This window comes from Bos javanicus, chromosome X, assembly GCF_032452875.1.
Source record: "Bos javanicus breed banteng chromosome X, ARS-OSU_banteng_1.0, whole genome shotgun sequence".
NCBI lineage: Eukaryota > Metazoa > Chordata > Mammalia > Artiodactyla > Bovidae > Bos > Bos javanicus.
Window position 1 is genome coordinate 60480285 of NC_083897.1, and position 288358 is coordinate 60768642.

General features: G+C 41.0%; 2 protein-coding genes and 2 long non-coding RNA genes across 7 annotated transcripts; 2 read left to right on the plus strand and 2 right to left on the minus strand.

The window, feature by feature from the left end:
- Positions 1-6062: 6062 nt before the first annotated feature.
- Positions 6063-122112, minus strand: AMMECR1 (AMMECR nuclear protein 1). 4 transcript variants are annotated; one of them, XR_009734947.1, is made up of 7 exons: positions 121574-122111; positions 62938-63048; positions 28130-28244; positions 14596-14686; positions 13102-13198; positions 10177-10456; positions 6063-8824 (listed from the first exon to the last, which is right to left on the minus strand). XR_009734947.1 is itself a non-coding variant. In XM_061409428.1 (6 exons), exons 1-6 carry the CDS (start codon positions 122044-122046, stop codon positions 10342-10344), a joined length of 1002 nt encoding a protein of 333 aa, XP_061265412.1. In that variant the 5' UTR covers positions 122047-122111; the 3' UTR covers positions 6063-10341. The 4 variants fall into 4 exon arrangements, 2 of the variants coding, with proteins under 2 accessions (XP_061265412.1, XP_061265413.1); XR_009734948.1 differs by having other exon boundaries at positions 6063-8312; positions 8710-10456; XM_061409428.1 differs by having other exon boundaries at positions 6063-10456.
- A 36-nt stretch (positions 122113-122148) lies between these two features.
- On the plus strand, positions 122149-175804 carry LOC133243041 (uncharacterized). The gene is made up of 2 exons (XR_009734950.1): positions 122149-122480; positions 175609-175804. It is a non-coding gene; the product is annotated as an uncharacterized LOC133243041 (long non-coding RNA).
- A 34046-nt stretch (positions 175805-209850) lies between these two features.
- Positions 209851-213564, minus strand: LOC133243042 (uncharacterized). The gene is made up of 3 exons (XR_009734951.1): positions 212651-213564; positions 212174-212323; positions 209851-210215 (listed from the first exon to the last, which is right to left on the minus strand). It is a non-coding gene; the product is annotated as an uncharacterized LOC133243042 (long non-coding RNA).
- Positions 213565-251991: 38427 nt separating this feature from the next.
- RTL9 (retrotransposon Gag like 9) lies at positions 251992-272271 on the plus strand. The gene is made up of 3 exons (XM_061409449.1): positions 251992-261272; positions 266513-270606; positions 271151-272271. Exons 2-3 carry the CDS (start codon positions 266590-266592, stop codon positions 271265-271267), a joined length of 4134 nt encoding a protein of 1377 aa, XP_061265433.1. The 5' UTR covers positions 251992-261272; positions 266513-266589; the 3' UTR covers positions 271268-272271.
- Positions 272272-288358: the final 16087 nt, after the last annotated feature.

The following is a 288358-nucleotide window of genomic DNA, read 5'->3' on the forward strand; positions in this document are numbered from 1 at the left end:
CTACAAGTAAAGAGATTGAATCAGTAATCCAAAACCTCCCCACCAAAACCCAAACTTCATTGGTGAATTCTACCAAACATTTAAAATTTAAACATTAATCCTATTCAAACTCTTTAAAAAAACATAGAAGAGGAAGGAATACTTCCTTACACATTCTATAAGGCCAGCATTACCCTAATACCAAAGCAAGACAAAGAGATCACAAGAAAATCACACACCAGTATCCTTATAATACAGATACAAAAAATCCTCCACAAAATACCAGCAAACCAAATCCAATAACTCTCTGAGAGGATCATACACCATGACAAAGTGGAATTTACCCCAGGAATGTGAGAGTGGTTCAACATAAGAAAATCAACCATGGCAGTACACTATGTAGGAAAAGTAACTCAACATAGACCAACAACCTAAATATAAGAGCTAAAACTAATAGAAGAAAACAGGGCTAAATTTTTATGACCTAGGATTTGGCAATGGATTCTTAGATTTCTCACCAAAAACAAGAGCAACAGATAATTAGATAAATTAGACTTAATAAGAATTTAAAAATTTTGTCCATCAAAGGGCATTATTAAGAATGTGAAAAAAACCTACAGAATGGGAGAAAATATTTTCAAATCATATATCTGTAAGGGTTTAATATCCTGGATATATAACGAACTCTCAAAACTTACCAGAAAGACAACACAACTAAAAATTGGGCAAAGGACTCAAATAGACATTTCTCCAGTGAAGATTACAAATGACCAATAAGCACCTGAAGAGGTGTTCAACATCACTGGTCATTAAGGAAATGCAGGTCAAAACCACAAATGAGATACTCCTTCATACACACTAGAATGGCTATCATAAAGATAATAACAGGTATTGGTGAGGATGTGGAGAAACTGGAACCTTCATACTGGTGGGAATGTAAAATGCTACAGTCACTATGGAAGATAGTTTGTTTCTCAAAAAGTTAAACATAGAATTTACCACATGATCCGGCAATTCTATCCTTAAGTATCTACCCTAGAGAAATGAAAACCTGCGTCCACACAGAAAACTTAAGACACACATTTGTAGCAGCATTATTTGTAAATGCCAAATGATTCAAACAGCCCAAATGTCCATTGGTGGACACTGGATAAACAAACTGTGGTCTATACATACAATGAAATAGTATTCAGCCATCGAAAGGAATGAAGTACTGAAACATGCAGCAACTTGAATGAACTTTGAAAATATGCTAAGTAAAAGAAGTCAGTGACAAAAGGTCATGTGTTGAATGACTCCACTTATATGATATGTCCAGAATAAGCAAATTCAGAGAGACAGAACATTAGTGGTTACTTAGGTGATGGCCAAGGGAAAAAGGGGAATGACTTCTTAATAGAGATGGAGTGTTTTATGGAGTGATGAAAAAATTGTAAAACCAGAGAGAGCTGGTGGTTGTACAACATTGCAAAGACACTAAAACCACTGAACTGTACACATTCAAGTGGCTCATTGTGTTTTGTGGATTTTACTTTAATTAAAAAAAGTCAACAAAAGGATGTGAAAAGAACGAAATTTCTTTTAAACTCTCAAGTGCCCTGTGCACCCTGCTCGCGGGCTCACTGGATAACCTTCCCAAGAGCAAATGTGTTGCCTGCACTTTACCAGCCCAGGGCTGACCATTATCAATTTCTATTTGACCTTCTTCAAGGCCACAGATTCTACTGGAGTGGTACAAACCAAAATGGGGACAGAGGGGCCCAATGAGGACCATGTACCCTGCAGGAGCAATCCCAGCCTTTCTGAATGACTGGATTAACCCAGGGTTCCTCTTTTCAACCCCATCATTCATGAGTGCCATGGACCACATAGGCTGGGCAAGGTAAACAGCCATGTCACTGACCACAATTCTGGGAAAGGGGCCATTGCTGACACCTATGCCAGCAGGGTGGCAGTGTCTCCATGCAGAGTTCCTGGAATTCATTTGACTGTTTGAAGTAGAGAAAGTTTAGGGAAATGTTTGTGTTACACTAGTACTGTCCTTTCAACAAGATGGGGATTTCCTACTCTTTCCAATCCAAGACCCCCTTTCTGGCTCTGCCAGGCTATGTGGGAGTGGGGATCCCGATTGGCCCAGCCAGCTGTCTGGCCCACCCCTGTCTCCTATGCTGAGACACACAAATCCATTTACACATATTAACACATATGCTAACCTTGGATTGTTCCAGAATATTGAGATGAAAATGCTAGTTGGATGTAAACTGAGAAGAGCAACTCCTAGTTTCAAATCTGCCTGGTGTTCAGGCAATGGCTGTGACTCTCCGCAGCTTCCTGTCAGTTAAGATGTGATTTAAACATTCTATTGTGTACCAGTTGTGTTTCCTGTTTTACAATATCCAAATTTAATACTGCCTTCCTGCCCTTTCTGTGTAGCGGGTGATTCAGAAAGTGACTCTGATTTCCCTCTCTGGGTGGGTTTCCCTCACTATCTTATCTCTCCTCCTGCCCCATGAATGGATTTTTCCATTAGTTGACATGCTGGGAACTTTCTTCTGGCTGCAAGGCAGCCTCAGAGCAAACAGCCTAGTTCTCTCTCTCCTGGTCATGGGAAGGTTCTGATGCCTTCCAGAGAACAGCTTTGCAGTAAAACAAACTAACAAACAAACTTTGAGACACCAAATGCCATTCTGCATGTACACAGATCTGTTTCTTATTTCTCGCCCAGCCACCTTGGCACTCCTGCTAGGGAGCAAGACCGCCTCACTGTAAGAGCAAAGCATGTCCTCCACTCAAGGAACCTTGACAGTGCCTGGGCTCTGGGTGGTCTCTACTGCTGATACATTGGAGGGCCAAAGAAATGCCATTTCCCCAACAAGGCTGCCACAACTCTCCTCTAATGCCACGGTGAGGTGGGAGCCATTTAGAGAAACCCTATAAAGCCAGCCCAGTATCACCTGGGCCCCAGTCAATGACTTTTGCCAGCTGGAACACACTTATATTCTGCTCACAACTCTTAGCTCAGAGTGGACAGTTAATTTGTCTTACAAAATGATACTATCTTTATTCTGTAACCAAGCACAGTGCCCTGCCTCTGGGGGGACAGGCACTCAGTAAATATTGATGGATCACGTTGAGCCTGACATTTGGGAGGAAAAGGCCAAAATGGAAAAGGAGATGAAATGATGCTTTGCCAAAGGCTCTCAACTGGGCATGTTGGGATGGCAGCAGTGGGTTTCAGATTGTCCCACGGGACCTGGCATTCTGTTGGAACTGATTGAAGTTTCCATAAACATTTGATTCAAAAAAAGTGTCTTTAAATGTATAATATTGAAACACTAATACAAACTGAAAAAAAACCCACCTAACTAAAACATCTATAATGTGTTGCATTCAGAATGGCAATTGAAGACCACCAGTGGGTCAGCAGGAACCATCAAGTTGACATATTATGTTCAAACCTCTGGCAAGATGCCAAACTTCTTGCAGGCCTTCCTTGTCAGGCCTGGTTCAGAAGGCTGTGACTACCCCAGGGTTTTAGAATTTAGGCCAATGTGTACTCACTTTCATAAAACTATACACGATACTACCTCTTCTGTTTGCAAATCAAGACCTTGTTGCTGCTGTACAGCCAAAGCAATACAGAAATCAATGGAGCGCTGAGACTCTGTCATCTGTCACCCCAATTACAAATTTTTATAGTCACCCAAACAGCCTCGTCATTCTCATTAACTTTCTGAGTAACTGGTATACATTTGTACTTTAAAACAATGAAATACTGTTTTTAATCTCATACTTGTAACTTAATGAGGTGCCAGCTAAGATTCTGATTAAAAAGCAAAGAGGTTCTTCCAGCAAGGAGGGAGACTAAAGGCTGAACAAATTACCAGCCCCTTGTGACTTGGCTGTGTCCTTTTAGAGAGAGAGTAGGTGCTCAAGGACACCAGGGCACTTGTGAGCACAGAGGCCCGTAATGCAGACACCGCCCAGTGCTCCTGTCTTAGCGCATCTTACAGCTAACCTCTGTTGCTAACCTCTGTCGAGCTAATGTGATCATCTGTCAGGATGGAAATCTGCAAGTGTAGGTCAGTGTTCATTTATGTAAAGCACGTGCCCTCTACCAGCCCTCTGGGTGGGTCCGTTGAAACTATTTGAGAGGCATAGTCCATCTATTCGGAACATAGTAAGGGTCATTTTAAATCATAGTGATAACTAAGTTATTGGGATGAAGAGGTAGACTGGTTTGGGTCCTAAGGCAGTTTTTTCTGATTCTTGAAAAGATTTCTTCCAACAGGCTTGAGGTTTGGAACAGGGGGATTGTGTCATGGGTTAAAGGGATCAAGGAAGTCCTCTGAATGTAGTAGCCAAAGCAGTGTATCCAGGGCGTGACTCAGTTGCATCCTTCCATTCAGCTCTTCCTCCAGCAGGGGAAAAGCCTGGACAGACAGATGGGAAGGCATCAGAGCTTCGCCAAAACCCACACTTGTCTTGCTCATGTGGTTAAGAGCTGCAGAAAGTGGGAGAAGCCATACTCTGAAAACGGTTGTCATTCACTGGGCTCTCCTGAGTAGCAGCTCTGAATCCAGGTGTGATTTTTTCCCACAGCAGACTTCTTCCCAGCTCACAGTGATGGGACTTCCTGAATATGATAGTATTTTCCATCAACAGAGAGGAATTGCCGCATTCCACACACTCACACTTGCCCTCTGAAGCAGTGGAGCAATTTAAAAGGTGCCCAGTGGGGCATGAAGTCTAAAGAGGGGAAGTGCTGAAACTCTGGGAAGAATTTAGGTAGGTGGAGTGTGATTACTGAAGTTGAAATCTGTCCAGACCACTGAGTTAACCACTAATGCTATTAAAAAAGAATGCTGTGGGCTCATTAAATTACTTCATTCTACCTGAACCTATTAATATCATCTAAATCATTAAAAAATCCTGTGTACCATTAAACATGAATGATGAAACTGGCTCTGAGCAGATGGCTGCCTTAATGGAGCACTATTCCAAACCACAATAGTCCTCTAGAGCCAAGATGGCTGTTTTTAGCCACTGTGATTGACATGAGCACATGTCATCAAATTCACACAGGGAGTGGGGCTTTGGGGCAATGAAACAGAAAATTGTCCTGCATATATTCATTAGCAATTAATCCTGAAATATGCATTATGAAACTGAGACAGCAAATGATTTAGAAAGAGCCAGAGGTATTTCAGCAATGTCCTTGATGGCCTTTCTGCAGAGAAAGAGATAAGGCAACAGCTGATAGAGATAGGACACCGAAAGATCCCTTGCTTGATGTGGGCTCCTATCTGGCCCTTGGATGGCAGTAGCACTAGTTACCTTGCCTGATATGCAGATGTTTTCCCCAGGCTCAAGTGGCAAATAGGGTTCATCTCTTATCACTTTGGAACTGGAAAATTGGTAATAAGTTTACATATGTGATGTACTCTGAGGATTGTGCTGGATGGCACTGCTACTACCCCCTACCAGCTCCGAAAGGGGAAGACCCAGTAATACACTGATCTGGAAGAAATTGGGAACAGGCTTAAGTACAGCCATGTTGCCACTGGAATTCAAGTCTGATGCTTGCCTCAGATCCGTGGCCAGGGTAGACTGCCCAATAAAGGGTAGACTGTATCAGTAGGCCAGGATTTAGAGCTGGGCACAAGAATGACATAGGTAACTCATATCGTAGGGAACAGCTGTAAGCAGATGAGGTTTCCCAAGTGCCAGTTTGGAAAGAAATCTGTATCAGTTCCTAAGTATATTATTTCCCGGGTGGAGCAGTGGTAAAGAATCTGCCTGCCAATGCAGGAGACGCAAGAGACACAGATTCAATCCCTGAGTTGGGCAGATCCCCTGGAGGAGGAAATGGCAACCCACTCCAGTATTCTTGCCTGGAAAACTCTATGGACAGAGGAGCCTGGTGGTTACAGTCCATGGGGTCACAAAGAGTTGGATATGACTGAGCAAGCAACTGAGCCTGCACACACATTATTTCAGTGGCTTCAACTGTTAGCTTTTAGTTAAGGAGTACCCACGAGGCCCTGGTGAGACAGGTTAAAGAAAGAAACCACAAATGGTAATTCAGTTTTAACATTTTATTGGGTAAATGATTTTAAAGGTAATAACAATAGTGTCAAAACTACTACAATATCTTTCCACAGCCATACCTTACAGACCCACATAAACCTTCTCATTTTTCTTTTTCTTCATTTATAATATTTTAAAGCCATACATGTCATATAAAATGCCCATTTCCAATAGTTTCTTCAAACTATTAAGCAATTAAATGTGGAAGGAAGGAGGATCTAGTTATACTTGAAGGGGTTACAGATAATTGGTGATGTCTTACTGTAATCAAAAAACAGGGTACTAAGAAAGGGAGGACGAGAGAGCTACTCCAGGTAGCTTTGCTCATTACAAGTCTCACCACTGCATCACCAAGAACTCATTATGCTGGTGACTGATTCAAAGTAATTTTGGGGAACATATAAAACACTAAAATAACTTAGAAACTAGATCCAAATATTTCAAAAGTAATCAACTTTCATATACAAAAACAGTCAGAGGTGGTTACAAAAGTTTGTTTTCTCAGTGCGTCTATGTACCAGCGCAGTTACTGGGTCCAGAGCAAAATAAAAGGTTTATTTTCTTCTGAAACAGTAATAAAAAACAAGGAAAACATATCTTTGTATATAAAGGATCAATGCTGGTCTTAAGAATAATGTAATCAGAAACCCTTAAATCGAGAGGCACACAATGGGTTTCCGCTCTTAAAAAATAAAAGGAAAGTCACCAGTTTATTTCAATGGAGGAGGTGCTCACACCCCTCAAATAAACTTAATTCAATTTAACATCACTAGCAAAAATCACTTAGAAACTGTACAAAAATAAAAAAGTTAACACATTTAATCCTGCAAGGTTTTTGTAAGGACTGGAAGGCAGGCTTTTGGAGCAGCATTTGGGCATGGCTGGGGGCTTCTTTGGTTTGATCTAACACACAGAAGAGATGGGACCTATTCCAGGTGACAGTTTTCGAATTTCCTGCACATTTGAAGACATGAAAAGAGGCCAGTATACAAACTTCCGGTGTGCTGGGCATTGGGGTTGTATGCAGTGGACTGAAAATCTTGTAACTGCTTTAAGAGCGCCTGGGGGGTGGGGTGGGTAAAGAGCAAGCCTTGCACTTCCTCCATCAATCACACCGGCCTCTCAGGACAGGGGAAACGGGCAGGGCAGTAGCACATTCTCCTACGTCAGAAGGCCACTTAAGGGAAGAAGGGGGGAGGGGCAATTGTTCTTTTAGAATCTGGTACCTGGCTGACCTTGTTGAACAACAAGAGAACCCTTCCAGAAATGGAAGCCTTTTGCTACATACCAAAGTAAAATGTGTACTATTTTCCAAGAGGAAAAAAAATACCCAGTTGCATTTGAAAAACAGAAAACATAAATGGAACTAATTAACATTTAAAAGGGGGGCTATGTAAACTTTGTGCTACTCAAATGAAGTTCAAGTATTACTTCTGAGCTGTTTAGAGATCGCTGAACTTATACAATATTCTGGTGATAAGAGTGCAATTCACATTTGTGTTTCTGAACAAATAAACCACAACTGGCTAGAACACAACCTGTGCAATTAGAATCTTCGTCTGAGTTAAAAACACATGCTACATATTTCAACATGTTCAAAGTTAATTCAAACCACATATTTAACAGCTTTGTAATATACAACAAAGGTGAAAGGGTCTAGCATTTGTTTGAAGCACACCATTACAAGTTTGTATAACACCTTTTACACTACAAAATCTTTTAGTCAACAGCTACTTAGACACAAAAAATGCACTGTGCATTAATTTGAATACAAAAGGAGACAAAACTATCCTTTTCCCCCAAGCCACGGTGGGAAATATTGCTGACCTCGTCCTCTGAAGCCTGCAGGATGGTTATTTCTTCAGTATAACATTATTACACTGGTAAGAAAATCTGTATAACATCTGCATATATCAAGAATTTTAAAAAATCTGATATGATTTTAGAGTCCGCATGACCAGTCACGTGACCTGCTCAAGATTGATTAGCACCGTTAAATACATTAATACACACATATGTATATATTGTATACACACTCACATATGCATGTAATAGATCTTTTCTCTAAAAAAAAAAAAAAAACTAACCATGAGCTCACCCAGGATGAGGAGCCTGTTGAACTGATGAGATGATGGATAAGATGGATCAATATTGGTCTATTCTGTCTCTCTTCAGTTTGCTTGTTTTATTTACTTTTTTTTTTTTTGCAGCAGACAATATCATTCAGCTTGTGCTCAGTTTCCCTATAAGGGCAAGAAAAAATTTCCATCAGGTAGCCACTTGTTTTTATACTGAAAGACTAATCTGCTCCAAAATGCTCCCAAGTAGAAATGAAAGGACTCAAAATCCCTTTCTAAAGGCCAACAGCTAGCTTTCTCTAACTAATCTCTAGGTTCAATGGAACTGGCTACCGAGGTTCCATTTCAGGCTAACAACTGGCTTCTTAGTTAAGGCATCACAACTGAAAATGGTTATTTCAACAATGGATGCTGTGGATGAAGGAATACCAAAAAACTTCTGAGAACTCTCATCAAAAACAAAAGCAGTTTGCTTTGCTGCAAGGGCCAGCAGAAGAAATTCAGCCAATTCACCTCACAAACTAGAAAAGGGTTTTCAAATTCTGAACTAGCAGTCTGTTACCTGTCACAGCAACTACATGTATAAGTTATGCCATCTTGATATTCAGTGACATCGCGTGGTTTTAGACTATATGTTCTGCACCGTACTTATGTTCATCACTTGAAATCTTTGTTTCCTGTTTGAAAAAAAATGTTTACACACACATATATATTTATATATACTTACTACCAAAATATGAAGATAATCTTTCTCTAGAGTCATCTGTCATTTTTCCTGGGGGTATACATAGAGACCTCCCATTGACACGAGGAAGTTCTCTGTGTATACATCACGGGAAAACTAGCGTGCAAATGCGCTGGGCTCTAGCAACTATATCATACCTAAATGCCAACTCCATTTATGCAGGGGTAACATAACATCTTCTCAATATAGTAAATGTGTTTCTATCAAAAGTATGTAGTGCAGAAAGAGATTTAAGCGATTTTATAGTATTTCTAAAACTCCAGTATTGTCCCCATGATAAACATGTCTGAAATCACGACATGTATGAACTTTTGTTTCATTAGATTATCATTACCATTTCCTTAAATGGTAGCTAAAATTGTCTCTGGCCAATCATGACTTATTGAAACCTAAAGCTAACAAATTTAAATTAATATATAATAGAAATGTGTCTCTTTTTGGTTATTTGCTCAAAATAAATTTTTTCAGCTTAAAAAAATACTCAAGAGTAAGCAATTTGTCTAATCTGTTGTTTCACATATATAAACAATAAAATTTTATAAGAATATTTCTCTAAATTGCCTTTTTTCTAACCCCTCTTAATTCCACTTCATTATATTCTTCTCAAAGGCACTAAATTCTGTATCTGCTCTCTTCCTGATATATGCTGCTTTTCAAAATGATTTCTGTAGCATATTTCAAAGGTAGCTTGCACTTTCTTAAAACAGTGTTTCAATTTGTAAGTTGGTTCTATAAAGTGATGAGGCAGTTTTTCCTATGATAACTAGCACAATAGGCATAAATGATTTCTCACTCTGTGTGACAAGTCCTATCACGGACCTTCAAATATTCTACACTAGAATGAAAGCTCATATATTTTTACCATGGGAAAAACATATACTTAAGCAGTAAAGACCCATATACTAAGCTCTTATAGCAAAATGAATTTTAGACAAATTCAAAAGTATACAAATACCTGAATCTGATATGAATTACTCCCAAACATGGCTATCAAAAGTTATCTATCTTACTAAGGAAAATGGAGGAAAAACCTAAATGAAATCCTTAAAAACTGCACAATTTCTTCCATCCACAGTCAAAAGAAGGAAGGAAGAGAAGAAAGAAAGAAGAAGACAGGAAGGAGGGCAAGAAGGACAGAAAGACAAACCTGACTGAAATAGCAAAGCAAAATTCTATGTAATATTGTAAGGAAAGAAAACTCCAAAATTCATATATGCTGCAAAAAAAAAAATGATCTAAAATAATAAAACAGGAGGATCTTCTTAATAAATGCCACTTTCCTACCCGTTACCATGATGATCTTAGTTGACGATGTCGAAGCTTCACCATGGCAACGGAAACTATCATCATAAAATGGTACAGTAAAACAGATAGCTAGACCAAGAAGGGGTAGGGTCTCCTGGGAAGAGGTCTGCAGAGAGGCCCAGTGACTGGTTGTGCGGCTCAGTGTCAGGAATAATGGTTGTATGGTGGAAGGGGATGCCCAATGCCATTTTGGAAATGATGATGCTGGCGATGAGCAAGGTATTCAGCATAGCTCAAGGTCATCTTTTCACTACGGTACCTGAAAGAAAGTCAGGGAAGAGACAAAGTTAACATCATGAAATAGGTGATATGTGAATGTCAGAGCCAGAAGGGATCCTTAGAGATAATTCTTCTATATCAGGAAACAGAGACCTAGAGAGAAGAAGTGACTTGCCCACTTTCACACAGCTAATACATAGCAAAGGTGAGAACAACCCAGGAATCCAGAATCTGAGTCTAGGACTCTGCATTTTACTACTCCTTGTTTAGGGCTTTCTTGGAGGCTCAGATGGTAAAGAATCTGCTTGCAACGCAGGAGACCTGGATTCAATCCCTGGGTTGAGAAGATCCCCTGGAGAAGGAAATGGCAACCCACTCTAGTATTCTTGCCTGGGAAATCCCATGGAAAGAGGAGCCTGGTATGCTATAGGCCATGGGGTCGCAAAGAGTCAGACACAACTGAGTGATGAACACTTTCACTCCTTGTTTAAATTGTTCTAGAAATTGTATTGCCCTCTCAGCTCTGGTTTGCTAACAGGAAAGAACAGAGGAAAGCCAGTCTATTACTGTCATGTATATGTTTCATTCACTTGACTACTTTTTCTTCTGGGATTCTCCATTGGTTTTCTTTTACCATTTCTTTCCTTCTGTCCACAGGTCTCAGGTCTTGCCATTAAGGGAAAACAGCAGCAACACAAAACGTGTCTTGATTGTGGTATCGCAATCCTCCTTCCCCCATCTTTTTTTTCCTTCTTCTTTTCATTGCCACACTTCTCAGAAGAGTCATGTGTTTTCTACCTCTCCATTAGGATACTTCTCACTACTCCCTTTTGGAAGCTCTCTGTGCCTTGCGTTCTATAATTTCATACTCCCCTGGTGCTCCACTTACCTCTTGGACTGCTCCTTATCTCTCTGATCACTCATCCTACCCTTGTGCCTTGTAAGAGTTTCCTATATTTCTCCCTTCAGTTCCTTTGTCCCTATGCTCTGTCCCAGCTCAGTGAACCTTTGCCTCACAGCTTCAGGTATGTCATCTTTACAGATGATCCCAAATCACTACCTCTAGCCATGAGCTCTACACATGTAAATATCCAGTGACCTATTGGACATTTCTTTCTTTTTTTTTTTTTTAGCTTTCTTTAATCTTTTTTTTTAAAATTTTTATTTATTTATTTAAATATAAATTTCTATACAGATATCCCAGGAAGCACTTAAAATCCAGAATCAGTGCATAAATGGAACTCTCCTCAATGTGGTCCATGTCTTGGTCAAAGGGACTGCCTTGGTCCCTTTTATTTAGATAAAAGCCTTGACTTGCTCTTCTTCCCTACTCCTGAATGATGACTAAGTCCTTTTATTTTTTTCCACAATATTTTCTTTTCCTTCCTTTCATGCCATCGCATGGCCACAGCTCTTAAGGCTCCCATTTCACCTTCTTTAGATTGCTGCCACATATTCTTAGATAATAGAAATGTCTCCTAATTTTCCTGTTTCCAATTCTAATTTTATATTTCAAATCCATCTGTTCAAAACCTGTCAGTGGCTACTATTGCCTACAGAGTTGAGTTTAAACTTCTTACTCTCTGCCTTCTTGGCCTTATTCTCCCTGGTGACCTCCTTCTCTATGTACACTGATGCTCAACTCCTTCAGTTGTGTCTTGACTCTGCAACCCCATGGACTGTACCCTGCCAGGCTCCTCTGTCCAGGGGACTATCCCAGCAAGAATACTAGAGTAGGTTGCCATTTCCTCCTCCAGGGGATCTTCCCAACCCAGGGATCGAACTGCATATAATACGTCTCCTGCATTGGCAGATGGATTCTTTACCACTGCACCACTTGGGAAGCCCCTCAGAAAGTTCTCTTTAAGTTAACTCCTTTCCTCCCCCACTCTCCCCACCTGTCAAATATTCTATTCATTCTTCAATGAGTAGAATTCTTATACTCAGCCTCCAATCTACTTCCTCTTTGAAATTTTCTGTTATCCACAACCCCCTCTTGGAATTCCTCTTTCCCTACTCTATGATCTCATACCATCCATCATATTTTGCCTTCTATTAATAATTATTTTTGCACATGCCCTTCTATTCTCCTAGACTGTAACTCCTCAGAGTTGAGAATAGTTCATTTTTAGACTACAGGCATTCAGTGTGGTTTTGCAGAATTAAAAAAAATGGAAACAGCAAGCCATTTTCCTAAAATGTTTGATACTTTCCTTTTTTAAGTCAGTACCCCTATGAGCCCTTGCAGAAATTCATTCAGCATCTGTGAGTCTAGCTCAATTGTGTTTTTTTCAGCAACCTTTCTGTCACTGCCAAGATTCTAAAGTGAAATTCAAATTTGAGGGCTGCTTATCAGGATCCTGGGGTCCTGCTAAGGCATGTCAAAAGCTGACCAATAAACTCCGGTAACTTTCTTCAGTAACGTAGTCTAAAGGCTCAAAAGGCTTGCTTTAACAAAGCCAGACTAATCACACAGAGCTAAGATGGGAAGGATGGGCTCATACATCATACAGGCTTTACTGTCGAGCAGAGTTCCATTGTATTCACCCTCAGAATGGCCCTGCCATTCATTTCACTGTTTCAGAAAAAAGAAGCAAGTATAGTTAGAGAAAAGATTACACAAGGTTACAGGTATGCACATCAAAATACATTGGTCAGCCCTGCACTAGGCAGTGCTTTCTGTACCTGGTCAGTTTTATGGTTTTCCTGAATTCATTAGTAATCGGAGCTTTGTATCCTCCTTTTCTCAGTAAGGAGTCTATGGTCTGAATGTGGTCCCATCCTGTGGAGAGTAGACCAGATAAAATACCAGTCAAGCACATGTAATAAGCACCTTTGGTTAAATACACAATGACTTTGTAGAGGTCAGCTATCACTGTCACCAACCGCTATCAAACCCTTTGGTCCTAAAAACAGGCACACAGAGGGGCCAAGATTTCACCCTGTACAGGAGCAGGTATACCATGGCACACCTTCAATTTTAGCTATCCCTGCTGGCTCGCAATACCAGCTTCTTTATCTCAACCACATTCCAAGACACAGAGCCTAAGAGGCCAGCAGTAACTTCTCAGGGGTGTCTCAGCAACAAACCATAAACACTGTACTCTCCTCTAACGGTGACATCTTTAAAAGGGAGGGAAAAGACTCATTGAGCCAACTCAGTAGGACATAGGATTCCCACACTAACTCATGGTAATCGCCATGTCTAATGGTATCTTCTGGAGTCAATCATTTGTATCTGTGTGCAGCATTCAAAGGCATTTTTATGGGTTCTGACACAGGATGTACAGTCATACCCCAGGGCCTCAAGCTCATGTATGCTCTGCAGAGTCAACAGAACTACAGAATTATGAAAATTTCAAAAGTAACCCCAATAAATCTTCAGAGAGCTGCTTTAAAGACTAATAACTCATTTGGGGGTTTACTATTAAATTTTTCAGTTCTATATCACATTTATATTAAACAGATATGGTGAAACCAAATTACCCGTGCTTTCTGATGGGAAGAAAAGCTCCATGAGATAAAGAAGAGATATTCATTTCAACTAACATGAAATTATAATTTAGTAGCGGCTAGAAAGGACAAGATACTACAGAGTGAAATGTATTTTGTGTTACACTGGTAGTTCCTAAACTTTGTGCTATGTATGTAAAGTCAAAAAACATTTGTTGATGAGGAACAAATAAAACACTATAATAGTTCCTTTATTCTCAGTGCTCCTAATCTTCACGGGAAACTTAACAGTCTTAATAGTAGCAGAATGAGTAATGGCAACCACCTAAGAAGGAAACATTTGATAAAGACAATGAAGTGTGTGGCTGCCCATCAAACAAAAGCTTGTTTATTATGCCACAAGGCTATAGCACAGTGGAATATGGGAAAGTGGCACATCAAATTTTCAGCAAACCATTGCCTAAAAGCCCAACTTTTACAAATCTTTCCTTTTTTGAAAGTTTATTTTTTTATGTTTTTGCTGTCAAACTTTAGTACAGAGATTCAACTTCTGTGTAATTCACCAATTTCAGACAGACATTGCAGTGGCAGTGATAGACGAATCATTTCTTATAATCTGACAGTGATCAATTATCAGATATAACTGCAAGGTCAGATGGCACATTTTAATTTGTATAATTGTTTAAATTCTTCACCAGATGGTATAAAATAAAGTACAACAATGACCTTGCTCCTTTGCAACCTCCGGTAGATAGGTGGCGGTGCGTTTTGATCCTTTTTCATTGATGAATTCTATTCTAATGCCATGTACACCCACCTGAAAGAAATTGGCAGTTTTATTAGTACAGTCTTCTTCATAGAAAAAAAAAGAAAAAGTTATAATTTAACTTTCAGAGAATGCAGGTTTTTTTTTCCTTTCCCCTTGCTTTTTGGAAGGGCATATCTCTTCTCTTTCCAAAACACTGACTTTGGAGATTGAAGGCCAGTATCATGGCCATGGAGACTGAAAATGTTGATTTACATGTGCCCAACATGCACCAGGTTATGTATGCCATGCTCTTTGGAACTGGGACCACCACTCTGGGGCTGTGTGTAGAATCAGACAATCAATGGCAAGCGTCCTGCCCCCACCCCCAAATTGTAGCCCATGCCAATAAGGAACTAGACCAAGGGAACCGACTTCAGAGAGACAGCAAACAACCATCCTGCTTTCAGGGGCAAACACCATTTCAGACTGAGTTCCAGAACTTGTGGGGTAGCTGACTCCCTTCCCAAACTGTCTAGTCTCTTTGAAACCAGATAAACAAACACAGATAAGACAAAAAAAATCTAACAACCAGATCCTGCATCGTCACCCATTATGTCTAAAAAAATGTATTTTGGCTTGAAGTGTGCCTGTGGCAAACCCTGTTTATCTACAACACTGCTGCCAAATCTAAGAGCAGTAAAATTTCAAATTACCTTGAGGCAGGGTATTTTTACATAGTTTCTTATATACTAACCCAGAGACCACTATAACTTTATTATGTGAAACAGACAAACTTTTGATGATGCCCTAAAAGAGATAGTCTCTTAAGCAAAGGGCAATTTCTTGCTACTGTTTTAAGAACATTATGTACTTTTTGTTTGATTAGCATTCAGTCAAAAGGAATCCGTCCTTTCTGGTCATATGTCACATAGAATAGTATATACAGCTAAATTGATAATGACATTTCAAAGTATAACAAACTCCATTCTGCTCTCCCAAAATGTATGGCTGCTATAGATCAAGGCTTCCCAGGTGGAGTTTAAGGTTGTCGAGGAGGAAAGATGTTAAGACCAGTAAACATTTTTACCAGAGAAAGAGGCTTCTTTGCAGAGCAGCTGGTTACATCCATTCATCTGTATGGATGTAAAGGCCTTTTGCTTCTTCTGCACTTAGCCTGAAATTTCTTAGTTTTTCAGGAATAAGAAGTCCTCTGGAAAAGCCATTTTATTTTTCCCCCAGGTCTTCACACATCCATCCATTAGAGCCAGTCAGATCTGAGAAGTTTATGTTTTTTATTAAAGCCTATCTCTGTGGATATCTTTTCTATCTAATATCAGTATTCTTATGAATATCCTTCTGCTGAAAATGCAATCAAGGCAGCTGTTTAAAAACTAACACAATAAGGCCTCCCATCCCCTGTGGGAAATGACCATGGACAGCTGAGAAGACATATGAGTGCTTAGCTATCAGGCATTTCCAGGATAAAGGACATCTACTAATCTCCCAAGGGCCTGACAAAATATTGAGACAATGACAAATTTGCAACAGTTTCTGTATACTGACTTTCTGATCAGTGACTTTGAAATTTTTTCCTTCAACAATATCAGATCCTTCATAATTTGTTTTTAAAAACATACTGTATAAATAATTTATGCTGCTATCATTCACTGAGGTGAATTCTGCATCTTCAACTCAATTTATCAAAAACCTGTCATGTTAAAATTGAAAAGAATTTTGGTGTTTATTAAGGTGTCTCATCAAAACTGTGAGAGGAAGAATGTTTCCCTGTCTGTTAGATGAGAATGTTAGATTCAATCAGTACTGTTTAATTGGTCTGGGGTGGGGCTGGGGGCTGCAAAGTTTATCAGAATTTCAAGCAGGTTCGTAGGTACAGTTTGTAAAAAGAATAACTGCCCAGGTGATTTTTATTCTGGGTTAACTAGATAACCTCTAATAATCAGTCTAGTGCCGACAAACTGTGGCTAAGTATTGAAAAACAAAAACAATTCAGGCAAATTGGAGGTGATTTACACATAAATCTTTTCTTCATAGAGTACATTCTGTGCTTTTCAAAAAAAATTACAGAGATTTTAAAACCTAGTAATTTAAAAATGAAAAGAGGTAAGACCAATTGTATGGTACATGAATAATATCTTAATAAAGATATATATATAGATAGATAGATATATAGATATGAAGACGCTAAGACCAAACTGGAAGGGCATGTTGACCAAAATAAAAATTATTCATGAATAAAACTGATTTACTTTTGTATTTCGAGGAGGCCCCACCATCAAATTAGATATAAAAAATTATCAAAATTCTCCCATTTTGAATCAGTACCACATTTACAATTTTTAACTCTTTTTTGTGTTCCTATGATTCTGAACAATCGAAAGCCCCTGTAAATTGAACTGTAGGTATGGTGATTTTCAAGTGATTCCTTTGTGAGAAATAACTTATTTCATATGTCAAAAATATTATACTCCACAGAGATATAAAGCCAAAGCCAGAGTGACTCATTTTTTTTTCTGACTAGTAGAATCAGGAGAATGCTAATAATGTTCTGAACAGAATCAAAGTATAATAGCCTTTTTTCACCTGTTGAGCAACAGCATTTTCCTTGCTCCCAGAACCACAGACACCACCAAATAGTCACACTGCACAATCAAAACAGGAGAGTGGAAAATGGCCTGCTGTGGAGAATGACCAAATCTGGCTAACCTGGGAAAATCACTGGCCTTGCAAATTAAGTCATCTCCACTGAAATGAGCACCAAAACTAATTCTGCATTGTTGGAGGGAGGCATCTGTCACAGCTTTAACTCCAAAATGTAACCGTCATGTACAACAATTGAATTCTTCCTCCCTTCGACAGACTGGAGAATCCTTTAGACCAGCAGCATCCCAGGAGACAAAGGCTCTAGCTGCAGTGATCAGCTAGATAAGAGGGCAACTGACTTAGGGGTCTTGGAGTCCTTGAAGCAAACTTGCTTGAAAACACTATCGCAGTAACTTTCCATTTCTTAGGATGTATAGGGAGTCAGCATATGGGAAAACTATGTCACTCAACACCCTTTATCACCACCGCCCAAAAGTACAGCCAGGTGAGCAAAAACTGGAGACATGCAAAATCTAGCCTTATTGGAGTCTTCAGGTCATTTTCAAAACTATTAGAAGGTCTGGGGAGAAAAATGCTTTCAAGGTCCATCAGCTGTGATAATATCCTTTTAATCAAGGCTGTACTTTTACTAAGCAAAGCTATAAATCAACTGGAATGGTAGTAAATTAAATGTAGGACTTATAGATAAGAGGATATGGAATTAAACAGAGCTGTATCTGTGTGTGCTGTGACAGAACATGAAGAGCAGTTCAACAGATTCCTATTTCATGTTAAAAAGAAAGCCATATTTATTCTGAACCTTTCCACAGCAAGTGATTTTTATTAATGCTATTATACAATCTTTTGTTTTCAATATGGCCCAGAATGATTAAATATCAAGATGAGTGTTAGGACCCTAAAATATATCTTGATTATTCTGGAGTTGATTATTCAGTGTGGGGATTATGCATCCCCAACTCCCCCTGGCCTCAGCCTCATCCTCTTTCCTCTCTTGTATATTTCTCTTATTTGTTCATTCCTCTATCAGAGAGCATGTGGGCACAGGGAAAAGAGATACATGCAAATTAATCAATTTTGCTACATAGTAAAATGGTTTGGTAGGAGAAGAGATTATAAATAATGGCTAAAGTGAACCTTCTAGACTGCAGACTTCATTTATCCTTGTTATCTCACCCCTTGTTAGAAATGTGGCTTCATTTAAAACTATTACGCCCTAATGCAGTGACTCTCAACACAGGAGCATTAAAAAAAAAAAGTGCCCTCTCCCCTCCTCATTATAATACATGGTCCATATTATGCCCTGTACAATTGCATAGTCAAAGTCTAAAATATCCTATAATCCACTAGCAGCACTACAAAAGGGTCTCGCTTTTACTTGTGAGCCTAATCAGCGAGCCAACAATCCAGATATGCTGAAACACAACAAAGAGTTATCTGGCTAAAAGCATCAGTGAGTATAAAATGTGATCTGGCTAAGTGGTGTAGGCTCCATGCAAGCCTTGGACCATTTGGGTCCACAATTACCTACGCATCCTGACCCTCAAAGCTAAATCTGCCCCTGATCACATCCTGGCCAACAAAACCAATTTACTTCCTCAGGTTCATCCTGTCTTAGCAAATGTCCCTGTTAGTCCCACTCTTCCCCATTTTCAGAACCAAATGTTGGGTTCTCCCTGTATGGCCATAGCTTCACTCCACTGATTTTCAGTAGGTTCACCTTGAATAAAATAAAAAATGTCAGGAGGTCAAAGAATCAGAGGTTGTCTGACACAGCTTCATTGCCAATATCATTTGGCAAAATAGGCTGTGCAATTAACAAAGCAGCCAGTCGCTGGTCATTCACATAAGACTGACCTGCCAGGCTCAGTGTGCCAGTTCCATTAAACTGAATGAAAGGACTATGTTCTAAAGAGAGGAGCTCAGGATGTTTGGCATACCCCCTAAGCTTTAGAGGCTGGCATCATAGGAGACATACATGAGGCTCTCTCACAAAACAACCCATGGCACCACGGACAGAAACAAACAGTGCACTGGACAAACTACGGGTCTGACCCAGAGTCTGGTGTTTCTGCTATTTTTAGGATAAAGCCACAAGTGATACTTTGCCTGAAAGCACAAAATCCACAACGCAGCACCTTCAACTCATTCAACTCATAGCCTGACAGTACCTTTTACCCCATCCCCAGCTCAGCCCTTCTTCACACTGACTCTTACTCTCCCCAATGAAAGCAAATTCCACATAAAAGAGGCAAATTCACCAAACTTGGTTGTCCACCAAGAATAATTCTTATTTGGGCAAGAAAAATCAGCATTTTCATCATAAGGGCTGATGACAATTTGTACTGATCCTAATGAATCATTTCCCCCAACCCTGATAATGTTGACTACAAAAAAAAAGTCAACTACATATTGTCCAAACCTGCCCGTCAAATTCCCAAAGCTGTGATTCCACATCACTTTACTCTACCCATCAACTTCAGAAGTTAAGTCTGAAGCTTTGAAGATGCCCATCTGATTGATAGTTAACACTTAACAATGGTTAACAATGAACACTTCAGAATCTGGCCAAATAATAAATTTTAAAAACAGTGTTGCTGCAATTCAGGGTTTTTCTTCTCAGTAGTTTTTACTTCTGTGAACTTTAAAAATTATAAATATGGATTTTTAAAAATTTATAAGAATAGTACATGCGTATTACAAAAATCATCGCTTTTGAAAATTATACAGGAGAAACTAAAGATGATGTGTACTCCTCGTACTATCTAGGGACAGCTCTTGCCTTCATGAGACTTAAAAAATAACCTTCTCTTGAACCAACTGAGATGTCACCAAGGACTGTTATCAGGCTCTTTTTATCCATTATCTGACCAGTTCCCTTAGTTGTCTTTGTAAAAAATATTACAAAAATAAACAAAAAGGGTAATTGATTGCAAAGCCTTCACTTAGGCACAGGTAACCTTTTAGTATATTCTACCTTAAAAACTCTACTGCACCCTCCACCTCAGCTGAGATGTTCTTTTTTCCCCTGTTGTTATTTTGTGAAAACACCTGCAAAGGTCTCCTTGATCAAAATACGTATGTATTGTTCTTTTCTAAAATCCCTGCAAATTAGAAATCTTTAGCTTAAAAATGTTCAGTCTCCATGGACCAATTCTTGGCTTTTGCAGAGCTTACCAAAAGACCAATTACTGCCAATTTTGATTCATGTAGGAGACTTAGACATCTTGTCTATCAGGAACACAAAGCTGCCAATTTATTTCACAAAGGCCACTGAACAACAATCTGATAACATTTATTTTAACTAATGGCAAACACACAGCAAATGCATAGCTCTACAATACCTGGGGCTTCCCTGGTGGCTCAGAGGGTAAAGCGTCTGCCTGCAATACAGGAGACCTGGGTTTGATCCCTGGGTGGGGAAGATCCCCTGGAGAAGGAAATGGCAACCCACTCCAGTACTCTTGCCTGGAAAATACCTGGACTAGCTAATAATCATCTCCATGAACTTTTAAATAATTAGCTAAAATTTTAAAATAAAGCATAGTTAATGAAGAGGTGCTTTGAAAAGCTATAAAGCCTAACATGTTTATACATCATTTGCAATGAAAGAAACTGTTCTTACTCTAAGGTTTTGCAGGGAACAAGTGACAGCTCAGAGTGCAATTAAGGGGGGAAAAGCCCATTCTCTGTAATGATTAATTATAATGAGCATTCCTTAAAAATTGAACATCCTGAAGCTTTCCAAGGAAAGCTCAGGCAACACAGGTGACCTTTAAATAAAAAGCCTGCTTTTCGTCAAAAGTTGGAAAAATGCATTCCTACCATTTTTTAAAAGGGGATGAGGAAGGGAGTGAATTTACAGACAAGGAAACTAAAGTTATACATTTTTTAAAAAATCTAGAGATCTGCTTTAGTTTGCTTTTCAAAGGCTGAGGGGAAAAACACCTCTTGAAAATGTACCCAATATAAAAATGTTGTTTGCCTGGTAAGAAACTGAGAAAAATCTTATACACATTAGAAATGTACACTGAGTACCTGACTCAGTATGGTTTTACTCAGTTTCTACAAAAGAGATTTGTTCCTAAAAAGTTACATATGGCTTGAACTTATGTAAATAAATTAATCTTAAAGTCATGAGGAAGACAGTAAAGAAACCCTATAGGGTGTTCTTCTGCAAATGAAATTATCTATTTGTAAAGTGAATAATCAGTCCCTAATATATTTGCTTAATTTAGATTTACACCTATAATGCTGACTTAGAGTATGATGCAATAATAAAGTAGAAGCATTTATGGTTTAGAATTGAGTATTCTTCTTCCTAAAGAGAATTCTTTTGTGAAAAATAAATTTAGAATGCAAAATTTTAGAAAATGGACATCCTTTCACTTTCTTGCCTACTTTAAGTTGGCAATGGCCATTTTAAAAGTTAGGGACCTTTTATGACTTCTAAATGGCTAGCATTCATTCATTCCCTGGATGTAAAACAAAACAGCCATTTTTAAAACTGGTGTCACAGCGTCACACTCTGTCAGCATCCACAGAGACCTTAGGAATTATCTAGTCCAACTCTTCCAACTTCCTGGTGAGAAAACAGAGGTCCAGAAAGGGCAGCAACCTGGGCAGTGGCAGTTAAGAAGAGAACCCAAGTCCCCTCATTTCCACAATTCAGCACTCTCTTTTTATCAAATGCTAGGGATACACACACAGAGGCAACCTGTACAGGAAAGAGTAGTTGAATGGAACTACTACAAGAAAAGGGCTGGAAGAGTTTATGGATTTAAGGGAGGAAGAAGGAAAAAATTCCCCCACCAAACAACGCCCTGGGAGAGAAGCTGGAAGTGAATGGAGGAGGCCTGACAATAGACTACGGCAGCCCATCTCACTAACAGCATCAATAGCTAATAGAAAATTTTATGCATTAAATCACCTTCTAGAGGTTACTTTACTTTGTTCGGCTTGCTTCCTCACTAGGCTTCTGATACGTTGAATTGTTGACTCACAGCAAATTCTTTCTAGGTGGCCAGAAGTGTGAAGCATTCCTTTCCCAATGTTCTACAGCACTTGAAAAAACATTCAAAGCAGAGCATCAGGATGGAGACTAAATCATCCTAACGACAGTGACATCTTACACAACCACATCAAGGTCCCTGAGAAAATACAGTGAAAAACATTTTCTTAGATAGATGAAGCCTATGTATTTTTTTAAAAGGCAGAAATCTTAGGTTAGAAGAGAAGCAAAACACAGTGTCTATCAGAGTTGGGAAAAATAAGGGTCTGGGGTTGACAGAACATGTACCACTAGAAGTCATTCCACTTGGTGACTTCGTGAGTCAGGCCAATCATCTGTATATGAATGGAAACACTGTTTTCAGTGGAACATTAATAGGAGCCAGAAAAATGTAAAACCTTTAAGTGGGGAGACAGGGTGAAAAGAAGAACATGAACTTCTAAAAAATATATATGCGAGATAATGACGGTAGCTGATTTATTCATCTCATCTGTTTACTCTCATGAAGGCTGCTACAAAAGTTCCCCATTATTAACTGTAACTGAACACGTCAGAAATGGAGTTGTGATCATTTAAGAGGTGTGCTTTGGAGCTTGCTTTTTAAAGTGAAGTACTGTTCTCTGGGTACTAAGAGTTCAACAAGCTTGGGTGCTTTGGGGACAGAGTAAGACTAGGAGGGACTTGAGGTCTACCTTTATAGTCTGGGGACAGATTTTTGGCACCACGTAAGAATCATGCTGGCCAGCCCCACCCAAGCCTAGTTGATTCCATGTAAGCAGTCTGCCTTAGGGCCACAAGTGACAACTGTATACACCCGTGAGATGTCAGTGATTCAGGAAGCTGCATATAGCAAAAAGTGCCTTATGGTTTGTGACAGTATCAGTAATCTATTGAAATATGATATACGGGTCTACTTTAGAATACAGAAAACATGTCTTCCTCATGCCTTCAAAATGATCTTGTCTCTAAAGCAGAGATAAAAGATGGCTGACTACAATTTATAAAATATTTTGACATCTGTCAGCAAATTGCTGCATCAGTTCCCCACAGGATCACTGGTAACATACTTGCTATACAAGTTCTTCTACAAACAAAAGGCTTATTCATTTATATAGTCCTGAAAATGGGCAGCTAGTAGATGACACACCTAAAATCACCCCTTGAGTCAAACTCCAGGGAGTATGATGTCACTAGTTTTATCTTCTTCCAGATCTTTAAAAGGAAACATGGCTCCCAAACAGTGTAACTACACAAGTTCTAGGCTCCCTATCATTTCAGAGGACTCCAACATGCTGCATGAGCTCTTTTTTTTCCCCTTTCTAAAGCGCCATGTCTGTCAGCCATCCTGCCACTCAGAATTCTAAGAGTGTTGTCAATTGAAGAATATAGAACAATGACGGTAAGTTTTTGTGTTCAAACACAAGGCAGATCACTTCAGATATCTCCCTAGAGATATAATTTTCCTCATTTAACAACCATGTTACCCTTGCAGGTAGGTATTTCAACTTACCAGTTAATTATTACCCACCCAGCCACCCCCACCCCCGCCCAGATCAATCACTCCTCACTCTTCTCATACCTATCAGGGTAGTAAGTAGATCATGATGTGGGCAGTGATCAGCAATTCTCAGAAGGGAGGGAACACTATTCCAATTTGTCTTTCAAGCCTTTGGTGGCTGGTTTTGTTGTTTTTAATGACTATACAGATTCCTTGAGAGGCTACCTGTAGACACTTTCATTTTAAGTGTATAATAACTATTTTGAGGAAATATAACAGATGGAAGCATTACTGATCATTTTGTCAATTCAACAGTGACTTGAAAATTAGTTACATCCACTTGTGAAACCACTTATCATGCATTCTTCACATTATCAGATAGAAGCATTCTAGCCTCTAAAAGTCTGATGTAAGTCCTATTTTCCTACTAAATGTCTCATAAAATTAGAGACATGTTACCAAAAGAGAGATCCCAAATAGGCTGAGTTGAAAACCTTGGCTAAAGAAGAGAGTAACTGCCAGCTCTGTGGCAGTTTACTTGTTCCTGATCCTTTGAAAATTAGGTGTCTATTACCGCGGGTCACGTCCCTCATCCTCACGATCACAGGGATGTCTTTCTTGTTGTTGAAGTTACCTAACTCTATCCCTGGGGACTTCCAGACTTTGCCCTCTTCCTGCTTTGATCTGGGCATTTTCGTCCTTTTAATTAGGAATTCTACTGCAGTAACACGCTTCACCAGCGGGGGTCAACTCTCAAACTGTACTTTCACCAGAAAAGCCCTATGTTCGAGGCTTCTGCTTATATAAAACATACTCATTACCGATCGATCCCTGACTTAAAAAATTTCCATTGAAATTCCGTAATCAACTCCTGTCTCCCCCTCTGGTATAGACATACACAGTACTTTGTATTATATGTTAAAATTAGATACTTATGGTGAATAGGATATTTCATTCCTAGAAGAAAAGTTAATACTTATTTGACAGTGTGAAATTTCTCAAAGTGAAATGTATACCTTCCTAATATAGACTGACTCCTCATAAAGGAACTCCACAAACAATAATTAACATATATACAAAGATAAACCATAACAGACTTCCCTATAATCTTTTTAATAGTGACTGTAAATTTAATATAATCTCAGTTACATAAACAAATATGTAGATTTATTGATACAAAGACACAAAAAGAATTAAGAGAAAGAATTCCAAAATATTAACAGTTATCTCAGAATGGTGTAATTCCAAAGGGCTTGCAGCTCTTTCTTTATATTTTTTGAATTTTAAAAGTTTTATTCTTTTTAGAATTACTATATTATTATGGACAGTAGTTTAAAATATATACATATATATGCATATGCACATGTACCTTTTTATTTGATAAAATCACATAAAATTTACCATTTTATCCACTTGAAAGTGTACAAAATAGGTGGCATTAAGTACATTTACAATGTTATACAACAATCACTACTATCCAGTTTCAGAAGCTTTTCATCACCTCCAATGGAAACCTTGTACCCATTAGGTAGTCACTTCCCATTCATACCCTCCCCCCAAACCCCTGGCAACCACTAATATGCTGTCTATGGATTTGCCCATTCTGGATATTTCTTATAAACAGAATCATACAGGATGTGGCCTTTGTGCCTGGCTCTTTTCACTTAGCATTATGTTTCCAAGGCTCATTCCTGTTGGAGCATGTATCAGTCCTTCATTTGCTTTATGGCTGAATAATATTCAATTCTATGGCTATATTGCATTTTATCCAGTCATCTGTTGAGAGATGTTTGAGTTGTTTTCCACCTTTTGGCTATTGTGAATAGTGCTGCTATGAACATTCATGTACAAGTTTTTGTTTCAACATCTGTTTTCATTTCTTTGGAGTATATACTTAGCAGAGGAAGGTTACTGACATATGCTTTTTAAAAATTTTCTTTAATTCTACTTTGGCATTCTGCGTTTAAAGTAGCAATGCTTTTTTAAGAATTGTTAAGGATAATCTTTATAATACTGATTATGGTACATTTTTTTAAAGGCCAAATCACATTCTTTTTAAAAATGTAATTTTCATCCTTATTCTTTGGGAACAAATTTCTCTTATGCTAAATACTTTAAACTATGATGAAGTAACTGAAAAATGACAGTCTTCCTCTTAGCATAGCTATTCTAACAGTACTTAAGTCACTTTCAAATGCTTATATATTAAAAGTACAAAAATATATGTATATTTTTTGTTGCTTCTTTAACAGAAAAGCATCACCAAATAGACATCAATATTTAAACTTTAAGGGCTGTATTAAATATATAATGCCAAGTAGAAGCATATAGAATCTTCTAGAAATTCAAACTGGCAGATGGTGATCAGAGAGGATGAATACACTCTAAGAGAGTACACAGTACCAATTCTTAAGTGCTTTACCTCTCACCCTCCCAACAGAAAGATAATACATCTTATGAACATACAAGCCCAATAATATCTAGGTTCATTTTAGCTGTAGACACTACTCGATGTGGACTAAAGAAGATGATGGTGTGCTTACCCATACGTATTTAGCAACTGTTGGCTTTTCCCATTTTTCCTTCCCCGAGAACATATGCACACACATTTATGCAATAAACATTCATGTACATATCACACGTGCACACTTCTGCATATACAAATGCACCCTTTCTGAACTGTACTTCCAACTCAGTGGCTGTGAGTAAAGGTAGGAATGTTTTTGTAGCCCGGTCACCCCCTAGATCTCAGGTTCTTTCTGCTATTATCACTCCCATCCCTACCAATACACACATAGCGCCCTGTGATTCAGAAAGCAGAAATATAAGTCTAGCTAGAGAAGAGGAAGCAGTACTCCTAAAACAATAAGAATGACCCAAATTGTAATATTTGTTAATAAGTAAGGAATATGATTTGGGATCACTTAAAAATAAAGTACTGAGATATTTCTGTAATACCAGTAGATATCTCTTTAAGAAAAATTCAAATAGGAACAATAAAACTTAGAGAAAAGGATCAACTGGAATATTTTAATTCTATAAAAGGTTTTTCACATTCCAACTTTGCCAGGATCAACACTATCAACAAATTTTACTTTTTCCTTTACAAAAAAATCTTAAGATGCTTTCATATTCTAATAATCCTCAAAGAAAACCCTACCACAAACCCCAGAAAGGAACTGTTTCATGCTACTCTCTGAAGAATTTTTAAAATAGCTCTCACATAACAACAATATTTATATCACGGAGATTTTTTTCAATGAAGATTAAGAACTTTCTAAATGTCTTTTTTTCTGTATGTGGACAACTGAAACACAGTGGAGTAAATTGTCCAGGGTATCACAAGAAGTGAGGGGGGGACAAAAATAAAATTAACTGTCAAGAAAGTGGCCTGTCCACAGAGAAAAATATCTCAGTTACCATGGGGGATAGTCATTCTAACAAGGCAGTAGAATTAAACATATCATGATGATACAGTCAAGTCATTTATGAGTATCTGTATGCACATGAATGCTCTGTGTATCACTGAATTCCCATTGCTTCATTCTTATACCACTTAATTTCTTTGTGCTTGTATATAATTCTTTTCTCTGCTATTAGACTATAAGATGTTTATGGCAGGGACCAAATCTCAGGACTTGCATGCATGAGGCACATGGCTGGAATACAGTAAGCAGTCAGGTAACATGGGTATGTTCACGTATAAAATTTCATAGATATACACTCAACTAACACCACCCAACCACCAAAACAAATCATGGTGAGAATCTGAAGTTTCTTAACAACTCAACCCCACATACTAAAGAAGAACAAAAAGATGATCAATATAGGCTACTATGATAATTGTAATGCACAGAGATACCCTAGATATACTCTTACTTGTTAGTGTGTGCAAGTACATAGATTAAGGTAGCCAAGAATGAATTAGCATGATTTACCTGTAGTTAACCAATACCCCACTGTTACCATGAGCTGATTTCCCCACTGGTGTATTATCCTAACCCTTTTGCTGCTTGTTACTGTGGTATATCCTCTGACTACCTAACTGTTTGGTGGCAGTCATACCAGAGAGGAGAAATAAATTCTAATCAATCCTGCTTACTACTTGTTAACAGCTTTTATGAGGTGCTGTAGTGAAGTTAATAGGATAAAAATGAAGAGCAAATTTAGTTTGGGGTATTTAAACAACATAAGGTACTTTGCCTTCAAAAAAAAAAAAAAAGAAAAGAAAAACTCCTTCACTCACATTTCATTGATCAGCTGTGAGGTTTATTTATCCATGTTATCTCCATCTCCATTACAAAAGAGTTATCTTGGGCCTAATTTTTAAACAATTACTCAGAAGTTACCTTCCTTTTTCTTTAAAAATTCTCTATTGTCTTACCTCCCAGTCCAAATAATCACAGACGTCTTCGAAGTTAGTGAGCAGAGACACTGAGCAGAACAGCCGTGGCAGCTCATCCCTTGTCATTGGGGGAAAACGGCTATCTTTAAGGGCACTGTTGAAAACAAAGCAAATATTAAAACAGTCACTAGATACGAGTTCCTAGTTTCAAATGCAATCATTTGAAAAAGGTAAGAATTTCTTAAAAAATCAGTAAGGTGAGAAAGGTGCCAAAATCTCCAAATGCATTCAAGCACTCCAAAGATTTTAGAAGTTATTTTTGTTCATTCAGCAGATATGTTTACTAGCCAATCCTGTAACCGATTCAATTGTAAAGAGTGAATGATCAATTACATTTCCTGTATAGTCATTTCCTTGTATACTTCCCTGTTACTTGTAGAATTTGACAATGTTTTATTTGATTTTTCAGGAGAATAAAAACCAGAGCAGTGGAAACTTAGGGGAAGAATTCTGTATCTAGCACTGGTAGGAAAAAATATATATATATATATTTCATGTTAAAAAAAAAAAAAAGGTTCACACTAGGTTGGACAGTTACCATAGAACAACGTATAAAAAGTTGAAAAAAAGGTAAAAATGTTATTTTCTTCAAGCAAAAGAAATCAAAGAAAATGAAAATTATCATGCAAATTATGGACTAGAAGTACAAAGATTTCAGGCCCCCTCTAAAGGAGAATTCAAGATTCTACTCAAAAATTGTGAAACTTCAGAAAATAGGGCCAATCTTCGGAAATAAAATTATGATTAGGAGACCATTAATCACATCAATGGATTTCTGAGTACATCAACTCTGATTGAATCCTGTAATCAAGGATAGTATACCACAGTGCCAAATTCTAGAAAAACCTCACTGTAAAGGACAAAAATGTTGGAAGATCATAATTCTTCCTGCAACAGTAGAATAGACAGAAAAGACAAAGACACACACACAGAGGCACTGTGTGTTCCTGTACTTTTAAAAGAAACCACTTCCTGGTCAAGAAAACAAACACACCTCTGATTACCCACTGTATTAATGGCATTTGTGCTGTCGATTTTCAAATGTCCTGTATAGCACAGCCAGGCTTAGAAAATGTTTTCACAGATTAATCCTTAGAGGTTACAAACTTAGAGCCTACAAACTGCTTGGGTCATAACAAAGTTCCATGACCTTTGGAAATAATTTAATTCCTTTTTCAGTGACTTCCTCATTGCTGGATTTTCTTTTTTTCCATTCCTTCCTTTGCATTCAGAAACTCACTCACTGTACTGTACAAATATACCCTATGTTTGTTAAGTATTTTCGATACATTGTGGTGCTCGTTCTGTCCTGCCATACAGAGGAAAATGCTTACAGAAAGACAGAGATGTTATACAGAGAGCATACATGTTTTCCCCATTCAAGGAGCCAAGATTAACCAAGAAAATCAGGAAATCTGTGATAATTCATACTCTAAGAATAGCATTTCACTATTTCATAATTTAACAACATAAATTTCCTATGGTTGGCTTCTTTTATTTTCCAACTGGCAAATAAAGTTTTAAGAAATATTTTCAAGTTCTTATTCAAAGCCAACATAAAGACATATATGATATGTGTATAACACCCCCCCCAACCCCACCCAGGAGAGGAGTTGTAAAAAACAGAAGAATCCCATGCATAAAAATCCAAACTTACACACTTTCAGTTTTCCTTTTGAAAAGAAAAAGAAAAAGAGAGGGTAAAAAGCCTCATACATTAGAATAACATAAAATATTATATTTAGGGTTATAGATTTTATTGTGGTGAAATATACAAAACATAAAAATTACCATTTTAACCACTTTTAGGTGTATATTTCTCTGGGCTTAAATACATTCACTTATTGTACAACCACCACCACCATCCATCTATCCATATCCAGAACTTTTTTCATTTTGCCCAGTTGAAACAAGGTACCCAATAAACACTAACTCCCCATTCCTCCCTCCTCCCAGCCCCGGGAGAAATGTAATTTTAATACACTTTTATAATTTCAAATAATTATAGTAATATAGTTGCTAATGTTTTTCCTATAAAACAGCTTTATTGACATACAATTCACATACCATAAAATTCACCCTTTCAATGTACACAATTCAATGATTTTTAGTATATTCAGAATTGTACAATCATTACCCCATCCAATTTTAAAATATTTCATCACACCACAAAGAAACCCTATACCCATTAGGAGTCAGTCCATATTCTTCCCTCCCCCCAGCTCTTGGCAAGCACTAATCTACTTTCTGCCTCTATGGATTTGCCTGTTCTGGACATTTTATATAAGTGGAATCATACACTATGTGACCATTTGTGTCTGGCTTCTTTCACTTGGGATAATGTTTTTGAGGTTTTATCCATGTTGCAGCATGTATCGGTATGTGCTAGTTGCTCAGTCCTGTCTTATTCTTTGCAACCCCATTGACTGTAGCCCGCCAGGCTCCTCTGTCCATGGGATTCTCCAGGCAAGAATACTAGAGTGGATTGCCATGCCCTCCTCCAGAGGATCTTCGCAACCCAGGGATCAAACCCTGGTCTCATGTCTCCTGAATTGGCAGGCGGGTTCTTTACCACTAGTGCCAGCTTAATACCTTTTGTAAAAGCACATCATCCTTTTAACTGAACAATAATATTCAATCCTATAGATATATCACATTTTTGTTTTCCACTGATCTGTTGAAGGACATTTGGGTTATTTCTGCTTTTGGGCTACTGTGAATAATGCTGCTATGAATATTCATGTATGAGTTTTTGTGGAAAGTAATGCTTTCATTTCTCTTGGGTAGATACTTAGGAGTCGAATTGCTGGGTCACGTGGTAATTCTGTGTAACTTTTTGAGGAACCAACAAATAGTTTCCCATAGTGGCTGTACCATCCTACATTCCCACCAGCAATGTACAAGGGTTCCAATATCCCTACATTCTCGCCAACACTTCTACTGTCTGCCTTTTTCATTATAGTACTAGGTCTCCTTTAATGAAGAGATTTTTGTATCTAGCTCTAGCTTTCATATATATTTAAAAAATACACATGTTGAAGTTGCCATACAGTTAATTTCTCAACACTCTGAGGCAGGTTATTATTTTATTTCCTAGCAAACCAGTGAAAGGTATATTTTAGCTCAGTACAATTCAAACTATTTCAAATCAACAAAATTTTCAAGTGCAACTGAGGACCAGGCTAGGAAGCTTTCCTTGTGATATGGAGTCTATTGCTTACTCACCAGGGACTTAAAAAAAAATGTTTAGATCAAAGAGTGAGTGGGAGAATGCTGTTCTGTTCTGTGAAGTCGCTCAGTCGTGTCCGACTCTTTGTGACCCCATGGACTGTAGCCTACCAGGCTCCTCCATCCATGGGATTCTCCAGGCAAGAGTACTGGAGTGGTTTATCATTTCCTTCTCCAGGGAGAATGCCAGCATGGCTAATAAGATAAAATAACAATCATGCCTTGCTATACGACACTCAAATGTATTAATTTCAAAACACTGAACTAATAAAGGTATGTTAATCATGATGTAAACAGTCTGATTTTACAAAAACACTCATTCAAACAAGACTTTTAATTCTTGCATTTTTCATTGGTAACTTTTCATTAAATTCATGCGCATAGACAAATTCCAAACGACAGGAAGCCCTCAGTATCTCTAAATGCAAATTCCTAGGGAAAAGAATAAGCGATGAAAGCCTAGCGAGGATTTAAGGGATTATTAAAAAGATGAAAAAATGTGGCTGGAGACTACCTCAAAGCTGCTAGACTGGGGTAGATGGCTGATAAACAAGAGGTTCAGCTTCTCTTGGCCCTGCTCCCTTTTGTATATAGAATATGCGATGCGGAAGCTGAGCCTTTAGAGACAGTATGCTATGGGGAGTCAGGCAGTGACTTACTCGAGGTTGACCCAGCTGGTTAGTGACACAAGTAGGTGGACAACCCAGATTCTCTTATGCAAGTTCACAATTCTTTCTAGGATCCACTCCTTAGTTGCTACTTTTGACAGGATTATGAGGTTTTTTTTTATTTTAAAACAAAATGCTTGCCTTACTAGGCAATTCTGATCTCATACCTGCAGTGCCTCTGCCTAAAAAAGATAAATAATAATTTAACAGCATTCACTAGTAGCCAAAGGGTAAATAGAGCTAGATGTCCTGTCTACTGGAAATCTGCAGGAACAAAAAAGATTTTTAAATATTAATACTGTCCATGGAAAGCATTTTATACGAAAGTAGTATGTGCCAATTTAAAGAACTGACAAAGAAAGAGATCTTATAGTAAATTTGTATGAAGTTCTCTTTGTTACAATAGGAAGCCATTTTCTAATGTTTAAATATTGCTAGGGAAAAAAAAAAACAACACTTATGTACAAAAATCTGTTGGCTGCTCCATCACCCATATGATGGATGGCTAAGGTTTAAACAACAGTTTGATTCAATACCAAATTCAAATATATTCAATTCAAATTGGCATCTTCCCAAGAATATATTCCACCTAATTGAGAAGCAGCAATAACATCTGTCAAAGTTAATATCTAATGTTAAATAGCACTTTAATGAAAATGAACATTAAAAAAAAAAGTATTAGGAGCTTAGCTATCAAAGAATCACATGGTTTGTGACAGTACCTGGAAACTATGAGGGGGAAAAAAAAGAGACAAAGCCTTAGATATGGCAAGGCTCATCACAAACAACAGAGCATGCAACAGAAATTATTTGTGAGTCTAGATAGCTAGCCATTCACTCATTCATTCATTCTTTTGCTTTCTAAAACACTGATGACCATAATCAGTTAACCAGTGGAAAGATACCAAACTGAGAAAGGCTTCATATTACAAGCAATCATTTTCCAAGACAAGGAAGTAATAACCAAAATTTAAAATCCTTGTTTGGACAGGTGAAGAAAAGCAAATCAAGTATACATTAATTTAAAAAAAATTTTTAAAAAACAGCTTTTTACACAAGGGGTTTCAATTATCTGGAAATTCTGCCATTCCTCATCAGAGCTTCTAGAACAGAATGGACATGTGACGTGTCTAAACTCCAGGAGCTGAGAATATTAGAATCCTAAGCCCAAATCTGAAAAGTTATCTATATCCTCTCTTCCACATTAAGTATCAATTTTAGCTTCCCGTGGTCCAAAAATAAATAAATAGGCACAAAGCAGAATGCAAAAAAGTAAATGATTATTCATCAAACCTAAATGTAGAGAGGAACAACAAAGGACATGGTCATGCTTAAGGAGTGAGGAAGGGAACCTCATTTTGGTGCGACTTGAGACCCATAAGAAAGGAAAATTTTAATTGTAAGCCACATGTAAATGCTTACTTAATTGGGACATGTTTTTCCCTTTTAGAGTAATGAGTACAATCTACTTGCTGCTTAATGAGCATTAACACTATAATTTATTAATTGTAATATGTATTTCTAAGCATGATAGGATGGGTACTTAGCAGGGAGTGGAGGAAAGAACTAGGGCATGGAACAAAAGAAAGAGAAAATATGAAGGAGGAAAAGAAAATTAAAATATATAGAAAGAAATAAAAATGGAGAGGAAGAGAAAACTAGAAGCAGAAAAAGGAAGTGGGCAGCAAAGAAAGTTAAAAAAACACACACAGAGGGGCAGAGAGAGAACGCAAGGATGGAAGAATGGAAGGGTAGGAGGGAGAGGGAGATCTAGAGTGGTGGGTGCTCAAGGTTTTCATGTAAGTTATTTGGCTCCTATCCTATAGGATTCAGAGGCTTTAGTCTGTTATCACCTACTGTCCTCTGAATGGCTTAAAGCCCTTGAATTGCTCTATGCTCTAATCTGGAATTCTTAAAAGGCTCTACTTTCTGAGATGGCCACAGCTGCCCACCAGGAAGGAAAAATACTCTCTGGGCTACATGCTGTGATGATCAGAGCAATATTGTCAAGAATCTGCCTCCTAGCACAAGTTCCTCACCTGTAAATTATGAGACAAGGTTGTGAATTTGATTTAGTGGAGCAGAACTACAACTGGAAAATATCAATAAAAGATATTTCTTCATGTGAAGAAACAGATGGCTAAATGTTTGGTGTATGTGGCAGGTATTCCTCCTCTCTCTCCATGTAGCGTCCACATGATGCTTTCCCTGCAGAGTTTCTGGGTTTACTTGATCCTGTTTTTAGAAATGAAGGGCTAGAAACTGGTTTTTAATTATTTTTCTGATGGAAATCTTCTAAAATATATTCTACCAGAGTATAACGGACATAATTTTCTCTGCATGACTCAGGTTCATCGTTAAGACTCAATATGACTTAGGCCATTCATTACTATACAGTATTGGAACAGTACTCTCAATATAGTCTTGGCAATTAAAAAAAAAAATCTGTAGGTATGGAAAACAGATTACACTATGACCACCAACAGATTCCATCTTGGGAAATTTGAAAACATGAGATTATCTCTACTTTGAAGAGAATGTAACACAAAAATAACCTGACATAGACTTTCAAAGTTTCAGGGGATCTGACCCCTGTGTTCTCTAAGTTTGTATACTATAAAACTGAACTACCTCTCAGTTTTCAATTCAACTACCTAAATTGAATCAAATGTCAATTTTATTGCCTTTCTTGGAGAATCTAGAAAAACCTCTACAACCCTGAACAAGCATCATTTTCCCAAGGTCATCAGAAGCATTTCTCCAAGGTGTAACAACAGTTCCCTGTGACTTACCACTGATAAAAATAGCTCTGAAAAATGCAAAATTGAAGTCATCGTTAACATATGAGCCCTATTTCACAGTCCTATAGAACACAGCACAGGAGAATCATCAAAAGCTTGGATTCTGGAATCAGAAACGACTACATGTGGATTGTGGCTCCACTGCATGCTAGTTGTGACATTTGGTTAAGTCTCTTAACTTGTGCCAGCCTCCATTTCCTCTTCTATAAAATGTGGATACTAATAGTACCTACCTCACAGAGCTACTGTGACAAGTGAACAAAATAATAATACCCGCACAAGTGCCTTACATACACCAGGGGCTCAGTAAGTAGTGCCCCTCCCCCGCCATCATCAAGGTTTTATTTGTTAAGTTTATACCCACAGGGCTGCCTCCATGTCATGTTTCTGGTGACAGGAATGGAGCCTCAGGACTAAGATTGACCCTTCAAACTTATGAGAAGATCAAAGCAAATTATCTGCTCTAGGAACTGCTGTGACCATTGAAAGAGAATAATGGCTATGCTTTCAGGTTCTGGTGTTTTTGAGAACCCTTCATTTTCTTTCACTTTCAAAATATTTATTAAGCATCTGCGGTATGCCTTTTATTATGTGAAGAGCCACAGAGGATTTAAGAATAGTAGATTACAAAATAATACATGAACACATGTAAAAGAGTTTGATAGGAAGGCTGAGAGGCAAGGTTAGGCAAGGTTAATGTCTTTTCTGGAAGGATCTGTTTACACTCTCTGCTACTGGTTTACTGGTTACCAAATGACCCAGAATTGCAGGTAAATTCACAGAAATTAAATGTATACACATTTTTGTTTTCTAGTAAGACGTCTATTACATCGAGCAACATACTTCTTTATCAAGAATTTCCATTATCCTGCAGCCATGCATTCATATGTTGCTTTGTAATGTAACTCTTAGTTTTCCTGAGCTAGGTTTTAAAAAATCTCCAGGGCAGGGATTGGCTTTTTACTTCCATATAAAAAAAATGTTTACCAAGAGATGCAATTCCCTGAACTGTGCTCAATTTATCTTCAATGGATTTAGATATGCTATTCTCTATCTTACTGGTTATGCTCCAGCAAAATCCTTAGGAAAAAAATGTAAACACTCTCTAAGCAGCAGACACAGGATGAGAGATGAGAAGCTCCATGCTTTCCTCATCTCACCCAGTGGTCTCCAAACTGTTTTGATTGAGCATTCTTATCAGTAAAAGAAGTCTGAGCATACATCCTCAATATGTATATTTATTTACAAAGTATGTATCACAGTCACGTACAGTGAATATATCCAAAGCACAGTACAGACTTAGAATAAGTTTGCTGTTGAACATAGTGGGTATAAATACATATTTCAAATAATGTTCTTGATAATTTCCTTCTTTGGGGGGCTGACATCTTGTCAGGTCCAATTAGATTATATTCATTTTCACTTGATGACTTGGCCAACCAATTTACAAGGTGACTTGCAGAAGTGGCAGCTAGCTCCACCTTTTTCTTGTCCTTGCTTTGTGCTTATATTATGACTATTATCATCACTCCACTGTTCCTTTGCAGGAATGTTCTTAAGCCATTTGTCTACCCTGAGTGGCTTTAACTAGCTATAGCCAACCTATGCATAATAGTCAAATGGCTTAAGAAGGTTCCTGCAAAGAAACCACAAATTGAAGATAATACTAAGAACCACGCATCTACTTAACCAGGCTCGTAAACTGAAATACGCTGCAACATACTGCAAAAGTGACTGAAATAAGTAGTGTGCCACCATCAACTCCCAGCAAATCGTGGTTCTCAGACTTTCCTCAAGATCCCTCAATTTAGAGTATGCGACAATGACCCACTGACATAGACCAAATGGGAGCACCAGGGTCAATGCATACATTAAATATGAATGGAGTGTCAGTACTTTCTTATATTTTATGTAAAAGATCATAAATAGAATTTCTAATCTTTTCGTCCCACTCCACAATGGATGGTCTGGATGTACTGCTCTTAGGAGACTGCTAATCTAAAGCTCTTAATCAAATTCTAAGAAATTGGTTCTGATATACTTAGACACTATGAGCAAAAAGAGCTTTCAATACAAAAGAGCTAATACCTACAGAGTGCCTGCTGTGTGCTAAGTGCTAGACATGTGTTATCTTGTTGAGTCCTCAAAACAACTCCATTTTGTAGATGAGGAAACTGAGGTTCACTGAGTTCAGTGAGATGAAGCAACTTGCCCAAGGTCATTAAAGCAGGTAAGAATTGAATTCTGGACAGCCTGCCTCTACAGCTCCATTCTGTTTTCACAGCACCGCCTCTAGAATGTTAGTGAATCAACTTCGGTATATGCACATTCAATCAGTTCTAAGGAATTTTCCCCCAATTAATGAGGCTTCTCTTGGGGTTTAACTGGATGTTGTAGGTTATAAGTGTGGGCAGGTTCTGCAACGAAGACAAATAGTACTTTTTTAGTGAAAGTTTTGGCTTGTTTTTGCTCTTTCTTAATTTTGATCTTGGTGATTCAGAGCTGCTGTCACTGAAAAACATCTGTTTTATCTAAATTTAATAAGGCCTATTAGTGGGACACTAAGCCTTCCCTTATTCTGAAGCCTTTCCACAATTTGAAATTTAATCTACTGAAAGTCATAATAGCGTTACCAAAGTACTAGTCTTGGACATATCTAGACTGGCAGGCCTGTTTCTGATTTTTTAACTTTGCTTTTCCAACATGAATGAATAAGCTCCCTCATACTCACCACAAGAGTCATGCAATTTTTTTCCCTTCCTTCTCTCCATGGTAATCAAATCTATAAGTTGAACTCTGTAAACTGAGAAACATATGGTGTCACTCTCACTGATGTGCTGTGTGAGGTGGTTCAGTCTTACCTATGGTAAGAGATTACTGTCCTTTCTTAAACTCTTGTCAGTGCTAGCTGGTGCAGGTCTGCTGAGAGCTAACATGCTGGTTCTTATTGGATGGCCTGTCTATGATTTTTTCAGATGTCACTGACAGGCAACGAAGGGTAACAAAGGATAAAAGAATTAAGTCAGTCTTGAAGATGAGGTACAAAATCAACTGATCAACTTAACTCAGTCCTGCTGAGGAAGAGGGAGTGAAAGACTCCAGCCCTCTCCACTGACTCAAGCGATATGTTTTTCATCTTTCTTTTCCTTCTCTTCTCACCCTCTCCCAGCTTCTGGATGTTTTCCTCTTTTTCTTTCTCTTCTTCCTCTACTATGGTAAGGAAGGAAAAACTGTAAAATGTTGCAAGGAGATGAAAGAGAAGAATGGGGGTGGGGGGAGAGAGGAGAACATTAAGACAAACACATATAGCTGCTGCTTCTACTGGACAAGTGTACAGACCAGCATGCAAGGCAGCGGCTATTGGGTCAGGATGACCCATTCCCTTCCATACTGGTTTTAATGTTCTGTTTCAGCCTTCAGGGAGTAGATGCGTGATGGTGACAGATAAAGGTACAACCCAGTCCACTGCCTCTTTTTCTCTGGGGTTTTAAGGTACCCTTGCCAAGGGGTTGGGGGTTGGGAAGAAAAGTCAAGGACCTCAACCCTAGCAGCCTAGCTGCTTAACCACACGTTTACAGAATCACTTTCTTTGATTTGCGTACTTTCTCGAGGCATATATCTCAACAACAAAGCCTGTTTTTAAGGCCTCTGTAACTTTCCTTAACATTCATTCAAATGGAACTCTCGTTTTTATCACTATCTGATATCTTTGGGGGAAAGTTTCCTTTAAACCATTCATATCATCTTTGTTTTATATGATTCTTCATAGAATTTCCAAAGGGTCTTCACATCTTTTATCCTGACACTCAAAACAGCCTCATGAAGTTGACAAGCTAATGCTACATTATGTTAGAAAGCACAATAGATGTTCCTCTGAGAACAAGACCCCCTGTAGTCACAGAGTCACAAAATGCCAGAGCCACAAGCACTTAGAGACCGTCTAGTCCACACCGTTCACTTGACATCTGGGGGAACTGGAGCAGAAAGTAATGTGCCCAAAGTCACACAGCTACTGAGTAGTGGAGTCAGGGCTTAGCCTGCTGCATCTTCAGACATCCCTTGTCCCCCATCCATTCATCTTTCCAGTATTCTTTCACATATTTGTTGACCAGCTCTGGCCTAATCCACTAATATTCCAGCAGGGATGTATGGAGGAGGAAGAAGAAAGTGCTGCCAAAGACACTGGGGAATAGCTACAACAGTGAAACAGTGAGCTTCCCAAGTGCCAGGCCCCTGAGACTTGTCAGCATGCTGAAGTCACGCAGAGTCTAGAAACTGAGCAGATAAGGGTGGGGGAGCAGCAGAGCAACGCGGTCTTTATCACTGCCCTCCTCTGCATTTCCAGTCCACTCCTTCCTCACCTCTCTTTATTCTTATTCACTCCTAGTTAGTGGTTCTCTCTCCCCAGTGTGCTTTTCCCTTGCTCTCTCCCCAGTGCAAGTCCAGGCCATCCATTCCGGCCTGTCACTTCTCTCTAGCTGCTGAGCTACATAGGATTGCTCAGCAGAAGAGTTATACATTTTTAAAATAAGGTATTTCATTCCCTTTTCTCAAGCTCTCGCAACTAGAGAATCTGTCCTTGTAAATGCCACACTATGTTCTGGTGGTGTGTCTATAAATATGTCAGACTATAAAGCTGGTCAGGGCAAGATAACCTGAACACCCATTTTCCAGTAAACAGCACAACACCATGCGTGGATCCAGCATGGGAAAAATATGTGGTTCTTCGTGTACTGCTAAAGCCCTTGGACTTTAATCCAACCTATCTTCCAGTGTCTTAACTTGGAACAGATTTTACTTTATTCCTTTCAACAAATATGTTTACAGTAGGCCTGGTCAAACAGAAAAGGGTATTTTTTAACTCTTCATCTCTTGTTTGGTTTATATCTTGATAAATCTAATTTTCAAAGGCTAATCAAAATTTTACTTGTATAGTTTCCCGTTCTATTACCATTAAAAATTACTTAATTCTCTCATTGAAAAGGTCCACTCTGATTTTTGTTTCCATGAGACAAGCACATGGGGTAATGAAATATGTTGGAAACGCTTTGCAATATGCTGCTGAAATAACAACAACTGCTGATTCTGTACTGCAGTACATATTAGGAAAACCACAATAGATGTTAAAAGGAAACTGCATCATTTGGGGATGGAAAAAATGCAATGGATAAAAGCCATGCAGTTTAAATTACAGTCATGTGACAATAGCTCTGTCCCCCACAGCAGCAAAACTTGCCATGAGTAAGTGGTGGTCTTAATGATTACTGATGGAAGAGATACCTATGATCATGAACTAATTAATGCAGTAAATATTTACTGAATGCTTGCTATGTGCTGAGTACAACTTTACCTATACGGGCATAGTATGTTCAGCTGCAGTCCTGTGGAACACTTTGCTTCATTGAAGTTTCACTATGGTACAACTGGTGTTTATATGAGCAACTCAGAGTACCTAATGATAAGTACAAGTTTCAAAGTAAGTCATATTTTAGAGACATAAAAAAAGAGAGAGAGGTACTTAAACTCACAGGGCCTTACTACTTTTAACTTTATGGATACTAGGCTATGTCAAGAAAATCTACAAGACTAAGCAAAACCCTATAGAAACTCAAATTAAAAACTTAGTTTTTGACTATTTACACCTCTGCATGTGTTCTATGTCTAATTTCATTGGACCATCAGCTCCTTGAGTGCGGCGACCGTGTCCACTTCTGCTCACCATTGTATACCCAGTGACTGGCATTCAGTAGCTAGTGAGTCAATGATAGTGAAAGAAAGAATACAGGAAGGTAGTCTCATTTCACTGTGTATTTAATAATATTTATTGGCAATATAATAAATATTAAATGGCCCCACTGATTGTGCTTTATTAAACAGTCAACATTCCCCTATACTCTAAATAGCCTTTTATCCATCAACTGAAAAACTGTCCACTGAAGTATGTTTTCCTTGGTTTAGTATCCATTAAATCTATTAAATGCTGCTCATTCAGAAGGTGGTAACTGGTGTTGTGAGTCTTTAGTTGGATTACTGTGCATTCACAGTGCAGCACAGTTTGGCAACATTTTTCAATCTAAAACTCATAGACTGCTATAAATAGATAATAATCTACTCCCATGACAGAGTTACAGAGTTACTTTGATCTCAGTGACCTCTCCCTGCTTTGAGGAAAACACAGATGCCTTGTAACCTTGAGGAGCTCAGTGGCCTCTTAGGTTTGTGTGGTGATTATTACTACTATTTTTCTGTAGTTTGGAACATATAGGGGCCCATATTACTCATCTTTCTTTAGGCCTTTCACACCTTCTTATAAAGGAACATCTTATGAACTGGATGAATCACAAGTCAGCCAGGGCAGGCACAGAAGAAAGAAGCACAAGATAACAGTCTCTCTAAATGAACAAGGGTCTGAAAGAAATCAGATATCAGTTCACAAATAAAAAAAAATTTTCCTTAAAAAAAAAAAATCCTCTGCCTACTCTTCCAGTTCTCTGTGAGATTTCAGGTAAGTAAGTGTCTAAAGGGAAAAGGGGACTTGTTGGAAATCAACTCTCACAGGTAATGAGAATGATCTAAAGGGAAAGAAGCTGACTCTGGAGAAGATGGATGGACTGCTGATGCCCCACTTGTGGGGCTGTCAGAATGCTCAACTGAGACGTTCTAACAACCCACTGGGCTGATGGGGGTTAAAGAATTAGTATGCATCAGCACACATTCCCTCAATCACATTAGACTTTCACATCCCCAGGTCTGGTTTGCCTTTTACAAAAATAATATTGGTTTAGAATGCTGCTCAGAGCCTGCTTTACAAATCTGAGAGACCAGATTGTAGCACCTCTTTTTCCCTTGCTACTGCCACAGCCTCTCCCTCCCCCATGTAACTAAAAAGCCACTTCTTAGACTTTGGTAAACAATGTGAACAAAACTGAGAGAATATTTCTGTGGACTTAACTTTCCTGGAAATAATTATCAGTGAAGGAAAACAAACTCTTTGTAACAGAATAAAACGTCATTAATTTGAGCTCCACTAATTCAAAAATCTGTGCTAATTCAAACAGACCTATGCTGACAGGAAAAGAAGGGTCTGCTCCTCTAAGTAAATCAACTTTGTAATTAAGGTTGGAAGAGAAGTACAGGACTTGCTGAAAGAGAAACTATTTTCAGAACTGTAGAATTAACCATCTACAAACACTGTAACACCATAACTACACATTTTTTGTGTATATGAAAAAGCAGATCTCTTGAAGACTTTTATTTAATAATACTCAGCCCACTTGGGGTTACCTATGTCATTAAAACAAGCAAACTATTTTAAAAGAAAATCATATTCATTTTTATTGATTATACTGGACTTCCTGCAATTATTTTGAATTTGGGAGCTCTGACTTCCACTTTGGTGTTGCTAGGCTACTTGCCTCCAGTCGTGGTCACCCTCAAAGACCTCTGAGTACAAGTCCTATGGGAGATCACTAATAACTGAGTCAGAAATATGGCCCAAGTCCCCCACTGAGTTCAGTCACTTACTGTCTGATCTAAAGAAGTCACAGACTTTTAATACCTCAGGTTACATCTAGCTGTAAAACTGGGGGGAGAGAACAACAACAAAAAGAAAGCATACATCCCTTAGGTTAGAGACCTACACACCAGAACAAACAAAATCAAATGCAAAGCAACAAAGTCCTGGGGAAACCTACGTATTCAGTCATTGTGAAACAACCGTCAAATGAAAGCACAACACAGTAGCATCACTGTCCAAAGGAAGTACTCCTGAGGCTGTTACTCCTCACACCTCCATACTGGCTCTCACTTCACTAGCACAGGGCAGTCTGCCAGCTCCCTCGGTGATCATGGCTCACTGCTTGAGAGGCCAGGTTACCTTGTCACAAGTTTAGCTCTGACCACTCTAATGATACTGTAAGCTCCTGGATTCCTACTGGTTTCCCTTAAGCACAAGAAATGCAGAACTAGCATATCATGGAAGGGTACTCTACTAATTTCACTTGGGTTGAGGTGATAAGACTTCCTCTTTTCATACACAGAACTGTAAATCAGAGCACTAGGATTAAAAAAAAAAAAAAGGTTCCCAAATTTCTAGTTTCTATAGAAACTTTGAAAATACCAGAACCATGAAACATGTTTGCTTAAGAAAATCTGGGACACTAAAATTGATAGGTGTCCCACAAGAATAGTGAATAAAATAATCATAGGTCAGTGTTCCAATTAAAGTGAGTGCTAGCCAGTACATTTTATAGGGAAAAGATTCTTTGAAATGGTTTTCGGCAAGAATATCTATACTCTATTTTTAAAATTATTTTCCTCACACCTCTCCAGCATGTGTTATTTGTAGACTTTTTTAATGATGGTCATTCTGACTAGAGAGAGTGATACTTCATTGAGCCTGACAGGCTACAGCCCATGGGGTCACAAAGAGTCAGACACGACTGAGCGACTTCACTTTCACTTTCATATATGGAATACTACTAAGCCTTAAAAAGAATGACATGCCATTTGCAGCAACATGGATGGACCTAGAGATTATCATACTAAGAAAAGTTAGACAGAGGAAGATAAATATCATATGATATCACTTATATGTGGAATCTTAAATAAACAACAAGGTCCTACTGTACAGCACAGGGAGCTACATTCAATATCCTGTAATAAACCACAATACACAAGAATATGTGTGTGTGTGGATAAGTGAAACACTCTGCTGCACGCCAGAAACTAACACAGTGTTGTAAATCAACAATATTTCAATGAAATAACAAAAAAAACATAGGTCTCCTTATCTACTGGGTTGATCATTTGTGTCAGTCTTTATATCAGTGCCAAAATGAGAGGAAAAAGAGGGTCCACAGTTTCAAAAGCATCTATAATCAGACACCATAAACTTGTGACTCTTTTTAAATGAGACTTTTACTTTTTAAATTATGCCCAGTAGCCATGTATGGATGTGAGAGTTGGACAATAAAGAAAGCTGAGTGCCGAAGAATTAATGCTTTTGAACTGTGGTGTTGGAGGAGACACTTGAGAGTCCTTTGGACTGCAAGGAGATCTGACCAGTCAATCCTAAAGGAAATCAGTCCTGAATATTCACTGGAAGGACTGATGCTGAAGCTGAAACTCCAATACTTTGGCCACCTGGTGCAAAGAACCAACTCACTGGAAAAGACCCTGATGCTGGGAAGGACTGAAGGCAGGAGGAGAAGGGGATGACAGAGGATGAGATGGTTGGATGGCATCACCAACGCGATGGATGTGAGTTTGAGTAGGCTCCGGGAGTTGGTGATGGACAGGGAGGCCTGGTATGCTGCAGTCCATGGGTTTGCAAAGAGTCAGACATGACTGAGTGACTGAACTGAAGAACAGGCAAATATTTAAGGTGGTCAGCAAACACAAGACACAAGTCAACTACTAGGCCCAAGTAAGGTAGCTGAAAGTTCTGATTTAGGAGGGTTTTTCCATGGGAGATCATAAAAGGCATAATCCATACTCAGATAAAACTAACCATTGGTGATTAATTCTCTAAAGAAAAATTAAGAAATAAATGTAGTCATAATACAGATTGGACACTTGTCTGAGGTTGTTTCACTACTTCATGCTAGACTATTACAACATATTAGCATAAAAATAAATGTTCACAATCTTTTATTTGAAAATGATTCTTTTAACAATGTGTACAACAGCAACCACCCTGTCATTTTCACTAAATTTCAGGGCTTCTTTTCCTTTCAGAACAAGTCGACATTGTTTCTAAAGAATCATCTAAATAATCTTGTGGGACTAGCTGTTCATTTTTATTGCACTATATGAACACTGCTCAAACTCAGTGATCCCGGATACCTGGAAATGTTATTTTCTTTGTTAATGGAAATTACTGCAATAGGGGATGGATTCATTGACTCCAGGAAACTGCCCCCACAGGCAGCTTTGAGGGTCTAGGCCAGTCAAGGGGGCCAAAGTGTCACAGAGCACTCCTACATGCGTTGGAGAAGACCCCTTGGATAGAGTTACACTAGTCTAAGAGTTTCAGTTAGGACATCAGTCAGCTACAATATAAAAACAATTCTTCTAAATTGGAATCATATTCACAAAACATCTGGAAAGTTCCCCAAAGGAGAAAAGATTACCAAGAAGTATTGCTAAATAGATGGAAGAGAAGATGCTGACTTTTATCATAGTACAAAATTCAGTCAGTTTCCATTGTCCTAGACAAATCAGAAGACATGCTGTTTACATTTAAGGAAGCCTGGAATACATTTTAATTCAGCCCTGAAACCCAGACATTCTTAGGTAATAAGTACAGATATTTAAAGTCCATAACAACCATTCAGTGTTTACAAACATTTATTTCTTTATAGATTTCCCATCCACAAAATGTATATTTGGTTAGAAAAGGAATTTTGAGGGTTTAGCTGTACTTTAACAAATGTTACAACATCAATGTTTTTTTCAAGCAAGCGTAGCCTATAAAAATTATCTTTTATTTTCTAAACTTCACTTTGTGGCATGAGCTAAAAGAAAATAATGTTATCAAGGATCCTGTTCCTCTATTTTCTTTATTATGCCTTTACATAGAATTATATATTAAATACTACTATCTAATATTATAATGCATATATTTTCTAAAGCAAAGGAGATTAAAAAGTATAAACTTCCAGTTGCAAAATAAATGACTCATGGGAATAAAAAGTACAATGTGAGGAATACAGTCAATAATTATGTAGTATCTTTGTATGGTGATGGACAGAAACTAGACTTTTTGTGGTGATCATTTTGAAATGTATAAAATATCCAATCACTATGTTGTGCAGCAGGAACTAACATACTGTTTGTTAACTATACTTCAAAAACAAACTGATAGAAAATGAGATGAGATTTGTGGTTGCCAGAGGTGAGGGGTAGGAGGGAGAATTGGATGAAGGCAGTCAAAGGCACGAGCTTCCAGTTATAAGATAAATAAGGACCAGGGATATAATGTGCAACATGACAAAGATAATTAACATTTCTGTATGTTGTATATGTAAGTTGTTAAGAAAGTAAATCTTAAGAGTTCTCATCACAAGGAAAAAATTAAAAAAAATTTTTCTTTTGTATCTATATGAGATGATGGATGTTTACTAAACTTACTGTGGTCATCATTCATGATGTATGTCTGTAAGTCAAGTCATGATGATGCTGCACACCTTAATCTTAAAAACTGCTGTGTGGTGATTATATCTCCAGAAGAACCAGAAGAAAAAAGAAATAAGACAATGATATAAGAATATATTAAATAGTATTTTTCACTCTCACTACCATATCTTGAAATAATTTTCAATAAAATTTTAATTTAAAGTCTTCAATGCTCAAATTCAGGAAAAAAGATAACCTAAGATTAAAGTCAAAATTACAATGACATTAAAAATAACTCTTCTATAAGCAATGTGTCAAACGTGTACCTTTTCCTGCATTGCTTATCACTTGTGCCATCTCCCCATCACGTTAGAAAGAACCTTTAGAGCCATCGTCAACTCTTCCCTTTACCTTATTCCCCACACACAGTCTCATCTGTTCTACCACTACCATGCTTCTGTTATATGTCTCTTTACATCCTTTAGGCTACTAATCTAGTTCAGGCCTGTAACATCTCTCATTTAGAATATTTAAAATTAGCCTTTGCACTATTTTGTCTTTCATCTCTATCTTTTTACTCCATCATATGTACAAGCAGCCAAGTCATCCCTAATGACCCTCTTACTCTGCTGAAAACTTTTCAATGGAAATTTAATGCCTTTAGAAAAAAAATCCAGCCCCAGTCTATCATTTTCTCTCCCATTGTCCTCACTGGAGCTCAAGCCACACAGTGTTACTTTACTGTTCTCCCCCAAATGACATACATACTATTCTGCCTCCTTGCATTTGGCTCAGCAAGTTTTTTTGGACACATAATGCATATGTTCTCCACATCCTCACTTTTGAATGTTGAAATGGAGTCTTAAATGTCAGCAGACTGCTACTGCTGCTAAGTCGCTTGTCGTGTCCGAACCTGTGCGACCCCATAGGCAGCAGCCCACCAGGCTCCCCGTCCCTGGGATTCTCCAGGCAAGAACACTGGAGTGGGTTGCTATTCTTCTGTAAAACCTTCTCCAGTCTGTCCAGCCATAACTATTTCCTCTTACTTCCAGTAGTGTTGTTTATACATCTAAATAGAACTTACACTTTCTTCCTTATCGTTCTGTTGTGTACCTGTCCATCTCTCTTTTTTTTCAGTTTCATTTCAGTTGTTCAGTCATATCCAACTCTTTGCGATCCTATGGACTGCAGCACACCAGGATTCCCTGTCCATCACCAACCATCTTTCTTATAAGATTACAAGTTCATGGCAGGTAGATATCACATATTGTTCACCTTTGTAGCCCCACAGTACCTGGTACAGTATCATGCTGAGTTAAGTGCTCAATAAATGTGGAATTGAACTGAATAAACCTTCTTTCTGCCTGATGTAATTAAGAAGCAAGACTATCAGGATTTATAATAAATTCTATCTTTAACTATAGCTCTGCTGTTATAATTGCTGCTTATTTAGAGAAAATACTGAATGCATCTTTCAATCAAGCTTTGAAACTATAGTAACTATTCTAAGTTTGAATTACCTTATTAAGAAAATAAGTAGAACAGTAAGAACACTGAAATCTGAAGTAAAATAATGCCAATGAAGAAAGACCTTTTACTGTAGATTCAGCTGTATAAGTTCAACCAGTAAGCCACAAAGGCAGTCTTTTTTTTTTTTTTACCCAGAAATTAAAAAGGGCAATAAGAAGCAAATTAATTAAAACTAGCAAGGAGACACTGGGTAGAGGCTGAGTTCTTAATCAGTAACTGGTCCTTCCTGCAGCTGGATTTGGATCTTCTCCCACTGAAGGGCTGAGTAGACTTGATCCCACTTAATTTCCAAGTCTGACAAAATCACAACTTGGAAGTGGTATGACTACTGGCAATTGTTAAGCACAGTAAATCCCTTCTCCTTCCATAACCCCCTCAAATGTCCTGCATTCACAGCTTTTTTTTTTTTAAATACCAGATGTTTTGTTGAAATTAACACATTCCTATCAAATGCATGTCAAAAAGACTTTTTTCCCCACTGCATTCTATTTAATCCCCAAACTGTTTATCTGTTACACAGACAAATATTGCATAGTATTTATTGTAGGGGGAATGACAAGGAAAGTCGGGCTCATAGTAGGGTGGGATCCACTCCGGAGCAAATATTCCCACAGACAAATCACAGATGGGAGCCCTCTAGGCCATATCCCTCAAGAGGACTTTTTTGAACTTGCCGAACACAATATAAAAATGTTGTCGCAATCCCTAGCCCAAGTCATCTTCTTTGGGAAAGAGGGGGTGGGATACAGTTTTGTCTGTTGAATTCAAGTTTTATTTCTATGTCAACAAAGACTTTCTGTGTGGTTTCATCCATTAACAGATTCAAACATAGTTAACTAGATACAAAAAAAAAATGGCACAGTGTGAAGACATGACCTAGGATTGCTCACCTCAAACTTTCATCCCTCCAAAGTGTCCAGCTGTCACAAAAAGATCATTTCTGACAAACCATCACCTGCTCACTGAAACCTTTTTATGACTAGAAACTACAAGTAAAACTTCACAGAAACGGCCGTTTCTGAGGATTTTTTAAAAAAATACATGGATAGCAATGCCACTGTGAATAAAATGTCCCTCATGAAACAATTCTAGTAAGCAGCCTTGTGGCACCATGCTTATAAGTTGCAATTGTGCACTACAGGTAATATATAGGATGTTAAATATCACTCCCGTCACCTTTCTTCAGGCTATTTCTGTTTCTCAATCATCTTATTTTTAGAATTAGTATATATAGGTTTTGCCATAGAGCATATTGTAAACTTTTTATTTCAGTTGTTTCACTTTATAATAGCAAAACTTAATAGCTGCAACTAGGATATTGAAATATTGTATCAACCTAAAAAGTCTCCCATAAGAACTGTGTTCCCATCCTTTATTAAATGACAACTGATGCAATTATAAAGCACGTAATGTATAAAAAACTCCTTGATTTAAAATTATAAATAGAAAACAAAATACTGATATGCCTCACCTTAGGTTGTATCTAGGTTTGTTCCTAAACATGAAAGTAAATTACCTTTACAAAATAATTTTGTTGTCCTATGGTTTACATGTTCAGAGATGCTTTAATCTTCATTTCTCGCTTCCCTTGTATAGGCTTCTAACATTTTCTTTAATTACCTTATCCACCTAAGTAAACAATCACTTCACTATACTAAGGGAACTGAATGCTTTTATTCAAACATTTATTTTGATCTATGCCTAATTCCCCATAGCTACTTAAGAGATGCAAACATGTGAAAAATTTACCCCACATCCTCAAGGAACTACCCATCTAGGTAGGGAAGACAAGCAAGAAACTAAGGACACTGCAAGGCAAGATAAAGCAAGGCCTGTAACCGAGGCACCAAGCAGTGTGTAATGAGCACACAAGTGCAGCAGCAGTAACTAGGAGGGTTTGGGAAAAACCCTGGGTGAATCCTTTAGGAAACAGAAGACAGAATCTGCCACGGGAAACTGGAGAGCCATGAGTGTTTACTAATTTATTTGCTTTGAAATGTTTCAATTTTCCTGCTGAAAGGTTTTCTTAGTCTTGAACTTAAAATGGAATACACCTAAGGCAAGAGACAGAACAGCAGCAATCAACTCTGACATTGAACAATTCCTCAGAATTTCTGCTCTACCAGGCCCCCTATCACCCTTTCCTCCCACCTCTTTGGCCTATGAAGTAAGCCTACAAATGACACTTAAATGTCTTGTTTAGCCTCACTGACATCCGAAAGACAAAATACACTACTAATTTCTGGCCTGGCATCCCCAAGCCATTTACTGGTTTCTCTTCCACTGCATCATTAATTTGCCATGTTGCCTGCCATGAAGAATCTCTGGTATGGGGGGTCTTGAATATGTGAAATGACAACTTCTTATATTTGCAAAATTCTTGAAAGCTTATTAAGAAACATGTGACATGGACAATGTAACAACCAACACTGATAGTAAGCTTAGAATTAACAGGCAGTATATGAATATACATTTTGAAAAGTATCTTCCTTTACAGAAGAAAAATTTAATATTTTTTAAAAAACCCCTTCTGAAAACAGATTTCCAACAATGTATTATTTGTTTCAGAAAAAGAAAAAAATTTGAGTGTATTAGGAGCAAAAACAGAAGATATGCACAAAGCCTATGATTCTAAAGCTTTTATTACCATTTACCTCAAAATTTTAAAAAGGTTATGCACCCCTGTCTTCCAAATACTTAGATCCCTGAATTCAGCTGCACTAAAAAAGAGATACAATCTGGATCGTTTTATATTTTTAAACCCTATGATCGTAAGAAATCTAAGTCTGGTAAAACTGATAGAGTCCATGACCAAATACATACAATTCCTTTTTGAAATTCCTTTCTTATTAATATAAGAAAAATGTCAGTCATGGATATATTTGTCCTTTATTTATATAGCTGTTTCTTGTTTTATAAGTTGCCCTAAGGAACTTCAAATTAGAAAAATGAAAACTATGGCAGTAAATTTGGCCCGAATCACCTAGAAATTTGGAATTTGTTTCCTTAATTTTAATTTCCAAGGAACAGACTAATTTCTTCCTTCCAAAATGTCTCCCTTTTGATGGAGTGTGGAGAAGAGCAAAACCAGGGCTTTTCATCTTCAGTCCCTGATGGTGAAGCCTTCCCCAAACCCTTCAAAAGTCACAGTAGATTCCAGTGGGTTATGCCTGGGTAGAAACCTGCAGGCTGAATCAGCGTTCCATGGAAACTGGCTGATGTTAAATGCAAATATTGCACAGAGAGAAATCAAAGCTTGGGAAGTGTGTATCCCTGAGAGAATGATCCATTCTGATGGGAGGAGTTCAGAACACAAACTGAACTGAGAGGATGGTTGTGAAGAAAAAGAGCACATGAGGGAGACATTGCACCACAGGATTCTAAAAGCAAAGAGAACCCAGGAGAAGTTGAGTAAGACTGCAATGAACAGGCTGAGGGTGTAAGGGAGATTTGGGGGATACTGAGTTAAGAAACTGAGTCCCTGAATGTAAAATTATTCAGTGTTTTTTCCTGTTAGCTGAGACCAGGGGGTACTAGCTGAGTTAGCAGAACAAATAGCTTTAAGAAGTTTTCATGGGAGAAGAAGAAGCAGTGTCCCTGGAGGGGAGCAGTATAGCACAGTGGTTGGGAACAGACTTTGACAGAATCAGGTTCAAATTCAGGTACTGTCATGTAGTAGCTGTCATTCAGCAAGTCACTCAACCTCTCTAAGCCTTGGTTTTCCCTAACTGTAACATAAGTGAAATACCTTCAATCTCATGCAGTTGTTGAAAAGATTAAATGAGGTGACTTATATAAAATACTTAGGACAGGTCCAGCACACCTACAAAGATAGAAATTATTATTGTGCTTAGGAAATATAACTAGTAGTATGTTAGAGGTATGTTTGAACATAAAGGGAAATCTAACAGTAAACTATAATCTCTCTCTCTCTCTCTCTCTCTCTCTCTCTCTCTCTCTATATATATATATATATATGCATTTCCTTCAGGCTTCTCAATACTGATATCCTGTTACACCTGTAGTTTTGGTTGAATCACTGCAAAGGCATTCTTCATTTTATGCCAAAAACTTGACCCAAGGCAGATAACTTGAGAGTGAGACATTATATTACAAAATGATTATAACAGGGTGCCTTGAGACTGTATGCTTAACATAAAACTAAAATAAATAAATTTACATGCTGTTATGGATACCTTCTATTGTGAAAATTGTAGTGACAGTCTCTGGTGATGTCATAAGACTTGTGTTCTAACTCTCACAGAATTTTCTGTGATAAACTGTTGGGGGTACTAAAAATTCTAGTGCCAGTTCTATCTTGGAATCTGTGGACTGTCTGGCCCAGCCAATTTCAGAAGTCTAACATAGGCAGTGAGAGAAGATGCAGTGGTAACAGCTTCAAAGGTTTCAATAAGGAGCCAATGAAAATTGTTATGAGTGGGTTGATGGGAGTCAGTTGTAAAGCTGTGTATCTTAACCACTCCTAAACTTCTAAAGATTCAGCCATTACTCAGGGGGCACGTTTAACCACTGCTGGTTAATGTGGCTTTCTATAAAGTATAAAGTGCTAAATACAGGCAATCTTTGACTTCTGGTACTTCAACCCAAGCTATGTGGTAACTGGAGCTGTGGTGGTGGGTTTAGAGGTGTTTGAGAATGAAATGACTACTTGGAGCGAGTTCCAAGTCAATGGAGAGGTTCATATAGAAGCTACATGCCCATTTCTTGGAAGACTTTAAGAGAGATAAAAGTACCTGATGGGGGTTGGACTAGATGACTTCTAAGGATGCCTTCCCGCTCTATGGTTCCATGGTGAGCATCAGTTTAGTCACTTATAGCACTTACAACAAGAGACTGACTTGATGTTAACCTGCTTTCCAAAGTGTACTGGGTAAGGATCCCTGTCTTCCGGCTCAGTCTAGCTCCAAGTGGCCTTAAACTATCCCTCTCACTACCAATCAGCGTTGGTAACTCCTGCCAACTCAAGTACACTGGCAGCAAGAGAAGGTGACAAACCTAAGCTAACAGAAGCAGACAGAAAGGGAAGAGAGTAAAAATGGTTCTTAGGATCAAGGGAAGTTGCTCCAAAGTCATGAGCCTGGTTTCTGTTGATCTGCTTTGATGTGGCTTGCTAAACTACTACTGAGAGCGATTTCAAAACGGAGAGACAAAGATGTAAAGCTAATCACTGCAAGTCAATGTGTTCAGTGTTCTAATAGAGGCCTGAACAAAGTGCTATAGGAATACAGAGATGGACCAACTTTACTGGGGAGTGTCTAGGAAATCTTACAGAGGAAGTAATGAGCAAGGTGAGTCTTGAAGGATGAGTAGGAGTTGACTGGCTGGAAATGGAGAGAGGTGTGGTTGGCAGAGAAAAAAAAAATGTTCAAAAGCCACAGAGACACGGAAGAGTACATTTGAGAAGTGGGAGTGTGCATGGCTGGAGTGTGAGGTTAAGGTCTCGGATGCTGTGCTTTTGAAGAAGGATGGGAATAGGAACTGGGGGGAGAGGCAGGGGCAGACAAAGAACGGTGGCACTTTAGAACGTGAACTTAATTCTGAGTGAAATACAGGCTTTGGAATGACTGATTTTACTCTAGAAAAGATGGGTAGGCAGAAAGGGCATTCGTGTCGCAGGTATAGTGTATCTTAGTCACTCAGTCATGTCCAACTCTTTGCGACCCCATGGACTGTAGCCCACCAGGCTCCTCTGTCCACGGGATTCTCCAAGCAAGAATACTGCAGTGGGTAGCCATTCCCTTCTCCAGGGAATCTTCCCAACCTAGAGATCGAACCTGGGATCATCTCCTGTATTCCAGGCAGATTTTTTACCATCTGAGCCACTAACAGTAAACGAGGAGAGTTTAATCATGCCAATGGGTAAGTCTGTGTCCATTCTGTCTGATGGGGTAAGTGTGCTGTTCTAAGCAGTAACAAAAGCTATGACAAGGACGATGCAACAGCATGGGAGGGTACAGATGCTTAGACAGCAGACGTACACCTTAGTGAGCTGATGCATGAAGCATGGGAACATCTTAATACACCAGAGATGACAACCTTAAAAGGCAGTCTTTTCAAAAACTGTCTTTTAAAAAGGAGCAATTACATTTATAACATGTCTTTATAACCTTGTGAATTTAACATAGTCATCCATTCACCACTGAAGTGCTTAAGAGTTGCTTCAGCTGAAATCTACTATTATCTGAGATGGCTCCCACTCCCAGCCACTACAGGAAAGAGGAATTAAGACATAATTTCTCCAAACTTCTCTGAGGCCAGGGATCAAACCAGAGATCTCCCCTTTTGTCCGCAGCATTTTCAGGCCTGTTGAAACCCAAACTGTGTTCTCAGTCCCACCACTACTCCTAAAACCTCTTTTTTCCAGTTTCACACTGGCTCCCTTCAAAGGGCTTTTGAAAAGAAACTAACATTTTGAACATTCTTTTTTTTGAGAGTCAAAGCAATTATTATTGGACTTAGTATTAACTTATTTCTGGGCTTCTCAGCTGGTAAAGAATCTGCCTGCAATGCAGGAGACCCCAGTTTGACTCCTGGACATTCCCATGGAGAAGGGATAGGCTACCCACTCCAGTATTCTTGGGCTACCCTGGTGGCTCAGACAGTAAAGAATCAGCCTGCAATGTGGGAGACCCTGGGTTCGATCTCTGGGTTGGGAAGATCCCCTGGAAGAGGGTATGGCTACTCACTCCAGTATACTTGCCTGGAGAATTTCCATGGGCAGAGGAGCCTAGCAGCCTATAATCAATGGGGTCACAAAGATTCGGACACAACTAAGCGAATAAGCACACACACCTATTTCTTAGATATTCAGTTTGGGGTACTCCAAGTATGGCGTGTTTCATATGCTGAGACAATGCTGAGGTTTGGGGTGTGGTACTGAATTACCCACATGTTCTTGTCTGAAGCCCCTTGGAATCAATCCACTGCCCAGGGTCTAGGGTGCAGGCTGTCAATCAGAGCAAAACAAAGCCAAGTGGCCCAAATGGGGATTGAACCTGTGACCTCATTAGCAATGTCAGTCTAGCCACAGTGTATGGGTTATTTATTGCTCTTCATAATATTGCAACGCAGCTCCACTTATTTCCAAGGCTTAGCAGCCTTCTCCCTACTTAGGTAAGCAAATCAATCCACCCTCCTTAGCCAAGGAACAGCAGAAGGGCATTTTGAAGAATGATTTAGATTTAAAGTAGCCTGAAGAATTTAAGAGAGATTCTCTTTCCTCCCATCCTTAGTGAAATGGCAGCCTTTTAAATCAGTTTTGTGGAACATATAAAGCAGTCCTAAAAGTAGTCAGGTCTAGGAACAGGAAGTTGAGTTCTGGGCAATCCCTTTAATTAAAGCTTCTGAAGGATTTATTTTATGGCTTTTTCTAATCTTCTCTTTCACCACTAGAAAGGACAAAAGAGTTAGTACTTCAATGTATAAATTTTTAAAATGAGGCTTAAAAACAGAAGAAAACCTGCTAAACCTGATTTGAATGATGAAGCCTATAGTTTTCATATATTTATTTACAAAGTAGCTTCATGGGCTGAAGTAAAATTGTGAAACTAAAATTTTTCTGAACATGAGACCAACTATAAATCTATACTTTATGAATCTAATGAATTTTCTTCACTTTTAAATTTTAAACATGCTGAAAAGGTACATTTGATATTAACAATGATTAGACGTACATTCTCAATAGAAGTTATTAAATACTAGTTTTCACCTTTAAAAATCCTTAGCACCTATGAAATTCTTATTCCAGATTTTTTTTGTTATCATTTGTTGATGTCTACTTTATTTATTATATAACTATGGGTGTTTTAATTAATTTCATTAACAAGAAGCAGCTCAGTAAATGTAGCTGTCATAAGACATATTGAATGCTTGCTTTTTATTTAAAAAGTGAGAGAGAATATAAAAAAAAATCTGGAAATTGTTTCTAAGACAAATATATTTATAATGTAAGATAAAGGGCTAACAATTAAGTGTTTAGGTGTTAAGGAACACCAAATTGTTATCAATAATGAAAAGGAAAATGTTTTCCAAAGGCTACTACTTCGGATATCCACATCTGAGGTAGTTGAAAGTTTGGGGGAAGGGCAAAGATCACTGAAGAGGGCGGTTTCTTTTGCCTATTAAGGAAGTCTTTTAACAAGTATTTGCTCATGCTCATAAAATAATAGCTGAAAATTTAATATGAAATTGCTACCCCCAAACTTAAACATTCAATTATTTTAGAGCACTCAAATAACTAGTAACATTGTCCCTTAGAGAGGTAAGTGTATATTATTTGCATGATATTCTAGACCTGAATAATCACCTTGAGCATACATTGGTGTTAGCATCTTCTTCTTCCAGAACACTAAGTTACAAATCCATTCTCTTGTTCATTCATCCCCTAATGACTCAAATACTTCAGACATTTGTAAGTAGACCCAATATTTAGTTTTTAAAATGTTCAGACAAAAGTAAATATATTGTTAAATGCCTATGGTATGATTTTAGACCACATCTAATATGATACTAATATCATACAATATTTGTGTTCTAATTTATCTTTACCACTTCAGTCTTTCACCCCCCAAAAAATGAAGAATATTTCAAGCAGTGAGTCTCAGGAAAGGATGTAGATATCAGTTTACTGGACTGGAACAAAACATGAATTTACTTTAATGGGACAAAAGGAAAGTGAAATCTAAACTATTAACTTTTAGTTTTCTTCATTTGCCAAGCATCAGGGCTATATTCCAACTGGTTCTAGACACTCTTTGGTGAAGAGCGTGTATATGTGTGTGTGTGTGTGTGTGTACATACTCTGTTTCTGAGGTTTTATTTTTTTCCATAGCAAGTTCATTCCCTTTCCCTTTAAAATATTTATTAGTAAAATCTCTCAGAATACCCAATACCTTGTATATGGTCACTTTGATAATAGCAATTTACACACATCCCTATAACCTGGACTTTTGTCCACATAGGAAAACAGAAACCAAAAAGTGGTATAGTGTTTTGCTTTTACTCAGAGTGAACTGGGAGTGGACTAAAGAACCTCATAAATTGCTTTAAATACATTTCTTCTTTTATTACAGATGTAGAATGTCTGTTTATCCAGTATAACGTCCCCTGACGCTTTGGCAAAAATCACTTTGTACCTAGGACTATAATTATTTATATAACTTATCTCTCCTACTATACTATAAACTCCTAAGGCAAAGTTTAGACTAGATTTACAGGATGAACTGTTTAAACATAATTAAAGGAAGAAAAAGCAGCTTTTTAAGAGCAAAGGGGTAAAGTTTAGAGATAGATGTAAGAATAGGTTCAATTTCTTCTAGTTTACCCTCTCCTTATGAAACACAAAAACTAAGAGCTCTGACAGAGCAAAACACCATTTTCAGTTTCTCCCACACCTTCACCAATTTTCAGCTTCTCTCACATCTTCACCTTCTTACTGAATTTTGACCCAAAGGCATTGTGCCTGGGTCTCAAAGAAGCAGAGATTCCAATTGGAGACTCTGAAGATCTGGAAGATGTGATAAGGAATTAGAATCTTATATACTCGATACACTTAATTTCTGTGGCAGTAGGTGCTATATGAACTCCAACAAGTCTCTACAACTCAGGAGTCATCACCCATATTGGGAATGGTTCTTGCTGTTTGGTTTCTCCTGCCACATTCTCTTGCCCAGTTTTTGGCCACATCTCTGCACATTAGCACAACCATGGAATAATGAAGGCGTGCATTAAACTAGTGGCTAAAGTGAAGATTCCAGATTCAGACATACTATATTTAGCTGTGTTATTCTATGGATAATTTTGAGTAAAGGGCATATAGCAACCTAGGTTCCAAACTACACCTCAAATTAAATGCTTATAAAATGTGACAAAACTGAAACTAACAAATGAGGCATAAATTTTAGGACTCAAGCCATGCTACCATTTGTAAAAGGTAACAAAATGTAGATCATAAATTAAGATAATTAATTTTGCATAGTGTTTTTGATAGATCTAATTTCCGTCTCAAAAAAACATATTTTAGCAAAGAGCCTTGCCACAGACACTTGCCAAAAATAGTCTGGCCTTAACATCTCCAGAATGAGCTTCACTGACAATAGGGTATAGTCAGAAGTGACTCATGTACAACTATTTTTTTTTTTTTTTTCATAAGAAAAATCAATCCCGGTGATGCTACCATGAGGAGTTGGGGAGCTTGTTTAAACTAATTATTCACAATGAGCCAAGTGTAGTTACCTAAAATAATCAAGAATAAGAACGATCACAAAAGAGTCTGCCCCGCTGAGGGGGAAAATATAATTATGCTGCTTACAATGCTTTTAAACTCATACTGCTTTAGAAAAATGCCAGATTACAACACCAAAATATAAAAGCAAATTTGGTTTACAATGAATCTACTTACCCAAAAGTACCCAATCTAGCCAGGACCTTTGAAAGTAATAAACTAGGTTGTTAGCTATTTGCAGTATCTCAAAAAGCCTAATAGTAAGTGAACGTTTATAACATGTAAATGAAAAAATCATCCTTTCTCTCTCATCCCCCCACCCCCCCACAAACACACTCTCTCACACAAAGCAAAACACATCACCTTTCATACGAGCACCCTATTCCCTAGAAAGAATACACCTCGCTTGCTATTTTCTCAGAATTAAGCAGTGCAACAAAGTAGTATAGTTCTGAATCAAGTTCCAGATACTGCCTGCACCTGCATAATTATTTCATTGCCAAGCCATCTAAGTACAACCAAGTAAAGCAGAAGAAAAGAAAGATAGCCTTTTAAGTGTGACAATAGGCCATATTCCTGTTTTATGAAATAAGGCCACATCTATTAATCACTTATATATTCTAGAAAAATTACTATCAACTTGAATTTACATAAAGAAATAGACCTACACTTCGCTGGACAATTTATTAACCAAGATCTTAAGGAATTTTCTTCGACTGAGATGTTTATGTTCATCTATACTAATTGTAATTCTCCTTTCTATAAAACTATATAATCTAAGTACTGAAAAAGAGGAAATAAATTTGTCTTTGCTTTCTAACATGTAAAAGCCACTAATGCAACTAGCTTGATAAATGCTAGAAATTATTCGTTTTCAATAGGGATAAAGAATACTTCTACCTTGACATTTAGACCACTAATATATATACTAATTTGTGAACCTTAATTTCACCATGGATAAACTTTTATCAGTAATTCTGAGCTCTCAGTCTTGCTTCTTACTTGCTATAATCTTTCCTGCTTTTACCCAGGTCAAGGAAATAATAGTCTACTTAATAGTTCCATGTTGTAATTCTCACAAAGTTTTCCTGCTACCTACATAGGAACTATGTATTTTTACAACTGGGAGAAATCCTCGGCCTATATATAAGGTCTTATTTCAGTCTACAATAAATCAAAATTTTAATTAGGAGAACGTAAAACTGGGCTATGTCAAGTATTTTAATTTTAAAGCAGTATATTTATACATAAAAACTTAATGCAGATTAGGCATTCATTTACAAAGTACCTGGTCATTTTTCTTACACTTAGGTTTTATTTATTTTTTATTTAATTTTATTTCATTTGCTTTCAGAATTGTACCTTTTTATATAAATTTATTTATTTTAATTGGAGGTTAATTACTTTACAATATTGTATTGGTTTTGCCATACATCAACATGAATCTGCCACGGGTGTACACGTGTTCCCCATCCTGAACCCCCTTCTCACCTCCCTCCCCTACACTTAGGTTTTAGAGATTAAGGGACCACAAACAAACTAGATCACTATCTTCTGTATAACGGTTAGCTTTTTAAAAGAAGAAAGGGCACTCATACAGATTTTTGCATGCCCATGTTCATGGTAGCATTATGTGCAATAGTCAAAAAGTGGAAGCCATCCAAGTTTTCATGCATGGATGAATATATAGAAGATACATATAATGGAATGTTATTTAGCCTTAAAAAGGAAGTAAATTCTAACACATGGGTGAATCATGAAAACATGCCAAATGAAATAAGCCAGAAAGACAAATATGGTATGCTTCCACTTATGTGAGGTACCTAGAAGAGTCAGAGTCATAGAGACAGAAAGTATTAGAATGATGGTTGTCAGGGGCTTAGGAAGGGAGAAATGGGGAGTTAGACTTTAGTGAGTACAGAGTTTCAGGTAGGGAAGATAAAAAAAGTTCTGGAGATGAATGGTGGATGGTTGCATCATCAATGTGAATGTACTTAAGGCCATAGAACTATATACTTAAAATTAAAGTAGTAAATTTTATGCTATGTATATTTTACAATAAAAAAAGAGTACAGCTGAGTAACATGAAGAAAACCGAATAATATCTAGTCACAGATGAAAACAGTGAGTTACCAGATATCCTATTTTTTTTAAAGGACACCTATATCTGACGAGTCTTTAATTTCATTATTTTTGGTTTTGTTCTCTCCTTCTCTTTTATTCCAAACCTACTAAGTTTATTTGATTCCATTTATAAGTTTTATGATTTATATATAGGTTTTAAGACTGAAAGACCAGACTCCAAGAATCACCAACTGTTATGTTCAAAAGAATCGTATTCTTCTTGGAGTCTAACCCACAATTTACATTCAGGCAAAGAACATGATTTCATTTCATATGATAGTATATTTTTGTAAAAAGCATTATTCTTTTATACAATATTAATCCAAGTCAATTTTCTTCTGACTAGTCTATGCAACCATGAGTTATATACTTTTTATAACCCCATCTATGGATTTTCTGAAATTTAAAATAATATTCTATACTTCATCTTAACTGCTAACTAGAATTTTTGAAGAATTATTGACCCATGATTAAACAACTTATAGGAACCTGCTTTCAAGTTCATTATTTTCACCAGGAAGCTGCAAAACATACATTCTCAGAAAATTTTATTTTATCTTATCTTAAATGTAGTAGTTAAGATTAAGAGCTTGCACTTTGCAGTCAGATAGCCTGGGTTTGAATCCTGTTTCTACCACTTACTAGATGTGTGACTGGGCACATTATTTAAATTCTCTAAATCTCAGTTTCCTTGTTTTTAAAATGTGGATATTAATACCTAAGAGTTGTTGTGAGCACCATGCATATAAAGCTCCTCTGCAGTATCTGACATGTAGTAAGTTCTTAAAAAACAGGAGCTATTAATATCACTAATAACAACAGCATGTAGAAATAAGTGCCCTATGCCACTTTAAAAAATGACACCACAGTTTTGACTCTAATATGAATCCAGAAAAAAGAACAACTGTGTATTTTGAGACTTGTTTTCTTTGTTCCTCTCTTCCAAATAACTTCATTCTTATTGTCATATTAAGCAAAAAAAGAAATTAAGTCCAACCAAAATAAGACCAGGTACGTATGTGTGTATACACATACACAAACACACATCTCTCTCTAATGTGCTGTATATGATTTCAGCAAGTTGTACAGAAACATGGGGAAAAAGTTGAAAAGTAAACAGGAAGAGTAATAGACTGCATTTGTATACGTACGAATACAAATATAGGCAAATTTCTAAGTTCAGAAAAAATATACTGTAATTCTTCTGGTAATTGCCCTAGGAGACAGATCCACAAGTTTTATCAACGTACACAAGAGAATTTCTTTTTTTTTTTTTTTTAAAGTAAAAACAAACTGTTACTACAGTTACTGCTACTAAGGATTTCTAAAGTATACAATATTTGATACTGGGATTTCTGCCATGGTTTCATTTGAAAGTACAAGGGTTTTGTATACTATCTACTTGGACACACCAACTTTAAAGAAAAATGGAAATTTTATAACATACTTCTGTTTCTGAAAATGTGTTCCTTGGAGCACTAATGGCATAACATAAGAGGGTGGGAGGATAAAAGAGTTCTGAGAAACCCTGCAGTGAGCAGAGCTGTTTAAAGTTGTTTAGCTAGTGTTCCCAAAATTTATTTGGCCATAGAATTCTTTTTTCAAGCAATACCAAGGAACCAGTATTCCTCATAACAACTTATTTTAGGAAATATATAATAAATTGCCTTTCATTAGCTATTTAAAAGGTAATTTTATGCACCTGTCCCAAAAAGATAGTCACTTGCAGAATTTGCTAAAGTCCCAAAATGAGTCCATGATATTTCATGTCAGGGAAGAAAATCTAACATGCCTAGATTTATATTTGTACTATCTTGTAGTTATTTCCAGAATGTGTGTTTTAACCCCTATTCTGCCTGTTATTTATTTATTATTTAATCAAGTCCAAACACCCCATTTCTAATACCTGTGAAAATCTAAGAATCTATGTGACTCTCTAAGCCTTTTCCTTTCTTTCTGGGCTTTGGCGTAAGCTAAGACTACCCTGTAGCTATGAGTTACATCTTCAAATATAAGAATACTAATCTCAGTTACCAGCATTTTAGTAACTGGTGATATGAGCTGCATTGATGCAATTATATAGTAAAATAATAGAGCTTCTACAACATTAATCCTGAAGCAACACAGTGACTGATTACTATTGATACTTCATTCCCCTGACATCTCCCTAACATTCCTATAAACTATATAAAGTACTGTAAACACTGCTTTATCTACTGGAGATTGAGCAGCTTGCCCCACGTACCAAGAGTCAACAGGGACCAATTTCCTGTTGGACAGACACCGTGCATTTTACAACTATAGAAACTGCATCAGATAATCACCCTGAAATATGAACAAAACAGGAAATTCCTTTACTAATAGCTTATTATTTAAGGAATTTCTTCTTTTGAAATAATTTTAGAACACAATTTGCTTGAAATCTAAACTTGAACCAAAAAAATCTGATGGCATGCTAGATAGCTTTTTTGTGAGTTCAGAAATTAAGAACAAAGTTTTAACAACTGTAATGAGCCATTCATTACTTTGTCCTTGTGTTGGATGAAACAAAATAAGTAAGCTACAGTTAATTCTGGGTAAAGCGAGAATGTGAATGATTATGCTGTCAGGCTGTTGCATCACTTTCTTCTTAGGTTCTCCCTTCAATTCCAGAAGTACATAAAAGTGTAACAGAATGGGTGAGGCGGAATAGACATCAACAATTTTTTAAAAGCCTAACAAAGAAGACACAATGACTGTTATTATGGAAATAATACATGTAAGTAAATCCATGGATATTTGGTCATTGATTTTCAAGTTATACAAAAGAAGCTGATCATTGAAAGAAAAAAAAAACACTTAAAGACATTTATGGCAGAATACATGTAATCACAGTATTCTATATTATGATAATATATATCAATAACATTTTATCAGAGATATGGCAAATGGTCGAGGAGAAAAAAGTCTGACATGAAAGGAGTCAAGAATGTTGACAATTCAGGAAAGGAAAAGGAGTTAAGAATCAAGTTTAAGTTTCATAAGGTTTTTTTTTTTTTTAATGTAGAAGTAGAGGTAACAAAAATTGGTCTTCACCTGGTAAGTGTGTACTCCCTGAGTCCTGAATGCAAATTCATGGCAGAAAAAGTACCTATGCATCCACGCAATCTTTTGTCTCGACCAATCTTCCATGTTACAAACAGTGGGCTGTAATGGAAGATAAAAATAGGGTAAATCAATCAATTCAATTCAAAGAAATATTTGTTGAATATTTACTATACCAAGGTTAGGTGCCTGAAATACAGAGACTAGATGACAGGCCCTCAGGGGCTTAGCTGCATTTAGAAACAATTATAGCTACACTGTATTAAATGTATTCTATATGTTGGTGATGTTAGTCACTAAGTGTCTGGCTCTTCTGAGACTCCATGGACTGTATGTAGCCCACCAGGCTCCTTGGCCCATGCGATGTCCCAGGCAAGAATACTGGAGTGGGTTGCCATTTCCTCCTTCACGGAATATTCCTGATCCAGGTATTGAACCCACATCTCCTGCACTGCAGGTGGATTCTTTATCATCTGAACCACCTGGGAATCTCTATATGTTAGAAAGTCCAATAAGTGGTTTTAACAGATTATGTTAATCCTCATCAACAACTCTAGAGGCCTGATACTATTATTAACATTTCCAATTTTACAGATGAAGCAGTACCACAGTTAATACATCATGAAGTAGGAACTCAAACCTGGCCAGTCTTGACTACAGAGCCATTACTGCCTGATTCCTCATTTAAAACTCAAGTCACTGATTGAGTCCTAAGTCTAGTCTAGAAAACCCGGGTAAAAAGCAACAGATTCAATAAATACTTACTGAATGTACAGGGTGGGGGGTGCAAAGCACTGTGAAAGGTGCTATTGGAGATACGTGCTATTGGAGATGGTGCTATTGTAGTTGCCTAAGACACAGTCTTTGCTCTCTGAGAGCCAGTATAGGAGGAGGGCTTGTTCACAGCTAACTAACACAAGGCAAAAGGAACTAAGCGCTAGAAGCCCTATCCAAAATGCCACAAATTAAGCTACTGATAGGAGAAAATTTCATCAAGTGTGATCATCTTCAGCTTGGCCTAGAAGAATGAGTAGGGTTTGGAGAGGTAAAGGACAACAGCAAATATTAACAAAGTAATATTCTGAAACCAGAAAGTTTATTTCAATTTTTAGATAAAATTACTGCCAATAAATAAAATCTTTCAAGCATTAAATATCAAAATATCAATTAGAATGGCAACAAGAAAATAATTTAGTTGTTTGGATTGTTGTTTTAAGAAGGGTAATATAGTTTTTTCTTGTTTGAGTTCATGGTCTGCAGACTTTATTTTTTATATATTCTTTTTAAAAATTCATTTATTTTTAATTGGAGGATAATTGCCTTACAATGTTGTGTTTATTTCTGCCATACATCAACACGAGTTGATGGTATAACACGCAATAATACAGTTTAAAATGAAATTTAATACAGTAGATGCTTGGATTCTGCGGCAAAGCACTCACAGCCTCAATTAGTGGTTAATTTTAAAAACAATTCTTTTATAAATAGAAGCAACTTTGTCAGGTTTTATGAAATAAATTCATACATTTTAGAACATTTTGTAAAAAGATTAACACTCTATAGTTGGGGATGGCCCCTGTTAATATGAGTATTCACAGAATTTGGTATAACATAATATACTTCAGCTTTCTAAAAACTAAAATTTTATGGGATATAACATATGTCATATATTTCTTATATAATTATGTATAATATATTTATATATTTATATTAATATATTTATAAGTTTATATTAATACACTGAAGAACACATTCTTTATTTAATGTACTCTCTAATCAGTCATCAGCAGTTGGGGGAAAAGATACTCTATTCAAACACTTCAGTCACCCATCTCAAACATTTAAATTATGCTGTGTTCCAACAAGTAACCACAATGGCAGAGAGATTCCCAAATAAATAATCGAAACCAGGGAGCAGTACTAAAAATTACCTCTTTCTAAGAGCCAAATGCCCAGAGGGATTGAAAAAGATGACTAAGTGTAAGGCCAAGTTTTGTCAGTTATTATTCACATGCTGGATGACCTATACTAAAGGTACTAAAATAAAAAGCAAAAGGTAAATTCTAGGGTTTTTTCTTTTGGTTTGTTTTCTACATCATATGTACTATATTATAACTTGATACAGGGTTCTAATGCTCCAGCTGAAATTTTTCTCTAATTGCTCTTGATTACTAGTTGATCAGGAAGATAAGTATTAGATGGGATCACTTTCTCACCAATTCTTCTATTACTTGTACAAATACTAGTATCCTAAAATGCACACATAGTGTCTTTAAAGATGAATTTCATCTCTTCATTTTTCACCTTCTAACTTGGGGTCAATGTCAGTAATCATTAAATGAACAGTAAGATGTCAATCCTCTCCCATAACAATGCCTATACAAAAGATCTGTATGTAAGATCCCTTGGGAGATTCAGAACAAAGTGAATCATTCTTTACCATATATAACAATATGTCTTTAAAATTCCATGATGGCTTCTCAATAACACAGAACTAAGTTGTATATTCTCTTCCTCAGTGACTTAAGTGGGAAACCTAAAAGTAGGAATGAATTTATTTGCTATCAAAAACATGAAAGTCATTTAAAAGTACTTTTCCTTCAATCCTCTTATTTACCCCACTAAAATAGATAAGCATACAATTTTTGCTGTAATCCTGTCTATTCAAGCAAACGTTCGAAATTTGTAGAGTAAATTTAAAAACAACACCATTAAACGCTATATTATGCAATGTGTTGGAGGGTATTCAAGCACATAGTGGGAGAAATTATATACTTTCTTATTTGTTGTTGTTGTTCAGTTGTTCAGTCGTGTCCGACTCTTTGCGACCCCATGAACTGCAGCATGCCAGGCTTCCCTATCCTTCACCATCTCCCAGAGCTTTCTCAAACTCATGTCCATTGAGTTAGGAATGCCATCTAACCATCTCATTCTCTGTCGACCCCTTCTCCTCCTGTCTTCAATCTTTCCCAACATCAGGGTCTTTTCCAATGAGTTGGCTCTTCACATCAGGTGGCCAAAGTATTGGAGCTTCATCATCAGTCCTTCCAATGATTATTCAGGACTGATTTCCCTTAGGATTGACTGGTTGATCTCTTTGCAGTCCAAGGGACTCTCAACAGTCTTCTCCAACACCACAGCTCAAAAGCATCAATTCTTCGCACTCAGCCTTCTTTATGGGCCAACTCTCACAGTTTCTTATTAGGCTATGCTATGACTGATGAAGGAATGATTCACTCAGAGGGTAGAGTGCTAGAGGATAAGCTGCATTTTGCCAGGCTCCCCTGGCCTGGGAGAACAGGTGCTCCATAATAAGCAAGGGCACAGAGAAGTAAAAGCACACAACACTTTCAGAGACCAAGAAGTAGTCTGACAATCCTGATAACTCATTATGGTCTCTTCCATATTTAACACTCTATGAATTGTAGGCACTGTTGAGTATATGTTCTCAAGAGCCCTCATAGAGGTAGAGCAGATGCAGGACCGCCTGTACTCTCCCTGTTGCTTACCTGCCCCAGGCAACATCCTCTTTGGTGGGGGTGGTATTGCAGGGAAGTATCTGTGTCAAAGATGGGAGGGACTGCTACTTGACAACCCCACTGTATTTAGGACAGAAGCCTGAAGATGGAAGAAACCAGACCTTTAGTAGACAGAATGAAACTACTCCTTCAAAATCTGGGACTCAAATTTCTCATTTGCAAATGCTCAAAGTCTTTTATAAAGAACATGTTATGTGGAAATTAAAAAACCCCAAACATCTAAAAGCAATATTTATTTAATGGGGAAAATAACTTGGGAAGTTAAGCATTTTAAAGTAGACTGAAACAGAATAAAGTAGACTGAAACAGAATAAACACGATGGAGCACAAGAGATTGTATCTTGTATATGGACAACTACTTTGTACAGGGCAATGGCTATGGGAACATTCAATACATATTGTCTAAAAATAGCAACAAAAGTTTTTCTTTTCCTAACACACAGAGGGAAGAAATAGGCAATTTCATTCTTAAATGTTATTAAAACATATGAGTTCCCAAAAGCATATAAAACATCAGCATAATCAGAGACAGATCAAAGCAGAAAAAGGGACTTGAGCCTGTTGAGAGGAGCTGCTTACTCAATGACAGGGAAATTAAAAAAAAAAAAAAACAGTTCATAGTCATAGTAAGACAAAGAGTGAATGTTTTTTGAAAATACTTTCACTATATGATTTTAAATACTTTCACTATATGGTTTGAGGCCATCAACATACATTGAAAAAAAAATGCTACAAACTAAAAAGGGGTTCAAAATGAAATGAAATATTAATGGAAATGTTTATTTGAAAGTAACCAGACATAACTTTTCAAGGAATTTTCCCACTCCTGAACAGTTTGTGCCACTATGTTCTGAGAAATGTTTTGGCGAAAGTAAACGCTCTCCATTTTTCCAAGTCTGTAGAGGAAGTGGAAGTAACCACCTAATCTAGGTAAATCCTCCCTGCCAACTGACAGACAGTACTATCAGGTCAATAGTAGCTCTTAGGGGAAATGCAGTTGCGTGGAATCAGCAAAAGTCCAGAATAGCAATGTAAATCTGAGCAGGATACTCCCAAGTTACATGCCACTTCCTATGCCTCTCTTCTAAGACTATTATATTGATGTAGATCAGGATAGATTAGAAATATGTTTGTGGGAGAGGGGTACAACCATGAAAAAGGCATATTTACTTAATATATTTACCATAATATTTCCTCTGCCATACCAAGGCAAAAACAAGGGTTAAAAATATCTTTGGACATTAGCAAGCCCCTACTCTGGCAATTTACTCTTCTTTTAGAATGAGATTTGTAGGTGTTAACATTAACAATACAATGTCAATCCCCATCAATATACTAATGAATGACTGCTACAGGAGTCTTCAACAAGGTTATTTATATTATAGGTAGATACAGGAAAAGTGAGAAGTTCCTCTAGCTTGGTTCTTCTGCCATCAAACAATGATTGCTTTTCAACTGAACTCAGGCTCCTCACCAACTTAGTCCACTGTATTACTCATAACATCCAACTCAACATTGTAATTCCACAGTACCTAGAAGCTCAGAGAACCACAGAAATGGCAGTCTTCCTTCCACAACCAGATTAAAACCTTTCATATCCTATTTCAACACAAAGAAGCTATATATTTCATTTCCAAAATGTATAAACAACAGATTCAATTTGTTAAAATGTACTCAATTATCATTAAATCTCATATTAGTCTGCTCAAGTCACCATAACAAAATACCATAAACTGGGTGTTTTAAACAACAGAAATTAATTTCCTCAAATTCTAGAGGATACGAAGTCCAAGATAAAGGTTCCTGTAGGGTTGTTTCTGAGAGCTCTCTTCCTGGCTTGTAGATGGCTGCTTAGTCTTTGCATGGCCTTTCCTCTGAACTTCAAAATGAGAATGAGTATCCACGTGAGCTATTTAGTATCTCTTGAAAGGACACTAATCCTATTTTATCATGGCCCCATCCTTATGACCTCATTTAACCTTAATTATCTCATTATAGGCTCTAACTCCAAATACAGTCCTGGGGGGCTAGGGTTTCAACTATATGTTTCAAATGTAGTCTTGGGGGGGTTAGGGTTTCAACATATGGATTTTGTGGGGACACATAGCAAATCACTAACAAAAACGTTAGCACATATTTCAAAGTTTATGTAATAAGTTATCTAAGGTTATTAGGTGAAAGAGCTTTGAAGAGATTATCTATTCCCTCTTCATTTTACAGGTGAAAAGCAAAAAGCTATCGAGGCATAATGTAGGGTCAACTAGTTAGTGTTAGAACCTGGCTACTTCTGCAGATTTTCTTATTACTGATTTAAAATTTTAATTAAATTTAAAATTGTGAGTAGCAAACCTAGATGTCTTCTAAAATACCAGAAAACAGGAAAACCCCAAAACTACTACACAGTACCACATAGGTGAACATAAGCACAAATCTCCTTTTCTCCCTCTCCTCTCAGAAGGAACAAGAGAAATTAGTTGAGAAGATACCGGGACAAACTGGAAATGTTGGATCAGCCTAGAAACACTGGACCCAATTTGCAAGCTTCTATACTATTCCCATTAGAAGCCATAGCAAAATCTGTCATTTTACCTTTGATAGCCTACCAACACCCTTTCTCACTCCCTTGAAACCTTCATTATCTCCTATTGCCTAGCCAGCTTTCATTAAACTCAAAACTCAGGTGTTCTATCTAATATCTACAAATTTCCATCAAATCAAAATTCCCATATACCATTGGTTAACAACTGTTTAGTTAGGTACTAATCTGATTATTTAAGTAATTCGTACTACTTAATGAGGCTTCTGAATGAATGAATCATTAATTAGTGAATGAAGCTTAACTCTTTCAGATAATTCGAAATTCAAATTGATAGGACTCCCTGAAAGAAGAGGAATAGGAGGAAGTACACGGTTGAGGGGTAGGGAGAGAAGGTAAGGTTATACAGCATTTTATACTTTCTCATCCACACCAATCCTTTACTGCAGATAAGGAAAATACACTAAACCATCATTACAGCCTTATACCACACTCCTCCCTCCAGGATACTTCCTGTATCCCACAGGGCTCAGGAAAATAAGGAGACACTGCTTAAACAGACAGCACGGGATAGTATAGAAGACCCTCAAACCCTAAAAGTGGGAATCAGGAATGACCAATATTTCACTACTTTTCTCTGCCTAGTATTCCCAGAAATTCTATCATAGCAGCATTATATTCATAATACTCATCTAACTGGCAAATGTCAGAGGAGAAGAGGCAGTCTAAAGTCTTACAGATGATTGGGAAGGTTGAGTATGTGCGTGTGTCTTACAAATCAAGGGTAATCACCACCAACACACAATCAGCCAAATCACAAGCATACTTTAAAGGATTAGCTTGATTCTGCCAATTTTTGAACTGAAAGAACTATTTTTTCCTTTTAGCAAGACCAAATCAACAATTTTCAGTAAACTAAAAAAACTCAGTTTCAGGCTTAATAAATTGAGATAGTCTCATTATTATTTTCATTTTTAAAGTCCCAAATTAGATGAGAATGCTATCTGCACTGGAAAACAATACTACATTTGCACATATTCTCTCTTATTAGTTTACACTGCAGTGGGAACTAAATTTAATATATGGTAGCATTTGAAGGAAGAAAATAGCTTGTATTTTTTCTCATAACAGGAACAAACCATAAATCTTTACTATCTGAAAATCTAACTCATAAATTTTAAATGACAAATTGCTAAAGATTATAAAAATAAAATAATTTCTATTTGGAATTCCTATTCTGAAACCATTTGTTCAAAGAGCTTAAGGTTTGAGACTCAGCCTTAACTATGAAAAGAATTAATTATTTTAATATAAAACAGACCAGGTCAAAAAAATGACGTACTGAAGTCCGAAGATTTCTAAACTCAATATAAGGAAAACTAAGAGAACTAGAACTAGATCCAGGAGTTTTAGAATGAATATTGATTGATATAGTAAACTTTTTAAAATGCCAATAAAAACTTCTATGGAACTATGTTTTGATACTTCCATTTGTCCATTTGTACGTCAGATGCTCAGCCGGATGCTCAGGGAATTCATTAACACTTAAAACAATGAAAACAACTAAGGTTTTTTTTGTTGTTGCGGTTTAGGTCTGTCCCTACATCTTACCTCCCCAGCTAATGACCTATGTTCTGCAATCCTGTCATAGGAAATAAATATGCTGACTGATTTAAACACTAGTATAAAAAAAGCTGGAAAGTTTTTCAGCTTCTTCATTCTAGATTTTTATCTTATTTCCCATTCCAAGGAGGTCTCATGTAATGTACGAGCTTAGTAAGTGTGCTCAGTCCTGTCCAACTCTTTGCGACCCCAAGGACTGTAACCCGCCAGGCTCCTCTGTCCATGGAATTTTCCAGGCAAGAATACTGGGCTGGGTTGCCATTTACTCCTCCAGAGGATCTTCCCAACCCAGGGATTGAACCTGCATCTCCTGAGTCTCCTGCATCGACAGGCAAATTCTTTACCACTGAGCCACCTGGGAAGCCCAGCTTAGTAAGTAAGACCAGCAATAAAACTATGATGTATTTCTTTTTCACATGTTTTCTGAGTTTAGAAAGGTAACTGTTGATTTTAAGGTCCTTGTATTGGATTACTTGCTCCTTTGGGAGAAAGGAGCTAGATAGATTTATGGCAGGAATTCGGCAAGCCTTTCTCACTTTAGGAGGAAGAAGAAAGGCAGGATTTAGGGACAAAGTACTCAACTGAGACCATATTTTGTATCAGGGCAACTTATGCTGCCTTTGCTTTCTTTCTTTCCCCTTCTCTTTAACTTTCAGAAAATACTTCAACCTCTTAAGAACCTCTATCATGAAATATCTAAGGGATTATGATTTTTTTTACATGGAATTGACATTCTCACCTCCGAAGTGCTTCTTTTAAAAAATCAACTTTATTAAAGTATATTCTGCAGATAATAAAATCAGCCTTTTGAAGTGTAAAATTCAAAGAATTTTGACAAATGTATATATACAGGTAACCTAAACCATAATTAAGGTATAGAACATTCCCATCACCCCAAAGAGTTCCTCTGAGTCTCTTTGCAATCAATCCCCTCTCCACACTCCTGGACCTTGGCAAATACTGACCTGCTTTTGGTCACTACAGCTTTACCTTTTCTAGAATTTCAAGTAAATGGAATCATCTAGTATGCAGTCTTTCATGTGCAGCTTCTTTCACTTAGAACAATGCATTTGATGTTCACTCATGTTGTTTGGCCCTTTTTAAATAATATTCCACTGAGTGGTTTTGTTTATCTCCTCACTCGCTGATGGATATTTGGGTTGCTTCCAGTTTAGGGCTATTATAAATAAAGCTGCTATGATAATACTTGGATTTACGTTTTTGTGTGAACATAACTTTTCATTCCTTTCAGGTAACTACCTACAAAGATAACTGCTGAGCATGAGTAGGTACATGCTTAACTTTGTAAGAAACTGCCAGACTATTTCCAATTGGCTGTACCAATTTCCAGTGGCTGTACCAGTTACTTTCCTACCGGTTTTGCATAAGTGTGCAGTGACTCCATAGCCTCACCAATACTTGGTATTGTCTTTAAAAAAATAATAATTTAAGTTAATGTGTAAGAATATCTCACTGTGGTTTTAATTTGCAGCTCTCTGATAACTAAGGATACTGAGCAGCTCTTTAAGTGTTTAATATTCATTCACGTATCCTCTCTTGGAAGGTGTATGTTCAACTCATTTGCTCATTTTTAATTGGATTGTTTTTCTTCTTTTTATTGAGTTTCAGGCTTTAAAAATATATTCTGAAAACCAATCTGTATCACATATATGGATTGCAAATACAGTTTTCTAGTCAGTGGTTTGCCTTTTCATTTTCTTAATAATATCTTTTGAAGAGTATATGTTCTTAATGAAATTTATCAATTTTTCTCTTCTGGTTTATATTTTTGTGTTCAATAAAAGAACTCTTTATCCAAAAGTTATGATGATTTTCTCCTATTCTCTTCCAGGGGTTTTATAATTTTAGCTTCCACATTTAGGTTTATAATTCATTATGAGTTACTTTTGTATATATTGTAAGGTGAATATTGAATATTTTTTAATTTTGGTGATGGATTTTTATGTCTATGTACATAAAGAACATTGGTCTGTGATTTTTTTCTTCTAATATCTGTTGGTTTTTGGCACCATGGCAATGCCAGCCTCACAGAATGAGTTGGCAAGAATTTTATCCTCTCTTTCCTACAAGTTTGGTTTATTTGTTCCTTAAATATTTGATTAAATTCACCGTTAAAGTTACTGGAGCCTAGATTTTAATTATGGGATGATTTTAAATTACAATTTTAATTTCTTTAATAGATATAAAGTTGTTCAGACTTTTCAAGTTCTTTTTGAGTCAGTTTTGGTAATCTCTGTCTTTCATGGAATTCTTCCATTTCATCTAAGTTGTAGAATTTACTGGCATAAAATTATTCTTAATGTTCCCTTATTATCTTTTTAATGTCTCTAGGATCTGTAGTGATATCCATTCTATCTTTCCTGATATTGGTAATTTGCATTACTTTATATCTTTCTCTCTTTTTTGTATCAATCTAGCTATCAGCTTATCAATTTTATTGATCTCTTCAAAGAGCTGGCTATTGGTTTCACTGATTTTTCTCTATGTTGGTTTTCTATTTTATTGATTTCTACTCTAACATTTTATTGATCTTTCTTGGGGTTTAATTTGCTCTTCATTTTCTTGCTTCTTAGGTCAGAATCTTAGGTTATTGATTTTTAGATCTTCCTTAAGACTATACATTTCCCTCTAAGCACTGTTGCATCCTACAAGTTTTAATATGTTGTGTTTTCATTACCATTCTGTTCAAAAATTTTCTAATTTCCTCGTAACTTCTTCTTTGACTATAATTTATTTAGAGGTATACTGTGTAATTTCCTAATATTTGAGGATTTTCCTGATAGCTTTCTGTTACTGATTTCTGATTTAATTCCATTTTGATCAGAGAACATACTTCGTATTATTTCAATTATTTATAATATATTGAGATTTGTTTTATGGCCCAGAATGTGGTCTTCGTGAATGTACCACGTGACTTTGTAAAGACGATATATTCTGGTAGTGTTAGGTCTGGTGTTTTATAAATACCAGTTAGGTAAATTTGGTTGGTAGTATTCGTCAGATTTTCTATCCCCTCACTGACTTTTCTATTTATTCTATAAGTTACTGAGTGAAGAGTGTTGAAATATCCAACTCTAAATGTGGTTTTGTCTATTTATCCATTCAGTTGTATCTATTTTGATTTTGTCCATGTATTTTGAGGCTCTATTAAGAGCATACCCTTTTAGGATTGTTGCTTTCTTAATGAATTTAACACTTCATCGTTATGAAATGTGCCCCCATCCTGAAGTATAATCTCATATTAACACAGATACTCCAGCTTTCTTATGATTAGTGCTTGCATGATATATCTTTTCCCATCTTTTTATTTAGAACCTCTCTGTGTCTTTATTCTTAAAGTGGGTTTCTTACAGGCAATAGTACACAGTTGGGTCTTAGATTTTTATGGTCTTTTAATTGGAAAACTACTTATATTTAATGTAGCCTTAATATTGTTGTATTCTTTATATTTGGTATTTGTTGTTTCCCATCCCTTCTCTGCTCCTCTTTTTCTATTTTCTTTTGGATTAAATGAGTATAGTTTAATATTCATTTTTATTGCCATTATTAACTTATTATACTTTTTTGTTGGTTATTCCAGGTTGCAAGTTGTGCACCTTTAATTTATCATTATCAACCTTCAAGTAGTATGACATCACTATAAGAACCTGAGCGGTATACTTCCATTTCATTCCTTCCATGCCTTGGGGCTACTGTCACACCTTTTACATCTATATACATTATAAATACACATTATAATCTCTAAACAGATTATTAATTTTGCCTTAAACAATCAGTTAACTTTTTAAAAATTTTTTAAATGAACAAAAGTCTTTCATATTCATCCCCCACTTACCATACTTATCTGGAACTCTTCATTACCTCTAGAGATTCAGGTATCCATCTGGTATCATTTTCCTTCAGCCTGAAGAAATTTTTAATATTTCAGGTCTGCTGGTGACAATTTTTTGTCTGAAAAAATATATTTCTCCTTCATTTATTTTGGCTTTCATTTTTAAAAAGATTTTCACTGGAGATAGGATTTGAGGTTGACAGTACTTTTTTTTCGTTAGCACTTTAAAGATGTCATGCCGTTGTCTTCTCACTTGCACTGTTTCTGATGAGATGTGTATGATTTCTTATCTTTGTTCTTCCATATGTACTGTTTCTTTTTTCCCCTCCTCTAGATTCTTTTCAATGCTCCCTCTATTCACTGGTTTTCAGCAATTTGATTGTCTTAGAGTGGTTTTCTTTGGGGTTATCCTACTTAGGGTTCATTGAGCTTTTTGGATTTGTTAATTTATATTTTCCATAATAACTGGAATTTTTGTCATTATTTTTTCAACTATTTTTCTGCCTATTCCAGTCTCTCCTTTCCTTCTGGGACTCCAATTACATGCATGTTAGTCTGATTGATATTGTCCCACAGTATCAACCACTGAGGCTTTCTCTTTCTTCAGTTATTTTACATTCTCTGTTTCAGATTGGATACTTTTGTTGTGTCTTCAAATGCATTAATCCTTTCTTTTGCAATTTAATCTATTAATCTCATCCAGTGAATCTGTCACTTTATATAGTGTACTTTTTGGTTCCAGGAGTTCTATTTGCTTCTTTTTTTTTTTCTCTACTCTTGGAGAAATGATTTTGCGAACCTAGAACGTTACACACATAATTATAGCGGTAATGAAGAAGATCTATAGATAGTGTTAATCCTGCAGCAGTCAGTTTATGCAGAATATATTTTAAGTCACAATGATGATTTATGTTCCTTATATGCAGTCCAAGAAAAGCATGTTAGAGAATTTCTGACATGTTAGAGAAACTAATTATTTGTCTTGTTCTTTTATTTTTTTTTTTTTTTTTGATGTTAGGCCACTGACATAAAATAAATTCTAATTTCTTATTCTTCCATGATATCCTAGGTATATTTATCATTAATTTTCTAACTTAATTTTTACCTAGAAATTCCTCTTTATCTACTAGTTCTTCCTAGGGCCCTATAAAATGTCTATAATCTATGGAACACTACATAACTGTCCCCATGTGCAATGATAAAATGCAGCCCATTGATTATTCTGCCAAGTAGGTGGAAGAGTTATGAATACAGTTATTCTATATTGTATGAACCTCACATTACAGTAATGTACTACCCCCCAAACAATGGTATCCAAAAGCATGAAGAAACTGAGAAGTAATGATGTTAGTGACTGAAATTACAATAAGAAAAATAATTCATCATGTCACTTACATTTCCAAGGCCATTTCTAGAAGTTAACACACTTACACTATCGTGGCAAGTGGAAGTATAGCAAGTAAACATTTCTGTTACAAAGAAATCAAAGGGAAAATTGCTTCACAAGAGTCACTATTATTTTCTTTTTTTTTTTTAATTTTTCAGCACTTTATTTTATTTTTTTTTATTTGATAAATTTAACGCCTTTTATTGCCATACCTCATTTTACTGTGCTTTGCTTTAGTGAGCTTTATAGATACATGTTTGTTTTTTTTTTCCTTGTTAATTTTCTGTTTAGTTGATCTATCCATAAGTGTGAGTGGGGTATTAAAGTCTCCCACTATTATTGTGTTATTGTTAATTTCTCCTTTCATACTTGTTAGGATTTGTCTTACATACTGCGGTGCTCCCATGTTGGGTGGATTTATATTTATAATTGTTATATCTTCTTCTTGGATTGATCCTTTGATCATTATGTTGTGACCTTCTTTGTCTCTTTTCACAGCCTTTGTTTTAAAGTCTAATTTATCTGATACGAGTATTGTGACTCCTGTTTTCTTTTGGTCCCAATTTGCATGGAAAATCTTTTTCCAGCCCTTCACTTTCAGTCTGTATGTGTCCCCTGTTTTGAGGTGGGTCTCTTGTAGACAACATATGTAGGGGTCTTGTTTTTGTATCCATTCAGCCAGTCTTTGTCTTTTGGTTGGGGCATTCAACCCATTTACGTTTAAGGTAATTACTAATAAGTATGATCCCGTTGCCATTTACTTTATTGTTTTAGGTTCGAGTTTATACACCATTTTTGTGTTTCCTGTTCTATTTGCTTCTGTGTTAAATTTCTTTCCTCATTCCATCGATGTTTATCTTTCAATTGTTCAGCACAAGTTGCTTTGAAGTCCTTGTCTGCTAATTCTGTAACTTATTTCTCATTCAGTTTCTACTGAATTGACTTCTTGCTTATGGGTCACATTTTAGTGCTTCTTGGAATGTCAAGTAATTTTCTGGATATCAGCTATTATAATCATTGTATTTTTGAGTGCTTTTATTTCTGAGCCACCAGGGAAGCTCTTTATTTTACTGTCTTCCTTTAAAGATTATTGAAGCTTGTTTTGTTGTGCATCTAAATGTTTTGTGAATAATTATTTTTCAAGGCTTAATTTTTAAGTTTTGTTACTTTGGGTTAAAAGTATGTTTTATTCTACGACTACATTAATGCTACTACTAAGGAACAACTCTTACGTGGTCTCTATTGAATGTTCTGGGTGTTCAACAAGGTCTCTCAGTTCTTGCTGTGGGAACTGAAATCTTTCTCAGTCCTGTATGAGCTCTGGTAAATTTTCAGCTCATAGCTCCTGAGAAATAGTTTTTTATCCAGCGCCATGGTGTTTCTCTTAAGACATTCACAGATTCATAATTCAGCCAAAGATAAAGGGGACATTTATGCAGATTTCTGGAGTTATTTCTCTAACTAGTCCTCCCTCCCCTTTCAGTACTCTACTCCACAAATTCCTGCCACCTAGGTAGACTTCCCTGAGTTCCTAATTCAGTCTCATCAATTCAACAAGACTGCAGGTTCTGATTGAGTTCCCTCTCACAATGCTATGGTCCAGACACTACCTACAGACAGAAAGCCAGGGTGACTGCAGGACTCGTTTTCTTTGTTCCGTTTTTCTCAGGGATCACAGTCCTGTGCTACCTGTTGCCCAATGTCTGAAAACACTGTTTCATATATTTTTGTCCAGTTTCAAGTTGTTTATGGGGTATATGAGGCAGAAGGGAACATGTTTTATGCCAGTTACTCCTTCGTGGACCACAGTGGAAGTCTCAAAGCCTTTTAACACTGAGTCACTTAAGGGTCAAACTCTGTGGTAGGTTTCACATACTAAATGTGGAAAAAGCCTACCACAAATAGTAGACGACCACAGTAAGCAGGAAAATAGTTCAGGAAGCAGAAAGCAAAGGGACACATCTCTTCAGTTTTGACAGCTGGTGCACTTTTAGAAGAATATGAAGTGACTCAACCAATTTCAGAGGCAATGTACTACTCAGAACCAAAAGGTTAGAGATGTCACTCTTAAGAATATCAAATCAAGAACTCTAAAATCCAAAGTAATGAAATAAAAAAATCAAAGCAGTCAAGTATAAACTGAACTTGACAAAAGTGTCAGTTACCAGTCACTCTGATATTTCTTTCTTTAAGCCCATGCCAAAAATAGCTCTCTCCTCTTATTCTTTCATACAAGTTAAAACAACAACAAAAAATGCAATCCCTTGAACCTTATTTACAACACTTAAAAAAAATCTTGAGGAAGTCATCAATAATTATGAATGATGTCTGATGTATGTATGTTTTGTTATTACTATTTTTAAAGGGTTGTTTTTTTCAGCTATGATGACTAAACAATCTTAGGTCTCAGTTATTTACCTCACTGCAAGATAAAACTGAGGTTATCGGTCTTAGCATAAATCTTGCAATCACAATGCCACATCTATAGAAAGGCAGTCGCTTAAACACAGGAACTCCACATTAAAGAAATCAGATACATAAAAAATCTCTTATAATGGAATAAACCAGAAAAAAATTCTGCGATATGTGCCATTAAATTATCATATCCAAAATTATTTTTAAAAATTTCCCACCAACACATCAGGCAATGCCATGAAAGTTCAATGTTCAAAAAGTAAACTGAACCACTAACCTGGGAGGCACAGAACAACGGAAGTTTCCAAAGAAAATTAAGATAGCAGGAAGTAAGCCAGAGAAAAAAGCAAAATCCCTGAATGACATTGACCAAGGTAACGAGGTAGTGAAGTAAGAAGGAAAATTGCTTACCTTCTTGCTGTACACTTCTCTTTAGGCAGTCCTATATAACTGCCTACTTCAAAGTCTATAACTTTATAAACAAATGAAACAGAAGCTAAACAAAGGGACCAAATTCCCTGGGAAGATAAGAAAGAACACAGCAGCCCTACCAACAGGCACCAGTACAACAACTTCCTCTGTATATTTAAAGGTTCAGGTTTAAAAAGCCTCCAGCTGAACTGCTAGGTACACAGCCGACTACAAACTAGCTAATGGTGGTGTATAGGGTCTGGAAATGAGAGTGATCTACTCAGCTTCATCATGTCAATACAAGAAAGCAAGCTTTGTCACCTAAGCTATTATACACACTCATCCCTGAAAGCTAATTTTTTCCCCTAGAGTCCACCTAGTCCTCTTCTTTAAAACCAGAAAGAACAGTTCCCACACCTTTGCTTTTTAGATAAATCCCACAGATAAAAAACAATACTTTATTTTAAACCAGGTGGTGCAGTGGTAAAGAATCCATCTTCCAATGCAGGAGACACGAGAGATGCAGGTTTCATCCCCGAGTCGAGAAGATCCCCTGGAGGAGGAAATGGCAACCCACTCCAGTATTTTTGCCTGGAGAATCTCATGGACAGAGGAGCCTGGAGGGCTATAGTCCATGGGGTCACAAAGAGTTGGACACGACTGAGCATGCACACATGCACACACAGAGTGTTCTACTTACAGATCTGAAATGCACATATGGAACTTAATACTCAGTCCAGGGTTTCTATATAGCTATAGAACCAAAGACCAGGGAAACTGTTATTTCTCATCAGGCCTACTTCTCCAACATTTTCTTGGCATTAAACACTATATAAACACACACACACTATACAAATTTCCAGTTAAAGACGCAGATGTCTGGACTCTATTGGTCTCAGCCGTATACTGCTAAATTGATGAAAAATCTTTTTATTAGAGTCTTTCAGTAACCAGCTTCATGTTTTCAAAGTTGCCCAGTGTCTTTCCTCATTCTGACAATGTAAACATAACACAAAAGCACCTCTTCTTAAAGGAAGTGAAACTGAGCAATGGCAAAATTATTAGCTATGAAGAGCAGTTAATCAGTTAAATTCAAATTGTTTTCCATAGGAATATATTCTGTAATATAAGACAGAACAATTGGCAAATGATTATTTTACGTATAATAAAATAGTTCTCATGTGGACTACAAAATTACATAATATACATAAGTGTAATATATATGTAATATACATAACAATGTATTTTATATATATTATATATAACATATTATGTATTTTACATATGCATATATATGTAAGCCCAGTGCATGATTTACTAAAACGTAGCTATCTTTTCACCCCAAATCTGTCTGGGAAGATCATTTTGAATTAGAGAAGTCTGAATTATAGAGTTTAAAATGAGACAAATATAGTTTTATTACTTGCAGATACACTCTCACTTACCTGCCCATCCTCTTCCTTCTCTACTAAATAGCATTTCTAGCACTTTAATAAATGAATAATTTAATAGATGAGAATAACTGGTAATGAATAAACTATTTGTATATAAATAGAAGTTTTTTATACCTAAAATAAAACCAACCTCCATCATTCCATCTCATATGAATGATGATCACTTCCAAATATGGAAAAAGAAAATATGATTGGAAAACTAATCAATAAGGTTTCTACTGCTGAAAATATGGCAACTTTAAAAAATAATTTCAAAGCATGAAAAGAAAACTGACTGATTACCAACTGTAAAAAAGAATAAGATAAAAAAGATCACTTTAGAAATGATCATAATATTTTAACATAATATATTTAAACATAATATATGTTTGTATATATATACTATTAAAAAAAAACTAACTTTTACTGTTTTCTATGTGCCAGGACTTTCTGGCACAAGTGTTTATATGTAATTACTCTTTAAATCCCGACCACAACCTTATGAGGTAGATATTATTATTATCCCCCATTTTACTGATAGGGAAACTGAGAAGCAGAGAGAACAGTTAACCTGTCAGTGGTCACACTGCTACTAAGTGATAGGACCACAATTTGGACCCAGGCATTGTGGCTTCAGGCCAACTCTCTTCACCACATACCATGACTATATATGGGGCTTCCCAGGTGGCTCAGTGGGTAAAGAATCCACCTGCCAACGCAGGAGCCACAGGAGATGCAGGTTTGATCCCTGGATCAGGAAGATCCCCTGGAGAAGGAACTGGCAACCCCCTTCAGTATTCTTGCCTGGAATATCCCATAGACAGAGGAATCTGGCCGTCTACAGTCCATGGGGTTGCAAAGAGTCGGATACAACTGAGTGACTAAGCATGCATGAATGTATGTGCATTGTTTGATATAAACCACCTAAAAATTAGTATTCCAATGTGGAACTGGATTATTGGCTCTAAAGAACACCTAGAAATTAGAGCAAGCATAAATAAAATTGACACTGACTATGTATATCATAAAAACTAAACAGAATATTAAAAACATAAAACTTCACTAGAAGGAAGAAATGCTCTACAAGTGAAAAGCTGGAAAAAAATGTCATAGTAAGTGTAAATGGACTGGGTATTAATAAAAAGCATCCCACTGAAAGGATCAAAACACTTATATATTATTTTGATTCACTATAAATGTAATATATGTTCACTGTAAAAAATTTTTAAGAAAATACAGAAAAGTAGAAAGAAAATAAGAACCACACATAATCTCACAACCCAAAGAAAATGAAAAATTACAATGTTTCCTGACAGCCTTTTTCTGTGAAAATATTTTCACATGGTTAAGATCATACTGCATGGTCAAACTGCATAGTTTATTTTTCAACTAAATTGCCTAAATATTTTCCTACATGGTTAAGATTCTTCAAAAATATTTTAATAGCTCTATGATATTCCATCATATGGGTGTACCATAATTTAGGTAATCATTTCTCTCTTATGAAAACTGTGGGGAACATCTCTGTGCATTAAAGTTTATCCAGAGCTCAGATTTATTTTCTAAGGATAGATTTTTTTAGAAACATAATTACAGTTCAAAGTGTATGAACATTTTTGAGCTCTTGATGCATTCTACAAAACTGCTTTCCAGAAAGACAGTGCCCACTAAAGGAAAAAAAAAAAAAAAGACTGACTTCATTGAGTTAAAACTTCAGGAATATTTATTTACAACCAGCATTTCTGAATCATTTTAATTGGTGGCAGCTGCTTTAAATGTTCTCATTGTTAAACCGGTAAAACACCACAATGGAAACAGACTGTCTTAATTTAAGGTCAAACGGCAGTTATAGTTTAAAAATTAAACTCAAGTATATTTGGCTTCTTTCCAACTTTTAGACTCCCTGTTCTTCAAAACTTTTAAAACACTTATGTCAGAAAGAACTTCTACAGCCTTATATCATAAAACTAGAAGCATCTGAGGAGGCTGCTTTTTATGTTGTGTTTTGTTACACGTAGCATAGTTGAATCAATACTTAAAAATCCATCTATTTCCAATGTTCCTCATGTAACATACTATAAAGCAAGGCATTACACTCAAAGAATAAAAGATAAACACAACCCTAAATGTATTTGTTGCAAGATTATATTTCTCCTCTTCAGTCTGTCTTAAGTGCTTGGCTGTGTCCTTACAATCCAATTTGATCAGGGTTTCTCACAACCATTAAGAAAGCAAGGTTTTAGTCCAAAGAATGGAAAGGAAGGCAGGAATTGCTAAGAGCTGTCAGTGGCAACATTTGTTTTCTGACTTATAAAGTCTTACAGGGGTCACTGATAGCTATTGCAATTTAGTAATCTCATGGTTGGAAAAAAAAATTTAAGTGCTTTATTTTTCTTCATAGCACATATCACTACCTATTTTTTTATTGTCTACCCACCAGATGGTAAGCTCCAAGAGCATACATGCCTTTTGCATTGCTGTATTCCTAGCCCCAGGCACACAGCAAGGGTTAAGTATATGTTTGTAGAATGAATAAAATAATTTAATCTAAAAGACTGAGAATCACACTAAAAGAGCTTTGTTGTGGGTCTAGGCCCAAGAAATACTATTTTTGAATGTGTAGTGGATGTCTAACTGTGGCACACAGAATTTATATCAAAAGCATAAACACCTTTCTCAGGCCCTTAGGAACAGTGCAAAACTTTCACACTTTAGAGATACCCTTTAGGGAGATAAATGTCTCAGGGATAAAATCAGGGGGAAAACTATGAGACATTTGGTTCTTAGAATTCTAGTCACAGAGTCAGTCATGTATCTGAACCTCAGACAGAGGTCAGATCAATGTGCTACAGCAGGATAAAAGTGCACAGGCAGAGTGGGAAGGGGACAGAAATCGGGATGAGGCATCTGAAGACACAGGCCCAAGGCTCCACCCCACCATTCAAGCCAGAAGGCCATGACTTCATTCCATTCCCTTCATCTTCAGACACCGATATGCAAGATGTAGGCAAGTGCACTGTCTGCTTGATAGGGTGCTATAAGGATCCAAGAACACTAGCCATTTAGAAGATTCTGAAACTGCCAACTATTACAATGCTGTATCAGTAAAGGTACAATTATTAATGTTATCATTTTTGGCTAATGAAACCTCTAATAAGTAGCCCCTCAATAACATTTCATTTCCTTCCTGGCATAACTGCGAGAAGTAGGGATACTTGAGTATTATAATTTAGTATTATAATTTCTTCTAATAAGTATTGTAATTTCATAGGTGGTTCTTGAATGGATTTCATGTCCGGGGAAAGGTAAGATTCTGGTGCTGATAGGTGCACCATGAGAGACTGTGCCATGCTCAGTTAAGTGGTTCAGGACGTTAAGAATACTAAGGAGGAAAGTGAGCGTTAACATTCAATGAGAGCATGAATGCTAAGTCATTTCAGTGGTGTCTGACTCTTTGCGACCCTATGGACTGTAGCCACCAGGCTCCTCTGTCCATGGGTTTCTCCAGGCAAGAACACTGGACTGAGTTGCCATGCTCTCCTCCAGGTGATGTTCCCAACCCAGGGATTGAACCTGCATCTCTTATGTCTCCTGCATCGGCAGGCGGGTTCTTTACCATTAGCGCCACCCGGGAAGCCCTCAGTGAGAGCAAAGTATGAGTCAAATATGATTAAGTGTTTTCATAATGCATTTTACTCTCCACAGTAACTCTTTTTAAAAAGGTGTTATTTTCCCCATTTACAGATAAGAAAACTGAGGCTGAGAAGTTGCTTACTAGTATGAGGAAGACCTGACATTATCACCCATGGTTATCTGACTCCAAAGCCACACAAAAAATTTATCATCTCCAGATATGAATGAGCTTGCATACCATTTCCCCATTTCCTTTTTTATTATTTCAGTCATTCTTGTGGTTGATATAAGGGTTTACAAAAATTGCTGATCCACTCTATACCGTCAGGACACAGATTAACAGTAAGATTCTGAATCCATAGGGAAAAGGTGATTCTTAACCTAGGTGAAGTAGTTAAATATGACTCCTACTTAGGTGGGTAGAAGAGACATCAGAGCCCATGAAGCAAGCACTGGATGACTGTTTAAAAGACTTAAGTAAACTTAGGATATCCTTGGCAACCAGAAAAGTCAGTTTCCAGTATTTCCCATGTGATAAACATCCTGGGGTTCAGGGATTTATAGAGGGGTGACTAAGGAAATTCATTATCTCAAAAAAGTATACCTAGGTCAAAAGAAATGCCCTCCCTGAAAACACCCAGAGAAATATCTAGTAAGAGTCCCTTCACCTCTACAGGAACAGAATACCAGCGGAAATGTTTCGTCAAAACACAATAAAAGTGAACATTAAGGAAATGGTTCTATAGGTGGAAGTGTTCTAAGCAAAAGCTAGTTAACTCAGGGCAGGGAAGATCCAGAGCAAAAAAGAATACATTATCAAACTAAAAGTCAGAGTTAAAATCAGAACTAAAAATCAGAGGGCTAGAGATAAGGGCCGATGGGACCAAAGTCATCTTCAAACACCTAGAATTTTTTCCAGGTTTGGTCAATATAACTAGAAAGCAGGTTTGGTTTGTGTTGCTCTGGTGGGCTTTGGGAAAGCAGAAAGCATCCTCTTAGAACACAGGAATCGGGAAATCTTTAAAGAAACCCAACATCAAGTAGCTAGGGAGTCATGTGGATTCCTATGCTGACACCTCTTTCCAGGCAAATTTGCTGAGGCTGCTACTGCTGCTAAGTTGCTTTAGTCGTGTCCAACTCTGTGTGACCCCATAGACGGAAGCCCACCAGGCTCCCCCGTCCCTGGGCTTCTCCAGGCAAGAACACTGGAGTGGGTTGCCATTTCCTTCTCTAGTACATGAAAGTGAAAAGTGAAAGGGAAGTCGCTCAGTCATGTCCGACTCTTCGCGACCCCATGGACTACAGCCTACCAGGCTCCTCCATCCATGGGATTTTCCAGGCAAGAGTACTGGAATGGGGTGCCATTGCCTTCTCCGGGGCAAATTTGCCAAGTGGCAAATAAAACAGAATCTTAAGATGTCACTGATAACTAGTTATAAAGTGAAGGCAGTGGTCATGAATGGTAAGTTCACAGGCCCTATCCTAGATATATATTCTTCCTAAGCCATAAGATACCAAGGAATGTGATCTAGAAGGAGATAGAAGACAAAATTCTACCCTTCAAATTCCTCTGACCCCTGTGCAAGGGTTAAGTAGAGGGGAGGGAAATAGTCATGAAGGAAGTATGCAATCAAACTTGGCCAAGGCCACAGAAAGTGCCAAGGAATGAATTGCCCAGAGGTCACTCTGAAATTCATGGAGTTCTCCCAAGGTAGTCTTCACCAGTGATGGAAACACAAGTTGGAGCTGAAAAAGGCCAATGCTGAAAGCTTTAATGAACTCTTCACGTCCTTTAAGTCTTAGACTAAACAGCACCTCCTCCAAGAGACTTTCTCTCAACCTATCTAAAGTAGAGGATGTTGTTGTTCAGTTACTAAATCATGGATGACTCTTCTGTGACCCCATAGCTCGCCAGGCTCTTGATTCTCCACACAAGAATACTGGAGTGGCTTGTCACGCCCTCCTCCAGGGGATCTTCCCAATCCAGGGATCAAACCCATGTCTCCTGCATTGGAACACGGATTCTTTACCACTGAGCCACCTGGAAAGCCCAAAGTAGAGGACAGCAACTTTCTTATTCTTCATGTTGATGCTGTTTACTTAACACAAATAAAATTAGTTCAGTTGTCTATTTCTCCCACTAGACTATAAGCTCTAGGAGAACAAAGGCCCTATCTGCCCTTTTCACTTTTATATCCCCAGTGCTTTGCATAGGGCCCAGACCACAACAAATGCTGAATAATGATCTGTATAACAATGATTCTCAAAGTGTGGTCCCTGGACCAGCAGCATTGGGATCATTGAGAACTTGTTAGAAATTCAATTCTCAGGTCCTACCCCAGACCTACTGAATCAGACACTCCGGGAGTAGAGTCAGCCACCTGCATTTTCACAAGCTCTCCAGGGGATTTCCATGCATGCTCAGGTTTTAGGACGCTGGGATGTAACAAGAGAACAGAAATATACATTTCCTGCTTCAGGGAAGTATAAAGGTAAAGGTTCTTTTCTAGTATGGCACTGAAATGTTTGGCCAGGTTATCCGCGATTCTGAGCCTGGTATGCACACAACTAACATTTTACCTGGAATGGAGTAAGGATTTCCAAATGCAGGCTATTAAGGAAGGATCTTGCACAACTTACTTAACTTAAGCATGTTTCCTTATCTGTGAGAAAGGAATAATACCAACCTCACAGTTTGGAAGGATTGAATGAGATTTTTTTAAAAAATTTATGTAAGTTCTAAAATATATGAAACACTCCATAAATGATAGTGGCAGCTTCTTCTTAGTGAATCTGTTGTGGAGGCCTGTGAAGATGAGGATCTCACAGAAACAGTTCTCAACCTCCAAGAAGGCCCTGGGAAAATAAAGGGTATCACCTACATGCTAGGATACAAGTAGCTTTGTGAGAGTGTAAAGATACACTGCTTGCTAGACTCCTGAGCAAAGAGATGCCTAAGAAAAAAGAGAAGTTAACTCATGAAGGGTTAAAGAGAGGAAGCAAGATGGGAATGGAAAAGAGGTTTCTTGTCACAGGTGAGAGAACTGCTGGCAGTGAAAATAGCAGGTTAGACGAGCAAGGCTAGGCCATGATGGACTCTTCTCAGAAAGCAAGAAGTCCTTATATGTCTGGTGTCTATATTTTCCAAACCAAAAATTGGTACAGTGTCTGATGAATATGAGTATACTTAGGGACACAATGGGACACACCAAAACCAGGGCTGTCCTGGGAATTTCAGAATATATGGTTACTGTCTGGAAATGGTCTATTTTTAAAAGAAACCAACACCAGTATGGCTAAAGAACTGCACAAAGTTTCACAATACCTCCATACAGGCTCTGGTTATGACTCACCCTGAGTAATGAAGGCTGTATGGGCACATGACCCCTAAAAACTTAGAGCATTTATGAGAAGTTACTTAGGGCCATCTTCTCTTTCTTCCTTTTTTACCAGACCCTTTGGGTTTTATAAATTCACTGGCCAAATCTGAAGACCTTAGTAAAAGATCGTCAGGCTTATCCCAAATATCTTATATTAGCTACTGTTTTTTTTTTTTTTTTTTTAATACCAGCTCAAGGGTACTTTTGGACTACTTCACTGCCCTTGATGGTAAGGAGGGACAAAAGGTCCTTCAATACTAAATCGTGGTCAGGAATTCATAGGTTTTTTAAGATCCAGTAGACAGTTAAGCAGAACTTTATAACCAATGGTTATAAAAACTGGACTGGTTAGAGAATTAATGGCCTTACTGCCAGTGATTTTGTCAATTATGAGACCTGCTACTACCAAGTCAGTCACAAGTAGGTGAATTTGAACAATTTACCTTCCTGTGCAAGTACCAGGTTTGAGAGACAGAAAATAATTCTACCTACTAGAATTTAAGAGTAGGATACCAAAAGAGTAGAATGAAGGATAAACCATTTCTTACTACTACTGTGTCAATTTTCCTTCCCGAGATGCTTTTCCCAAATAGAAATCAAAATGCAGAGACACTCTGACTGGTGCAGTCATCTAGCGTGACTAAGACTGAGCAGGCATTGTTTTTCAGAGGATCTTTCACTTTACGGAAATGGCTGGCCCTCCAGACCTAGTTGAGTAACAACTTTCAAATTGTTCTGGTTTCCTTTCCAACCCTGGAAAAGAGAGGCCACCTTGTCATTGTACTTGGAGAGAATGCATCTGATCAGAGTGACAGCAATTAGCGTCACTTGATCTAATTTCAATCTGGAGTGGTTGACAGCTCCTCCAGTAGCCAAGGGCTCCCTGTTTTCCCAGGTATCATCATTCTAGGGAAGAAATTAGTGTGTATAACGAGTGCTCAGAATTCCTCATTTCAACCATTTCTTGTATCTCAATCTTTGAAGTTACTGGTATACATGGCACCACGCAGAACAGGTTAGAGTGGGGAATACTCAGCTGTTGGAGGACTCAGACTATTATCTGGAGGGCATGCAGTTGTCTGGATTAAGAGAGACTACAAAGAAAGCTAAGAGGTGTTCCTGGCCTCATTCTTTCTCAACAGAAAGAATGGGTTGGAGGGTCATCACCCCACAAGGATAAACAAGATTAAACTGCAGTTGAGAGGGTGAATTTAAGATAACAAATCATTGTGAAGCAGCTTCCCTACTCTGTGCTATCCACTAGGGATCAGGAATGACAAAGATCACCCTTCCTCATCAGGAGCTCATGGTCTAGTAAGAGAAGAAGAAAAATCACATAAATAAAATTTAACATAAACAGTAAATGCTAAAATAGCTGTGAATGAGGAGTGAGGGGGCAGAATAAAAACACTTGGTGTGGGAGCTCAGGCAAGCAAGCAAGAAGTGGATCATGACTGGGGAAAGTAGCTCAAGATCTGTGGCTTGGAGCCACCAGGCAGAATAAATTGAAGATAGAAAAAAGCAAGGAGGAAGGCTAGAAAAGTTCCCAGCCAAAGAGCTGAAGGAGCACCATTGTTTTTGGACATTTTTAGGGGACAGAGGCTTTGGCAGGGTGGAGAATTCTCTCTCAGCAGAATGCCTTCTCACTCACCTGCATATACCCTTACAGAAGATTTACTTTGGTGGAGAAACAGGGACAGGGCGGGGGAGTAAGTGTGTAAAACATCCAAAAGAGTACATGACACCTAAGTTCTTGGCAAATAGTACTGTTCTTGGCTTCTCCCCACAAATTCTACCAGAATTTCAAGAGTTAGATTTTGCACTCAGAAGATGAGAAAAAAAACAGAGATCACCAAAGTATACTTGGAAGCAAAAATATAGACATTACTCAGCAGCATTTCATCGGTGTGGCTGACAGAGCTCTCTAAATCCACTGGGAAATGGCACAGTCCTTCTCTTTGGATGAATACTGGAAGCGTAGCATGACCTCTAGATCACTACCCATATCATTCAGTAAAGTGCTAAACTATACCATTTCTTGTACTATTATCTGTACCTATTGTGTGTGTGCATACTCCATCACTTTAGTCGGGTCTGACTCTTTGCGACCCTATGGACTGTAGCCCACCAGGCTCTTCTATCTATGGGATTCTCCAGCCAAGAATACCGGATTGGGTTGCCATGCCCTCCTTCAAGGGATTGTCCCAAGCCAGGGATCGAACCCAGGTCTCCTCTGACTCCTGCATTGCAGGCAGATTCTTTACTGCTGAGCCACTGGGGAAGCCCTGTACCTCTTCTTTCCTCATGAATTTAACTTCACAGCTAATCCTTACACAGAAGAGTCCTCTCTGGGCTAAACTATTCCAATGTTCTCTTCAACAATGACTCTGTTTTACCTGTGAATTGATGCTTCTGAACTATGGTGTTGGAGAAAACTCGTGAGAGTCCCTTGGACTGCAAGGATATCAAACCAGTCAATCCTAAAGGAAATCAGTGCTGAATAGTCACTGGAAGGACTGATGCTGAAGCTGAAACTCTAATACTTTGGCTACCTGATGCAAAGAACTGACTCATTAGAAAAGACCCTGATGCTGGGAAAGAATGAAGGCAGGAGGAGAAGGGGATGACAAAGAATGAGATGGTTGGATGGCATCACCAACTCAATGAACATGAGTTTGAGCAAGCTCTGGGAGTTGGTGATGGACAGGGAAACCTGGTGTGCTGTAGTCCATGGGGTCACAAAGAGTCGGACATGACTGAGAAACTGAACTAAACTGAATCTCTCACTCTGATTCAACCGTATAACTCCTACACCAATATTTCCTAATAGGTCAGAAAATCAAGTCAAAATGAATGAACAAATGCTTTCATTTCAAGCTTCTCTACTCTTCCCTCTCCTGATTCTATACTTCTCAAATATCCTCATTTCTTGATAGTTCCCTAAATAAAACTAAATCAACCCTGTGATCCTTACTGGTTGGAATGTCTAATGCTCTCCCCCCAAATCAAATTCTAAATTCTTATCATTTGAAACATAATTCAAAATCTCCCATTAATGCTTCTCCAACAAATAAGTCCATTAATGTAAACATGACTAATATTCCTCCCCCATTTTCATGTATAAAAATGAATACCCAACTCCCCATCACCCACGTGTGGCCGTTTCCCCTCTTTCAGTTATTGGCCTGGGGTATGGCCACTCCAGTAAAGGTACTGGAGCATGGTAAGGGAAGTATATATAAACAGCTCACAGAATGAGGGGAAAAGTCAAGAAAAGAAGGCAAGGAAATTACTGTTTTGCACTATTTGCCTTAAGGTCCCTTACAGAGGCAGGGATAATGAGAGGTGATTACATATACACATGTAAAATTTCATTACATCAAGTTATAATTTGAGACATACATCATAGCCATAGAAATAGCCACCTGGTTAGTTAAATAGAAAAGATGTTTACTTATGTCCCAGTACAAGAGCAAGCTGGTAAATTATTCTATGAACTGTATAGTGAAAGTCTCCAGAGTAAGATTAACATGAAATGTGTGTGTGTGTAAACACACATGCTTACAAAGTAAATGTGCCCATCCTATTCGTCCCTTATAAAAGAGCTTGCCAAATCAATCTTTAAACTCCTATTTGTCCACAGTAAACTGTCAAGTACATAAAGGGCATTCAAGTGGTAGTTGACAATGATCTTCAATACTAGCTGAATGAAAACCTATCCAGCCAAGTTCAGGAGGAAATGAATCTTTAATCATAAAAACACTCTAAAAAAGAATCTTGCATGTTACAGCATTCTTATAATTGTACTGGAAGATATACTGTAATTTACTTAGTATAGCCAAGAATTTATAGAACCATGATTCAGAGTCGCACACAATCTGACTTTAGCACGAAAGCTGAAAAATAAAACCTACTGGAATCAATCCAACTTGCTTTATTTCCTGGAATACAGGTAAAAACTCATTATAGTTAACATCAGGATGACAAAGCCTCAAGATAACAATGTTCTGTCTCAAAATGAACCCACAGTAGTTTGTTGATTTGATACAAAAAATTATTTACAGCAAACAATCAAGGAAAACAAATGTTTTCTTCAATTCTCTTCTAGAAACAGTCACTCCCTGTAATGAAAAAATATTTATGTGCTGCTGGCAAAGCAATCCTCACTTGTTAATTCACTGTGAACATTTTCCCCCAGTTTTATTCAATACAACTTCCTCAACCCTTACCTGCTTAAATATTGTACATAAGCATACATAACTACCTAAAATGGATGTCAAATCCATTCACTGCCTATGCTATAGACTTAATCTTCAAAATCAAGTTATTCTGCTCATAGAGAGATAATTTGACCCTGCCCACCTGTGAAAGAGAAAGTGTTAGTCGCTCAGTCATGTCTGACTCTTTGTGACCCCATGGACTGTAGCCCACCAGGCTCCTCTGTCCATGAATTCTCCAAGCAAGAATACTGGAGTGGGTTGCCATTTCCTTTTCCAGGGGATCTTCCCAAACCAGGGATCGAACCTGGCTCTCCCACATTGCAGGCAGACTCTATACTGACTGAGTCACCAGGGAAACCTACCTGTGAATGGCTACAAATAGATTAACACACCCCTTCCAAAGGCTGGCCATTCCTGGAGATGTTTTACAAGACTGAAGACCATTTTTACTTTACTTCACCACTGCCTCTCCCTCTCTAGTCTGCCTTTTGACTTTAGTTCCTCATTGCTTCTCTCTTTGCTTCTATAGAAGAACCTAGCATCCAGACCCCAACAAGATGGTTACTATGAGACATTAGTCTGCCATCTTCTCAGTCAGCTGGCTTTCCAGATAAAGCCATATTCCTTGCCTCAAAAACAACAAGAAAAAAATCAAGTTATTCTGCAACTATTATCTATTTTAACTTGTTACTTGTGTAAGATTTATGCCAATCAGGTTATATGGTTAACCTACTAAACTGTATTTGAGTATTGATACACTGGAAATACAAATTCTATACAATAGCTGCCGCTGCTAAGTCACTTCAGTCGTGTCCGACTCTGTGTGACCCCATAGACATCAGCCCACGAGGCTCCCCCGTCCCTGGGATTCTCCAGGCAAGAACACGGGAGTGGGTTGCCATTTCCTTCTCCAATGCATGAAAGTGAAAAGTGAGAGTGAAGTCGCTCAGTCGTGTCTGACTCTTAGGAACCCCATGGACTGCAGCCCACCAGGCTCCTCCGTCCATGGGATCTTCCAGGCAAGAGTACTGGAGTGGGTTGCCATTGCCTTCTCCATCTACACAATAGAAGGTGGTTTAAAAAAACAATACATTTCCATGTTTCTTTGTGTGTTTATAATAGTACTGATACGTACTGCATATGGTCCTAATGATGTAAGTTTTAATGAAATACTTAATGCAATTAAAATTTCATAGAATATTTCTACCTTAACAGTAACAAAAAGGCCAGTGGTAAAAATGGACAATTTTCATCCTAAATCAATGGCATACAAAGTTAAAACCTGATGAAACTGGGTATTTTTAGGGCACAAGATTTATGCAACTTCTCAGAATGGTACATATGAACATAAGCATGTAATACATATATTATATATAATACATTCAGGTTCTTTGTGAATAGAGCTTTAAAATGCTTTATCTGTAAGAGTATATATTTCTTTAGTATATGAGTTCTTAAAATGCCCTTATGAAGGATTATTCTTATTCCCACATTTCAATATTCAGTGGAACCAAAACCCAATAACCTGCTTACAATTTTACAAGAAGTTCAGCTGTTTGATTTTGTTCCTTTCAGTACTTTAATGCTTAATATTTTTGAAATTGCAGCGCCCAGTGGCTCAGACAGTAAAGCGTCTGTCTACAACATGGGAGACCTGGGTTCAATCCCTGGGTCAGGAAGTTCCCTGGAGAAGGAAATGGCAACCCACTCCAGTACTCTTGTCTAGAAAATCCCATGGATGGAGGAGCCTGGTGTTCATGGGGTCGCAAAGAGTCAGACACGACTGAGCAACTTCATTTTCAGTTTTTTTTTGGGGGGGTGCTTACCTGGTGGCTCAGAGGTTAAAGCGTCTGCCTGCAATGTGGGAGACCTGGGTTCGATCCCTGGGTCAGGAAGATCCCAGGAGAAGGAAATGGCAACCCACTCCAGTATTCTCGCCTGGAGAATTCCATGGAGGGAGGAGCTTGGTGGGCTACAGTCCATGGGGTCGCAAAGAGTCGGACATGACTGACTGACTTTTGAGATTATTAGTTGGGCTATCTTCCCTGGTGGCCCAGATGGTAAAGCGTCTGCCTATAATGCGGGAGGCCCAGGTTCAGTCCCTGGGTCGGGAAGATCTCCTGGAGAAGGAAATGGCAACCCACTCCAGTATTCTTGCCTGGAATATCCCATGGATGGAGAAGCCTGCTAGGCTACAGTCTATGGGGTCGCAGAGAGTCAGACACGACTGAGCGACTTCACTTTATTATTAGTTGATTGACCTCATGATACACTCTTTCTCTCCTACAAATGTGGCATGTGTGGGCATTTTCATTCAAAATAATTTTGATTTTAAAACTTCGTGACACCTCTTGAAGAATTGAGAGGCAGATTTAAAAACTCACTGCTCTTAATTTTCTGCCTTAGGAACAAATACAAACAAAAATGTAGTCAGTCCTTTTATATAAAGCAATATTCTATCTGTATAGGTGAAAATGGAGTGAGAAGAGGAAAAGAAAGAAGATACAAAGACGAAGACATTAGGTCTCTGCTATCAAATGAGTTTACCATCTAATGTGGGAGAAGGACATGCATACAAATAGAAAATATTCAGTGACTGAGGCATTAGGGAGGGGTGTGGGGACATGCCAAGTCAGAAAGAAGACAGCTTCAAAGTTTGAAATTGGAGCACTGATGCCATGCTGTAGATTTTAAATTACACTCTGTTATCTTACATATGGATTCCCACTTATGTGCAAAGAGATATACATGTAGCAATGCTAAATGCAGTCACTCAGGTTGTATTTTGCTTTCCAAACCATGCACCTACAGGTCCTGCATCCACCCAGAGAGGGCACTGTTTTTCAAATTCACACAATGTACTGCTAGCAGTGGCCCTGAATACATAATTTTGCTTCCTGTCTTTCCCTCTGCTAGTAATGCTTCAATCTAAATGTTCATCGATAAAGGACTGGTTAAATAAATCATGGTACATCCATACAACAGGATATCTTGCAGGCATTAAACAGAAACAGGCACTGGGAGTCTAGTTAATTATACAGTGGTGCTCAAATTTCTTGGTGTTGGTAATACACTGTAGTTATGGAAGATATCACCTGCAGGAGAAGCTGGGTGATGGGTGCACGGGAGCTCTCTGTACTATTTTTGTAATATCCTGTGAGTTCATAATAACTTCATAATAAAAAAGCTAAAAGAAAAAAATAGAACTAGGCATTTCTCAGTGTGCTGATGTAGAAGGATCTCCAAAACTGGCACTTAACTGCAAAAAAAAAAAAAAGGTGTAGAAGAATATGCATAGTATGCTACTTTATGTGCAAAATAAAGGGTATGTATATGTATACAAATGCTAGTATATGCATAGATTATCTATGGAAAGATATGCAAGAAACTGGCGGCAGCAGGGGAGGGGAACTGGGTAGCTGGGAGACAGGGGTAGGAGGGAGATCTACATCTTATTGTCCTCTTGTGATGTCTGAATTTCATACTATGGACACATCAGATATATGTGTGCTCAGTTGTATCTGACTCTATGCAACCCTGTAGACCGTAGCCCGCCAGGCTCCTCTGTTCATGGGATTTCCCAAGCAAGAATGCTGGAGTGGGTTGCCATTTCCTCCTCGAGGGGATCTTCCTGAGCCAGAGATCGAACTTGTGTCTCCTGCATTTCCTGCATTGGCAGATGGATTCTTTACCACTGAGCCACCTGGGAAGCCCCACCATGTACACATACTACCTCTTCAAAAAAAAAAAAAAAGTTCACTCCAGGGGCACAGTCTTCCTGTCACAAGATTTTAAAGTAGTATCTTCCATCTGATGTATTCCCCTACACTCAGTTTAGAAGGCCCAAGGGTTACAGGATGGGATTTAGGGATAGGTTCTTCCACTGACCTGGCACTCTGTATCCACCTGCTAGACAGTGAACTAGGCTCTCCAGGGAGAAGGGCCGCATCAGCCGTCTCTGGCACAAAGTCTCGCATATCTTGTGACACAGATTTTCTTGAATTAATCTGACCTTTTACCCTGGCCCTTCCTTTTGACCTACTCTTAAAACCTTGAAGGATTCTTTACTACCAATTCTGCCCCAGAAGCAATGCTAAAAAAATTAACTTCTTATTAGCATAAGTCATTCCCAGATCAGCAACTACTGACACCAAATGCTCAAAAAGGTGCAGGCTTATTCCAGTGAAGGCCAGAGTCTTTATGGAAACATGGGTAATTTATAACTTTCATTTTTACTTTAACATCTATATGTCTATCAACAAGATGACTCTTCACAGTCATCTCAGCTAAAACCTACTATCCAGGCTCATCACCCCCTAACTTCTATAGGTTTTATTTGTCCCTCTATAAGGTAAGACGTATTTGTAGTACAGTTATCTAAGTGTATAACTTAGCTCTCTTGAAAGTGAAAGTGTTAGTCACTCAGTCGTGTCTGACTCTGTGCAACCCCATAAACTGCAGCCTGCCAGGTTCCTCTGTCCATGGGATTCTCCAGGCAGGAATGCTGGAGAGGATTGCTGTTCCCTTCTCCAGGGGATCTTCCCAACCCAGGGATTGAACCTGGGTCTCCCGCACTGCCTGTGGATTCTTTACAATCTGAGCCACCTCGGAAGCTCAATAGCTCTCTTACTAGAGTATAAACCTCTTAAGGGCAGAGAAGCCTTATCAATCTCATTATTCCCACAGTAACTAATATCTAGGTCAGTCATCTTTGAAGACAGTTCATTTAATTAACTTTTCATAATTTAAAAATAACTTTAAAAATATCATTTAATGTATTACTGAATAAATTTGCTTAAGATAGCATACAGGGTTTGTTGTAAGGGCAAATAAAAGACTTTTACAAGTGTATCTAGAAAGAAATTATGCTATCATAACATCCTTGAGAATGGTCTGACTTCATGGAGGTGAATCCAACACTTTCTTGATCTGTATACTAGAAACATATCCTTTCTCCCTTTCTCAGTCATGTATAGTTTGCTTCTAAGCTGAAACATTACTATGAAATTGCTAAGCTACTTGCTCTTTAAACTTGGTAAACAATTGCTAAATAAGGAGACTAAGATCCCTAGGGGGAGAGAGAAGAAGATGTAGTCCCTTCTGAGAGCACCCATTCACTAGCTTCCTACTTTACAAGGAATCCTGCTTTGCCTGCTGGACCTCACTGATCCTGACAGCCAATCCCCAGAAGCAGTAAAGTCCTTGTTTTCTGCTATTTGCAGCTGAGTCAAGATTCATGCAAAACTGCTCAGAACCTTTAGTCATTTTGTCTGCCACAATACCTCCTCCTCAAATAAACAGAACTGAAAGTAAGTCAAAATTAGAGCCGATTTTCTCCCCATAGAAACAAATCACTGATATTTTAAGTTATACCCGATTTTATTATCTGGAACTTCATTAGTCTATTCTGTAGTTCATTTGGTTAGTTAAGTTATGTAAGTTTCAAAAGGTTAGGCTATATTAAAACCCTACTGTAATTTTTATTTAGTTTAAAGCAAGCATTAATATAAAAGGCAACTTTAAAAAAATCATATTACAATCCTTCACACTTGTCCTTAATAGTGAGCCATGAAGAGGGCAGGAACCACATTTTACCTATCATTGAATCTCTCACAGTGCCTTGAACATTGTAAATTCTTAAGAATATTTATTTGAATTTACTTTTTCAAGGATGCATTGAATATGCACATTGACAGATAATTCACTTTTAAAATTCAGACATTTCTATTAGAAATGATTCAACTTTTTTATTGATGTGCCATACTTACTTAAAAAAAAGAAATTTTTCTCAAGTCTCTTAAGAGACTCTACCTGAGCTAAAATCAACTTTCTGGGCAATAGATATTCACATTTTGTGATAGATGTAGCACAGCCCACTGAAGGTCTCTGGGAATTAGTTCTGGAAGAAAGGTAAGCAAGCTCAGAGAGAGATTTTTAACTGTCTACAGCTCCCTGAGGGCTGTCATAAAATTATTAAATGTACTCATTTTAATATCAAAAAATAAACATATGCCATTAAGTACTTTTAGGAGAGGAGGGATATGTTATAAAACCAATGCTTGAGTATTACAACTCTCACAATGTCAAAAATCATACATAGAAGAAATAGGCAAAGCTTAAACATTGTGGTACAGTTTTCTCATTTTAAAAACTGGAATAAGAATAAACCCATAGTTCATGGGAATGTTCTGAGCATTGATGATTATGAAGGGGTTTTTTTTCTGGTATTTTAGTAAGGTCTATCTAGAAGGAACCCAAAATATTGTACATAGACAATATACTTGTACTTGCTTACAGTATATAAAAGAAATTGTCAAACAGAACTTACTTCAAAAATAATCTGTAATCGCACTCCCATCATCTAACCTGCATGTCAAAGCACTGAGATTTCTGAAACTATCAATTCCTTGCTCCAGTTTAAGTCATTTTCTTAATGGCTGCCCAGGAATTAACATCTTAACTTAAAAAATCTAGTTGCATTAATACCAACCAATGTCAATAGTATACAAAATCTCTGTCCCTCCCCTTTTCCATTAAGCTATTACTGTCATTCAAATTACTTCTTTATACATGATAAGCACATTAACAGTTTTAGAATTACTGCTTCATGCAGTTCTTTTAAATCAAACAGGAGAAGAGTTACAAAAATAACTTTACGCTGACTTTTATGTTTATCTATGCAGTTACCTTTACCAATACTGTTTTTTTAATAAGCATTCAACTTACTATCTAGTGTCCTTTCAGTTCAGCCTGAAGGACTCCTTTTGGTATTCCTTGCAGAGCAGACCTATACCAACAAATTCTGTTTCTGTTTATTTTTCCTTCATTTTCCTAATTTTTCCTTCATTTACGTTGGATAGTTTTGCTAGATACAGGATTCTTGGTTGACAATCCATTTTTTCAGCACTTTAAATTCTTGATCCCACTCTATTCTGGCCACCATGGTATGTGATGATAAATCAGCTAATTAATCATATTCATTGTCTGAGGAGGCCTTACAAATAGCTGAGAAAAGAAGAGAAACTAAAGGCAAAGGAGAAAAGGAAAGATATACCCATCTGAATGCAAAGTTCCAAAGAATAGCAAAGAGAGATAAGGAAGCCTTCTTCAGTGATCAATGCAAAGAAATAGAGGGAAACTATAGCATGGAAAAGACTAGAAATCTCTTCAAGAAAATTAGAGATACCAAGGGAAAATTTCATGCAAAGATGGGCACAATTAAGGACAGAAATTGTATGGACCTAACAGAAGCAGATATTAAGAAGAGATGGCAAGAATACACTGAAGAACTGTACAAAAAAGATCTTCATGACCCAGATAACCACGATGGTGTGATCACTCACCTGAAGCCAGACATCCTGGAGTGTGAAGTCAAGTGGGCCTTAGGAAGCATCATGATGAACAAAGCTGGTGGAGGTGATGGAATTCCAGTTGAGCTATTTCAAGTCCTAAAAGATGATGCTGTGCAAGTGCTGCACTCAATATGCCAGCAAATCAGGAAAACTCATCAGTGGCCACAGGACTGGAAAAATCAGTTTTCATTCCAATCCCAAAGAAAGGCAGTGCCAAAGAATGTTCAAACTACTGCATAATTGCACTCATTTCACATGTGAGCAAAGTAATGCTCAAAATTCTCCAAGCCAGGCTTCAACAGTACGTGAACTAAGAACTTGCAGATATTCAAGCTGGATTCAGAAAAGGCAAAGGAACCAGAGGTCAAATTGCCAACATCTGATGGATCATAGAAAAAGCAAGAGAGTTCTAAAAAAACATCTATTTCTGCTTTATTGACATCTAAAAACATCTATTTCTGCCTCTGACTGTGTGGATCACAACAACGTGTGGAAAATTCTTAAAGACACAGGAGTTAGATCATCTCAACTGCATCCTGTGAAACCTGTATGCAGGTCAAGAAGCAAGAGTTAGAACTGGACATGGAACAACAGACTGGTTCCAAATTGGGAAAGGAGTATGTCAAGGCTGTATACTGTCACCCTGCTTATTTAACTGATATGCAAAATACATCATGCAAAATGCCAGGCTGGATGAAGCACAAAATGGAATCAAGATTGCTGGGAGGAATATTAATAACCTCAAATATGCAGAGGATACCACCCTTATGTCAGAAGGTGAAGAGGAACTAAGGAGCCTCTTGATGAAGGTGAAAAAGGAGAGTGAAAAACCTGGCTTAAAACTCAACATTCAAAAAACTAAGATCATGGTATCCAGTCCCATCACTTCATGGCAAGTAGTTGGGAAAACAATGGCAACAGTGACAGACTTTATTTTCTTGGACTCCAAAATCACTGCAGATGGTGACTGCAGCCATGAACTTAAAAGACACTTGCTCCTTGGAAGAAAAGTTATGACAAGCCTAGACAATGTATTGAAAAGCAGAGACATTACTTTGCCAACAAACATCTGTATAGTCAAAGTTATGGTTTTTCTAGTAGTCATGTGTGGATTTGAGAGTTGGACCATAAAGAAGGCTGACTGCCGAAGAATTGATGCTTTTGAACTGTGATGTTGGAGATGACTCTTGACAGTCCCTTGGACTGCAAGGAGATCAAACCAGTCAATCCTAAAGGAAATTAGTCCTGAGTATTCATTGGAAGGACTGATGCTGAAGCTGAAGCTCCAATACTTTGGCCATCTGATGGGAAGAACCAACTCATTAGAAAAGCCCCTGATGCTGGGAAAGAGTAAAGGCAGGAGGAGAAGGGAATGACAGAGGACAGGATGGTTGGATGCGATCACCAACTCAATGGACATACATTTGCGCAAGCTCTGGGAGATGGTAAAGGACATGGAAGCCTGCCGTGCTGCAGTCCATGGGGTTGCAAAGAGTCGGACATGACTGAGCAACTGAACAATGACAACAATCTTATTGAGGTTTCCTTGTATGTAATAGGTTCCTTCTTGCCCCTTCTAAGATTCTCTCAGTTTCTTTCAACAATTTAACCATCATGTGTCTAGGTGTGGATCTTTCTGAATTTATCCTACTTTAATTTCATCTTACTTTGAGTTCGTTGAGCTTCTTGGATATTGTACATTAATGTTTTCATCAAATTTGGGAGGTTTTCAGCCATTGTTCCTTAAATACTCCTTCTGCTCCCCTACTTCTCATCTTGGGACTCCTATTATATGTATGTTGGTACACCTGATGGTGTCTCACAGGCATCAGCATCTGCTCATTTTTCCCCCCACCCTTTTATTTTTCTCTTTGGGATTCCCTGATAGCTCAGCTGGTCAAGAATCCGCCTGCAATGCAGGAGACCTGGGTTCGATCCCTGGGTTGGGAAGATCCCCTGGAGAAGGGAAAGGCTACCCAGTCCAGTATTCTGGCCTGGAGAATTCCATGGACTGTGTAGTCCATAGGGTCACAAAGAGTCAGACACGACTGAGTAACTTTCACTTTCACTTTTTTCTCAAACAGTATAATCTCAATTAACCTATCTTCAAGTTTACTGATTCTTAATTCTGCCAGCTCATATCTGCTGTTGAAACTCTTTAGTAAATTTTTAAAATTTCAGTTATTAAAACTTTCAACTACAAATATTCCACATGGCTCTTTTAAAAGTAATTTCTATCTCTTTATTGATATTCTTTATTTGACAAGATATTCACAAGTTCCCTTTAATTTAGATATTATTTCCTTTGACTTTATCTATAGTAGTTCATTTAAAGTTTTGTTTATAAGCACATCTGGGCTTCCTCAGGGACAGTTTCTATCAAATGCTATCTCCCTGTATATGTGCCATACTTCCCTGTTTCTCTGTTGAAAATTGGACATTTTAAAAAATGTAACAACTTTAGAAATCTGATCCCCCCTCCAAGTTTTTCTTGTTTTATTGTTATTGCTGCTATTTGTTTGTTTAGTGACATTCCTGGAAGAATTTTGTTAAGTCTGTATTCCCAGTCTGTGGCCACTTGAAGTCTCTGCTCAGTTAATAATAGCTTAGGGGTCAGCTAATGATTGGAGAGAGATTTTTCTAAAATGCCTTGTACCAACAGATCTTTCACCCTTTGCAAAGGGACCCCATGCGTATGTTGGGACAGGCCTTCAATTGATCTGGCAGTTTACAACTCTGCCTTAGTCTTCATTTTCTGCTTCTGAAGATTTTAAGGTCAGCCAGAGGTGAGCACACAAGGCTTCCACAGGTTTTTCCTAGGCATACACCCAGCCCTGCACATGTGAATGGCCTTGTAGATACCCAGGAATACATCAGAATTTTTTAAAGCTTCCTATCTCATCTCTAGATCCTTCTTTAGAATTTTTTGACCAGCCCCTTCTTTGTGCCTCCTGGTATCACTACCTCAGGCAGATGCAATGTTAAACAATTTCCCTGAATGTTTTAAACAAATGCCCTGAGGATAAGACTTTTCCACTGAGAAAGGATGAGTCAGGTCGAGTCAAGACAAGCCTTGTGAATGGGGCCTTTCCATGGAGCTGCCAGATGGGTCAAACAATTACAGTTCTATGGGAATAGGGATATTAGAGCAAGTTAAAACACAACAAAGTTCACTATTCTTGCTGAAAATCAGCTGTTTTTAATGAATAAATAAATACTCCTCAGGTTATTAGAAGCCTCTGGTTAATTTCCAGAATTCCAAAACAAGTTGATTTTGAAAATTTTTGCCAGTGTTCATGCTGCTTTTTCATATAAGTAGATTTTCTGAGGTCCTTACTCCAATATTCCGAAATCCATTCTTTGAGTTTGAAAATCTTTCTGGAACTGGTGGTTCCCCAAAAGACTGTAACTTTCAGCTCCTAAAAGGCTCAGCAAAGAATATGGCATCCCTAGTGATATCTACGGAGAAGGCAATGGCACCCCACTCCAGTAGTCTTGCCTGGAAAATCCCATGGACGGAGGAGCCTGGAAGGCTGCAGTCCATGGGTTTGCTGAGGGTCGGACACGACTGAGTGACTTCACTTTCACTTTTCACTTTCATGCACTGGAGAAGGAAATGGCAACCCACTCCAGTGTTCTTGCCTGGAGAATCCCAGGGACGGCGGAGCCTGGTGGGCTGCCGTCTGTGCGGTCGCACAGAGTTAGACATGACTGAAGCAACTTAGCAGCAGCAGCAGCAGCAGCAGCAGCAGCAGCAGCAGCAGCAGTGATATCTACATGTACATTTCTAGGTTAAAGTATTCATGAACACCTATAAAATTAGAAGAGAGAAAATATGATCAACCTAGATTTACATTCCATTTTACCTTTGGAGACTATAAGGAAATATGTTTTTTGATAACAGACATGAAAACAAGCATTTACTCTTATCAACATTTGGCTACACTTAAGTATTTTTAAAATATTGTTTCTTTTTAAAGATTCACAAATTTTAATTTTACATTATAGAACATGAGAGACTGATTTATCCAAGTCATGGTAAGACTAAAGGCACAGCACCTAATTCAATGGCTAGAGTCATAACAGATGAAAGTTTACTAAGGAGGTCTCAATGTATCTCTTATATGAAATGAGGAAGATAGTAATTATAAGCTTTAAATCTTGACTTTTATAAAGAATCATAAATACTTTAAAAACTCATTTTAATAGAATGTTTGCTATTTGGTACAACTGACTATTTATTATAATGTTACCAAACCAAATTACAAGTAATGAAAGTGTCTGACAACAATGGTAACATTGTGGCGCCGTGCTTAACTGCTCAGTCGTGTCCAACTTTTTGCCACCCTATGGACTGTAGCCTGCCAGGCTCCTCTGTCCATGGGATTCTCCAGGCAAGAACACTGGAGTGGGTTGCCATTCCCTCCTCCAGGGGATCTTCCCAACCCAGAGATCAAACCCAGGTCTCCCACATTGCAGGTGGATTCTTTACCATCTGAGTAACCAAGGAAGCCCAAGAATACTAGAGTGGGTAGCCTATCTCTTTTCCAGCAGATCTTCCAGACCCAGGAATCAAACTAGGGTCTCCTGCATTGCAGGCAGATTCTTTACCAGCTGAGGTACCCAGGAGGCCCAATGGTAGCATTATCCTTATACAAAATTGTTGTTATTTAGTTGCTAAGTCATGTCTAACTCTTTTGCGACTCCATGGACCCCCCTGCCAGGCTCCTTTGTCCATGGGCTTCCCTGGTGGCTCAGACAGAATCAGACAAAGAATCTGCCTGCAATTTAAGAGACCCAAGTTCAATTCCTGTGTTGGGAAGATCCCCTGGAGAAGATAATGGCTATCCACTCTAGTATTCTTGCCTGGAGAATTCTACAGTGGGTTACAGTCTATGGGGTCACAGTGTCGGACACGACTAAGCGACTAACACAATACTAAATTAGAAAATGTCAAACATATATAAGTGGTTCATTTGGAGAGTTCTGAGGGTCCTGAATGAGTTTAGTTGCATGTATGATATGAAAACAACCTGCACATACCTTGTGTGCCTATGTCGTGGGGGGTATGGTATAGAAAATTTGAATGAACACATAAATCTTTCCACATAACTTCCTTGCCCCCCTTAAAGTAGCACCCAAAATTGTACATGGGACTTTGGGCTTCAGGGTCATGCTTCAAGGGCAGAGAGTCGCATTGCTAAAAGAAAAATGTCGAGTATCACTGACAATTTCTGAAACACAGTAACAGTGACTACAAAGTCATTAAAATCTTCTCCAAGAAAAGCAATTTAAATTGACCAAATCCTCAATATAGAGGAATTCACTCATAAAAATCAACAATGATAAGTAGTCTCAGTGCTATTTATGATGCTATCATCCAGTTTCACTGTTCTAGTCTATACATATTTTTATAAACCATCATGAACATATGACAAAGGTATATAACATGGTGAGTTTTCACTATGTATCTTCAGAATTCATGGACTTAGAATCCGCAACTTTAGGAATTTATGAGCAACCTTATAGTCCTTGATTAAATAATTTTTCATTTTGCCAACACATTAAAGAATTTGAATCTTGTGTACTTTAAGGCTAATATGTGTGAATGAGTTGCTAAGTTAGTAAGTCTATCCTATCATCCAATTATGCTTTGGATGTTTTCTTTGCATTGTAAACTACAAAATAAATCAGGAAGTTATTAAAAAATTGTTTTTTAAAAAAATGGCCCCTGAAATAAAGCAAATTTCTACTGTTGATGATTAATATAAGGAAATGGTTTAAGAGTCATAAAGCAGTGTTGGTTGTTAGCCAGAAGATATTAATTCTGGATAAGTTAAAGACTAATGTCTTCAATTCAGCTTTGACTCAGATCTATGACATAAACAAGTCTGCCATAAAACATTTTATGAGGGAAATTACATGTTAAAATATTATTTGTGCTTTCAGGATAATTCATAATCCCTTGGGTCAGGCTTCTTCAAATCTGCCTCTCTTCATCTAAATTTTATTAATGTGAGAACAGAAACATCAAGAATTTTCATAAAACAAACAAAGATATTCCTTTGGTTCATCAAATGTAGGATATTCAGTGTGTTTCCTGACTCTCCCAAAATACATTCTTAGGCAACAGATTAAACACTCTTGACTGCAGAAATATTAGGAAAGAAAGACACGTTTATGTAAACATATGGAAACCTAGAATGTAAAACAAAACAGTAGAAAAAATAAGCAAATAGTACCAAATAGCCTTCCAAGCACTCCAATCTTTTTTTAAATTTTCATATTGATGTCTTAAAATTTTTTACTGGAGTATAATTGCTTTAAAATGCGGTATTAGTTTCTACTGTATATCAAAGTGATTCTGCTATTTGTATACATATATCCCCTCTCTTTTGGATTTCCTTGCAATTTAGGTCACCACAGAGCACTGAGTAGAGTTCCCCTTGATACACAGTTAGCTTTTCATTAGTTATCTAGTTTATACATAGTATCAATAGTGTACATATGTCAGTTTCAATCTCCCAATTCATCCCATCCAGTACTTTCCCCCTTACTCCAATCTCCTATGAGAATGGAAGTGAAGTGAACTGAACTTGCTCAGTCGTGTCTGACTCTTTGCGACCCCATGGACTGTAGCCCACCAAGCTCCTCCGTCCATGGGATTCTCCAGGCAAGAATACTGGAGTGGGTTGCCATTTCCTTCTCCAGGGGATCTTCCCAACCCAGGGATCAAACCCAGGTCTCCTGCATTGAAGGCAGACACTTTAACCTCTGAGCCACCAGGGAAGCCCATCATCAGGTAAAAGATAAGCAGGTGACTAAAGTCTGTGCCATAACTCGTTGAGAACCATAAATACATGTTCTTACCCTCCTGCATACAGCTACATGTCAGTCCCCAAAATAACAAACAATATCAAATAAATCCACAAAGATCTTATGGTGTCAGTTATACACATAGAGAAAAAGATACCCACTTTAAGGTAAAGCACAGGAAGGAGCACAATGGAATATCTCACTTATTCTCTGCTTTTAAACTGCCTAGAAAAACTAGAAATCTTTGAGATCTATCACTGCTCGGAATTCATCAGTCCAATTAAACAATGTTTAAGTACTCCTTTAGTTAACCAGTTTGAAAAAGCCTGAAAGTCATAAATTCACAACCTATCTACCACCATTACTCCACCACCTCCCCAAAATGCAAAACTAGCAGGACCAGCAAATAGTTTTCTAGATAATGCAAAATGGTTCAACACTGTTAGGATTTAAGTGGTCAAAATTCTATTATGCAGTTGCTACCAAGCCTTCAGATATTCAAGACTACTGCTTTAAAAAATGATGAAGCTCCACAGAAATACTATATTGAGGAAGGGGAAAAGAAGGATCTTCCTGGATTTGTGCTTCAATTTTGGGGAATGAGAGACTGAGAATTAAAAGCATTCAGATAAATACAACAACAATTCTGAGAACAGGAAAGCACCATTGACCCTGCTGGGTTGGTGCAGGTTATTTAAGGTAATAAAGGGTTAATGAATGGTTATTATGGGGTAGCGAATAATTATAACTCTTCATGAAAAAGTGAAAGAAAGCTTCAAGACTAAAACACTCCTTTTCTGTAAAAACTAACCTGAATTTCTCTAGGTTGAACCAAATAAAATACAGCAAAGGTTCACTTTAAAATTGGAATTTGCTTGTTCTCTTGCCACATCAAAATGGAGCCTTGGTTGTGCTCTAAACCATGGAGGCCACTGCCTATTTAACATGCCTATTGTTTGAAGCCTGTAAAAAATGAAACTGGCATCTAAGTCGTTCAGCCCTGTATAAACAAAATCACCTCTCCTTCCCCTGACAAGGAAGGGCATGCACCTTTGTTAATAAAGATTTTAAGCATACTGAGGGTGATCAAGGACCTTTGTGTGATCTGTCCAAAGAAATCACTGGATTCCATTTGGCCTCCTACCCTAACTGTGTGGCAGGGATCTGTGATCACCTACATAGGCCAAAATCCATCCTTCTTCAAAAACATTTCACTACCACTATTTTCGTTTCACATCTGGTGTTTCTTCACCTCGCTATAGTAATAGATAATTCAAGTTACAGATTATTCATAATTCAAGGCTATGACGTAAGGGAGAGCTCATTTACTTATAAACATAAACTGACTACGTGGAGAACGCTGTTCATGAGCATTGTGCTCATGTTTTTTTTTTCCCTTTACTTCCTGGGTATGCTGGCACAATGTTCATGTTTATGTGGCTAAAACCTGTCAGAGACAGTCTCATAGTTTCAAAATAATCTCCTTATATTCTGAAATATATTCTAGAGAATAAAAAAAAGTGAGTTACTAAAATAAAATTTTAAAATGATCACTGAAGAAGAATTTGGGGATTCTAAACCTGTAACCTAGTGTAATTAAAGACAAACTATCAATAAAAGACTGAGAATTTTGCTCTTTTGTCTTCAAAGGGCAATTGTTCAGCATAAAATAAAAATATGCTGTTCTATTATAATTCAGGAAACTATTTTAGAACTTTGTTTCTAAGTAATACTATAAACCCTTTAATGATTTTGCTTATATAGCTTGTGTCTTAACAGTTGTAACATTCTTGAGTAGGGCATGTTAAGAACCATAAGGAATACACCCACTAGACTAATCTAAAGCTAATTTAACAAATGACATCATTCAAGAGTTAGTACACAATCCCCCTGTAATTATTATAATTCCCAGTACCTACCTTATGTGAGTTACATTTGCAACATCCAAGTTAAATTTTCTTCATTAATTTAGGGAGGAAAAAAATGGCTTACAGCCATTTAATTCCATAATAATTAAAGTAGTTTATTTTTTCAATTACATAATATTTGTAGCTATTCAGTTTTCCCAGCTTCATGTTTAAGACACTGAAGTTTGGAAGAAAAAAAGAACACTGAACATAAAAGACACTTGGGCAAAGGAAGATATAACCAATGTTAATCTAACTGACTTATGCTGAATGTCTATTGATGAATGAAAGCACTTTTCGTACACAGCAGACTCCTACGTGTGTTATTTCCTAGTCTCTTGTCCAGGCTTCATGACATTCAAGACATTAAAGAAGCTGCTGAGGCATAATTAACTGGACAAAAGGGAAACTTTACCAAGAAAGAGGCAATTCACAAGCCATTAATAGTTTAAAATTGTCAACTGGCAGACTTTCATTTCCAAATGTTTGAATTATAGCAACAGTATCCTAATGCATCTCCTTTCTTGCTAGGATCTCCCCCACTTTAATCTACCTTTGCGGCATCCATTGACTATTGTCTAGTGCTCATTCTGACCTCTGTACCTTTAAATTGATTCTCTGTCTAGAATGCTTGATCTATCTACAAAAAAGCTCTACCCAGCCCGAATGCTACTTTGTCCATGAAGCCCTCCTACATAACCCCAGCTCACATTCATCTTTGTCCAAACTCCTCCAGACCTCATTGTTTCCATCATTCACTTGGCCATTAAGTCATATATGACTTATTTGTTTCCTGAATCTTGTCTTCTCAATATGACTGCAAGCCTTTTAAAGGCAGGAAGTATGGCTTATGCCTATCTTATAGATCACCCACCTGCACCCAAAAAGGAGGCTACCACAGTGTTCTGCCCACAACACTTATATCACTTGTTGAATGGAAATATTAGAATTAACCATAATATGAAGAGTAGTACTAGCTTAGAATAAGAGATAAGTTTTGATGTAAAACATACTGTCTTAAGATAATGCTGGCAAATAAATATTGAAGTGTAAACAAATATTCATTTTTAAATATCTATAAGGGATAATCATAAAAATTCTATTTTCTCTTTTAGAAGTGCAAAGGCATCTCTAAATGAAAGAAGCTAGAAACTTCTCCAAAATACAAATTAATGCATTATAATTCAGTGATGCTATTAAAAATGTCTGCACCTCTGCTAATGATAAAGAACCTCATGTGGTTGTGTAGACAACAGAGCAAATAAACAACTTTGAAAACCCCTGACTTGACCATATCCATTATTTCATAGATGCTATTAACACATTAAGAAGTGAGCTTTCCATTAGAAACAAGTATGTACACTATAAGAAGCCATTTCAAGAAGTGCTTAAATAGTTTATACACAAACATATGGACTGAAATGCCTTACTTATAATAGCCTATGAGGCAAGGTGTCTTCCAATTTTCAGTTTCTCTAGAAAACACATTTTCTAAGAAACATCAGGATTAACCGTCAAAACTAATGTTCTTCTTTAATGCCTTGGTCCCACCTTCCACCTTTAAAAGTGGGTGAACAAGGGCCAAACTCCTACCTGTCACAGATGTTTCTTTATATTATTATTAGGAAATTCATTAGAAAGCCCTAAAAAAATAGAAGATGAGATAATAACCCAAGAGGAAAGCTAGAAAATCAAGCTCTGTTTGAACACACGGAGTCAGTATTTGTTCTTGTTCAGTTGCTCACTCATGGCCAACTCTCTGTGACCCCATGGACTGCAGCATGCCAGGCTTCCCTGTCCTTCACCATCTCCCGGAGTTTGCTCAAACTCATGTCAATTGAGTCGGTGAAGCCATCCAACCATCTCGTCCTCTGTTGTCCCCTTCTTCTCCTGCGTTCAATCTTTCCCTGCATCGGGGTCTTTTCTATTGAATCAGCTCTTCCCATCAGGTGGCCAAAGTACTGGAGCTTCAGCATCAGTCCTTCCAATGAATATTCAGGACTGATTTCCTTTAGGATGGACTGGTTGGATCTCCTTGCAGTCCAAGGGACTCTCAAGAGTCTTCTCCAACACCACAGTTCAAAAGCATCAATTCTTCAGCATTCAGCCTTCTTTAGAGTCCAACTCTCACAATTGTACATGACTGCTGGAAAAACCATAGCTTTGACTAGATGGACCTTTGTTGGCAAAGTAATATCTCTGCTTTTTAATATGCTGTCTAGGTTGGTCATACCATTCTTCCAAGGAGCAAGCATCTTTCAATTTCATGGCTACAGTCACCACCGGTAGTGATTTTGGAGTCCAAGAAAATAAAGCCTCTCACTGTTTCCTTTGTATCCCCATCTATTTGCCATGAAGTTATGGGACTGGATACCATGATCTTAGTTTCTTGAATGTTCAGTTTTAAGCTAGCTTTTTCACTCTCCTCTTTCACTTTCATCAAGAGGCTCTTTAGTTCTTTGCTTTCTACCATTAGGGTGGTATCATCTGCATATCTGAGGTTACTGATATTTCTCCCGACAATCTTGATTCCAGCTTGTGCTTCATCCCACCAGGCATTTCACATGATGTACTCTGCATGTAAGTAAAATAAACCAAGTGACAATATATAGCCTTGACATACTCCTTTCCCAATCTGGAACCAGTCCATTGCTCCATGTCCAATTGTAACTGTCGCTTCTTGACCTGCATACATGTTTCTCAGGAGGCAGGTAAGGTGATCTGGGAGTCCCATCTCTTTAAGAATTTTCCACATTTTTGTTGTGATCCACACAGTCAAAAGCTTTGGCATAGTCAATGAAGCAGAAGTAGACATTTTTCTGGAATTCTCTTGCTTTTGCTATGATCCAACAGATGTTGGCAATTTGATCTCTGGTTCCTCTGCCCTTTCTAAACCCAGCTTGAACATCTGCAAGTTTTCAATTCACATACTGTTGAAGCCTGGCTTGGAGAATTTTGAGCACTACTTGGCTCACATGTGTAGTGAATGCAATTGTGCAACAGTTTGAACATTCTTTGACATTACCCTTCTTTGGGACTGGAATGAAAACTGACCTTTTCCAGTACTATGGCCACTGCTTAGTTTTCCAAATATGCTGGCATATTGAGTGCAGCACTTTAACAGCTGCACTTTTAGGATTTGAAATAGCTCAGCTGGAAGCTCATCACTTCCACTAGCTTTGTTCATAGTCATGCTTCCTAAGGCCCACATGACTTCGTACTCCAAGGCTCTGAGTGAGTGATCACACCATCGTGGTTATCTGGATCATTAAGATCGGTTTTGTATAATTTTTCTGTGTACTAGTAAAAGAAATGATAAATGCCAGGTCAAATACTAACTGAAATGCTACTAGCTTGAAATTTAACTTTTTTTTAATGGTTGTTTCTGCCTATAACGCCTTGAATCTAGTTTTCATAATTTTCAATAAGTATGGAAAAATAAATAATACTTCAAAGCTTAAATTAGGCTCTCCTGCATATAAGCTTCATGCATCTCTAATATGGGTTGGTAAGATGACATTTTAAAAGATTCCAACATTCCTATGAAAACTTAGTTGCTTGAGGTATAGAGACACTATTACATACCTTTAAAAATGAGCTAAACATGGTGCTTATAGTTAACAGTACTATACACTTAAAAATGTGTTGACAGGATTGATCATGTTATGTGTTTTTTATCACAATAAAAAATACTTGCTAAAATTGATATACATCTATATGATAGAAGAGGAAGTCATTAACCAAAAACAGCTGGTGCTTCAGTTATCTCTAAGAATGTAATGTACAAACTAAACCGACCATAGTGGGTCCTGTTAAAGAGACACTGGAGACAAGGTACAGTGAGCTGAGCATGCTAAGTAGGATGCCTTCATATGACTGCATTCTGCATTTAGAAATTACAGCTGGGTCTCTCCTTTCATAGTATCTGTTCCATAATCTTTGTGATGGAGAATATCTGTTGACAAGCTATATAAAAGAAACTTCCTACATCTAAGGAGAGGCTATTAATACCTAAATACATAGGCCTAAAAATAAGACACATCTGAATACCTGAGGATTTATAACTATTCTCATTGACACAGCAAGGAAAAAAAAAAAGGATTAATGACCAGAGAGCGGCTACATTTATCCACTTGGGCTATACTTAAGCAAAGAGTCGGACACAACTGAGCGACTAAACAAAACACTTAAGCTACTTGTCCCATGGCTCCCAAACTCACCCAGAGGCCTCAATGTGAGGACACAATGTGAATGATTATCAATGTGGTCTCTAGGGAGCACTCGGGGGGAGCCATACACAAGCTCTCTTATGTTGTTAAACGTCATGATATGCATCTGTGGCTGGTAGCCATCATTTCTTTCTAACCAGAGTGCCACCAACCCTTGGTCCTAAAGGAGGAACACCTAGGTTTGTATCATGTAAAATACGCCTCTTGTAGCAGTCCTGCTCCAGACTCGGCACTCGGTCCCTTTTATCTGCCCTCAATCCAGGTGTCATCTCATTTGACAACAATCTTATTTTTTCTCCTTCCCTGATTCCCACATGCCCTCTACTCCTACCTCCAGCTCTATGTGACTCTCTTTCTCCACAGAGCCATGCTTTCAGTGTGAAAGGGTGGATTTCTGCAAAACAACTTGCTGAACAGGGCAATGGTTAGAGCAGTTTGTGGAGTGAAATATACCACAAATCACGTATCACCTCATTAGTGTCAGAGAAATAGAAAGCAGTATCATTCCCATTTGTTCTCATGGGTGGGGGGAGGGCATTGAATTGACAAGGGTGTGGGGCAGATGGATCCATGAATTGAACAAAAATTTTTAATCACTGACTGCCTGGCCCCCTACTCCTACCATCAAAGAGCTATTCCACAAATTCAAGTACCTGGCCAAGCTATTGGGAAGATTTTGTTCTTAATACAAAAGAAGCATGAGAGTTTGTTTGTTTTAATCATGGGGAATTTGACAAAATGCATTGAGAACAATAATCTAACATGGAAAAAAGGCCAGAAGACTTCATTAAATTCTTCTTTAGTGAATAAATCAGCAACACTGTCTTCCATTTACCATCTTTTTTTGAAAAAAGTGAAAAAAGCACCCATCATCTAAACACTTACCTCACTGCTGTTCAAAATCAGGACGCAGAGGGTATTTGTCTTACTACAATAAGGTATGCGCTTGAAGTCTAAGTTTTACCAGTTATATAACTTATTTGCACCCCAAACTACCTACACTTAACCATGTGATTTTTAGGCTACATAAGCAATACTAATGTCACAGAGAAGAAGCACATCAACGTGACTAGCACGGGAGCATTTCTTTGAGGCAGACACAGTGCGGTGGCCTTCAGGCTGACAACACCAAAGCTGATTTTTCATAAATTCTATACTATGAGAATGACTCAAAGATCCACCAGTGCCTGAAGCAAAGCTGAGAATCTGGTGTCACTACCTTGCAGCAATCTAAGATCTCACTATAAGATATGTTACTAGAATTGTGTGTAACATGCTTACAGAAAGTTTATGGAATGGCAAGGCAAGCTACATAGGCAGTTAGGTCAATCTCACTACTTTCCATTACTAGAGAGCTGGTCAGCATCTTCCGGCAGGATATTGCATAATACAGTCAACTGTGCTCTCCCAGCATTGCATGTGGCTTTGGGTCACAGTGTGGATTATCTGTAAAATGAAACAGATAGGGGAAAGGCAAGAATCATCAAGACTATCACAGACCTTATTTTAAAAACTAGAATTAGTAGGCCTGTACTCAAGCAGAATTTTTCACATTTGCCCATCCACTGAAGACTGCAAAGATCACAAACCAATATGGCTGATCCTTTCCATTGATAATAACTCTCTTTGATCAATAAGCAAGGATGCAAAACAGATCCAGTTTGATTCTTTACTTTCTAAACTTGAGGACACAGGACCTAGAATCTAGTACCAGATAGTACTTTCTATCCTTCAGAAATTTCCTTTCATCCAAGACCTAAAATTACAAGTTCCTGAGATGGTCCTCCACAAGGCTCTATTTTGTTGAAAGTTATGCTATGATATACACATAAGGAAATTAAAAAATCACTGACTGCTTTCAAACTGATAAGCCTGAAGACTGAGAAAATATATAAACCTACAGTAGGGAAACCCAACATTCTATCAGTATTTCCACTGACAAAGCTGAAAACTATCACTGATCTCTACCCATTTCAGCAGCTCAAAGCTGCAGAGGGGGAGAAAGGGAGGTTGAAGAGATCCCAAGAGACCAACCAAATCCTCACAATAGCTCTTTGCTGCTCTGTGGCTGTTAATTAAAAAAGAAATGACATTTGATAACTGCCAACACCTGAAATATACATATTAAAAATCTGATTTCACCTGACCAATTATTTATTTCTAGAAGACTCCTGAGAGTCCCGTGGACTGCAAGGAGATCAAACCAGTCTATCCTAAAGAAAATCAGTCTTGAATATTCATTGGAAGGACTGATGCTGAAGCTCCAATACTTTGGCCACCTGATGCAAAGAGCTGACTCACTGGCAAATACCCTGATGCTGGGAAAGATTGAAGCCAGGAGGAGAAGGGGACGAAAGAGAATGAGATGGTTGGATGGCATCACCAACTCAATGGACATGAGTCTGAGCAAGCTCCAGGAGTTGGTGATCGACAGGGAAGCCTGGCATGCTGCAGTCCACGGGGTCACAGAGTCGGACACTACTGAGCAACTGAACTGCTCCCCTCCCCCACCATGTTTTTTAGTGGCACCACCATTCTCTTGGTTCCTCAGATGTATGAATTCTGAATTATGTTCAAAGCCTCTCTTACATTCACCTGCCCCAGCAATGGGAATTTGGTAGATTTTCCCCCCATAATGCCTCTCTACTCACATGCAATCACCTAATTTCAGGTCCTTGTCTAAAAGCTATCTCAGCTATCTTCATACTCAATCCAAATTCAATCAAACCAACATGTCTTCTACTCCTTTCTCTCAAATTAGATACAGTTGGGAATAGGTGAAAGGTGGAAGGAAGGTCCTTACACTTGAGATCAAATTTCACAGCAATTCCAACAGAGCTGTTGAACAAACTTTTCCTGAGCACAAGAATAGCTAGGCACAGAGCCAAGAAAAGAAGAGCCAATGATGGAAGCCAAAAAGCAGGTGAGCTGCAATCTTTCCACTCCTACACAAAACCTGGCCCTAGAGTGCGAGTCCCTGCATACACTGATAACTCCTTCCACTTCTTGATTTTCCAACCTTCCTAGATTCACAAACTATGTCCCTGGGGTCCATTCCTTGTGCCCTCATCACCTTAAGTCTAGCTGTTCTCTCCTACCTTTAGGCTCCTCTTCCAATTCATCCTACATTCTAGAGGACTCGTCTACAAATTCTGTTCCCTTCCTAATATGAAAAACTATAATCAGATCCAATATTTCTTATGCAGCATTCTCAGAGGGTTCCCAAACCAAAAGGCTACTTTCCATTTCCTTGAAGTTTTATGATCTTAGAGACCAGAGCAAGGGGAGTGGTATGGCAAATGCTGAGTGTTTAAGTTGCTGACTGAAGACAGCTGCTGGGAATCCCCAAGTGCTGTGGCAAGGGGTGTGGCGGTGACAGCAACCGGTTTGAGAACAACCAAGTAAGACTTCTAGATCTACTGTTCACAGGCTCTTACCAATAATCTCTGTACTTCTGCCATTTAAAAACCTGGCTCAAAAGTTGTCCTCTCCCCACAGCCTTCTTCTTGGCCACTCCTTTACCCCATGTCATTACCATGCTCATGTACCGCATTTTTCATGCGTCTAATTCACCTATAATCATCTATATATTGCTCTGCAAGCATGTTAAGTATCATATCTTAAACGACACTGTGAGCTCTGTGAGGATAGAACTATTCTTCTATTTCTCTAGTTTCCAACCACGGAACTCAGCAAAGTGTATATGCTAATAAGAAAAAAAAATACCAGGTTTCCTCCCCCAGTGACATATAATTTCCACTCAGCTATTCAACACTAACATTTTTACAGGTGAGCAAGTTTGAAAGTATGGTACACTAAGAGCTGTAGAAAATACACCCACACTTGATAGAAAAGATGCCACTTATGGTTGGACCAAACATAAAATATGCCCCACCCAACCAACTAAATTATTACACCATACTTTTTCCTTTGGGCACTTTTCTTTCTGCTACATAAGCCTGTGGCTCATTTTTGTTCTTAGCAACACTGTAACTACAGAAGCTCAACTCTAAATAAGTTCACTGTTGGGAATCTACTCTTCCCACCTACACAACCACTGGCTTCCCACACTGTCTCCAGTGTCTTCTGAGCAACTGCCCAATTACTGATTGTGGAAAGACAGCTTACACACTGAAGGTCCATTCTTGGCAGCCCCTGGGTTTTACTGCTGGTCCTCATGCACTTAGCTTAATTGATTCAGAACAGTATCAAAAAGACATTATTACACAAGTTGGGGGGGTAAAAAGACTATTTAAGAAAATTTAAATGTAAGAGCCCTGGTCATTGTGCTGCTTTAAAACAGGCAAGCATGTGTGACATGGAGAGAACAGAAAAACGCCTATTGAAATAGGGAACTGACTAATTTCATTGCACAAGTTTTAGTGTTTCGCACATATACATTCTCAAAAAGATGGTCTGTTAATGGGAAACACAACTGACTTCAAAATTATAATAAACTGCAATAATAGGATATAGTGTTTTAACACAATTTCAAAAAGTGTACAATCTTTTAAAGACAACAATGTGAATGTTAGTCTGTTTCTGAGAAACACATACTTAGAGAAAAAAACAATATATGCGTGGGCTAACAGAGCAGTTTTCTCTTTCTCAGTAGTGGTCTTTCTTCCCACTGGACTTAGAGATCCTTCTTGGTTGCTATCAACTAACTGGGACCTGAATGCAGCACAAACACAATTCATAAGCACAAAAAATTATGAGCTAGCTTATCACTCCCTTTGGCCATATGGGGGAGAAGGTAAAATAAGCATCGAGTTTTCCTTTGTAACTAAATATACCTTGCCCTACATACACCTTCATGCATGGATGTAAAAATAATTTTGTAATTTATATTTCTATATCCTACCATTTCAGTCACTGAAGGTTTTTACAGCATAAATGACAACTGGGGGCATGCCCTGCTTTCTTTTCTATAAGATAGGACACCAGATTGCCTTCCAATGGAAATAGACCTTGTTGAAAAACAACCCATATAATACCTCCCAAAATGCTCAACAGTTTTTCAGACTATTATTTTAAAAGAACTATACATTACGATCATTATGCTAGCATAGATAAGGAAATCTGTAATGGCTTAGTAGCATCATCTAGGAGAAACATACACCTTCTGGCTATTTTGGTCAGTCTTCATCCAAAAGGGACTTAACAGAAATAGTCTGTGCTTAAAATGCTGATTTAATATCATTTTGACCTGAGCTGTATTATCAAATCATCTTACTAACATGGGATAGGATTGTTACTGTTCTAATGAAACAAAGTGCCTACCTCTCATCTCCCTACAGCAACCCAATTCGTCCCAAGCACACCAACAAATAGTAATTTGACTACTGTGACAAGACAAGAAAAAGGTAATTGTTCAAACACCTGATGAGGGTATCTGAAAATCTGCATGTCCAAGAGTTGATTTTTTTTTAAATACATGTTGTTCACTGCAATGGGGGGAAACACACTTATTGATGTTTAATAGTAAAGTATCTTTTATGTGCTCTGGTTTATACAAAATATAGTACTGCATTAACTTCAAAGGTGGTAAGAAGATTAAAATAAAAGTTCATGGGATGTGACATGCAACACAGTATTAAAGATATAAGACTGAGCAATCCCAGTGCCTTAGCAGGATCCTTTTATGTTTCTTTGTTAATGAGGGAAATTCTTAAAATGCAATCCAGCAAGCATAAGTGTGAGTAAAAAGCTTTTAAAATCTTATTACAACATGTTATTTAGTGAGTTAATCATCAAAGCATTTTTTTAGGGGGCTTTAGTTACTAAAATCAATAAAACTCACTTAAAGATATCATATCTGAGCTGCTTTTATTCCTAAAATGTGCTCCTCACATTTAACAATTTCTGGGGAAAAAAAACCTAAAATCATACAGCAGGTTTCCAGTTAAGGGTTTCCTCCCCTCAATCTCACCTCGGACTGAAACCATCCCAAGAACCTCAGACTCTTATTAGGATCTTGGCAGCATTCAGTCTCCCTGGTGTAAGTTAGAAAGAACATGATAAAGGATATTGGCATGGAAGCAGGAAGTTTTATATTGGAAGCTGACAGTGAAAAGTGCCATTCCCTTACAGTTGCTCAAGTACTTTATTCAGGTCTTCTGCTGTCGGAACCAGCGGGGCTCAACGTGTGGTCCTGGGAACTGTAGCAGCAGCATCACCAGGGAGCTTGGTTGAAATGCAAATTCACGGCCCCACCCCAGACCAACTGAATCAGAAACTCTGGGAATGGGGCCCAGCAATTTGTGTTTTAACAAGCACTACAGGAGCTTATGAAGTAAAGTTTGAGAACCACACCTCCCCAAACTTTTCCATGTGCCTAAGAGTCACCTGGGGAAACTTGTTAAAATGCAGATTCAAATTCGGCAGGTCTGAGCTGGGGTATGTGAGCCTACATTTTGAACAAGTTCCAGGTGATGTGTCTGCAGACCACACTGCAAGTGTTTTCCCAAACCGGCTGTTTACCAAAAATCACTCAGAAGGCTCATAAAATTCGAGTACCCAGGAACCACCCCACATCAAATTAATCACAATGTCAGGAGAAAGGCCTAGTCGAATACAACATACTGGTCCTCCGCCTCAGCTACCTGGAGAGATTCTAAAAATCCTGATGCCCAGGCCCTATCCAAGACCAATTAAATCAGAATCTCTGGGGTTGGGACCCAGGCATCTGTCTTTTTAGTAATTCTTCAGTGATTCCAATGTGCAGCCAAAGTTGAGAAGGACAGTTCTGGAGTAGAACTGGCTCAACACCTGGCACAGTGGATCCCTTATAACGTTCCCATCCATAAATGCAAAGCTCTGTGAGTTGTAAAATGCACCTAAAGTCGTGTTTTCTTTAAATCATGTTTTGAACCTTAGTTCTGTGGGCACATGTGTCTGTACAACTGAGACCAAGGATTCAGTCATTCATTCCTCACTCTGAACACAAATGTTACCTTTCCTCCACTGAACAGATTTCCATTCTCCTCCCAAGCCCCAGCTATGGCTACTTCTTAGCAATGAGGTAGGTACTCAAGGAAACAGTAGCAACAGTGTTGTGTTGATCCAGTTGAAACAGCAGATACACTGTATCCATACAGCCTGCTCCTATGGTGACATCCTCCCAGCCAAACCTGAAACTGATAGATCGTGGAAATTTCTAATAACCTACTGGAGTGGAAGGGTCACTGATGAAACCAGAACTTCTAAGCCCATAAAAGGCAGATTTCACCAGTGACAGACATTTTGGCAGAAAGATCCTGGGAAAGGATGAAAACGGTGTGCTTTCCTATAGGAGGATGTGCCACTGTTGAAAGCAAGTCTTCCGGTGGACAGAGACAGGACCTAAACAGCACTGCTCATGACACCATGATACTAATAACTCTGGGGGGGAAGCAATGTATCTATTTATGTCTTATGGCCCCCAGCACCAAGCCACACTAACAAGTACACAATGCTATTAAATATGTAAAACAGAAAGAAAATAGGTGCTGGTTACTAAGGCACTGTCAAGTGATTCTAGTTCTTTTACTCCCATGATCAAACCCTGCTTTGAAGAAGTTTTCCTAAATTTTTCCACAGTCCACCTCCAAAATGACTTTAAGATAAAAGAAAATAAAGATACACTCCTCTTGCCACTTAAGTGAACTTCCATTCTCCTCTTGGTCATGTTCAGTGTCTCTTCTAAATTTGTTGTTTGGTGGAATACATGACACAGTCAAGGCCTGCTAAATGATAATAGTTATTATTCTTTCACCATTGTTGCAACATATCCACAGTGGTCAAAGGGTGTCTTATTTTTTCTGTTTAATTCCAAGAGAAAGAAATCCAGTGGGTGGGGTATTAGAGAAATAATATTTAAATATGTGTGCAAAGTAGCCACTCTTAAATGACACTTTCAAAAGCAGTTTCTGTATGAGCTGGTCAAGCTCACTTTCCTTTTAAAATTCTTGTTACAGTCATTCAGTTAACCCAAACTCACTTTAAAATGTGTGAAAATAGCACCTCCTGAAAGCGTGTTCACATATGCTTTGGAGCAATGGAGCGTGAATAGTAAAACAGCCTTTGCCAAACTCATATAACTAAACAGGAGTGAATTTTTGCAGTCCCATGACTTTGCTGAGCCAACCTATGTATCATCCCAGGACTGGCTTTAATACATCATAGACATCCAAGAGAAGGCAGAAAAGTCACAAATAAGTGACTCAACCTAATAAATATTTCATAGACTTTTTTTTACATGGCAGTCTTTTTCAAAATGAATTCTACTTCTTAACCAAAAAGCAAATTGGCTAAGTACAGGTGTGGGTTTAGGATTTAAGCTTTTAGAATTGAAACTATGAAAGTTATCAAGATATGTAATTTGACAAAGTGTCAGTCTCTGCTCTTTCACGCATTTCTTATGAACCAATGCCCAAAGAGGGACCAGGTCTGAAAGAAAATGCACAGGCCACAGAAAAGTGGCAAAAATACAAAATGAAATACATTTCAAGTATCAAAGCCAAAGAAAAACAAAACGAATTTACAATTTCCAGGATACTTTATTGCAATTTCCACTTTACATATTAAATGAATATTTTTAGACTAGGCAGAGTGTTTATACTATCCAGTCGCAGTTAATCCCCTAATCTCACAAAATGAAAAGAAGCAGTTTTAAAAGAACATCAATTTAGGTACTTACGGTATGGGGACAAGGGGCACTTGTCTTAGCCAGAAAAAGGGTTGATGCTTTTCAGTATAAGTTTCACTGAAATTTTTCTCTATTATTTTTCCCATTGATGCTAAGTACTCATAAGTAAAACAATCACCCTTTTTGTCATTCTGCCCTTCCTTGGGCTTTACATTCTGTCTTGAGCATTTAACTCAAAAAGTCAGTTTACACTCAAGTGTACACATTAAAAAAACAACACATGCCCTATCTCCCACACATCCAAATGGACAGGGATTAGAATTAACCTGGCTTTTAGCTGTAACAGTTTTATTCTAAACAATTTCAACCACACATTTGAAGGGTAAAATAAAAGTACAAAACCGGAGGAAACCATAAAATTCCTACACACTTGCTGTTTAAATAGTTCCCGAATCGTCAAACCTAACATGGGTTTCTTAAAAGTGAAATCGACACAAAAGCGAGTGCACGCGTAATGTACAAATTGACAGTGGCTCTATGGGGACAGCTCTCTTTGAATGAGCTATTACCCAGACGGTGGAATTAAAAAAAAAAAATCTCACTCTTTAAATGTGAGAGAGCCGGCGGTGCGCTTCACTAGAAACACATTTTAATGGGTAAGTTCGGGTAAAAATAGGTCCTAAGGGAACATGTGTTTTGACAAAAAACCTCTTCCCTCCCCAGGACACAAGGAAACCCGAAGGAAAAAGATGGGTAAGCTCATAGGCTCCGGAGCTAAGTTCCATCACTGGCAGAACAGAAGTTGGATAGTTGCTATTTTTTACGTTGCAATGGGATAGTAACGCTCCATGTGCATGGTACGCGGGGCGGGAACACCGGCGGGACTTCCACTGGGGGTCAAGGAAACCCAATACAGGAGAGGTCAACACCGTGAGCGACCCAGAGCTCCCAAACCCGGGAGATGGGGAGCCGGGGTGGCGAAGAAGAGGGTCAAAACTCCTCGAAGTTATCTCAAAGAGAAAGCGAACACCTCTGGGAGTCAGCGAGCCATCTCTCGCAGCAGCACCCCTCTCCAAGTGTGGGGCGCTTGCCTCAGAGGGCAGAAAGTGCGGGGTGCCCTTACTCAGGGAGAGTGGCTCCAGGGACCCGGGGCAGCCAGAGGGGCAGGGGCAGCGGCCGGCGGGGAGGCGGACTCGTACTTTGCCTCAACTCTGAGCCCCATCCCGAGCGCAAGGGAGAGGGCGGCGGAGGGCACGGTACTCACTAGGGCTCGTTGGTGAACCGGGGGGTCCGGGGCTGCTGGTATCCGTACAGGTGACAGTAGAGCACATCGAAGCAAAAGCAGCACATCTCCGCTGACACCACCATCTTCCGGGAGCCGGGCGATGAGGACGAGGCGGCGGACGACAAGGAGGGCGAGGGAGAGGTGGCGGCGGCCGGGGTAGAAAGTAGGGTCCCCACTCCGCAGCTCGGAGGGGGCGACAAGGAAATCCCCCCGCCGCCGCCGCCGCAGCCCTGGGGGGGAGAGAGGGTACAGCCGCTGCCGCTACCTCCTCCGGCTAGACCTCCTAGCCCGTTGAGCCGCGTACCGGCGCCTCCTAGTCCCAGCTCCCCTGCTCGGCACTGGCTCTCTCCACTGCAGTGGGAGGAGGAGGAGGCGCCACCACCGCCACCCGAGCCAGAGGGGGGCGAACTGGACAGTTTCTGCTTCTTCACCCCGCAGCAACCCGCCGCCATCTTGGAACGGTCTCCCCCACGCAGCGCTTCCGACCCATAAGTGAGGCGAGCTGGCGGCGGGGGCGAGCACGCTGCGGCCCCGGCCGCCGGGGGCGCGCCAGGGGCTCGCGGGCCACGCGCGCGCGCGCCGCTCCCTGGTCCGGCCGCCCGGCCACGCGGCCAGCCCGCGCGCGCCCCCGCCCCGGCGCGCGCCCCGCGCTTTCGCGGCTCGGCACCTCTCGCCTGTCCCGCCGGCCTCGCGCCTCCTCCTCCTCGGAGCCGAGCCTCAGCCTCGAGCCCCGCGGCCCTACGAGGATGAGAGACGGGAAGCCCAGTAGGAAGGAAAGAGAAGAAAGCGGAGAATGGGAGCAAAGGGAGGAAGTGGGCACCCCGGAGACGGAGGAGCGAAAGGGAAACTAATGGGAAGGAAGCGGGGAGAAACAAGAAAGTCCGAAGTAAGTATCCAAGTCCCAAAGTACGACTCAGTGACGGGCACTGCACATAGTGTTAGTGACACCTGAGCCAAATTAAGTGGAACCTGAGCCACCGGCCTCAAATACGCTAGGTTCTGAACTGCCGGAGTGTGATCAAGCAGGTGCTTGGAACTCCACACCTGAGATCGCCCCTTATGAATCAGTCGGGGAACGGGCCATACTGCAGTGACTCCATCTGAACACGCATATAATCTTTTTTCCAAGATTATGGTAAAAGAGACACACTCTGTCCTTATTGACAGACATTCCAGCCCAATCGACTCTATATATCCCCATGCGTGTTCCTCAACTTTCCTTCCTAGCCCCGTAAAGACCTTTAAAAGCAAAAAATAAAATCCTAACCAACACCTCACTGGTTCACAAATGTTCATTGTGGTCTGGAACTTGCACTGGTGGGTTATTGGGAGAGGGGATTGGCTTGGGAACAAAGCAGATTAGAAATATATCTGTAGTTAGCACAGATCTTACAGATAAACAGGGCAGGTAGTATACTTAGTCACAAGTTGAAAGATTTTGTTCAGGTATATGATGAGTTGTTAGTATTCTTTTAAAATTTTCTCAAAGAATGCTTGGATGGATGAGGAGGCGTTTGATTGAGTCACTCCCATTCTGGGCGCCCAAGACAATAATCAAATGTAAAATATTCATAGAAACGAAACCTCATAGAAACAAAGTCTAAGCTTTTTGTGTTGTGTCTATGCCTTGCCAAAACATCTAGACAAAGTGAGGTATCTATCTGCATATTTGGAGGCATCAGAGGATTGATCGATTTTGTCACCTTTGAGCTAAATATGTGATATCTTGCAGATAGGTGAGGGCTGTTCATTTCACTCCAGGGGAAAAATAAGTCAACAAATTTTGAGCCTCTGTGTCTAGTATGTTTATGACACTGTTATTATTTAGTCACTAAGTGATGTCCAATTCTTCTGTAACCCCGTGAACTGTAGCCCACCAGGCTCCTCTGTCCTTGGGATTTCCCAGGCAAGAATACTGGAATGGGTTGCCATTCCCTTCTCCAGGGGATCTTCCCGACCCAGGGATCAAACCCACATCTCTTGTGTCTCCTGCATTGGCAGGCAGATTCTTTACCACTGAGCTACCAGGGGACTTGTGTTGAAATCCAGGAACTATTCTTCCCCACTCTAAAAGTTTATGAATTGAGTCAGATCTGTGCACCTAATCAGATAAATAACTACTATTTATTGAGCACTTTTTGGGTGCCAAATGCCATGCCTCATCTTACCCCTGCTGCTGCTGCTGCTGCTAAGTCGCTTCAGTTGTATCCGACTCTGTGCGACCTCAGAGACGGCAGCCCACCAGGCTCCGCCATCCCTGGGATTCTCCAGGCAAGAACACTGGAGTGGGCTGCCATTTCCCTCTCCAATGCATGAAAATGAAAAGTGAAAGTGAAGTCGCTCAGTCGTGTCCGACCCTCGGTGACCCCATGGACTGCAGCCTTCCAGGCTCCTCCGTCCATGGGATTTTCCAGGCAAGAGTACTGGAGTGGGGTGCCATTGCCTTCTCCATCATCTTACCCCATAACCCTACAAATAATATATTATGTCATTTGATCTTCACATGAGGTTGAAGAGGTTGCTCATTTACAGATGAGGAAATTGAACCTCAGTAGTAACTTGCCCAACATCACACACCTATAAAGTGATGGATTTTAATGTGAACATGTCTGACTCCAAAAACCATGCTGTTGTGCTACACTGCCTCTCAGTACTTGTGTAGGATAAAAGGCTAGAGACGGATAAAAGATGGTGACATTAAGCTACAGTAGGTGGACTGGAGGTTAAATAAAAACAAGAACATCGTTTTTATGGAAAGATTAGAAAACACTGAAATATGTTAAGAAGGAAAGATGAAGACTCTCCTAAAAGAGAGATTTTATGAAACAGACAGATCAATTGTCTAGGATAGTTAGATGCAACCTAAAGGCGAAAGAGATGGTTTAACTGGTTTGTAATATGTGATCACATCCTCTCAAACCTCATCATTGCTGTTAGAACTATCCTCCTGTTTGAGGGAAAATAACAATTTGTTGTCAACCACTGGTGTAGTTTTTTAAAAATGTATTAATTTGTCTGTGTTGCAGAAGAGAAAGCAGATTTTCTTTCTTTCTTTCTTTTTTTTTTTTTTTTACTGCTTCACAACAACCAGTACCGTTAGAGTGTTTTGTTTTGTTCTTTATCCTTAACTATCAGAGCCTACCTTTTAATTTGTTTGAAACTAGGACAAATACAATATCAGACAATAGGTACCAATTTATTCAGCACTCCACTAAGAAGTGGTCACTTCTAGAGTAGAAAAGCAGAGCCATTTAATGACATCACACAACAGTGTAGCACAGGAAGCAAAGTAGGATACCATGGATGGCTGCTTCTGCTAGGGGAATTCAGGAAAGCAGAATGTAATCTCCCAATTTAGAATTTGGCCAGTAGACAAGAGTCTAACACCCCTACTCTTGTGAAAATAGCAAGGAATCTTTAATAAGCACCAGTAGTCATGTCCTTAGTTCTGCATTTCATCTGAAAGACAAAGCACTATCATGGTTATCATCCAGGCTAGGGGACTGATGCAATGGGAAACCCTAAGACAAGGACATCCCAGTTGAGTTACAAAAATAGCTTTCCCCCCAAGGATTTTAAATGCCAACCCCAAATCTTCCAAACATAAAGGAAATAGACAAACCCAAACACAATCCTTGTAGAAAAGACATCATTATCTGACCACTAGGTGTTACTATCTGAAGGACTTTGTTGAATTGGCTGGCTAAAAGGGGAAAAACACTCCAACTTTTTTCTCTGTGCTAACTTCTCCTGATTCTGGCTTGTCTCCCATACTAACCATGAGCCTCAAGATGCTTTGCAAATCCCTTGGCAAGTGGTGGTGGTGGTGGTAATGCCTCCTTTTAGCCTTTGAGGAAATACTTCTGCACTTGTTTTCTTGCAAAGTCACCACCATAGAAATAAACATTTTTCATTCAAACACAAAATCCACAGATCAAATTCTGTGGGAAAAAAACTTTTTTTTTACATCTGCACAAAGTGCATGCTGGATGAGGAAACTGACCTTGCTTAGGATTCCCTTGACTTGAAGTATAAAGGTCAAAGTATGATAAAGCACATGTTTCTACCCGCTGCTGATACTGGAGTGAAGTGATAATATCCTCCAGAGGAAACGTTAAGGTGCCTTCTGCTTTTTGTAACTGACTGTCAAGCTGGGAGCAAAAGATTCCATGTTTCTTTTAAATGAAAAAGAAGTAAATAGGCCATAGTTTCTTTGTTGACAAAGTACATTCAAACTTTAAGCATTTCTGCTTCTGTATCTGCCTGTAAATTGCTGTTAACTAACTCTTGTCAAATGCCTTTTTTACACAACTGTGACAAACTATTTGAACAAAGGTTATGCACATTAGTAACTGCAGTAAAACTGGAAATTGCATTATACCTAATAGTTGCTGATTATTTTATCATTACCTCAATTTATTCTCATGCTTACAATAGTTATTCTTCATTTCAGAAAAAAAAGAATAATTGTAATTTGATGAGTAGTGAACACATAAAAATGTTGCAAAATTGTTTTCTTAGGTTTCTGGCAGTGTGGATGGCATGAGAAACATTCACATAGTTCAATGAAAAAACTTCCATTTATGCCCAAACAAGTGTTATTTTTATCCTCTGTCATCAAACTTTCTCAACTGTCATCCTTGAACAACTGCAGAATGTAGTATTATTAGCTACCACTTTGATCTAACCTTGTACACATATGACACATGGTTGTGGTGGCGGAGGTGGTGATCAGTTCCCTTTTATATTTGAATGAATATGTGAATAAATACTGAAATTCTTTACCTGCTTTACAGTTCAAATGGATAAATCAGCTTTTGTTTTCTTGATTACAAATCAGATCCTTCCCTCCTGAAACTGGTCTTTATCTAATGAACACATTAATGAGACAAAGGACCATGGTCTACTTTTGACTGTTTTCTAGTTGTTTCATTTATATCTTCTATTGTCAAGCAAGCTAATCGAATGTTGTTTCACTACCTATTTCCTTGAGACAAAGTTATATCAACTCTTCAGTAAGATTTAGGTATGTGAATATCTATACTGAATGTGGAAGAATTCACAAAACTAGCTAGTTGTGGGTTGGCAAGGAAAGTTTTTAGAGAAGAGATGATCAAAATGAGTGTTATTTTGGGCAGTTATGGGAGTTGTAATATACTGAGAAATATCAATGATCTCAGATATACAGATGATACCACCCTTATGGCAGAAAGTGAGGAGGAACTAAAGAGCCTCTTGATGAAAATGAAACAGGAGAGTGAAAAAGTTGGCTTAAAACTCAACATTCAGAAAACTAAGATCATGGCATCTGGTCCCATCAGTTCATGGCAAATAGATGGGGAAACAGTGGAAACAGTGGGAGACTTTATTTTGGGGGGCTCCAAAATCACTGCAGATGGTGACTGCAGCCATGAAATTAAAAGATGCTTACTCCTTGGAAGGAAAGTTATGACCAACCCAGACAGCATATTAAAAAGCAGAGACATTATTTTGCCAACAAAGGTCCGTCTGGTTAGTTCAGTTCAGTTCAGTCGCTCAGTCGTGTCCGACTCTTTGTGACCCTATGAATCGCAGCACGCCAGACCTCCCTGTCCATCACCAACTCCTGGAGTTCACTCAGACTCATGTCCATCGAGTCAGTGATGCCATCCAGCCATCTCATCCTCTGTCGTCCCCTTCTCCTCTTGCCCCCAATCCCTCCCAGCATCAGTCTTTTCCAATGAGTCAACTCTTTGCATGAGGTTGCCAAAGTACTGGAGTTTCAGCTTTAGCATCATTCCTTCCAAAGAAATCCCAGGGCTGATCTCCTTCAGAATGGACTGGTTGGATCTCCTTGCAGTCCAAGGGACTCTCAAGAGTCTTCTCCAACACCACACTTCAAAAGCATCAATTCTTCAGCACTCAGCTTACTTCACAGTCCAACTCTCACATCCATACATGACCACAGGAAAAACCATAGCCTTGACTAGATGGACCTTTGTTAAGGCTATGGTTTTTCCAGTAGTCATGTATGGATGTAAGAGTTGGTCTATAAAGAAAGCTGAGCACTGAAGAATTGATGCTTTTGAACTGTGGTGTTGGAGAAGGCTTGAGAGCCCCTTAAACTGCAAGGAGATCCAACCAGTCCATCCTAAAGGAGATCAGTCCTGAGTGTTCATTGGAAGGACTGATGTTGAAGCTGAAACTCCAATACTTTGGCCACCTGATGCAAAGAACTGACTCATTTGAAAAGACCCTGATGCTGGGAAAGATTGAAGGCGGGAGGAGAAAGGGACAACAGAGGACGAGATGGTTGGATGGCATCACCGACTCAATGGACATGAGTTTGAGTAAACTCTGGGAGTTGGTGATGGACAGGGAGGCCTGGTGTGCTGCAGTTCATGGGGTCTCCAAGAGTTGGACACGACTAAGTGACTGAACTGAATTGAACTGAACTGAACAGGAGTTGTGAGCAACCAAAATGCAAAGGTGTATTTACTTGACTATTTCACTCTTTTCTTTTTTCCTTAAAGACTTCATCTACTATCCTCTATGCATTTAGTGGGGTGAAAAAATGTATATACTGCAAGTGTGCCCCACCTCCAAATTTAATTTAAACATATAGTTGTTTTCCTATAATTAATCTCATCAGGTTCTGGAGCACCTACTCCAGTTGCCTGGAGGCACAGTTTGGGCACAGGTTGGACAGATTAAGGTTGTCAATTAAAATGTAAAACTGTGTTCTGAATTAAAACTCTCTTTTGTGCGAACATTTGATTTAAAGTTCATGGCAGTGAGTGAGTCCCATAATCTCTGCTGGATCCTAGTTGAAGTCTAGCTCATTTTGCCTTACCCTCTTCACTGTTTAAATGTCAGTAATTTATGGCTTAGTCTCTCACTATTGGCAATGCACAATGATTTGGTCAGAAAACTCATTGGTCTGTTCACTCATGCCACAGCGACTGCCTGGCAACTATGCTGCCTCTTAATTCTCAGCTGCCTTCAGCATTCTCCACAGGTCCCCACAAGGAATTATGGATTTCTTCCATACCACTTGACAGGCTTCTCTCTAACTAACCCCCTCCCCATGTTGCCACTTCTACTGCAGATGATTCGTGATGGCTTATGACTTTTCTAAGGGGCTTGAAATTTCCCATGCTTCACTTGCTCTGTGAGTCCCTCAAACATCTCTGATTCTTCTTTCCTTTTTTTATATTAAGATATAATTCACAAAGCATGCAGCCCACCCATTTAAATTCAATGATTTTTCATATATTCATGGAGTTGTGCAATCAGCAACATAATTTTGGAACACTTTTCTAATCCCCATACCCATTAGCATTCATTCTCCATTCTCTCCACTGCCACTCACCCCCAAGCCCCTGTCAAGCAAAAACCTATTTTTTGTTTCTATAGATTTGCCTGTTCTGTACATTTCATATAAATGGAATCATACAATATTTGTCCTTTTGTGTTTGCCTTATTTCACTTAGCATCATGTTTTCAAGGTTCCTCCATGCCATAGCATCTATCAGTACTTTATTCTTTTTAATGGCAGAATAATATTCCATTATATGGCTATACTCTAGTTTATCCATTCATCAATTGATTGACATTTGGGTTGTTTCCACTTTTTGATTATTATAAATAATGCTGCAATGAATATTCATGCACAAGCTTTTATGTGGATGTATGTTTTCATTTGAGGGGTATATACCTACTGATGAAATTATATACTATATACCATATGGTAACTCCATATTGTAACCTTTTGAGGAATGGCCAGACTGTTTTCCAAACTGGCTGCACCATTTTCAAATTCCATCTGCAATATGTGAGGATTCCTATTTTTCCATATTCTTGCCAATGCTTGTTTTTATTTTTTTTTACTTAATGACATTTTATTTAAAATAATAATTTCAATGTAATCAAAACAAAAATTCATGTACTCTTATACACTTTTTTATTTTAAAAAATTATTATTGTAGCCATGCTAGTGGGTGAGAGGTAGTATTTCATTGTAGTTTTCATTTGCACTTCTGTAAGGACTAACATGTGCTTATCACCCATTTATATATCTTTTTTAGAGAAATGTTTTTTCAAATCCTCTACTTATATTTATTTAATTAATTTATTTTTGGCCACACTGCACAGCTTTGGGGACCTCAGTTCCCTGACCAGGGATCAAACCTGTGCCCCCTGTAATGGGAGCATAGAGTTCTAACCACTGGACCACTAGGAAGTTCCCCAGCCCATTTTTTTTTTCTATTTAATATATTTAACCTAACATATTTATTTATTTACTTTTTAAATTAAAATTTATTTATTTTTTAATTGAATGTTAATTGCTTTACAGAATTTTGTTGTTTTCTGTCAAACCTCAACATGAATCAGCCGTAGGTATTCATATATCCCCTCCCTCTTGAACCTCCCTCCCATCTCCCTCCCCATCCCACCCCTCTAGGTTGATATAGAGCCCTTGTTTGAGTTCCCTGAGACATACAGCAAATTCCCATTGGCTATCTATTTTACATGTGGTAATGTAAGTTTTCATGTTACTTTTTCCATTTATCTCACCCTCTCCTCCCCTCTCCCTGTGTCCATAAGTCTGTTCTCTATATTCTGTTTCTCCATTGCTGCCCTGCAGATAAATTCTTTGGTACCATCTTTCTAGATTCCATATATGTGCGTTAGTATATGATATTTATATTTCTCTTTCTGACTTACTTCACTCTGTATAATAGGCTCTAGGTTCATCCACCTCATTAGACTCAAATGCGTTCCTTTTTATGGCTGAGTAATATTCCTTCATGTATATGTACCACAGCTTCTTTATTCATTCATCTGTCGATGGACATCTAGGTTACTTCCATGTTCTAGCTATTGTAAATAGTGCTGCAATGAACAATGGGATACATGTGTCTCTTTCAATTTTGGTTTCCTCAGGGTATATGCCTAGGAGTGGGATTGCTGGGTCATATGGTGGTTTTATTCCTAGATTTTTAAGGAATCTCCATACCGTCTTCCATAGTGGCTGTATCAATTTACATTCCCATCAGCAGTGCAAGAGGTTCCCTTTTCTCCACACCCTCTCCAGCATTTATTGTTTGTAGACTTTTTGATTTGGCTATTCTGATTGGTATGAGGTGATAACTCATTGTAGTTCTGATTTGCATTTCTCTGATAATGAATGATGTTGAGCATCTTTTCATGTGTTTGTTAGCCATCTGTATGTCTTCTTTGGAGAAATGTCTTTTTAGGTCTTCTCCCCACTTTTTGATTGGGTTGTTTGTTTTTCTGGCATTGAGTTGTATGAGCTGCTTGTATATTTTAGAAATTAATCCTTTGTCAGTTGTTTCATTTGCTATTATTTTCTCCCATTCTGAGGGTTGTCTTTTCACCTTGTTTATAGCTTCTTTTGCTGTGCAGAAGCTTTTAAGTTTAATTAGGTCCCACTTGTTTACTTTTGTTTTCATTTCCATTACCCTAGGAGGTGGGTCATAGAGTATCTTTCCTCTGCCCATTTTTAAACGGAGTTATTTGTCTTCTTATTATTAGGTTGTAAGAATTTTTTATAAATTTGAGATATCAGGATATATCATTTTCAAATATTTTCCTCCACTCTGTGTGTTGTGTTTTTTTTTTCACTTTCTCAGTGGTGTCCAATTTATTTGTTGCTTGTACTTTTGATATTATATCTAAGAAAGCATTTCCAAATACAAGGTCATGGAGATTTACATCTATGTTTACTTTTAAAAGTTTCATAGTTTTAGTTCTTATATTTCATCTTTGATTCATTATGATTTACTTTTTGTATATGGTGTGAGGAGGGGTCCAAGTGGATTCTTTGGCATACAGATATCTAGTTGTCCCAGCCAATATTTGTTGAAGAGAATCTTTGTTCTCCATTGAAAACAACCAAAAATAATATATAAGGTTTATTTCTGGGCCCTCAGTATTCTGTTCCACTGATGGACATGCCTGTCCTTGGGTCAGCACTACACTGTCTTAATTACTGTAGCTTTGTGGAAAGTTTTGAAAAGAGGAACTGTGGATCTTCTAAATTTGTTATTCTTTTTCAAGATTATTTTGGCTCTTCTGGGACCCTTGCATTTCCATGTTAATTTTGTGATCATCTTGTCAATTTCTGAAATGCAGCCAATTGGGATTTTGATAGGCATTGCATTGAATGTAGATCACTTTGAGGTGTATTGACATCTTAACAATATTTGGTCTTCTAATCCATCAACATGGGATTTCTTTCCATTTATTAAGATCTGCTTTAATTTCCTTCACCAATGCTTTGTAGTTTTCAGAGTATAATGTTGCATTTCTATTGTTAACCGTATTTCTAAGTATTTTATACTTTTGAAGTTATTGTAGTTGGAATTGTTTTATTAATTTTAGTTTTTGAATTGTACATTGTATAGAAACATAACTGACTTTTATATATAGATCTTGTCTCCTAAAACCTAGCAGAACTGTTTATAGTAATATTTTAATTTGATTTCTTAGTGTTTTCTGTATACAAGATCAAGTCATCTGCAAATAGATATTTTTACCTCTTCCTTTCCAATCTAGATGCCTTTTATTTCTTTTTCTTGCCTAATTGTCCTGGCTAAAACATCCAGGACAATGTTAAATAAAACTGGCAAGAGAAGACATACCTGTCTTGTTCCTGGTCATCGCTGCTGTTGCTCAGTCACTAAGTCATGTCCGACTCTTTGTGACCCCATGGACTGCAGGATACCAGGCTTCCCTGTCCTTCACTATCTCCTGGAGTTAGCTCAAACACATATCCATCGAGGCTTGTCAGTTTTGCTGTTTTTCTCAAACCAACTTTTGTTTCTTTGATTTCCTCTATTGCTTTTCTACCTTCCAATTCATCTATCTCTGTTCTAATTTTTACTATTTCCTTCCCTATATTTGCCTTGTGTGTACTTTACCTTTTGTTCTAGTTTCTTCAGGTAAGAGGCTAGGGTATTGATTTGAGATATTTCTGCTTTTTAAGTAAAGGTCTTACAGCTATAAATTTCCCCCTAAGCACTGCTTCAGCTATATCCCATAATCTTTGGCATATTGTAGTTTTGCTTTTTTTTTTAAATCTCAAACTATTTTTAAATTTCTTTTGTGATTTTTTTCTTTGACACAGTAGTCATTTGGGAGTGTTTTATTTAATTTCCACTTATTTGTGAATTTCTCAAGTTTCTGTTATTTAGTTCCAATTTTATTCCTTTGTGGTAGAGACTACTGTTGTAAAATTTCAATCATTTTAAACGCTTCTAAGCTTATTTTATGGCCTAGCATATAGTCTTTTCTGGAGAATATTCCATGTTCACTTAAGAAGATTATATATTCTGCTGTTACTGGGTTCAGTTCAGTTCAGTTCAGTTCAGTTGCTCAGTTGTGTCCGACTCTTTGTGACCCCATGAATCGCAGCATGCCAGGCCTCCCTGTCCATCACCAACTCCCAGAGTTCACTTAGACTCACGTCCATCAAGTCGGTGATACCATCCAGCCATCTCATCCTCTGTCGTCCCCTTCTCCTCCTGCCCCCAGTCCCTCCCAGCATCAGAGTCTTTTCCAATGAGTCAGCTCTTCGCATGAGGTAAAGAATGCTCTATAGATGCACATTTAGGGTTAGCTGGTGTATAGTGTTGTCCAAGTCTTCTATTTACTTATTAAAAAACAAGAGTGGCTCGCATATAACCATAAAAAAGATATTCAAAGAGCCAAATGGGGAGTCATTGAAGGGTTCAGTAAGATAAATTTTGCTGCTATGTGGAGAATTGTACTCAAAGAGAACAGAGAGGAAGAAATGAGACCAAGCAAGAAACTTCCACAATCCAGGGTATGCCTGGATGTAGGTGGTGGCAGTTATTATGAAATGAATGGATATATTCTACATAAATTTTGGAGATAAATTCAAGAAGATTTACTGATAGATATGTTGTTGAGGAGAGGAAAAAGAAGCAATTAAGAATAATGCCTAGATTTTTTAAGTAACTGGATAAACAGTGGTGACTGAGATGGGAAAGATAGGAACACGAGCTATTTGGGAAAAATAGCAAAAGTTCTTGACATAATAAGTTTAAGGTATCTGCCAGATATCCAAATGAAGATGTCAAGTAGATAGTCAAATATACATGTTATATACTCAGAGTAGAGTCTTGAAATACACTTGAGAGTTATCAGCATATTTGTGGTATTTGAATCCATGGTCTGGATAAGATAACATAGAGAAAGAATACAGTGGCCCTCTGTTTCCATGCCTTTTGCATCTGCAGATTCAGCCAACCTCAGATTTTGATCTTCAACTAGTTGAATCCACAGATGTGAAACCCTAGGATAAGGAGGACTGGCTATATTCCTGTCCTACACCATTTTATGTAAGACTTGCACATTTGCAGATTTTGGTATGTGTGGGGGCCTTCTGGAACCAATCCACTCTGGATATCAAGGGTTGACTGTATAAAGAAAAAAGAGAAGAAAACTCAGCAGTGAGTCCTGAGGTACCACAATGTTAGGAGAAATCTGCAAAGGAGACTAAAGAAGAGCATCCAGTGAGGTAGGGGGAAATTCAGCAGTGTCATGTCACAATATCCAAAGAAGAAAATGTTTTAACTTGGAGGGAAAAGTGAACAATGTAAAATGTTTCAGAGACTTCAAGTAAGATAAGGATAAAGTTTCTACTGTATTTGGCAAGATGGAGGTGGCTTGTTGAAATAACAGCAGTGATTTCATTGGCGTGGAGAGGCCTGAAGCCAGATTAGAATGGGTTGAAAAGTGAATAGGGAGGCAAGGAACTTCTCATAGTGTGTATACAGATAACTCTGTTGAAACATTTGACTCTGAAGTGCAGAGAAATGAGGGAATAGCTAGAGAGGAATATTGGGTTGAAAGAGGGCTTTTCTTTAATTACGGATAGTTTCTAGAGTTCTTATAAGTAGTTGTTATTATTACAAATTCTTCAGTGGAGTATGCTGCCGCTGCTGCTAAGTCACTTCAGTTGTGTCCGACTCTGTGTGAGCCCATAGATGGCAGCCCACCAGGCTTCCCCGTCCCTGGGATTCTTCAGGCAAGAACACTGGAGTGGGTTGCCATTTCCTTCTCCAATGCATGAAAGTGAAAAGTGAAAGTGAAGTCGCTCAGTCGTGTCCGACTCTCAGCCACCCCATGGACTGCAGCCTTCCAGGCTCCTCCATCCATGGGATTTTCCAGGCAGGAGTGTTGGAGTGGGGTGATACCTACAAGTAATTTTTGGACTGATGATTTAATTCTGAAACACTTCTGAACAGCAAAAGTACTGAGATCTCAAAGCATTACTTATTATTTTATTCTAGTTTCATAAATAGGGAGATGGATAAGATAGAATCAGCCAGGAAAGAAGGGGGATTCAGCTGTATGAAAATGATGAACACTTAAAGAAGGCAGGCAGTAAAATGCTTGGATTTGGGTAGTGGTTGAAGTGTGATGGGGTGAGAGAAGTAGACAGTTGAGAGGCAACGAGGAAGGATATACATTTTATAAACCAGCTTGAGGATTCCAGTGAAAATGTTGATAGCATGATGTTTTTACTACTTCAGCAAAATTTTGCTCTTCAGAATCACAACAGAGCCTAGTGATTGCTTTGGGCATAGCTTGTCTACTAGGACTGTAGTAAACATCTACTCTCAAGCCTTTAGCACAAGTAGCTGTTCATTCATTGTTCAGTTTTGAGCAAGTTACTTAACCTCACTTTCCTTCTCTCTTAAATTGTGTATTAGTAGAAATATCAATAACCTCAGATATGCAGATGACACCACCCTTATGGCAGAAAGTGAAGAGGAACTAAAAAGCCTCTTGATGAAAGTGAAAGAGGAGAGTGAAAAAGTTGGCTTAAAGCTCAACATTCAGAAAACAAAGATCATAGCATCTGGTCCCATCACTTCATGGCAAATAGATGGGGAAACAGTGGAAACAGTGGCAGACTTTATTTTTGGGGCTCCAAAATCACTGCAGATGGTGACTGCAGCCATGAAATTAAAAGATGCTTACTCCTTGGAGGAAAGTTATGACCAACCTAGATAGCATATTCAAAAGCAGAGACATTACTTTGCCAACAAAGGTCCGTCTAGTCAAGGCTATGGTTTTTCCAGTGGTCATGTATGGATGTGAGAGTTGGACTGTGAAGAAAGCTGAGCACCAAAGAATTGATGCTTTGAACTGTGGTGTTGGAGAAGACTCTTGAGAGTCCCTTGGACTGCAAGGAGATCCAACCAGTCCATCCTAAAGGAGATCAGTCCTGGGTGTTCATTGGAAGGACTGATGTTGAAGCTGAAACTCCAATACTCTGGCCACCTCATGCGAAGCATTGGCTCATTAGAAAAGACTCTGATGCTGGGAGGGATTGGGGGCAGGAGGAGAAGGGGACAACAGAGGATGAGATGGCTGGATGGCATCACCGACTTGATGGACATGAGTTTAAGTGAACTCCAGGAGTTGGTGATGGACAGGGAGGCCTGGCATGCTGTGATTCATGGGGTCGCAAAGAGTCAGACATGACTGAGCAACTGAACTGAACTGAAGGTATTTCATAGACTTGTTGTAAGGATTAAATTTTAAAAATGTGTGTAAAGTGCTTAGCGTAGTGCCTATATTAGTTAGGGTAGACAAGCACTTGTTGAGCATTTACTATGTAACAGACCCCATAACAGGGATGTAGAAATGAATAAGGTGTTTCTAATCCTGTGAGGTCTTACAATCCAATGTAGAGTCAGAGAAAGACTTCTAAACAGAGAAGTAAAAGTACCCCACCTCATTCCAGCAACCCACTTACATGGCTACATTTGACATATTTTCTTCATTTAGAACTGTTTCACATATGAAACCCTTAACCTTAAAATTCCACACTAACCAAAAACTCCTATGTATTTACCTCTAACTAACTCCCTTCAGTTCAGTTCAGTCACTCAGTCATGTCCAACTCTTTGTGACCCCATGAATTGCAGCACACCAGGCTTCCCTGTCCATCACTAACTCCCAGAGTTCACTCAGACTCACATCCATTGAGTCAGTGATGCCATCCAGCCATCTCATCCTCTGTCATCCCCTCTTCCTCCTGCCCCCAATCCCTCCCAGCATCAGAGTCTTTTCCAATGAGTCAACTCTTCTCATGAGGTGGCCAAAGTACTGGAGTTTCAGCTTCAGCATCATTCCCTCCAAAGAAATCCCAGGGCTGATCTCCTTCAGAATGGACTGGTTGAATCTCCTACTCCCGTTAAATTGCTCTGTGAACTCATGTCTTTGTGACCTCAGGTCTCTAGACCCATCCCTATTCTCCAGTCTTCCTGCTATACCCTCCTTTACCACATCCACTTCACCCCTTTTGCTGCCCACACTTTCACTAGCTTCCTCAATTCCCTCTTATTACCTTCAACCACATCTGCTCTGCCAAACTCTAATCTTGGATGAACTTTATCATATGTTTTCTTTACTTCTACTTTCTTTGTGTTTATTTTGTTGTTTTTTTTCTAGATTTTTCAAATGAATGTCTAGTTTTTTCATTTTCAGGTTTTATTTCTTTTCAAATATAAACATTTCAGGCTATAGCTTTCCCTCTAAGTATTGCTTTGATTGCATCCCACAAACTTTGGTAGGTAGTATTTTCATTTTAGTTGAAATCGAAGTATTTTACAATTTTTAATATTATCTCTTCTTTGACCCATGGTTTATTTAAAAGTATGTTTTAAAATTTTCAAAACATATGTGGTTTTTCTATTTATTATTTTGTTGTTGATTTCTGGCTTAATTGCATTATGATCATTGAATGTCATTTGTATTATTTTAATCCTTTGTTTTGTGACCCAGTACATGATCAGTTTTGGTGAGTCTTTTTTTTTTTTTTTGGTGAATCTTCTATGTGTGCTTGAAGAGAATGTGTATTCTGAAATTGTTAGGTTGAGTGTTCTATACACTATTAGATTAATTTTGTTAATTGTGTTATTAAAATCTTCTGGATACTTACTGATTTTTTGTTCTATTTGTCCTACACTAAGAGAGTTGTGTTCAAAGTTATGACTGTGAACTTGTCTAATACATTGATTTTTACTTTATTTTAAGGCTGTTGTTAGGTTCATTTAAATTTAACATTTATATATCTTCCCCTTGGAGTGTATTTTTTTATAAAAATGACCCTCTAAATCTGTAGTAGTGCTCTTTTGCCTTAAAATCTATTTTGCCTGATACTGATGTAGCAGTACCAGCTTTTTGGGGGTTAGTATTTGGAGAAGGAAATGGCAACCCACTCCAGTGTTCTTGCCTGGAGAATCCCAGGGACGGCGGAGCCTGGTGGGCTGCCGTCTATGAGGTCAAACAGAGTCGGACAGGACTGAAGTGACTCAGCAGCAGCAGCAGCAGCATTTGTGTGAAATGTCTTTTTCCATCCTTTTACTGTCAGTCTCTCTGTATCTTTATGTTTTAATGTAACCCTTATAAAAAGTATATGGTTGGATTTTTAAAATTTAGTTTCTTTTAAACACAAGCATTTAGTTCATTATATTTACATAAAACTACTTATATATTTTATTTCAAATCTATCTTATTTGAACTTCCTATTTATCTTATGCATGGTATCTTGTTTTGTTGTGTGCTTAATGATTTTTAATCACGATTTCCTCATTTTTTTTGAAAATCATCTGTGGGAGTATTTTGAAGTTTAGGATGAGGATGAGTTCCTGCAAAGAGGATTTGCATTCTGCCAGGTACTTTGTGGCACTACCAATCTGGGTCTACTTTAAATTCAGAGCTTGAGGTATTTTGCAGCACCTGGGTAATGTGAATTTAGGCTACAAATCTTTATTAGACAAGATTGTGCTTACAGCCTCTCCACTTAATGCCAAGGCTGGTTTCCTCAAAGTCCCCTTATGTGTGTGTTTATGTATGTGTGTGTGTGTGGCAGCTTATTTCTGGTTCACTTGTACACTGATGCTTTAGCTCCTTGTCATTCCAATTTTATCTGGCAAGGAACCTCATTACATGTCCTGCCTTGGGTAGGCTTTTGGCTTTGTGTCTTTAATATCACTTATGACTTGTTCCCTGAAGTTAAAGTTCAGTGAATATTCTCAAAGAAGAAACTTCATCAGTCTGCAATTGTTTCAACTCATTATTATACTCTTCCAATCCCCCCCACCATGCCCTTTATCCTTTACTCATTCCATAAGGTGAAGACATCCTACTTCACTACAAAAAAAAAAAAAGATTTTCAAATGGGAATCCCCTCAACTCTCCTTCATTCCATTTGTAAGTGTTCTCACTATTCTCCCATCCTTTCCTGCTTCCTTCCTCTCTCTTGGAAGAAGGAGTGTTCTTTCCTTTCTCCTTTCCAGGTCCTATGGTCTAGAATAGTGGTATCCAAAGTAAGTACTGGACCCAAAGAAGGTGGTAGACCCCTTCCAATCCTCAAACTGTTTGATATTGATCTACAACTACGTAAGCATTGAAACTGAGAGTAAGAATTTAGAAATTTTTTTAGCAATTTGATAAAGTAATTGTATATTCATTCGATCTAATAATGAGAAATTAGGGCTTATATTTTGAGTATCTGTGTTTTTCAATGCATCTTTCTAGTAAATTATTTGTCTTATATTTTACAAAAGTACCAATATGCGACAGATTGGAAGTTTAAAAAACTGGTCCTCCACCACAGAGAGTTTGGAACATCGTCAGCTAGAACCTATCTTGAAAAGTATTGGGCTAGAACTTATCTTCCCCTGACTTGTCTGAGACTCAACTTTGAATCAGCCCTCTCCTCTCTCAGAGCTCCACTATCACTCACATTGTCAGTCTTACATTAAACGATCTTTCTTTGAACTTTGCCTACTGTGGTGCCATCTTATTTTTCACTTTTCACTTACTGCCAGCCTTCTTGACAGATAAACCTCTTATATACTGTTTCCTTCTTCCTTATCTCCTCTTAAGTCCTCAAATCACAGCAGTCGGGTTTATGCCCTCACTACTGTTCCAACAAAAGCCACTAGTGGCATCTATTGCCCAATTCATAGTGGCCCTTCCTGTCCTTATTCTGTATGACCTCTGCTCTGCATTTGTGACTCATGACCATCCCTTCCTTCCAGGACCTTTCTTCTGTGTCTTCCATGACAGATTACTGCTTCTCTCAGTCTCTTTTGGGGTATTTCTCCTACTCCAGCTATCTGCACCTCAGGCCCCTGACAACAGCCCTTTCTCTTGCTCTACGTTTATTATTGTCATCAGTCTGTTCAACACCTGTAGTCTGATGACTCCCAAATCACTAACTCCATCATTGACTTCTCTAACCAAGCTGCAGGCTGATATTTCAGTTGACTTATTAAATTGTTTCACCTGGCGTCCCAAAGACACCTGAAATTCAACATATCCAAAACATAACTCATTGTATACAACATGGCCCTCTTGGGTATTTCCTATTTTAGTTAATGTTGTCTCCATCTACTCAATTACCTAGGCCTGTGAATCATTTGTAACTCCTACTTATGTCTCACCTCTTACACTTAGTCCACCAATGTTACCTCAAATCTCTTTTCATTTCTATAGCCTCATGTCATCCATGCTAACCAAGAGCCACTTGATTATTCTCTCTGTATCCAGTTTTACCCGCCCCCACTCTAGTCCATTCTTGGCAGCATTATCAGAAGGAGCATTAAAAAAAAAATGCTGTCCTGCTGTTGTCACATCGCTACTTGAACCTTTTGTTAGAATCTCATTGCCTTTAAGAAGAATCCCAAATTCTTTAACATTGCAGAAAGGAACATTTTCAATCACACCCCAGACTAACTCCCTTGCCTTGTCTCTCACCATTATTCCCCACAAACTTTTTATATCAGTCAGATTATTGATAGTTCCCTCAGCATGCTATGCTCTATCACTTCCCTATTTTTATTTTACGGAATTCTGTTCCCTTCTTTACCCATGTTATTAGTTCTTTTTGGAATTTCCCTCCCTACTTCTTTTCTAGTAAACTTCAACTTATCCTATAAGTCCTGAACTAAATATTGCCTCCTCTTTCAGGCCACTCTGATATTGTAGCTCTATTGTCTTCCTCTACTTAGTTTCTACTTCTTGAGGGCAACGGCCACCTCTCTAGGTCCCTTGGCCCCATGACTAGCATATAATGTTTCTTGAGTGAATGCAAGGAGGAAAAGAGAAACAAAAGAAGATATTCTCCATCAGTCAGCCAGTCAGTTCAGTCGCTCAGTCGTGTCTGACTCTTTGTGACCCTATGGACTGCAGCACACTAGGCTTCCCTGTCCATCAACAATGCCCAGAGCCTGTTCAAACTCATGTCCATTGCATCAGTGATGCTATCCAGCCATCTCATCCTCTGTCGTCCCCTTCTCCTCCCGCCTTCAATCTTTCCAGCATCAGGGTCTTTTCCAGTGAGTCAGTTCTTCACATCAGGCGGCCAAATTATTGGAGTTTCAGCTTCAGCATCAGTCCTTCCAATGAATATTCAGGACTTATTTCCTTAGGATTGACTGGTTGAATCTCCTTGCAGTCCAAGGGACTCTCAAGAGTCTTCTCCAACACCATAATTTGAAAGCATCAATTCTTCGGCACTCAGCTTTCTTTATAGTCCAACTCACATCCATACATGACTACAGGAAAAACCATAGCTTTGACTAGATGGACCTTTGTTGGTAAAGTAATGTCTCTACTTTCTAATATGCTGTCTGGGTTGGTTATAGCTTTTCTTCCAAGGAGTAAGCATCGTTTAATTTCCTGGCTCCAGTCACCATCTGCAGTGATTTTGGAGTCCCAAAAATAAAGTCTTTCACTGTTCCCATTGTTTTCCCATTTATTTGCCATGAAGTGATGGGACCAGATGCCATGATCTTTGTTTTCTGAATATTGAGCTTTAAGCCAACTTTTTCTTTTCAACTCTCCTCTTTCACTTTCATCAAGAGGCTTTTTAGTTCTTCTTCACTTTCTGCCATAAGGGTGGTGTCATCTGTATATATGAGGTTATTGATATCTCTCCCGACAATCTTGATTCCAGCTTGTGCTTCATCAAGCCAGGCATTTTGCCTGATGTACTCTCCATATAAGTTAAATAAGCAGGGTGACAATATACAGCCTTCACGTACTCCTTTCCCAATTTGAAACCAGTCTGTTGTTCCACGTCCAGTTCTAACCATTCCTTCTTGACCTGCATACAGATTTCTCAGGAGGCAGGTCAGGTGGTCTGGTATTCCCATCTCTTTAAGAATTTTCCACAGGTTGTTGTGATCCACACAGTCAAAGGCTTTGGCATAGTCAATAAAGGAGAAGTAGATGTTTTTCTGGAACTCTCCTGCTTTTTCTATGATCCAACAGATGTTGGCAATTTGATCTCTGATTCCTCTGCCTTTTCTAAATCCAGCTTGAACATCTGGAAGGTCTCAGTTCACGTACCATTGAAGCCTGACTTGGAGCATTTTGAGCATTATTTTGCTAGCATGTGAGATGAGTGCAATTGTGTGGTAGTTTGAACATTCTTTGGCATTGCCTTTCTTTGGGATTGGAATGAAAACTGACTTTTTCCAGTCCTGTGACCACGGCTGAGTTTTCCAAATTTGCTGGCATATTGAATGCAGCATTTTCACAGCATCATCTTCTAGGGTTTCGAAATAATTCAACTGGAATTCCATCACCTCTACTAGTTTTGTTCATAGTGGATGCTTCCTAAGGCCCACTTGACTTCACATTCCAGGATGTCTGGCTCTACGTGAGTGATCACACCATCGTGGTTATCTGGGTCATGAAGATCTTTTTTGTATAGTTCTTTAGTGTGTTCTTGCCACCTCTTCTTAAGATCTCCTGCTTCTGTTAGGTCCATACCATTTCTGTCCTTTATTGTGCTCATTTGCATGAAATGTTCCCTTGGTATCTCTAATTTTCTTGGAGAGATCTCTAGTCTTTCCCATTCTATTGCTTTCCTCTATTTCTTTGCATTGATCACTGAGGAAGGCTTTCTTATCTCTCCTTGCTATTCTTTGGAACTCGGCATTCAGATGGATATGTCTTTCCTTTTCTCCTTTGCCTTTAGCTTCTCTTTTCTCAGCTATTTGTAAGGCCTCATCAGACAACCATTTTGCCTTTTTGCATTTCTTTTTCTTCAGGATGGTCTTGATCACTGCCCCCTATACAATGTCACAAGCCTCTGTCCATAGTTCTTCAGGCACTCTGTCTATCAGATCTAATCCCTTGAATCTATTTGTCACTTCCAGTGTATAATTGTAAGGGATTTGATTTAGATCTTACCTGAATGGTCTAGTGGTTTTCCCTACTTTCTTCAACTTAAGTCTGAATTTGGCAATAAGGAGTTCATGATCTGAGCCACAGTCAGCTCCCGGTCTTTTTTCTTTTGTTGACTTTATAGAGCTTCTCCATCTTCAGCTGCAAAGAATAGAATCAGTCTGATTTTGGTATTGACTCTCTGGTGATGTCCATATGCAGAGTCATCTCTTGTGTTGTTGGAAGAGGGTATGCGCTATGACCAGTGCGTTCTCTTGGCAAAACTCTGTTACCCTTTGCCCTACTTCATTTTGTACTCCAAGGCCAAACTTGCCTGTTACTCCAGGTATCTCTTGACTTCCTACTTTTGTATTCCAGTACCCTATGATGAAAAGGACATCTTTTTTTGTGTTAGTTCTAGAGGGTCTTGTAGGTCCTCATAGAATCATTCAACTTCAGCTTCTTCGAATTAGTGGTTGGGGAATAGACTTGGATTACTGTGATATTCAATGGTTTGCCTTGTAGATGAACAAAGATCATTCTGTCATTCTTGAGATTACACCCCAGTACTACATTTTGGACTCTTTTGTTGACTATGAGGGCTACTCCATTTCTTCTAAGGGATTCTTGCCCACAGTAGTAGATATAATGGTCATCTGAATTAAATTCACTCATTCCAATCAATTTTAGTTCACCTATTCCTAAAATGTTGATGTTCACTCTTGTCATCTCCTGTTTGGCATGAAGAATAAAGAGACAGAGCCAAAGTGAAAACAATGTCCACTTGTGGATGTGACTGGTGATGGAAGTAAAGTCTGATGCTGTAAAGAACAATATTGCATAGGAACCTGGGAATGTTAGGTCCATGAGTCAAGGTACGTTGGAAGTGGTCAAATAGGAGATGGCAAGAGCAACCAGGGAAGACCATAAAGATGCATGCCTGATCCTAATTTGACCCTCACCAAGGGCTGGAATTTTGTCCTCTTTATTGTTGTATCCTAGCATAGAGCAATGCTTGACTTGTAGTAGCCACTCAATAATCAGAAGTTATAGAATGCAACTGAGACTTACCAATGGCATAAGCCCCAGAGCTTAACAGTAGCCAGTTCACAGGGGATACCTTAGCACAATGCTCTGATAGCACAAATAGTAGTAAGCACTCAAGATGCAATGAGTTGTGTAAGTACCTGAGACAGTTTTACACCTTCCCAAGTCATTGCTCATTTTGCCTTGTTGGATAAATTACATCACCCAAAGTTCAGCTTTCCTTATGTTTTCTCTGTTTCATCAATTCCACAGGCCTACCTTAACTTTAGATTCCCTACTTCATTCATTTGAGAAATACCCCTTGAGCACTTACTACATGCCAGGCAACTTATTATTTCATAGGAGACGAATAGGCAAGACGGTTTCAATCAGTGATAAGCGTTAAGGGAAAAATAAGACAGGGTAACGTTATAAGGGGTTACTTCAGATTAAGTCGTCAGAGAAAGCTTCTCTAAGGACATGAAACCTTAGCTAGAGGTTGAAGATCAGCAGTTGTGGAAATAGAAGCAGCTTGCTCCCTGGGAAGTGCTCATTTTTTCCTGAAGAGCTATGAAAACAAAATTCTCAGCAAATGGAGGACAGTAAAGCAGAGATTGGAGATTTTAAGAGAGGAAAATGAGCAAGGATGGGCAAATTGCCATCTTACTCAAATTTGTCTCATCCCTTTTGAACTATTTTTAGAGGTTGTTTCATGGTATGTAAAGGTTGGGAGGTCACTTAGAGATTACCCAGATCAGTGCTGTCCTGTATGTGACTAAATGTCTCCCAGGTGGCACAAGATGATTTGGGATGATCACAGATGAACATTATTTATTTTGATGTGCATTAAAAAATATATCTAAACATCCAATCTCTGAGTTCATAGTTACTGTTGCTTAAAATGAGATTAAAGGAGGTTGAGCCAAGGCAGTTCACTTTCTAGAGACCAAATTGGCTGGCCAGGAATAGATCCTGGGTAGGCTTATGGGGATGAGGCTAAGGTGGGAAAGCCTGCCACCCCTATGTTCAGGGAACGAGAGAGAGCATAGCATGTCTGAACACCCTGCCTGTAATTTATGTAGTCTTTGGATGAAAACTGTGCAGATTATATACAAATGGAATATTTATTTGGCTTCTACCTTGAATACTTTCTGCAAAGAAATTATTTAAACCCTAAACATCTTAGAGACCCCAGAGAAGGGCGTGGCAAACCACTCCAGTATTCTTGCCTGGTGAATCCGCATGGACAAGGGAGCCTGGCTCGCTATAGTCCGTAGGGTAGCAAAGAGTTGGACACAACTGAACGACTAAGCACAGCACAGTACAAACATCTCAGAGGCTGTCAGGGCCCCTTGGTAATCATGAGAATACCTTCGCAGTTAGTCAGAACTGGATTTGAATCTCAGTTCTGCCACATAATTGCTGTATGACCTTGGGCAAGTTGTCTAAACCTCACTGTGCCTTAGTTTCCTCATATGCAGAGATGAGGATTCTAAGACCTACTTCTTAGGGTTTGTTGAAAGAATTAAATGAGATAATATGCCTGGGAAGGACTTTACCCAGTGCCTGGCAGATAGTAAGTACTCAAAATACATGATGCCTATAATTATCCAAGTTTTCTGGGGCAGTTCTGATTTCAGATGCTCTGTTACATTTTCAGACTATGTGTTCCCATTTGAAATTCCAAACTGTGATCACTGTGCATTTCTCGTCAGCATAAGAGGGAGGCTTTGTTTTCTCAGGCACCAAGACATAAAACTGCCTCCACTCCCTACACATGGTTTGAAACCCTCAGTTCTAGTCAGAGACAGCTAATTAAGAGCCAAAGCAGACTTGTGCCCATGAAAAACTGGCCAAGTGGGACCGGGGGCAGGGGAAGTGGCATGATCTGGATCCCAGAAGTACTCAGTCTGTAAAGTCTGTAGCTTTCCATAGAAGTACATACAATTACTGGACAAACTAGAAGCCAGGTAGGGGAGTCTTTCTGCCGGGCATGATCCTTCATTTCCAGTTCTGTTTGAAGGTTTTGCTCTAACACAAAGGGGAAGTTCAGATGGTAGATGGCCTGACATTGCTAATGATCAGTCATTTTTCTAAATTATCCAAACTTCATTATAATTATATATATGCAATGCCTGTAATAAAACTGCATTGTAATTACACAGCTGTCAGCATCAGTATTCAACCTGCAGGCTACAACTGCCCTATGACATTCATTATAATCAGGTTTTACCTGTTTACAAATAGTAAGGTGAGGAAACGCACCAAATGGGTTTTGCTGGAATCTATATGTCCATTAGGTTCAGCCAAAACTCATAGAAAATTGTTTTTTATATATGAATCAATATGCATGTATCCAACTATACCTTCCTTCTTCTTCAACTCTTGAATTCTGCATAATCGTGAAAATTTGATTAGACCCATCAATTCCTTTGCAGCTTCCAGAAACAGGAATGGCGATTAAGCAAAGGGCCAGCCAGGCAACTGCCTGGGGTGCCAATTTGAAAGAGGTGTTAGAAAACCTCTGGGATAAATTATAAATTTGGTGCCAACCACTTTGGGTTTCTTCCAGTTCTTTCCAAAATAATTTGTGAGATGGAAATTAGCCATCTCTCTTGCTAAGTTTGTTGGGTCCTTGAGTGGGAAAAAAAAAAGTCAAAAGCAAAAAGAGCCAGCAGTTCTCACTGGTGCCAACCATATAATTTTTGTGATGAGCACATGCAAGTTAAAGGGTGTGCCACCAACTGTGAGATTAGCAAGCTGGGAGTTGCTTAAATGGGCAATGCTCCACCGTGAGTGGAGATTGTGAAATACCATAATGCTTGCCACAGTGCTGTTTATCAAGAATGAGGGATTTATTTTCTTATCTGAGTTTTAAATCCTCTAATACACTTCCCTGAAAGTTGCCTGGTTTGAAAATTGCAAAAGGAAACTTAAGACAAAACAAAAACTAAAGGAAAATAGGAAATGGTCTGTTATCAAGAAAACAAAAGCAAACAAACAATAAAGGTGGTGGGGGGATTCTAAATCTTTTACATATGATTTTGTAACTATATCCATGTAAATTACCTCTACTGTATTCAGTTTTGAATAACAAAACAAAACAAATGAAAGAAATGAGTAGGTTAAAATGCTAATTTAGGATTTTACTGTAGTTAAAGTCGGTAAATCATAGTGGTTAAACTCAAAGGCTCAGGTGTCAGACTGCCTTGAGCTTAAATCCTGGCTTCCCTACTAACTGTATGACCTTGGCTAAGTCACTTAACCTTGGGCCTCACATACTGAATGGGGATCAGTATGTGATGGTGATGATGATGATGCCAATCTCTTAGGATTAAAGGAGATAGTTCATGTGGAGTGGTTCATACCTGATGATGGTAATTGCTCAATAAATGGCAGCTGTTATTGTGGCAAGTATATGTGGTAAATTCTTTATTTTGAACATAATGCAAAAGGTTTACACTTTTATTAAGAGGATCTCAGTCCCTACTCTCATTAAATAAATTTTGGGCATATATTTTTAATACACTGAAGAGGCACCAGAACGTGAGGCTGCCTGGGGCATTTAATACATGTCCTGGCCAGTCTTGCTGAGGAGGGCAGTTGTGTCATCATCAGAACACTAGACTTAGACTTGGAAAATCTGGTTTCAAGTTCCATCTCTGCCACTTAATATGACCATGAACAAATCATAGAACCTCTCTGAGTTAAAATTTCCTCATATGAACATCAAGATGCCAATATATAAATAATAGATTGGTGGTGAGGATCAGAAGAGTGTATGTAAAAGCACCTGGCACCTATTAAGATCAGCAAATGTTTATTGAGTCTGAATCACAGAGAGAAAAGAATTCTATGGAAATTTTAATACCTATCTGTCATTGAGGATGATGGCTCAAGTTACTGGGCCACACTGATATCACCTTAAATTAGCTTCTGCTGTTTCCAGTGAAAAGGTCAGTATTGCTCTCAAATCCGCAAATCTCTAGGACCTAATTGTGTATGCCTGCTAAGATTGTTTTTAAGCAGGGTGATGGAGTGTGCCTTAGATGGCAATGAAGTCCTTTCTAAATATACACAGTACTAAAAATGTGTTGAAATATTCCAAAGATGCTGCCATTAATGCCAACTTCAAGAATGATGAGCCAGTTGATGGTGGCAACCATAGTAAGATTTTTCAGTTTTTTGTTTTGTTTTAAATCACTGGCAAGATTATAGTCCAATTTCCTCCTTATTGACTATTGAACAATATGGCCTATTGGACACTCCTGGAATCCGTTTAGCTATGGCATAACCTGATTTAGTGTACATAAAATTAGATTACGTGCAGAAATAGGAGAAGTGAACAGAAATACAATGACTCCAGGATACTCAAAGACCTTATAAAAATATTTGACAACATTAACTGACTTCAATCTGATAGTTATGGAGCGAATTTGGCTGTCTCTGGAAACTCCTACTCAAAGACAGTAAGGTCAGATAGATGGCATGGTAATATGTAAAGAGCCTTCACAAATGGTATAAATGAACCTATTTGCAGGGAAGTAAAGGATACGCAGGTGGAATGGACTTGTGGACACAGTGGGGGAAGGAGAGAGAGGGACGAATGGAGAAAGTAGCATCGACATATATACACTACCATGTGTAAAACAGATAGCTGGTGAGATGTTGCTATATAACACAGGGAGTCAGCCTGACACTCTGTGATGACCTAGAGGGGTGGGATGGGGGTAGGGGAGGGAGGCTCAAGAGGGAAGGGATATATGTATAATTATGGCAGATTTGCGTTGTTGTACAGCAGAGACCAACATAACATTGTAAAGCAATTTTCCTCCAATTAAAAAAGAAGTTTAAAAAAAAGAATTAAAAAAAGACCAGTAGAAAATGGACATAGGATGTGAGCAGATTATTCAAAATGTCAAATGACCATACAAACTGTCATATGAAAAAGTGTCCAATCTTACTGGTTGGTATTCAAAGAAATGGTAAATGACAATGAGTTACTATTTTTACTAATCTATTGCTACAGATATTTTCTAATATGCTATCGCAAGAGCTTAAGAAAACAGACACTCCTATACATGATTGATACAAACTTTCTATCCAGCAATGTGTATATCAGTACCTGGCCTATAGCATGCTCTCAATAAATATTTCTTTAATGAATGAATGATTTCGTTGCTAGCATTGGAATATGTTTTTAGACATTCAGGAAATGTTTAACTACAAAAATTGCCCAAAACTTGGAGACAGAATTCACAGATTACTATTTGTGTGAAAAACATAGAAAACTCATGCATTGGCTTATAACTGTTTTGATGGTGTGCCTTGGTAGAGTGTTCTGAATTCAAAAGAACTACTGCTGAATCTATATTATACACCAGTCTGACTATCATTGGCTCCCAATCTCATGGGAATTTATAACACACTGCTATTGTTAGCTTGATTTTGTAGCATCTCCCCCTTTTCCTTAAAATGCTGTATGGCATATCATGTTTTAAAATTAAAGTGCCTCATATTTAATTTTGTTTTGAGACGTTTTCTGAAAGCTCATGATGATCCTAGAGGGTGGCAGATTTAGGGCTGGGTATCACTGCTTTGCAGCCATCCGTATGATACTTTTCAATAGCTTTTCACTAGTTCTGTAATGTACTCCTCTCACAATGTGAACAGATCTTTTCTGTCAATAAAGAAAGCATAATTTTGTTAATGATAGGTAAGTACCTCTTATTATCTGTATTTGGCAGGCTTCAACATATTGCTGTCTTTGGGAGCAAAACAGCTGTTTCCAGATGTCATTAAGGAAGGCGTTACCATTGACAAAGCTTTCTTACAAAGTATCTTACAACAGTTCTGTGTGCCGTCAGAGCTGCTTATACCAAAAATTCTGTGGGAGTTAAGGCCTTGTACTTTCTAATTGTTGACTGCTTTGATTGCAACCTCCTGCTCAGATATTACAGTGAGCGATATTTCCATGATTTACATGATTCCATCTATGCACATATTCTTCTCTTATAAGCACATTTTTTCAGCGTTATGACTCTTTTGAACTTTGTGAATACTTGCCCAGAATTCTGACACCTCCATCAGTAGCACATAGACAGATTGGGACTGTTGGAAATTGACACAGTGTATTTTGCTTGTTCTGGAAGCATTAATTTTAATTTCTCCTTTGTGGGCTTATTTATATAAATGCAATTATTTTGAATACAGGGTTATCACTTTTTGTCATTTCTCAATTATTTGTGCTAGGTTCTTCCCTGGAGAAGGAAATGGCAACCCACTCCAGTATTCTTGCCTGGAGAATCTCATGGACGGAGGAGCTTGGTGGGCTGCGGTCCATGGGTCTCAAAGAGTCGGACACGACTGAGCGACTTCACTTTCACTTTCTTATTCAAAAGAGTAATTATGGTAACTTCTCAACGCAAAAGGTTAATTATTATAGTTATTTCATCCACCAGATCAACAGTTACTTTTGTATTTAGTAAGCATCCCAAGGTCTTTTTTGAACTTACTGGTTTTCCACTTCTTTTTCATTTAGTCTCTCAATATTAGAACCCATCAGGAAAAAAAATTCAATAGTTTGAATGACTTGTTCTTCCTTCTGACTTATCTAAAGAACTTCCTTTCTGCCCACATACTTAGCTTTCCATTCTGTCCCTACAGCTGAGAATTCGAGAAGGCATTCATCATCTAGGCAAACTATGAATTTGCCTTAAACTGCACATTTACACACTACATTGTTAAATACAGGCTTTGAGAAAAAACACACTGCCATTGGATACTCACGATGCTGTCCTGAGAGCAATGACTGAGGATTTTTAAAAGTAAACCTCTGACACATCCATCTTATAGATGACTGAATAGCCATTAAAAAGAATGAGGTAGATATTTACATACTCAAATGGAAAGATGTAAAAGGCATACTGATGAGGAAAACTAGAAAGTCACAGAATAATATATATATATATATAGTGGGGGTGGGGGGTGGGGGCTTCTCTCGTAACTTAGTTGGTAAAGAATCTGCCTGCAATGCAGGATCCCTGCATTGGGAAGATCCCCTGGAGAAGGAAATGGCAACCCACTCCAGTATTCTTGCCCAGAGAATCCCATGGACAGAGGAGCCTGGCAGGTTGCAGTCCATGGGGTCTCAAGAGTTGGACACAACTTAACTACTGAACCACCACAACCACCATACATGTGCATGCATATATTCTTATGTATGTGTTCCTATGTATGTATATACATAGAAGAAGGCCTGGATGGATATACACCAAACTGTTGGCACTGTTATTTCTGAGAGGGGAAGTGAAGTGGGTGGGTGAATGGGTATAAAAAGATTTTTACTTTTCACTATATACTTTTGAAAGTTTGAGTTTTTTATAAGTATATGCTACTTTTGTAATTTTAGAAATTATTTTTTAAACTAAAGTTCCCTATGGGATTTGCTTTTGCCATCCCCAGACCTGAACTATAAAATAAGCGTGAGAAGTTCTGTGATAGTACCTCACTGGCCTTCAAATAGGAAAATATAAGTAAAGCATCATAGTCAGTTGCCACTTGTTCAACAATTATTTTGTGCTAGGTGTTTCACAGGAATTATCTAATTTGTTCCTTCTAATAACCATGTAAAGTAAGCTCTGTTTCTGCCTCAGAAATGAGAAAACCAAGGCTCGGGGAGATGAAGTAATTTGTCAGAGGCCACATAGTTGGCAAAAGCAGTTGAGCAAGGATTACAACTTGGATTTATCTGGCTCCTAAACCTATGTTTTTGTTTCTGAACACCACAGCCTAATTGCAAGTACATAAATAGAGTTCACCATAATTCCAGGAACTGTTCTAAGTACATTTATACACAATAACTCATTTATTCTTCACAACAACTGTACAAGGTAGGTTTTATTATTATCACCATCATCATTGTTTTTATCACACCCATTTTTCAAATGAGGAAACTGAGACACATACAGATTGCATAACTTGCCAAATTCATAAGTGACAGAGCAAGGATTTGAACCCAGGAAGTCCTGTCATACATACCACTACTTTTCCAGATATCATATATAAGAGAGTCCTCCATGTTCCCCGCCTATTCTCATGCTCCCATCAGGGAGATTAAGGAAAAGATGAGATATACTGACAGAACCCAAACTTCACCAAACTATTAATAACAAAGTCATAGCTCAAACAAAGCCTGCTATCTTATGTTTTATAAATTAATTATTAAGTATATGTACAGTTCTCAGTAGGCTGTATTTTTAAAACATTTCCCTGGGAAATGAAACAATCCAGAAACATTCCTCTGAAATTGAAACCCAGAATAAGGTATAGGCCTGTCCTGTAAGGCATTCTCCCCCTGTTTGAATAATATGAAACAGAAGAATTATGCCAAACTAGAAAAGAGAAAATACAACTGGGCCTGAGAGTTCCTTTATTGGTGATGGTCTTCCAGTTTCAAGTAAATTTCACCTTATCCCTCAACCTGATAAACAGCATATACAAAAACCCTACAGCTAACATTATACTTGATAGTAAAATACTGAAAGCTTTCCACCTAAAATCAGGAACAGGTATACACGTGCATCGAACTTGGACTGGCGACTCATTTCATATATGATATTATAAATAAAAAAAAATTTAAAAAAAATCAGGAACAGGTCCAAGATGTCTATTCTCACCACTCCTATTCGATGTTGTTCTAGAAGATCTTTCCAGGGCAATTAGGCAAAAAAAAAGAAAAGGCATCCAGGTTGAAAAGGAAGAAGTAAAACTTTATTTGCAGATGGCTTGATATTATATACAGAAAACCCTAAAGAATTTACAAAATAACTATTAGAGCTAGTAAAAGATTTCAGCAAAGTTGCCTGATCAACATACAAAAATCAGTTGTGTTTCAATACACTAGCAATGAACAATCTAAAGATGAAATTAACAAAACAATTCCATTGATCGCACTAGCATAAAAAAGAATAAATAGTTAGGAATAAATTTAATCCAAAGAAGTACATGACTTGTACACTGAAAACTACAAAACATTATTGAAATAAATCAAAGAAAACATAAGTAAACAGAAAGAAATCCTATATTCATGACTCAGAAGACAATATTGTTAAGATAGCAGTGCTACTCTAACTGATCTATAGAGTCAACATAATTCCTAGCAAAGTCCCAGCTGGCTTCTTTGCAGAAATTGACATCATGATCCTAAAATTCATATGGAAATGCAAGAGACCCAGAATAGTCAAAGCAATCTTGAGGGAGTGCCCTGGGAGTCCAGCAATTGAGACTCTGCGCTTCCAATGTAGGGGGTGCAGGTTCGATCCCTGCTTGTGGAATTAAGATCCCACATGTTGGATAGCCGAAAAACAAAACAAAAAAATTCTGTGCCAGTGGTGATAGTAACACAACTGTAAATATACCAAAACACATTGAATTATGCAAATAAAGCAAGTGAATTATATGGTATATAAGTTATAACTCAATAATTTAAAAAAAAATCTTGAAAAAGAACGAAGAGGATGCACACTTCTCAGTTTCAAAACTTGCTACAAAGCTACAGTGATCAATGTGGTATTGGCACAAGTATAGACATGTAGATCAATGGAATACAATTTAGAATATAAAAATAAAAGTTTATGTTTGATCTTCAATAAATATGCCAAGACATTTCAATAAAGAAGGAGGAGTATTTTCAATAAATGGTGTCCAAACAATTGGTTATCCACATTCAAAAGAATGAATTTGGATGCTTACCTCACACTATATACAAAATGAACTGAAAATAGATCAAATATGGGAATTCTCTGGTGGTCCAGTAGTTAGAACTCCATGCTTCCACTGCAGGGGGTACAGGTTCAATCCCTGGTCAGGAAACTGAGATCCCACATGCCATGTAGTGCAGCCAAAACAAAACAAACAAACAAGAAGAGATCAGATCAGATCAGTCGCTCAGTCGTGTCCGACTCTTTGCCACTCCATGAATCGCAGCACGCCAGGCCTCCCTGTCCATCACCAACTCCCGGAGTTCACTGAGACTCACGTCCATCGAGTCAGTGATGCCATCCAGCCATCTCATCCGCTGTCGTCCCCTTCTCCTCTTGCCCTCAATCCCTCCCAGCATCAGAGTCTTTTCCAATGAGTCAACTCTTCGCATGAGGTGGCCAAAGTACTGGAGTTTCAGCTTCAGCATCATTCCTTCCAAAGAAATCCCAGGGCTGATCTCCTTCAGAATGGATTGGTTGGATCTCCTTGAAGTCCAAGGGACTCTCAAGAGTCTTCTCCAACACCACAGTTCAAAAGCATCAATTCTTCAGTGCTCAGCCTTCTTCACAGTCCAACTCTCACATCCATACATGACCACAGGAAAAACCATAGCCTTGACTAGACGGACCTTTGTTGGCAAAGTAATGTCTCTGCTTTTGAATATGCTATCTAGGTTGGTCATAACTTTCCTTCCAAGGAGTAAGCGTCTTTTAATTTCATGGCTGCAGTCACCATCTGCAGTGATTTTGGAGCCCCCAAAAATAAAGTCTGACACTGTTTCCCCATCTATTTCCCATGAAGTGATGGGACCAGACGCCATGATCTTCGTTTTCTGAATGTTGAGCTTTAAGCCAACTTTTTCACTCTCCTCTTTCACTTTCATCAAGAGGCTTTTTAGTTCCTCTTCACTTTCTGCCATAAGGGTGGTGTCATCTGCATATCTGAGGTTATTGATATTTCTCCTGGCAATCTTGATTCCAGCTTGTGCTTCTTCCAGCCCAGCGTTTCTCATGATGTACTCTTCATATAAGTTCAATAAACAGGGTGACAATATACAGCCTTGACGTACTCCTTTTCCTATTTGGAACCAGTTTGTTGTTCCATGTCCAGTTCTAACTGTTGCTTCCTGACCTGCATATAGGTTTCTCAAGAGGCAGGTCAGGTGTTCTGGTATTCCCATCTCTTACAGAATTTTCCACAGAGTATTGTGATCCACACAGTCAAAGGCTTTGGCATAGTCAATAGAGCAGAAATAGATGTTTTTCTGGAACTCTCTTGCTTTTTCCATGATCCAGCGGATGTTGGCAATTCGATCTCTGGTTCCTCTGCCTTTTCTAAAACCAGCTTGAACATCTGGAAGTTCATGGTTCATGTACTGCTGAAGCCTGGCTTGGAGAATTTTGAGCATTACTTTACTAGCGTGTGAGATGAGTGCAATTGTGTGGTAGTTTGAGCATTCTTTGGCATTGCCTTTCTTTGGGATTGGAATGAAAACTGACCTTTTCCAGTCCTGTGGCCACTGCTGAGTTTTCCAAATTTGCTGGCATATTGAGTGCAGCACTTTCACAGCATCATCTTTCAGGATTTGGAATAGTTCAACTGGAATTCCATCACCTCCACTAGTTTTGTTCATAGTGATGCTTTCTAAGGCCCACTTGACTTCACATTCCAGGGTGTCTGGCTCTAGGTCAGTGATCACACCATCGTGATTATCTGGGTCGTGAAGATCTTTTTGTAAAGTTCTTCTGTGTATTCTTGCCATCTCTTCTTAATATCTTCTGCTTCTGTTAGGTCCATACCATTTCTGTCCTTTATAGAGCCCATCTTTGCATGAAATGTTCCTTTGGTATCTCTGATTTTCTTGAAAAGATCTCTAGTCTTTCCCATTCTGTTGTTTTCCTCTATTTCTTTGCATTGATCGCTGAAAAAGGCTTTCTTATCTCTTCTTGCTATTCTTTGGAACTCTGCATTCAGATGTTTATATCTTTCCTTTTCTCCCTTGCTTTTCACTTCTCTTCTTTTCACAGCTATTTGCAAGGGCTCCCCAGACAGCCGTTTTGCTTTTTGCATTTCTTTTCCATGGGGATGGTCTCGATCCCTGTCTCCTGTACAATGTCACGAACCTCATTCCATAGTTCATCAGGCACTCTATCTATCAGATCTAGGCCCTTAAATCTATTTCTCATTTCCACTGTATAATCATAAGGGATTTGATTTAGGTCATACCTGAATGGTCTAGTGATTTTCCCTACTTTCTTCAATTTAAGTCTGAATTTGGCAATAAGGAGTTCATGGTCTGAGCCACAGTCAGCTCCTGGTCTTGTTTTTGTTGACTGTATAGAGCTTCTCCATCTTTGCCTGCAAAGAATATAATTAATCTGATTTCATTGTTGACCATCTGGTGACGTCCATGTATAGAGTCTTCTCTTGTGTTGTTGGAAGAGGGTGTTTGTTATGACCAGTGCATTTTCTTGGCAAAACTCTATTAGTCTTTGCCCTGCTTCATTCTGTATTCCAAGGCCAAATTTGCCTGTTACTCCAGGTGTTTCTTGACTTCCTACTTTTGCATTCAAGTCCCCTATAATGAAAAGGACATCTTTTTTGGGTGTTAGTTCTAAAAGGTCTTGTAAGTCTTCATAGAACCATTCAACTTCAGCTTCTTCAGCATTACTGGTTGGGACATAGACTTGGATTACTGTGATATTGAATGGTTTGCCTTGGAAACGAACAGAGATCATTCTGTTGTTTTTGAAATTGCATCCAAGTACTGCATTTCAGACTCTTTTGTTGACCATGACGGCTACTCCATTTCTTCTGAGGGATTCCTGCCCGCAGTAGTAGATATAATGGCCATCTGAGTTAAATTCACCCATTCCAGTCCATTTCAGTTTGCTGATTCTTAGAATGTCGACATTCACTCTTGCCATCTCTTGTTTGAGCACTTCCAATTTGCCGTGATTCATGGACCTGACATTCCAGGTTCCTATGCAATATTGCTCTTTACAGCATCGGCCCTTGCTTCTATCACCAGTCACATCCACAGCTGGGTATTCTTTTTGCTTTGGCTCCATCCCTTCATTCTTTCTGGAGTTATTTCTCCACTGATCACACCCAAGGTAAGAGAAACCCAAGTAAGATGGTAGGTGTTGCAAGAGGTCATCAGAGGGCAAACACACTGAAACCATACTCACAGAAAACTAGTCAATCTAATCACACTAGGACCACAGCCTTGTCTAACTCAATGAAACTAAGCCATGCCCGTGGGGCAACCCAAGATGGGCGGGTCATAGTGGAGAGATCTGACAGAATGTGGTCCACTGGAGAAGGGAATGGCAAACCACTTCAGTATTCTTGCCTTGAGAACCCCATGAACAGTATGAAAAGGCAAAATGATAGGATACTGAAAGAGAAACTCCCCAGGTCAGTAGGTGCCTAATATGCTACTGGAGATCAGTGGAGAAATAACTCCAGAAAGAATGAAGGGATGGAGCCAAAAAATAAAAAGAGATCAAAGACCCAAATTTAAGAGCTGATCAATAGAACTCTTAGGAAAGATGTACAACTTTATGGTCTTGAATCAGGCAATATTTCTGAAATATAACACCAGATATACAAACAACCAAAGGGAAAAAAACTGGTACGTTGACTACATCAAAATTACAAATTTTTGTGAATCAAAGGAAATGAAAAGACAACTCATAGAATGGAGTAGGAGGAAATGTTTGCAAACCATGTATCTGATAAGGGACTTACATCCAGAATATCTAAACAACTCTTACAACTCAATAATAAAAAGACAAGTAGCCCAATTAAAAAGGGCAGGGCAGAAGATCTGAATACACATTTCTACAAAAAAGGTATACAAATGGCCAATAAGTACATAAAAAGACGGTCAACATAATTAATCATTGCTGCTGCTGCTAAGTCACTTCAGTCGTGTCCGACTCTGTGTGACCCCATGGACTGCAGCCCACCAGGCTCCTCTGTCCGTGGGACTCTCCAGGCAAGAGTACTGGAGTAGGGTGCCATTGTCTTCTCCAATTAATCATTAGGGAAATGCAAATCAAAACCACAATGAGATACTACTTCCATTAGGATGGCTATAATCAAAAGACAGATAATAATAACATGTGTTGGCAAGGACGTAAACAAATTGGAACTCTCATACACTGTTGGTGGAATGTAAAATGGTACAGCTGCTGTAGAAAATATTCTGGCATTTCCTCAAATGTTAAACATAGAATTGCCATATGACCCAGCAGTTCCACTCCTAGGTATGTACCCAAGAGAAATAAAAACATGTCCCCACAAAAACTTGTATGTAAGTGTTCATAACAACATTATTCATAATAGCAAAAAAGTAGAAACAACCACAATGTCTATCAACTAATGAATGGATAAATAAAAATGGCATAACCATACAATGGAATATTATTCAGCCATGAAAATTAATGAAGCACTAATATATGCTAAAACATGGGTGAACCTTGAAAATCCATTGTGCTAAACGAGAGAAGCCAGTCACAAAGGACTACTTGTTGTATGAGTCTATTTTTAAGAAATGTGCTGGAGTGGGTTGCCATTTCCTTCTCTAGGGGATCTTCCTGACCCAGGGATGGAACCCAGCTCTCCTACATTGCAGACAGACTCTTTATGACTGAGCCACCAGGGAAGCCCTTAAGAAATGTGCAGAACAGGCAAATTAATAAGGGCAGAAAGCAGATTGGTGTTACCTTCAGGCTGAGGGGGAGGCAGTGGTGGAAGGGCTGTGAGTTCATGGGGAGTGACTAAATGAGTATGGAGTTTCTTTTTGGAGTGATAATGTTCTGAAATTGACTGTGATGGTTGTTCATCTCCATGAATACACTAAAAACTATTTAATGGTACACTTTAAATGGGGGAATTATAACTCAATAAAGCTGTTATAAAAAATTCACCTTGAGTTACTTGTGCAGCTGCCAAGTGTGGTTAGAAGCAGTGGCACAATCAATAAAGAGCTCCCCTAGACCTTCAGATAGCTGTCACATAAATTAATCCACCAAACAAATATTTATTGAGCACTCCCTATGTTAGGCACTGGGAATCCAACAAAGAAGACAATGAGAAGGAAACTGCCATTTACATTCTAGAAGAAATAATAACAAAATCTCAAAACAATCATTAAACACCAACCACGTGTCAGACAGTTTAAAAATTTTGTAAGTGAATTAGCTCACTTAATCTTCCCATCAACTCTCTGACATAGGAGCTATCATTATCCTTATTTTGCTGATAAGAAAATTGAAGCTCAGAGAAAAAAAGTAACTTGACCAAGCTCACATAGTTAACAAGAGATCAGAAGTAAATGAGAATCAGTTTTACCTGGTTTTTGAGTTTTATGCCTAACTACATTACAAATTTTACATCCTTGTATTGAAATATTGACATCTATAGCTCAATGGATTTAGCATTTCTTCTTGAAGTATTATTTTTAAAAAGTATTTCTATGACTATACAGTTGACCCTTGATTAACACAAGTCTACTTATATGTGGATATTTTTTTTCAGTAGTAAATACAATAGTACTACACGATCTGCAGTTGAATTCAAGGATGCGGAGGGTCAAGTGTCCTTCATTATTGAGAATTCTGGTACTAGGAAAATGAGAACCAAGTATAGATCTGTTACTATAGATCACATATGTATATGAAATTTGACATTCTATTTATTTTTGAAAAATTTAAATGAAAATTTACTTTAAATTTTTCAGATGTTTTATAGGAAACATCTAGGTTTTTGGTGGACCTCCAAAGCAACATAGATGAACCTAACATATATCTATATGTGACATACGTCATATATTAATACATATTAATATTATATAAAATATATTTATGTATGTGTGTATATATAATGTATATATTTGCATATCATATACCATTGTACTACCTGGGAAGCCCCAATATAATATATATTTATATAATATATATCAATAATTGCTATAAAATATATTAGATAGTAAACTTAAAACTGCTCTAAAATATATTTTTTAAAAAATCAAGAATTTTTGAACTATAAATCATAACTTATGAAGTTGTTTATATATATACATATATGTATATAAGGGAATAAAAAATAACAACTTCATCAGCTATGATTTTTTTACACTTTCTTTTGTTTTATGCTTTTATTTTGAGAATTATTTGTTTTTATTTTATTTGATTAAAGCCATTTGAGAGTTTGATTTCTTGATTTGAAATGCAAGCTCACTTACTAATGTTCATAATCAAGGCCAGTTTTTGCCAGCTAATAACTAGCTTTGAGAACAGTTGTGTAAGCCCCAAATAATTATATTATTTGATAATCATTCTTTGCTTCAGACATTAAATAGTATTTGATCTTTAGACATAGCATATATTTAATCCAGTCATTAAATAGAGTTGCATTTCTGAAGCATGGGATAAATTTTGTATTCTCACTGACACAATTCTCCAGTTGGTGTGTCAAGGATAATGCTTGGATAAACTATAGGAAGAAAATCTTTCATGATTAATATATAAAGGACAAAATATGGTGCTTTCCCTCAGTGGTTTAAGGCATGTTTCTACATATCCACTTCGTGTGGGAGGCAGAGTGCTTATCCTTGCCCTTCTTGAATTTCTTCTCAAAGAGAGGCCCTGACCTCTTGCCCCAAACTCACTTTTCAGCCCCTCACTCACAGCAGAAGTGTTTCCCAGAGTCACTTGGACAACATTAAACATTCTGGCCTGGCCACTTGTGTCCTCACTGGAGATTTGTTTCAACAAGAGAATTGTTTCTAGGCTAAATGCAAGTATGAGCATTGCCAAAACTATTCACCATTTTGTAAGAAGAATGTATTTCATAAAATTAAGGTATTGATGAACCTATTTTCAGGGAAGGAATGGAGACTCAGATATAGAGAATGGAGGACTTGTGGACACAGTGCAGGAGGGAGAGAGTGGGACGAATGGAGAAAGTAGCATCAACATACATACACTACCATGTGGAAAGCAGATAGCTGGTGAGAAACCTCCAGGATGGGCTCCCTGTGATGACTTAGAGGAGTGGGATGGAGGGAAAGGAGGGAGGCTCAAGAGGGAAGTAACATACGTGTGTATGCATGCTTCAGCCGTGTCCGACTTTTTGCGATCCTATGGACTGTAGCCCACCAGGCTCCTCTGTCTATGCGGATTCTCCAGGCAAGAATACTAGAGTGGGTTGCCATGCCCTTGTCCAGGGGACATATGTGTAATTATGGCTAATTTGCATTGTTGTACAGCAGAAACCAACACAACATTGTAAAGCAATTTTCCCCCATTTAAAAATACATTTTAAAAAAGACTAAGGGATTTGGGGTTGGATTATCTGGATTCAAATTTTGACTTTGCTATATATTAACTGGGTGGACATGGCAAGTTGGTCAATCTCCATTTGCCTCTGTATCCCCATCTCTACAATGGGGATATTAATAGTATATACCTCATAAATTAAAAAAAAAGATTGTTGATTTTATGGAGGCTGAGAATATTCTCAGACATATTGAAATATGGTGTGCTTAGATTTGCTAGTTCTTTCTTTGTAATTCTTTTGTGACTCTCTCTTTCTTTTTAATTTTTTGGCCACGTCACAAGGCACAAGAGATCTTGGGTCCCTGACCAGGGATTGAACCCAAGCCCCATGCATTGGCAGTGCAGAGTCTTAACCACTGGACCACCAGGGAAGTTCCACTCTGTAATTCTTTTGAACTGAGCATAAACCTCAAATGGAACGATTTCAATTTATAGGCATATATAACTTTTTTCTTTTTTTGCACTTTTTAGGTTTGAAAGGGACCCATTGGGATGGCAGAGCAGTAGTGACTGGAGGCCATAATGCTGCTAAATTACATTCTAAAATCAAGACCGGTAATCCTAGGATTTTTAATGATAAGAATCAATACTTTTAGAGCATTTACCATGGGCCAGGCCCTGTACTGAACGCTTCATGTCCATTTTCTCATTTGTTCCTGAAAAACCGCCTGTGAGGCCTCATTTGACAGATTAGCAAACTGAGGCTCAGAGAGATTGATTTGTTCAAGGTTATCTAGTTGGTCATTTGCAGAGCCTAGATTCATACTCAATTTTGATTGATGGCAAAGCCATTATTATTAAAGATCAGACTCTTCTGACTCTATCTGCTTTGGGGATTTCATGGAGTCTACTCCAATCTGTCCTCATAATAAACTCTTATTGGGCTTTGAAAGAAGCTGAAGAGTCGGGAAGAAACTTTGTGAGTCAGAAAGCTAGTAAAAGCAGCCAGTGTCCTGTGAACAATGAGGTAGACCAAGCTTAGAGGACAGGGCTTGGGAAACTGGATGGCAGAAGTGCCCACTGGGGAACAACTAAGGGCTTCTCTGAACCCTGCTTTAGGCCCAAAGAAGAAGTCACAACCATGGGCGTTGAAGTTCTGCTTGGCAAGGCCATTGTTTTACCTAACACACTCTTCTGTAATGCTCTTTATGCCAGACACTGGTCTCCATGGCTTAGTACTTTACAAACATGAACTCACTTAAGTCTTATAGCAACTCCATGGAAATTAGTACTATTATTATCCCCATATGATAGATGAGTAAACTGAAGTTCAATTTAGAAATTACATTGAGTAACTTGTCCAAAATCATACAGCTGGTAAGTGCCAGGCTTTGAACCTAGGCAGTCTAGATCTAATGGCTGTGTTATATTGCCTCTCAGTAGAAATATTTGATTTTTCTGCCTCTTGTGCTTGACATTCTTTTTCAACAACTCCTGGACAAGTCTACTTTGCTGGTGAATTTCCCTTACCCTACTGGCTTTTCCACCAACCATGACTTTCTGCAGTGTCCTTTTTCATCTTTTACACTACCTCCTTCGGCATTATTCTTGAACAACATGCTCTTGTCACCCGCCAAATAATTGTTTCATAAATGGTCCCATCTCATCTTGGAAGTGAGGATGTAAAGTGTTGCTCCTATTTTGTGAATGACGGAACCAAGGAAAGCAAATTGCCTAATATCTCTTACAATTATCTAGTGGCAAAGTGAACTAGAGAATCCAGGTTCTCTGACTCTTAATCCAGTGATCTTTTCTTTTGTACCATCAAATGGGTTTCACATATCCATTCATTTATTCATCTATTCCTCCACTTATTCATATTATAACAATGAATTAAGTACCTACTGTATGCAAAGGCACTAGATGGGAAGGAAGGTAGATATAAAAATTCTTGCTCTTAACATACAAATGGCTAATAAACACAGGAATAGATGTTCAACATTGCTCATTATTAGAGAAATGAAACTCAAAACTGCAATGAGGTATCACCTCGCACTGGTCAGAATGGCCATCATCAAAAAAATCTACAAACAATAATGCTTGAGAGGGTGTGGAGAAAACAGAACCCTCTTGCACTTGGTAGGAATGTAAATTGATAAAGCCACAGTGGAGAACAGTATGGAGATTCCTTAAAAAACTAGGGATAAAACAACAGTATGACTCAACAATCCCATTACTGTGCATATACCCTGAGGAAACCATAATTGAAAAAGACACATGTACCCCAATGTTCAAAGCAGCACTATTTACAATAGCTAGGACGTGGAAGCAACCTAGATGTCCACTGATGGATGAATGATAGAGTTGTGGTAAATACATACAATGGAATATTGCATGCATGGATGCCAAGTAACTTCAGTCATGTCTGACTCTTTGAGACCCTATGGACTGTAGACGTCCAGGCTCCTCTGTCCATGGGATTCTCCAGGCAAGAATACCGGAGTGGGTTGCCATGCACTCCTCCAGGGGATCTTCCCAACCAGGGATCAAACCTGTGGCTCCTGCATTACAGGCAGATTCTTTACTGCTAAGCCAACAGGGAAGCCCACAATGGACTATTACTCAGTCATAAAAAGGAATGCACTTGAGTCAGGCTAAAGAGGTGGATGAACCTAGAGCCTATTATGAAGAGTTAAGTAAGTCAGAAAGAGAAAAACATATCATATATTAACACATATATATGGAATCTAGAAAGATGATACTGATGAACCTATTTGCAGAGCAGTGGAAACACAGACATAGGAAACAGACTTGTGGACACAGAGGGGAAAAGAGAGGGAGGGACGAATTGAAAAAGTAACATAGAAACATATACATCACCATATGTAAAATAAATAGCCAGTGGAAATTCGCTGTATGATGCAGGAAGCTCAAACCCAGTGCTCTGTGACTACCTAGGGGGTGGGATGAGGAAGGAGGTGAGAGGGAGGATCTAGAGGGAGGGGACATATGTATACCTATGACAGATTCATCTTGATGTATGGCAGAAACTAACACAATATTGTAAAGCAATTATCCTTCAATTAAAAATTTAAAAAAAATCCTTGCTCTTAAGGACTTGACAACACAACTGAGATAAAATCTCACCATTGAAAGTTGAATGACAACACACAGGTACATATGCTAAGTGCCAAATGGGTGATCTACTTAGGTCATATGGGAATTTTGAGGCTGGGAATGTAGCAACAAAGACAGCTTTATCAAGAAGATGGGTCTTGGGAATTCCCTGGTAGTCCAATGGTTAGGACTCCACACTTTCACTGCCGTGTCTCACAGGTTCGATCCTTGGCCATGGAAATAAGATCCCACAATAAAACCATGCAAAAGTGGGTCTTGAACTTGGCATAGAAGTGCACTTAAAGAAAAGGATGGAACAGAACTTCCCAGGATGAGGGAGTTGTATGCACTAAGGCAGCGCTTCCTAACTTTTATTGTAGCACACATAGTATTTGTAAGAAAAGCATAGTATTTGTAAAGTGGATGGAGGAAGCAGTTTCAGCCCAGAGGCAAGTGACCAAAAGTTTCAACTATACTGCACCTGAGACACCTGTAACACTCTTGGGAAGGTCTATACTAAGTTATCGGGACAAGCTATGGTCATGGTGGGTGTAAAGACTGCTGACAAGGCCATAGAGATAAAATGGAGGGACTTCACAGAATAACCATGGCAGATACCATTGGAAAGAAAGTTGTGGCCAAGTGATGAAAGGTTTTTGAATTTTATTCTGTGGACCTACTAAAGGTGAAAAGTGTTTTTAAAAGATCCCGCTGATATCAGTATGGAAGACAGAGTAGAGGAATGGAAGGTAGTTAGAAGACTATTACTGTTGTTCATATGGAGGATGATGGTGGTAACAGAGACTGAGAAAAGGGGCAGAATTGAGTTATATTTAGGAGCTAAAAGTGACAAGGCTTGATAATGGATTGCATATGGAAAGTAGGAGAAATGGAGAAGATAAGGATAATTTTCAGGTTTCAAACTTGAACAAATAAGTATGAATGGTGATGTTATTCTTTATGATGGCAACCCCAGGAGAAATGGAGGGATTTTTTGGAGGGGAGGGACAGATGAGATGACGAGTTTCAACTTGACATTTAGAGTCAAGGAAGCCAATTAAGTGGCCATTGTAAAAGGTCAAGTGAGACAGAACGAGATCCTGGGTTAGGACAGTAGCAGTGGGAATGGAAAGTAAATGTTGGATTGAGAAACATAAAGGAAGAATTGATAGGATTTTGACATGCACTAAATCTAGAATTGATAGGTAGAGGAAGACTTTAAGCCTTGGATCTCTTCTCTCTCCTTGGTGATGCTTCTATTTCTCATGGCTCAAAATACCGTCTATAAGCGGATGACTCCTAAATGTACTATCTCCAGCCTGAACCCTCCATATTTCATAACCAATTGCCTGCTTGACATGTCACCTTGGATGCCTAGTAGGCATCTTAAACTTAACACATCCAAAACTGAGCTCTTAATTCCCCCTGCCTCCACCCCTACCCTGGACACTCCCACCTAAACTTGCTCCACTTATCAAATCTGCTCCTCACTGTCTTCCCCATCTCATGGGTAAATGGTAACTTCATTCTTCCAGTCACTTGGGCTGAAGACCTTAGGATCATTCTTGATTCTTTACTTTCTTTCACATCGCACATTTATTCTACCATCAAATCTTGTCGGTCCATCTCTGAAATATGCCTAGAATTCGACTACTTTCATCACCTGGTTTAAGTCACAATGATCCATATTCAGAATTATATCTCCCAACCCTTCTCCTTGCTCCTGGCCTTGCTGCCCTCATCCAAGTCTATTATTCCCATCTTAATTTGAGGGCTAGACTAATCTTATTAATATGAAAGTCAGACTAGGTCACTCCTCTACTCAAAACCCCAGTGACATCCTGTCTCACACATAATAATAGTAAAACTCCTTACAATGGCCCACTATGCTGTATACAACCCAAATATCAATATAACTCACTCACTCACCTCCTTCAAGTGGTGGATCAGACATCCCATACTTGGTGAGATCTTCTCTGACAGCCCTGGTTAAAGTTGTAATTTCCCCCTCCACATTCTCCATCTGCCTTTCTGGCTTTCTTTTTCTTTATACTGAGAACACTACTTGACATTATATGTTTCAGTTCAGTTCAGTTCAGTCGCTCAGTTGTGTCCGACTCTTTGCAACCCCATGAACGGCAGCATGCCAGGCCTCCCTGTCCATCACCAACTCCCGGAGTCCACCCAAACCCATGTCCATTGAGTCGGTGATGCCGTCCAACCATCTCATCCTCTATTGTCCCTTTTCCTCCTGCCCTCAATCTTTCCCAGCATCAGGGTCTTTTCAGATGAGTCAGCTCTTCGCATCAGGTAGCCCAAGTATTGGAGTTTCAGCTTCAACATCAGTCCTTCCAATGAACACCCAGGACTGATATCCTTAGGATGGACTGGCTGGATCTCCTTGCAGTCCAAGGGACTCTCAAGAGTCTTCTCCAACACCATAGTTCACAAAGCATCAATTCTTCTGCACTCAGCTTTCTTTATAGTCCAACTCTTATATCCATACATGACCACTGGAAAAACCAGAGTCTTGACTAGACAGACCTTTGTTGGCAAAGTAATGTCTCTGCTTTTTAATATGCTGTCTAGGTTGGTCATAACTTTCCTTCCAAGGAGTAAGCGTCTTTTAATTTCATGGCTGCAGTCACCATCTGCAGTGATTTTGGAGCCCCTAAAAATAAAGTCTGACACTGTTCCCACTGTTTCCCCATCTATTTGCCATGAAGTGATGGGACCAGATGCCATGACCTTAGTTTTCTGAATGTTGAGCTTTAAGCTAATTTTTTCACTCTCCTCTTTCACTTTCATCAAGAGGCTCTTTCCTTCTTCTTTGCTTTCTGCCATGAGGGTGGTGTCATCTGCATACCTACGGTTACTGATATTTCTCCCAGCAGTCTTGATTCCAGCTTGTGCTTCTTCCAGCCCAGCGTTTCTCATGATGTACTCTGCGTATAAGTTAAATAAGCAGGGTAACAATATACAGCCTTGACGTACTCCTTTTCCTATTTGGAACCAGTCTGTTGTCCCATGTCCAGTTCTAACTGTTGCTTCCTGACCTGCATACAGGTTTCTCAAGAGGCAGGTCAGGTGGTCTGGTATGCCCATCTCTTTCAGAATTTTCCACAGTTTATTGTGATCCACACAGTCAAAGGCTTTGGCATAGTCAATAAAGCAGAAATAGATGCTTTTCTGGAACTCTCTTGCCTTTTCTATAATCCAGCAGATGTTGGCAATTTGATCTCTGATTCCTCTGCCCTTTCTAAAACCATCTTGAACATTTGGAAGTTCACGGTTCACATATTGCTGAAGCCTGGCTAGGAGAATTTTGAGCATTACTCTACTAGCGTGTGAGATGAGTTCAATTGTGTGGTAGTTTGAGCATTCTTTGGCATTGCCTTTCTTTGGGATTGGAATGAAAACTGACCTTTTCCAGTCCTGTGGCCACTGCTGAGTTTTCCAAATTTGCTGGCATATTGGGTGCAACACTTTCACAGCATTGTCTTTCAGGATTTGAAATAGCTCAACTGGAATTCCATCCCCTCCACTAGCTTTGTTCATAGTGATGCTTCCTAAGGCCCACTAGACTTCACATTCCAGGATGTCTGGCTCTAGGTCAGTGATCACACCATCGTGATTATCTGGGTCGTGAAGATCTTTTTTGTACAGTTCTTCTGTGTATTCTTGCCACCTCTTCTTAATATCTTCTGCTTCTGTTAGGTCCCTACCATTTCTTTCCTATATTGAGCCCATCTTTGCATAAAATGTTACCCTTGGTATCTCTAATTTTCTTGAAGAGATCTCTAGTCTTTCCCATTCTATTGTTTTCCTCTACTTCTTTGCATTGATTGCTGAGGAAGGCTTTCTCCTCTGTCCTTGCTATTCTTTGGAACTCTGCATTCAGATGCTTATATCTTTCCTTTTCTCCTTTGCTTTCTTCCCTTCTTTTCACAGCTATTTGTAAGGCCTCCTCAGACAGCCATTTTTCTTTTTTGCATTTCTTTTGCTTGGAAATGGTCTTGATCCCTGTCTCCTGTACAATGTCACGAACCTTCATCCACAGTTCATCAGGCACTCTGTCTATCAGATCTATTCCCTTAAATCTATTCCTCACTTCCACTGTATAGTCATAAGGGATTTGATTTAGGTCATACAAGCCAGGCTTCAGCAATACGTGAACCGTGAACTTCCAGATGTTTATGCTGGTTCTAGAAAAGGCAGAGGAACCAGAGATCAAATTGCCAACATCCGCTGGATCATCAGAAAAGCAAGACAGTTCCAGAAAAACATCTATTTCTGCTTTATTGACTATGCCAAAGCCTTTGACTGTGTGGATCACAATAAACTGTGGAAAATTCTGAAAGAGATGGGCATACCAGACCACCTGACCTGCCTCTTGAGAAACCTGTATGCAGGTCAGGAAGCAACAGTTAGAACTGGACATGGGACAACAGACTGGTTCCAAATAGGAAAAGGAGTACGTCAAGGCTGTATATTGTCACCCTGCTTATTTAACTTATATGCAGAGTACATCATGAGAAACGCTGGGCTGGAGGAAGCACAAGCTGGAATCAAGATTGCTGGGAGAAATATCAGTAACCGTAGGTATGCAGATGACACCACCCTCATGGCAGAAAGCAAAGAAGAAGGAAAGAGCCTCTCGATGAAAGTGAAAGAGGAGAGTGAAAAAATTGGCTTAAAGCTCAACATTCAGAAAACCAAGATCATGGCGTCTGGTCCCATCACTTCATGGGAAATAGATGGGGAAACAGTGGGAACGGTGGCTGACTTTATTTTTTGGGGCTCCAAAGTCACTGCAGATGGTGACTGCAGCCATGAAATTAAAAGACGCTTACTCCTTGGAAGGAAAGTTATGACCAACCTAGACAGCATATTAAAAAGCAGAGACATTACTTTGCCAACAAAGGTCTGTCTAGTCAAGGCTATGGCTTTTCCAGTGGTCATGTATGGATGTGAGAGTTGGACTGTGAAGAAAGCTGAGTGCCGAAGAATTGATGCTTTTGAAGTGTGGTGTTGCAGAAGACTCTTGAGAGTCCCTTGGACTGCAAGGAGATCCAACCAGTCTATTCTAAAAGAGATCAGCTCTGGGTATTCTTTGGAAAGAATGATGCTAAAGCTGAAACTCCAGTACTTTGGCAACCTCATGCAAAGAGCTGACTCATTGGAAAAGACTCTGATGCTGGGAGGGATTGGGGACAGGAGGAAAAGGGGGTGACAGAGGATGAGATGGTTGGATGGCATTACCGACTCAATGGATATGAGTCTGGGTGAACTCTGGGAGTTGGTGATGGACAGGGAAGCCTGGCATGCTGCAATTCATGGGGTCGCAAAGAGACATGACTGAGCGACTGAACTGAACTGAACTCAACTGAATGGTCTAGTGGTTTTCTCCACTTTCTTCAATTTCAGTCTGAATTTGACAATAAGGAGTTCATGATCTGAGCCACAGTCAGCTCCTGGTCTTGCTAGAATAAAGGCCAGCAAACTTTTTCTCTAAAGGAATAGATAGTAAATATTTTAGGCTTTGTGGGCCAGTGAGTTTCCAACACAAATACCCAACTCTGTTGTTACACAGAAATAGTCATAGATGATACATCAAGAGATGTATGGCTGTGTCTCAGTAATGCTATTTACCAAAACAAGTGATGGGCCAGAATTTGTCCATGAGCCATACTGTTGACTCCTACTAGAATGTAAGTTCCAGGAAGGCAAGGATTTTTGTTTACTTTTATATTCCCGACACCCAGAACAGTGCCTGGCATGTTATAGGCACCCAATATATTTTTGTTGAAGGAAAGTATCAGTGGGGGATAGGAGACTGGGAGGTTGGGATAGATATCATAGACCCATTGATGGTGCAGAATGTTTAGCAACAACTGATTCTGGCTAAGTTTCCGGCATACCAATTCTCCTTCCTCCCTTCCCCTGTCATCCCTACACTACTACTTAAAGAATGTCATATGATGTGAAAGTTACATCCATTGCCTGTGCAGCGCCCCTGATGTGTGAAATTTCATCTGACTTCCTTTAATGTTATCATTTGTCTATGTGATCCTCCTGACTCAGACACTCTAATAACAATAATAACTCAAGTGCTCTGTACTAAAACCAGAACGCCAGAATCAGTATTTTTAATTAATTTAAGACAACTGCTAGGAATAGCTTCTGTTGACAATGCTACACTTTTCAACACTTTATCATGTTTTGGAGTACTCTCTGAAGCTGAGCAACTGTTACTGTTATGATATGAAATGTTATTTTCCATCCATGCATTCGGCTTGACTGGTTTGTTCTGATAAACTTCAGTTTTCAAGTACTCCCAACAGTAGGAATCACATGATAAGAGACATGGTAAATGAAGTATTCACCCGTCCTTACTGACTCTTCTCCCATCCTTCCCTGAATTTCTTATAGGCACTAAAGATTTCCTGGAGTTATATGTCTTCCTGTTGAAAATGTACATTCACTTATTTATTATTTCATATAGTCCTTCAGTCATTGCAAACATTTACTGAGCATTCACTTATGTATATGGTACTGTCCTAAGGGCTTTATTCATATTAACTCATTTAATCCTTATAAAACATCTAGGAGCTAGGTACCACTATTACCATTGTTTTATAGATGAGGGAATTGAGGTCCCAAGAGCTGCAGTAATTTTCTCAAGGCCCCACAGCTAGCAAAAAGGGGAGCTAGGATTTAAATCCAGGTCTGCCTGACTCCAGGGTCAAGATTTACTGTCTTTCCTCATCTTTTTTTGTTGTTGTTCAGTGGCTAAGTCCTGTCCAACTCATTGTGACCCCATGGACTGCAGCATGCCAGACTTACCTGTCCTTCACTCTTTCCCAGTGTTTGCTCAAACTCATGTCCATTGAGTCGGTGACACTATCCAACCATTTCATCCTCTCTTGCCCCTTTTCCTCCTAATGAAAAAGCATCAGGGTCTTTTCCAATGAGTAGGCCCTTCACATCAGGTGGCCAAAGTATTGGAGCTTCAGCTTCAGAATCAGTCCTGACCCCGTGGACTGTAGCCCATAGGCTCCTCTGTCCATGGGATTTTCCAGGCAAGAATATTGGAGTAGTTTGCCATTTCTTACTCCAAGGGATCTTCCCAACTCAGGAATCGAACCCATATCTCTTGCATCTCCTGCATTGGCAAGTGAATTCTTTACCAGTGTGCCACCTAGGAAGCCTATTTACCATATGCCATAAAGTATACAAAACAGAATCTATAAGGATGAATAGGGCACAATCTCCTTTGTCTCCCAGACCTAATACTGGCTGGGGCTGTGTGGGTGAGAATGTAGGATATCAGGAACAGAGATGAAAGAATTTTCTGTTTATAAACAGGTTGGTGAGAACGTAGACATAGCTCTATGAATTCACAGGTCTCTGAAAATGGAGACAGAGGGATACAGATTAAAAGGGAAGAGGGCCCCCAACTCTAGAGTTCAGGACAACTAATAAGAAAAATACCACGCTGGAGGAGTTAAACTGATAGGAAAGTTGCCCACTGCAGAAATGGGATTGGTTGCTCACAAAAAAAAAAAAAAAAAAAACAACCATGTACTGATTAGATAAGTGACCTCCCTATATGTCATTAAGAGGCAATGCTCTAAAGTGTAAACAGTGGAAAAACCCTACTGTAGCCTTTCGAATGCTATGGCTGGAAGGCCCATCAAAGCTAAGAAGGGATTTATGATATGATATGGCTAAGTAAGCTATTTAACCATTATCAAAACAAATAAAAATAATTAGAAAGAAGTTGTTTCTCTTGTGCTTGACCTGGTGATGTATTTACTGTCTTTCTGATAGGGAATGGATGGTTGCATCAGGCTGTATAAACTATACGACTCCATCTTTTCAAAACATCCCACACTCTACTGACTTCTTCACTCACCAGTAACAACAGCCACCTTGTACTAAATAATAAGCACCTACTCTAAACCGAGCACTTTATATAAATGAACTGACTTCTCCCACAGTAACCCTATGACCTCATAGGTTTCTCTAGTTAGCCCTGTTTTCAGATGAGGGAACTGAGGCTCACAGAGGTAATGTGGCTTACACAAGTCCATAAAACTAAATGAGCAATACTAATTTCCCATGGCTACTGTACAAATTACCATGAATTTAGTGGCTTGAAACAACAGAAATGCATTCTCTCACAGTTCTGGAGGCCAAAAATCTGAGATCAAGGCATTGGCAGGGCCATGCTTCCTCCAAAGTCTCTAGGGGAGATTGCATTCCTTGTTTCTTCTTAGTTTCTGGTGGCTGCAGACTTAGCTTGACTTACTGGCTGCATTATTCCCACCTCTGCCTCTATCTTCACGTGACCTTCTCCCCTATGTCTCTTTCTATTTTAAGGACTTTCATCATTGGATTTAGAGCCCACCCTAATCCAGCTGACCTCATATAGAGATCCTTACCTTAATTACGTCTGCAAAGACCCTTATCCCAAATCAGATCACATATTCTGAGGTTCCAATTGGACATATCTTTTTGTAGAACAGCATTCAACTCACTACAGGTAGCCTAGCTGGGATTCTAACCTAGATCTGGATGACTCTAAAATCTTGGCTCTTTTCACTAAACCAGGCTGCCTCCACCAAAAGGCGTTTGCTTTGCCTTTTATTTGGTTTCCTAAGTAGATTTCCTACTGGGAAGAGGACGCACTTGTTGACATAGGTTTGCTTTGTAATTAATTATCAAGATGAATTAATAAATTGACATTTTGGTTTCCAAAACATTTCTTTGTAACTTTAGATTGTGTGAAATGTGTCCCCCAGAGCTTAATCATTCCCTGGTTAAAACTGAAAAAATTGAGTTTTAGAACCTGTGAAACTGAGGATTGTGTCTTGGCAAGATCCCTTCAGGATAGAAGCATCTCACAGCCTACAATCCATGTCCATTTGTTTACCATGTAAGAGACCACACTAATGAACTGCCATAAATTTATGAGTATACAGAAGAATTTCTAATTACTTAAAAGCTTCTAGGAGGAATTTGGATTCTACCTCAATGTGATGTCCCAGAAAGGTTCCTCAGAAGAACCTTCTATGTTTGCTCCCGAGCCTTGGCCCCCATCATCCAAACATAGGGAAGGAGATGCCTTTAAGAGTTCTTTATCATATTAAGATGAGATTCAGAAAAAATAGGGATCCAGAAACAGTAGAAACTCAGTTTCGAACCCCCAACCTGCTTCCTAAATTAGTATTTCTCAAAGTATGTTCCAGGGAGTATTAGTCCCTGGGGATGGACGTTGATAGTATTACATAAGAAACAGCCCCATGAACAATCAAGTTGTGAACCACTGGTTTTATCAAATATGGATTCCCAAGTACAGACATATTCAGAGTCCTTGCTAAGTTAATAGGCAATGTGAGTCTCAAAGAGAGGGATGGGGGACACAGGGTTTTCAAAGTTTTTTGACTTCACTCACAGGGATGATGGTGAGGGCTATGATGACAGTAGAAACATAGAAACAGTTTTTTGATCTCTGCAGAACAACTGCCCCCAGCCCTGCTAACACCTTGATTAGGAAGAGAATAACCTTTGCAATGTGTTTATCAGGTTGTGATCAGTCGGTGGACCACCCATAGCAATGGACCACTGAGTGTAACCAAGGGAGCTTGTTAAGAGTGCAAACTTCCTGGCCCTGGTGGCTCAGCTAGTAAAGAATCTGCCTGCAATGCAGGAGACCTGGGTTCAATGACTGGGTTGGGAAGATCCCCTGGAGAAGGGAATGGCTCAGTTCAGTTCAGTTCAGTCGCTCAGTCGTGTCTGACTCCTTGTGACCCCATGGACTGCAGCATGCCAGGCTTCCCTGTCCCTCACCAACTCCCAGAGCTTGCTCAAACTCACGTCCATCGAGTCGGTGATGCCATCCAACCATCTCATCCTCTGTCATCCCCTTCTCCTCCTCTTTCCTAGCATCAAGGTCTTTTCTAATGAGTCAGTTCTTCGCATCAGGTGGCCAAAGTATTGCAGTTTCAGCTTCAGCATCAGTCCTTCCAATGAATATTCAGGACTTATTTCCTTTAGGATAGACTGGTTGGATCTCCTTGCAGTCCAAGGGAGTCTCAAGAGTCTTCTCCAACACCACAGTTCAAAAGCATCAGTTCTTCGGCACTCAGCTTTCTTTATGGTCCAACTCTCACATCCATACATGACTACTGGGAAAACCATAGCTTTGACTAGATGGACCTTTGTTGGCAAAGGAATGTCTCTGTTTTTTAACATGTTGTCTAGGTTGGTCATAGCTTTTCTTCCAAGGAGCAAGCATCTTTTAATTTCATGGCTGCAGTCACTGTCTGCAGTGATTTTGAAGCCCAAGAAAATAAAGTCTATCACTGTTTCCATTGTTTCTCCATCTATTTGCCATGACGTGATGGGACCAGATGCCATGCTCTGAGTTTTTTGAATGTTGAGTTTTAAGCCATTTTTTTCACTCTCCTCTTTCACTTTCATTGAGAGGCTCTTTAATTCTTCTTCACTTTCTGCTATAAGGGTGGTGTCATCTGTGTATCTGAAATTATTGGTATTTCTCTCAGAAATCTTGATTCCAGCTTGTGCCTTATCTAGTCCAGCATTTCACATCATGTACTCTGCATATCACTGGAAAAGACCCTGATGCTGGGAAAGATTGAAGGTGGGAGGAGAAGGAGAGTACAGAGGATGAGATGGTTGGATGGCATCACCGATGCAATGGACATGAGTTTGAGTAGGTTCTGGGAGTTGGTAATGGATAGGGAAGCCTGGCATGTTGCAGTCCATGGGGTCACAAAGAGTCAGATATGACTGAGTGACTGAACTGAATGGAACTGAACTGACTCTGCATATAAGTTAAATAAACAGTAAGTGGAGAGTTCTGACAAAATGTGGTCCACTGGAGAAGGGAATGGCAAACCACTTCAATATTCTTGCCTTGAGAACCCCATAAACAGTTTGAAAAGGGAATGGCTACCCACTCCAGTATTCTTGCCTGGAGAATTCCAAGGACAGAGGAGCCTGGCGGGCTACAGTCCATGGGGTCGCAGAGTCGGACAGACTGAGTGACTAACACACACACGCACACTCACACACACACCCACCGGGCTTACTGAGTTAGTATTTCTGAAGATAGAGTACAGGAACCTACCTTTTAAAACAGGTAACTGGAATAATTCTGAGATACACTTAGGTTTAAGGACCATGGCATTCTGGTGAAATCGGGCTTCCACAGCAGTGAAACACAGATTCAACTCTAAATGTTCATTTACAATTCCAGCCAATAACCAATTACAATATTACATTCTTACAGCATGATCTGTAGGCTTTAATTTGTGTGACAATATCATTTTATATGGCTTGATTTAAATCAAAACAGTTATGGCAAAATTTATTAATCCTGCTCTCCTGAGACAATTTATGTAATAAATTTTGAGGAGAATACAATAACCTCTACTATCTTAACTTGATCTCTAAATGTCCCTTTCAGCTCAACATTCAATTCTATGAAGTTCCTAGGGCTTCAAATCTGTTTGTCACAAACACATCACTCATTACTGACTAAACTTATTTCTCTTCTTCCAGGCAACAAGTTTCTGATGAACACTGGTTACTGGTGATTTTCCTGAATTTTTTTTTTTTTTTTTAATAACAGCTACCTTCTCACCATGTTATTGTGAAGAGTGAGTGAGAAAATATATGTGAAACGCCAAGCAGAGTGCCTGACTCAAGAAAGTGGTTAATAAATGTTCATATCACCTTCAGTGCACTGACACAATAATATCTCTTAAATTATTGATGAGATAACATGGGAGAGCTGCAGATGAATGAAAATGAGGGAATCAGCTGTACTGACAATATCAGGGTTTTGAGGGGCTGTCAGGGAACTGGCTAGAACCCCAGTCTCCAAGGGCAAGATCAGCTGCAGACAGTGAGATGGCTTGGGGAGGGTGTGAGTTCCTGCAACACACACCACCTTGGAGAAAGGCTGCAGTGAGTGAGGTTTTGGCCTAAAACTCAGGTTCTAATCTGCAACATGATTCCTAACTTAGTGTTTCTCAAAGTTGTTCCACAGAATATTAGTCCTTGGGGATGGACTAATTCATATTCATCTTATGAATAAGATGTTACACAAGAAAGAGCCCTAGGAACAGGCAAAGTTGTGAACTGCTGGATTAGTCAAATTGGATTTCCCAACTACAGGAATATTCAGAATCCTTGATATGTTAACAGGCAATGTGGATTCCTATGAGAAGGTTGGGGAACACAGGGTTTTCAAGGTTTTGTGACTTCACTTACAGGGGTGATGATGTGGTTTTGAGAAACAATCGTGAGAACACTGCTCAAGGCCACTGGTGCCCTCCTACTTGGTAACAGGAATGGCTGCTTTTTAGCCCTTTCATGACAAAAGTTAACAAGAGAACACTTATGTGCTGAACTGTTCTCAGTCCCCTGGTGTCATCATTGTCTTCTTTGTACAGCTTAGATCCTATGTGCACCATTATATTCACTGTTTGGCACACACCCTATATCTCCCTTGCCTCTCTCCACCCCCATCTTAGTTGAGCAACAGACACCTAATCCTGGTTAAATCCAACTATCTATTCCAAACCTGCCCCAGCAGCTGAACAAGATTAGAAGATTCTTAAAACCATGCTAACTAGTCTCACTTTCAATTCATGACCATTAACCTCAAGTGGGCCCTTCATGCTACCCTCCAATTTTCCTACATTTTCTTCATTCAACCGTTCTTGAACTCTCTCTGATGGCTGTTTTGCGTCTGTATGTGCGTGCTCACTCAGTTGTGTCCAACTCTTTGTGACCTCATAGATTGTAGCCTTCCAGGCTCCTCTGTCCATAGGATTCTCCAGGCAAGAACACTGGAGTGGGTTGCCATTTCCTTCTCTAGGGGATCTTACTGCCCCAGGGATCGAATCCTCATCTCTTGCATTTCCTGCATTGGCAGATAGATTCTTTACCACTGAGCCACTGGGGAAGCCCAGTGGCTGTTTTACACCTTCCCTATCCTCCTCCCAAACCCCTTCCCCTATCCTCATTCTCAGCTGCTGACTCTGCTTCTCATTTCACTGAGAAAATAAAAAATGTCAGAAGAGAACAAGTGCAGACTCTTACCATGGTATCTGCAAACCTACTTGTATCTGTATCCACATACCCTGCTTCCTGCTTGTCAACCTTGCCTTCCTGCTTGTCACTAGGAATGAACTGTCTGTAATTCCACCAATGGCTGACTCCTTCACTTGTGTGCTAGATCTTTCCCCTTTTGAACTTACCAAGGTCATGACTCTAGTCATTTTTCTCTCCCTCTATGACATCAGCAATTCTTCTCTCACCAAACCAACATCTCCAATGTTAAGAAACAAAACAAAACTTTTCTTTGCCTCCGCTACAGCCCCATTTTTTTTTCTCTCTCCTTAAAGCAAAACCTATTTTCTCCTACTAGTCTCTCTTGAACCCTCTCCAATCAGGCTTTTGCCCCCAGCACTCCACCAGAATGATTCATGTCAAGGTCAATAGTATCTCCTCAGTGTTAAATACAATGATCCTTTTTCTGTTCTCATTTTATTTGACTCAACAGCAGCATTTGACACAGTTGATCACTCCCTTCTTGAAACAATTTGTTCACTTGGCTTCTGAGACACCACTCTGTATTGGTTCTCCTCCTTCTTTGCTAGCTACTCTTTCTTAGTATCCTTTGCTGGGTTCTCCTCATCTTTCTAACCATTAGGCTGTCTAATTGGCCACTCAACTCAAAATTCTCCAAAACCAAAATGACTATTTTCCTCAGACCTGTTTATCCCACAGTCTTCTTTACCATGTTTCTAGAATTTCAGGCCAAACTTAGAGCCTTCCTCAACACCTCCCATTTTCTCACACCTCACAGTATCAATCAGTGATACTGTGGGTGGAGTCTTTCAAAACATATTTAGAACTTGATCACTTCTTGCTATTTCTGCTGCTATTGCCTTAGTCCCAGCCAGCATCACTTCTTATCTGGACCATCACAAAATTCTGTGTGTGTGTGTGTGTGTGTGTTTGAGTTGGTCAGTCGTATCTGACTCTTTGTGACCTCGTGACCCTTTGTGACAGTAGCCCGCCATGCTCCTCTGTTCATGGGATTTTCTAGGCAAGAATAGGAGTGGGTTGCCATTTCCTTTTTCTTCTCCAGGGGATCTTCCCGACCCAGGGATTGAACCTGGGTCTCCTGCACTGCAGGCAAATTCTTTACTGTTTGAGCCACTGTGGAAGCCCCAAATCCATTAAATGTATAAATCAGATCAGGTCATGCATCTGCTTGAAGCCTGCCCATGGCTTTTTATATTGTTCGAGGTAAAAGCAAACTCTTTAGAATCACTTAGAAGATTCTACAGGAACTGGCTTCTTCCCTGTTACCTCTCTGAACTCAACCCTACCATTCTCTCCCTTGATTACTCAGCTTCAGCCATATGGCCTGCTTGCTATTTCTCAGACATGCCAAGATAACTCCCAGAGGGCCTTTGCTGTTCCCTCTAACTGGAATGTTCTTTTCCCACAGAGGCTTACTCACTTGCTTCCCTCAGGCCTCTGTGCAAATGATACTACCAGTGACATTTCCTCGACTATCTCATTTAAAAATTGCCATTTTCTGCATGTTTTTCTATCACTTCGCATTGCTCTATTTTTCTCCACAGCACTTATTTTCTGATATATTAATATTTGCTTGCTTGTTCATTATCTCTCTCCACCACTAGAATGTAAACTTCAGGAATACAGGGATTTTATTTGTCACTGCTCTATCCCCCAGAGAAGGCAACGGCACCCCACTCCAGTACTCTTGCCTGGAAAATCCCATGGGCGGAGGAGCCTGATGGGCTGCAGTCCATGGGGTCGCGAAGAGTCGGACAAGACTCAGCGACTTCACTTTCACTTTTTACTTTAATGCATGGGAGAAGGAAATGACAACCCACTCCAGTGTTCTTGCCTGGAGAATCCCAGGGACGGGGGAGCCTGGTGGGCTGCTGTCTATGGGGTCGCACAGAGTTGGACACGACTGAAGCGACTTAGCAGCAGCAGCAGCAGCAGCTCTATCCCCAGTACCTACCCCAGTGCCTGGCGCATGATAGATGCTCAATAAGTATCTGTGAAACAAAAAAGAATGTATATATTTCAATGGAGAAGACCCATACCTTTTATCAGATTAAAAGGGGCCTGAGACCCAAAATGGTTAATAATCAATCACTATGTGTTAGTTGCTCAGTCATGTCTGACTCTTTGCAATCCATGGGCTGTAGCCCACCTCTGTCCGTGGGATTCTCCAGGCAAGAATACTGGAGTGGGTAGCCATTCCCTTCTCCAGGGGATCTTCCCAACCCAGGGATCCAACCTAGGTCTCCTGCATTACAGGCAGATTCTTTATCATCTGAGCCACTAGGGAAGCCCCAGTAATCACTATCCCGAGTCTGAATCTGCCTTCCTGAAACGTATACCCATTAAGCCTAGTTCAGCTATTTGGAGCCTGATACGAATGGGACAGGCTACACATGTTTGCCAAGTGAATGAAAGTATAAGACAAAATAAGTCTACTCCCTCTTCTCTGTGCTAGCTTTTGGTTGGCTTGGAGAAAGTCATTATGTCCTTCTAAATCATCTCTTCTGCAAGGCAAAAACTCTTAATTTGTCATGGTTTCCAAACCCACCTGCTTTGCTCTCCCCGGGACAAGCCCTGATATGGATGTTCTCCTCCACATGTCTTCACTGGAAAGTAGATACTTTTAAAAAACTGAGGTAGACCAGTTGTGAGACAATGGCAAGTAGTGGGACCTGTGGAGTCCATGTAGTTGTCTAAAGATATTCACATTCAGACTCGAGACAAAATATATTTACAGATCCATTTTGTCCCATGAGCTGACAGTTTGCAAATCTATTTGGAACTCATACAGTTTGGCAACACTCCTTTCACATTTTCCTCACTCCATGACCTCACCTTTGTCCTCCCCCATAAGCCCAACTATTTAGTCACACAAGACTATGCTCTGCTTCTCAAATACCCCTTGTGATTTCTTGCTCTTATTCCTTTACCCATATGGCGCTCTCTGCATCAAACGCCTATTCGGAATAGTCCCTATTTGTCTCTCCAGATCCACTTTTTAAAAATAGTTTTTATTTTTTAGAGAAGTTCTAGGCTCACAGAAAAATTGAGAGGAACATATAGAGAGTTTCCGGATACCCTCAGTGGATCCACTTTTCACCCTTTTCCACTCTTTCCCTGTACCTCTAGAGGCTGACCTTTGTGGACTGTATTAACTGAGTTTCTTCTCTGAATTCTCACTGGATATGGCCAATGGGAATCATTAACAAGGGATTGGAAGGAATTTCCTGGCAGTCCAGTGGTTAAGACTCCGCATTTCCACTGCAAGGGGCATGGGTTTGATCCCTGGTCGAGGAACTAAGACCCCACAGGATACAAGGCATGGCAAAATAAATAAATAAATAAATAAACCCAAGGGAGACCAGAAGCAGATTAAAATCTGAATATTTATTCTCCTATCCCCCTCTCTGTGGAGTGGTAGCAGTTTGGTTGAGTCCTTCTAGAAGAATCTAACATAGGCCACAGACTTTTTTTGGCAGCCATCTTTTATAGCTACAGCTACTCTTTCTGGGTTCTGATAACTGTTCCTTCCTCTTGGCCCTTCAGGTATAAAGATGGTAAAGGCTCCCTGGGCTGTCTCACCATCCTTTCTTGATTTCCCTTAACGCTGCTCACATGGCTGTAAACAGTCCCATCATTAAACTCCCCTCATGTATCCTGTTTCAGTATGCTGTTTGTTTCCTACTAGACCCTTGACTGCCACCATGCCCTGGTGTCTATTCGGTGAACTCCACTTTGTTCAGGTCCCAGCTCCCCTGTGAGGCTTCCCTGAGTGTCCTTCCTTCTGAGAAAGTTAGATATTTCCCCAGCTCCTTGAGAACATTTCTTACAGCACTCTGATTATTTATGCATGTCTCTCCCATTAGATCTTGAGCTTCTTATGGCAGGGAATGAAGCTTATTCATCATTATTGTCTCAGCTCCTGGCCAAGCGCATACTTGGTACATGCTGGTTATCTTTTCTTTTGGAGAGAAAGGGGATGAAGTTGGAGAGGGAGTGTTTGTTTTTCTCTTTATTCAAATTATGTATTTTTAGAAGAAATGCCTACCTATTATTTTTTAAATTATAACTAAAGGGAAAATAGTGAAGTAAAAGTCTATCCCTCATATGCATGCTAGAATTAGTCATAGTAATGGTCTGTGGTGGGCATCCTCCCAGTACCTTTTCTGTGTACAAAAATGTACATATTTATATATACACAATATAGACACCCATCTCTGTTTCTTGCTTTTTTTCACTTAACAATGCAACAGTCTGTATTCTATGTCAGCTCATATAGGTATGCAGACCTACTTCATTATTTTTATAGCTGAATTGTATTCCATTTGAAAAATTTATCATAATTTATTTAACAAATCCCCTATTATTGGACAGTTAGTTATCTAATATTGGTCCATATTAGAAGCAATGATTCTCAAAACACAGGGACACACTGCATAAAATTTAACCACAAAATATATAGCTGAACTCAAGAAGCAAGAAAGGAAAACTTCCAGATACCAGAAACAAAAGTAGAACTCAAAACCCTAGCAATGAACACAAATTGAAGTGTCACAACTCACAGGGATAATGGAACCAGATAAGCACCTTGGAGACTGAGGTTTGGGGTCCTCCAAAGGGCTTGGAATTGACTTAGACCTGTGCTTCCTGCACAAAACAAGGAGCAGTGGAGACCTGCCTCATTTATGAATTGAAACCACCTTCGTCAATTAGGCAGATGCACAATAATAACAAATCTTGATCAGTACACACAATGTGCCAGGTACTGTTCTATATATTTTGCATGTGTTAATTTCTTTAATCTTCACAAAACCCCATTAAGGGAGGTACTGTTATAACCCCCATTTTACAAATAAGGGAGAAAATGTTTAAGTATTAATAAATTGCTTAAGGTTGCACTGCTAGGAAGTAGTAGGTATAAGATTCAGACCCAGGTATCCTGATTCCAGTATCGTCGCTTCAGTCATGTCCGACTCTGTGCGACCCCATAGACGGTGGCCCACGAGGCTCCCCCGTCCCTGGGATTATCCAGGCAAGAACACTGGAGTGGGTTGCAATTTCCTTCTCCAAAGCATGAAAGTGAAAAGTGAAGGTGAAGTCGCTGAGCCTTGTCCGACTCTTAGCGACCCCATGGACTGCAGTCCGCCAGGCTCTTCCATCCATGGGATTTTCCAGGCAAGAGCGCTGGAGTGGGGTGCCATTGCCTTCTCCGATTATACTATACTACGTCACTACAAATAAGACGTAGGCCATCTTCCGTAGGACAAGGGTGAAAATAAACTCATCTCTAAGAAGTTTAAAATGTTTAAACCTGAGCTACACACTGGTATGAGACCCAAATTCATAATGCTCATGTATTTCAGAAATCCTGAGCTGAGACCTTTACATAAAAACTTTTCCAGAACTGGGAATGCCATAGAACTCTGGTAGGGGCAAATTAAAAACTGCCCACAGGGCCACCTCTTCAACTCAGAGTAAAATCCTCACAGAATGTAACTCCTGTAGAAGATAAGCTCACATAGAAAATTATAAAGCACATGAAGAAGCCCGTTACAATAAAATTTAGTCAGTATACACAAGAAATGGGAGAATTCAGTCCAAGGAATTATGGACAATACAGCAATCCAAAAATACTTCAAAATATTGTATATTTAAAGGTTTAAAGAGGAAAAAACTCCAGAATACATATATATATATATATATATATATGTACATCATATATAATATGGTATATGTTATATATGGACTTCCTGGTGGCTCAGATGGTAAAGAATCTGCTTGCAATGTGGGAGACCTGGGTCAGATCCCTGAGTTAGGAAGACTATATGTATATATGTGTGTGTGTGTGTGTGTGTGTGTGTATATATATATATTCCATCAAAGAATGGATGGAATATGTACTTCATATATATATATATATATATATATATATATATATATATATATATGCGATTCCTTGGTGGCTCAGACAGTAAGGAATCTGCCCACGATGTAGGAGACCTGGATTCGATGCCTGGGGCGGGAAGATCCCCTGGAGAAGGAAAGGGCTACCCACTCCAGTATCCTTGCCTGGAGAATTCCATGGATAGAGGAGCCTGGCAGGTTACCATCCATGTGGTGGCAAAGAGTTAGACACGACTGAGCGACTAACACTTATGAAAGAAAAGTTCTAGAAATGAAGACTATAGAAAATATGGGATGATCGTTGGAAGACATTAGTTCTCATCCCATTTAAACATTACAAATTCAACTGACAGGTTAAGCTACAAATAAGGCATGGATGAGGGAAGAATTAGTGAAATAAATAAAGCTGAGATATTCATAAAATATAGAACAACACTATAAAAATGTTAAACATGAAAGAGAAATTAGAAGATACAGATGATAGGTAGAATAAGAAGCTCCACATACATATAGCAGAAATTCCAGAAGAGAAAAAAACAGGAAAAAGTAATGTTTGAAGAGAAATGGCTGTGAATTTCTCAGAATTCATAAGACACGAGTCCTCAGGTTAAAATCCTGTACCTAATCCTAAACAGAATAAATGAAGACAAATGGATAACTTCTAGATGCATCATGATGGAACTTCAGGACATCAAGGATAAAAGGAAAATCTCAAAACTTACTAGAGACAAATACTACTGCATGGTATTTCTGTGGGATAAATTCTTAAAGGTGGAATTTCTGGAACAGAGGATAAGCACTTTGAAAAGAGATGGATGTGTTTGAAATGAATGAGTGAGTGAATTAATGAGCCAGTGGAGGCATTATTTCTCTCAATCTAGGCATGATATTTCCTTTAAAATAGCCTGAGATTGTATCTCCCAGCTATCCATCTATTTATACATTTGCAACTGCATCACTACTATTGATTCATATTGAGCAGGAGGCCAATTAAAACCCCCAGGACTTTTTCAAATGAAGGGCTGTCAAATGCGTCCTTCTCTAGCATGTACTTAGGCAATTAATTTTTAAAACTCGGATGTAGAACTATTTGGTTGCTGGTGAGATCATCGAGAGCTGGAGCCATTAAAGCAGGCTTCTTATAGGAAGTAAGACTTCAGCTAAGCAGGATTTATTTTATTTTTAATTATTTATTTATTTGGCTGTGCCAGGTCTTAGTTGCAGCATGTGGGCTTTTTTAGTTGCAGCATTTGGGATCTAGCTGTCTGACCACGGAGCAAACCCAGGACTCCTGCATTGGGAGCACAGAGTGTTAGCCACTGGACCAGCAGAGAAGTTCCATAAGTAGGATTTCTTTTAGATAGAAGGGATACAAGAGAGCTTCCAGGTTTGTGGGATGGAGCTAACAGGAGTGATGAGGTGCCTGAATAAGCCATAGGCTAGGAAATGAGCTTGGGGTGAATGTGTGAAAGTGAGGGGAGTAAAGAGAGTTCAAAGGCAAGGTAGGAATAGATTATGGAGGGCCTGGAAAGCCAGGTGGTACGTTTGGACTTGATATCAATTGGGAGCCACTTCAGCGTTTTAGAAAGGAAATTATATTATCTGGCTAGCCAAAGAAACATGAACTCATCGTGGAAGGAGTAAGGAGACTGGGTGAAATCATTGCTAACAGGTTATCCAGACAAGTAGTCAAGCTCATGAAACAGGTCAGAGACACTGGGGTGACTTGATGTTGAACCAACAGACTAGTGGAAACTATGTTAACCAAACTATCAGCAAGGCTGAAACTGGTGTTTAGAAAGAACAGTCTTAATAGCAAACAACATGCTTTAGAGCTGCATGCAGGAGAGCAAGAGACAGAAGTGAAGAGTGGCATATCTACAAGAATAAGCATTATTAGAAATTCTTATTCTAGTGCTGGCTCTACCTCCTGCTCATCACATGCAGATTATTTAAACATTGAGGTTCGTTTCCTCATCTGCAAATCTACTGGAATATAAGGTCTAGACTCGGGAGTCTAGAGAGTTGTAACCAGTTCTGCTTTATTCACCCTAACCCCTAGTATAGGGCCTGGCAGATAGTAGAGCCTCACTAGATAGTGGTTGAATAGATGAATGAATGAACAAAGGAATGAATGAATGAACTAATGCCTGCCCTGCCTGCTTCATGGAGTTATTGTAAAATTCAGATGAGATCAGGGATGGGAAGTTACTACATGAAATTAAAACACTAAACAATCCTATGGTAAAATACTATAGCTACTACTGAGAAGTTTATTTTTTAAAATTAAATTAGAAGACTGGTTAGAGTACATTAAAGGTAAAATGAATGGTGGGCTAAGGATATCAAGTTTTCTTAGCATGGAAAGTAAGAAGAATAGCAAAAATGCAAGACACTTCAAGTGATTTTCTCAATTTAGGTAAAGAACACATCAGGATCTGTGTTCTGTACCGTGTTCTGTCCTTTGCACTCAATGTGTTCATGGTAGGGGTAATAATGGTGTTAATTACAGTTAACATTCTTTGACTACATACAATGTGCTATGTCCTATCGGTCCTTAAAAAAAAAAAACCCTGCAAAGAAGGTATTAGGTTGGTACAAAAGTTCTAATGATAATATTTCCATCCTATACATTTTATTGAAGTACAGTTGACTTACAACATTGTATTAGTTTCAAGCGTACAACATAGTGATTTGATATTTTTATAGATTACATACCATACAAAGCTATTATAATATTGTTGACAGTTATTACATTATAATAGAATATGTTGTGTGTTGTACATTGTGTCCCTGTGACTTATTTCTTTATAACTGGTAGTTTGTACCCCTTAGTCCGTTTCACCTATTTCATCCATCCCTTTACCCCCTCCCCATTTTAGAGATGAGGAAACTGAGGTTTAGAGAGGTGAAATGACTTGCTTAGAGCCATAATGAGGAGGCTGAAGAGTTAGTCTGTCTGTCTCTGAAGCCAGTGGGAAGAAGCTGAGAGTAAACAGATTTCTTCACACCATAAGGATGTCCTCGCTAGGAGACAGAGGAGTCCAGTGATGGAATGGACTGCCTCCTGAGCTAATGAGTTTCTCTTCATTGGAAGCAGAATTAGCACCTAATTTGCTGGGCCCAGCACAAAATGAAATAGCCATATGCCCATGAAGCAAGCTCTGACTGGAAATCTTCAAGCACGAGTGAGAGCCTCTAGACAGGGATGTTAGAGAGAAGAGTCGACAGGAGCTGAGGCACTGGAAAAGATGACCTTAATCTGAGATTCTATTTTCCCAAATGGATTAGGGGAGCTTCCTGAGGTGGTTGGCTGACATGATACCTCAAAGGCCTTCAGATGAGGGAGAATTCTACAGGGCAATGCAGAGATCCATGGTGCTGTAATCATCTGGAGTACCAAAAAACATGGTCTGCCCTGTCAGGAAGCACGAACATTCAGGAGAAACCAAAAAAGAAACCCTTTAAGGGGATTAAGAGGCACAAACCTGGAGTCACAAAATAAATAAGCCCTGGGGATGTAACATACAGCGTAAGGTAATGGGCAATAATATTGCAGTAACTTGGTACAGAGACAGATGGCTACTATACTTATTGTGGTGATCATTTCATAATAAATGCAAATATCAAATCACTGTGTAGTACACCTGAAACTAAGATAATAGTATACATCAACAATACTTCAATTGAAAACAAACAAACCTCTTTTAGTGGTGGTGAAGCATCATAGAAAGGATCAGATGTGGGTTCAAATTCTCGCTCTGCCTCTTCCTAGCTAGTGTATGCTTTTCGACAGTCACTTAAAACTCTGACACTGTTCTCTCACCTACAATATGACCATAGTGCCTTCCTTGCTGGGTTGTGGTGAGATTCCATTGAGATGATTCAAGTCAAGTGCATCTGGCACTTGATAAGTCCTCAATGAATATTAGTCATTATTTCTTTCTGTTACTGAAGGAGGTATGACATTTGGTCATTTGCTTCTCCTTGAGCACTTCTTGAGCTTCTCGTTGAGCTCAGTAGATAAGTCTTTCAGATCCCACCTCAGGACACAGAAACTCCTTCCCACTTGGGTCTTCCTAATCACAACCCGATACTGGCAGTGGGCTGTGGGTGAATGTAGAACAGAGCTGCTAGTGGACAGTATTAATGAACCTTCAAGGGAAATAACACTCTCAAGGTTTTCCCTCACTCTGAAGATATTCCATTACAGAAGACAGCTATTTAAATCCAATCTTGAAATCCTGCCAGGAGAATGTTTCACCTACGCCGACTTTTTACAGGATCAGTAAGAATAAAATTCACTCCTGCCAGGCAAACTATATGTGTTAACCACTTGGGAGAGGAAGAACCTTAATACCTCTCTATTTGCCTGTAAGACCTCTGTCTACTTCTTCATAATTCTGTGAAATAGCCAGCATAGCAGAGCACAGATGCCCAGAGTTTTCTAGGAACTTCATTGAGCCTTACGCAGTACAGAAAGAACGGAATGAAAACTAAGGGAACATTGCAGTAAGTCACTGAATAGCTTGGCTTCTTTTTTGTTTTTCTTTTAAACAACACCCAAAAGCAAACCATTAATCAACTGGGCAAAAGGCTGGAACTATTATATACTAATCCCCACTCCTCTATGTCCATGTGCTGCAGAGTATTTTCTTACTCAGGACAGGTGGAACATTTCTTTTGCTTCTGTTTGAAAAAAATTCTTTTCATTTGGCCTTGGGCTCATTGGATAACTTCCCTTTCCACTAGATTACATAAGTCATATATCATCATCAATTTTGATTTGTACAGGGAGTCTGGATTTTAATATCTACCCTCACCTCTAGTATCTCTCCATTTTTGTCCTTTAGTTTAGGAGCCTGGTTTCCTTGTGGACATTCATTTTGAAATCTGACATACTTATCCTGTTCAGTTTCTTCTGCCATGGTGTGGCACAGTTCGGTGGCCATAAATATGAAATATGTCCATTATGACTTACCTTTGGGTAATGGGGGAAGTCCTTAATGTTGGAGAGAGAAACAGAGTAGATTGTGGAAGTTCACTGAATGTTTATTTAACTGATGGCCCTACTCTTTCACATCCCTTCCCTGCCTCCCATTCCCTGGACTACCTTAGCTCAGTTCTTTTTCCCTTTCTCCTGGACGGTGGTGGTAGCCTTCTAACCAGGTCCTCCAGGTCCAGCTTCATCCTTTTCAAATAATCCTAAGCATAGCTGCCAGTCATCTCTATAAGCCTCAGCCTTTGGCTAATGACCTTTAGTGGCCACCCCTTTACCTGCTGGGTAATGTGCAAACTCCTCATCCTGGCACTCAAGGCTCTCCACAGAATATGTGCTCACCGATCTTCCTTTCCAGCCTTCTCTGCCTTTCCTCTTTTGCACACAGCTTTGGTTTCAGCCAAACCTGACCACTTCTTGTTTCCAGAGCACACCCTCTGCTCTCCCACTTCAGTGTTTCTCCCACCTGGAATTAACTCCCCTCCACCAAATTCTCTATTCACAATCTTATTCATTCTTTAGTGTCCATGTCAAATGTCTCCTACTTTATGAAGCCTTTCCAGGATCCTTCAGCTGGATGTGAACTTTCTTTTCTGTGGACTTCTACAGCATTTAGAATTTCTTTTAAGACACTCATCATATGATGCCTATTATGGTTATAGGTATTAAAATAATTACTTAGCGTTTTGAGTGCTTACTATGTGACAGATACTGTAGGCATTATATTTTAGGTATTATATATATTGTTGTTGTTCAGTTGCTAAGTTGTGTCCAACACTTTGCAACTCCATGGACTATAGCCCACTAGGCTCCTTTGTCCATGGGATTTCCCAGGCAAGAATATTGGAATGGGTTGCCTTTTCATCCTCCAGGGAATCTTCCCAAACTAGGGATTGAACCAACGTCTCCTGTATCGGCAGGTGGATTCTTTACCACTGTGCCACCTGGGAAGTCCAGTATATATATTCAGTTCAGTTCAGTTGCTCAGTCATGTCCAACTCTTTGCAATGCCATGAACCACAGCAGCCAGGCCTCCCTGTCCATCACCAACTCCCAGAGTCCACCCAAACCCATGTCCATTGAGTTGGTGATGCCGTCCAACCATCTCATCCTCTGTTGTCCCCTTCTCCTCCTGCCCTCAATCCCTCCCAGCATCACGGTCTTTTCAAATGAGTCAGCTCTTCGCATCAGGTGGCCAAAATATTGGAGTTTCAGCTTCAACATCAGTCCTTCCAATGAACACCCAGGACTGATCTCCTTTAGGATGGACTGGCTGGATCTCCTTACAGACCAAGGAACTCTCAAGAGTCTTCTCCAACACCACAGTTCAAAAGCATCAATTCTTTCGTGCTCAGCTTTCTTTATAGTCCAACTCTCACATCCGTACCCGACCACTGGAAAAACCATAGCTTTGACTAGATGGACTTTTGTTGGCAAAGTAATGTCTCTGCTTTCTAATATGCTGTCTAGGTTGGTCATAACTTTCCTTCCAAGGAGTAAGCATCTTTTAATTTCATGGCTGCAGTCACTATCTGCAGTGATTTTGGAGCTCCAAAAAATAAAGTCAGCCACTGTTTCCACTGTTTCCCCATCTATTTGCCATGAAGTGATGGGACTGGATGCCATGATCTTCGTTTTCTGAATGCTGAGCTTTAAGCCAACTTTTTCACTCTCCTCTTTCACTTTCATCAAGAGACTCTTCTTCACTTTCTGCTGTAAGGGTGGTGTCATCTGCATATCTGAGGTTATTGATATTTCTCCTGGCAATCTTGATTCCAGCTTGTGCTTCTTCCAGCCCAGCGTTTCTCATGATGTACTCTGCATATAAGTTAAATAAGCAGGGTGACAATATACAGCCTTGACGTACTCCTTTTCCTATTTGGAACCAGTCTGTTGTTCCATGTCCAGTTCTAACTGTTGCTTCCTGTCCTGCATATAGGTTTCTCAAGAGGCAGGTCAGGTGGTCTGGTATTCCCATCTCTTTCAGAATTTTCCACAGTTTATTGTGATCCACACAGTCAAAGGCTTTGGCATAGTCAATAAAGCAGAAATAGATGTTTTTCTGGAACTCTCTTGCTTTTTCCATGATCCAGTGGATGTTGGCAATTTGATCTCTGGTTCCTCTGCCTTTTCTAAAACCAGCTTGAACATCTGGAAGTTCATGGTTCATGTACTGCTGAAGCCTGGCTTGGAGAATTTTGAGCATTACTTTACTAGCGTGTGAGATGATTGCAATTGTGCGGTAGTTTGAGCATTCTTTGGCATTGCCTTTCTTTGGGATTGGAATGAAAACTGACCTTTTCCAGTCCTGTGGCCACTGCTGAGTTTTCCATATTTGCTGGCATATTGAGTGCAGCACTTTCACAGCATCATCTTTCAGGATTTGGAATAGCTCAACTGGAATTCCATCACCTCCACTAGCTTTGTTCATAGTGATGCTTTCTAAGGCCCACTTGACTTCACATTCCAGGATGTCTGGCTCTAGATGGAGTGATCACACCATCGTGATTATCTGGGTCATGAAGATCTTTTTTGTACAGTTCTTCTGTGTATTCTTGCCACCTCTTCTTAATATCTTCTGCTTCTGTTAGGTCCCTGCCATTTCTGTCCTTTATTGAGCCCTTCTTATATATATTACAGGTTCTTAAATTTTTTGGCTGCAGGACCTCTAGATGGTTAACAATTATTGAGGACCTCAAAGAGTGTTTATTTGGCTTATATTTGTCAATATTTACCTCATTAGAAATTGAAACTGAGAAATTTTGAAAAATTGTTTATCAGTATATTAAAAAAGTAGTAAACCCATTGCTTATGTTAATATACAAATCTTTTTAATGAGAAATGACTACATTTTCAAAAACAAAACAAATTCAGTGAGAAAATAGCATTATTTTTCATTTTACAAATCTTTTAAACACTTGGAACAATAGAAGCTAGCTGGATTCTCATATCTGCTTTTGTATTCAATCAACAGATCGTATTACACATCATATAGTCTCTGGAAAACTCCACTGTACACTTGTGAGAAGATGAGAATGCCAAAAGTAACATGCGACTGAGTATTTTTACAAAAATAGTTTTGACCTCACAGATCTCCAGGAGTTCCTGACCTTTGAGAACTGTTTGTTGTCATTAAAGAGCTAACATATATGAAGTGGTTAGAATAGTGCCTGACACATAATAAGCAGTATATAAGTGTTTGCTATTATTATCTTCCTGATCCTTGCAGTCCTCCCCCAACATGAGGTGGGTTTTATTATCCCCATTTTGCAGGTGGGAAAACCAAGGCATAGAGAAGTTAAACAACTTCCCCAAGGTTACACAGGCAGAGGCAGAACTGAGACTTGAGGTCACTAAGTCTTTCCTCAGCACCTGGGCTCTTAAGCACTTTGCCAGACTGCCTCTTCACCTACTGAGTGAAAGGGTTCAGGGCAAAGGTGATGTGTTTTCATGTCTATATCCGCAAGATCTGATTCTGATCCACTGAACCTTGAGTAATCCTGGCGTTTTTGAATGGCTGTTGGAAAGCAGTCTCTAAAAGTTAAATCTTGAGGGTGTTGAAACTCACCCTGAGGATCTATGGAAGGTCAGAAAGTTAGAGGAGAAATCCATGCACTTTGGAATAAGACAGACATGGATGGTTTCCAGCATCAGTTCTCTCACTGCCTAGCTGTGTTATCTTAGTCTGGTTTTTAATCTATTTTAACCTCAGTTTTGTCTTCTGTATGGTGATAATAAACTTTCTCATAGGTTGCTATATGGATTAAATGTGATAATGGATGTAAAGCACCTGATACATAATAGATGGTAAGTAGCAGTTAGCTTGCTTTATTCTTCTTTGGATCTCACTAGTATGTAACCTCCAGGAAGGCAGGGATTTTTGTCTGTTTTGCTATATTGCCAGAGCTCACAACCGTGCCTGGTCCACAGTAGGTGCTCAATAAATGAATGGATGGTTCTGTCTGAGTCAGCACAGCACAGAATACATAGCAGGTGGCTCAATATTATGCTAAATTTATTGAATTGAATAGTAGTACTGATTGGAGCAATTTCATTTCCATCAATAACTGCTTGTGAAGACCCCAGGGTGGAGATGATTATGTCCACAACTGCCCGTCAGCTGCCAGTTGGGTGTGCCCTGGAGCCTGTCCAGTTCCCTTCTGTGAATTGTTCTCCAGGAAGACACATTGGAGTGGTCCTTAGAGACACTGGCTCGGTGGCTGGGTGCCTCCCACGGCTGGCTCTGCCAATCTGCCAGAGCATCACTTTTCTTAAGAGCAAGCACAGCTTCTTCGCATCCCCTGCTCACTCTGGCTTTCTGTTCCTGTCACTTTGCTCACCACTCAGATGACATTTTGAGCCCCTCACTGGTTTTCTCTTAACAATAGGACTGCTCTTTCACAGTACTCTGTATCACACCACCCCCATCCACTTTTCACTGCACCTTTGAATTGTTCTCTAGTGTTGATTCTTGATTGCTTTCCATTTCTCTGATAGCTTTCAGGGAGACACTTTCCATGGTCTACTTTCTTAGTAAATGGTTTAGTGAGATTCTGATTTTCATCTGATGTTAATTCTCAGTTGAAAGACAAAGCCAAAAAGAGGATCTGCTTTCAGCTGTTCTTTTAAATTATAAGTCATGGAAGTCTTCTGTCAGGTTACCGCCTTTCTGTCAAGAGATTCTTCACTTTCTCTTAGTGATAACTTGTGACTTGAGAACTAGAGAACACTGTAGCCCACCACGGCTTTCTGCATAGTCCTCTTTTGCTCCTTTGGGTCCACTCTGGGCCTCCCTTTGAGTGACCCAACTTCCCTGACATCCGATTGACTTATTTTGAAAATAAGTCTTGTTTCCTCAACTCCCTCTGAAATGTAATTGCTGAAGTAAATAACCCCACCCCGCTGCCCCACAACACATATATACTGTCTCTGTCACACACATGCATGTGCACATGTTTGAACATGGGCACATACAGACACACTCTTGACGTACTATTCTTCTTTTAAATAGACTGTCTGATATTGATGAATTAAAATTCAAGAATTTCTAATGCAAAATGCATGGATGGCTTTGGGTGGTCTGTGAAGCCCGTGAAACATAGCCATTTGATAATTTATTGAGCATCTACTATATGATAGATATTGTGGTAGATGTTGGTAAACATATATAGTATATTCCTCACTGTAAGTTTGAGAATAGATTATTATCATCCACTTACTGATGAAGACTTTTTTCTCAGTGATGGAAAATGACTGGCCCACGATCATGCAATCAGGACTTCCCTGGTGATCCAGTGATTCAGACGCCATGATTCCAATGGAAGGGGTGTGGGTTCGATCGCTGGTCAGGAAACTAAGATCCCACATGCCATCTGGCCAAGGGGAAAAAAGAAAAGAAGGCACCAAGATCATGCAATCAGAAAGTAGTAAATCTGAGTTGGAAAGCCAGGTTGATTCCTTACCATCATCAGCTTCCAGGCACAAAGGAGCAGTCGATAGCAGTTGATGTTTCAAAAGACGAGAATGGGGCAAAGTAAGAAAGCTAGAATGAATAATATGACTAGAAGTATTGAAACAAACATGGGAAAGTGTAGCTGCATGTACAAGAGTAGTAAGAGTTGAGGTCGTCAAATTATGTTGGGGACAGAACATACAAGCTTTAGAAATTTGAACTTCTTTCCACCAACCTTATGAAGCAATGACAGATTTTGGAGTCAGACAATAGTATAATCAGAGAGGTCCTTTAGGAAGATTAATCTGATTCAGGTCTGAATTCACGCCTCCTCTATGCTGTTGATAGTATTTTTTTTAGAAAAATTCTTTGCTAAGAATTATGTATTCCATACCTGTGCTTTGGTTAGAATTCTCTCTTTGTTTTTAAATACTGTAGCAAAAATTCAGAAGGCTATGTGGAAAAAACAGAGACAGAAGAAACGAACCACATGCAAACACAAGATAATTACACACAAGTCTGGGAAGAAAGAGCACAGTGGGTCATGACGAACTTTATGGAACAGAGTGTGAGTAAGCAGTGTACCAATCATAAAGGAAATAAACAGCAACCAAAACACCACCATCGACAACAAGAAACAAAGGCCACCGGGGTCTGGGAGACAGGGATGAGGGTGGCAGAAATGGCACTTTTAGACTTTCTGATTCCTTTTCTTAAAAGAGCAGAAAAGAAACTACAAAGAAGGCAAGGGAGAACCATGGAGTTGCGCGCTAGACTAAATGAGAAAAATAGAAAAGAAATAAGAAGGAAGGATATAACCTGTAGCTAGTTTGGTATGTCAGCCCACTCAGACAACCAAAGCAAGCTCACTGGCATTAGACAGCCATATTGAAAGTAGATAAGTGTCATAAACAAATGTCCTGCTGGTAATTAGTTTGTCAAATTAGTCAGCTATCTCCTAGAGTCCTCGCTCCTCTATATTCATTTGGTCACCAAGATGTTATATGTCTACCTCAGAAGGCTGTCCTGACTCAAAGCCCTTCTCCTGACTCCCGCTCACAGGGCCACTGTGTTAATTAAATTCCATATCCTCTCTGATCTGGGCCATTAGTCTCTTCCTCCCTCTAGTTCAGGCTTCAATCTGTCTCAAGAGTGAGCTTTCTAATACTTCCCTGCTTATCAACTTTCTGTGGTGGACCATTGCCTATGGGACATAGCAGAATTCCCTCAGTTTTGCACAATGGCTTGGTAAAGAACCAAAGGATTCCCCCAGACTAATAGATGAAGGGACAACTAAGGAACTATGTCTGGGGTGAGAAACCCTTAAAACAAGCCATCTAGTAGCTTTTCCCTCCAGATATCAGATCATCTTTCTTTCTAGTATGTGTGTATAGGGTGAGTGTACATTGAGTAACTTCTGCTTGCACTCAACTTAATGGTAGGTTGGAGAAGGGTATCTGTCTGTCTCTCTCAAATGAATCTGAGGCAGATATCCTTGTTACAGTCTCTTTCCCACCAGGGCCCATGTCCTTTCCAGAGAGTATACTCTTCCAACCTTCCTGCCCCCAAGAATTCTTATCCTTGCTTAGAAAAACTCATTTCCCAAGCTTAGAGAAAGGAAAGGACTCTTCAAAAAATCAGGGGTGAATTCAAAAGGGGGAGAATCTCCCAGTAGACATCATATTGGAGCTCATTTTTTGGTATCAATTCTACTGTGCACAAGGCCCCTCCCACTCTGATTACTTAGCTCACTCCTCCAGTCTCATCTTCCACTTTCACTGCTGCTCCCACCCTTTCATAATCCTGACATATTCTAGATACTAGTCATGCTGAACTTTTCAACATTCCTCAGATAAACTAGGCCTTCAACAGAAGTTCATGCACATGTTGTTCCCTCTGCCCAGAACACCCTTACTCCTCTTATCTCACCAGTAAATTCCTTCCCTCCTTTAAGACCCTGCACAACTATTTCATCCTGTGGGAAACCTCTCCCGGCTGCCCCAGATAGAATTCATGACCTTCTCCTTTGGGTTCCCATAGCATTTTTTCCAACTCTTATTATAGCACCATACTTATCATGGAAATGCAATGTAATGAGTAGAAGGCTAGGCTCTGGAGGCATACTGCCTCGTTTTGAGTCCTGATGGTGCTACATATGATGCTATGTGATGTTGGGCCAATTATTTCACCTCCTTTTGTCTCAGTTTCCTCGCCTATAAACTGGAATAAAGGAGATAATACTTATAAAGCCCTGAGAACAGAACCTGTCAAATTGTAAATGTTGGTAGTTGACATCATGTGTGAGTGTGTGTGCTATGTTGCTTCAGTCTCATCTGACTCTTTGCAGCCTTATGGACTGTAACCCACCAGGCTCCTCTGTCCATGGGATTCTCCAGGCAAGAACACTGGAGTGGGTTGCCATGCCCTCTCCTCCAAGGGATCAAACCCACATCTCTTGTGTCTCCTGCATTGGCAGGAGGGTTCTTTACCACTAGCACCACCTGGGAAGCCCCAGTTGACATCATCATCTCTTGTAATGTTGTATTATTCCTATATATATAGCATACTTGTATACACAGTATATTTTAATTATTATTCTATTATTCTCATAGCATTTAAGACCTTTTATGTGTTTATATCTTGACACTCAACCAGTTTATAAGTATTTTGAGGAGAGAAGACTTGTATTACCTTCTCCCACATAGTACCTCGTGTAAGTATAAGCTCATTAAATATTTGTTGAAGGCAGTATGTTGTAGTGGGAAAAGCATTAGAATCTTGACTCTGTTCTTAGTTATTGTATGATCTCAATCTCCCTGAGCCTCAGTTTCCTCATCTGTAAAATGAGGATGATAATAAATGTACCTACCCCATTGTTACTGTTGTTTAGTCACCAAGTTATGTCTGATTCTTTGTGACCCTATGGACAGTAGCCCACCAGGCTCTGTCCATGGGATTTCCCAGGCAAAAATACTAGAGTGGGTTGCCGTTTCCTTCTGCAGGGGATCTTCCTCACCCAGGGATCGAACCACATCTCCTGCATTGGCAGGTGGATTCTTCACTACTGAGCCACCAAGGAAGCTCACCTACTGCATAGGGATGCTTTAAGGATTCAATAAGTCAGCATAGTACATGGTAAACATTCACTAAATGGTTGTTATTATCAACTTTGTATTTCCTTGCATTTATTTTTTTTTTAACTTTTTATTTTATACTGGAGCACAGGCAATTAACACTATGATAGTTTCAGGTGAATAGCAAAGGGACTCAGCCATACATATACATATATCCATTCTCTCCCAAATGCCTCTCTCATGCAGGCTGCTATATAACATTGAGCAGAGTTCCCCTGCATTTGGCTTAATAAATACTTGTGCTTGATAAACGGACCTAGCTATCTTCCAGATAGGATTATTCCATATCCTCGTAGGAATCAAGAGGAAAATGTGAGTCATCCATTCTGCTTCCTGGGTCACTGAACTGGGGCACCATCTCCCAGACAGCAACAGACATGGCCAACTGATTCACAGTAAAGTCCTTTCTATAAGATTACCCTAAAACACTCCTTCTGTCCCTCATTGGACACAGTCTCTCCCATGCTACGTACAGGTTACATACTCTTCCTATGATGGGCAGAAGAAAGAGTTAAAAACCACAGCAGAGCCAGTCTATAAATCCACTCCTCTTGTGCTTTCTTAGGCTTGCGTAGGCTTTTCCCTTTTATTTGCTAATTAACTTTCCCTCCACTCTCTTCCAGTGTAGCCCATGCCTGTGCAGACTCTCTTCATCATGGCTCCAGCAGAATAAATGGAGAGATGACAAGCATTGACTATTTGGGTCCAATATAGCACTGCATTGAAGAATGTGACACTCTATCTAGACTGAGATGGCCTGAATCAGAGACCCACCTCTACCACTTAGTGTGAGAGCTCAGGCTAATCACTTAATGTTTGTGTAACTCCAGTTCCCCATCTGTCAAATAGGGACAATGAAAATACCTTCTTCCTAGGGTCTTGTGAAGATTAAATGGGTTAGTACATCTAGGACACTTAGAAGAGTGTCACACAATAGGTGCTATATAAATATCAGCTATTATCATAATTTTAACAACTTTGAGACAAAAATTCACTATAAAACCATTAATTCACCCACTGAAAGTGTACAGTTCTGTGATTTTCATATAGTTACAAAGCTGTGTAACCATTATCACAATCTAACTTTGTAACCTTTTCATCACCCCAAAAGGAACCCTGTACCCGTTAGCAGTCATTCTCATCCCTGATTCCCTTCCTCAGCCTCAAGCAATCGCTAGTTTACTTTCTGTAGCTTTGCCTCTTCTGGACATTTTATATAAATGGGCTCATATAATAGGTGATTTTTTGTGGCTAAATTATTTCACTTAGCATATTTTTGAGGTTCATCTAGGTTATAGCATGTATCAGTACTTCATTGTTTTTTTGCCAAATAATATTTCATTGTATGGATATACCATATTTTATTTATCCATTCATCATTCAATTGACATTTGGGTTGTTTTCCACTCTTTTTGTTATTATGAATAATGCTGCTATCAACTTTCATTTACAAGTTTTTGTGTGATGCTATGTTTTCAGTTCTCTTCACTGTATCCCTAGGAGTGGAATTGCTGGGTCATATGGTATGAGGAATTGCCAAACTGTATCCCATAGCAGCTATACCATTCTACATTCCAGCTAGAGGTGGGAATGAGACTTCCAATTTCTCCACATCTTCATCACCACTTGTTATTAGCTGTCTATCTATTAAAGCCATCATAAAAGGTATGAAGTGGTATCTCATTGTGATTTGATTTTCAGTTCCCTGATGGCTAATCATATTATCTCTTCAGTTGCTAATTGGCCATTCTTTTTAAAAATATACTTTTTGTTGGCTTACAAAGTCATTTAAGTTTTACGTGTACAATATTATACTTTCACTTCTGTATACACTACAGGGTACTCACCATCAAAGTTTTAGTTTCCATTTGTCATTCTTACATCTTCTTTGGAGAAATGTCTATTCAACTCCTTTGCACATTTAAGATTAAGTTGTCTTCTGATTTTTTATCTATTTTTAAAAATTTATTCTTTAATTGGAGGAAAATTGCTTTACAATGTTGTGTTGGTTTCTGCTATACAACCACACAATTCAGCCATAATTATACATATATCACCTCCCCCCTTATTGAGCTTTAATAGTTTTTTATATACAAGTCCTTTGTTATATGTAGGTTTGCATATATTTCCTCTCAAGAAAATGAAAAGCATGATATCTTTTCACTTTCTTGAAGCTATTGTTATTAAATAGACATTTACAAGTTCACATATGATAAAGAGCACAGACTGCAGAGGGGAAGATGAGATCTAAAAGCCAGCTGAGAGATGCTCTGAAGTACCTTACCCTTCCCTACTGTGCTCCTTTGAAATTAAATTCAAAGCATATTAAGCTTCTACTCTGTTCTAGGCACTGTAAGGAATAAAATCTGGACTCTATCCTCAAAGAGCTTACTAACTTAGAGGGAAGAGGAGATGCAAACTTGTGGAAACTTAAATAATTATAACATGTTTAAATAGCAGTTCAAGACCACAATAGAAAAGATGCCACAAGGCACGGTGTGATTAATTGCCAAATGAATTGCATGGAAAATAATTGCTATGGGAACTCAAAGGGGAGGGAGTGAGAGCACTTGGGGCTGCAGCGGTCAGGGAAAGCTTTAAGGAGGAGGGATGTAAGCGCTATAATTAACTGCGGCCATGCCTGTATAATACTAAACAAAGACTTGGGGAGAAAAAAAATATTGACTCTGTTTGAAGGGAGGCATCTTAATGATTAAACTGATACCATCACTTAATTTCAACCTCAGCAAAATTCTCCGCAATTTCATCTTCCCTATGAAGACTTACATGGCCTCTGTATAGTCCTGAGGTTACCAATTAGCAATATAACAAGCTGCATCTGGCTCACAGATACATTTTGTTTGGTCCAGTTTAAAAAAAAAAACAACTGTACAATTAGCTGCAAAAAGTTGTAATGGGCAAGTTTCACATAAAATATGGATTTCTCTTTGTTTGGGAAAATTGGAAGACTTGGCAACCCTCAGTCGGAGCATGTATGCTCTAGGAACATGGTTCATTTCACTCCCATGTGCACCTGTGGACTTTTTAGTTTGAGATCTCCTAGATTCAGAGGACTTAGACTGAAAGCTACCTAAAGAGTGCATCTGCTTTTTGTTCCCTGCCTTTGGGCATGTATGGTACCATTACCCTTAATTTACAGAGTGTCAATTAAAACCCATAGAGGTTGAGACTTGCCCAAGATCACAGAAATATTAAGTGAAAGAGAGAGAACTATAACCCACATTTTCTGCTCTTTGGATGTTCAGCTCATAGCTGTTTTCAATGTTCTTTCAACAACATATTTTTTCCAGTCTATATGCCTATTGCTTAGTTGCAGTCTTCTGGGACTTTCTGATCACTACTTTGTTCTGTTGGACAGTTTTTAATATGATAAATGTTTCTCTTAAACTACACTGTGACATCGCAGAGTGCAAGGGGCCCACATTATGTTCTATGAGAGCATGGAGCAGGTGCTTCACATTGTTCTTAGTCACTCAGTCGTGTCCAATTCTTTGCAACTCCATGGACTGTAGCCCACCAGGCTCCTCTGTCCATAGGGATTCTCCAGGCAAGAATACTGGAGTGGGTTGCCATGCCCTTCTCTGGGGGATCTTCCCAACCTAGGGATTGAACCCAGGTCTCCTGCATTGCAGGTGGATTCTTTGCCATCTGAGCCACCAGGGAAGCCCATTTAATAGGTGCTCAGTAGATATTTGTCTCTTGTGTCTCCAGCATTGGCAGGTGTGTTCTTTACCACTAGTGCCACCGTGGTTCAGTGGTAAAGAATCCTCCTGCCAATGCAGGAGACACTAGAGACACGGGTTTGATCCCTGGATCGGGAAGATCCCCTGGAGAAGGAAATGACAACCCAATCCAGTATTCTTGCCTGGGAAATCCCATGGACAGAGGAGCCATGGCATCGCAAAGAGTCGGATGCAACTTTGAGAAACAACAACAAGATATTTGTCAGTTTACTGATCAATAGGATTGTGAAGAATTCACTGTGTAACCTCCCTTCAAAACTTGGGTGTGTTAAAATGTGCTTATTGTTTAGAGACAAATATGTCTGTTACCTTTAAGAAGTTTCAGCTTTGCTATGACTTGGTGGGGCAAGCTGCTTGCCATGGATAGGCTGCTCAGGGTAATCTTTTTATATTTCACTTAAAACTTTTCATCCTAAACTGAATATATTCAATATTGAAGGAAGGAATGAGTAATTTGTTTGTCAAAGGAACTACTTTTTTTTTTATCAGAGGGAGGGGTAGGGAGGAGATTTTATGTAGGCACATGTCCCTGGCATGTACCTTATTTTGTCTTGGCTGTTTTCTGAGTGACAAGAGAAGAAATGAAATGATAGCAGACATAGGGAAATGGTTTATAGCCTTGCCTTAGAAGATCAGTGGGTCTCAGAATCCCCTGGAGGGCTTGTTAAAACACAGATCATTGAGCCTGCCCCAGAATTTCTGACTCAATAGTTCTGAAGTAAGTGAGGCCCCAAAATATGCATTTCTGACAAGTTCCCAGGTGATGGTGATGCCACTGACCCAGGGCCCACATTTTAAGAACCATTGCCTTAGATTAACAAGGTAGTTGTCTCAAGAGAGCAGCTAACTAGAAAAATCCGAGTAAAAGAAACCAGAAGGAAAAAAAAGACCATGGATAAAGCATGTGATAGATGCAGTGGGGAGAATGTGAACTGGCCAGGAAATCAGAATGGCTGGCTTCCAGTACCAGCAATACTTTCTTAAGCAGTGTCCAAACATAGTAAGTACAATTTCATTTACACGTTCCTGATTTATTTTACAAGTGTTTTTCAAATTACACACTATGGAGCCCTACAAGATGTTAATAGGCATTCAATGGGATAAAAAAGATCCATAGTTAAATAAGGCTGGAAATTTTTGCGTAAAATAAAATTGAACAGGGTTCTTTACACCAAGTCCTCTCAGAGCCTTTCAAATGCTAAGCAAGATCTCCAAGGGAAGATAGAATATGCTGGATCTCTCAAACTTTACAAACTAAGGATCCTTTACTAATACCTGTTTTTTTTTTTTTTTTTCCTGGAGAATATGGCTTGAGAAACATTCATTGGTTTACATCCAAATGCCAAAACATCTTATCAACGAATGAGGCTGCTTGTAACAATGAACACAGCATTGGAGTGGGAGTCAAAATGTCTGGGATTTTGTCCTGTTTCTGCCACTTCACTCTGCCACAAGTTGACTTGTTCCCACGATGATGGGTGTGACTGAAATTTATCATTCCCTTGCAAATGGGGGAAGCCAGTGGCCCCAGCCAGAACAGACATTCACACACACACACATGCACACACATTTTTTTTCTTTTTATCTAGAATTCAACATGCCCTGAAGAATATTCAATCTTCAAAGCCAGAAGGGTAAGAAACCTTATGCTGAGAGTTTGATAGGAAGGAAGGAAAAGACAGGCCATTGCAGGCCATGATTCCAACTGGAATGAACAGGCTGAGAAATGTAGGCACATCCTGTGTTTATTTGATTCCTGGCTCTTAGGGAAAGTTTTGTTTCACCAAGGACACTGAGTCAGCTTGTTTGTTTACCATAGAGCATTGGAAGTGTGTCTGTCCCCCAATTAATCATTCTTTGTTGTGTTTTTTTTCCACTTGAACAAAACACAAACTTAACCCAATGGAGAAACACTGCAAGTTGGATGTGGCAGGATACTGCATTTTTACATTGATATATATATATATAAAAATCACGTGCCCACATTAAACAATCATTTGAAAAGAAAATGATGGGATTTAAGATTCAACCAATGTGTGCTGTGTGCTCAGTCATGTCCGACTCTTTGAGACCCCGTGGACTGTAGCCCAAGAGGCTCCACTGTCCACGGGCTTATCCAGGCAAGAATACTGGAGTGGGTTGCCATTTCCTTCTCCAGGGGATCTTCCTGACCCAGGGATGGAACTGGCTTTTCTTGCACCTCCTGCATTGGCAGGGAGATTCTTTACCACTAGCACCACCTGGAAAGCCCACAAGATTCAATTAATATTTGCTGAATTTCTACAAGGTACATAAATATCCAAAATGGGGTCCCTTATACATCTCTGTGAAAATTAAAAAAAAAAAAGAGTCAGTTCAGGTTAAAAATAGAATGTTTATAAGTTTTCTGTTGCATTTTTATTTCAAAGTGCAAATACTATTTAATAGCATACAATATATATTCTAATATAAGATGACCTATTTGATTGCATAGAAGAATGACAAAAAACATCAGCACTCCTTTTAACTAAAGTATTTGAAATACTGACCACCTCATCCCCCAGGTCTCCCTACTCCTCTTTACCTGCCACTCATCCAGAGATGGGCCCCCAACTCAGCCCTCCCATCTCCCCAGGGGATTCCGCCTGCACGAAGTTCCCCCAGCCCCGTAGACCAGCCCCACCCAACCCCCAACCCCAGTCCGACCTGCGCGGGCAGCAGGTGTGGCCCCCAGCAGCAGGGCCATCAGGACCAGAGCTTCTCCGGTCTCCAGGATGGATCCACTGGCTCTGCTGGCCGTGCGGGGGCGGCAGCCGCCTCTCCTAGGCTGCTCAGAAAGCCCATTCCCCATGAGAAGATGATGAGATTCCCTAGCAGACCCAGCCGGCCCAGGCCAGGCCCCTCAGACTCCAGGCCTCTGGCTTCAGCCTTCCAGCCTCAGCTCACTATAAAGTCCCTTGGATGGGAGACAGACCCTCCTGGTGAAAGGCTCGTCACTGCTCAGCTCTCGGGCATGCCAGCCAGGTACGGCTGAGCTCCTACAGGCCTCTGCCCACCGTGGGCCCGGTGCCCACCTCCCCAGGCCTGTGGGTCTCCCCTGGGGTGCTGCCTGCCTGCCTCTCCCAGGAGCCTCAACCCCTGTTCCCCTCACTGCCTGGGTGGTCCGTGCTGACCGAGGCAACCCAGCCAGTGTCACCTGTTCCTGTTCCATCACCCGGGGCCCTGGTGGCTCCGCCTCACCTTCACCCTCCAACTAAGCATGTTCTACTAACCCAGGTAGGTGGCAGGTGGAGGCGCCCAGCTTCGGTTGCCTCCAAGGGCAGAACACTAACTCTACCACGGTGGGCCTGCCGCACTCACCCCAAAAGCAATCCCAACCTCAAGTAAATAAATAAATAAAATATTTGAGAAGTAACAACTCAGAAGTAGCTTACATATATTTTCTCTTGAAATTAAATCTCCTGTTTATCTTGCAATTGGGTGAACTGAATATGGCCAAAATGTCTCAGGAGATTCCCTACTGCTATAGACCCCCCAAAGCACAGGGCTGAAAAGAAGTAGTAGAGGCTACCATACAGCACAATAGAAATGTCTCTGTTGAGTTCTTGGATCATTGTCTAGATGCTGGAGAGGTTGAGCTGTATGGACTAAATTGGTCCCTCTAACCTAGCAGTCAAACTACCTTATCAGTCAAGACAAGAAGGTGAACTTGGCTTTTCATTTAGATTTAGATCTTTATTCAAGATAGAAGCTTCGTAAGTCTCTCTTATAAATCCTTTTTATGGGCTTTTCTTTCCCATGGCTGTTGAAAGTTATTTACTCTTGAGCCAGCCTCAGTCATGAACAGCAGATGGCCGCCACTCTCTTCTCTCCACATTTGTCAACTGGAACTGAGTTATTCTGAGTAGTCTCAACTTCAAAAGAAGATTGGTTCACTCTCAAGTGGGAAGTGCAGAGAATCCCCATGAAGCTCTTTCCCTTCGCCTCTTGCCTTCTATAATCTTAAGTTACTTTCTATTGATCTGCAGTTCTAAAATGTGTGCTGAAAGCTTTGCTCTTCTGGGCTACTTTTCACTGTTTCTGCCGGGCTTTTCTGGGTTTGTTTTTGTAGAATGAAATCACGTTGTTTGGTTTTCCACACATTCACACTGAGGCTGTGAATGTCCACTAACTCAATTCAGAGCTACAATTGAATAGTGTATTAAGTGTCCATGTGACGGCCTCATGGGCCCTGGTCTGCTGAATTCATGGGCAAGTCACTGTTTCCCCTAACCACCATGTTCAGGGGCACCCTCCCAGTCTATGGCAAACATGGGTTAATCAGTGCTGACTTAGACTCAGTATTTTTCTGTTAAGTGGTGTAATACTGATGATTTCTCCTCCACCTTTGCTGTTTTGTGTTATAGTAGCCACATTTTCCTACATCATTATGGCAGCTTGGGCTCCAACTCCATGGCAGTGGCAGAACCATTTTAGGAATGTCTTCTGCCACATTTTCTCCTTTGTCCTACCCCTTCCTTTTTCAACTTCTCATTGTTTCCATATATTCTTTCGTAACAGAGGCATCCAAGTTGTTTAGTGAGAAGCCATCTATATACACAAAGCCATAACATGTGAATGGAAAGAAAATACTCTGAACCCTTTCAGGCCAAACACCCAGATGTTGGCAAGTAGTATATGGACCAAACAGACTAGTCATTGAACAATATCACCTCCTCCATTTTTATTCATCCATATCTGTTGACATCATGCATACCCAGCCAATTTTTACCCGTGATTTTGTCAGAGACTGAAAAAAAATATGGAAAATATTATGCTTCTCCTCTGATGAACAATTATCAATGAACTCTCTGTTCAGAAGAGCGACAGATAATGTTTCACTTAGAAAGACCAATAATGCTGAATTAAGATGAAGTTCCCATGGGAGTATGTTTTTACATTCTTGTGAATCATAGATGAGTTTATTATGATCCATACTAGTAGGAAAGAATGACAAATGAATTCATATTGTTTATTCATTTAAAATAACATGTCTAAAAATGTACAGCATCACATTAAATATCAGGCAGTTATTCATCTACTAACTCTGAACGTGAGTGGAAGGAAATGGGGTCTAAAACCTGAAATTGTAGTGGAAGATTTAAGTGTTCAGCTTCCTACAAATGTTTTAATCTGCGTTTGATTGGAAATATATAATCAGATCATTTTGCTTGGAGTAGACAGAAGGTATCTGTGAGTTACAGCAAAGCGACCTGATTGATGTACCAAGCTCTTGATTTCTGTGACCCTCAGAGAGACTAGGAGGGGCCTGAGAACCCTGGCACCTTAAAAATATAGTCTCCTTTGTTTTCCATGAAATTAAAAAGGCTGGGAAGCAATGAGGAGGAACAGTCAAAAAGATGTGATGTGATGTGTGTACCTGAGTGTGTGTGTGAGCTGGGGTGGGGGTTATGCGTGCCTTAGAGAGCCCAGGCCTTGGTCTACCTTCTGCAGCTTCTTTACGGGGGCCTGTGTTCGCACGAAACTTGCTTCCTGGATTAAGACCACATTTGTGCTATTTGCACATTGCCCCTCTATTTTTTGGGCCTGCCTCTGACAAGAGACCACATCTCCCATGGAAACAGGGAGACAGTAGAGAGCCTAAAAGCTTGGCCTGAAGTCCACTGCCTGGGTTCAAACAGTGGTACCATCACTTACTAGCTGGATCATCTTGGGCCAGTTAACTTCCTTGAACCTTACTTCCTTGCCAATAAAAAGGGCTAAAACAGTACATACTTCATAGTTGTGGTGAGGAATAAATGAATAAAGGCATGTAAACTGCTTATCCTAGTGCTTGATATAGTGCCTGATCTAGATTTCTGGAAGAAATATCAATAACCTCAGATACGCAGATGACACCACCCTTATGGCAGAAAGTGAAGAACTAAAGAGTCTCTTGATGAAAGTGAAAGAGGAGAATGAAAAAGTTGGCTTAAAGCTCAACATTCAGAAAACTAAGATCATGGCATCTGGTCCCATCACTTCATGGCAAATAGATGGGGAAACAGTGGAAACAGTGGCTGACTTTATTTTTGGGCTCCAAAATCACTGCAGATAGTGACTGCAGCCATGAAATTAAAAGACGCTTACTCCTTGGAAGGAAAGTTATGACCAACCTAGACAGCATATTAGAAAGCAGGGACATTACTTTGCCAACAAAGGTCCATCTAGTTAAGGCTGTGGTTTTTCCAGTAGTCATGTATGGATGCGAGAGTTGGACTATAAAGAAAGCTGAGCACCGAAGAATTGATGCTTTTGAACTGTGGTGTTGGAGAAGACTCTTGAGAATCCCTTGGACTTCAAGGAGATCCAATCAGTCCATCCCTAAAGGAAATCAGTCCTGAGTGTTCATTGAAAGGATTGATGCTGAAGCTGAAACGCTAATACTTTGGCCACCTGCTGCGAAGAGCTGACTCATCTGAAAAGACCCTGATGCTGGGCAAGATTGAAGGCAGGAGAAGGGGACAACAGAGGATGAAATGGTTGGATGGTATCACTGACTCGATGGACATGAGTTTGGGTAAACTCCAGGAGTTGGTGATGGACAGGGAGGCCTGGCGTGCTGTGGTTCATGGGGTCGCAAATATTCAGACATGACTGAGTGACTGAACTGAACTAAACTGATCTAGAGCAGGCCCACGTTCACTGTTGGCTCTCATGACCAATGACTTTGTAGTAGGTGTTTTATTTACATCCTCAAGTACTACAACTAGATGAGGCAGATACTACCAGTCTTTATTTCCATCTTGCAGGTGAGGAGGCTGAAGCTAAGTGAGATAAAGGCCCCCTGCCCCAAGGCAGAACAGAAACCAGGCTTCAAGCCCCTCCCTCCCTGATTCCCAGAGCCCGTGGTCTTCCAATGATGATCCCTACACCCACACTTCAAAAATTTCCTCTGCCTCATTAAAAGCACCAGCCAGGTCAAGACCCACCCTACTCCAGCATCTCTACAGTTTCCACGTATATAGAAAATGGTAGAAGATTTTGAAATGTGCAAAGGAAATGACTGGATATCCTCTCAGTGCAATTCTGGAGGCTTTGGGGATTGTGTAGGTCCAGTGTCTCATGGAATACAATTGATTATTGCCATGAATATTGACCAGCTTTTCCTGTTTTACTTTCATTTGTAAATTCATTTTAGCACTCCTTCCCTGACTATAAATGTGTGTTGAGTTCTCCTTTGCACCAATTGTGATGTCTTTCTGATTTCCTCATGAATGACTTAAACCAAACTTTAAACATGTGTTTATTTAAAACAAACATACAGGGAATTCTCAGGTGGTCCAGTGGTTCTGACTCTCTGCTTTCACTGCTGAGAGCCAGGATTTGATTTCTGGTCGGGGAACTAAGATCCCACAAGATGCATGGTGGCTGCTGCTACTGCTAAGTTGCTTCAGTCATGTCTGACTCTGTGCGACCCCACAGACGGCAGCCCACCAGGCTCCTCTGTCCCTGGGATTCTCCAGGCAAGAACACTGGAGTGGGTTGCCATTTCCTTCTCCGATGCATGAAAGTGAAGTCGCTCAGTCGTGTCCGACTCTTAGTGACCCCATGGACTGGAGTGCACCAGGCTCCTCCGTCCATGGGATTTTCCAGGCAAGAGTACTGAAGTGGAGTGCCATTGCCTTCTCTGTGGTGGCTAAAATAATAATAATAATCAATACAAACAAACCAGGGCCAAGTCACATGGCTCTTGAAAAGGGGGATTCCTCTTCTAGGAATCATCCCTGTTCTCTGCTCATCCAGCCAATGGCCTACCTTGGCCTGAGAGGGGTTTACCACAAAGCTACCCTTGGAGACAGTGGGAGTCAAGGGCAAGAATGCTGGTGGGAGGATGGGGACACCTGCAGGCTAGCTCTTGCATGTGAGTTGGACCACAGTGGGTGATACACTTAAGCTCTCCGAGCTTGTATCCCTTCACATGGAAAGTGGAATCTGCAAACTGTAGGTCAAGGTTGCCTCTGGGACATTTTGCTTGGCCTTCAGGGAGAGCGGGCCATCCCTCAGTATGTCCAGTCAGCATATGCTGAGCAGCTGGGGCCTGCCTGTGATTCATTCAGCTGGCGGGGGCCCACTATCCCAGGCTCATAGTCCCAGATGCTGAGTTATTGGCTGGGGTTTCTGGATCTGGAACAGTTCAGGACCAAAGAGCCTGCTCCAGTCAGGTGCAACTTCTAGATAACTACTGGGATCTGGGCAAAGTATGTGGTCAGGCAGAGAATGTGTTGGGTTGCTTCAGGGGTGCTTTATTGGAATTAGCCTGAAACCTCTGGTGTGAGCTCAGAACTGGGTTTCTTTCTTGAGTGTCCTGTAAAATCCTAGTGCCCCTCAGGCCAAAGGGTTTCCACCTCACCGGGGGCCCCTGGATTCTCCCTGGTGAAAACGTGCACGGGGTGTTTTGCCTCAGGGCCCATGCTCAAGGGGAGCCCTGAGCTCTGGATGATGAGGCTATGACTCAGAGGTACTTCAACTCCTGTTCCTTCTCCGCACCTCCCACCCAGGCAGAGAATAAACTCTTTATTCTCCTGTCCCTCAGCAAGAGCAGTGCCTGGGTTTGGGAGAGCTTACCTTGAACCTGGAACCATGTAAGCACTTTCTTCACTAACCCTCACGTGACCCTGTGAGGGAAGTGCCATTTTGTCGTGATTTTACAGAAGAGGCAATGGAAGCTCAGAGCATTGAGGTGATGTGCTCAAAGGTCACATTGGTAGTCAGTTTGTGGAGTCTGGATTCAAATACAGGTCTGTCTAACTTTTGAAATGCCTCATTGCTCATGTGATTTCAATGACACAATGCTGGACAAGTGTGAGGGAGAGGGACAGGCAAGGGGGGGAAAGGGCAATTTGCTTGAGACTTCAGAGTGTCCCATGGAAGCTCAGAATCTCCTTGGAGTTAGGATTGGGTGGGACTTTGTGAGTTGCTCAGGGCACTGGAAAGGCAGCCCACCCCAGCTTGCAGTGGTCCTCCCTAGCCATTGGCTACAGCAGCACAGGTCACAAAAGAGAGCTTCAGTGCCCTTTTAGGGATCATGGAAGAATTCATCGGAAAGCACTCTGGCCTTTCAAGCAGAAAGTGGCATCAGAGGCATCAGAGACATCAGAGGCAATTTAGAAAGAACCTAGATAGATGAGGTGGACATTTGTCACTTTTTTCTGGCCACCTAATATTGAAAGCCTTTCCTCTGTTTGGGACCCCTGACCTGGTCTGTTTTGTGCCTCTTGTACCTACCACTGTTGAGTCAAAACACAGGGCCTGGTAGCCAGTATTACTCCATTACACATTTATTGCTTAAATAACTGGGGTCAAACTCAGGTCTGACTCTAAAACACATGCTTTAAAAATTTATTATGAAAATTTTCATACAGACAGAAGGAGAATAGTATAATACTACTATATATAAAATAGGTAAACAACAAGGGCCTGCTGCAATAGCATAGGGAACTATATTCAGTATCTTACCCTATAATGGAAGAGAATCTGTAAAAGGATGTATGTATGTACATGTAACTGAATCATTTTGCTGTACTCTTGAAACTAACACAACATTGTAAATTACTCTTTGTTATTGTTGTTTAGTCACTCAGTCGTGTCGGACTCTTTTGCAACACCATGGACTGTAGCCTGCCAGGCTCCTCTGTTCATGGGATTTCCCATGCAAGAATTTACTGGAGTGGATTGCCATTTCCTTCTTCAGGGGATCATCCCAACCCAGGGATTGAACCTTCGTCTCCTGCACTGTAGGTGGATTCTTTATGGCTGAGTCACCTGGGAAGCTACTTTAATTTAAAAAAAATTGGAGAAAGAAAAAAAAATTAGAATAGTGTAAAATCCCTGTGTACTCATTACCAGATTCAATAGCTATCAAGATTATTTTCACGTTAGCTTTATTTATCTTTTTCTTTTTCTCTTTTCTTTAAGGCCTTGCCTTAATATTTGGAAGGAAATCCCAGGTGTTATATCATTTACCTCTACATACTTCATGACACATCTAAAAAAATTAGGGATATTTTCATATCCAGTGACAGTATTACCATTGCCCCTAACCAAACTAACAGCAACTTTAAAACCGTGCTCTTGAGCACTACAGGCTAGCTTCTCCATTCTGCTTTCCCAGCCTCCAGCAGGAAGCATTTCTCAGGCATCTGCTCTGTTCCTCCTTGAAGCTGGAATTACAGTTTGATGTGTATTGGGTACTCACAATGTGTCCTCTTAGGTAAGCAGGGGGCCTAACTGCCCTCTGTCTGTTTTCTCCAAGGTCATGCAGTCAGTTAGTAGCTGATGAATGAGACTCAAGCACAGCAGCTGGGTCTATACAGCCCCAAACACAGTTTGCAATGAGATGAAGCAAAGGGACCTCAGTCCTAGGGACAGTCCTGCATTGTTTCTGTTGAAATCCTGCCACTCAGCATCAAGCAAGTCCTTCGTCTGGAACAGTTTGATCATGACTGTTCAGGACTGCCTGATTGAGGGGCTCCGTGGGGCTCCTAGGGCTGTTCTCCTTCATCTGATTGGAATGTGTCTGCCGCCTACAGCCAGGCCTGCCACAACCTGGAACTTCTCTCCTCTTCTTTCCCTGTTCTAGAGCTGATTCAGAGGAGGGCGGGGTGCTCATCTTTCTTCTCTTTCTAGGCTTTGACTTGCTTTCTGCCAAAGCAGAGGGCTCAGAGCACCACAGGTCAAGACAGTGCAAATTCGAGAAGCAGTAAAACTAGCTCCGCTGCTTTTCTGTTCTTGCTCCCTTCTTTTTTCAGACTTTACTTAGGTCACCAGGCTCTCCTGAGCTTGACCTCCATTTCTAATTCCTCAAACCTCTTCCACTCCCCTTAATCTCCCACCCAGATTTCCCAGATAAGTCTCTCAGAGCATTGCATTCCAAAATGAAAATTGACTAGTGCAGAGCAAGAATCCTGGCTCTGGGCCGGTGGAGGGTTGATCAGTCTGGTCCAACTGGGACAACAGGAATGAATCACTGAGTATTTAAGGGAGAAGGAATTCAGTGCAGGGAATTGGTTACCCAGCTGATGAGAGAGCTTCAGTGCCAAGCCAAGGACAATGAGGCTACCCAGAGATTAGCCACAGCAAGAAGCTCCTACACCAGAAGTGAGGGAGCTAGGTTGCTCGGTGGAAACTGGAGCCACAAGAGAGACACAGTCACTGTGGGGGACATCACATGAGGCAGAGAGGGAAGGAGAGAAATAGCCCAGCTTTGTTCTCCCTTCTGTTTTCCAAGTCCTACCAGTGCCTTCCATTGGCCAAACCCACCAGGACCTGGGAAACAGCCTTCAGGGGTCCACTCATCCCCCTCCCCTCTCTGTCCTCTCCTGCTACAATGTCAGCAGAGAAGGGAAGAGGAAGGGATGGATTGTGGGCAAACAGGCCTGGGAGCAGCAAGAAACTACTGATTGGTTATATACTCCTCCTTCCGCCCCCCACCTCCAACGTATTTGGATCTAACAGGGTCTATCTGGAAAAAGTGCTTTTACCCAAAGCCAACAAGAAAGTGGGTTGTAAGTTGGAGGGTGGGAGTGGAGCTTGAACCTGCTTCCTTGACTAGCTTCCTTGACCTGCAAGTCTTATCCAGATTCTAGCTGGTTCTCTTATTTCGCCTCCCCCTGCACGCACCCTTCTGCCCTCCTCCGCCCCCCACACACTCAGAGTCCAACAAAGATAGGTCACTTTGCTTTCTGGCAACGTGTGACACATTTATTAGATCCTAGGACCATGTAAAACCAACCTTCTTGCTGGGAGGGTTTTGGCTTGGCAGCAAGGCTCTGAATTACAGTGCTGTCAGGCTGGTGAACCTGCTGGCATCGCAGTCCAGAAAACATACCTCCTGATTCTCCAGGTGTTCAGCGAGTTTGAAGGTGTAGGTGAAGGGAGATGCCTGGGGGGGAAAAGAAAAGCACCGAACTACATGCTTTCCACACCTCTTTATCTCATTTTATCTTCACAGTCTCCCAAGGTAATTGCCCTTCTGCCTATTTTTTTTTAATAAGAAAAATTTAAACTTTGGAATAATTCTAGATTTACACAACAGTTGCAAGGATAACTCAGTTTCCCCCGATGTTAACACCTTACATAACCATCTCAGGTCTGTTTTTACAAATGAGAAAACGGGGGCTCAGAGAGGTTAAGTGATTTGTCCAAGGTCACAGAGCAAGGACACAGCAGAAGAAACAGACATAAATCCAGGTCGCTCTTATTGCCTTACCTCTTTGGGTTGAATTATTTGTTTCCATCTCATTAGGTGGGAAGTCACTCTCTGATCCCGGAGCCCTTCACTTCACCTTGGAGTTGACTTGCAAACTTTATCAGAAAGCACTTCTTCCACAGAGCCACAGAATGGTAGCACTAAAACGTATGTCTGAGGCTGTTTAATACAGGGAAGGCAAATAAACTTCATTTCAGTTGCCAACTTTAATTGAGCAGTAGAGGCTATTTGGGATCCGGCATTGAGAATGATTCTGTTTGCTCCTCAGGAACAAGTGCTGTGATTGATTATTGATGCCTGTCTTGAATGTTGATTAGAAGACTGGAGGAAGTCATGTGATGTACTAGCCACCCTTCAGCAAATCTCCTCATTTTATAGAGTGTCTGAGGTCAAGAGATGAGACAGTGTCTTTGCCTCATTAGTAGTGCAGCTCAGAATATAACCTAGGCTCCCGACTCAGAGTCTTGGGTTCTTTCTGCTTTACAATGGACCCGCAGTAACAATAATAATAACTACCACTTGATGAGTGTCTGCTCATTGCCAGGCACAAAGCACCTTCCAATTTCCATTCCTTACCTTCAATCCTCACAACAACCCTGTGAGGGCGGTATGCTGCTGCTGCTGCTGCTGCTAAGTCATTTCAGTCGTGTCCGACTCTGGGCGACTCCATAGACAGCAACCCACCAGGCTCCTCTGTTTCTGGGATTCTCCAGGCAAGAATACTGGAGTGGGTTGCCATTTCCTTCTCCAATGCATGCATGAATGCTAAGTCGCTTCAGTTGTGTCCGACTCTGTGTGACCCCATGGACAGCAGCCCACCAGGCTCCTCTGTCCATGGAATTCTCTAGGCAAGAGTACTGGAGAAGAGTACTGGAGAAGCCGTTTCCTTCTCCAGTGAGGGCGGTATATTTATCTCCAATGTACCTAGACTTGGGGAAGTTAAAAAAACTTGCCTAAGGCCCACAGCAAGCAAGTACTAAAGCTGAAATTTAAACAGAGACCAGTCTGGCTCCAAAAGTGTAAAACCTGGGTTCCGACTTCCTACAGACACAAGGTTGCATTTGCCCTCACAACCTACAGCAGGTGGAGATGACCCTGGTCACATTGACTTGGTTAGCATTAAACTACACTAAAAAAAACCCATCATTTTTGTTCTTACTAATTTTCTAAGAACATTTGCTTGCAGGCCCTTAGCTAGATGGAACTGATTTGTTTGGGCTGTTTCATGTTAGATGTGTTAAAAATTGACATGTTAGGAGAGCTGACGTGAAAGGTGACCTGGTTCCCTTGCAAATAAATGATTAATATAACCTCATTGTGTGGCGAGACTGTATTACTGATTCTCTCGGGAGGCTTAGAAAAACAACAGGTCAGACAATAATATCCATGCTAGCATCAGATGATAGTGTGGGATGACCATGGATGAGTCAGGGGGTTCAGAAGATAATTAACAAAGAGGGAGCTCTATGGAGTCCAAAGAGAATTTAAAAAACGTTCCTTCTCTACCCTGACTATCTGAGATTATATAGCAAAGGCAATGAATAGGAGAGGGGGAAAAGGTGGATTCATTCAAGTGATTCGCTAAGACATTTTAAAGAAATTGACAGGGATCAAATTTCAAAGGGAATACATTCAATTCAACTGACCATGTTACAGCAACTCAACAGTGATTAGGGATAGATGACGTGTGGCTGTGGCCTACACACTTAGGGCAGATATGACAATACTATACACCCAAGTTTTAGCAGGATAGTGGAGAATTTCTTCTCTATAGATATGGATACACGTTAGAAAAACGCTTCTGTGAAACAGTATTATGTGCCAATGTATATGTATCTTGTATGCCATATATTACTGTCAATGTCAGGCTAAATTTTCAAATAGCATGGAAGTCTCTGTAATAGCAAATACATCAATTATCCACCTATAGTCACTTCAGTGGCCAAAATTATTCTAAATATGAGGAGTCCCTTCCTAAAGACCCCATCGTGACCTTATTTTTTATGGCTCCGGGGTCTTTTCAAAATGTTTCATGCCCATGCCACACTGGTTGTTATAAATCTTGAATGTCATCTCTCTTGGCTCAGAGGTGTCACTCAAGAGTCCTCTACCCCATCTGACTCCTCCTCCAGGGTAATTTCTCACTGATCCTCCCTGTTCCAGCTCCATCTAAACCTGCCCTGTTCTGTTACTCAACATATGCTATTCTCTTCCCTTGGAATATACTTTCTTTTTCTGTCTGCCTGACAACTGCTACTTGTCCTTCAAGTTCTACCTCAGCTTTCTTCTTTGGGAAGGTTTCTCAGTACCCTCAGGAGTCTTCCCCGCCCTCTTGGATCTACCACTTTTATAATGTGTTCCATCAAGTGGCTGGAATATGTTGCAGCTTTGCCCACTAGAATATGAGTCCCTTGAGAACAAGGACTGTTATTTATTTATTTATTTTTTCATGTCTGACTCTCCAGGATAGAAGGAGAGGTTCAGGGCTTGCATGTTGAATGAATTAATGAAAGTCCCAATTATCTTCAGAAGCTATTTCCAGGGCTTTCAAATTGGGTCTCCCTTTTCTGCCAAGAGGTGGTAAGAACTGGCCAGATGGATTTGATACTTAATGAGTTTCTACTCGGAGAAGGCAATGGCACCCCACTCCAATACTCTTGCCTGGAAAATCCCATGGGCGGAGGAGCCTGGTAGGCTGCAGTCCATGGGTTCTCAAAGAGTCAGACATGACTGAGTGACTTCACTTTCACTTTCATGCATTGGAGAAGGCAATGGCACCCCACTCCAGTGTTCTTGCCTGGAGAATCCCAGGGATGGGGGAGCCTGGTGGGCTGCCGTCTATGGGGTCACACAGAGTTGGACACGACTGAAGCGAATGGCACCCAACTCCAGTACTCTTGCCTGGATAATCCCATGGACGGAGGATCCTGGTGGGCTGCAGTCCATGGGGTCGCTGAGAGTCGGACACGACTGAGCGACTTCACTTTCCCTTTTCACTTTCATGCATTGGAGAAGGAAATGGCAACCCACTCCAGTGTTCTTGCCTGGAGAATCCCAGGGACGGGGGAGCCTGGTGGGGTGCCGTCTATGGGGTTGCACAGAGTCGGACACGACTGAAGTAACTTAGCAGCAGCAGCAGCAGAAGTGACTTAGCAGCAGCAGCAGAGTTTCTATTAAGTACCAGGCATTGTGCTGAACATTTTACATGCAGGATCTCATGTCTGAAAGAGATGTTTTTAATGTCCATCTGTACTTCACAAATGTTGTTGTTCAGTCACTAAGTCATGTCCCACTCTTTGCGACCCCATGGACTACAGCATGCCACACTTCGCTGTCCTTCATGATGAGGAAATGTAAATTCAGAGTAGTGACTTGCCCAGGGTCATGTTGCTGGGAAGTTGCAAAGCCATGATTTGAACCTAGGCTGTTGGTCTCCAGTGCCTTCTCTCCTTTTTGTGTATGGAGGGTGGGGCCTCTTCTGGGTAATACAGTGATGGTGACATAAGTCAAGCTTGTCTTTGATGTCTTCAGGCTTGTAAGGTGTCTCAGGGACTCTGTGCCACAGTGTTACCCACCCCTGCAGCCACTACTATGGGGCCTACCAGGTAGCCCATCCCATTGGGAGCTTTGTCCTTTGCAACTCCTCTGAGACTTTGACTTCTGGGCTGTGCTAAACTTTTCCAGAGCACATGTTTACATGTTAATGCAATCTTTAACCCAGGAGCAAGCGGCCCTTGTGTAAGCTGTGGGGGGGGGGGGGGGGGCGGGCTCTGCTTATGGGGAGTGGGGGTACAGGTTGCTCTGGGCATCTCTTTCAACAGACATGTGGGGGCCCCTCCCACATTCTCAAGGTGCTTGGTGCCTACCTCGGAGGGCTGAGAGCTCTGGAGTCAGACCAACAGGTGTTTCAATCTGGCTTCACCATTCCAGGATGAATTGTGTCATTGGTCACAAATAACCTCATTGAGCCTCCCATTCCCCTTTTGTCACATGGATCTCATAATACTTCTCATCTCCTGGGGAGGTTGTGAGGATGACATGAGACAACACAGCAACTGTGTGTAGTACAAAATGTTGTTGTTGTTGTTTAGTCGCTCAGTTTTGTCTGACTCTTTGTGACCCTATGGGCGACCTCTGTAGCCCGCCAGGCTCCTCTGTCCATGGGATGCTACAGGCAAGAATACTGGAGTGGGTTGCCATTTCCTTCTCCAGGGGATCTTCCTGACCCGGGGATCGAACCCACACCTACTGTACTGTAGGCAGTTCTTTACCACTGAGCCACCAGGGAAGCCTGTAGTACAAAATAATCACTTGAAAAATGTGAAATCTTTCCTGAAATCTGTTTCTACTGGCTCCCCCACCCCCGCCCCTGCCATCTAGGTTTCCCTTCCCCCGTTGCTTCTTTCCTTGCCTCACCAACAGGTATCCTTTTGGAAACTCTTCCCTTCCTTTCCCAGTGGCTCCCTCTGGCATCCTCAACCTTTGGAACAACTAGCCGTCAGAGTTCCTGGGGCTGATCCCGTTTCTGGATATTCTCTCCTGCTGTCTTGAGTGCACGAGCTGATTTGAATTCAGAAAGCAGAGTTCATTCCTGCGAGGAGTGTCACCACAGTCCATCTTACATTCAAATGGTGAAGGCTGACTTGATGGCCCCACGTCGTTATCTGATGGGTGTTGAGAAGGCCTCCCCCCTCGGACCCAGGGACTTCCTTCTGGCCTGTGAGTAATGCCACTATCTCTACCATCAGTGGACGATCCCTTTGAGTCCAACTGCCCTGGGTGGTCTGGGGGGATGGCTGGGCCAGGCAGGGTTGCTTTGTGTATGTGAGTGCAGATTTTTTGATCAGAGCCTTTCCTGTCAGGGGGAGGGGAGGAAAAGGTTAGAGGGAGCTGACTCCCCAGGGAAGAGGAAAGCCAGGCAGGCAGGGGTGGGGCGTGGGGGTGTAGGAAATCAGCTGATAGAAGGCTGTGTCTCCGGCACAGTTTTGCCTAGGGTGGGCCCTGTGTATTGCAACAGATGTGAACTTTGGAATCACCAAGGTTGGGAAGCCAGGCCTCAGAGGGAGTGGTTGGAGGCTGAGCTCATCCTGAAATGATGTGGGCTTGAATTCCTGGAGGGCAGAGAGGAGGACCAGGGAGGAGGTCCTACTTTGGGGGTATCTAAAGACAGAAAGAGAGTCTTGGTGTCTTTCATCTCTACGTGTAAGTGACACCTGTGGATAGGTGGGTCGTAGTAGAAAATGCCCCCTGAAGGGTGGGGGTCTCCTTTTTCTGACTGCTAAGAGGAGACTTAGCTGAAGGACTGCCCCCTTTCCTTTGGAAAGGAAACAACTTCTGAGGGTGTGGCAGGGTTCACTGGGTGTTCCCCCTCAAGGGAGGTTACCCCCTAAGTGAGGGTGCTTGGCTGGTAGAGGGTAACTAGGTGTTCCTCACCCCACAGAAGAAGGCGCTCCAGTGCTCCTCCCTGTAGGCTTTTCACTTTGTCTCTTGACGTGCACCGCCATCTACCACAGCAGGTATGAACACAGCTTAAAAAGGAAGGTCAAAGATGTCCCCTCAACCCCCTTCAGTGGTTCTACCACACCCTGTGGACCCCACTGAAGGATGCCGATTCTGAAATTTTGTGGCCTTGCCCGTAGGGACCAAGGGACCAAATATTTGAAATCATCATAACCATAACAAACACCATTGGCTGACCATTTGGGATGCCTTACCAGGGGCTACTTTATATATAGGCCCTGAATGTGGGCTTGACCTGAGGGATAATGAGGTTTTCCCACTGCTTCATGCACACACGCACACACACACACACACACACACATGCACGCACACATGCATGCATGCACATGCCCACACAAACACACACACACAGAGTCAAGTTCCTCGAAAACATGTCCACAGTCCTGAGGCCACAGAGCACGTTAGAGACACATTCTCTGCCTGCAGTCAAAAGTCCCGTTTTTCCCAAGTCCTGCTGCTAGACCCGACTCGGTGCACACAGATACACATTCCCATATCCATCCTTCCCAAGCCCCAAAGCTCTGAAAACTGAGGGCCTTTTGTAAGTTTAAGGTAAATTCAGTTGGCAGCCAAACCTGCGCTGGCATGAGGCTATTTATAGTCTTTTTCTATCACACCCTGTGTGAATATTCATGTGTTTTTGCTCCTGAAATATCAATGTACTTGATTGCTGGATGCTGTCTCAGACCCCACTGGAAGTGACATATAATATTCTGCTATAGGTCCCCTCTGGCTTTCTTAAAATTCAAAGCATTCCAAATTCCTTCTATTATAGAACGCACCCCACTGTCTTGTAATGATCTATTTAATGTCCCTAAACAACAACAACAACATTGGCCTGTGAACTTCTCCAGGACCCAGCACATGGTCCAACATGTGCTTTTAGGACTTAAGAATAAATGGCCTTTAGTGTTGAAGGAGATGCATTGTTGGGAAGTTCTTTCTTACATCTAACCTAAAGTATCTCATGCTGCCATTCATGTACTGCATGCCATTGATAGCAAGGAAGAAACACCTGGTTAACGCCTTCATTTTTTTTTTTTTTTTTCTCTTGGGACTAAATCGTCCTTCTAATCCTAATTCCTTTCACCTTTTCCCCTAGATCCTCTTTTCCAATCCCTTAATCATCTTCACGGCTATCTTCCAAAGCCTTTACAGGTTCTTTCATTCTGAAATTGTGGCCTAGCACTTAGGACTTGGCTGCAAAGAGCTCGGCCATTATATGTAATAGGTCTCCCGTTTCTATGGTGAACATTTCCAATCAGTTTCATTTGGCTGGTCTAAGAAGCTTTGCCTTTTAAAATACACTTACAGGGCAAACTCAAGGGGCCATGAATGATTTTCTCCCAAGTGTGCTGGTTGGTAAAAAGCAGGGAAAGCAGCGCAATCTCACCAGAAGAAACTGTAATTACAGAAAGTTGAAAGTAACAGGTGACATATGTAATAGGAACCTGCATGCAAAAAGCACTGTTGATAATTACAGTGACCTCAACCTGCCATTTTTTACCTTGGGAGAACCAGCCTTGCTGGTACAGTGCCTTTTCTCTAACAAGGTTGCTGAAGGCCATTTCCTACCACTTATTTCCCACTAAATGCAGGGAGTGAGCCTGACTTGGGCTGGGGTGATTGCAAAACCACTGGCTTAAGTTAAACTCCTCACTAATTAAGCCTGTTAGATTTCCTGTAACTCACGATTTTTCTTGGCAGAAGGAAAAACATTTGACTCAGAGGCAAAATGTATTGTATTAATAAGCAGGAAACAACAAAATACTACACATGGTAGCATTTTCAGAAGCAGATTCTGTCATCCACATTCTGTTGGAACAGCCATTATGATCTCTCCTAATAATGCAAAGTGGGTTTTTTGGGGGGGATGGTGGTAGAAACTACATACTATGAGGGGAGATTCAGAGAGAAATTTTTTGCCAGTCAAATTAGAAAAATCTATTCAGGTGTGCCCGTTGCTGCTCCCAACCATGAGTCAGAGCCTTTTGTGGGGTTTTGCATTTTTTAGGAGGCGCTGATGGATTTTTACATACAGGTCATTCTTTTTTAAAAGGTCACATTACAATGTGTCTATCCATTCTCATGTTGTTATACCTCAGGGAAGGAGATGTAGGATGCCAAGTTGCAAAGGGAGATTGTAGAGAGGAATATTGAAATTGGATGACCAAGGGCTCTCCGACAGGGGCCTCAGCGGGGGAAGGGAGATCCTTCTGGGCCAGTAGGTGGCACCTTAAAAGCCAGATTAACCTGGGGTGTGGGGAGAGGTGGCGGGGGGAGGGGAGGGGAGGAGCTGTCATGGGAATGCTTTTTCTACCTCCTCATGATATTACCAGACCTGGCTGGCTCATCCCTGAGAATACTAGAGCTCCAGGGAGGAGAGGAGAACCTGCCTTCACTGCTAATGCCAGTGGCTAGAATTTTATCCAGAGTTTCGAGATATCTTGGACAAATGCATGTGATAGCCATTCTCTCTCTTTTAATGATTATAGTAAGCTGCCTTTTTCAGGAACATTGACTATGATGGAGGCTTGATGCCGAGTGCTTTATGTAAGATATCTCTTCTAATCCTCACAATAATCAATCCTTCAAAGATGATACTGTCATTACCTTCAATTTCCACAGGGGGAAACTGGCTCAGAGAGGTTAGGCAACTTGGGCAAGGTCACACAGCTTGTAAAGTGGCACAGCCAGAACTTAAACCCAGATCTGCTGGACACAAGATCTAGTCCTGAAGCATTCAGTCTAAGTCTGGCTCAGACGGTAAAGCATCTGTCTGCAATGCAGGAGACCCGGGTTCGATTCCTGGGTTGGGAAGATCCCCTGGAGAAGGAAATGGCAGCCCACTCCAGTATTCTTGCCTGGAAAATCCATGGACTGTGGAGCCTGGTAGGCTACTGTCCATGGGGTTGCAAAGAGTCAGACATGACTGAGCGATTTCACCTTCACTTTCACTTCACTTGTAAAGCCAAATAGCCATCTCAATAAGCTCAACTGTCTCCACCCCCCACCCCCACCACCAAATAGCAGAATATTTGGGTTGCTTGATTTTGTGAGAATGTAATTTACAGCAACTGGCTTCCCAGGTGACTCAGTGGTAAAGAATCTGCCTGCCAAGCAGGAGACATGGGTTCGATCCCTGGGTCAGGAAGATCCCTTGGAGAAGGAAATGGCAACCCATTCCAGTATTCTTTTTTGGGAAATCCCATGGACTGGTGGGCTACAGTCTCTGGAGTCGGAAAAGAGTCAGACACAACTTAGCAACTAAACAACAATGATTACAGCAACTGAAGGATGTTCACCTACTCTGAAAGACCTAGCTGACGGGCTTTCTATTGCTTTATCAGGAACTGGTTCTCCCCATCCCGCCACAACTCTCCTATTGGATAGCAACCACGAAGGGAAGGTTCTAGACTGATTCCTCTGCTTTCTATAGCCTGCACAGTGCCACACACATAGTACGTGCTCAATAAATATTGATCAATAAACAAATGTCTGGACATTCCCTTCAGTGGTTTCTGGGTTCTTCAAGATCCTTTGTTAATGCTAAGCAAACAGTTAGAACCTTCAAGATGTCTGTTGCCCTGATCTAACTGCTTGTACTGAGATGACTTTTTAGTATCATCTATGTACAGGAGCTGAATGTACTATTTGACACATGGATGATTGATTGTGTTTTTCCCTTTTCCTCCAAAACCTCTGGCACCGTGCAGACACAGCTTAGGTGATTAACCATGCAGCCAACTTCGCCAGACACTGATTCAGACAAGAAAGTGGGTGCCGTATTTTAACGATAGTTCCTAATTAATCCCGCTCCCCAGTTCTGGTCTGCTCAATGACTCCTTCTCAGATAGTGTTTGTGAGATGAAACAGGATAGGAAAAAAAAAAATACTTAAAAAGCATTCTTTTGGCCTGGGTGAAAAGAGCGCTGAAGATTTTCCCAGCTTATTACTTCTCAGCAAATGGAACTTCAAGCCAGATGCAGACCCATCCTGCTCAGCCTCATATAAACTTCTAACTTGGTCTGGAAGATAAAGTGGAAACATGCAGAATGGGAGAAGTAGAGTCAGCAGAAGCCAGTGTGCAGTGCACTCCATGTGATTCCCAGAATAGGAACAAAAACTATCATTTTCGGGTGGATTGCTGTGTGCCAGGCAGGCTACTAAACATCTTATAAGCATTCATTTCATTTCATCTCTCAAGGACACTGTGGAGGTAGGTACTATTATTATCGCCGTTTTTCCAAATGAACAAACTGCCGCTCAGAGAGTCTAAGTGAAGCTTCTCAAGTCGCCCAGAGTGGGGATGGAGGGGAACTGGGAGCTGAGGGAGGGGGGGCAGGGCTGAGCTGCAGAGCTGAAGGGCGGCCATCTGCAAGTAGTGGCACTCTTGGCATGGCAAAGGAGGCTCTGCTGCGGGTGCCGAGTTCAGCGGGGGCACCTGAAAGGAGTGGGAGCAACAGGTTGTAATCCAGACAAGCAGTCGCCTCCGGTGGAAGCAAACTAGCTGAACTGATCAAGAGGGCTTGAAGCTTATGAGTCCCGTCAGACAGTGGTAGCAAGGATTGGACTCCATTCCTTGGGTGCAAGGGTGAAGGGGATGAGGATTTGGGGAGAATCAGACAAAGCTCTAGTTCTATGGAAACGGAGACACTTAGCCTGATGACGCGAAACTGAGCCAATACTGCCCCCTAGGGGGACTTTGGGGAAATGTGTGAGGTCATTTAGTGGACAAGAAATGGAGATGCCTCACGTCCTGGACTGCCCAGATGCTGTGCTGTGTGTGTGCTCAGTCGTGTCTGACTCTTTGCAACCCCATGGACAGTGGCCCGCCAGGCTCCTCTGTCCATTGGATTCTCCAGCAAGAATACTGGAGTGGGTTGCTATGCCCTTCTCCAGATATCTTCCCAATGACCCAGGGATTGAACCTGTGTCTCTTGCATCTCCTGTCTGGACAGACGGATTCTTTACCCAGGACAGTCTTGCAAAATGAAGACTAGTCCAACATCCTATATGATTTTCAAATGTCCTGTTGGACTTCCGTGGAGGTGGAAATTCTTCTTATAATGATCAGAACGTGTACTGTAAATATTTTACATATATGTACAAAAAGTTTGGCTTCCTGCCTCCACACACAGTTTTAATGAATCTTGTGTAAATAGAGGGAAGATGGAACTTTGTTTTCTCCTCCCAGAGGTTTATCCACAGTCGTTCACCATTTCAAAAATCACGTGGTAACAGTAGTGATGTTGCTTTTGGAATTAGAGTCGTCTGTGCAACATCCCTTATCAGTTTGTGCCTGTAGCTGTTGCATTTCGTGGGGCTTCTCGATGAAGGCGCAAGTCTCTGCCTACTTCATTTAGTCTTTCACTGTCATCCTATGTAAGTATTTACATATTTAAATACATTGTCGTTGATTATGGATTATTTTCATTTCTTCTTTGTGTGGAAGGACACTTCTTGATCTTTTGGAACTTATGTGTGTATGCAGGTTATTATAGCTATGATTTTAATTTCAGGATAATAAAAGGGTATGACGGGCTTCCCCAGTGTCTCAGCAGGTTCCTGCCTGCAACACAGGAGACACGGGTTCGATCCCTGGGTTGGGAAAATCCCCTGGAGGAGGGCATGGCAACCCACTCCAGTATTCTTGCTAGGAAAATCCCATGGACAGAGGAGCCTCATGGGCTACGGTCCATGGGGTTGTAAAGAGTCAACACGACTGAAGTGAGTGAACAGACCACAAAGGGGTACAACAAGATACATTTATGATAAAAAGAGAAGTTTCGATTCTGATAAGATTGATATTTACTGTGCTAGCCTCTTGGCTTCCCGGGGGCCAAGACCATGTCTGTTTTGCTTCGATTTGGCCTAATTAACCTAGCGCCAGGTCAGAGTAGGTGCTTAGTAAATAATGGGCAACTGAAGAATGAGTAATAAATGTGGACTCAAACCTAGAGCCAGAGAGTCAGGGATCTAGGGCAGCAGAGTTGGGGGATAAGAGTGGCAGTAGATGGGGGCTCTTGATCACTGAAAGAGGGCAGGTGTCCGCTATGAAAGGAGGACTCTAATTCAGAGCTTTCCCCAAAGCTAGTGTCCTGATGTCGACGAGCAGTGCGTCTTTCCGTTTTATCTATTTATTTGGTTTTGGCTGTGCTGCGTCTTCATCGCTATATGAGCTTTTCTCTAGTTGTGGAGACTGGGGGCTACTCTCTAGTCGTGGTGCGCTGGCTTCTCACTGCAGTGGCTTCTCTTGTTGCTGAACACAGGCTCTAGGCGTATGGGCTTCAGTAGTTTTGGCTCCTGGGCTCGAGAACACAGGCTCAGCAGTTGTGGTGCATGCAAGGCCCAGTGCTTCTTACAGGTCTCTGGGCCTGAATCATGCTTGGGTCCAGGGACTTGGCTCAGATGGTACCAGTGGTGGAGAGAGAAGTGTTTACGCTCTTACTTTTGGTACCAACCTCAAAAGCCATAAGACCTCACCAATTAAAGAAGGCTATTCCCTAGCATGGCTGTACCTCTCTGCACTGGGTGACCTGGGCTGAGGTGGAGAGGACTCCAGGGTATGGGAGCCTCAAGTGCGGTCCCTAAAATACATCTGTGTCCTCGGTAGGGGTGTCAGGCTGCCTTGAACTTCACACAGATCTAGTTCCCCATTTTCCTGTTGTTGCTACTGTTGCTTTTCTCTTTCCTAGTCCCCTTCTCCAACAATAAGGTGTGTACCTTTTCCTCTTGGCTTCTGTGCTCAAAGTCTAACCAGTGGGTGGTGGAATGCTTCAGGGCTCTTGATGAGCAAGTATCCCTGACTCTGCATGGGGTTGGGGAGGCGAAGGGAGCATCCCTCTTAGAGATAAAAAAATACAGAAATGCTGAGGGAGGTATCAAACCAGCTAGCGTCAGAGGTTGAAGTGGCCTTGGGGTCATCTGATTCACTGGATCAGAAACCTGCCGGTACAGTGGCATCACCGGGAGTTCTGTTGACATACAGATATAGTGACCCCTAAAACTGAGATAATCTGACTCAGGATGTCTGAGTTAGGGCTTGAAATTTGCACATCAGTAAGTATCACTGGTGATTCTGATGAGGAGCTTGGTGAGGGAGTCCACTCAGACTGATCTCATTTTGCTGGAAAGTACCCGAGTCTCAGAGAGGGGCAGTGATTTACCCTAGGTCACACAGCAAGTCATGGCAGAGTTGGAGCTAAAAATCGGGTCTCTTTCCACTGTGTTGGCGGTGGGAATATCTGGAGTCAGTGTGACGGGTTGGAGTAATCCTTGGCATGGGAAGAACCGCTTTAAATCTCACTGCAGAGGCCAGCTGCCCACCCTGCCTATAGCTGGGGGACAGATCCGAGGCCACCAGGTTGCCTTGCATTATCGCAAGCAGTAAATTCACTGCTGAGTTTTGGAGAGAAGCAACAAAATACCCATCAAGGTTAGTAGGATGATAAGAATGTGCTAATGTGTTTGGCTGTGTCTATCCACGGAAAGCCGAGCGAAATAATGGTGACAATTATCCACCTATTTTGTTCAAACACTTTGACCGAAAAGCTCCTGGGAACTGAGGGAAAATATGATTTAAACGAAAAATGTTGCCTCATGTAGCCAGAATGACATAACTCCCACTTCACATGTCTGTTTCCCTGGAGACCCCTTCCTGCATGCCTGCCTGCTCGTGGTGAGACCACGTGCACAGCCCCAGGAAATGTGGACGGAGAAGGCAAACCCTGTATAGGAGACAACCCGTGAAATGGAATCTTAGGCCAAGTGCCATGGAGATGTGCTCCTTGTCCCTGGAAGATGACCTTTTAGATTCTAGAGCTGTTCTAGCCAGGGCCTCAGAACAAATCCCAGAAGTCTCCAAACCACCAGCTTTGGCCCAATTTGAGGCAGCCCCCTCAGAAGGCTCCCAGGACAGCAGCTGCTCTGTCAGCCGCCGAATGGAAACAAAGCCAGATTTCTTTATTTAGAACAGACACTTTCTATTTTGATTCTTAAAGTGGCAAATCTATCTGTCCTCTGCAGCCCAAACTGCCTTATGTCAGGTAGCTAGTACAGATCAGCAGGTGTTTGCCTGTTGATAAGTCGCAGAGCCACTTCGGACCGCTGCTGCATGCCTATCTCTGAGCCAGGGGGCAGGGGGCTTACTAGAAAGGGAAAGCGCCCTTGGCAGCAGACAGTGAGTCCCGGTCCCGGTCAGGGAGGGTGGATCCAGTGCAGTGATAGATGGAGCTGTGGTGAGCTCTATCCCACATTGCTGCCGTGGGAGTCAGCCACCCTTCGGACCTCACAGTCCTGCTCGATTCTGGCACTGCTAATTTGCTATGTGACCCTGAGCAAGGCTATTCCTTTCTGTGGACCTCGCTGGACCCTCCTGGGGAAGAGGACACACAGTTTAACCCATGGGGCCATTTACTGTGACAAGTGGCCTGCCACTGGAAAAAAAATCAAGCTGAATTTCTGCCTCCCTCTTTATTTCTAAATAGATCGCATCTTAGTCAAAGCTGTCGATTTTCAAAAGAGACACCATTGAAAGATTGGAAGAAAGCATAGGAAAATTAAAAAAAAAATGGAGGTGGGAAGTCTTTGGAAAGTAACAAAAAATCCCTAGGAGCTATAAAGAAAAAGAATGACAGATTTGCCTGGAAAAAAAAAATGAACAGCTTTGCTATGGCAAAAGATATCTCATGCAAAGTTGAAAGACAAAGGACAAACCAGGATAAAGTCAAAGGCAGACAGAGGTTTATTATTCATAATGTTTCAAGAGCTCCGTTATAGGATGTGTGCTCTTCTTTACATCACTCACCATGACCTGCAATTACATTATTTAATGATTTGCTTGTTATCTGTTTCCTCTACCTATGTGTTTGCTTCATGAAAGCTGGAAGCTTTGCTTATTCACCGCTGTATTCCTAGTTCTAGTATCTGGCACACAGAAGGTGCTCAATAAATACTCATTGACAGATTGAAGGAGGGAGCTTCTATAGATCCATGAGAACATGATGAACAGTCCACTAAAAAAATAGTCAAAGAATAATGAACAGGGAATCCCAGAGGAAACACAAATGGTTTATGCCCTATGAAAAGGTTCCCAACCTCAGTAATAATTAAGTAATAATAATGCAAATTACAACAGTGTTGAGAGAGCTGAAATGTTTCTCACCTTTCAGATTGGCAGAAATTTAAAAGGTTGCTAAAATCCAGCGTTTGTGGGGCTATGGTGAAATGGGCACATGTATTCATTCTTGGTGTACATCTAAATTAGCACAATTCCTGGGGAGCAGCTTGAAATATTATTTGACCCAGCAAGAGTTCTTTTAGGAGTTTAGCCGTTTGAAATACTCCATGAATAGGATCTTCATTTAAACATTATTTGTAAATAGTGAAAATTTGGAAATAACCCAAATGATGTCTGTGGAGGGCTGGTGTCATAATTTATAATTTGTAAATAATTTATAGCATGTCCAGATAGTGGCAGACCAAGCTTCATTATGCTAATGATTAAGAATTTGGGCTCTGTGGTCAGATGACCTAGGTCTGACTTCCTCCTCTAGCCCTTGTGAGCTGTGTGACCTTGCCCAAGTTCCTAAACTTCTCTGTGCCTCAATGGTCTCATCTATAGCATGGAAATGATAATAATAAAAACATTACCTCCTTCATAACATTGTGAAGAGTAAATGAGACAACCCCTATGATGGCTTATGAAATATTTAGTACCTGGCACAGAGCATTCAATAACTACTACCTATTATTATCCCTACTCTTGCTTGGAAAATCCCATGGACGGAGGAGCCTGTTAGGCTGCAATCCATGGGGTCCCTAAGAGTCAGACACGACTGAGCGACTTCACTTTCACTTTTCACTTTCATGCATTGGAGAAGGAAATGGCAACCCACTCCAGTGTTCTTGCCTGGAGAATCCCAGGGATGGGGAGCCTGGTGGGCTACCGTCTATGGGGTCACACAGAGTCGGACATGACTGAAGCGACTTAGCATAGCATAGCATAGCATTATCCCTACTACTACTGTAATGATGACAGTGACAATGTAGCCATAAATAAGGACAAGTGAGATCTTTATATATTGATATCCATAGCTAGATCTTTATATACAGATATAATTTATATATGATTGATGTCTCCAATATAATATTGTGATAAAAGCAAGTTGCAGGAAAATCAGTATAATAGGATCTGATTTTCGGTAAGGATATTATTTGTTATTCATAGGAAAAAATCTGGAAGGATAGACAGATTGTTAACAGTGGTTACCTCTGGGGAAAGGAATGGGGAGGTGGATTTTCACTTCAGTAATGATTAGAATTGCCTGAAACAAGCATGTGTTACTTTTATAATAAACAAAAGATGTAAAGGGAAAAGAGCTTCATTTGGAAGTCTGAGGACAGTTAATCCCACCAAGCCTCACATCCCCCCTTCCTTGGCTACAGCCCAAACGTGAGTCTCCCTGCCCATCATTTGTCCTCTCCCACACCGTCCCCATACTGCTCTGCACTCCCGTTCCCCGCAACCCCTGACTCCTCCATCTCACTACCACTGCCCTTTCCTACTCTTCTCTGTACCCTCTGGAAAGCCCCCCCCCCCACCCCGCCCCCACGGGAAACAATTCCCTCTTCACTCCAAATAAGCTCCGCAGTACACTGTTTTCTACCTCTGCGCCTGCAAGTGCTGAAACCTGAGTCTCCACGGAGGGGCTCACGGCTTTGCCTGCAGCGCCCTCTGGTGGACACTTCTCACACTCCTCTACCACAGACACCCTAGGGCTGGGAGGTGGGGTCTGTGCTCTGGCTTCCCCTGTTTGCGTCCAGATCGTTACTCCTCCGCTTCTGCCAAGAACTCCTCCTTCTGAAGCCATCTGGCTACAGCACCCTCTTCTTTTTTCTCCTCTCCTCATCGACTCTTCTTTTTTAGCCACCCATCCCCCTCACCCATTCAAGGAAGAGTTCGACATCTGGCTCACTGTCTTCTTCTCCACCCCAAGTCCTGACATCATCCTGGGTGAGTTGACATCCATGATCCATGTGCAGGACACACCTCCATTATAGCCATACCATGTTTCATCCTTCATCATCCGTCAGAATTGCTCCATCTCAGAGCCCCCACCATCCATCTCCTGCCCACCGACCTCAAAGCTCATCCTTTGCCTCAAGAGGATCTCCAGGTTCTTGAGTCACTTCACTCCCCCACCCCATTAGCCCTTCTAGCTTTTCTTCCTCCTCTCTCCATCCTTGAAAATGATGATGATGTTAAAAATAATAATTGAATATGTATGTGGCAGGCACATACTAGGCATCTTACATCATTTCAATAACCTCATGTAATTCTCACAGTAACTTTATGAGACAGAGACTGTTGTTATTATTATTTTTTTTAATGAGATGACTGGGGCTCAGAGAGGTTGAGTGACTTTCCCAAAGTCCCCCAGCTAGTTCAGGACAGAGATGAGATTTGAAGCCAACTCTGTTTGCCTAACTCCTGGAATGTAGACTTCAGGATCTTGCCCTTGCCCTGTGTCTTTCTGACACATCCACTAGGCAAAAACCCAAGCCTGGATAAATTTAACTGACAGCCTCCTCCTCTGTGCTTACACCCAGATGGAGGAGCACTGCTGGAGAAAATCCCATCACTTTGTTGATTAGTCCCACTCAAAACTCATAGTTTCCAACCTCAGCTGGGCCCTCGACTTGGCTAAACAATCCTTCTAAGTAACTGTCCTGACAACGGCACTTTCAAACTTTCTCCACTGCCCTTTGGAGTCAGACTGATCTGGGTTAGAATCCTGTTTCAGCCACTTTCATGCTCCATACCGTGCCAGCCTTTAAGGAAGGGTGAGGTGGAAGACAAGGGAATGAGGGGAAGGGGAAGAAACATGTCTTGAGTGTCTTCTGGGTGCCAGGCACTGCGCCAGGTGCTTTGCATGCAGTATCTCATCTAGTCCTCCCAGCAGCTCCACAAGGGAGATACTATTTTTTATCCTTGCTTTACAATAGAGCCTAAGGCACAGAGAGGTTAAGTCACCTACTAAGGTGACTCAGAGTGTAAGTGGAGAAGCCATCTCAGTCATTTAGACCCTCCTTATCTTGATCGATGACTCTGATAGCCTGCTAACCTGTCCCCCTGTTCTTCCTTAGCTCATATCCTTCCATCTAGCCTCCATTCTGTTGCTGGGACATTCTTCCTCAGTTGTGTATCCGACTGTGCTACTACTGTGTTTAAATTCAATCTTTCCCAAGCTTTCCCCATGGTTTTCACAATGAAACAGAAACCTTGACTCTTAATGAGTTGCCCCCCCACCCCTTTCCTTTCCTGTGTCCACTGCCATCTGCCTAGGAGCCAGTCATTCTGTACTATTTTTGGCTACCTGATGACACTTTGTTTTCTCCTAACTTCATGTCTTTGCATATGCTCTGTCTGATCTCTCCCATCCCCACTCCCCCTCCCCTTCCTGCCCACCTTTAATGCTTCTCTTCTGTGCAGTTCACAGCATTTATGCATTGATCACGGTGCACTCTAATTTCCTGCTGACTGGTCTGTTTCTCCCGCTAAACTGGGAGCTGCTTGAGGGCGGGGACTGTGATTTAGTCATCTCGGTCTCGCGATCCCCAGGGCGTAGCACCAGAGCCTGGTTCAATCCAGGTTTGTCGAATGGCTGACTGACAGAATGAATGGAGTGCATGAGGGAGGCAAAAGCCCTCACTTGGAAAGTTTAGTGACATGAGCTGTGTGGTATCTGGTTCTTGGCTGAAGCTACTGCAGTTTTTCCCTATGACTACAGTGCTGTAAAAATATGTCTGCACGTGGATAAAGACTGGAAGAGAACTTTCCAAAATTAAGAGTTGTGTTAGAGTGGTGAGTTGATGGATGCTTTTTTTTTTTTTCCCTCCTGTTTTCAAAATGTTCTTTAGTGGTGCTTTTGGTGAGTTTTGATTCATTCTGATTCCGGTTCACATGGCCAGGGGTCTTGCCAGATTGGTTGGATTTGTTGGAATAAAATGAGAACTTTCAAGAATTTTCCAAGCTTCTGGGTTAAGGTATTTTTCCTCCCAAAGCTGGGCAGCAAACAAAGATGGTGTTTGTTTGCAGTAAAATACTCATTCCTTCAATTATTTTTTTTGTCCTGCAAGGTGACTTCTGCAACTTTGGGTGAGGTTTACTGAATGGGGAAACAAATCGCCCATGTTTGTGGTTTGGAAATGACCAAAAATGTTTCCCTTTTCTGGCTCTTGAAAGAAAATGTTTAGGGGTTTCATTGGCAAAACGATGAAATTGTTCCTTTACTGCGGCAGGATTTCCAAAACTACATATTGTGTGTTAACCCAGAAGAGGCAAAAAAATAATTAGGAAGTAGCACTCTCCAAGATTCAGATGATGAGCACTCTACCTTTGTTAGGTGCTAACTCACTCTTCTGGGTCATGCCGGGTGTTCAGGACTTTGGTACTATCTCATTTAAAAGTAGAAGCAGCCTTTGGGGTGGGGACTATTAGTATCCCCACGTTAGAGGTGATGAAACTGAGGTTCAAAGAGAGTCAGCATGAGACTGGGCTTGGAAGCCGGGTTCAGCTAGTTCCACAGGTAGGCTCTAACACTTGAACACCCTCCCTCTGGGCTGATCTTGCTACAGAGATACAGAGATACCCATTCATTTTTATTTAACAAATAGTTGTATGGTGTTTCCATATACAGGGCACATGGCAAGTGCTTTACAAAGATTGGGTTTCCTTGGTGGCTCAGATGGTAAAGAATCTGCCTGAAATGCCTGCAATGCAGGGTTTGACCCCTGTGTCAGAAAGATCCCCTGGAGAAGGAAATAGCAACCCACTCCGGTATTCCTGCCTAGAGAATCTCATGGACAGAGGACCCTGGTGGGCTACAGTCCATAGGGTCACAAAGAATTGGACATGACTGAGCAACTAACACAACTTACAAAGATTAGCTCATTTGACTTTTGTTGACAGCTCTCTGAGGAGGTACTATTACTGGCACCTTGAGATAGATGAGAAAACAGAAACACTGGGAGGTTAAATCACTTGCCTAGGGTCGGAGATACAGTGTGGACAGCCATGTTCTGGTTTCACTTTGACCCTGTGCTGGGCAGTATGCTATTCCCTGGGCCCTGTCTACAAAGCTTTGGCTCAGAAACACTGAAGACATGGGCCTCTTGTAGTTTGAAAGAAGATTTGTATTTATTCATTTTTTTGCAGTATTTTTCCTCAGTAAAGCTGTGTTTTCTTCCCAGGGATCTTGAGGTGGGAGGGATAAATACATACCTCTGTCCTTTTGGAGCAAGACTCACCTAGTGGCAAGGTTGCGAAATGGTTAGAGTTTTTCTGTGACACCAGTTAAACTCTGCTTTGAAGCCCACTCTTGTGATTTCAGAAGCTAACCTCTTTGAACCTCAGTTTCACCATCTCTGCGAAAGGGGAAGGAAACTTTTTCCTGACACCTTCACTTCTGTCAATTTTTCAGTGTCTCAGGGGAAGAAGGGGGTTTCCTCAACTGTTAGACCCTGGATGGGTGAGGGACTTTTGAGGTGTCCCCTCAGGAGTCCAAGCCATCTCTTCTCATTCAGCAGAGACTTCAGGAGAGCATCTTTCCAAGGCAGTTTGCTCAGAGAGCAGACAGTGGGCTCTTCCCTACCTGACTTGTTCTGCCAGGCTCGTCCCACTTCCCACCCAGCCACCCTGATTCAGTCCCCAGAGCCCTTGGAGACAATGGCGGCAGCTCGGCTTGAAGGGAGGGGGAGTCGAAGAGGCAGCAAGCCCAACCCACCAGCTTGAAAGCTTCATTTGACAGGGGAGGAGGCACATCTGGTTTGGGTTTTCAATTCAATTCAACAATGATTTATTGTGGGCCTGCCAGCTGCAGAGGTTCTGGGCTAGGCTAGGCAGGGAGAGATGCAAAGATAAGTCAAATATTATCTGTGCCCTTAAAGGAATTTTCTAGGTTGTAGCAGAGCACAGACCTGAATGAGCCATGTTTATGTGATGGGTCCTGTACTGAGGGGTTTACCTGCATACAGCACATCTTTGAACCTCCCCAACAGGTTCTGTGATGGGCAGAGAAACTGTGCTTACTTTGTTGTACACATAAGGAAACTGGGCCTCAGAAAGGAAGTGACTGGCCAAAGGTCACACAGTTAGAAAGTGATGGAACGGGGCCTGGAACTTAGATGAATCTGGTTCTGAAGCTCACACACTCTTAACCATGATTTCACTCTGCTTCCCAGAGATGATGAAGATGATGACGCGTAGCTCTCACTGAGCTCCCTTGACCAAATCGTGTACTGACTGGGCTGCAGATATTATTATTTTATTGGCACCTTCCAATATCCCATTGAGGCGGGTTGTTAACCCCTTTTCCATAAGAGAAAATAGGTTCTTAGGGAAGTGAGGGAGTTGGGCTTTGAACCTAGGTTATTTCCAGTCTGCCAACCTATAGCCTGAAAGAGGTAGACACAGGCTGTCATGGGGGCTCAGGGACGAGGCAGGGATGGCATTTAGATTTGACCTTGAAGGGTGAGTTGGGGTTTTGAAAGGTAGGATTGGGAGAGAGCGCCTCATGGTCAGAGGGATATTATGAACAAAGAGATGAACTGTGGGGCATTTTGATCATGAAGGCTGCAGGTTCATCCAGTTCGTGGGCAGCGTACCCTGGGTATAGGGGAGCAGTGGGAAGGAAACTGAATACCCTTGAGGGTGTTCAAATTTTGTCAAGTTGAAGTTCTTGTTTTTCAATTAAGAGCAGCTCCTCTACCCAAAAGGCTTTTCAAATGATACTATCATGTAACCAATGAGCAAAAGCACAGGAGACTCTCACTGTGTATATACTCCTGGGCTGAGAGCAGAGAAGAAGACTGAAGAAAGCAACGTGGTTGCTCCAATGTGTGCTGAGGGACCCTGTATGGTTGGAGAGTCAAGATATGCACACCAGAAAAAGCAGCAGCCAGCCCAGGCAATTTGTGATCAGGGCCAAATGAGTCTTCCCAACTGTCAAATTTCAAATAACATGAAGGTTGGGGGGAGTTAAGGATGGGGGGGTTAATGGGGGGCTGCAAAGGGAAGCTTCATAAGGAAAGTGAGTTTGGGCTTTGAGAGGTATCTTAATAGGCTGGATGGAGAGGAAGGCTGGCAAACTTAAGACCAGGTAGAGCTACCAGTGTTGCTGGCATGGAGGGCTCTGTGTAGGCCTCCCTTCCTCAAACCACGGCTGCCCCCATCTCTGTCTTGACCTCCAGGAGTTTATTAGGGAAGATGGGACTGTACTGGGTTAGAGACAACCCGTGGGGGCTGGGAAACAAGGCCCGGCACCCGATATTTCTGATCCTCCAATTTTCTACACTTAGCCTCAATTCCTGGCAGCTCCCCCAGCTGCTGAATTGTGTGTGTATGTGTGAGCGGTATTTTAAATTAAGCAGTGAGTGCTTTCAGCTCATCATAAACATGCTAAAAAGCTTCAGCCACGGCCTGAGCCCACCCCCGCCCCTTACACTCAGGCGGCAGCTGGGGCCACTCGACCCTACACTCTAATGCGTGTTGCCTATGACTCACCAACGAAAAAGACTATATGTTTCAGTCTTGCTGGGTAGCTGATTCCTAGTTGTGGTGGGAAATCTCAGTCCGATTTTGGAAGGCAGTGGGCCTCAGCCCCGCCCTGCAGACTGACAATTGTACAACATATGGAGCGCCTACTGTGTGCAAGGCATTGTGGGTAAGTCTGTTAATCTCTCTGGGCTTTCCATGCCCTCATTCAGAATGCATTGACTAATTCTGTCTGCTTTACCTCCCTACTGGGGCTGCATGTCTCAGCCATGCTGTTCTTTTGATTTCTGGAACATTCTCAAGGTCTTTTGCTGCCTCAGGGCCTTTGTGCATGCTATTCCTTCTGCCTGGACTGCCTTGCTCTTGCTTTTGACATGGGAGGTTTCATCTTAACCTTTCGGTCTCGGCTCAAGTGTCACCTCCTGAGATGTGCCTTCTGCAACCACCTCCAGTTAATTCCCTCCTAATATTCCTCTTATTGCCTATAGCTCCTTAATCCCACTTACCTCTCTGTGTAATTCTGTTTCTATGTATCTATTTAGAGTCTGTCTTTCCTGTTGGAATGTAAACTCCAGGAGGACAGGGACCTTGTCTTTATCACTTGGTAATATGTGCTTCTCATCTAGATGGGTGCTTGGCACATAGTAGGCTGACATAAACAAAACCATCTGGGAAATATTTTCTCCCTGAGGTTTTTGCCAGACATATGGTTGCTGAGGAAAAAAATCATGACAGAACTGTGTCATTCCAAATGAAAAAAAAATCAGGCTGAAGGGAGGAGTTTGTTGAAAGCAGTTTTGTTTTAGAAACTGGTCCTTGGAGTCTTATCACCAGACACAGTCTTACGAAAGTTAAACAAAAGGAACAGAAAGCACAGGAAGCTAACTTTTTACTGGGGGCTTACTGTGCGTCAGGAGCTGTTCTAAGTGTTCTAGGGAGATTATCTCATTTAATCCTCATAATAACCCAATGATGTCAATTCTATTATTAGCCACCCCATTTTACAGATGAGGGAGTTGAGGCCCTGAGATGTTAAGCAAAGTGCCCAAGGTCATGTATCTAGCGAGAGACAGAACCAAAAGTTGAACCCAGGGCCATCTGAGGCTGGGAACTGAATCATGCATGCCCCGGTGCAGCCCCCAAGCTACCCGGCCACAGCTCTGATCAACTATCATTCCCACTAGACTGGGAGCTTCTCAAGTTCAAGGACTCTGTCTTCTTCATTTTTTCTTCCCCTGTGTCCAGAATAGAGCCTGTTCCAAAACAGGTACCAGTCAATATTTGTTGAGTAAATGAATAAGGGAGGTAGTGAATCCCTGTTCTTTTATTTTCTCAGGCGCAGGCTTATGGGTTCATGTTTATTTCCCTGGCTTGCATTAAAATGTAGCACTGATGACAAGGTGTGTTCTGATGTGAGAGGTCCCTCTCCCTGTGGGATACAGGGGGGACTGGCGCTGACTGAGCAACCTCGGCAGCGTTTCTAGAGCAAGGCGCTTGATTGTAAGAGTTTCATTTTGTCGTCCATCTGAAAAGTAGCTGGACCTGTTTAGGACTTAAACAAACTTTCAGTTTTCCAATTCGATTTCAAATCCTTTGCAGAAGGAGGCAGAGTGAGGGGGAGGAGCAGGGGAGAGCTATAAATAAACAAATACCCACAAAACGGCTGGTTTTTTAAACAGAATTTGCTTCAATCAGCGCTGCGCCACATTTTCCCAACTGGCCTCCATTATGAGAACAAGTGGGAACTTTCATACTGAATGGCTTTATTTTTTTTTCCTGACCAGATGAATGGTAGAAGTTTTGGCTTGGGAGGCAAATTTCAAACCCTCGGCACACAGTTTGCTGCCCTACTGTGCCCCGTCCGTCACACACAGTGCTCTTCACAGCCTACCTAGTCATCACATCTGCTGCTTCAGCCCTGCAAAATAATTGGGTCATTGTTTTATTACACCAGTGAGAGAGCTGCGAGTCTGTTAGGATTATGTCATTGACATTTGCGTGAAAAGGCAATCATGATATGCTGGTCATTTCACACAGCTGGGAATGCAACTCTGTTGCTATTGTGTGAGGTTCTCATCCAACCCCTCTGATTTCGTGTCACAGCCCAACAAGTGTCAATGGATTGCCCTGATGTCTGTCACCTTCCAGGGGTTTTCTCATCCTTCAAAAGACTAAGCAGGATCTAACTCTTTTCAGGCACTTGGACTTTTTGGCTTGTACGCACAGAGGGCTGAAGGTGAGAGATGCCTGCTTTTCCTGCGTGTGGAGGTGTATACTCTAGTGGCGGGATTCTGTAATACAATGTCATTTGTTCACTGACTGCTAATTGGAGCCAAGGACAGTTTTGGCCGGAGAACAAATGATGGCTAACGTTGTCGGTGGGGGAGGACTATTTAGACAATTTATGACTCGGAGTTTTGTGGTGATTTCTATTGTGTGTTCCTTTCAGTAGGACCCGTGCTTTGCTTGCAGTTGTCAGTGTGCTTAAATGCGGGTCTCTGTGAGTGTCATTCAAGCCTATTTGCACTTATGAACAGGTATTAATGATGGCAGAGCATCTCAGTTGCAAACAAGGAAATGACTAGCACTGATTATAGAAGTATACACAGAGCCCAAATTCATGTGCCAATTCTGCTATTGCAACTCACTGATCTTTTTTCCCCACTAGTGTTCTAGCTGGAGTTTTATGGTGTGTGGCCATTAACGTACTCTTCAAAGGAATCTGTCATCGATACCTGTCCATCCCTCTTCTGGTCCCTGTCCTTGCCAAGCTGGCCCTTCCCAGCCACCTTGAGGTGTGAGAGGTACAGGCAGCCCAATAAGGTAGTCAGCTGAAGAGATATAGTGGCTTACATACAAATCTCCTAATCCCCTTTGCCATGACTATAAAGAACTCAGGTTCCTAAATTTTTCTTGGCAGCTGATTCCAAGTGCCTCTGGGAGCTTTGGTATTTGTACTGTTCCTGGTTCCTGCTTTTGATCTTATACTGCAGTTTCCCTTTCTGTAAAATGGGGCTCTTGCTGCGATCAAATAAGAGAAGTTACCCAGAGCTGGCACAGTGCCTGATGGGGAGAGAGGAAGTGCTCAAGCAATAAGTCCTTGCCATCTCCTTTTTCCTGTCCTGGCTTCTTCTGGTTCTGTTTGCTGTACCTCTGATATTGGCCCTGGACCATGGCCTGAACCCTCCCCTGACTGGCAAGCCAGGTCCTCCACTCCTCAGACAATCCAAGCCCCCTTTTCTGGCGGCTTTCTGTAGTCCTTAACCTGTCGCCATGCGGCACTCAGTGTAAACACGGGCAGACCTCTGCCAGCTGCTGTCATTAACCTGTTGAATTCTGGCAGGGAAGAATCAGTTTCCAGACAGGAATTTGCACGTTGGGGCCAGATACAAGACCAGGAGGCCAAGTCACATTTACTTGCCTCCCCCAGTTGTGAGCCAGTCACCCACATTCTGGTTACAACCAGATGTTTCACACCCATGACTGCAATACCACCCAAACGGTTGCTAACACAGAGTGGTTTTCACTATCAGAAACGTAACCTGTGTGTCACTTCTCAAATTTCTTAAATCAGCTACCACATCTGGGTACTTTTCCCTTGAAAATGACCACCTTGTTGGGCGTCTTGTAGGAATTTTAACTTGGAAGCGCTGAGAGTGCTTATGCTCTTTACAAAGGGGTCCCTGATTACTTTCATTGTCAGGGAGTTAAAATATCGGAGAAGATAATGAGATCTTCCCCAGGCTCACCTGCTTTTTGGAAATGCTCTTCAGTTGCCTTGGCAAACAGCCAATCCAAACACTAAAAAAAAAAAAAAAAAAAAGAGAGAGAGAGAGAATGCAGGAATCCTGAATGCCATTCTTGGTGCAAGCCCAAACAAGAAGAGGGCAGGGGGTGTGGGCACCACAGAAAGTGGAGAATAGGTGGTTTTTGCATCCTAGGCTGGGAGCTGATCTCTGCCTGTAGCCCCCTCGTCCCCCCATCATGTCCAGTCTCTCCTGGACTCATAAAGAGGACATGATGGTGACATCATGACAGCAGACTCCCCTGCCAGAGTCAGCCACTCAGCCCAAGAGGTTTTCCAGTCTGGCAGGTCACCTCAGGGCCAAGAGTAAAAGGTCTATCCAGTGAGTTCTCTGCCATGATTGGGTTTCAACTGCTTAGATTTTTTTCTTTTTCTGCTTTGGCTTCAATGGTTATTGGTGTATGTGCTTCTACACATTTGGGAGGGGCTGACATGACCAACTATTCTGTGTGTAGGTGTCAAATTTGTACTTTTCAACATTTTATCACATTCTCAGAGACCCTCTCTGTTCCTGCAACTGCAAGATTGTGCTTTGAAACTGGCTTCTTTCTCTGCATTCACTGGGAATGGTTTATTCTGATAACGTTAAATTCCCACTGTTTCCAACATGAGGTATTACATCAGAAGAGACAGGTGGTTAAGTGTTTAGCCAGCTTTTACTGGGAACTCTCTTTTCCTCCTTCAGATCTCTTGTAGATGCTAAAAGGTGTCTGGAGTTTCTTTCATGCCATTTTATTGAAAATTCATATTCACTAATTCAAACAGATTTTTTGAGTCATTATGTGTGAGGTACTGTACTATGATATGCTTTATATCCCATACCTTATTTCATCCTTACCACAAAGCAGTAAGGGAAGTACTGTCATTATCTTAATTTGACAAACAAAGAGACAGGCTCAGGGAACATAATGCAAGATCACACAATCTATATGTGGGGAGGTGGGATTCAAACCCAGGCTTATCTGATGCAACAGCACTATACTGCCTCCACATAGCATATTTCAGGCCTCTCACAGCCCTTGAGAACAAAATGAATCCTTGACAAAAATGCCCTACTCTACATTTCGCTAATCGTTAAAATTACTACTGCTATTACTACTGCCACTGCTGCTATGGTTACTGGTGCTATTATCATTTTCCCAGCACAGGCATGTGCTTTATACCTAGCTGCCAGTTGTAGAGTTCAAGCCTAGGCTCATATGAGTCCAGTACATCCATCCCACTTATTTTTTTTAAAATTTATTTATTTGGCCACATCGGGTCTTAATTGTGGCATACAGGATCTGCATTGCAGTGCTCGGGCTCTCTAGTTGTGGCACATAGGCTTGGTAGTTGCAGCGTGCAGGCTTAGGTGCCCTGCTGCATGTGGGATCTTAGTTACCCAACCTGGGATTGAACCCGCATTCCCTGCATTGGAAGGTGGATTCTTAACCACTGGATCGCCAAGGAAGTCCCCGCCATTCCACCTTTTTGCACTGCTTGGAATAACACCCAGAAGATGGAAGACATACACTCCTCAGGTAGGTTACTGACTGCTGGCTCAACTACCAGCATTCACCCATGGTTAGTGAGCATGTCAGATGAATGATATATAGCTCTTGCCCTTGAGTTGCTTGTAAGACCTTCTGGGTAGACACATACGGGAAGCACTCATTTAAATGTATTACATTTACCTGTGGTGGAAAACAAGCATGATCTGTAATTCGTATGCTAGACTATGTGTAAATGGGAACTGGAAAGGGCTTGAAAGAGACTGGACTAGTTTAATAGTAAGAATAAGGAACAGGAAGACTCCGAAACTAACTAGCTACCTGTGCCCTTAACCTCTCTGGGCTTCTGTTTCCCCAGCCAGGGCCCCAAAATAATAGTCATAGCTACCATTTATTAGGTACTTTATTGTGCACCAGGCACCCTCCTAAGTGGTCTCCATGTAGTCTTGAAGACCGTTATTCTCAAGTTCCCTTCTCTGGAGCTCAGGCTCAGAGACTGTAGGCAATATGTCTTAGGTCACATAGCTCTTCAGTGGCTGATCGTGTCTATCTCTAGAATCATCTCAGGCCACTTACTTGCATCGCCTCCCTTACCTCCTGACTGAACTCCAAGGCAAGTGTGCTCTACTCTGTTGCCTTTAAATGAAAATTAAAATCAAGGAGAGTCTTGTTCAGCCGAGCCAAGAGGATAAACATTCGAAATAGCAATTAGTAGGTAGAAATGTTGCCAGGAAGAGCTATACAAAAGCACAGAAAGACACCCAAGGGAGTTAACAATGTCGGGGGCGGGGCGGCGGTTGCACGTTGATGTTTAATTGGATCCCTGCCAGCCCTTGCCTTCCTCTTTCACCTTCCTGCTCCGTAATTTCTCAGGTTTCTCTAGAGAGCACACCCCACCTAGGGGTAGCCAGAGCCACCACAGGAGGGCACCAGGCCAGGATTGGCAGGCCTAGGGCAGTTGGGCTCTGGGCTGGAAACCATAAATAACAACTTTAATGAAAGGCAGCTTTGGCCAAGAGCCCTGTCATTTCTTAAGAGATTCTGGGCCTCATCTATGGACCTAGTTACTTGAGAAAGGCCCTGCCATAGTATATACAACAAGGGTAATGATATAACAGTTGCCCTTTAGTGAGCATTTACTATGGGCCAGGCCCTTGCTGAACACTTCCAGACACTAACTCATTTAACCCTTAAGTAGCCCTATGAAAACAACTGTTATGGTTTCTCTCATTTTCTATAGGAGGCGTCAGGCTCATAGAGGCTAAGTAACTTGCTCAAGTTCATAGCAAATGGGAGCTAGAATTTGAAGCCTGCAGCATCTGGTTTGGGGGCTAGAGCTCTTAATTCCTGTATTTAATAAATGTCTGCTAAAGGAATAAACAGATGAATGAATGGACAAATGTATTAATTCATTTCACTTTACTTTAACAAACATTTATTGAGTGCTCTGTGTCAGCCCCTAGGCTGGGCATTGAGGATTCTAATGTTAAACATTTAAACACAGGCACACCCACTCCATGGCCCCTGTGCACGAGCTCACAAAAGAGCTCTCTAATGTGGCATGATTTCTTCTGGGGAAAAGTAATTCGAGTTTCTTGAACAGCAGTTTTTAATGATGCTATTAAATTTAACCCAAAGCAGGGGTTGTGCACCGGTTAGCGAAAAGTTTCAAATGAGAAAGTGTCTTTGATTAGTCATCAATTCAGCCAGAGAATGGTTACTATCAGAAATGGAGCTACAACTCTGATCACATTAACTAACTCTTCTTCCATCTATCATGTCTATATGCTGTCGAACCCTCCCACGGTACAAAAATTATCTGTACTCTAATGGACAATTATCCCATCCATCATCTCCTGGTCCTGCTGATTGCTGGCTCTCTACTTGCCCACGGAAGGGAGTTATAAGTAGTCACGACCGATGATGCACTGGAAAATTGCTCATTTTTACACATTTCAAATCCATGCAGAATGAATGTTTTTGCAGGCTGCCCTTTAAGCTACATTTGTTTCCCTGGTTATATAAGAGCAGGTTATGAATTCTTTACCTGTATGTGAAATGTGGCCACTGTGAACATTCCAAAACCCCTCTAGGCAGCAACCCTATAAATATTAAAATAACGAATGAGTGAAACACACCTGAGGTTATAGCAGAGGTGTATGCCCGGTACCTTGGGCTTGGGCAGCTAGTCAGTCATGTCAGTGTGATCACTGTCTTTCTTTTCTTTTCCGGGCATTTTGAAGAGAATCCCAAGTTGATTAGGGTCGAGGTAATGACTCATGATGCTGAAAGCAGGGGTTAGGTGGACAGTGAGAAATGCCTGTTAAATTCTCTGAAATGATTACTATGATATTTGAGGATAGAAATGCCCCGCTCCCCAACTGCTCAACCCAAGTCCGGTAATACCTCTAACTTTTGATTGCAGTAACCAACATGCCCAGTGCAATCAGACTCACCAGTTGCCCAAGGCAAAAAGCCTAGAGTTGTTTTTCCTGCATCCTTATTTCTCACCTTTATGTTCAGCCAGTCAATAAGCCCTGCCAAGCTTACTTCCTAAGTGTTCCTCAAATCTGACCCATTTCTCCATTTCTCCTGCCAGTGCTTTAGTTCATGACTTCCTCAGTCTTCTCTTGCCTTGATTCCCTCAGTAGCTTCTTGTTTCCTCACCTCTCATTTTCCCCTTGGTGATGATTCTCCTCAAAGTGGTCTGAACTATCTTTCCAAGAGGCAGATCAGACCATTTCCCACCACCTCCTCCATTTAGGTGGTAAAGAATCTGCCTGCAATGTGGGAGACCAGGGTTCAGTCCCTGGGTAGGGAAGATCCTCTGGAGAAGGGAATGGCAACCCACTCCAGTATTCTTGCCTGGAGAATTCCATGGACAGAGGAGCCTGGCAAGGTCCATGGGGTCGCAGAGAGTCAGATATGACTGGGTGACTAACATTTTCTTTTCTTTCTTCCACTGAAGTGTAACTCACTTTACAATACCTGAGACCAGAAGCTCTCAAAGTGTAGTCATGGGGCCAGCAGCCACAGCATCTCTGAAAACCTGTTAAAGTAGGTACTTCTTAGAGACCTACTGAATGAGAAACTCAGGGTACACCACCCCCCATTTGGGTCCGACAAGCCCTCTGGGTGATTCTTATGAGTGCTCAGATTTAGACCTCCCACCCTAAAGCCCTGGTTCACAATTCTGCTTGCACATTAGTATAAACCTGGGGAGCTTTTAAACATTCCAACGCCTCCCCAATGGGCTTATTAAATCTGAGTCCCTGGGAGTGGGAGCTATTCATCCGTGTTTTTTAAGAGTTCCCCAGGTGATTTCAGTTGGCAGTCAAGGCTGACGACTACTGTTCTTCAAGATGAAGTCCCAACTCTTCGGTCCTGTCTCCCCACGCTCCTTCTATCCTCCTTCTAGAATCATAGGGAATCATTTACACTTCTCTGAGGCCACAGTCTCTTATCTCTGAGCATCTGCACACATCTCCCCCCTTCCCGCCCCTCCCTCTCCCCCCTGATGCCTTCTTGTCTACAACACAGAGATCAGAAGACACCTCTACAGAAGAGCCTTCCCTGATGCCCCCTCCCTGTCTGGATGAGATGCCTCTCCCCTGAACACCCACAGCATCCACATTACAGCACTTTCCCCATCATCTCGTTATTCTCTGCTTAGTTGTCTGCTTCCTCTAGCAGCCTGAGAACAGGGACTCTCAAGGACAGTGCCTGGCACATAGTAGACGTGGCATGATCTTACACATTCTATGCCCTCTTCCTGGGTTGCTTGCCTGTACCTTGTCCATGGGGTGAATTCCTATACCACCTTCAACATGCAGCTCAGATATTGCATCTTGGTAGAAATCTCTGAATCCCCTGTCTGGGTTAGGGACTTTTTCTCTGGGTTCCCACAACACTCTCACCTTAATCTGGTCCTGGCCCTTAGCACATGGGGTGGTCATGGTCTGTTTACTTATTTGTCTCCTTGCTGGGAGCAGCTTGAGGTCAGGGGTGGGGCCGTGTGCAACCCCAAATCTCAGCCCCTAGCACTGTGCCTAGCACATCTTATGTGCTCAGTAAACATCTGGAGAATGGGTAACTGAGTAATGTGAAGACCTTTTCCTTCTCCATGTCTGCTGTCACTATTCCTGTCTGGACCATGGTTGCTTTATTGCAATAGTGCCCTGACTAATCCTCATCTCTGCTTTCTCCAGTCCGTCTGTTACCTGCCTCCCCCCCCACCACCCACCCAGTTTCCCACGTGGCTTTCTAAAACCTCAGTCACCACATCCCTCTTGGACTCAAACACTTACAGTGATTCCTCATTGTCTGCAGAGCAGATATCAGAGAGGCATTCAAGGTCCTTCCCAACAGTGCCTGTCTTTCCTGCCATACCTCTCCTCATTGCCTTATATATAGGACTGGTTATATCATTTGTGGGTGGGGTCTGGGGCAAAATGAAAATGTAGAGTCCCCTTGTAAAAAATGTATTCAGATGTTCAAGACAGCAACAGCAGCACATTCAACCAAGCATGGTGGGGGCCCTTGTGAGTGCTAGGTCCTGTGCTTGGGCACAGGCCTGCCCCTGCATATAGCCAGTGTGCTGGCCGGATGAATTCACTGTTCCCTGAACTGCTGTGTGGGCTCATTTTCTCCATAATGTTGGTCAGGCTGTTCCCATCTCTTCTACTGCTGTCACCACTCCAAAGCTCCTCTTCCCCACAGATCTGCCTCTTCCCTGTCCTTTGGGTACCTCCTACCATTTCAGACCACAGTAGTTTCTACCACACAACCTGAGAGCCATGATTATTTTTCTGTATGTAGTCATGTCTCTGTACTGACTTTTAAGCTACTTGAGGGCAGAGATACTCTTGTGTTCATCTTGGCAGTTTCTACAGATCTAACAAGTGCTTCGTACTCATCTCAGTCAATTGACTGACTCAGGGAAAATATGGCCCAGCTCCAGTAACCAAGTGTGCCAAAAAACATTAGACACTGAGAACCTGACTTGAGTCCCTCGTGATTAGCTGTGTAATATTGAAAGAGTCACTTCCTTCAAAGCCCTAGCTTTGCCCTCTACAAAAGATGATACTTTAATTATTTTCTGCTAGTATCTTGTCCTCTGCTAATGTTTTCAAAATCCTCTTCTGTTTTTTAATGCACCTAAAATTTTTAAAAATACATATTTTATATGACATAATTGCAATATCTGAATCTTGAGGATCTGATTCTGTTTCTGTTTTTTCTGGCTTCATGGTGTGCTTTGTAATTTTGGATTATGAGTTCATGTTCAGCCAGACTCTATTGATGGGAATCCGGAAGCAGATAGAAGGTGTGTTCCTCCAGTAAGAATTTGTGTTTGCTTCTTCCAGGTGCTTCAGGGCATTGTTAACCCAGCAATACTTTGAGTGAACTGTTTATTCCCAAACACAAGAGCTGTGCCTTATTTGTCTATATGATCCAAGCTTAGCTTATAGATGCTCAATGTGGATTTGTTGATTGAATGGATGAATGAATAAGACCTCTATGAGTTTTTTCCGAAGCCCAATAAGAACTATAACCTCTGGTGGTAACAAAGGACAGTAGGTGCATTAGGAAAATAATTACTAACATTTATTGAGTACTTATGTGCCAGGTATCATTCTTAGTGCACCGTGTGTATTAATTCACTTGATTCTCACTATAACACTGTGAGGTAGGTACTATTGTTGTCTTCATTTTACAGAGGAGGCTCAGACAGGCTGAGTAACTTGGCCAAGGTCACACAGCTAGTGAATGGTGGAACTCAGATATGAACCCAGAGATACATCCCACCCTGAAGATACATTTAACCACCATCTTATATTGAAGGAGAGAGGAATAGTCATGACAGTAGCAGTAAGAGTAGAAAATTTCCATACTGTTGGAGGGAACTCAGGAGTCACCCAGGCCACACCAGGCATGGAGGGAAACATGGCATAATCTTGTATTGTCAGTTAACCCTTGTATGTAGGCTTCCCCGCCCCAGCTAGAATAGGAGCAGTTTGAAGGCAGGAACAATGGTTTACAACTCATTGAAATGTTTCAAAGATATTTGCTGAATGAACAAATGAATTTAAAATTCATTTAAGTAAACACATGAATCCTTTAAATAAAGTATATCACATGTTACATGTCAGACAAACTGGCGATAAAGATTTCACTTTACTTTAAAATTTGAAAATGCCTAGATGTGACCATAACACAGTCTGGTACAGTCACACCTTACATTTGTCTCAGCGCATGCCACTTAGGACCCTTCGGGAAAGAAGGAAGAAACTTGGATTCCACCTTCATAGGCCCTGAGGCTGTCAGGAACCAAAGGCCACTGTATTTGTAACCCATCCCTTTGGCTGCTATCCAGATCTAGGAGGGCCTGAAGGAAAGAGGGGCTTTATTTTCTCTTGTCCTTGCCAAGGCTAGGAAAGAATTTGAGTGTGGACTCTCAGTAAACATTCTGGGTCTTCCCTCCAGCACTGGTCTGATGGAATGAAATCCCCAGTCTCTACCAATCTTGGCTCAATATTTACCTGGGGGTTTGCAGTGAGCCTGGGGACAGGGTTCCAGAATGAAGAGGAATGGAGTTGGGGAGTGAGGGGAGGGGTGTGTGTGTGTGTATGTGTGTACTGTGTGAGGAATGGCAGGCGTGGGGTGGGTGGTACCAGGTTGCAAGGCAATGAGAGTGAGGTCTGGACAGAGAGTGTTGGAGAAGAAATAACTCCTTAGTACATACTGGTTCCCTTCCCAGGACTTCCCCTTGCTGAAACAACTTGCCTGATCCCCATGTTAGAAGCTCAGATTGAGGCAGTTAGCCACCCAGGTTCCCAGCTTGACTTTCCTTATGGGTGTGTGTGGAGGGGGTGATGATTAAGAGGGTGAAGAGAGGCTCTGGGAATAGGAGTTTGCCCCATGACTGTGCTGATATATTCATTGCCTCTATCCTGCTAGTGGACACACAGCAAGCCCTTCCCTCTCCTACTCCCTGGGCAGACCAGGACTCAGTGCTAGAAAACCCTTGGGGACGTCATTGCCAAAGAATGTAATATGGAGCCTGTTGGATCTGAGGAGCATGAGCAACATTCAGGCAGCTGGCAGGGTCTTGGCTGGAAAGAGATATGGAAGTTAGGAGCATGTAGGTGAGAGTTGAAACTGCCCAAAGGGAGTACATAGAAAGAAAAGCAGAGGAAAGGGCTTGCGGAGGTATTATGGTCTGTGAAGTGGGAACAGGACATGCGAGTCATAGGTTTGAAGAGCCTTCGTGTATTCATCCATCCATCCATCCATTCAACGTTTACTGAGCTTTGTGCCAGATACCAAGTTTGAAGAAGAAGTTGGGGATTCAAGAGGGAGAAGGGTTAAGAGGGGACCCCTGGGTGGATTCAGATGAAGGAGAAGGGAGGGGCAGAGTTGCTGGGTTCTCTCCTGCTAGGAGAGCAGGTCTGTTAACACAAAGCTGCATCTGCCTCCCAGCCTGCTCCCCCACCCCCGCACCTCCTCCTGTCTTCTCATCCACACAAGCCACATGGTGGCTTTCTATTGCCCTGTACCCCTTCCACGTTCTTTCTGGGCACTTAACTGTGGCGCCAGCAGCACCCCTACTGAGAGCTCCGGCAATCTCCAGGGGCGGGCTGGTGGGGGCGGTGCGGGGAGGGATGACAGTTTGGAAAAAAAGAGCCGGATGGAAAAGGAGCTGTCTGTCTGTCTGTAATTAGCTCCAGCTGCTGTTGCGAGGCAGCGCTGGGGGCGTCAGGAGTGTGAATGCATGCGGATGAACCTGCGTGCGTGGCTCCTCATTGCTATCACTATTTTTCACCGTCTTGTGCGCTGGCTTCAGCCTCGCAGCTCTGCAACCTCTCCTGTCCCCGAAGGTCCCAAAGGACAGAGTGTTCCACAGGCAGCACCAGCTTGAATCACTAACGCTGCTAAGCAGAAGGACAACAAATCTAGGCCCCCATATGTCCTGGATACACGAGCCCGTGCTCTCTCCCTCCACCCACGCTTCCTGAATGTTTCCTACTGACTGAAGCCCAGCACTTGAAATTAACAACACCTTAACTTCTGGCAAAGAGCTTTCACAGCTGGCAGGCTGTGCCTCCTCAGACAGCCAGAGGGGCAGCATTTTACAGGTGAGGACCCCGAGACCCAGGCAAGCAGGGAGATTGGCGCAGGGTCACCTGGCCAGTTGGTGGCAGAGCTGTGTCTGGGATGCAGGTGGCCAGTCCCCAGCAGGGCGCTGCCAAGAGGGCTGATACCGGGTGGCGCTGGCTTTGCTCTCTGTGCTCCCGAGAATCTGGAAATCACGACTCCAAGACCTGGCTCAGCAACTGATGAAATCTAGGACCTCTGAGGCTGAGTCCAGACTAAGAGCTTATTTAGAGCCTGCCGCGTGCCCACCACTGAGCCAGTGCTTATGGTGGCCTGAAACAGGGGTCCAGCATAGCCCCTGCTCTTAAAGAAATGACAACCTGAATGGAGAGACTGAGCTTAGATACTAAGTCCAAAGGAACCCCAAGGGCTTCCCTCTTTTCTGCTAACCAGTCTGTTACCAGGGACCATAACTCAGAGACCCCTGCATTTACCTCCCTCCTGACCCAGCCCTGTAGAGTGATGGGTAGCAAGGGCTAAGGGTGAAGGATAGGGAAGATGGGGGAAGAAAGGAAAAACTAGAGTTCCTTCTAGGTGTCAGGCAGTGTGCTTGATACATGTTATAAATATGTCATCTAAATGACATCTATATCTTTATACATAAACACATGCATACCTAACCTGACTCTCATCCATATAAAGAGTTTAAGACAGTGTCTGGTAGGTATTAATAGAAAGCACCAAGAGGATGCTAACTATTCTTCCTTCATATCATCGCCATCTTCTTGATCATTATCTACATTATCTCAGTTAATCCTTCTAACTCTGGGAGGTAGCAACTATTCTTTTCATGATGGACCTAAAAATAGGGAAGCCAAGAGTTTATTGTATTCAACTGAGAATGCAAATGAGAACCCAATACCTTTGTATTGGTAGCCTTTGGGGACCTCTCCATCTCGCAGGACTAATGGGGCGCACATAAATACTCATGGTACAGCTGTGCTGTGGTCGAAGGGAGCAGCATCACCCGGGCACTGATGGTAAGTGATCTGGTATCCAGAAGTTAGGTGGGCTTTTCAGATGAAGGACATTTGAGCTGAATTTTGAGGGATGGAGGATTTGGCCAGGAGGAGCAGTGGAGGGAGGGGAAGGACATTTGGGCAGAGGGAGCAGTATTTGCATGAAAGAGCCTGTTCCAGAGGGCGGGAGGATGGTTGGGGTGGCGTGGGGGTGGTGGTGGGGGTGATTGGGGTTGGGGTGGTGCGCGATTGGCAGCAGCAGAGGGGGTGGAAAGGTGGTTGGGAGCAGCTTATACTAGGCTTTGTTGGCCAGCTGAGTTTTGCACCTTGTTCTGTGAGCAAAGGGGCTCAAAGTGGGTTAGACCGATTGGGAAGCCATCTCAAGGCATGAAGTGGCAGGAGCTCTGGCTCAGGAGTGTGCAGTGGGAGCAGGAAACCATTCCAGGGACATGTCACAGAAACCACAGGGCTAATGTTGTGGAGTATTAAGGAGAGAGAAAAGGTGACAATGACCCTGAGCTTCCAGCTCGGGCCCCTGGTGTTGCTGTTTACAGAGACAGGGTTGGTAGGGGCATGAGTGGGGACAGGCAACAAGTTCAGTGGGACTCGTAGGGTGTGGGTTGCCAGTGGGACTTAGTGGACATATCCAGCAGGAAGTGGGGTGAGAGCTGAGGGCTGAGAACCCACCAGGGTCTAAGTGGCATTAGCTGACCCTGTGGGACCGGATGGAGTACCTCTTGTCCCGTTTACTCCTACAGGACCAGGGCTGGGGACAGAGCCAGGGGAGCCCCAGCATGAAAGGGGTGTGATGGCGGGGACACTGGCCCAGGGTGAGAAGACACAGCCCCTTCCAGAAACCCCGTCCCTTCTCCTCAAGACCAGTGTCCCTTTTCCATGGCTATGCTCCCACCAGTGAAGGGAGGTGCTCTGTGTGCAGAACTCATGTCACACGGGGGTGAGCCATGGAAAGGACAATCACTTCAGCTTTTGGGTTCTTTGGTGGGGCGTGTCTTCTGATGAAATCCAATAAATGAACCACCAGGGATTTGGGACAGAAAGGACAAATGCAAGGGCTATATGATGACAGCTGGAGCATTCAGTGCAAACAACCGAGTATTCAGTGCTGCAGAACTGGAAGCACATTCACAAGGGCATTTCTAAAGATCTACTCTGTGCAAACTACCATGGGTCTCCTAGGAGCCCTAAAGCTTCAATTAGACCTAGTGGGTCCCCTAACCAAATCCCATAATACCATACATCTAAAGCCCCAAGTTAGTCATGAAAGTTTCAGTTACACTCTGAATGTAAGAGACCCCAAACTGCCATCTTGACAGATATTTGATTTGTTGTTAAATTCCTGGGACCGCATCAGTAGTGGTTCTGAACACTTTACTCACATGAACTCACTTATTCCTTATGAATATTATAGACCCTGTGTGTGTGTGTGTGTGTGTGTGTGTGTGTGTGTGTTAGTAGCTCAGTCGTGTCTGACTCTTTGTGACCCCATGAACTGTAGCCCACCAGCCTCTTCTGTCCATGGAATTCTCCAGGCAGGAATGGGGTGCCATTTCCTCCAGGGGATCTTCCCAAGCCAGGGATCAAACCCACATCTCTTGCATTGCAGGTGGATTCTTTACCGTCTGAACCACCAGGGAAGTATATATATAATAGTAACAATATATATAATATTAATAGTAACAATCATAGCATATCATGTTTCCTGAGAACTTAATGTAGGCCCAGCATGGTTCTAAACACATTAGACGAAATAATTCCTAATTCCACATGCACAACACTGTGAGGGGGGTGTTATTACTATCTCCATTTTACAGGTAAAGAAACAAATCACAGAAAGATTAAGTTGCTCAAGGTCATACAGCTTATAGGAGGCCTGGGTTGTGAGTCTAAGTCTACCAGTGTGGCTTCAGCATGCTATTAACCACCCAGGCCTTCTGTGTGCAGTTGCTTCAGTCGTGTCCAACTCTTTGCGACCCCATGGACTGTAGCCCGCCAGGCTCCTCTGTCCATGGGATTCTCCAGGCAAGAATACTGGAGTGGGTTTTCATGCCCTCCTCCAGGGGATCTTCCCCACCCAGGGACTGAACCTACATCTCCTGCATTGCAGGCAGATTCTTTACCACCTGGGAAGCACCAGGCCTTCTAGAGCCTCTAGTAGCTCAGAACACCTCTAGATAAGAGTTCTCTGTCCATTTAGCACTTCAGATTGGTAGCATCAATGATTTTGATCTGCAGTTCAGATATTTAAAACTGCTCCGGGTCTTTGTGAAAAAACAAAAACAAAAACAAAAACAAAACCTAGGAGCTGCTGCCTGAATGAGAAGTCAGGATTCAGAAGACATTTACACATGCTTTCCTGGGTAAGAGAGTCAGGATGGAGGCTGGGGCTGGTTATAGGAATCGGAGTCCAGCGATCTTCCTCCCCATCCCCTGCCCTCATTCCACAAGATGGAGCACCACGTTTCTTAAGGTGTGGCTCAAGGAACGCTTTTTAAACATGCAGATTCCAGGGATGAACCCCAAGCCCAGACACTCTGTATCTCTATGGAGATTATAGCTGGAATATGCATTTGAGCCAACTCCTGGACTGAAGTAGTTCCACAACTGGTCTCACTTAAGTCTCTGAGACTGGAAGCCTGTCTGCTAATTCTACAGGTACCCAAAGTGTGGCTAGGGGGCCTTCCTCCACAGCCCCCTTGCCAAGCAGAATCAGGGAGGGCTTGAATGCAGAGAGCACGCTGAGGGCATGCCTGCACAGAAAGCAGAGCTCTTTTTTGCCACCACACCCCTTGAAAGAGAGTGAATCCTCAGGAGTGGGCGGGGAGGGGGAAGAGAGGAAGTGAAGGAAATCCTCTTGAAGCTGAAGCACCTTGGGGCCCAGACAACGGGATGTCCTGAAGGGGGAGGGAGGATGGGAGACAGAGGTCGGGGGTGTGTGCTGGTGGGTCAGCAGCCACAGGATCAGAGAGCCACAGTGGGAGTGGCCATGGCTAGGTATTGATGCTGCAGTTGCAGTCAGCTTTACAGGAACCAGAGATTTGAAATTTTAGGTGGCACTCCTTTCCTTTTGTTGAGTGCTTGGAGTGGCTCGGAAACCTGGGTTTGATCCCTGAGTCGGCAAGATCCCCTGGAGAAGGGAATGGCAACCCACTCCAGTATTCTTGCCTGGAGAGTCCCCATAGACCGAAGAGCCTGGTGGGCTGCAGTCCATGGGGTTGCTAAGAGTTGGACATGACTGAGCCTCTGTACTCTCTAGGGAGCTTCACCCTTCTGGACCCCACCCTCCCAGAAATAACTCCAGCTCATCACTAGGAAAGGAATAGCAAAGCTCAGTCTGTGGTTGAGGAAAGCCAAGAAAATGATTGCATGGATCCCTAATGCTGAATCTGTCTAGTTAGCTAGCTGGGGGGTGGGGTGGATATAAAATCAGTGAGAGGAAAGGCTTGGGAAAGCTCTCATCTGGTGGGACCGGGAAGCAAAGGAGGAAGAGAGCTACTTTAAGGAAATGGTAACCCTGATGGTGGTAGATCTGCCCTGGGCAGGACTTCCTGCTGCTGTAACCCATTCTCAGATGATGGTTCATACAGCAGAGAGCTGGAAATCTTAATCGTGGCTGATTTTTGTGAAATTTATTTCGTACCTGGCACTATGCTGGGCCTTACATGCATCACCTCATTTCATGACACTCTTTGATAGATCCTACTAATATTGTGCCCATTTTACAGATGAGGCTGAGAGAGGTTATATGACTTGCCCAAGGCCATGCAGCTATGGAGTGGCAGAGCCAGGATTTCAGCCCAGGTAGTCTTACTCCCAAACTCTGTTTATTAGGCCCTAGGAAGGGTGTAGGAATATGGGGATGCCTTCCCCTGGGCCTGTGGTTCTGCATGGGCAACCTCTCTTTGCATCTGATAGCTTCTGGTGAACAAGGTGAGTGACTGTATCTATCATGAATTCCCTTGGGTATGAGTTCCCAATCCAAGGAACAGGTCGGGCAGAGGCTCCAAGGCTAAGTCCCTATGTGATCCGCTCCTTTGATCCACCCTCTTGGGCTGGAGAAATGCCGGGGCTGAGGGGTCCCAGAGTATTTGATCTGTTTGATTCTTTGTACCAAGGCCTCTTCACATTTTTGACAGTCCCTAGTTCAGTGGCTCAGGCAACTGAGCCCGGGGGTGCCTTTGCAGGGAACCCTTCTATCTCCTATCCCACTGTAGCAGATGAGCTCCTTCCTCTTCCCTGTCCCCAGGTTCATTAAATGCGTCTTTGTCTTGTTACCCAAATTCTGAGTCTCACCTTTAGTAAGTTGTCTTGTACTTCACTTTCATGAGAACTTTCCCTTTTTGCCAATGGACTCTCTTGGTCCTTTTGGCCTTGACCTAGGTCCTGCTTCCAGCTCCTGCTCTGAGGTTTATCTCTGTACCTACAGTAATCTCATGTTCCTGCACTCTCTTCTCTCTGCTATCAGAGTTGCCGTCAGGATGGGATACATCCAGGTGAGTCTTAACAGATTGACCCTCCCAAGAAGTTGGCATTTTAACTGGTGTCAAAGCCCCATATCAAAGAAATTATGGACTTAAGAATTTTCAAGCCCTTGGGTGGGGATAGGGAGAGATTTGGAAGGGCAAGGGAATGTTCTTAATACTCCTGGAATACCATGAAGTAGACATCAAATTCAGGCTACCACCAGGCCAGAAGCTGGCTTATTTTTTTTAGAATCCATCACATCGAATGAACTCCCTCCTCTCACTCACCACTCAAGGTTTTGACTAAAAAGTCTTCCAGATAATGAACTTCTATGATGCAAGCATCATTTTCTCAGAGCTCTGTTGGAAGGACTGCTAAGCTCCATGAGTTACCAAAGACCACACAAACAATAGTAGTCAAAGCAAAGCCAAATTCCTCCTGAGACTAGTTTCTTTCTATAACCTGAGAACAAATCCAATCTCCACCCTAGACAGGGTGATTTTCCTCTTTTCATTTCTCTGGCACTGATATGAGCCCTCTTCTCCTCTAATCTTCCTCAGACTCTTAGCAGAATACAAATGAGAAGCTGCTGATTTTGCCAGGCTGAGAAATTGAAAGTAGCCAGTTTTGCTTTTTCTCTGCCAAAGACAGTGTTCCTTCTGTGCTGCTATATACGGAAAAAAGGGCAAGACCTTCTGACCTTGTTATGTTCTTATTCATGACCCATCAAGTCATTAGGAAAGCCTAGAGGGACACTGTTTTTAGTATGGATCCTGGTAAGTTTATCCAGATAATTTCCTATCAAAGGCATCCCTCACACTCACCTCCAAACATGTCCTGTGCCCTAAGAATGCTTTGGTGTTGGGGCAGGTAACAGGGGTGGGCTCTGTCATCTAGGACTCTTTGGAGCCCTCGTTTGAGCTGCTTCAGGGACTGACAAACTGGCCAGAGACTATGTCCAGTGTCTCAGGAAAGCAGTAAATAAAAGCTCCTCCTTTCCTGGGGAGCCCATGTCTATTTTGGCCTCTCTTTCCATCAGACTGGGAAGATGTTGAAAAGGGCCATCTCGCGGCAGAGCAGGGAGCTTGCAGTGTGGTGGCTGCGTTTCTAATTGGGCTGACTATCAGCCCAAGCCCCACTGCCCTTTTCAACACAGAGGAGTTGCTAAATTCTATTTCAACTGTCCTGTTTACATCTTGCCCCGTTTCAGCAATTTGCTTTGTAAAAGATGGAGAAGCCAGCAGTGACTGTACCCACAACAGTAGCTGAGGTCACATTTAAGAAATTCAAATGCTCAGGGTGCGCTTCTCCCATTAAGTCCAACTCGAGCCATTGGATGTGCACAGCACTGCTCAACAGAAGACCCCCGAAGGCTGTGTGGCATTTCTAGTATGCTGGGGGTTTGGGAAAGAACGAAAAGGCATTTTCATTTTCCGAACTCAGAAGCACTTCCGGGGGTGGGGGAGGGTGTCAGGAATTCTTCCAAAGTCATGGGCCTGCCCACACCTGACTGATGACCTACCCCAGGCTCTTCCCTCCCTGCCCCAAATAAAAGACAGTATGAGTGACAACGAGCCCCGGTACTTACAGGTGCAGAGGATTTTCGGACAGAAAAATGGAGAAGGCAGGTTCCTGAATGCCTGCTGAGTCAGTTGCATCAGCTTAGGAGGTGATGATTGTAAAAATAAGATGTTTGGAAAGTCTTGTCGCCCTCTCCTCTTGTTTTTTTCAGTCCATATCCAAACTCAGATCACCCCCTCTACCTCCCCAGGACATCTGTCTTTCCTGGCTGCCTGGCGCCTCCATACCCCTTCTCGTGAGGGTGCTGGCAGCCACACTGCCTCTTGGAGCCTGTGGCCCAGCAAGGTAGTCAGGCTCCTGGGATTAGGCTGGCAAGAATGACTGTCCTCCAAACGATCAGCCCAGAGGAAGAGAGAGCGCAAGCAAACCCGAAAACAGGTCCAGGATGGAGAGCTCCTAGTGCTGAGCGTGTTTCTGGCGTATTCCGAAAGTGGCATCCACAGCAGAGAAAGTGTCCCAAAATAGCTCAGGCTGCCAATGCCTCGCTGAAACCTGAGAAAGAATTGCTGAATTCAAAGATCTGGGTCGCTGTGGGTGTGTGATCAAAGTGCGGATTTGTTGGTAGGAGGAACTCGAGCCATGAGCTTAGGAGAGACGTGAGGTCACCTGGGGCATGGCCTGCCTTCTTTCTTCCAACTTGGTTAAGTGGCTGGTGGTGTCAGAAAGCTCCCCTGTGCAGAGTTGGGGGCTGGCAGGAGTTCCTGGGGATGCTGTTCTCATTCCCAGGTCTCTGATGCACCGACAGTATGAAATAGCAGTGCTCTATTTTCTGCATTTCCAACATGGGAACTGATACTGTGCAAAGGTTTCTTTAAGATGCTGCTCCATAACTGATGTAATTCCCCTTCCAGTAGATTTTTCATTTCTTTTGACCTTTGACAAAATAAATGTCAGCACCTAAAAAATCAACAGAGAGGGGCAAACAGTAGGGTCTCTGTGATTTTCTTGGGATTTGAGAAATCTCTCCTCCCTGGCTTCTGACTGGATGGTGTTTATACAATGCTGCCTATGGTACTGGGAAGGCTGAGGTCCACTCAGTCACATGGTCTCATTTTGATATTTGCAAGATCTTGGGTCATTCTCCTTTAATCAGGTGTGTTGAAATTTTAGGATTGTCCGCAGAGAGTGTGGGTCAGTATGTGAAAAGTATAGCACACATCTCCCTTGGATCAGCCTTGGAGTTTAAGAAGAAAAAAGCAGAGCATTTGGTTTCTGGCTCTAGATCTGCCTGTCTTTTGCTGAGCGATCTGGGACAAGTCACTTCTCTTCGCTGGATCTCAGGGTAAAATGAAGACAGTAATCCCCATTCTAATCCTAACCCAATGGTGTCTGACTCTGCAACTCTCTGGACTGTAGCTCACCAGGCTCCTCTGTTGATGGAATTTTCCAGGCAAGAATACTGGAGTGGGTTGCCATGACCTCATCCATGGGATCTTCCCGACCCAGGGATCAAATCCATGTCTCTTGTGTCTCCTGCAATGGCAGGTGGGTGCTTTACCACTAGCACCACTGGGGAAGCCCCAGTGATATCAATAGTGAAGATTAATGCCAAGGGTCACAAGAATGCTACTAGGGGGAGGGTTTGTCTCTCTCAGTATTTGACGGCAGGCTTCAGTTCCTTAGGGGACCCTGACTGGTAGCCTGTATCAACACGCCTACAGTGAGCCCAGTGCATACCGCAGCACTAGGCACTAGGGGCTTTATGCATAGGGGTCAACATTATGTCCAGTTCCAAGCTGTAGGACTGTCGATCAGTTGCTTAGTGCCCAGGAGTTCAGTTTTCCCATCTGTCAAGTGGGTATACAAATTAATAATAATACAGGTCTACAATCCTTTATCTGAAACCATTGAGACTACATATGTTCTGGATTTCATGAGTTTTTTTTTTTTTTTTTTTTTAGATTTTAGTAAAGCAATATGGTACCTATAACATATATAATACCCCTTGTGGAATCTGGGGCAAGTATTCTGTCATCAATCACACTAATATTTCTCAATGGGATAAATGAATAGCCTGGGCTTCCCTGGTGGCTCAGACAGCAAAGAATCTGCCTGCAATGCAGGAGACCCAGGTTCAATACCTGGGTTGGGAAGATCCCCTGGAGAAGGGAATGGCAACCCACTCCAGGATTCTTGCCTGGAGAACTCCATGGACAGAGGAGCCTGGTGGACTACAGTCTATGGGGTTGCAAACGTTAGGACATGACTGACTGAGCGAATAACACACAAAACAATTCAGGCCCAGTTTGGCTACCATATGAGCTTGCCACAAAATTTCAGTTTTCAGAATCCTTTGGATGTCAAAAAGCCAGGTAAGAAATTGTGGACAATGAAAGAAGCTAATGTTTCTTTGGGCTTCCCTGGTGGCTCAGCCGTAACTAATCCACCTGTCAGTGCAGGAGACCTGGCTTCAATCCCTGGGTCAGGAACATCTCCTTGAGAAGGAAATGGCAACCGACTCCAGTGTTCTTGCCTGGGAAATCCCATGGACAGAGGAGCCTGGCGGCTACAGTCCATGGGGTTACAAAGGGTTGGCATGACTTAGCTACTAAACTACGTTTCTTTAGTGTGTGCCATGTGCGAGGTATGGTTCTAAGCAGTTTGTACACATTGACTGATTTAGTTGGGCCAATAACCCTATAAGCTGGGCATTATTATTATCACCATCATGCCCATTTTACAGATGAAGAAACTGAGGCTCAGAGAGGTTAAATAACCTGAGCAGAGTCCCAAAGCCAGTGAGGGGCAAAACTGGGATTCTAACCCAGACAGTTCAGCCTAAGAATCTGTGCTCTTAACCATCTTCTGTACAAGCTCGATGGGGTTAAAATGAGGCTTCAAAGGCCCACAGGGGCCAAGCAAGTCACTGTGAAAAAGTCAGTGGCTGGTGGGTACTGAGGCAAAATGGTGAGCCAGTGGTCCATCTACAAGGAGCAGCTTACCCAGCTCCACCTGACTGTTCCCATCTCAGAACCAGGATCTGAGTTTTCTGTTTTTCCCGCATTATGTAGGTGAAATCTCCTGACTTTCAAATGTTAGCAATACTTTAAAAAATGGCAAAAACATTGTAGGGGTCAAATAAAATCCTTTTCTACAGTCTGAATCCAGCCTGTGGCTGCTAGTTTACAGACTCTGTGATGAGGAAATAGATGTGAAAGAGCTTTGAAAACTGAAGAACGTGTTCTAGACACAGACAGTCTCATTCTTAGGGTTAAGGTATTCTTTTTTTTTCCTTCACCGTGTCTAGTTTTTTGAAAACTGGTATTCCTGGCCTGATGGAGATGAAAAGTAGGAATTAAATAGAGACTTCAGTGAACTTGAATGCTTCATTCCTTTGGCAGGCTGGATAAATGAGAAGCCTAGGTGTACTGGATGGGCTAAGCCTCAGAATTCCTGCCACACCCACAGGCCCCTTCTAAAGAGTTTCCATCCGCAGACCCTAGCCGAGGGAAGGAGCAGTTTCTTATGAATAGGTGGCTATGTTTGGTACCCACGTGACCCTGCTTCTCCCTGCCAATAGCCGACTGAGCCAGGAGAGGGCATCTGATCCAAGAGCAGTCACTCTATAGGCTGGCAAGTTGCCTAGGAGGGAACGTGGGATGAGAACTTTGCCCAACAAGCACAGTGGTGACTAAATTTGGACCAATGAGAGTCTCTCGCTTGGGGAGCTTGAATACCAGACCTAGAAAGAGTGAGCAGTTGGCAACAGGGGCAGAATACAGGCAGCAGGGCTCACAAATAAGCAGGCCCAGGAGAGGTGACTGAGCTTCAACTAGGTGCCAGACCCTTGACGCATGTTTTGTGTTTAAAACATTCAAAGATCCTGTGAGGTAGGTACCGTTATTATCCCTGTTTTACAGAAAAGATAACAGGCCAGTGCTGGGAGTTGGAATCCTGGTTTATTTGATATTAAATTCAGGATGGAAGGGATACATGTATACCTGTGGCTGATTCATATTGATGTATGGCAGAAACCATCACAATATTGTGAAGCAATTATCCTCCAATTAAAATAAATTAGTTAATTAAAAATAATATCCAGGGTGTCCAGATCCCTAAGCCAGCTGTTCTTAAACTCTAGAGGGTTTCAGAATCACTTGGGTCAAAATGCAGATTCCTTGGCCTCACTCTGGACCTACTGAGTTTGACTCTCTGAATGTGGAGCCCCACCTCCCAACTCTGCATCTGCATTTTAACAGTCCTCACAGAAGAATGACTAATGCAAAGGGCTTCCCAACCACACTTAGAGAAATGCAGTTTGAGGGAGTATGGCAGGTACTGTAAACTGCTCTGCCTTCACCTTCAGAAATAAGGTCAAGGTCAATAGATGAGGTCAAAGTCCAATTGACGCTCTTTTGGAAATAGGGCCGATTCTACAAATATGAGGACATTAGTCTGTCCTCTTTTCTAATTCAAGAAGTATCCACTGACACCAGTTACCTGAGGAAAGATGGCAGGCCTGAGATGAAGGCTCAGCACTTTGTAGAGAAAAACCTACCTGTTCTTCAGCAGGCAGAGCTCATAGCAGCCATACCGTCACTAAGCATTTTCCACAAAGAGCACACATTGCAGAGACTTCCGGTATTGGCAGCGAAGAACAGGAGAGAAAATGCCCAAAGGCAGAGACATAGATTATAAACCATGGGATTTAAAAATGTAAATCTACTTCCTAGGCCAAACATAGAGATTCTCCTCAGCGCTAGAATAGTTGTGTAAAAGATCCATCTATGCTCTTCTTCACACCATTGATGAGAGGATTGAACAGGATGGGACCAAGGCTAGAAGCTGCTTCTAGATTGTGGTAGAACCCCAGTCTGGCTATAGTATTGAGCCAATTGAGAATTCATTTGCCTTTAGGAACTCTCCCTGGAGAGACCAGTAATAGTCTGAAGGCTGCTTGGAGTGTCTCAAGTCAGAAACTGGTTTGTGAGCCAAATGCTTAATGGCATCAGGCAAATATTCCTACAGGACAGTTGGGTGGTCCAAGGGATGGCAAAAGTCAAATGTGCTGGCCAAGTCCTGCCCAGCAGGGCTTGAATTTGCACTTGGCAAGTTCTATTTCTCTCATGCTCCTTTATGTGGACACTTTATGTATGTTAATATCCTCACTTAGGCTAAGGTCAAACTCTGTTCTTCCCAGTTCTGGCCAGAAAGATTTCCTGTCTTACAGGTATCTGATCTTATCTTTGTTGATATTTTCACTGTGAGGGATTCCCTAAAGAAGGTCTTTGGATAAATGCCCATCCTCCAGGAAAATTATTGCAGTCCTCGGGTGCAATGAGAAAGCCTGAGGACGATGTAGCCAGTGTTCTGTAAAGCAAAACCTATTTCACTGAAAGAACTGTCCTTTATTCTGAGATTGTTTGCTTCTCTTTTTGTGTTTAAAGAAAACCCTTTCTAGGAAATGATAATTTGAGGTTGTTTTGTCTTGCTTGTTCCTTTATTTGGAGAAATAAAAACCTGGCAACCTACTGTCAGTCTCCCCAGATTTTTGGTTTGTGATAGCTGCCAGTCTTGGGAACCTGGCTTAATTGGTTTCAGTTCTGCTAGAACCTCTAGGTACCTTCTATCACCACTTCCATTCTAAGTGCTATAAATTACCTGCTTCATAATCTGCGGCAGAATCTCTCCAAGGATTGAGATCAAGCTTACAGCTCTGGAGTTTACGGTATACTGGTCTGTAGTTTCCTTCTTTAAGAAAATTGGGATGCTGCCCATGTGCAATCCTTTGATATCCCTCCTGTTCTCTCCGATTGCACAGGACAGCAGCTTATGCAAGGCAGTTCCGTTTGCTCTTCTTATAATGTTTTTTTTCCCTATAGAGTTGGACATGCATATACATGTTGTTTGGGGAATTTGCAGCACATCCAATGAAAGTGTAATTCCCAACTAACAGTCAAATCCTTCTCTTTGGAGCTACCCAGAACACACCTACCCTCTCTTCCATATGACAGCCCTTCAGAGACTCGAAGACAGTGTGTGACTCTCCTTTGAGTTAAGAGCACCAGCTGAGTCAGACAGTCGCGAGTGACAAGCCCAGCTTCACCCCCTCTCGGCTGTGGGAGCCCAGGTGAGTTACTTGATTTTATTTTCTCTCCACTTGTTTTTTTTTTTAAAGCTGATTTATAAAATTAGGGTTAAAAAACCCACTTCATTGGTTTGTTGTGTGATAAATGATGTGATATATGTAAAGAGCTTAACCCAGTGCCTGGCAGAGTGAGGATTCCGTGAATGCAAGCTCTTTCCCCCTTCGATTTATAAAGAGCCAGGTGGGCATTTTAAGCATCAAGGCTATTGGAGAAGTGGGGTGAGCAATGGGGTGAGGGAGGTGGCAGACCCTCAAGTAGATCAAGTCTTTCTCTACCCTGAGGTTGTCTCTTTTCTGTTATCTTAATTCTTGCTTGCTAGTGCCGGCAGGGAGAGGCTATCATGCAGAATCTCAGGAAAAGTTTATTTTCAAGAGCTGGAGAGCTATTTGTTGACATATTGAACTGTCTCTTGTTTATTCTTATTTCCCTGAGCAGCTAGCCCAAACTCAATTACCTTTTGTGAGGCAGCAGGCATGTGACACTTCCTACTAGCTGTATTGATCAATGTAGACTGGGCCAGACGTGAGAGATCTGAGATGCTAAGCAGCAGTTTCTGGGCTTTTCCTTCCTTAGTAGGCCTCCCCTCTCTGTGTCTATAGAGACACTGGCACGAACAAAATGAAAATCTGGGACCCAAATGGCCTGAGCCTGCAAGCACTCTTGCTAGATAGCCACCTTAGAAGACGGCTGATGATTAATGGTCACAATGAACCAGAACTTGAACTCCTGGATGTCCAGAGTCAGAGTGGTTTTCTAACAGGAGCTCTTTGCACACCCTAGGTTTTGCAAGCAATTGCATGATATGAACTCCAAATGCCATTGCAGCTAGAAAAAGTTTGGAAGGAGACACACCCAACTGTGAACAGACAGAGGAATGGAACTTGAGGGGATGGGGTGGGGTGGGGTAGGTGCAGGACTGGCTTTATCTGTAGGTAGGATTTCAAGTTTTTATCCTGAGAATATATTCCTAGATTACTTGTGTAATTCTTAGGCATAAATAAAAGTAGAAAAATAAGAAATTGGATTTTTAAAAAGTAATGATAAAAAATAAAATAAGCCATTAGAGACAGTTTTCAGAGGTCACTACTGACCAAGGATCTCAGTGATACAAGAATTAAGCCTATTGGAGGAGAAAGGTTACTTGGGTGGGGAGATGTTGGGGGCCCTTAGAGAGAGGAGAGGAGAGGGCTAGAGATAGAACTGTAGAGGAACATACCTTTTAAAAGAAAGAAAAATATTTTTTTCTTCTAATACAATAATATTTATATGGACAGATGAGAGAATACAGCTAAGAAAAACAAAAGTAAAAATTCTCTTTAATCCAGTCACTCAGGTATGGTCACTGTTAACATTTTGGTATACATCTTTCCAAACTGTATTTTTTTTCTCTGCAAAAATATACATATTTATTTTATAAAAATAAGATACTCATTTTCACTGGACACTGGAGATGTACAATGATTTGTTTAATCATTCAGTGGATTGGGTTCTAATGCTGGCATTTAGGTAATTTCCAAGTTTTTATGATCATAAACAACAGTGCTTTCTAGCTATGTGACCTTGGCAAAGCTAACTAAGCTCTCTGTGCCTCATCTGAAAATGAGAGTGATAATACCTATCTCATAGGGCAGCTGTGAGCAGCAAATGAGATTTTGCATGTATAGTGCTTAGCACAGTGCCTGGCACAGTAAGTCTTAGCTGTTATTATTAAGTATAATAATAATAATAATTGTTGTTGTTGGGTTCCCTGTGAGTACTTTTTGGTTTAGGGTAGGGGGAGAGTGACTGGAAGTTTTCCCTTTGAGTAGTATACTACAGTGAGTTCTGGAGTCAAATGGAGCTGTATGGTTTTGGTCATGTCAGTTCACTTCACCGAGACTCAGTTTTCTTATCTGTAAACTGAGAATTAAAAACACCTAGCTTACAGGATAGATGTTGGGATCAAATGAGAGAATGCATGTAAAACCCTCAGCGTAGTTCTTGGCATGTAGCAAGAGTTCCAAGTCAGTTGGTATTATTATTATTACTATTATTATTATCACAATGATGATTCAGCCATTAGTGGGGGTAGGAAGAGCACGGTGGTACTTGGGGAGTGTTTCTAATCACTTGTCTGTTTACCAAGAGAGGAAATTAGTCTGATTCTGGAATCAGACTAACTTGGGCTCATATCAGGGCTTTGCCATGTGCTGGTTCTATGATATTGGTTACAATTTCTCCAAGCACCTCTCACCATTTGTAAAAGAATATATTATATACACACACACATATATACAATAAAACTGAATCACTGATGAACACCTGAAATTAACATAACATTATAAATCAATTGTATTTCAATAAAAAAGAAAATTGAAAAAAGAAAATGAAGGAAAAAATTTCTAAAGCATAAAATAAATGGGAATGGTATTAGTGCCTGCCTTGCAGGTGTGGCCATGAGGTGTGAAGGATATAAAACAAGTGCGGTGCTTAGCCTGAGTGCCCAGGTATTGTGGGGTGATAATTATCTTTGGTTGTTGGAGCATGGGGAGGTTTATAACAAGCTGAATGCCTCCCCCCAGCCCCTAGATTCTGAGTCCCTGGGGTACTTCAACTTCATCTAAAGGCTTTGCCCTATTCGGGGCTCAGGGACCATTTCTGCCCTTAGTATAAGGGTTGGAGGGCTCCTTATTCAGAAGGCTCTGGCAAACCTTTTTGTTAATTTTACTCTGATCTTGTGCCCCAGTTCTAGAAAGCAGGCTAAAGTCCTGCTTCTATGAGCAAGCTCTCACCTGGTATGCTTAAGATTGGCATGCTTTTCTTGCCAGTTGTCTGGATGCCCTGGAGCCTCATTGTTGAATTCTAACCCTATGGCAGGGTAGCTGGTTGCAAGATTTCCCACTGAGTCTCTGACACTAGGGCCAGTTGGCTTTTTAGTTGTCACCATTGCTGGGCTCTCTTAAGCCCCGTGGCCCATCCTTCCAAACCCTGGTTTACCCGCACCTGAACCCACTCTTCTCCACTGCTCCACTCAGCCTCCAGCCCTGTTCCCTCTATCCCCTACCTGCTCTTCCACGGCCCACTGGTGGTAGCGCCTGGCTCCCACGACCCTGGTGTCCACTCAGCCACAGAGAGAATGTCTCATTTCCTGAGCCAAGACCCTTTCGGTCTCATCTCTTTACTTGTGTGACTCTCCTCTTTCCTTTGGGATGGCCAGAGGTGGGCAGAGTGGCCTGGTGGCAGCTACTGGGGGCGAGGGGAAGAAGGGTGGAGTTGCATAGGCCAAGTGCTAAAGTGGAGCTTCTGGAGGGCTGTCAAGTGAAACGCGGCCAGAGGCAAATGTCAGAGCCTATATAGAGGCAGGAATCTGGGACCAGAGAGACAGAGCAAGCACTAGCAAGTCAGGAGCAGTGGGGCGGGTGGGCGGGTGGGCAGGCTGGCTGGCTGGCGGGCAGGAGGGGGGCGTGGCAGGGGATAGCTAAGGGAGATTGCAGAGAACAGCTGCTGGTACTGGGTCTTACTTTAATGAACTGGCTGGGCATGGGGCATAAGTAAATTGGCCAGACCAAAACAACTAGGGGCGCAAAGGACATACTCCCTCTCTTCTCCCTGACTGGCAAGGTAAGATCTTTCCGGGTTTTGCCTGGTGGGAAACTATGGCATGTTCAGGGATTTTTCTGAAGATGTGGTAGGTGGGGGTGGTCAGCTACGGCTTCCCTTTTGACCCATCTTTCCCATTGCACCAATTATTAGAGTAACCACGGTCCTAACATGAGGCCAGTGTTTCAGATAAGGTGGATCATTATAGCACAGCAGAGAAGAGTAGGGGTCTCTGGAGTTGGGTGGGCCTGGGAATCCAAGTGACTGCAGGCAAATTATGAAGCCTCTCTGGATCTTAGTTTTCTCCTTTGTAAGATGAGGATTTTGAGGATGACCGTCACTGAGGATGACCAAAATCTCTCAGTGTTGCTGTGGGGACCAAGTAAGAGAGTGCATGTAAAGTGCCCAGTAGGGTACTTGCCAGTCATCATATGCTCAAGAGATGTTGAGCATTTGGCACTTCTGTTGCTAGCATTCTCAATATTATTATGGAGGCACGCTGCACCAGATTGATGAGTTTTATGACATTGTCCCAAATGAGCAAGTGTTCCACTGGGGGCATGAGCAGGCTGAGGGGACATGTCAACATTGTGTCATGTGTGTGTTAGTTTCCAAGTTCTGTGCCAAGAAGCCCCATTGGAGGCTGCTTATGAGAGTGGGCTGGAGGGGTGAGGCTCTGGGCTTACCCACTCACTCTTACCCAGTTGTCAGAGAAGCTTGAAGTTTGTACTTCCTATAGACTGAGCTTCAAGTGAACCATGATCTAGGACATCAGAGAGATAACTGAATGTAGCCTTAGGGATGCCAAAGGCTAGGCAACCCCAAGGAGTAAGTGATAGTCAAAGACAAACAGTTTCTAGTGTTTCAGTGGTCTTATTCTAACCCCAATCCCAACTAATCTGAGTGCACTGGTAAAATGGGAATAATACGACTATTGTAAGATTCCAGTGTGTAATGCTTCTACATCCTGGTACACTGCAGATGCTAAGGTGTACTGCCTTGAACACACTAGGTGAGCAGTAGGTGGTAGTAGTAGTGGTGATTTTTGTTATTAAAAATCAAAATGTTAATAAACAGGAATTTCAGTTTGTGGAATGCTACTCTCATTGGTCAGTTAAATGCCTTCCTTTTCCTGAGGAAGACATTTAGGTCCATTAGAGTAGTAAAATGGGGATTAAAGCATTAGCAGGACTCAGTGAGCACTAGGAACTAATAGTTATCCTGGGGCGAAAGGTGTTCTCATCCAGGCCCTTGGCTGGCTTGCTAGTGCTATGGTGGGAAGAGAGCATAGCTCAGGAACCTGCACTTCTCACAATTTTCCAGAAGGTGGTGCTGCTGTTTCATTTCAACCAGGACCTCCCAGGCTCTGGGCTGCTGAAGTTGCCAGTGTTGATAGCTTTTATAAACTGAGTGTGTGTGCCGTGTGACTGAGCAGGTTAGTTTGAAAAGGATAGAGGTGGAAAGGATAGTTGCTCCAGCTTCGAATTTGTTTAATGCCATACAGCTTCTTTAACCTGAGAGGCCCATCTCTGATGCCACAGAGCCAGCAAACACATAAGAGGTCTCCATCACGGAGTCATTTGTCTATTTCCCCATTTTTTTGATTTGCCTTTTGACTGCTAAACTTGTTTCCTGTTTACAGATTTTCTTGCCACTTGGGCTTCAGCAGGACCCCTGATATAATTGCTTTAGAGGTTCTCTACACACTGTCCTTTGGCCATGGCAGATACATCAATACCCTTAAATTCACTGCAGTTCAGCAATGTGCTGAGGGAGGAAAATGGCGACACCCAAAATAGGGAGATGACCTTCTCTGGACCAACGCAGGAGAACACAGCAGAAGGCCAAATTCTGCCTTCTAGTGTCCAGCCTATGGTCTCAACTTCAGCATCAGACCCTGGAGGGATGTCCACACAGCTGATGACATCCCCAGCCTTTGACACCATGGCCACACCTCTAATGGGAACAGCAAACTCTGGAGCTGTGTCTTCACCGCTCCTGTCAGACTCTGGGGCACTGTCCCCATTGTTAATGCCAACTTCAGATTCAGAGGCTCTGTCCCCATTGTTAATGCCAACCTCAGACTCTGGGATGCTTTCCCCATTGCTAATGCCAGCCTCAGATTCTGGAACATTGTCTCCATTGCTGTCCACTTCAGAGTATGGATTAATGTCCCCAGGGCTGATGATTCCTGACTTTGGAACAATGTCCACAGCACTAACGGCAACACCAGATTCTGAAGACATATCACCACTGGCAATGTCAGCCTCATCCTCTGAAGCAATGGCCACACCATTGATGCTAGCCCCAGATTCTGGAGAGCTCTCCCCACTGCTAATGCCAGATATTAACCCCAGAGAGATGTCCACACAGCCAACGCCAGCTCCAGGCTTTGAAGGAATGTCACCATTGCAAATTACAGATGAAGACACTGAAGCAATGTCCAAAGTGCTAATGACTGCCCTGGTCTCTGGAGAGATCTCTTCACTGCTCATGTCAGACACAGACTCTGAAGCGATCTCCTCACTGATAATGTCAGCCCTAACTTCTGAAGCAATGTCCACCCAGCTAACGAGCACCCAAGATTCTGGGGAAATGTCCACCCAGCTAATGTCAGGCCCAGACTCTGCAGTACAGTCTTTACCACTAACAACAGCTCCAGGCTCCGGAGCCATATCCTCACCACTCCTGTCAGTCCCCGAGGCTAGAGAAATGCCCATCTTGTCAAAGCCAGCCCCAGATGCTGAGGCAGTGTCCCCACTGCTAATGATGGCTCTGAGCTCTGGAGGGATGCCCACCCAGCTGATGCCAGCCCAAAGCTCTGGAGCTATGTCCTCACAGTTAACACAAAATCTAGATTCTCAGATTGTGTCTACTCCACCAACGAGAGCAACAGCCTCCGGGGAGATGTCTGCTTCGTCAGCGAGAGCCTCAGATTCTGGAGCAAGGTCGACACTGCGAATGAGAACCCCAGCCTCTGGCAATATGTCCATGCTGCTAAAGACAGTCCCAGACTCTGCAGCACTGTCCACCCCACTGATGACAGCCACAACCTCTGGAACCATGTCCGCAGAGCCAGTGCCAACTGCAGCCTCTAGAGGAATGTCCACACACTTAACAACGGCTCAAATTTCTGGAGCCACATCCACGGGCTTTATGAAAGTCCCAGCCAGTGGGGCAAAGTCCACACCACGAATGAGAGCTCCAGCTTTGGGGGCAATGTCCATCCCACCCAGCACAGCCCCCATCTCTGAAACAGTATCTATGCTACAAATGACCACCCCAGCCTCTGGGTCAGTGCCCACACTGCAAATAAAAGCGCCTGTCTCTGGAGCAACATCTAGGTCACAAAGGAGAGCCACAGCCTTGAGAGTGACAGCCGGACCACAAATGAGAGCCTCTGGAGCCATGTCCACCCCACAGATGACAGCCAAAGCCTCTGGATCCATGTCCTCACTATTAACGAGAGACACAGCCCCGGGAGTGATGTCCGTGCCGCTGATGAAAGCTACAGCCTCAGGAGCATTGTCCAAGCCACTAACAACAACCAAAGCCTCAGAAGCAATGTTCATGCAGCAAATGACAACTGCAGCTTCTGGAGAGATCTCCACAATGCTAATGAGAGACATAGCTTCTGGAGCCATGTCCATGCCACAGATGACAGACACTGCCTCTGCCGGGATGTCCACACCACTAATGAGAGCCCCAGCCTCTGGAGACGTGTCCACACCACAAATGACAGCCGCAGCCTCTGGAAGCATGTCCGTGCCCCTAATGAGAGCCCCGGGCCCTGGAACCATGCCCACAGTGCTAATGAGATCCACAGTCTCTGGAAAGATGCCCAGTCAGCCAATAGGCACTCAAGACTTTGGGGGGATGTCCATGTCGTTCAAAAGATTCATGACCTCTGGAGGGATGTCCACACTGCAGATGCGAGCCCCAGCCTCTGAAGTGATGTCCACACCAAAAATTAGAGCCCCAAGCTTTGGGGCAGTATCCACACCCCTGATGAGAGCCTCGAACCCTGGAGAGGTGTCCACACTTCTCACAGGAGCTTCATCCTCTGGAGAGATGTCCTCAGCACTAACGAGATCCCCAACTTCTGGGGAGATAGCCACCACCCCTCTGAGAGCCCCAGCTTATGGAGCAATGTCTACTCCGCAAAGAACAGCCACAGCCTCTGGCATGATGTCCATGCCACAAATGAGGGCTCCAATCTCTGGGCCGATGTCCACACCACTCATGAGATCCACAGCCTCTGGAGTGATGTCCACGCCTCAAATGACAGCTGTGGCCTCTGGAGGGGTGCCCATGCCATTGTTGAGGGCCCCAGCCCCTGGAGCAACATCTGCACCACAGATGCCCACAGCAGCATCTGCAGAGGTGTGCACGCTATCCATGCGAGCCCCCAGCTTGGGAGTGATGTCCCCGCCATTATTAAGGGCTCCAGTCTCTGGAATTATGTGCACACCCCCAAGGAGACCCTCAGTCTCTGAAGATGTGTCCACAGAGTTCATGAGAGGTCCAGCCTCTGGAAAGATGGCCACCGCACAAACCACAGCCATGGCCTCGGGAGGGATGTCCAAGCCATCCGTGAGAGCTGTGGCCTCTGGAGTAACACCCATGCCACTGATGTCTGCCATGGCTTCTGGAGAGACATCCATACCACTAATGAAAAGCCTGTCATCTGGAGCAATGTCCACACTGCAAACAAGAGTTGTGAGTTCTGGATCAACGTCCTTGCCACAAACAACATACACAACCTCAGGAAAGATGTCCACACCACTGATGAGAGCCTCGGCTTCCAGAGCCACATCCACACCACTTATGAGAGCCTCAGCTTCTGGAATGATGTCCATGCCACTTCTAAGACCCATATCCTCTGGGGGGATGTCCATGCCACTAATGAGGGCCACAGTCCCAGGAGCCATGTTCGCATCCCAAATGGCAGCCCCTGGAATGATGTCCACCTTGGGAATCAAAGCCACAGACTCTGGGGAAACATCTGCCCCTCGCATCAATGTCACAGCCTCGGGATCAAAGTCCACACCACATGCGACGACCACCCCCCCCAAAACAGTAAAGCCACCATCAGAGGAAGTCCCATCTTTTGGCATGCTGACCCCAGCACTCTGTTACCTCTTAGAAGAACAAGAAGCAGCCCGGGGTTCATGCCCTGTGGAAGAGGAGGTGGAGATTGATGAGGAGAAGCAAATGAAGGGATTTTTGAATGATTCAGAGAAAATGGCTTTTCTCGTGTCTCTTCATCTGGGGGCAGCAGAGAGGTGGTCCATCTTGCAGATGGAGGTAGGAAACCCCCTCACCAGTGAAGATAAATCTTTCCTGAGAAGATCCCAGGGCTTATATGACTCCCTGTCTGAAATTGACATCCTCAGTGCAGTTCTCTGCCATCCCAAGCAGGGCCAGAAGTCGGTCAGGCAGTATGCCACTGACTTCCTTCTGCTGGCCCGACATTTGTCTTGGTCTGATGCCATTCTGCGGACCAGGTTCCTGGAAGGACTCTCTGAAGCTGTTGCCACCAAAATGGGCCGGATCTTCCTGAAGGTGGCTGGCAGCCTAAAGGAGCTGATAGATAGGTCTCTCTATACCGAGTGCCAGCTGGCCGGAGAGAAGAATTCCCGAGGCAGCTCCAGCCAGGTTCTGACATCACCCTGTAAGCGGAATAGTGAGGAAGCAATGGAGAATGAACTGAACCCCCAGCAGCAGACCGAGGAGGTAATGATGGGGAAACACACTCAAGGTTTCTGAATAGAAAATTGAAGGCATCCTGCTCCTTTATGTAGACTAAGGAAGAGGCTGGGGGAGGCATTGAGCTCCTAGACCATAAGCCTCAACCTGGAATTTCATCAGCGGGCCTGGTTAGGCCCTTGTTTTGGGCATATTAACCCAAACTCCATTAACTTTGTGGAGCCTTGCCCTACCTAAGATACTCAGGGTTTGGGGGTGGTAAAGGTCTAAATCTTCTGAGGGGACTGGTTGGGCTCAGTCCCAATTTGCTACTACTGATTCCAGGTCCAGTTCTAAAAGAGGGGTCATGTTTTGGAGGCTGGGTCCCACCTACAGCCACATGTGTTGTAGACCCAGGTCACTAGGGAATTTGACCAGTCTAGTCCTTGGTCACACTTTTTATACAAATAAGGTACGTTGGCCAAGTTCCTTGACATGTTAAGTGATTGAGATTATCCAGGTGGAACCCCACTTGTCGTAGTAAGCATGGCTCTTACATTTGCTGTTTTTGTTTTTTTTTTCTCACTCCCAGCACCAGCATGTTCCCAAACGCTGTTACTACCTGAAAGAGCATGAAGACCCTCAAGAGGGTCTGCACGACCACCTTCGAAAGAGCACAGGCCATCAGAAGGCCCCCACTAACAAGTAATGCTACCTGGACTCTTCTCCTGTGATATCCAACTTGGCTGCTAACTTGAGGACTGGTTCCTAGACTCATTCCATGCAATTACATCATTAGAACTTGTGGCCTTTCCCCCTTCAGCACCCCCTCCAGGTGCATCCCACCCTATCCCTCACTTGGTTGACTTGACCTTCTCTTTCACCCCACATGCCTTTAACCTGCCCCAACAATCAGAACGTGGACTTCAAGAATGTTCAATGTATGAGGTTCTGAACTCCCATTACCAACAAGGACAGTGCTAATTCTTGGTCCAGGGAGAAGTCTAGGCAGGAGAAACTATGTCCTACCTCAAAAACACCTTAGAGTGTCTTGCCACATGTCATCAGGCAAACTTGAGGAAGCCCTGGTCCCATTTCACCTGGCAAGGGAGCCCATAAGGAGAGTGATGCCCACTCCAATACCATCCTTTTCATCCAGTATACTTGTCCCTATATGCCCCAACTCATAGCACTTAAATTTGGTCTCCAAGGCCCTTGTCCTGTTTATAGTCTCCATCCTGAACCATTCGTTTTGACCCATAGTAATAATCTTAGTAATAGCTAATGTTTATTGTTTATGTACTATGTGACAGATAGTGGGCTAAACTCTTGACAAGCATCATCTCACTACATTCTTACCATAACCCAACTTGTTCTTCTGTTGTCAACTTCTGAAGTCTTGATCTATTGTCAGTGGCCATTGTCTTGTCCCTTAGTGTGAAATTTCTAGCTCTGACCTTTGGGTGACCTCCTCAGTTGTTAATTGCCCTCACTCCCCTTGGCTATTGTGCTTCGTGGCCAGCACTCTTGATAAAGATCTTGGTCTTTAAACAGGCATAGATAGAACATAATGTGAACAGTGTTTGCCTTAATGTGGTGGGATTATGGGTGTTTTAATGTTCTTTTTACTTCTCTGTACTTTCCAGTTTCTCTACAGTAAGCATGTATTACATTTGTAATCGTTAAAGTAAATAAAGTTCATTTATGAAAAAAAGAATTAACTGTGGCTAACAGAATTTGATTTATTGAGTCCTTCATTCAGTCAATATTTATTATCTAACATTGTCAGCCACTGTTTTGGGGACAGACAGATAAGAACATTGATCAAACGGAAACTTCATTCCAACAGAAGAGGGAGACAGACAATAAGTAAGAAAACACATAAGTAAGATAGGTTGAAATCGTGGTGAAGGCTATAAAGACAGGAAATAAGGATAATGGGGAATTTGATACTAACAGAGCAAATTTATTTATTCAATAATAGTCCATGTAATTGGGTTACTCAAAGATCTTTTAAAAACAGTAGGAGTGACATGATTAGAAACACATTTTAGAAAACTAACTTGGACAGAGGAGCCTGGCAGGCTATAGTCCATGGGGTTGCAAAGAGTCGGACATGACCGAGTGCCTGAGCACGGCAGCAAGCACTGCAATAGTACAGGTGACTGACTCTTCAGATGACTCAATCTAGGGTCAGGGCAGTGGGGATGAAAAGAGGCACAGAGACCAAATCTTCTCTGAGGGTTTAAGTCTGCTGCTCCATTACCTTAAACATTGGATCTGATTCCAGGAAGAGGAAAATGATTCTCGGAAAAAAGCAAAGATTAGCAGACAAATTGGCAGCCCCGTGGTGTGGGCTGCCTGTGGATGCATCAATCACCAGTGCTGTTTCCTCAGGCCTGGCGGGGGTAGGAGAGGAAGAGGGTTCAACTGGTTGGGAAACCAAAATTCTAGTTAGTGGTGCTCTGGGGACCCAGTTTTCCTCTCTTATCTGACCCTGTTGGCTCACACCTAGTCCAGTCCAAGCCAGAGTGGATTTTTGGACCTCCATGTTCAGCCAGAGTTGCTCTTAGTTCAGGGAAAGGGCTGTTGACTTTCCTGAAAAAGAAATTGATGATGCAGAATCAAAATTTGTGTCTGGAACCTATATAGGGGAAGGCAAATGTCTTAAAGATGAAAACTAATTTTCCGATCACCATGATAATGCAGAATGATCACAAGTCTCTGCTTCATTTTTCGCCCCAGTCATTCTTTTTCCCTTGGCTTTTGCCCCTCCTGTGTCCTTTAAGCTAATGTCACTAGAGATAAATGGAATAAATGAAGCCTGATCATACCCTGTATAATCATAAGGGATTTGATATAGGTCATACCTGAATGGTCTAGTGGTTTTCCCTACTTTCTTCAAGTCTGAATTTGGCAATAAGAAGTTCATGATCTGAGCCACAGTCAGCTCCTGGTTTTGTTTTTGTTGACTGTATAAAGCTTCTCCATCTTTAGCTGCAAAGAATATAATCAATCTGACTTCAGTATAGATCATCTGGTGATGTCCATGTGTAGAGTCTTCTCCTGTGTTGTTGGAAGAGGGTGTTTGCTCTGACCAGTGCATTCTCTTGGCAAAACTCTATTAGCCTTTGCCCTGCTTCATTCTGTACTCCAATGCCAAATTTGCCTGTTACTCCAGGTGTTTCTTGACTTTCTACTTTTGCATTCCAGTCCCTTATAATGAAAAGGACATCTTTTTTGGGTGTTAGTTCTAGAAGGTCTTGTAGGTCTTCATAGAACTGTTCAACTTCAGCTTCTTCAGCATTACTGGTCAGGGCATAGACTTGGATTACCATGATATCGAATGGTTTGCCTTGGAAACAAACAGAGATCACTCTGTTGTTTTTGAGATTGCATCCAAGTACTGCATTTTGGACTCTTTTATTGACTATGAGGGCTACTCCATTTCTTCTAAGGGATTCCTACCCACAGTAGTAGATATAATGGTCATCTGAGTTAAATTCACCGATTCCAGTCCATTTTAGTTTGCTGATTCCTAAAATGTCTATGTTCACTCTTGCCATCTCCTGTTTGACCTCTTCCAATTTGCTTTGATTCATGGACCTGACATTCCAGGTTCCTATGGAATATTGCTCTTTACAGCATCAGACTTTGCTTCTATCACCAGTCACACCCATAACTGGGTGTTGTTTTTGCTTTGGCTCCATCTCTTCATTCTTTCTGGAGTTATTTCTCCACTGATCTCCAGTAGCATATTGGGCACCTACCGACCTGGGAAGTTCATCTTTCAGTGTCCTATCTTTTTGCCTTTTCATACTGTTCATGGGGTTCTCAAGGAAAAATACTGAAGTGGTTTGCCATTCCCTTCTCCAGTGGACCACATTCTGTCAGACATCTCCACCATGACCTGTCCATCTTGGGTGGCCCCACACGGCATGGCTCATAGTTTCATTGAGTTAGACAAGGCTGCGGTCCATTTGATCAGATTGGTTAGTTTCCTGTGATTGTGGTTTTCAGTCTGTCTGCCCTCTGATGGAGAAGGATAAGAGACTTATGGAAGCTTCCTAATGGGAGAGACTGACTGAGGGGGAAACTGGGTCTTGTTCTGATGGGCAGAGCCATGCTCAGTAAATCTTTAATCCAATTTTCTGTTGATGGGTGGAGCTGTGTTCCCTCCCTGTTATTTATGGCATCTGGACCTATCACTTCATGGGAAATAGATGGGGAAACAGTGGAAAGAGCGGCAGACTTTATTTTTTGGGGCTCCAAAATCACTACAGATGGTGATTGCAGTCATGAAATTAAAAGACGCTTACTCCTCGGAAGGAAAGTTATGACCAACCTAGACAGCATATTAAAAAGCAGAGATATTACTTTGCGAACAAAGGTCCGTCTAGTGAAGGCTATGGTTTTTCCAGTGGTCATGTATGGATGTGAGAGTTGGACTGTGAAGAAAGCTGAGTACAGAAGAATTGATGCTTTTGAATTATGGTGTTGGAGAAGACTCTTGAGAGTCCCTTGGACTGCAAGGAGATTCAATCAGTCCATCCTAAAGGAGACCAGTCTTGGGTGTTCACTGGAAGGACTGATGCTGAAGCTGAAACTCCAATACTTTGGCCATCTCATGGGAAGAGTTGACTCATTGGAAAAGACCCTGATGCTGGGAGGGATTGGGGGCAAGAGGAGAAGGGGACAACAGAGGATGAGATGGCTGGATGGCATCACCGACTCAATGGATATGAGTTTGAGTGAACTCCGGGAGTTGGTGATGGACAGGGAGGCCTGATGTGCTGCGATTCATGGGGTCGCAAAGAGTTGGACATGACTGAGGGGCTGAACTGAACTGAACTGAAACTATGGTGGAGGTAATGAAGATAATGGTGACCTCCTTCAAAAGGCCCCATGCATGCACGGCTACACTCAGTGCCCCCACCCTGAAGCAGGCTACCACCAACCCACACCTCTGCTGGAGACTCCTGGACACTCCTAGACAAGTCTGGGTCGGTCTCTTGTGGGGTCACTGCTCCTTTTTCCTGGGTCATGGTGCACACAACGTTCTGTTTGTGTCCTCCAAGAGTCTATTTCCTAGTCCTGTGTAAGTTCTGGCAGCTCTATGGTAGGATTAATGGTGACCTCCTCCAAGATGGTTTATGCCATACCTAAGTCTGCTGCACCCAGGGCCCCTGCCCTTGCGGCAGTCCATTGCTGACCCGTACCTACACAGGAGACACTCAAACCCAGTTCTGTCTCAGTCTCTGTGAGGTCTCTGGGTCCTGGTGCACACAAGGTTTGTTTGAGCCCTCTGAGTGTCTCTTGTGGAGATGGGGTGTGACTCTAAATGTGAATTCGCCCCTCCTAACATCTTGCTGGGGCTTCTCTGCCCTTAGACGTGGGGTATCTCCTCAAGGTCGCTTTAGCATCACCATCTTGCTGGGCTTCTCTGACCTTGGACGTGGGGTATCTCCTCAGGGCTGCTCCAGCGCCGCACAGCCATGGAAACCAGTATTGGCCAACACGCTCCTGTATTCTTGCCTGGAGAACCCTGCTCCCTGACAGAGAAGCCTGGCAGGCCAGTCTCCAGGGTCACAAAGAGTAGGACACTACCGAAGTGACCCCACATGCAGAGGCGCAAGACTTTTTTTGCCTGTGGCAGCTTTGCCCCAGTGAGAGTTGAGGGTGAAGCTGCAACAGCTGCTTGGCCTGCGGGGACCCTGGCAGCACCAAGTGTGCAGGGACACAGACTGCCTCCACCACAGGAGTTATGGCCCCATCAGAGTCTTTTTTCAAGCCTCTTGTAGCTGGCGATCAGAAAGCCTATTTGGCCAGTCTTTCTCCATAGCTCCACCCGTTCAGGCACTTAGAGGGCTTCCTAGCCTGGGGACCTTCTCTGTTGTTTGGCACATCAGGCACATATAGGGGCCCCCCTGGCTGGGGTCCTACTCTGTAGTTCAGTGCGTCAGGTGCTTGCTGGGCCAGCCTCTCTATTGTTCAGCTGCCAATGCTGGCACTGCGGGGAGAGAGAGGCTATGGTGATGTCTCCACCCCCAAACGTGACTCAGCAGTATTGCCTAGCTTCCATGGCTGCCTGGCTTTCCTCCACAGGCGTTTCCCACCACAGTCTCCTCCCTCACATCCCCTTGATTAGTCTCTCCACAGTCAACAGCAGCCCTCGCTTTGGGATTGCTCCACAATCCCTAAACTCCAGCTACCAGCTGCTGCACCTTCCAGGGGATCTGCATCCCTGTCTTGGGTAAGTATGGTTGTAAGGACTGTCTGATTCTCATTCCATTTAGGCTGCCACAGGTCAGCTGTTTCACTCTCAACCTTGAATGTTTCTCCTCTGACTCAGACAATTGCCCTGATGTGGGGATCCGACCCTTGCTTCAGTTCCCCCACCTACCGAGGGCAGGTCCAGTCCTACTAACACTCCTGTTTTCCCACCTAGTTCCTTTATCCTACTGAGTTTTGTGTGGGTCTATATATTCTTTTCTGCTGGTCAGGTACTCCTGTCCTCTCTCAGCTGGTGTTCTGCATGCACTTCTGTGTCTGAAGGTGTATTCCTGATGTATCCGTGGAGAGAGATGTACTCCATGTCCACCTATTCCTCTGCCATCTTGTTCTCCTGTATGAATTTTTAAAACAGTTTCAAAAACCAGGAAATTAGAAAATTGAAATGTGTGTGAAATTTTTGTTTTGCCAGTTCTGTACTATATTTCAGTCCCCATTTATATATTTAAATGTTTGATTAACTAGGATATGTGGAAAATATGTAAATAAACTGGGATACATGGGGAAAGTGTAAGAGAGGTAGTGGATGGGTATATCAGTTTCTTCACTCTATCTGTTGCATATCACACATAAACTGCTTCTGAAGAACTCCATAGTACATATTGGGAGAATGAGAATAAACTGGGAAATGAAATTGCTAGGAAAATAATTCAGAACTCACGAACTCTGTCATGACTGACCTAGAGAAAACACTACAGCTGGGGTCAAGAGGTTGGAATTTTGTAGATCCTCTTAGCTTTTCTCTCATTGTTTTGCTGAGAGTCACATCCTTCACAGATTTCTACATCCAATAACAGTGGTACTGATAAATTCTTTTTAACTTTAAAATTTTTTATGGATATATTCATGAGTTGCAATATTATATTTGTTCAGGTTTACAACATAGTGATTCAGTTGTTTTATATATTATACTCTGTTTACATTTATTAATAGATAATTGGTATATTTCTCTGTGCTGTACAGCATATCCCTGTTGCTTAAAGTTCAAAATGAATAGTTTAAAATATAATGAAATAGTAAGTTCTAATGAAAACCATTGTAAATTAAAAAGGACTGAAATCGCAGAGTGCTTTCTCTTTCTCCAAGGATGTAGTAAGCTTGAAATCAATCTTTTAAAAAAGAAATAGGAGAATAGAATTATGGACAGGGGGAAAGGGGAGGAGAGGGAGAGATGCATGGAAAGAGTAACATGGAAATTTACATTATCATATGTAAAATAGATAGCCAATGGGAATTTGCTGTATGGCTCAGGAAACTCAAACAGGGGCTCTGTATCAACCTAGAGGGGTGGGATGGGGAGGGAGTTACAAAAGAAAGGGGATATATGTATACCCTAGGCTGATTCATGTTGAGGTTTGACAGAAAACAGCAAAATTCTGTAAAGCAATAATCCTTCAATAAAAAATTAATAAAAAAATAAAAAATATCTCAAAATAAACAAAAATAAAATGAATAGGAAAATCACCAACTAGTTTGAAATTCAGCAATACACTTATAGAAATAAAAATGTTAATGCACCAAGAAGAAAACATAAGGGACATTACATTCAGTAAATACTATCATAAGCAATAGCAGTCAAATACGTGAGGTAGAAGAAGGAGTCATCTTATTTCTTTTATTGCTGAACATCCTTCTCCACCTTATTTTGATGCAAGGAGCTAGAGACATGTCCCACAACAAGAAATGGATGCATGCATGTGCGCTAAGTCTCTTCAGTTGTGTCCCGCTCTTTGTGACCCTATGAACTGCTGCCCACCAGGCTCCTCTGTCCCTGGGAATTATCCAGGAAAGAATACTGGAGTGGGTTTCCATGCCCTCCTCCAGGGAACCTTCTCCATCTAGGGACAGAACCTGGGTCTCCTGTGTCTCCTGCATTGCTGGCAGGTTCTTTACTACCGGTACCACCTGGGAAGACCCAAGAAATGGATGTGTGCATGCTAAGCCGCTTCAGTCGTGTCTGACTCTTTGAGACCCCATGGATTGTAACCCGCTAGGCTCCTCTGTCCATGGGACTTTACAGCAAGAATACTGGAGTGGGGTGCCATGCCTTTCTCCAGGGCATCTTCCCAATCCAGGGGTTGAATCCATGGCTCTTATGTTTCCCACGTAAGAAGGCAGGTTCTTTACCACTAGCACCACCTGGGAAGCCCCAAGAAATGGATGCCTGTACTTAAATCGCCATGGTTAACAGCAGGTGCTTGAATGGAAAAACATCAGGGAAACTATCACCCCACGTTCCCGCTCCATCTCTAGGCTGAGTGTCACAGGAAGGTTGTTATTTGTTCAGCCCTCCTCACTCTACCATACGTTTGGCCAATTGCTTTATCTCATGGGCTACCAGTCCCTCATTGGCTGCTACTGTGGAGACTGTGGCTATGTTCGCTGTCACTGGATTATCCCATCATCCCTGCAAGTTTGCAATTCAGTCAGGATTTTTGGTTTCTTTCTTTTTTTTTTTTTTTTAAAGCAAAATGTTCTAGGTTGCAAACAAAAAATAGGATCAGAGAAATCTGGATAAGGTAATTTCCAGAAGATATGGTGCTGGATTCCAGAAATTTAAAATTTTCTTATTTTACACTGTGTTTGAGTCCTATTTTACACATGGAAGTGAATTGGGATTGAAGGAATAGAATGTGTAAATGTGATTTTTATATCTGCTACTGCTGGTGCAGTGGTAAAGAATCTGACTGCCAATGCAGGAGATGAAAGAGACACAGCTTCTATCCCTTGGTCAGAAAGATGCCCTGGAGTAGGAAATGACAACCCAGTTCACTATTCTTGCTTGGAAAATTTCAAGGAGATAGGAGCCTGGCGGGCTCAACTCTTTGCAGACCCTATGGACTGTAGCCCACTAGGCTCCTCTCTCCATGGGATTCTCCAGGAAAGAATACTGGAGAGGGTTGCCATGCCCTCCTCCCGGGGATCTTTATGACCCAGGGATGGAACCTGCCTCTCCTGTGACTCCTGCATTGCAGGCGGATTCTTTTCTGCTGAGCCACCCGGGAAGACCACACTGTTTTTTATCGGTTGCTATACCCCATATAAAAATCTCTGGATTATACCTAAATATAGATGGGAGAATGAAAATGGAAAAGGCCAATGAAACTTTTAGGGAAAGAATTTTGACCATAAAGATCCCTAAAATCATTGAGAAACCACGAATAGAAATAACCATTTAGTAAAGTGACGAGTTGCAATACGTTAAGAAAAAGTACACGATTTTCCATCGAACAAGTGACACAACCGACACATATTGAAGCAAAGTTAATGAGGTTTTTAATGTTTTCTTTGGGGTAGAAATGTTTTAAAGATTAAATGTAGGGCCTAAAGGGAGAACCCTTAAGTCTGGTTTGTGATGGTCAGACAGTCCTGAGACAGTTCATCTGCAGGTGTGGTATCTGATGAGCGACTTGGTGGCCTGGGTTATGGAATACTTGCTGAGCACCCCAGGCAACAGAAGATGCACAGCTGCCTCGATGTCTTCGTGCGTGATGGTTCGGCGCTTGTTGTTGCGGGCCAGGCGCCCGGCCTCTTCGGCAATCTGCTCAAACATACCTTTCACAAACAAATCCAGGATGTTCACGGAGTCGTGGGAAAGACTCAGGCCTGTATGTACTTGCCTCAGCACCCTAGGGAAATAGGTAGCAAAACTTGAGAAATTGTCGTGATGGCAGTGCCGGTGACGGCGACGGCGGCCCTTAGCTGTCTTCTGCTTTGCCTTTTTTGGTTCCGCATCATACGGCTCTGGTTTGAAGGTCTCCGCTTTTGCCATATCCGTTTCAGAGGGCTCAATTTCGGAGGTGCCATTTTCTTTGGTGATCACGTCTTCCTCATAGCTGTCAGAGGATGGTTTGGACATGGTAGAGCCACCGTTCCCCATAGCTCAGCCCAGAAGAACAGTGAGGGCGTTGAAGGCCGTTGGCCGAATTTATAGGCCCTGCTTTCCCTGATGTCACAGACACTGTCCATATCTGATTGGATGCAAGGCAGGTAGGCCTGTTACTATGGCAGCCCATGTCACGTGACACTGGACGGCCCACCTCCCAACTCCTGCCGCCCCCCTCCCCCACGTTTAATCCCAGTCAGCCGAACTCACCTGGTGGCTCTGACGGTAAACTGTCTGTCTACAATGCAGGAGACCTGGTTCGATCCCTGGGTCGGGAAGATTCCATGGCGAAGGAAATGGCAACCCACTCCAGCACTCTTGCCTAGAAAATCCCATGGACGGAGGAGCCTGGTGTCCATGGGGTCGCAAAGAGTCGGACACGACTGAGCGACTTCACTTTCACTTTCAGCTAAACTCAGTGAAAGTCACCTAAGTTGAAAAATGAAATAATCAGTTAGAACTTCCTGAGAGAGTATGACAGACCTCCATAACTCCAGCTCTTTCAGGCATCAGAGTGACTCAGGTCACTTGGTGGACATTTTACTCCAACACAGTATCTTCTCCTGATTGACCTTCAGTGGCATGAGCAGAATGTCCTGGCTTCCTCAGCAGAGTGCTCCTGAAAATCATAGGAATTAAATAAACAGCTATTATCTACAAAATTTATCAAAACCAATGATCAGTATGAAGAGAATGACAAAATCCCAGTCTCCAAATACAGAACACAGACATAGGAATACTTACACATGCACACTAAAAATATTTAACATTTTGCAAATTATAAGTTGTTTTCTTAAACATTATTTAGGTCCCCCAAATACCACACATACTGGAATTGATTAATGATTTATAGTGGTTATTTCTCAAAAAATGATCACTCTTATTGCTGAAAAGTCACTAGGATGAGAGAAAATGAATAAAAAAAGAGAGAAATAAAACACCTAGAAATAAATGTACCTAAGGTGGTGAAAGACCTGTACTTAGAAAAAATAAGACCCTGATCAAAGAATGTGAAGATAATACAAACAGAGGGAAAGGTTTACCTTGTTTATGGATTGGAAGAATTCATATTGTTAAAATAAACATGCTATCCAAGGCAATCCACATACTCAATGTAATTGCTATGAAAATACCAGGGCATTTTTCACAAAACTAGAACAGACAATTTTAAATTTTGTATGGAAAATGAAAGACCCTGAATCACCAAAACCATCTTAAGGAAGAAGATCAGAACTGGAGGAATAAGGTTCCCTGACTTTGAACTATATCAGAAAACTACATTAATCCAATCAGTATAGTATTGGCACAAAAACAGACATGTGGAACAGAAGAGAGAGCCCAGAAACAAACCTATGTGCTTATGGTCAATTAATCTATAATAAAAAAGACAAGAATATACAGTGGAGAGAAGACAATCTCTTCAATAAGTGATGCTGGCATAACTGGATAGCTACATGCAATAAAGTAAAATGAGAACATTCTCTAACAGCATATACAAAAATAAACTCAAAATGGTCTAAAGACCTAAATATAATACATATATTATGTAGGAAGTCATTTTAAGAAACAGAATCCATTAGATATTTTAATGAGCTGTGTTTCTTTCACATTTGTAAATTCAGAAATTAAGTGAACACATCAGGTATAAAAAAACATTAAAAATACAAAACAATGGGTTTTAAAGAGATAACTGGGACCTCAAAGGTCTCTGATATACAGGAAATCGAGAATGGAGAAGGGAAAAGCAGTTTGATGTTGAAGACTGGAAGGGGGAGTAACACTAGTAATTATTCACTTCAGTTGATGATTAAGGAAATAAGAGAGCCTATGAGTAATCACCTTGCAATGTTGTGGTTCATTGTAAAGGCAAAATAAGGGAAATGGCTTCACGGCTGAGTTAACAACTGCAAGTCTCAACTCACGGATGATGGTGTTGATAGGATAGGCATACCCCATTCAGAAATCTTTTCAACATTACCATTGTTTATGGATTCACTTATAAAGAGGACCCCAACACAACATAGAAGTTAAGTGCAACAAAAAATTCAGGAAAAAAACTCATTTCACACTGCCTAGAATCAGAAGTTTCTACCCTAACTCATTCAGATGATCTAATGTAATTCTTTTCCAGCCCTTATTCTCTTGTTTTTGAAGTGGAAAACCATCATGGTTTTCAGCTTAACATCCTAGGGATGGCGAGGGCATTCATCAAAGAAGCTAAAAAGTTCATGTTGACTCCATGTCAGCCAAGGAGGGACTCAAACTGGTAGCCACAGTCACTGAGCCGCCCTACAGCGAGGTTATCCTGACTAAACCAAAAATGGTCTTCCTGGGGTGTTCGGGTCTGGTTACAGTAGTGTAAGAAGTATGATTATTTATCTATATTATTGTTCATTTTATAAAACTAATTAAGATCATTTAAATATTATATAAGTATTAGAAAATGGCCAAATAGTAAAGAATCCACTTGCAATGCAGGAGACTCAGGTTCAATCCCTGGGTCGGAAGATCCCCTGAAGTAGGCCATGGAATCCCACTTCAGTGTTCTTGCTTGGAAAATTCCATGGGCAGAAGAGCGAGGCAGGCTACAGTCCATGGAGTCACAAAGAGTCAGACACGACTGAGTGACTAATACTTTCAACACTTTCAAGTATTCTAGAGCTCCTGTACAAAATGCTAGTGATTGGGTCAGTTAAACACATTCATTTATTGTCTCATACTTTTGGAGGCTCTAAGTCCAAATCAAGGTTTCATCTGAGTTGGATCTTACACAAGGTGTGAATGCATAAGGGGCCTCCATTCCTGGCCTCTTTCCTTGGCTTGTAAATAGCTGATATCTCCCTATACCTCCCCACATTTTCTTTCCTATATGTATATATCTATGTCTGATTTTCCCTTTTCCAGTTCAGTTCAGTTCATTTCAGTTGCTCAGTCATGTCTGACTCTTTGCGACCCCATGAACCACAGCACGCCAGGCCTCCCTGTCCATCACCAACTACCGGAGTCCACCCAAACCCATGTCCATTGTGTCAGTGATGCCATCCAACCATCTCATCCTCTGTCAGCCCCTTCTCCTCCCGCCCTTAATCTTTTCCAACATCAGGGTCTTTTCCAATGAGTCAGCTCTCTGCATCAGGTGGCCAAAGTATTAGAGTTTCAGCTTCAACATCAGTCCCTCCAATGAACACCCAGGTCTGATCTTTAGGATGGACTGGTTGGATCTCCTTGCAGTCCAAGGGACTCTCAAGAGTATTCTTCAACACCACAGTTCAAAAGCATCAATTCTTTCGTGCTCAGCTTTCTTCATAGTCCAACTCTCACATCCATACATGACCACTGGAAAAACCATGGCCTTGACTAGACGGACCTTTGTTGACAAAGTAATGTCTCTGCTTTTTAATATGCTATCTAGGTTGGTCATAACTTTCCTTCCAAGGAGCAAGCGTCCTTTAATTTCATTGCTGCAGTCACCATCTGCAGTGATTTTGGAGCCCAGAAAAGTAAAGTCAGCCACTGTTTCCACTGTTTCCCCATCTATTTGCCATGAAGTGATGGGACTGGATGCCGTGATCTTAGTTTTCTGAATGATGAGCTTTAAGCCAACTTTTTCACTCTCCTCTTTCACTTTCATCAAGAGGCCCTTTCCCTTTTTATATGGCTATAACTCATTTGGATTAAGACCTACTCTAATGAACATATTTTAACTTGATTACTTGGACTGCAAGGAGATCTAACCAGTCCATCCTAAAGGAGACCAGTCTTGGGTGTTCACTGGAAGGACTGATGCTGAAGCTGAAACTCCAGTACTTTGGCCACCTCATGCGAAGAGTTGACTCACTGGAAAAGACCCTGATGCTTGGAGGGATTGGGGGCAGGAGGAGAAGGGGACGACAGAGGATGAGATGGCTGGATGGCATCACCAACTCAATGGATGTGAGTTTGAGTGAACTCCGGGAGTTGGTGATGGACAGGGAGGCCTGACGTGCTGCGATTCATGGGGTCGCAAAGAGTCGGACACGACTGAGTGACTGAACTGAACTGAACTGAAACTATGGTAGAGGTAATGAAGATAATGGTGACCTCCTTCAAAAGATCCCATGCATGAACTGCTACACCCAGTGCCCTCAACCCTGCAGCAGGCTACCACCAACCCACACCTCTGCTGAAGACTACTGGATACCCCCAGACAAGTCTGGGTCGGTCTCTTGTGGGGTCACTGCTCCTTTTTCCTGGGTCATGGTGCACATGATATTCTGTTTGTGTCCTCCAAGAGTCTATTTCCTAGTCCTGTGTAAGTTCTGGCAGCTCTATGGTGGGATTAATGGTGACCTCCTCCAAGATGGTTTATGCCATACCCAAGTCTGCTGCACCCAGCCATACCCAAGTCTGCTGCACCCAGAGCCCCCGTCCCTATGGCAGTTCACTGCTGACCCCTACCTCCACAGGAGATGCTCAAACACAGTTCTGTCTCAGTCTCTGTGGGGTCTCTGGGTCCTGGTGCACACAAGGTTTGTTTGAGCCCTCTGAGCGTCTCTGGTGGGAATGGGGTTTGATTCTAACCACGAATGCAAAAAAGTAAAATGGCCATCTGAGGAGGCTTTACAAATAACTGTGAAAAGAAGAGAAGTGAAAGGTAAAGGAGAAAAAGAAAGATATACCCATTTGAATGCAGAGTTCCAAAGAATAGCAAGGAGAGATAAGAAAGCCTTCCTCAGCGATCAATGCAAAGAAATAGAGGAAAACAGCAGAATGGGAAAGACTCTTCAAGAAAATTAGAGATACCAAGGGAACATTTCCTGCAAAGATGCACACAATAAAGGACAGAAATGGTATGGACCTAACAGAAGCAGAAGATATTAAGTAGAGGTGGCAAGAATCCTGAGAACTATATAAAAAAGATCTACATGACCCAGATAATCATGATGGTGTGATCACTCACCTAGAGCTAGACATCCTGGAATGTGAAGTCAAGTGGGCCTTAGGAAGCATCACTATGAACAAAGCTAGTGGAGGTGATGGAATTCCAGTTGAGCTATTTCAAATCCTAAAAGATGATGCCGTAAAAGTACTGCACTCAATATGCCAGCAAATTTGGAAAACTCACCAGTGACTACGGGACTGGAAAAGATCAGTTTTCATTCCAATCCCAAAGAAAGGCAATGCCAAAGAATGCTCAAACTACCGCACAATTGCACTCATCTCACACTCTAGTAAAGTAACTCTCAAAATTCTCCAAGTCAGGCTTTAACAGTACTTGAACGGTGAACTTCCAGATATTCAAGCTGGTTTTAGAAAAGGCAGAGGTCAAATTGCCAACATCTGCTGGATCATCGAAAATGCAGGAATTTCAGAAAAACATCTACTTCTGCTTTATTGACTATGCCAAAGCATTTGACTGTGTGGACCACATAAAACTGTGGAAAATTCTTCAGGAGATTGGAATACCAGACCAACTGACCTGCTTGTTGAGAAATCTGTATACAGGTCAGGAGGCAACAGTTAGAACTGGACATGGAACAACAGACTGGTTCCAAATCTCGAAAGTCGTATGTCAAGGCTGTATATTGTCACCCTGCTTATTTAACTTCTATGCAGAGTACATCATGAGATATGCTGGGCTGGATGAAGCACAAGCTGAAATCAAGATTGCCGGGAGAAATATCAATAACCTCAGATATGCAGATGACATCACCCTTATGGCAGAAAGCGAAGAACTAAAGAGCCTCTTGATGAAAGTGAAAGAGGAGGGTGAAAAAGTTGGCCTAAACTCAACATTCAGAAAACGAAGATCATGGCATCTGGTCCCATCACTTCATGGCAAATAGATGGGGGAACAGTGACAGACTTTATTTTGGGGGCTCCAAAATCACTGCAGATGGTGACTGCAGCCATGAAATTAAAAGATGTTTTCTCCTTGGAAGAAAAGTTATGAACAACCTAGCCAGCATATTAAAAAGCAAAGACATTATTTTACCAACAAAGGTCCATCTAGTCAAGGGTATGGTTTTTCAAGTAGTCATGTATGGATGTGAGAGTTGGACTATAAAGAAAGCTGAGCACTGAAGAATTGATACTTTTGAACTGTGGTGTTGGAGAAGACTCTTGAGAGTCCCTTGGACTGCAAGGAGATCCAACCAATCCATCCTAAAGGAAATCAGTCCTGAATATTCATTGGAAGGACTGATTCTGAATCTGAAACTCCAATACTTTGGCCACCTGATGCAAAGAACTGACTCATTAGAAAAGATCCTGATGCTGGGAACAAATGAAGGCGGGAGGAGAAGGGGACGATAGAGGATGAGATGGTTGGATGGCATCACTGACTCAGTGGACTTGAGTTTGAGTAAACTCCGGGAGTTGGTGATGGACAGGGAGGCCTGGAGGGCTGAAGTCTGTGGGGTCAGAAAGGGTCAGACACGACTGAGCAACTGAACTGAGCTGAACTGAAGTGATCATAACCTCCCAGAGCCCAGTCCCTGTTCCTCTCCCCACCTCAAAGTTATAAGCAGAAATGTTTAAAGAGTCACTCACCATCTACATGGAGCTGGGTATCATATGCCCAAGTACTTAAGATGACTTTGTCTGCTGTAAGATGGCAGTTCAAGTTTCTCCGGGCCCCGCTGGCCAATGGGTAAACATAAGGTCCCAAAAGCAGTAAAAGGGCTTCCCACGTAGCTCAGTGGTAAAGAATCTGCCTGCCAACGCAGGAAACTCGGGTTTGATCCCTGAGTTGGAAGATCCCCTGGAGGAGGGCGTGGCAACCCACTCTAGTATTCTTGCCTGGAGAATCCCATGGACAGAGGAGTCTGGTGGACTGCAGTCCATGGGGTTGCAAAGAGCCAGACATGACTGAGCCACTGAGCACAAGCAGTAAAAACTCACTGTCACTGATGCCTGTGCCTACCTGTGTGTTACAAAACTTCAATCCTTTGAAGGTTTCCTCCTCTAATTTGTGGAAGAGCCTGACAGTTTTCCCATATTCTGATAGTCCTCTCCTGTTCTTCCATTCCTACTCTACATCGTGGACGTCCGCTGCCCACATGGTCGTGCCAGAGCCCAACCCTACCTGCTGGAGGGAGCCTCTGGCTAATGAGAATATGGAGGCTCCTGCAGGGTTGGGGTGTGGCTCATCATAAGCCACATCCACAGATCTCTTCAAAACCATTATCTTCCAGGTGAATAAATCTTAGGGACTGTCTCCAAACTTCCAGTTCTGGGGCCCAAATGGAGAGCAAATGTCACCTTGGCCTGGTCCTCTACCTTTCTGCCATCCTCTCCCCCACCACCTGGTCCCTGTCTCTGCCCCTCAGGGACCAACAGTATATAGAACCTTCTCCTGAAGATCATTTCTTCCATGAAAGTATAGGGTTGGCCTGACACTGAATGGCTATGCCTCAGACAGTTTCTAAACATTTCTGTATCCCACTTTGAGATCACCTGAGATCCCACGACACTGGACTAGTTCCTCACATCAGATATAGGTTGCCTTCCCCTCACTCTTTCTAATAAGCTTGAGGCATTCTCAACCTTATTCTCCAACCAGAATATTACAGGTAAAATAACTGGGCCTACCTCAGAGCTATAGAGAAATTTTTTTCTTCTGGACATATGTTTCCTTCCTTT

Coding starts and splice junctions, on each gene's coding strand:
- AMMECR1 (XM_061409428.1), bottom strand. CDS start 122,046: ATGGCGGCGGGTTGCTGCGGGGTGAAGAAGCAGAAACTGTCCAGTTCG. Junction 13,199..14,595: donor GGAGGTTGCAAAGGAGCAAG/GTCATTGTTGTA, acceptor TACTCTCCACAG/GATGGGACCACATTCAGACC. Junction 10,457..13,101: donor AAAACCATAAAACTGACCAG/GTACAGAAAGCA, acceptor ACTTTCTTTCAG/GTACCGTAGTGAAAAGATGA.
- RTL9 (XM_061409449.1), top strand. CDS start 266,590: ATGGCAGATACATCAATACCCTTAAATTCACTGCAGTTCAGCAATGTG. Junction 270,607..271,150: donor CCCAGCAGCAGACCGAGGAG/GTAATGATGGGG, acceptor TCTCACTCCCAG/CACCAGCATGTTCCCAAACG.